Source organism: Culex pipiens, chromosome 3, assembly GCF_016801865.2.
Source record: "Culex pipiens pallens isolate TS chromosome 3, TS_CPP_V2, whole genome shotgun sequence".
Classification (NCBI taxonomy): Eukaryota; Metazoa; Arthropoda; class Insecta; order Diptera; family Culicidae; genus Culex; species Culex pipiens.
This window is the reverse complement of record NC_068939.1, coordinates 148,136,421-148,361,447: the sequence shown is the minus strand read 5'-3', so window position 1 is coordinate 148,361,447 and position 225,027 is coordinate 148,136,421. Positions and strand designations below refer to the sequence as shown.

At 36.8% G+C, this 225,027-nt stretch overlaps 8 protein-coding genes and 1 pseudogene across 13 annotated transcripts; 5 read left to right on the top strand and 4 right to left on the bottom strand.

The window, feature by feature from the left end:
- Nucleotides 1-3,105: 3,105 nt before the first annotated feature.
- On the bottom strand, nt 3,106-13,578 carry LOC120432195 (integrin beta-PS-like). The gene is made up of 9 exons (XM_039597349.2): nt 13,504-13,578; nt 13,051-13,254; nt 7,596-7,780; nt 7,310-7,538; nt 7,131-7,236; nt 4,657-5,091; nt 3,867-4,597; nt 3,340-3,811; nt 3,106-3,280 (listed from the first exon to the last, which is right to left on the bottom strand). The coding sequence occupies exons 2-9, from the start codon at nt 13,233-13,235 to the stop codon at nt 3,176-3,178; spliced, it is 2,448 nt and encodes an 815-aa protein (XP_039453283.1). The 5' UTR covers nt 13,236-13,254; nt 13,504-13,578; the 3' UTR covers nt 3,106-3,175.
- A 2,066-nt stretch (nt 13,579-15,644) lies between these two features.
- Nucleotides 15,645-16,733, top strand: LOC120432196 (proteasome subunit alpha type-2). Its single transcript, XM_039597350.2, has 3 exons — nt 15,645-15,816; nt 15,887-16,219; nt 16,284-16,733. Exons 1-3 carry the CDS (start codon nt 15,776-15,778, stop codon nt 16,612-16,614), a joined length of 705 nt encoding a protein of 234 aa, XP_039453284.1. The 5' UTR covers nt 15,645-15,775; the 3' UTR covers nt 16,615-16,733.
- A 3,509-nt stretch (nt 16,734-20,242) lies between these two features.
- Nucleotides 20,243-21,749, top strand: LOC120432177 (interleukin enhancer-binding factor 2 homolog). The gene is made up of 2 exons (XM_039597316.2): nt 20,243-20,385; nt 20,446-21,749. Exon 2 carries the CDS (start codon nt 20,464-20,466, stop codon nt 21,661-21,663), a length of 1,200 nt encoding a protein of 399 aa, XP_039453250.1. The 5' UTR covers nt 20,243-20,385; nt 20,446-20,463; the 3' UTR covers nt 21,664-21,749.
- A 7-nt stretch (nt 21,750-21,756) lies between these two features.
- Nucleotides 21,757-22,986, top strand: LOC120432178 (uncharacterized). The gene is made up of 2 exons (XM_039597317.2): nt 21,757-21,899; nt 21,958-22,986. Exons 1-2 carry the CDS (start codon nt 21,894-21,896, stop codon nt 22,834-22,836), a joined length of 885 nt encoding a protein of 294 aa, XP_039453251.1. The 5' UTR covers nt 21,757-21,893; the 3' UTR covers nt 22,837-22,986.
- A 52-nt stretch (nt 22,987-23,038) lies between these two features.
- On the bottom strand, nt 23,039-23,825 carry LOC120432179 (28S ribosomal protein S10, mitochondrial). The gene is made up of 3 exons (XM_039597319.2): nt 23,695-23,825; nt 23,387-23,631; nt 23,039-23,329 (listed from the first exon to the last, which is right to left on the bottom strand). The coding sequence occupies exons 1-3, from the start codon at nt 23,701-23,703 to the stop codon at nt 23,080-23,082; spliced, it is 504 nt and encodes a 167-aa protein (XP_039453253.1). The 5' UTR covers nt 23,704-23,825; the 3' UTR covers nt 23,039-23,079.
- Nucleotides 23,826-27,295: 3,470 nt separating this feature from the next.
- Nucleotides 27,296-103,775, top strand: LOC120432167 (protein neuralized). Of its 2 annotated transcripts, XM_039597302.2 has the most exons (4): nt 27,296-27,714; nt 97,580-98,142; nt 100,502-102,114; nt 102,239-103,775. In XM_039597302.2, exons 2-4 carry the CDS (start codon nt 98,007-98,009, stop codon nt 102,584-102,586), a joined length of 2,097 nt encoding a protein of 698 aa, XP_039453236.1. In that variant the 5' UTR covers nt 27,296-27,714; nt 97,580-98,006; the 3' UTR covers nt 102,587-103,775. The 2 variants fall into 2 exon arrangements, with proteins under 2 accessions (XP_039453236.1, XP_039453237.1); XM_039597303.2 differs by lacking the exon at nt 97,580-98,142 and having other exon boundaries at nt 27,297-27,714.
- A 9,571-nt stretch (nt 103,776-113,346) lies between these two features.
- LOC120432188 (Kv channel-interacting protein 1) lies at nt 113,347-206,196 on the bottom strand. 3 transcript variants are annotated; one of them, XR_008212411.1, is made up of 7 exons: nt 205,061-206,196; nt 120,454-120,909; nt 120,182-120,251; nt 120,025-120,095; nt 114,459-114,653; nt 114,083-114,393; nt 113,347-114,028 (listed from the first exon to the last, which is right to left on the bottom strand). XR_008212411.1 is itself a non-coding variant. In XM_039597327.2 (6 exons), the coding sequence occupies exons 2-6, from the start codon at nt 120,607-120,609 to the stop codon at nt 114,265-114,267; spliced, it is 621 nt and encodes a 206-aa protein (XP_039453261.1). In that variant the 5' UTR covers nt 120,610-120,909; nt 205,061-206,196; the 3' UTR covers nt 113,347-114,264. The 3 variants fall into 3 exon arrangements, 2 of the variants coding, with proteins under 2 accessions (XP_039453261.1, XP_039453262.1); XM_039597327.2 differs by having other exon boundaries at nt 113,347-114,393; XM_039597328.2 differs by lacking the exon at nt 205,061-206,196 and adding an exon at nt 126,920-127,197 and having other exon boundaries at nt 113,347-114,393.
- Nucleotides 155,117-156,032, bottom strand: LOC120432190 (uncharacterized; annotated as a pseudogene).
- LOC120432189 (uncharacterized) lies at nt 156,808-158,785 on the top strand. Of its 3 annotated transcripts, XM_039597331.2 has the most exons (5): nt 156,808-157,445; nt 157,516-157,561; nt 157,626-157,771; nt 158,060-158,295; nt 158,404-158,785. In XM_039597331.2, exons 1-5 carry the CDS (start codon nt 157,125-157,127, stop codon nt 158,783-158,785), a joined length of 1,131 nt encoding a protein of 376 aa, XP_039453265.1. In that variant the 5' UTR covers nt 156,808-157,124. The 3 variants fall into 3 exon arrangements, 1 of the variants encoding a protein (XP_039453265.1); XR_005608036.2 differs by having other exon boundaries at nt 157,439-158,002; nt 158,357-158,560; nt 158,634-158,664; XR_005608035.2 differs by having other exon boundaries at nt 157,441-157,963; nt 158,060-158,560; nt 158,634-158,664.
- Nucleotides 206,197-225,027: the final 18,831 nt, after the last annotated feature.

Below are 225,027 nucleotides of genomic sequence, written 5' to 3'. Positions count from 1 at the left end.
CCGACCGTCGGCAAGCTAAACACAGCGAAAATTCTTATTTAGTATTAGTAAACGGACCAGTAGTAACGTTGTTGGTGGTGGTAATATTGTCGCTCTCGCGAGAGTGCGGTGGCTAGCAAAACGTTCTTAAATTCTCTCCGCGCTCTTTTCGCATTCTCTTATGTTGTGAGTTGTGTGCCGAGGGGACGTGCGATGGAATGGAAAAATACTCGGGATTTTTTTGATTTTTAAAAGTTGGGCCATCGTTAAAAAAATGTTATTTTCCAAAATAATCAAATGGAAAAATACATTTTGAAAATAATACGTTTTCATTGAAAAAGCTATGGGACCATGGGGGGGGGGGTGTCAGCGATTGTCATTGCTCCATACAAAAAATATTTGTTTTGTATGAAAATTGTCCAAGAGGGAGGGGGGGGGGGGTATCAGATTTCAAAAAAGTGTTCACGTGGTCCCTATACCATCTATTCAAAACTGTTTAGAAAATAATGTAGAAGGTTTTACATTTTTTTTTTTTCAAAAAAAGCACTTTTAGCCTTTTTGTATTTTAAACAGTGGTCCAACATTGGAGTGAAAAATAACACAGACTTTTTTTTCCTCATAAAATTATTTTTATTATGTCCTTTTCGGTAGTGGGACCTGGTTAGGACCGAGTCGGCTTTTGTAATAACATTTTACTTAAAGATAAGAGTAATTACAGAGGATCTTGTGTTGAAAAACAATGCCCTTTCAAGCCAGATGTAAACATCCTCTAGCGTAAGCAGGACACACTCTTTGTTTACAAACCCACAACGGCCCTTTGGCATTGTTTTGCTAGAAATGTTAGTGGGAGGGGAGCCGATTACCCGCGGCCTACTCGGGGTTAGTAGGGAAAGGGATTGCTGTTAAAAGACAAGACGTGGGAAGGGAAGGGGGATTGTGTAGGGGTTTTGTTTGGTATCACAGACAAAAATTCACAGCCAAAAAACTCACTGACAAAAAAAAGTGTCTATTTTATGTATTAAACTGCCTTACCCAAAGCGTTATTAGTCTCAGATGGTAGTCCCAGATGTCCTCTACAAGCTTCAGGTCGAATTGAGTTGATATCTGGATGGAACACTTTTTTATTTGCGTTTGAAAATTGTGCTATTTTTTCGCTAAAATGCCAATAACTCCCTTCAGATTTAACCCATTGGGATGCTTCACCCTTCATTTTGTTGCATTTTTTAAGCCCTTTCAGATGCATTTTGAATTTTGAAATTCGATTGAATTTTGCCTAAGCTACAGCCTATTTAAAAAAAAAATTACGCTTTTTAACCTCCAAAATTTGTGTCCCGATTTGCCCCACTTCCCGTTGACCTAGAGTGCTTATATTTTTGCCAGATGCTAGTTTAATATGTACAAACAACCCCTAAAATTTTCAGGCAGAACTTGCTCTTAATCTATATATATAAAAAATTTGGACGGTTTTGTTCGAACGCGAATCAGTTCAAAACGGAGCGTCGGATCGAGGTGCTCTTTGTTGCGTTGGGTTCGTAAAAGCCCAAGGAAGGTTCTTACGCCAAAAAGTGACAACTTTGGCCACGGAAAAAAAAAAAAACTTTGGCCACTCTGGAACCGATTCCGGAAAATCTGCAGATTGCATGGGAAAAGCTGCGTAAAATCAAATTTTGATCACAGGAGGCTGAATTAGCAAACAAGCAAGAAACGTCAGGAAACCAAACAAGGGCAGGACGAAGTTTGCCGGGAAGAGCTTGTTCATTATAGATTTCTTCTTAACATTCATCCGTCCTTCAAATTTAAAGTTTTTTTAATAGGATTATACTGCCGTTCTACGCATAATTGTCCCATGTCAGGTTTGGACGATTTTGCCTTTATGACATTTTTAAGTTTAGTCTGATGTGTACCTTAAGAAAAACACACAAAATCTGGTACTTTGTTCGGAAACTCATTAAAAACAACACCAAGTCTGTTTGTCCCATCGTTAAACTTCTACGCATAATTGTCCCACCAAGTATTTCTTAAACGGAATCATTAGTTTTACTAAGCATTATGTCGTGTTTTCCTGTTGTATAGCAAGAGAATGACAAATAAAGGTGATAAACTACTAACTGGGGCGATTAGGGACACATAGGGCGAATAGGAACCCACGGGACAATTATGCATCGAAACACAGAAATCGGTCGAAAATTTTTAATCGCGTTTTTCTCAGTTGCACTTTTTTGAACATGGGACAATTATGCGTAGAACGGCAGTATAATCATATGAAAGACAATAGTTTAAAGGACTTAAAAACAAACTCTAGAAATGAACACCATGAGTAAGATTTTATTTCCAGAACCATTTTTTTTAATCCTCCAGAGATTATCGACAAGTCTGCCTGTGTGGATCAATCGGACCGCGCACTGGACTCACAATCCAGAGGTCGCCGGTTCGAATCCCAAGGCGGACGCAAAAAATTCTAAGTTTTAATATAGGTATTCGGTGCCCTCTCCTCGTGCCATACCTTTACACTGAGGAGACCCGGGAGGCGGAGTCTTGTCGCAAGAAGAACGATACACGCCTGTGGATCCGTTGACGAAACCGCGTGTTACGTCGATTCCGTTTTTTTTTCGGTTTGTATGGGACTTTTTGACAATCGAATCACGAACACATTTTTTCCCCTTTTTTTCTTTTTCTTGTTGAAAACATCAAATTCGAGTTTTGCGACCCTATTTTAGTCAAATTTGAATAGTTGATTGCCTATTAAATAAAAATGTTTTTTTTTTTCAATTTTCCATCACCGCCATATTGGTCGCCATATTGGATTTAAAAATTTAAATCAGCATAGCGTAGGGATCATACTTAAGCTCCACAATCAAAAATTAGGCAACGAAAAAAAAAATTTTTTCGTGATTCGAATATCCGAAGCTCGATTAACCAAAATGATTTTTTTTCCGAGGCCTTCGGATATTCGAGTCTGGACTGTGCGTCTAACTCTAAGGACTACGATAAGTTCCTGTTTTTTGTCTGCTGTGAGTGTAGTCTCAATTATCCTAACTTTTTTATTTGGTTGCATATAGAAAGATTTTCACAAATACAATTGAAAGAATGTGTTTGTAAAAAAAGGATTTTATTCTTTACTTTTCTTTGATTTTATTGTTTGAATTTTACATTTAATTAATCCAATTTTGATATGGAATTATTTGGCAAAAATACTTTATCCTCGCCTTTGACTGGCGGAAGCACCTTCCCCCGCCATTTTATCAGCAAAAGTTGGATTCTCAAAAGTGCTAGTCGGCTCCTTGTACAGAGGATTGTCACTCTGAAAAAATAAAACAAATTTAGAAAAAAAATATATCCTGGAATGATCCCAAAACATACCTCATCAAACTTCGCGTTCGCGCGTTCCTGCTCAAAGCGCGCGTACTCACGCCGGTCACAAACCGAAGTCACCAGTTTCCACACCAGCAGTGCGGCCAATCCCAGCAGAACAACCGCTCCGACCACGATAAGCACAAAACCCAGCGTGAGCGGCACCGCCGGACAGTCGGGCTTTTCCAGCACGATCAGCTTTTCCGAGTTGGCGTATTCGTTGTACATGAACTCGTAGCGGCACTGGTTGTGGCAAAAAGTGCACCGTTTGTCGCCCGCTTCTTCGTTCGGTTCTAGACTTCCAACGGACTGCAGTGAGAGGGATGAACAATTTGCCGAACATTCCGCTTCGCTCCAGGGACCCGTCTTGAACTGTCTGCAGAGGACACAGCTCTCGTACTCGTTGCAACGGAGACCCGGACACGTGACGCATTTCTCGCAGTAACGGCCGGAGAAGCGACCGTCCTGGGTTTTCTTGCATCTGGAAGAATGGAAGTTTATCGACCTGGATTTGGATTGAATTATCGTTGACTTACTTGCAAGCACCACATTCGCAAGTTCCATGTCCAGAGCATACTTCATCACCGCCTTCGGGTTTGCAGGTATCCTCTGAGGTGCTACAGTCGCAGGAAGGGCCCGTCCAGCCTGGATTACACTCGCACTGTCCGCAAACGCATCGACCTTGCTTCAATCCCGAGCAGTGCACACCATCAATACGTTCACACGAGAAGTTATCACACTCACAGTACTTTCCCGTGACTTGCTCCTCGGGGTTTTCACGCTTATAACACTCGCACATTCCGCACTTGCACAGACCACGCTCGTTGCATACACTCGAGGTGTTTGTCGGACGACAAGCGTTCGGGTCCATCGAGTCGACGTCCTTGGCGGAACATTCACACTTTTCACCCTTGAAGGACGTTCCACAGTTACAAACGCCACACTGTAACGTGCCGACACCGCTACACTCGGCGGCATTCTTCTGGCCTGTTCCCTCGCAAGGACATCCACAGAGCAACTCGAGGTTCACCGTCAGACTCTCGTCTATACCCACCGGCGAGATCTTCAGAACCTGTGTCCACTCTTGGGGATTAGCCGGACACCTGAGCAGGGTTATTTCCACTTCGAACTGCACCATTTCGTTTTGCTTCAGCTCATCACACTTGCTCCGTTGCTTTCGGATATTGTCCTTGCACGTAGAGAAGTACTTGATGTCCAGCAATCCTTCGATATGGTTGTCCTTCATCTCGATTGAAGAAGATATTTTCTGCAAAGTACAGACATTATTATGTAAAAGATTTGCAATGATTTTACTCATCCACCTACATTGTACTGCTCGTACACCAGCGAAACAATGTTGGACGAATCATTCGACAGCATTGCCGCCGAAGCGCCATCGATCAGCCTGGCGAGTCCTTCGTACACCGACAGCTGATTCTCCGTTACCGCAAAGATGACATTAATCTGATTGTCCTGCACCTTCTTGTTGACCTGCGAGATGCTGGGATAGTCCTGCAGAGTTGAGTGCGTGTACAGATTGTGCGAATTAATGTGGCACTCGCCGTCGTTGGGAACGATCAACCCGGCCAGCTTTCCGTCTCCCGCGTAATGGAAGCCACCGTCCGTGGAGAGCAGCAGCAGCCGACGGGCTTGGGTGCGCCAGCCAATCTGGTCCCGGCACACGACGGCTTGCAGCAGAGCGTCCAGACTTCCCTCGGGACCGTCCAAGTTCGAGGAGATCTTTGCACTTTTGACATTATCCTGAGAAATGAGGTGCATTACACCGTATTCTGGCCAACTTTATCTAGATTTTCACAAATTTGTTTTTTTTTATTATTTGGATGAAACTCTTTCCATTGGAAATATACCCATTTTAAGCCTAATAAGCGGTCGTTTTTGAATGATGTTGGATAATCTGGAGTGTTCCTTAAAATTTACTAAAACCAAGTACACCAACGAGTAGAGCATTTTTTTGTGAACATTTCTGTTTATTTCCACTTTTACTAAAAGTTCTTCTATTCCTTTTACAAGCATTTATAAAAAAAATATTTCCCAAATGTATCCATCGCTCTTTTGGGTCTGCTTAGTGCTGCCTAAGTGGAAAGTCCAAGGTTCTATTCCCTACCGGTCTCCTTATTTCTTTCGATTTTAATTGAACATTTAATAAGAACATGTGTTATGTTATGTTAAAATTTCGATACTTACTTTTACACCAAGAATATATTTCTTTGATAATGTAGTAAGTTTCAAAGCAAAAATACTAGAAAAAAAATCACAAAATACCGTATTTTTGGAAAAAACTCAAATTTTCATAATTTGCAATATAGCAATCAAACGAAACAAAATGTTTTTTTACTTTAATAAAAGTTTTTTTTTTAATAATATTTTTTTCACAAATACCTCATTTTTCCAAATTACTCACATTTTTAGCCATATTGCAAATTAGGAAAACTTGCGAACCTATTTTATAAACAAAAAAACGGTATTTTGTGAAAATTTTAGTATTTTGCAAAAAAAGCTCTACTAAAAGTGAAAAAGCATACCAAATTTTGCGTCGTTTGATACCAATATTGCAAATTATGAAAACTTGAGTATTTTAGAAAAAAATACGGTATTTTGTGATTTTTTAAGTATTTCTAGAGTTTTTTTTGATTAGGTCCTATAAACATATGAAAGACAATAGTCTATTGGTCCTTTTCAAAAAAAACTCTGGATTTATTCTATTCTTAGTGAAAGCATTGAGAACATACATGCATTATACATAATTTTGATGGATTAAGTCAACTTTAGAAAGATTTTATAAATGAGTTATCGTCCGTTATCGTCGATAAGATTATCGTCGATAGAATTATCGAAATAACGATAACGATAGATTGCCGTTATCGTCCCGTAGATAACAATAGAACTATCGTTATCGTTGTCGGACTACGATGGTGCAAAATCTGGTGCCAGAGCTGAACTGAAAAATATCGAACGGTCATACTAAATTTCAAAAGATGGCCCGAAAAATCAAGAGCAAAAAAAATATTTTTTCAAAAAACTTCAAAGTTTTGATGTTTACTATCGTAAAATGATTTTTTTTTCGCTATTTTTTTTTTGTTTTCGTCAAATCTTACATTTTTTGAAAACTAATGATTGCAAAACAACTGAACTAGTGTAAAATGCATTTCAAAACAGTTTTTCCATGCATATGTTGGAACTATGGCTTGTTATTTCATTTTTTTATTTTATTTATGGAACCCCCCCCCTCGACCCCGGCCACAGCCGAGGGACAAAAACTTTGAAAAATATTTGCGTCGGCCTAAATAAAAAAATAAAAAAAGACATACACACCAATTCCTCATTACTGAATTCAGTTAAATTTACTGAAATCTGCACTACTGAAATTTTAGATAAATGAAAATTTGCTGAAATTTCAGCAAACTTTGACAGCTCCATACAAATTTTAACTGATGTTCAGCGAAAAATTAACTGAAAATTTCAGTAGTGCAGTTTTCAGTAAATATTAATTTAATTTTTTTTTAAATTGCCTTTTCTGGGATTTTTACTTTCAGTGTTAAAAAATAAATTAAAAATGAAAAGTCCTAACCATAACCTACAACTTTGCCGGAGACACCAAATTGATAAAAAAAAACTTTAAGGTATAGATTTTCGAATGTTCACATTCCCATTGTGTATTTATAATCAGAACTTAAACTCCTTTTAAAATTGGGAATGCATGGATAAAACCTCATCCAAAAACAAAAAAAAATCTCGAGAAAATGGCGAAATTCTATAGAATTACCTTAACACAACCTTACCTGAAATTTTTTCGTATCGGTACTGAGAGATACATGGTTTATATATCCGTACGGAGGCTCACACACAGCAGTACTACCTTTATCAAAGGCACATGGGTTTTTAAGACTAGAATAAAAAGTACGTAAAACGTTCGATTGAAATACGTGATCACCGTTGCTGCAACAACACAAATACTTACAGCTTGGGAGCAGTCGACACGAACGGCATCAACTTTTTCTCGACAAACGAACCGAACCCGAGCCGGAAGTTGCTGGTAATTTTGCGCATTTCCCTGGACAGCTCGACGCCCAGCTGCGAAAGCGTTTCCTTGTCGTCCCTCATCGACTCGGACAGGTCCATCAGGCAGTACAGATCCACCGGATAGTCTTCGGCCTGCGAGTACTTGACGTTCATTTTGTAGACCTCACCTGGGTTAAGTTTAAGTTGTTTTACTTATTCTCACAATAATTTTCAAACTTTCTCACCAAGTCGAAGCTTCAACTGGGCCTCTTGAGGATAAATTTGAACAATTTCCTCCGCAGATTTCGCTTTACTCAAGTTTTTAGCAACCGTTTCGCGAAACTCATTTCTAGGATCAACGGTCAACTTTCCGGGACAGTAGTTTCCATCGGGCACGTGACATCGAGGTTTTTGGAAATTTGGTTCCGAGTGTAGAGTCGCAGCCGGGACTCCTTGAGACACGACGTTCCGGACGCAGCACCATCGCTGCCGATCATTAACCTCCCAACCACCCACTGACCTCATGTCCGCTTCCGTCGTGTCCTGCTCCGGATTCCGCCAACCGGTTCCTGCACAATTCAATCACACTCACACTTCCGCGCCAATCGTTCACTCTCCACTGTTCACAGCGTAAACATAAACACGCGCCTCTTTTCATGCGCTGTCAAAAACCAAGTACACGCTTCAGCAAGGGATAGTCTGTTTTGGGTTATTATTACCCGGTCAATATATTTATATTGTTTACATTATTTTGAAGGACGAAAACCCTACATCCCCATCTTCCTTTAAATAAAACATTTGTTGGATTTGAATTCACTCTCATTGACAATTTCAAATATTTAATCTCTTCATCACTTGCTTCAATAATTTATCATTAGTTAAACTTGAGTTAAACTAAACAAAACCACAGCAAAATACACATCCGTTTCAACCAGTTATCTAGCGATCCCAAACTTATTTACCGCTTAGTAAACAAGTTTGATAATTCAACATTCAAGGCAAAACAAATCAACGTCCTTATCAACTGCCACAATTACTTGCCGGAATGCAACTATTTATTTTCAAAACAAATTAGAATTCAAATCGTCTTCAGTTATTTCCTACACAAGTGAAAATAAACATATTTTTTTAAGTAACACTCAATCTCCCTCAACACATTTGAAACAGTGATGTTCATTAGTTCACCAGCTATGTTCTTCATCCGCTCTCCCACTTCACCTTTTGAATAATTTTGAAAACAGTTAGTATACTTCACTGATCCTCAAACCATTCGTATGACCAATATGCAATATTAATAAATACATTCTCACGATTTCTCTACACTTCAAGCTATCAAAACATTAAATCACGTTCTATCCCGATTTTTTTTAGTCAATGCTCCAATTTCTTCATGAGAATAATTCTGAGAATTTTGAACCCAATATAAGATGTCACACAAGACACACAGATTTATCTGTTTAAGCTGCAATGGATTTAAGTCATCATATTACATATATAACATACCAATGGAATGTGCTAAACATCCTACTTTATTTGAATTGCTTTAAAATAAAATATCTATTTTTTTTATCGATCCCGGAGTTAATTCAAAAATTTTACAAAAAAAAATAATAAATCATTAATTTATTATCAACACAACAAACCCTGAAAACCATTTTTAAAATTTTACTAGCGCATTTACCAAAAATTGCATTAGTAGTTAGACTGTTCTTTTATTCTTTATCATTTCATAACTACATTGAATTCAACAACTCATATTTTATGTATATCTCATTTGGGCCATGTTTTCATCTTTTCTCTGTTTTGAAATTCTGGTCAATCACTTTGATATGAAATCTCAACATTTATTATCTGAATAAATTTCAAAATCGTACATATTCATACAGTTTGATTATTTTCAGTTCAAATAACTAGCTAGATCACTTTTGTTATCACTCATAAACTTACGACCATTGGATTGAAAATTTAGTCGATAACTCATTCCGTACCGAAGAAGAGAACTTTACTGTTCCGAGCTAAACAGCAATTACTTTGGTTATATCATTTTCGCTAAAATGCAATATCGAAAAAGATTTCATAATCATCATAATATCAGGAGTGATTAGCCTTTTAACAATTATTTTATAAAACTGAGATGATAACTAACTTTTGAACGGTTATTGAAGTTCACCAATCCTTCAATTACATCATAGAACAAATAACACTTTAATTTATTTACTACTATACAAGACCTCTCATCTCGACTTTCGATCTGAACCTGAATAAGTCCGATCTTTATAAACACGTTACTTTAGCCATTCAAAACAAATGCATCAGTACTCCCGTATTTCAACTGTTCTCAATCTTGTATATTTTACATGTAGTATTTTACTTATTCAAGAACACAATCAATGTTTTCGAACCTTATGCAGCCTTTCTGTATACTAGTATTTGAATCAGTAAATTGTCATGTCTATAAACATTATCATTTTTATAATGTTTAATAAGTATCAATAAAACAACACAATACTTTTTTTTCAATTACGTTTACATTTAAAGTTCATCATCTCGGTACGAGAATCGAACTCACGACCTCTGGATTAGAAACCCAGCACGCCGCTAGTCGAAACCCATCCCCTACCGGTCAGTATTCCCAGTGAGCATATTTACCCTCTTAAGGGATCTGACTGTCAGTGGCCATCAACTTAAAAATGTTTAAAAAAAAATGAAAACTCTTAGATCCATACAATTTTTTACTGTCATAATTCTACGTTTCTCAAAACATAATTCATTGTACTAATACACTATGCTTTCACATATCACAGAAAAAAAATACAAAACCAACAAGTAACAAAAACCACTTGAATAATTAAATATTGAAAACATCATTCATTCAAAGTTCTCTTTTTTTACGCCGAACATTTATTTTTAATCGACTCGTTCAGACAAACATTTAACAACTTCAATTGAAAAATTACAATCCATCGCGTGATCCATCGTTACCTACCATTTTAGCAATTCTGAATCTGGAAAACATTTTGATACTTTGATTCCTAGCTATATCTAAATGTTAATAAAACATTTAGATCAGTGACTTAGACTAGGCACAAAACATTAGGAATGTAAAAAACTCACTAAATCATCTGCATTACAACCTTCGGTGGTCTCTGCTGCAAACCTTTAACTCAAATCTGCTATGCACTTCGAACCCATCAACCTGTGGATCACCTTCGGTCTACCTTTGGACCGTTCGTCCAACACTTGCCAACCTCTCATCTCTTTCCTTTTCTTTCATCTGGCTTGCTTTCATATGTTGCGCCACAATGATAAGAAGAAAAACCTTACTATTGTTTTAAACACCAAACAAAACAAAAGGCACTTTGAAAACTTGAAACAATTATGTTTTGAATGGTTCACAAATATTTCCTGGTGGGAATTTTAACCATAACGATCTTTTTCAAAATATTTTACATATCCAAACAAGAAAGAGTAGAATCATTTTCATCATAGCCTTTTTCAAATTCAAACTCCTTTAACCAAATATCGTCTAATCAATATTGCAGTAAAGTGATTTAAACTGCAGCATGCGTTTTGTTCTTGTCATATTTCCAACCACATTCGACCACTAGTCTCAAATGTTTAGTCTTCAAGTCTTTGCACATTAAAATTTGATCATCGTTTGGCTCTCAAACCAAAGCAAACCTTTTCTGCCAAATATATGAAACACTGTCAATGAATTTGACTCGGAAATCTTTCAGTTACATTTTGTCCTCAAACTCCGTCCGTTGCCTCGATTATACACCTATCGAGAAATCACTTTTACTTTTGAATACTTCAGATTTGACTAGGAAACATCTCTTAAATACAACAACGTACTGGGAATCAATTCGTACAAATTCAATTCCTTTGACTCTTGTCAAACATTTAGCTCTTTTAAATAAATTAAGGTGCCTCTTAACTCGGACAATCAAAAGACATATGACATCTCTGCAATAGTTATATTACTGTAGAGCCTTCTAGTTTCTCCACGATATCAAAATTTAGCCCCCAAGCCAAATCACTGATATTTAGATCTCCCAGGATCTAGCAAATCTTTATAGATTGAAACCGCTAGCCAACATTGAGTAATTTAAGAGTCACATCATTGAACTCCAGAGCCCTCTAGCTCATGCAAACTTTCAATCGTTTGGCCCTAGCCAAATCACTCAAATCCAGAGGCCCCTAGCTCTTGCAAACTTATGATCATCTGCCCCCCTAGCACATCATTCTACTCCAGAGTCCCCTAGCTCTAGCAAACTTATGATCATTTGCCCCCCTAGCACATCATTCTACTCCAGAGTCCCCTAGCTCTAGCAAACTCTATATAATTTGGCCCCTAACCAAATCACTCAAATCCAGAGCCCCTTAGCTCTTGCAAACTTTTGATCATTTGGCCTCTCTAGCCATATCATTCGACTCCAGAGCCCCCTATCTCTTGCAAACTTTAAATCATTTGGTCCCCTAGCCAAATCATTCAACTCCAGAGCCCCCTAGCTCTTGCAAACATTTGATCATTTGGCCCCCTAGCCAAATCATTCAACTCCAGAGCCCCCTAGCTCTTGCAAACTTTAAATCATTTGGCCCCCTAGCCAAATCATTCAACTCCAGAGCCCCCTAGCTCTTGCAAACATTTGATCATTTGGCCCCCTAGCCAAATCATTCAACTCCAGAGCCCCCTAGCTCTTGCAAACTTTAAATCATTTGGCCCCCTAGCCAAATCATTCAACTCCAGAGCCCCCTAGCTCTTGCAAACATTAAATCATTTGGCCCCCTAGCCAAATCATTCAACTCCAGAGCCCTTTAGCTCTTGCAAATTTTGAATCATTTGGCCCCCAAGCCAAAATCATTCAACTCTAGAGCCCCCTAGCTCTTGCAAACATTTGATCATTTGGCTCCCTAGCCAAATTCAATTTTGAGCCCCCTAGCTTTTGCTAAGTTTTTTTTTTATCATTTGGCCCCCTAGCCAAATTCATCTCCAGAGCCCGACCAAAATATTCGATCCATGACCCTTCCAGCTCAGCACATCTTCTACTGCAGTAAGGCCCTCTAGCCAAACTGTCAAGAATCAAATCATAAACAACGACAAGCCCTCCGGGAAAACAATCAACCATTTTACTTTGACTTTCGCTTTCAATAATTTCTACTATTTTCTTCTCATAAACAATCTTGCGAGAAATCACACTCGCTTCACCACTTCAATACCAGAATCAAATTATCAATTATACAATTACCACACAATCGCTCGTTTATAATTTGACGACACCCGGAACCTGGTCCATTGTCCTCTTCTTTTCCCTCTGATAAAAAAACGGTCCATCCCATCCTCGTCGCCAGATGTAGAGTCGCAGCCGGGACTCCTTGAGACACGACGTTCCGGACGCAGCACCATCGCTGCCGATCATTAACCTCCCAACCACCCACTGACCTCATGTCCGCTTCCGTCGTGTCCTGCTCCGGATTCCGCCAACCGGTTCCTGCACAATTCAATCACACTCACACTTCCGCGCCAATCGTTCACTCTCCACTGTTCACAGCGTAAACATAAACACGCGCCTCTTTTCATGCGCTGTCAAAAACCAAGTACACGCTTCAGCAAGGGATAGTCTGTTTTGGGTTATTATTACCCGGTCAATATATTTATATTGTTTACATTATTTTGAAGGACGAAAACCCTACACCGAGCACCAGCCGCACGTGCTCGTCTGGATGCACTCCCGGCAGGTTAGCTTGCCTTCGCAAATCTTGGACGACGAGGAAGAATGGCCAGTTGCGGATTTAACGCAGGAAACTGCGATAATTAGAGCGATGACGAATTTCGGCCGAAATTTAGGCTGATTGCATACCATTTTCACTGACGATGTGATCATGTTGAGGGAATGTCGTTAACTGGAATTGTAACGAATGATGAAAATCATAATCATAAATCAGCTATCGTAACAGGGAATTTTACGAATAGTATTAACGATTGAGGTTGTAACAACAATTTAAATGAAAACTAAAACTTCTCGAATTCTTAAGAATTTAAGAAGGAATCATGATTTTTTTAACTTTCAAAAAATCTGGGTAAATATTTAAATAATCTTACACTCTAGAAATCTGAAAAAAAAATTGCCCAGAACATTTATCGTAACACACCTAATCTTACTGCACGGGATTTCCACTTCCTTCAATTATTTTTCTTACTTTTAAACACTGAGATCTTTTAGTTCCGATCTGATCGAGGTCTGTCCAACAACTGACCGGCAAATTAAGTGCTGGACGTATTGCAGGACTAGTATGTAGAGTTGAGCAGTTTACATGTGGATTGATAAGAATCGGTACGCCTTCAAAATGACGTCTTTTATTTCCCCAGATCCATGTCGGGTGGATTCTCCCTCTGTTTTGGCATGTTGTTGCTTCTATTTTTAGATAAATTAATTGCTGAATACCCAAAAATAAAACGAGTTTTGGAAAATTTGCTCCAATTTCAGTAAATGCCAGCGGTTTCATGTAAAAGTTGAAGTCATTGTTTTTGGATGTTTTTAGTAATTTTTCACAAAATCGGCCGATTTCATCTAATCTAATCTAATCTAATCGAACACAAGCGCAGCCAGTCCGAAGAAAGCATCCGGGAAGAACTTATGGTTAGATTACGCCTCAAGTTCCTTCTTGTCATTATCAATGATTGCAGTACTTTTCGAGAACCCCCGAAGTGTATTACTAGGGTGGAATCTAGTTATATGTAAAAATTTAAAATGATAAAAATCCAATCAGCAACACATTTTTTGGGTCCCTTTTAGGGTCCCAAACAACCTCCCAAAATTTGGGAGCGATTTGTTAAGCCCACGATTGGCGCAAAGCGAATGAAATTTGTATGGAAATTACTATGAAGAAACTTGCATTGAAGAATCCAATTTTCGATTCCACCCTATTGGTTCATACAAATTTCAGCATTTTTGTATGACCCAATGTCACCCCTGATGACTGTACTTAAAACAATAAAATCAACAATACCTATAAAAAACTGCTATTTTGTGTTTTCTATATATTATTATTCATATTATTATATTATTTTATATTGTTTTTAATTAACGGAAATGCTGAATAAATACAGTTTTTAAACTTCAGCTGAAAAATGTATTTTCTAGTCTTTTAAATTAAAATAACGCATTTTTTAAATATCTTATTTTGTAAATTTGGCCCGCAAGCTCATTTGAGCTTTAAATTTGGCCCATCCTCCAAAAACTTTGAGCACCCCTGCAATAAATGAATCATTCGTGAAAATTTCTGATCTTTTCGAAAAAAATATTTTGAGTTTCTTAAAATCAATACTAGTATTTTAAAAGGGCCAATAACGACCTTTTTAAAGCTAGTCTTGATTTTAATGTATCAACATATTTTTTTCAAGAGATCATAAAATTTCACGAATGATTCATTTGACATTGACATTGAAAATCGGACCATTTGTTTGAGAGATATCGGCATTTGAAAATTGAGTGCAGTTTTGGTTACAAATTGGTTAAAAAATAGATTTATCAAGTTGGGCCTTGGCAACTTTAACCTGCTGATTCTCGACCATAACTCAATCAATCGAGACGATTTTTATTTCCAGAGATGTTCACGAAAGTCAAGAGTTTCGACAAACATGAAGATTAATTATTGTGGATTTAGCTCGTAGCTGGATTTTCTGGCATCTTCTCACGGTCATTGGAAACGGTCGTGGATAGACCTAGGGGTTCCCAGTTGGAGTGAAAAAATTCAATTTATAGAAAAATTATGGATTAACATTTTGCTTTTTTATCACTTCTCCGACATCAGGAATAATTGTTTGAACATGCTCGCAATTTTTTTATTCGGTCGGAAAAATATTATTTTTCTTGAAAAAACTTTCATTTTTTATCACATGATCACCCCTAATTCTGGCTCGATGCCGCCATCATGCGACCGCGTGCTCCGTTTGTTTGTCAACAAAGCTGCAGCTGGATGGTGAGACGAAGTGAGGGGGGAAGAGATTTTGACATTTTTATGCCCGCATCTGGCCCGCCGCCTATTTCGTCGGTCACTGAGTCGCCGGTCGTTTCCAGTGACCGAGTCCAGCTAGGTACTGATCGTACAATATTATTAATTTCTATGACTAAAAACATGTAACATGAATTGGAATTCAAAATTCCAAAATAACGATGTTGTGCGGTAATCAACACTCTCCCTTTCTCATCTCACTCCAAACTCTCTCACTTCTCACGCGGTGCCGCGTTTCTCACCTCTCACCACTCTCCGCTTTTCGCGTTGTCATCTGTCAGTTGTCGTGAATAAGCTGTTTTCGGTGCCGCATTTGGAGCAAGCTGGTTTGGTGTCTCGGAAATAGTGCGTTTTAAACCCGAAATAACCCGATAAATCGGTCCCCCAGTTACGGTCCACCCGGTCCAGGATGGCCTCCGAACGTTACAGCTTCTCGCTGACCACTTTCAGGTGAGTTTGGTCGATTACTTTGTTCTGGGAGTAAGTTTACCTGCAATGTCTTCTTCTTTTTCGCTGGTAGCCCTTCCGGGAAGCTGGTCCAGATCGAGTATGCTCTGGCCGCGGTATCGGCCGGCGCGCCTTCGGTCGGGATTAAAGCCTCGAACGGAGTCGTGATCGCGACGGAGAACAAGCAGAAGTCGATCCTGTACGACGAGCACAGCGTCCACAAGGTCGAGATGGTTACGAACCACATCGGAATGATCTACTCCGGCATGGGTCCGGACTATCGGCTACTGGTCAAGCAGGCCCGCAAGATTGCCCAGAACTACTTCCTGACGTACCGCGAGCCGATTCCGACGTCGCAGCTGGTGCAGAAGATCGCCACCGTGATGCAGGAGTACACCCAGTCGGGGTAGGTTCCCGGACCCGAGGACAGGGACGAGCACAATTGATAACCTCTTTTTCCCCCTTTCTAGTGGCGTTCGTCCATTCGGAGTTTCGCTGCTGATTTGCGGCTGGGACGAGGACCGCCCGTATCTGTTCCAGTGCGATCCATCCGGGGCGTACTTTGCCTGGAAGGCCACCGCCATGGGCAAGAACGCCATCAACGGAAAGACTTTCCTGGAGAAGCGCTACAGCGAGGACCTGGAGCTGGACGATGCCGTCCACACGGCGATCCTGACGCTCAAGGAGGGCTTCGAGGGCCAGATGAACGCGGACAACATCGAGGTGGGAATCTGCGATGCGAACGGGTTCCGCCGGCTGGACCCGTCCGACGTCAAGGACTATCTGGCCAACATCCCGTAAATGTGGCAAGGTTTAGGCTTAACATACAACGCATTCATTATTTTTTCGCTCTGAATGATTAAAATAGGTGATCTTTTGCACTTGGTATTCAATAAACTCTTGGAAGATTAATACATAAATCAACCTGTTTTATTTGATAGAACTCGCACTCAAATTCTGATACTGTTTCTGTAGACTGGTGGCGTGTCCCCACGCTTCATCCTCCCCTGTAAATTTAGAATTGTGCTGTTGTTTGGATACTATGTGTTCATTTGCATTTGAATTTTTAAATTTAGAAAAAGATGGTAATTTGGACTATTTGGCAAGAAGTCTGTCAAAAGTCAATAAAAATGGTTGAATATACGTTAATAGTCAGGACCCGGTGCCTGCGATTCCCGTTACAGTTTACATATCGTCGCCGTCGTGCTAACTTGTCGTACGTGCATTTTGGGCCAAATTGAGTTAAGAATGCCATTTTGTGCAGCTCACAATGCCTCATCTTTTGACCTTCATAGATCCCCAAAATTCGATTTCAATCCTAAGATATTTAATGAAAACCAAAAAAGCTCCGAAAATTTTTGTCACTTTACATATAAAAGAAGTTTCAATCTTGTCGTGCTATCTTGTCACTCCCTGAAAATTCAAGCAAAACAATGTAAAAGGTCCTAAGTCGAAAATGTAAACAAATCGGATTATTGAATAAAATACATAAGAATAACTTCCTTTACACATAAAAAATACAATATCCCTCAAAACTTCACAAAATTTGTACGGTATTTAATTATTTGATAAGGGCTCAATTCGGTGTTGGTTTGTTGTTGTTTATTATTTCGTGTTAGTCTTCCACCACAAGAGGCCGAATACGTAAATAAACATTATCATTAGGTCAACTGAGTTAGGGCTTTGTGTTTTGAGGACCTATATGGAAAATGGAACGGCTGCTGTCAAAAAAGTGTTTTGCCTCGTGTTGTTAGCTCGCCGCCTCGCTCGCTGCCTTTTTTTGGAGAAAAAATCAACGTAAAATTTACATTAATGATGGATTAATGGATTAATTATTGATGTAAGTGCGACAAAAGGCAAAGGGATTTCAGGTCAGGATGCGTTTGACGCACGTACACGTGAGACTACCGTAAACATTTCTCGACTTTTTTTTTATTAGGTCCTATAAACATATGAAAGACAATAGCTTATAGGACCTTTTCAAAAACAACGCTGGATTTGTAATTATAACTCGGGACTCCAGCAACCAACTTCAACCAAACTTCGGGACAATGCACAGAATGGTCAACCAAACAAAACGTGTTTGTTATTGTTTACATTGCGTGCTTTCGTTTTTGTTTATTTAAGGTCAAACATTAAAACGTGTTTTTCTCGGAACGTCAAAATGGCGGGTGCGACAAGATAGCACGACGACGTCGATATATGGAATTCCAATAAGAATGTAACAGAAAAATCAGGCATCGTGTCCTGACTGTTTATTTCATTGATATACACGAAGTAACTAATTTTGTCGTGTTCCAAAACATGTTTTTAAAGAAAAAGTTCACAAATTTTCGTGCGCTCAAAATTTGATGTTCATTATTTTAAGAAGATGTTATTTAAATCTTGAAATAAATAAATAAGGACATATTGGAGAAAGCGACTAATTATTTTAGGAAATTGGGCATATATCTGCATAAATTGAATCAAAACGGATACTTTTTATGGAATTTGTTCAGAAAACTGTCCTCTACAATGTAATTGATTCTAAAATGTGGTAAAATGTAATGGTGCAATATGGCAGAGGATTGAAATAGTAGTTTATGCAACAAGTTGCAAAAAGAGGATTTTTTCAGCACGAGTCGTACATTTATCCAACGAGGTTCACCGAGTTGGATAAATACGACGAGTGCTGAAAAAATCAAGTTTTGCAACGAGTTACATACAACATTTTTTGCAATTTCGAAAAACACCCATTGAGTGAAATTTTAAGTCGAATTTTCATGTATTTTGTCAATAAATCGTTTAAATCAAAAAAATGTTGAAAAGTGTTACTTTTCGAAACAAGTGCTGAAAAGTTCAACTTTTCAGCACCCATTTCAGTGCTGAAAAGTAGAACTTTTTAGCATTTATTTTGAAAAGTGTTGCTATTCGATTCTGTTATTTTTGGTACAGAAAAGTAGGCTATTTCGTCGTTCAAGAATGACAGGAAAAGTAAGTAGTTTCACGACGGAATTGCAAAAAAAATAATTTCAGGACCTTACCTAATAAACAGCTCATTAATTAAATAATCTATGTTTTGCATTGTTTAATGCTCAAATTTGTATCCGGGCATGTGTTGATGTATTTTCATGACAAATTGAATAAAGAGAAGATTTATATTCGGTCGTATTAGGATTTCCAGCATGGATTTTGGAGCAATTAAAAAAAAAAGCTAGAGATCTAGAAAATTTGGTTCGAAAACTTTTTATTGGATGTCAAATATTGGTCAAACTATAGTTAGAGTCTCTCAAAACATATTCAAAAGAAATTTGATGGACATCAACATGAATGAACCGATTTTAAGCGACTTTTCTGAAGAAATATCCCTAAAATTGAAAAAAAAAAACATCTTCAAGAAAATAGGTCTCAAAGGACCCAGGCCTTAACAATTAACTTCAGATCGAGCTTCAGATAAATAAAATCATAAGTTTTTATTTTTATTTTTTTTATAGTTAATACAGAGTCGATTTGCTAGTTCGAATTGAACTGCATTCGAATGAGCGAATCCAAATTCGCTAATGGAACATTTCCATTCGACCAGTTTTTGCTTTTTCTACAATGTATTCCTTATGGGAGAACTATCATTTCTACCGCTCTAATCTGGTGTTCCATTGGAACGACTGACCGCTGGCAAAAGCTTGAAACCACGTGTTGGGATTGTCGAACAATGGTGTTGAAACGTCAACATCAGTTTGACAACTGATTTTGACGCTTTTGAGTACGTTTTAATTCGAATACGTTCGAATTCGCGAGCATTCGAATCAGCGGACATTTAAATTAGCGAAATTCTAATTAACGAATCCGCTCTGCATATGATTTAAAAAAAAATCAAGATGAAACTTTCAAAAACTCAAAAAATTTAAATTAGAAAATTTAAACTTGAACAAAAATTAAAGGCACTAGCAAAGTTTGTGCAAAAAAAAATGGAAGCTAAAATTTCATTAAAAGGGCTGTATGTGGGAAACAATTTATTGCTCATTACAAAACACATGTTTAGCGAGAAATTCAAGCTGGAAAAAGTTGTTGACCAAATGTTTTTTTTTTCTTTTATAACATCTAATCAATATAAAAATATTAAAATCTAGAGTTTTTTTTTTAAATGGTCCCTATAAACAAATTTTTTAATTTTTGCTTTTTGGGTGTTTTTAGAACCGCCTTAAGTCAGGGGTATGTATTCAAAAATGCCCAAAAAGCAAAAAGTGAAAATTTTATTTATAGGACCTTTAAAAAAAAACTTGAGAAATATATTTATTATTTCCGTAGATTTTGCAGGAAAAGCAATTCTCAATAATGTGGCACCTTACCCTTAAACTAACTCACATCTCACCAAGTGAGATGAGCCGCAGGTTTTCTTCTGAACTAATTTCTCACCGTATCACCCCCATCACGGTTCACGGCTCACCTTTGAAACCATGTTGTTTATGGCAAACGTCAAACTTTTTCTCCATTTTTAAACGCCGCCTGCAAAAGTTACAAAATTGCACAGAAAATTGAAAATTTAAGGTGAAATTCTACATATTTTGACTGCATTTTACTCTGGTCTCAATCGAGGTGAGTTGTTTGTTGTGTTGTGATTCAGTAGATTTTAATTTTTGTCTTTGTCGGTTCTAGTTTGCTGATAAAACAAAAATGGTTCGCACCGGCGGCATGATTCGTGGCGGAGGACGCGGCGGGATGGGGGGCATGCGTGGGATGCGGGGCGGTCCGTACATGCACAAGAAGAGCTTCCTGCCGCGGCACCCGTTCGATCTGATGCTGGCGGAGCCGGCGTTCCCGCGGGCCGCCAACGCGCCGGACGATACGGTGCTGACGAACGCGCTGCTGAAGCGCAGCCAGGATCTGACGCCGAGCGCGCAGGAGCAGACGGCCATCTCGAACCTGGTGACGAAGGTGCAGGGCGTGCTGGACGGGTTGGTGGTGGCGCCCGGGGACTTTACCAAGTGCCAGCTGGACGAGGTGCGGCAGGTGGGGTCGTTCAAGAAGGGCACCATGATGGCCGGCCATAACGTGGCCGATGTGGTGATCATTCTGAAGTCGTTGCCCACGAAGGACTGCGCCGAGGCGTTGGGGAAGAAGGTCGAGGAGGAGATCCAGAAGTCGATGAAGACGGAGGTGGTTCCGAAGGCGGAGGCCATTTCGCTGGAGTACACGGACAAGTGCTTTGAGATTTCGAACTCGTTGGCGAAGGTGCGCTGCTTGATTGCGACGGTGCCGCAGAACGTGCGCAAGTTGGACGCGGAGAAGCACTTGGAGTTTAAGGTGGTCCAGAGTCATTTGGCGTCGATTCGGCACGCGCGCTGGTTTGAGGAGAATGCGCACCATTCCACGATTAAGGTGTTGATCCGTATTTTGAAAGATCTGGCCCATCGGTTTGATGGGTTTGGCCCGTTGAACCCGTGGATCTGCGATTTGCTGGCTCATTCGGCGATTATGAACAACCCTAGTCGGCAGGCGTTGCCCGTGAATGCGGCGTTCCGTCGGATATTCCAGCTGTTGGCTTCGGGGCTGTTCGTTCCGGGGTCGGCTGGCATTACGGATCCGTGCGAGGTTGGCCACATCCGGGTGCACACCTCGATGAGCTTGGTCCAGCAGGACGAGTGCTGCATGACGGCGCAGACGCTGGTCCGGGTGTTGGGCCACGGCGGTTACAAGCACATCCTGGGATTCGTTGAGAACACGACCGTCGCCAAGGAGATGTCCGTTTGGGATGGGGTCGTCGTTTCGCCGATGGAACCCGCCTACGAGAAGCCGGTCGAGAAGAAGGACGGCGAGGAGGAGGAGGAAGACATGGAGTGCGAAGGCGTCATGGAGGAAGACAACGGCGAGTAGATCGGCTGTCTTCGTGTTCATCAACATTTAATCTTATCTGTAGCAATACTTTTAATAATAATTCCTTCTCTGCGTGTGAACCAAAGCGCGTCTAGTGAGCGAGTGAGTTTGATGAGAAAATTTCCCTGGTTTTTCTCACGCAAGTGAGAAAAGCGCCTCTCACTACGGTGAAAATTGTCAGAATTTTTCCTCTCGTAAATATTGACACCCAAATCAATACTAGAACGAAAATGGGGGTAAGTCGCGTCTGGTTGAGAAAGTCTTCAAATTCTTCAATATCTCAACGATTTTCAGAAGGCCGACCTGCAGCAGAAACAGCAAAAGTACGACATGGCCAAGTGCCAGCTGTACAACGAGAAGAACTCGTTCGCGTTCTGGATCGTCATCATTCTGCTGTTTTCGCTGGCCCTGGGGAACCTGTGTCTCACGTTGACCATCGCGGGAGTGCTCAAGATCTACAAGGGCATGGAGAACATCGAGCTGATTCAGGGCGCGGAGACGGTCAAGTTCTTCGGCAACATTGACTTCGATCGGGTGCTCAAAGTGGACGGCAAACTGGAGGGCTTTCACGAGGAACCGGTGGAGATTTCCGGTGACAACGGGCCCGTCTCGATCAGCCTGGTCAACCGGAACGCACATCCGCACAACAAGATCCATCTCTCGAAGAACGGCAGCATCCTGAAAGGCATCAACCACTTTGAGGTGAAGGACGGCGCTTCCGGGCGACAAATCTTCTCCACGTCCCGACCTACGTACAACCTCCCCCTGGGCGCCTCAATGCTACACACCAACCTGATCAACGCGGCCCGAATAACGTCCCCGATCAACGACACGCTCAAGTTTCAAACGCGCAACCGGTTCACGCTCAAGGGAACCGAAGGCACCCGGCTCGAGGCCAAGGAGATCCTGTGGTCCGCCGACCAGAACATCTTCCTCAAGTCGGACAACGGCAGCGCGGTTCTGCTCGGCGCCAACGGGATCTACGTCAACGTCAACAGCCTGCCGATCGTCAAGAGCGAGCACGGACTGCGCGCCGGCACGCCCACCCAGTTCAAGCTGTGCGTTTGCTTCCCCCAGGGGCGCATCTTCCGGATTGCCGTGCCGAAGGCGCACGCCACCGCCGCCAGGGTCAGCTGCGCCCACTTTAGCAACTGGAACGATCCGTGCGCTTAAACAGTCGTATTTGTTTTTTCTTGTGTTCAAAACTAATCCTTCTCGCATTTCCGTGTGTTCCACATATCGTAGAGTTTACTAGTTGAAACCCGTTTTGTTTGAGCTTGGCTCCAACGGGCAAAAAATCAATAAAAAAAATTAACAAAACAACGCAAAGAAATTCTTCAAACCCGCAGTCTGCACAGTCCAAAGTTCCGCGAAATTGACTCAACTTCTGTTTATTTCTATCAAAAAGCACCCACCTCAAACCGCTCCGGGCCGCAGGTGCTCGGGCAGCGCCTGCAGCTCCACCCGCGTCACCTTGAGGGCCACCCCCTCGGGCAGATTGCGCTCCACGTACTCCAGGAACGTGTCCAGCGTGGATCCGGTCAGCTTGTGGAAGTGCATGAACCGGTAGTAGTTCCGGATCTCGTACTGCACCCGGTGCTTCTTGTAGATGTGCACGGACTTGAGCAGCGTGAGCCGGTCCTTGACCGCCTTCCGGAGGGCCCAACTGAAAACAGAGAAATTTGATCAAATAACTCTCAAACTAATTTCGGAGGCAACTCACTGCTTGCCGACTTCGATGTCCAGGTGCTCGGCGGCCGTTTTGGCAAAGTAGGCGTAACTTTTCATCACCTCCGGGTCGATGCCCTTCATCTGGAGCTCGACGCGGCTGTACAGCTTGTCCGGAACCGGGACGGAGGCATTTTGACTAGGAGTGCTCGCTGTGGAGGATACTTCTGTGGAAAGCAATCGCGCCGCATGGTTGGACCACAATGAACTTGCAGCTAGCCGGCGTGACACATCGAGAAACTGCGGAAGAAGGAAAGATTAGTTTGGAAGTAACTTTTGAAGAGTTTTTAAGTGAGTTTTTACCTTAAACATGCTGGAAATTAAATTTTGTTGAAGTCTTTGAATGTTATTCAACACCCAGCAGCCGCAGATTTACCTTGAACAAAACACAGAAACGTCAAATAACTGATTCGATGTTTTTTTTAATGTTGCGATGATTTTCAGTGTGGGCAGGGCTGCCAGAATGCAGAAAATGTTTCATATTGTTATTTAATGTATTTAAATGTTAATTTATAGAAAAAATTCTAGAGTTTTTTTTAAAGGACCTATAAACTGTTGTCTTCCATATGTTTATAGGACCTATTCAAAAAAAAAAACTCTAAAATTGATTAATTAACAATATGAGAGAGTCTCGGCCCGAAACTTCAAACACAAATAATTCTGGAGTTTTTTTTGAAAAGGTCCAATAAACCAAATTTCTAGTTTTTGCTTTTAGGGTGTTTTTGAAACTGCCATGAGTCAGGGGTATTAAAAAACACACCAAAAGCTAAAACTAAAAATTTGGTTTATTGGACCGTTTTTTAAAAAAACAAATCGCAGCACACAGGGAGTTTCTCGGGGAAAATTGGAATCGTCCTTGTCAAAAAATATTGTTTTCTTTTGAAATATGGATTCGCTTATTTGAATGCAGTTCCATTCGAATCAGCGAATCCACTCTGTTTTACAATGTTTGAATCCATAAATCAAAAATAAACGAAATTGATTTTTTTTTAGTTTTTTTTAGTTAATCTTTATATTCAGAAATTTATCTATATATATGAAAAATTTCGACGGTTTTGTTCGAACGCGAATCAGTTCAATACGGAGCGTCGGATCGAGGTGCTCTTTGTTGCGTTGGGTTCGTATAAGCCCAAGGAAGGTTTATACGCTAACTAATTGACACTTTGGCCACTCTGGAACCGATTCCGGAAAATCTGCAGATTGTATGGGAAAAGTTGCGTAAAATCAAATTTTGATCACAGGAAGCTGGATAAGCAAACAAGCTTAAAACGTCAAGAAACCAAAAAAGGGCAGGACGAAGTTTGCCGGGTAAGGCTTGTAAATTTATAAAACTTTCTAAAACAGCATGAGAAATGTCTGGAGCATTTGTATTTTAACTGCTACTTTTTACAGCTTCCTGGAATCAGCCTGATTATATTTATTACTTATTATTGTTACAAAACTATATGCTTATTAGATAATACACTACAGACTCACACTTACACTTACAAACTTCCAATACATTTAATACATTACGCATTCAACATTTTTCATCGGCCCGATGAAATTCCCCTAACCCCCATTCCAAACCTCCCAAAAATATTCCGTTCACTTTTAAAAGTCGCATGGGTTCCCTGCCCTTTTGCCACTAGTGAACAACAAAAACATCCCCTCCCAAATCCCCACGGGACTGTATGGGCGTAGCCTTGGAGCACAGTGTGGAAATTTACGTTCTTAGATATTTTTGGTTGCACCGGGCAACAATCAAATTGTCTAAAAATATTGAACTGACCATTGTGGCACCCCCTACAGCGTGGTGCAGACCCGTTATGCTATGCTATGCTATTCAGAAATTTTTAAATTTATAAATGTTAGAAGAACATATGAATTTTTAAAATTTAAGAATTTAAGAATTTAAGAATTTAAGAATTTAAGAATTTAAGAATTTAAGAATTTAAGAATTTAAGAATTTAAGAATTTATGAATTTAAGAATTTAAGAATTTAAGAATTTAAGAATTTAAGAATTTAAGAATTTAAGAATTTAAGAATTTAAGAATTTAAGAATTTAAGAATTTAAGAATTTAAGAATTTAAGAATTTAAGAATTTAAGAATTTAAGAATTTAAGAATTTAAGAATTTAAGAATTTAAGAATTTAAGAATTTAAGAATTTAAGAATTTAAGAATTTAAGAATTTAAGAATTTAAGAATTTAAGAATTTAAGAATTTAAGAATTTAAGAATTTAAGAATTTAAGAATTTAAGAATTTAAGAATTTAAGAATTTAAGAATTTAAGAATTTAAGAATTTAAGAATTTAAGAATTTAAGAATTTAAGAATTTAAGAATTTAAGAATTTAAGAATTTAAGAATTTAAGAATTTAAGAATTTAAGAATTTAAGAATTTAAGAATTTAAGAATTTAAGAATTTAAGAATTTAAGAATTTAAGAATTTAAGAATTTAAGAATTTAAGAATTTAAGAATTTAAGAATTTAAGAATTTAAGAATTTAAGAGTTTAAGAATTTAAGAATTTAAGAATTTAAGAATTTAAGAATTAAGAAATTAAGAAATTAAGAAATTAAGAATTTAAGAATTTAAGAATTTAAGAATTTAAGAATTTAAGAATTTAAGAATTTAAGAATTTAAGAATTTAAGAATTTAAGAATTTAAGAATTTAAGAATTAAGAAATTAAGAATTTAAGAATTTAAGAATTTAAGAATTTAAGAATTTAAGAATTTAAGAATTTAAGAATTTAAGAATTTAAGAATTTAAGAATTTAAGAATTTAAGAATTTAAGAATTTAAGAATTTAAGAATTTAAGAATTTAAGAATTTATGAATTTAAGAATTTAAGAATTTAAGAATTTAAGAATTTAAGAATTTAAGAATTTAAGAATTTAAGAATTTAAGAATTTAAGAATTTAAGAATTTAAGAATTTAAGAATTTAAGAATTTAAGAATTTAAGAATTTAAGAATTTAAGAATTTAAGAATTTAAGAATTTAAGAATTTAAGAATTTAAGAATTTAAGAATTTAAGAATTTAAGAATTTAAGAATTTAAGAATTTAAGATTTTAAGAATTTAAGAATTTAAGAATTTAAGAATTTAAGAATTTAAGAATTTAAGAATTTAAGAATTTAAGAATTTAAGAATTTAAGAATTTAAGAATTTAAGAATTTAAGAATTCAAGAATTTAAGAATTTAAGAATTTAAGAATTTAAGAATTTAAGAATTTAAGAATTTAAGAATTTAAGAATTTAAGAATTTAAGAATTTAAGAATTTAAGAATTTAAGAATTTAAGAATTTAAGAATTTAAGAATTTAAGAATTTAAGAATTTAAGAATTTAAGAATTTAAGAATTTAAGAATTTAAGAATTTAAGAATTTAAGAATTTAAGAATTTAAGAATTTAAGAATTTAAGAATTTAAGAATTTAAGAATTTAAGAATTTAAGAATTTAAGAATTTAAGAATTTAAGAATTTAAGAATTTAAGAATTTAAGAATTTAAGAATTTAAGAATTTAAGAATTTAAGAATTTAAGAATTTAAGAATTTAAGAATTTAAGAATTAAAGAATTTAAGAATTTAAGAATTTAAGAATTTAAGAATTTGAGAATTTAAAAATTTAAGAATTTAAGAATTTAGGAATTTAAGAATTTAAGAATTTAAGAATTTAAGAATTTAAGAATTTAAGAATTTAAGAATTTAAGAATTTAAGAATTTAAGAATTCAAGAATTTAAGAATTTAAGAATTTAAGAATTTAAGAATTTAAGAATTAAAGAATTTAAGAATTTAAGAATTTAAGAATTTAAATTTCATTGTTACTTAAACATCGCACGCCCTGCGGTCGGCAACACTGCCCTCACGCTGGAAACGAGAGTGCAGAAAGGAAAACAAACAAACTAAAAGTTCGTTGACAGCCGCGCAGTGCAAAAATTGTGACGGTTCCGCACTGAGTCCGATCTAACTGGAATTTTTTTGCGCAAACTTTTTTTTTTGCAATGCCCAGTAAAATCAACAAAACGCGGATCGTTGTCGGAAAACCCGGAGACTTTTGCGGTCATCGGTTTTAGTGTTTCGCGATCGGTTCCTGCTTGTTTCAATAGTGAAGTGAATCGAGTTAAAATCGAAAAAAGCTGTGTCGGGTGTGGAATAACATTGCTCGGGTGTTCTGAGTGGAATCGGTGCTGTTTAGTGAGGTGGGGAGGAAACATTCCTTCAGTGGCTGCTGGCGGTGAGGCGGAAAAAGGGGCGAATTTCCTATTGGATTTGACTGGCCTGCGGATTTGCCGGGGACTAACCTTTGCGCGAGCAGTGGCATGGGACAAACAATTAGCGGTTCTGGTGAGTAGTAAAAGTAATAAGACGTGCTTCAAATTGATGGGAATCCTTTTCTGAAAACATCCTTACATAATAACGCGGTCCAGCGTCGGACTACTACGTAAACAAACCTTATCATCGGAGTGATTACTCTAACAGGAATTGTTAATACATAGTTTATTGGAATAAGGGTCAAGCAGGGGTCAACAACCTTGCAAGTCCAGGACAATGCAATTCTGTTGCCAACTTCAATTTCCGGTGCCTAACACATCCTGCCAAAAACCACCCCCAAAATAATCGATCGATATCCGCCAAAACCTACCGGAATTGCAGTTCCGGCCTCCAGCAGCCGGAAGTCCTAATCGATTGGTTCCTGCGTGGAATTACTATTGCTGACTTTAAGAATTCTCACAGGCCAATCATCGCCAAGAGTTGCCCCCTTGTTGAAGAAGTCAACATCTTCGTTGCATTGCTCGACGAGAGCCCTTTTTTCTCCTTTCTCTCCTCTTGCTGTTTGTGTGCTTTACACCTGTCGTAATGGCCCTTCGATTAGAGTGGCAGGTTGCAGTCAGCCAACCCAGCCAGCAAGGATGTGGAGAAAACGGACAAGGAAATTGGTAGAAAAAAAGCGATTTGATGAAACAAGTGCATTTTCATCTGTGGGATGAGCTGCCTGGTGCGGTGCGATTGGATGGGAAAAAGTAACTTTTGAGGAAGAACATAAATTTTGGGATCACTTTTTTGGGATGATGCACCTTGCAATAGAGGAGAATGATCTTTTTTTGCCTCGAGACAGGTTGTTTTCTAAGAAATCTGGGCTAGGACATCGTAAAGATGCGTTACAAGAAGAAAAAAAATCCAGGTGAAAATTTTAAAAAGTATTAGATTAGGCCTTGTCTTTAAACGCAATGTGAATTTGAAATAACGTTGCAGCGCTTTTTCGTTACAACATGCTCTAATGTTGCATACGAGTGTGCACAGGAATTTTTTTTTGTGAACGATTTTTATTTTGATTATTCTTTTTAAAACTTACCTTCGTGGGCAAAAAATATCGGGGAATTTCTTTATAGATATTGAACTACATAAGCTGATGCAGCCTAGCGGTAACGCTTCCGCCTCATAAGCAGTTTGTCGGATGTAAAATCCGTGACTCGGATCAACTTTTCCCTTGTGAAAAATTGTCCATCCTTAAAAGCTTTTTTTTTATAAAATATCTTTTCTGAGCCACTCTTCCTGAGAAAGATTTACATAGGTTTTGTAATATTGGTAAATGTTTTCCTTTTAGTTATATATATATATATATTTATTTTTCAGGTTAAAGTAAACTGAGGAAGAACATTTTTTCATCAGCTGTTTTAGCCGTGTTGGTATTATATCGGTTTTGGCATTATTTTGATATTGACATTAAAAAAATGTCGAGATTTGAAAGATTTTTTTTTGCTATTTTCGTGGCATAACACTTTAAACAAATTCCTTTGAACCTATAGAAAATTGTTGACCACTTTTGACAAGTTCATTAATTTTGCATCAAAATGACATTCGAAAAGCCAGTTTAACGCAACAGCTGTGAAGGGGCTACCAAGAAGGAATTATATTTTTACCTCACGCTCCCTGTCCGCTCCAAAATGGTAATTTTTGAAAGCTAATAACTTTGCGGGAAAAAATCCTATAAAATTTGGTGTCTTCGGGGAAGCTTTTTCTGCAATTCAATGAGGATCCAATCTATATGATTTTTTTTTGTATGTAGAAACTTAAAATATTATCAAAAATTGACACTTTGGCCCAATTCTGAGTGCAGTTTCAGATTCAGCAGTCAAAGTTACATGGAAAAACATCTAGTTGGACAGTTTTCAAATTTTGTTAGGGTGGTCCAAACACTTTTCCCTTGAAAATTAGACATTTTAAATTACAAAAACTTTGGAAAATATTTTCATCAGCCTAGAATTGCTCGTAGAAGGTGTAGATCACGAGATATTTTTTTGCGTTTTCGACAAAGAAGCTTGGATCAGCATCAACAACCTTTTAGAAGTGAAATAAAATCCCAAAAAAATGTCCTGCAAAGTTATTTTTTTCTAAAACACCCTTATCGGAACGACCAACATTTTCAACCAAGCAAAAAGTTATCCCTTACCATTTGCAACCACTCTTTTAAAGACACTAGAGCGTCCAATTTCCCGGAGTTATAAAATTCCCGGGAAATGGGAAATTTTCAGGAAATTTCTCGGGAAATCCCGGAAATTCCTGGGAAATTTGAAATTTTTCGAAAAATTTTCTGATCCTGATTCTGGTTAATATTTTGCAACAAAACCGTGTAGAACAGCGACTTTAATGGTCAAATCTTTTGATTGTATTTTTAATGGCATGACTGCATGTAAAAAATCATATAACTCTAAGAAAATACATAATCTTTCTTCAATTTTATATGATGTCTTTCAAATCGTACATACCAAATCAAAAAAATATCATTCGTATTTTTGGTTGAGAAGTAACATTTTTTAAGTCAAAGTGTTTGGAATTGCTTTTAAATCTGTCTCTGTTACCAATTCGACAGAATTTGTTTAAGAACAATGTTCAGATAATAATAAAGAAAAAATCATGCAGAAATTGTATTATTCATGACAAATAACTTTGTTCCGATCAAGTCTTACTGGTTTTAGCTTATGAACCTATAGATAATAATTGAATGCACCCTATAAATCGCGATTTTTTACTTGAAACACTATTTAATGAAATCACAACTCAAAGTTTTCAAATATTTGTAGCGAGTTTTTGAAATATGTTTTAAATTATGTTTTTAAGGTTTTATGATACGGGTTTTTTACATGATGTTCAGCGTAATTAATGACTTAGCTTAAAAGAATTTCCATAGTGCAAAAAGTGGTTTAAATTAAATGTTATATGGTTATATTATTTAACCCTCTTATGCCCTTGGTAGCTCCAGTGTAATTTCTCGAATACATACTATTAAACAAATTCTTCTTGCAGAACACTCTTCGTAAAATTTTATGATTAAATTGTCTTCTAATTTGGTCACGGTTAACAAGATTGTTAAAAAATCTCAATTTGATCTTCGTCGGAAGGAGTAATATCTTATTTTCAAATGATACAACAACAAAAAAGATTACCAAAAATAAAATAGAATATTTTAATTTTATGCTGCCAAACAAATAAGGCCTATGCAAATATTTTTTCGAAGTTTTTGTCCCTCAACTCGAACTAAAAATATAATAATTGAAATTGCAAGCCAGAAATTCAACATCAGAGGGTAGTAGATTGTAAACATTTGTGCCAAAAAGTTTGGAAAATACTTCCGCTTGAATTTCGGGAATTCCCGGGAAATTTACAAATTTCCCGGGAACGGGAAATATATTTCTTTCTGGAGATCCCGGGAATTCCCGGGACGGGAAATTAGACGACACCAAAGCTTCAAAATTACATCATTTTCGGGAAATTGAATTTCCACTTAAATTTGCGATCTCGATCAGTTTTCATCGGAAAAACTAATTTTGATATACCTTCTAAGATTTGTTTTTAAATTTTGAACATCTTGAAAGTCGGGATACCAAATTTCATTATAATAACATTTTTTTCAATCTCAGCATTTAGCAAAAGCTTGCTCCATAAAGAATTTGAAACAAATGCCGTTTCCGATTATCAATGACAGATGTATCGATGTGGCGAAAAATATCACTGAGAACAACTTGGAATCATTAAAAAAAAGTAAATCTTTCCCAGTTCCTGAGGGGAACACCCTTGAAGAGTATCGGGGCCGGCATTTACAAAGCGGATTCAGTGGCAGTTTCATTCTCAACTTAATGTTAACATTCCATAGGTCGCCTCCCTAAGGTGTCGTGATAAGGTCCAGTTTGTGACGATACACTACCTTCCCTTTACTAAGCAATCGATTCCAGAAGGGAAAAGATCACCAGTTGTGTTGGTCCGAGCCGGGATTTGAACCCCGATCTACCGCTTACGAGGCGGAAGCGTTACCACTGGGCTACGTGGCTCGGTCTGGAATCATTAGGTGAGTAGATTTTTCTGTTGCAGAAGGAATTTTGTGATATCGTTTCCGCATTTTTTTAAATTTTCACTGGCCTAGAAATGAACTTGTGGGCACAGAAAAAAACGGCATGAAAATATCAAATTATGGTCACGGGTCCCCCACAGACCGTTATTATGAAAAAAAAATTTCCACCCAAACCAATGATTGGACATGGTTCCTGGGACCATTCTGCACCTCTGGGCCGAGTTTCAAAATATTTGCCGGCAGAAATTTCGAATACGGTCAGTTTTAGTGTTTTCAGTAGAAATTAAGGAGAAAACACATGTGAAATGCGTAGGAAATGATCAAAATTTCAATGTTTCAACACCAAAACATTACTAGTCATGGTTTTAAATTGTATTAACATGTAGCAGAACGATATAAACACGATTTAAAGCTTTGACTTAGCCGGATTAAGCCTAAGTCAGTGACTTAAGTACATTATTTACAAGTTTATACCTTAATATTTAAAAACACTCCTGCATCAAAGAATTTTAAGTCAAGGAAAACAAAATTGCACAAAAATAACTTAAAATGGTGTTACTTTGAGCCAAGGGGTGACATTGTACCAATAAACTCATAAAGATTGCTTTGATAAGCTTGAATTTTATGTTAATTTATTTATTTGTAGACGGATTAATTTGGTTTATTTATGTTCCCCCAAAGCAATTTGATGATATTGCTACGCAAATCTGCTTATTCTGTTTGAATAAAGCGTGTTGATTTAAAATTGATTTAATTAAAATAAATTTGAAATCTCCTGGAATCCTCCAAATTTGAAAATTATGCTCACATTTTTCAGTGCTGAATCAATTCCTACTGAAATTTTGTCGTGGCAAGTTTGTGACATTGCAATTAGAATAAAATTGTTCTTTTTTGTTTTAAATCGCTTACAAATTTCAACCTTACGAATGAAATCCGGAGAGTACTCCAGCTATCATTTAGCTCATATATTTTTGTTGTCATGTGTAATGACTATACTTAGCAAATGTTTAATGATACAACTTCCCACAGGATTAATATTTCAAACCAACCAATTATTTTCAAATATTGCAGTTATCGTCATAAAATAACATTTTATAATTGATTAAATTTATGTTGAAACACTCATAGTTAGAATTCAATAGAACATATTGTTGATAATCAAGAACGTTCACTAATAATGTATTCAACAAAAAAAATCCTACTTCTGCCCAATGTGAAAACACAATCCATCTTTTAACAAGCTTGGCATATCTTATGAAAACATGAAAATAATCAAATCAAATCAAAATGATCGCTCTACAACATTACCAGCCTAACTGGGTTAGAGGCAACCACGTTTAACACTCTACCACCGAACCCGGTATAGTCAAGTATGTACAGGCGATGTAAGTTTTCAATGTGACTTGTGTCCTAAAACTCTTGTCGGGGTCAAACTGTAAGGCTTGTGAAACTAAAGCTTTATCTATTTTTTAGTGTTGCGTACTTATTGAACTTTTTATGGCAGAGGACAACATAATCTACGAACAATATTTGCAACGATTATACTTTGCAATTCAAGCTTATCGAGCTTGTTGTTAAGCTATCTGGCTATTATAAAATCGTAAAATTTGGTACAATGTCACCCCTTGGCTCAAAGTCACCCCATTTTAAGTTATTTTTGTGCAATTTAGTTTTACTTGACTTAAAATTCTCTGATGCAGGAGTGTTTTTAAATATTAAGGTATAAACTTGTAAATAATGTATTTAAGTCACTTGACTTAGGCTTAATCCGGCTAAGTCAGAGCTGTAAATCGTTTTTATATCATTCTGTTACATGTTAATACAATTTAAAACCATGACTAGTAATGTTTTGGTGTTGAAACATTGAAATTTTGATCATTTCCTGCGCATTTCACATGTGATTTCTCCTTAATTTCTACTGAAAACACTAAAACTGACCGTATTCGAAATTTCTGCCGGCAAATATTTTGAAACTCGGCCCAGAGGTGCAGAATGGTCCCAGGAACCATGTCTAATCGTTGGTTTGGGTGGAAATTTTTTTTTCATAATAACGGTCTCTGGGGGACCCGTGATGGTGTTACTTGAGCAAATGACAGCAATTAAAATGTGATCTTGGGTTGCCATGAAATTATATCAAAATCGATGGCGCGGGAATACAAAATAAAGTTGCCCAAGTAATACCACAATTTGGTTTTTCTTATAGACGTCATAATTATGCCGGCAATGTTTTTTTTTTCTACGAATCCTGTGACCAAGTCAATCAGTGCTAAATAAACTGAATGTTGTTTTTTCAAACCTACCTAATTAAATTTTCAACTTGCAGCATCCCGACATCCAGCTATCCATACAATGTCTTACAAAAATTTCCTGAGGCACGCATAGTGCACACATGTTACACTTTACAAGGGCACCTTAACCTTCCAAAAAAGAAACTGCATCTAGTCGCGTGCACACTTGAGAATCCGCAAGGTCCCGGGGTCGATCCGTCCGAAGAAAAAGCGCAGGACATATGTTTGTTCTCGTGTTCGCTCTCTCTCCCCTTATGTCAGTCTCCAGTTTCTTCCCGGGACACAATTAGACATAAACGAAAAAAAAACTTTATACATTTGGAGAATCGATTTACCTACGCAATCTGCTAAACGTATTCCTGCACCAAACTTGAAGCAAGAAAAAAGACTACTTTTTGTTTCGACCACCCTTCTTCATTTCTTCAAGCCAGCATCCCTCCGAAAATCGAACCCGAACAGCTGCTTCGACACCCCGAAAATGAGTTCAACTCGTCTCAGAAAGAAATCGGGGAAAAAAAGAAGGGACTCTAAACAACGGGCTTTGAAATGAAAAATGTTCCCACACGGGACTGCAAGTGAGCAACGCGAAAAAAGGACTCGCATTTTGCATTTGGAAGCATGCCAAATAATGCGCAAAATCGATTGCGTCGCGCTTCGTTTGGACCCGCACGGTTGATTACGAGGCGGACCAAAGGACCCGCGAAGATACCTCGCCGAGGTTTGTTTTGGTCTTTGGGATTGCTGGGCTGGTTCACATCTGGTCCTGGTGGAAGGACAGGGCGGTAGCGTAGCCAAATCGTTGACAATGGATCCCCCGTCCTGTGAAGGACCCGGGGCATTGTTTGGTTTGAGGTCCTTTTGCGACATTCACACAGGTTGGGTGAGACTGGGATCTAATGAGTTTTGTATAGACGGAGTTTTGTAATAGACGAAGATGATGCCAAGATGGTGCAGATGCACACCTGGAAGAGGTCTTAAAAAGGAGAAACAATGAAAGTGATTGGGGTTGAACTAAAAAAAACTAAGAATTCTTTTGTGATTTTCAGTTTTACAATAAAAAATACATTTTTTTACAATGTAAATCATACCAAGCCATACTAAGATATCCGATCGTCCAATTTCCCGGGGTTGCCATTAGTTATAATTATCGGGGTGCCATTAGTTATAATTATCTGGTATAATCATTAAATGTATAAACTGCAATTAATGAAATTTAGCCTAAACTTTTGTTAAAATATTCAAATTTCCCTTTTGTTGAAATTTACGAAAACAAACAAAAAAATATTACACATCAATTACTATTTCTACTATTGATGAAAACCGTCAATTGGGGCGAATCGGGACTACAGTCTGAATAGGGACAGCAGTTTTAAAGCATTTAAAAGCTTCAAATTTGGAAATCGATTCACTAATTAAGTTGATCTAAATCTGTTTTAACCTAAATCAATCAAAAATATAAAAATGTAAGATATTCATTTGAGCAAATTAAATTTCTAAAATCTTAGTAACATTGAAATAGCCAAATCATAAATTCAGCTGAGGCCAATTCTGCAAAATGTCACAAAATTGAACCAGTAACATTTTTTCAAAAAATGATTTGTGTCAGGGGTTTTTATTTTCTATGTTGAACTACTGCTACTACTAACTACTGATATTTTTCTGTACATAATAATGCTGAAATGAAATGTTTTTACGTTTATTTTAAGCATATTTTAGAGTACCGTGTAATTCCAATGTTTTGTGATTGGTGATTGATTAATTATTTTTTGCCGTGAAAAATCACATGCTATTCAGGTTTATAATTAACTATGCATTAAAGTTTTTCGTAGAGAAATAACATGATTTAAATTAAACGATAAATTTACAGCATTCCACAATCAGTCTCCCATTTTTTTCAAAAACTTGGTTCCAAAAAGTTAAGAAAATATTTACTTTCACTTGAATTTCTGGAATTCCCTGGAGATTTATAAATTTCCAGGGAAACGGAAAATATTTTTTTGAAAATCCCGGGAATATTTTTTTCGGGAGTGAACATTGGACGCTCTAATCCGATCCAATACCCTAAAACTAATAACTTTCAATTATGCCCAATTCCAAACGAGAACAATAAAACGCGTTGACAGCGTTTTGACTTGATTAACAAACAATTCATTCAACCGCTCGTACCGGCACGTGGCGCCTTCGTCTCGTGGGCTTCGACACCGAAAATCGCGCCTTTGGCGGGCGTCACTGGCGCTAATAAACCACGGCGGACGTATATAAATTAATTACAGCACGTGTCCGGAACCAGTCAAATCAACCCTCGAAAAAAAATTAAATTGTTCCGAAGGCGGCGTTGGCCTGTTGCGCCATGATGCGTTACCGGTTTTTGTAATGGCATTTCCTGTGACAAGCTGCCGGGACGGACGTAGGCCATTAATATCTGGGAATAAGGGGGTAAAAACGGGGCAATAATTAACTATTCATGAGGGCTCGTCCATTCATGGAGCGACAAATTGGCCCGGTGTTTTGGGCGATTTCGACGACGACGATGAGGGCATGCAACAGTTTGGAAAAAAGATGAAGGGACTGACGTTTTCCCCCATCAAGAAAGGAAAAATGTGCACACAACATAGCGTCACACTGTTGGTACTTGATTAAGAACACACGCGTGGCTTGGCTTGGCGGAAAGTTATTTTTTTTTGCTTTGCGCTAATAAATAGTTGGTGGCAACACGCGAAACTTCGCGTGTGTCAACGTTTTTGCCCCATTTGCCAACAGTAGTCTCCAGAATCCAAAACACTCTTTGTTACTGATTGGATTTAAACTGCAATTCGGAAAAGACAAAAAAAAACCTGTCTTTTCCCTTGAATTCGCAGATATCTAGTTAAAAAAAGTCAGTCAGTTAATTTGTGTTAATTTATAAAATATAACAGGGTGTGAGAAAATCAAAAGTTGATTACATGAAATGTTATTAAAAAATATCATTTTTGAGAGAGTCCAAATATATGCCTTCTTGAGTTACAACATTGGAGCAAATGTGCAAATGAATTTGGAATGTTAAAAATTTGGAAGGTTGAATATTTACCTCTTTTTTGAGTTATATTACCAAAAAAATGGGTGAAAATGTGAACCTGATGAAAATTAACCAGAAACTGATGAAAATTCATCATTTATTGATGTAATATTACACATTTTTATCGACACAAAATCTGTCATTATTTCCTGATGAATATTTCCATCATTTTTTTTCTGTGTGGACAAAAATATTCTCCGTGAGATTTCCTACTAGTTGCAAGCGATAGTTCTGGATGCAACAATTTGTGGCTCATTTTGCGGAGTGATTTTTGAAATTATTCACTCATAAATACATGTTTTTTCTCCCTAAAGTGTCCTGCCATGCCCTAATACAAGCTTTTATACACCATATGTGTACAGGAACTTGTTCAGGGGCAGCACTACACAGAAAACAAAAATGTTGTAGTATTCATCAGGGAATGATTTTGTGTCAAAAAAAGTGTAATATTAAGTCAGGAACTGATGAATTTTCGGGTGTGGGACATTTCGCCGAATGTCGTTTCGCCGACGGTCATTTCGCCGAAGGTCATTTCGCCGAATGTCGTTTCGCCGCATGGGACGTTTCGCCGAATGGGACGTTTCGCCGAATTGACAAATAATCGTAAAATAAATATATTAAATGGACACAAATTTGCATTCTTTCAAACATGAACAGTTTTTTTTTATTTTCTGCTTATAATTTAAATTATTTCTGTTTGTTTTTGCATTCTTTGTTTTTCAAGCAAATTATTTATATAATTTTTGGGAGTTTTCGCATTCTTTCAAACATGAGCAGTTCTTTTGGTTTTCAGCACAACATTTTGCAAAATTGCTGTTAGTTTTTGCATTCTATATTTTTGGCATACTTTTCAAATATTTCGATGAGTTTATGAATTCTTTGTTTTTTTTTAAGCAAATTATTTGTATAATTTTTATGAGTTTTTGCATTCTTTCAAACATAAGCAGTTCTTTTGATTTTTTGCATAACATTTTGGTATTTTTTGTTAGTTTTTGCATTCTTTGTATTTAAGCATATTTTTTTAAATTATTTCTGTGAGTTTTTGCATTCTTTCAAACATGAGCAGTTCTTTTAATTGGCTGCTTATTATTTAGATTATTTCTGTTTGTTTTTGCATTCTTTGTTTTTCAAGCAATTTATTTGTATAATTTTTGGGAGTTTTTGCATTCTTTCAAACATGAGCAGTTCTTTTGGTTTTCAGCACAACATTTTGCAAAATTGCTGTTAGTTTTTGCATTCTTAATTTAGGTTTTGCAAACTTTCAATCATGAGCAATTTTTTTAGCGTAGCATTTAGAAAAAATTCTGATAGTTTTTACATTCTTCATTTTTTAAGCAAATTATTTGTATTATATCTGTGAGTTTTGCATTCTTTGAAACATGAGACGTTCTTTACTTTTTAAATTATTATATTATTATCTTGCCACTCCTTCTCAAGTTTGCATGAGTGAATTACAAGATGGCACTGCAGTAAACAAATAGCATAAATTATACAAAAAAGTTAATTTTTATTCAATTCGGCGAAACGTCCATTCGGCGAAATGACTTTCGGCGAAACGTACCATTCGGCGAAACGACATTCGGCGAAATGACCGTCGGCGAAACGACATTCGGCGAAACGTACCAGATCCGAATTTTCATCAGTTGTTGATGAATTTTTAGGTAAAATTACAAAAAAGGTAATATTCAACCAACCAAATTTTCAACCTTCCAAAATTAAACATTTTTCCTGTTTAGACGATCCCATTAGAGTGCGAGTTGTAATCCATTTTTGGTATTTTATGTTCTATGGGAAAAATATTCCTGACATCCTACACTATGATTCTAGGATTAAGCACCAAGGTTTTGATCACTTTTAATTTTTTGGGACGGCCCAGTCCACTTTAGTCAGGAAATCTGGAAAGTCGGGAAACGTTCGGAAATTTGTCAAAATCCTAAAAAAAAAACGGGAAAAAAGGAGAAAATTTTCCACTTAACTTAAAATTTAACATTCTTATACCATTTTAATTTATTTGAGGATGTAAAGGCATATATGGCATGCATTTTACGTTCATCTTCATAATATATGGTATAATTTAAAAATCGGTTCAATAGTCTCCAAGATATCGTAAATTGAAAATTAAGGGCTCATTTAGTAAAACATAAAAAACAAATTTATTCTTACCCGGGCAGACGGTAATAACAAAATTCATTCCATTTCAATAACAAATACTGTTAAAATAACAAAAAGTGTTATGGAATATTCTTGCAAAATCCATTTTTGCATAAGAGTTTAATAACAGTTTATGTTATCATAACAAAATTTGTTATTGGTTGGTATTTGGTTGAAAGCCAAATCAACTTTTGAATAACATTTTTTGTTATGGAAAAATAACTCCAACTGTTATTGGGATGATCGGATTAGTTGTTAAAATAACAAAAAATATTAACAAAGATTTGTTCGAAGTATAACTCAAAATGTTATTAGTCTGTTATTACAATAACAATCCAATAACGAAAAAATCATAACGGCGAATAACAAAACTTGTTATAAATAACATAAAATGTTATTGGCCTAGTATTTTCAAATATCAAAAAATGTTATTCCCACGTTATTTCCGTCTGCTCGGGATAACCTTCATTCTTTGCAAAGCCATAGCTCAACGATCAATGTTAAAAAAAGCAAATTGTAGAAAGTTGTTTTTAAATATTTTTATCAAACGTGATAGAGGATGCACCTTTTTTAATTTGAAAGAAGTTTTTTTTTCGCATAATTTTAATTATAAGCGGTTTACTCGGAACAGGGTTCTCTTTATCAAAATTTCACAACCTATCCTGTTACAGAAAAAAAACTTAAGTTTTTTTTAGAGTGTGGTTTTAGAAGATTCCAAAACCAATAATTTTCAAAAGAAACCCTAATAAATCAGTGTGCCTAACAACTAATTCCCCGTATTGTGACAAAAAAATTTATGTATAGTAAAATCACAAAATAAAACTTTGCCGAAGGCACTAAATCGATCAAAAAAAATCCTTCTCGAGATAAAGATTTTCGAATATTTACATAGAAATTTTGTATAGACAGCCCCCAAATTTGTCTGGAGACTGGTACAGAAAAATCAATTTGGCATATTTGAAAAAAGGGAATGGATGGAAAATGTGACACCCAAATAAAAAAATACATAATAAAAAATCTCGAAAAAAAAAGTAACTACGATGAAAACGTTGTCCGGGGAGGTTTTTGAGATACTTTTCAATGTGAAATCATGAATTTGACTGATTATCACATCATAGTACTTAAATATAAACTTCCTGAATATTAGAAAACAAATTTTAAAATTTCAATGTAAAACAAATGACAAAAAATCGTTAAATGTCTGACGATTGTCCACGCTCAACGATCAATGTTAAAAAAAGCAAATTGTAGAAAGCTGTTTTTAAATATTTTTATCAAAGGTGATAGAGGATGCACTTTTTTTAATTTGAAAGAAGTTTTTTTTCGCATAATTTTAATTATAAGCGGTTTACTCGGAAAAGGGTGCACTTTATCAAAATTTCAAAACCTATCCTGTTACAGAAAAAAAGCTTGAGTTTTTTTTAGAGTGTGGTTTTAGAAGATTCGTTTTTTTTGTATGAACAATTGATTTTGAAGATAATTTGAAAAAAAGAGTTGAATATTCAATTTTGGGCTCCACTTTAATTTTGGGCTCCTCTGTAATGTAACGGAAATTCAAAATAAATTAACCATAAACGGAGAAAACTCAGTTCCAAAATCGTGAACAAGCGTTCATGAAATTTGAAACCACGAACAAAGTGAAATTTGAACACTTTATTCGTAGTTCCGTATTTCATGAATGCTTGTTCACGATTTTGGGAACTGTTTTTTTCTCCGTGTAAGAAACGCTTGATCATTGTTTTATAAAATAACAAATGGAGCCGTAAATTTGCGTTTGTTTGATTTTAAAATATTGACAACAAATGGTTGCTTTTAAAAATAATTATAAGATATACTTATTATATATACGATAGTTAGTAGAATGCATAAAAAGTTAAAAAAGGTTGAACAAGGGAAAATTTGATTTGAGTAGTGTTTTGAAACAGTATTTTCACTGTATACCAAGAAGAACCCTACAAAAAAAAAACCTCGCTGCTGGGGATACCCCCATAACTAATAGCAGCAGCCGGCGCACACATTTGGTCATAATATGGATTTTAAAATGTGTATCGTCGTATTTGCAGAAGCAGCCAGCAACAGCAGTAGCAAAAAAAAAACGCGTGTAAACAGTTGTGACACGTTCGAACTGGCCGCGCACGCCTGTCTGTGGGGCCGCGGCGGTCTGGTTGACTTATATATTTTTTGTTGTGTTTGGATGCCGCCTCACGACACGCCGTTATAAAATTAAACAAGAACAACAAAAAAGTGATGAGTGCAGGAAAAATTACAGCTGCTGTCAGTGCAAACACAAAGACCGCAATAAAAACGCAGCACGAAATGGGCTGGATGCATTTCTTGAATAACAGGAAATTTGCATTAAATTCGTGCATATTTTAAGTATAAATTTTGAGATAATTTCAAAATTGAAACAGTACAAAAATGTTCTGAAATATGTATTACTTCACTAGAAATCGAAATTCATTTCAACTGGCAAGGAAGTGTGAAAGCAAAACTCATTACATCTGTTGTGACAGCTCAGACTAGGGAAAACATAAATCTGTAGACCACTTCCAGTGTCGTGTTTCCATCGCTTCCGATTGCACTTTTGCTTCCTTTCGAGGAAAAAATGAATCAGCTCTACAAAGAAAGCTACTTAAGACGAGGCAAAAAAAAAAACGGTAGCAGCTTTCCTGCGAAAATGGGCCTAACTGTATATTTTGATAAAAAATATTAAAACTAATTACATTTTTTCCCTTCGTCCTCTTTGCCAACATTTTGCGACATGTGCATCGAGGCAGTTTTTTGCTTTTCTTCTCTCCCCAAGAAGCTGATAAAAATTATCAGACTTATTTATCGTTGCGCCTACATCTTCTCGAAGCAGTAGAGGCCATCAGGTCCAGAGTCCCAGCAGAAAGGGAAACAACAACACCATGTGCATTCGACGTTGTCCTGACCACATTAGCCCCGAGATGACCATCGACAGCATATGCAAAAGCTAAGAAAAAAAAAAACACCAGGCTGACTGACCGACTCAGTTTCGTTCGATCCCTCAAACAAGCTCGGAGAATCATTATCAGCAGACAACAGCTGAAAAGTTTACACCCTCCGACACACGCTGAGGGACGACGCTGCATGAGGGTCCCGTGGCTAGGGTATGAAGACTGAAGTTGGGATTAGGGGAAAATTTATAAAAAATGCCCTTTGTGATATTTTACAGATTTAAATACATCAACTATGGCAGAATTTTGACATAATTCTGATTTAGTAAACTTTAACGAATATTTCCGAACTTGTCAAAATTTTAAGGTTAGTCCCACAACAGAATCCTCCACCCTCCGCTGCGCAGACACAAACAACCAAGGCACAAGCTGCTTCACTTGATTTGTTTTGCTCACTCCCTCCTCTGTCCTACCTCAGCTGGTTTCTTACGCGTTTTCCTTTACCGCAGGGGTACCTACTTCGAACAGTAATATACCCTGTAGTTCATATGTATTCTTGGTACGGTGGATCGAAGGGAAGAAAGTTTCGAAAAACAAAAATAATTAGCTTCAGAGTCCATCAAAGAACAGATGTCAACGCTGGTTCGGGAGACGAGTTTTAGTGTGGAAACTAAGCCTTTGTTTTTAGATCTGGATGCTGGCTGGAGAAAAAAGGATTTCATGGTCGGGAAGAGGCAGCTGCTGTTTGGTTAGAGGTTTGAAGAGTTACTTAAATTTATGAACTAATGCAACAGTCCAACAGTTCCAATTTTTAGTGTCGTACAACATATTTTCTCTAAGAATTTAACATTTAGAGTTTTATCATGGAAAATCTAGTCATACACGGGGTTGCTAGAGCAAAATATTTTAAACCAAGATACCACATCAAAGATTTAAACGTAAAAAGTTTTGTTTTACCGGCCTGAATCTAAATTTGTTTAAATACAAATATTTAATCAATAAAAAATGCGTTTTTTTATTTTTTGTGTCGATATTTAAGTGATTTGGCCTTATAGGTAGATAGATGTTAAAACATATTTATTATTACAGATTTGTAAAGAAAATAATTCCTTTTAAAAGCTCACACAGCAGTTATGCCCCGACCCCTCTTCGGGGTAATTTTTTTCGGTGATTCCGAGCTTCAATTTTTTGATTTCTCGTGACGGAGGGGCGGTACGACCCCTTCCATTTTAGAACATTCGAAAAAAGACGTGTTTTTCAATGATTTGCAGCTTGAAATGGTGATGGTTTGGAAATTTGGTGTCAAAGGGACTTTTAAGTATATGGAAGCCCGATTTGATGGCGTAATCAGAATTCATTAATAACGTTTTTTTCATCGAAAAAAAAAATACGAAAAAAGCCTCAAAAATCTGCCATTTTTCGTTACTCTACTGTAATTTTTTTTGGACATGTCATTTAAAGGGAAATTTAACGTACTTTTCAAATCTGCAATAACCGTGTTATAATAATCTGCTCTACAACTTTGCAGAACATTGTTACACTCTAAAAAATAACTCTGCACATTTAGCAAAAAACACGACATTTTAAAATGAAAAAATGTGTTCTAAATGAAAAAATAACCATTCTGGGTTTCAAGCAAATCAAAGAGAAGTCGGGGCAACTTTTTCCGATTTTGTGTAAGTTAGTGGAGAATTTCCCAAATCCGTTTTGATTGTCAAAAGATATTCCAATTTTAACACAACCATCTAAATATGGCTGATTTTTGAGTGACATATTTAATTCCAGATAATCAAGGTCACCCGGAATTCGTTAAAAAATGGATATCTTTAAAATGTAACATCTTTGGCAATCAAAACTTAAACTTTTTATGGTAAGAATTTTTCTACAAATTTGTTATAATAAAAATTTGTTTTAAGCTTGATCCACTTCTAAGGCTGGGTCAGTTAAAAATATTTTGATTTATACAGATTCTAATTAAGGCCGGTAAAACACAAATTTCTACGTATAAATCTACGAAGGGGTATCTCGAATTATAATAATTTGCTGCAGACACACCGTGAGCCATCATTTGCAATGTAATGTAATAAATACAAGTTATCAATTGAAAATCCTAAAAACAAACATAAAGATTTGAAAAATTTGAGGATTCTTAAGAAAAGTCATTCATATTAAGTAGAATATTTTACATATTGCCTATTTTTTTTTTAAACAATACAATTTTTTTAGTTATCTCACTTTCTTCGACTTAACCAGTCCCATTTAAATTTGAATCTCTTTTAAGTCAATGTATATGTTTGTCGAGTCAAATCATGAACTTATTGTAAGAGCATAGTTACAAAAAAAAAACAGGGAAAATTCAATTTTCCTGGAAAAAAATAATTCTCTGAGACTCATCCCCACTAAAAATTCACCAAAAAACATTTTTTCAACTAATTTTCGATCTTCAAAAAACATTGGAAAGGAGAACTCTAAAATTTTCAGAAAACTTGGATTTGATTATTTTACTTGTTTCATTTGACTTTATCAATATTTTTTTGATGTCAAAATAAGCTTGCAGTTTTTTTTTCAGATTATGTTTTAACGTACTTTGCTGCTGCTTAAAAGCTAATGGTTAAAGTTTATATCAAAAACTGTAAAAACACAAAAAATAGAAAGGTGACAGCAACAAAATAAAAACAGTATAAGAGCAATTCCATGTCAAATAGGAAATCGGTTGTACCCGACCCTCTCCGATTTCAATGAAACTTTGTAGACATGTTATCCTACGCTTATATTAGGCATTTTTGTGTATATGGAGCCAGTTAAACTCGATAATGACATTTGAAAAGAGCGTATGGGTTTTAAATATTTTTGTATTTCGTAATTTAAATATTGCTGTATCTTGAAGTCGTTGCATCGTATCAAAAAGTGGTCAAAGACAAACTTGTAGGAAATTTGACGGGCTTTCCGAAAAAAATACACTGAAAGAAAAAAACAAGTCACTTTCATGAGATTTTTTGATTTTTAAGTTTAAAAGTCAAACTTGAAGGTGAGCCCACGATTTTTTTCGTTCAAAATTTTTGGAAAAAAAGCCTAAGATGATACAAAAAGACTCACGAAAAATGCAGGATGGAGCAACTCACCTAAAAAAATACAAAAATCATTTACTAAAACTGTTTTTTTCAAAAGTGCTCTAAACATCAAAATTTTCAAAAACCGAACACGAGAGTCGATTCTCCAGACAATTTTACATAAAAGTCTCCATATTGACCATTGTCCAAAGTCCAATCCTTGTGAAGTTACAGCGGTTTTAAAAATAAAAATGTTGAAAAAATACGTTTTTTGATGGTTTTTTGCAATTTCTATATGACAGACTTGATTTTTCAGTCTCGAAAATATTTTTACCGGAAAGCTCGTCAAATTTCCCATAAGTTTGTCTTGGACCACATTTCAATTGGATGTATGGGCTTACTGATATAAGCTAATTACATTGTTCATAACTGAAAACATAATATTTTTTCAGTGTAGTATAGTCACCTGGATAGTAAATTAGCTTATATCTGTAAGCCCATACATCCAATTGAAATGTGGTCCAAGACAAACTTATGGGAAATTGGACGAACTTTCTGGTAAAAATATTTTCGAGACTGAAAAATCAAGTCTGTCATATAGAAATTGCCAAAAACCATCAAAAAACGTATTTTTTCAACATTTTTATTTTTAAAACCGCTGTAACTTCTCAAGGATTGGACTTAGGACAATGGTCAATATGGAGACTTTCAAGTAAAATTGTCTGGAAAATCGACTCTCGTGTTCGGTTTTTGTAAATTTTGATGTTTAGGGCACTTTTGAAAAAAAAAAACAGTTTTAGTAAATGATTTTTGTAATTTTTTAGGTGAGTTGCTCCATCCTGCATTTTTCGTGAGTCTTTTTGTAACATCTTAGGCTATTTTCACAAAAATTTTGAACAAAAAAAAACCGTGGGCTCACCTTCAAATTTGACTTTTAAACTTAAAAATCAAAAAATCTCATGAAAGTGACGTGTTTTTTTCTTTCAGTTTATTTTTTTCGGAAAGCCCGTGAAATTTCCTACAAGTTTGTCTTTGACCACTTTTTGATACGATGCAACGACTTCAAGATACAGCAATATTTAAATTACGAAATACAAAAATATTTAAAACCCATACGCTCTTTTCAAATGTCATTATCGAGTTTAACTGGCTCCATATACACAAAAATGCCTAATATAAGCGTAGGATAACATGTCTACAAAGTTTCATTGAAATCGGAGAGGGTCGAGAAAAAAGTACCTAAAAAATTCCTGTTTTGGGCTGGAATTGCTCAAAAGTCAAAGAATTGGCCTGAAACTACTTATTAAAAACAAAACCTAAATAAGATAAATGCAAACAAAATTACTTAAAATGTTTTTCAATAAAAGTTGCGTAAAATGACACGACAAAAATAAAAATCTTGACTTTTTTTTGATAAGGTCCTATAAACAAATGTAAACATTGAGTGTATCCCTTTCACACCTTATGTCAAAGTCCATCGGAGTAAGCGGGATACACTCAATGTTTACATTTGTTTATAGGACCTTATCAAAAAAAAGTCAAGAAATGTTCGAAAAAATGGGTAGAAGTGGGTTAACATGTAGCTTAATGGGTGGGACGGGATATAAGATAGATATAAACCCTCAACAACACAATTTTTTGTGTGTGCTAAATTTTCATTATTTGTTTTTTTAAGTACTTTATGAAGGAATGCCACCCCGAACAATATTTTTGAAATGCTGAGAAAATTTCCTGCAATTTTCTCTCTGAGACTTAGAAAATCGGACAATTAATTTCTGAGATAGAGCCTTCCAAAGAATTCGAATCGATGACAATGAGTTTTTATAAGTGTCACCTAATATTATCCTGTTATTTTTAACTGACGATATCTTGAAAACTATTGGTTCGATTTTAAATGATTAAAATTAAACTTTTGTGAAATTTTCTGATCTTTCAATAAAAATTATTTCATAATTTTAAAATTCGGTCTAAAATATGAAATTAGGAAAATTATCTTGATGCAGACCTTATGTTAAGCCTTACTTTAAATTTTTGAAGATTCATTCAAAAAAAAAAAAAAAAAGAGTAGTCGAAAACGGAGAGAACTACTCAGTACCAAAATATTAGACGCATGGAATTATTAGCTAATTTTCAATGATAAGGTTACAAATTCGAGCTTTTTAAGGGGTTACATACATGTAAATCGGCAAAAATGTCAAGGGTTGGTATAAGCACACACAACAACTTTTCTTACGGTTTTGTTCGAACGCGAATCAATTCAACACGGAACGTCGGATCGAGGTGCTCTTTGTTGCGTTGGGTTCGTGTAAGCCCAAGGAAGGTTTATATGCTTAAAAAATGCCACTTTGACCACTCTGGGACCGATTCCGGAGCATCTACAGATTGTATGGAGAAATTTACGTTAACTCAAATTTTGATCACAGGAGGCTGAACCAGCAAACAAGATATACGTCAAGAAACAAAAATAGACAAGACGAAGTTTGTCGGGTTAGGCTTGTTTTCTATATGTTTGTCACCCCTTGAGTCAATCTGTGAAAGTGAAAGCTGTTTCTTTGTTTTTTTTTTTCAATATTCTGAAAAGAAATATGTCTTTATTACCTTAAATAAAAAAAAATGCGATATTGACGTAAATTTATTCTTGTTTGTTTCAAAAATATTAGCTATGAAAAAAGAGTTTCATTCTTTACAACTAGCAAATTGGGATGCAATTCTCCTTAAAATTATCCTAAATATCATCTGTTTTCGCCATAATTCAATTGTTGCCAACGCACAGAACGAAATTTATGCTTCGCTTATGCTCACTTCTTCGACAAATACGAGCTCCAGCTTCCTTTGCATCCTCTTTTCCGAGCACGTCCCGATGCCATCTCTTCTTCATCAGCATCAATCCGGCTGCTGCAATATGTTTTTATGCTAAAAAAAAGTCTATAATGTTGAAAACCGTTGTAAATTTTCATTATGCTCTCCTTTCCCCCTACAATGGACATCTTCCTCTGCCAAAGGCATCACTCAAAAAAGGCAGCATCCGTGTTCGCTCTCGTTCGGAAGAAGCGAATACGGCACGAAAGAGGAATCCAGCGCGAAAGGAAACGCCAACTTCCGCTCCGTACGCGTGCCATCGGTTTATTTACGATCACTTTTTGGGCCATTCGGTCGTCGTCGTCGTGCGCGTCGCACCTTCCACTGCCACCGTTTTAGAGGCCCAATGAAGGAGAATTTTCGAGGGGAAGTGGTAAAGCGAAGGGGTCTAACAGGGAAACAAATTTTTTGAAGTATTTTTTTTTAATATTTGATAAGATACTATATTCAGATAAGAAACTTCTAGTATTATTTGCATCGAAATTTTTGCCTTTGTTTTCTGCTTTTAACTACGATTTAATTTGTTTTTTGTATTTACTATAATTAGCTTTTTATAAATAGTAACTAATTTTGGCAAAGCAGTTAAGGTTGAATCTTTCAAAAGTCCAAAATTTGTCTGTAGCTAAGATTTTTGTCATTTTCAAATTACACCCTTTCACATTGTTCTCCCTCGTCATGTTCGAGAGCTAGCGGCGCGGTAGCGTCGGCTTTAGTTCCTTTCTCGGCATATGACGAACGAATACGAGCCTTCTTTTCCTCCAGGGGAGGAGTGGAAAACAGCAGCAGCAGATTGAAACGCGAACAGAAGCGTGCCTGATGTCGAGGTTTCTTTCTTTTTCCTCTTCCTTTCTTGTGTGATCAGTCGGTACCGCACTTCTTCGTTGATCACCCCTCTTCCCGTCCTCTTCTTCTGGACACATTGTAAAGACCTGCTTCCTGTGGCACGTTCTGCGCGTTCCAGCTCCCCTCGTCGGAATCGTCGCCGTTTGTAGCTCATCAAACGCCACCACCATCAAGATAGTATTGTGCGTTTTTCCAACAAGAACAACAAAATTCTATGGAATAAATATCATTTCACGGTCGTGACCAAGTGGATGGTATCGGGGGAGGTCCATTGCTCCGCTGTGTAACGTGCTGATTACGGTGCTTAATGCTTCACCGGTAGTCCGTGACAAACGCGTGGCTTGATCTAGACTACACACACGGTTTGGTAATGCTTCGTTGGGGTTCCGAGAACCACTTTTCATATAGTTTAATGCATTATGATGATGTTCTTTTCAAGGCTGCAATCTTTTTAATTGTTTCAGTCGAGTACACTCAAGCGAAACAGTTTGCAGCTCTTTTGTGGAGCATTCTTTTACAATCTGGAGATCAACTTCCTGTTTGCGCAATAAAGTTATTAGAAGTGATTAGGATCTTTATGTAAACTTAATAAGTATCCCTGAATTACTATGTTATCTGGTTACATTTATGTAGTGAAGTACTCTCAATCTAATCTGATGTCAAAATTACAAAAAGTTGAATAACCATTTTTTACTAATGAAAAACAAATGAATGCAACCCCCCTTCAAAGCTTTGTTAAGCAATGCAAGCCATGAGAAAGAGAAAATATTGACTAAAGGAGAGCATTCTGGGAAGACACACAATCCAAATGAACCATCGAGATATGGATTTTTCGAGCTAGAGAGGATAACGAGGATAGAAGCATCGAAGTATACAATTTGAAGAGACTAAAAAACAATCGATGGATGGAGTTATATTAAGATAGCGAAGATTGACAGCCAGAAGGTCGACAGTAAATTCATTTTTCAGTAAAAATTCAAACAAAAGATCAACTAAAATTCTGAAAATTGCTTGTATTTTTGCGATTACAACATTCGAGGAACGCTTCCAACACCTTCTGCTGTTCGCAAAACAGTTGTTTCTTCCTGTTTTTTTTACATTATTTGATTATCTCAAAATGATCCATATGCTCATCTCCATGATGGTGCCAGCAGAGACATACGGCGCACTTTTATCGATACTTTCAGACAAAAATTCAAGAGAAACACAAAAAGAGAAGAAGAAACCGAAACCACAAGACACACTCGCTCTATTGATTGATCCTATTGAAAAAGGATCCTGCAAAATGACGCTGCGAGTAACAGGGAGAGGACGAAGATCGGTGCAAATGATACCGAGCAGTCCTGGTCTAGACTGTGTCGAGGGAGCATATGCAAGGCAGCATGCTGCCGTTCGCACGACCATGGGATTACCTTTTTTTGTCTTGCCAGAAGGTCCCGTTTTTCTCGTCGCACAGTGGATCCAGGTGTGACAAAAATCAAAAAATGAAAGTTTTATTTCAGTAGTGTTAGTATTTTTTTATTTTTCCTCATACTTTCAAAAACACTTTCCCAAATTTTGAGCAAGATTGGATGGAATTTGAATTTTTGGCAGCTTTGAAAGTGCAGACATTTTTGTTATTTCTAGTAGCTGAAACTTCAAAATTCGCAAATATTTTTTTTTCTTAAAACTTGTATAACTCAGCCAATTTTAAACCAAATTTGATTCTTCTGGCTGCATTCGAAAGGTATTTAAAAGTTGTTAATTTTACTGTTCTTGGAATTTTGGTTGACCCCTCCCCCTTTTTTTGCTATCCAAACGAAAGAAAGCAATAACCATTTTCAAGAATTTTTCGAATTTCAACCCTTCAGGAACAATTTTGTACGGGTGTGACCAAAGTCTCGTATGCAGTTTCTGTCATGAAATTTTATGTACTTTCAGACTGTGTATAGCAAATTTTGCTCATACTTGCTCGAAAGATCAAAATTTGCATGTTTCTAAAAAATGTCAAAGTGGATCTACTCTACTCTATTCACGAATCGGATCAAAAAGTCAGATATGGCAATCGCCTTATGATTTTTCTTAATATTCAAGAATTCAACAAATGTTCTTAAATAATACTGGATGTTGGATATCTCATTGTACCAAGATTCTCCTCCCCCCCTCCCCTCTCTCGTCTTTTTTATGACTTGGTTAAATATTCCTCTTGGAATGACTGAAAACTTCAACGGCGAAAATACTTTCTATCGTAAAATTTCACATGTGCTTGTGTGCTATCTTGTGACCCGTCTGCTGTAAAAAGATAGGACGTGTCACAAGATAGCACACAAGCTACGATGTGTATCTGCGTGGAGAATTATTGGATTAAAGTGATGCGGGCAGTGATAAACATATTAGTTAATGAGCAATTGCAAATATTTTAATGAATACCGTCATCAGGGATGACATTGGGTCTGGTGGATGAGATACAAAATTGCTAAAATTTGTATGACCCAATCTCACCCCCAGGCCTAATGTCATCCCTGACAACGGTACATACTTTTGTTTGGTACGGTAGATTTTCTTGTGAGAATCCTAATCATGCAAGATTTTTTTTTCAACTGTCCCAAAAAGTCTTCAAAAAAGCAGTTTTAACTTACATATTTTTATGTGTAGCTTAGTACATAAAAAGCAGAGCAGACCTTGGATCTAGTCGTGGATGGGAAATAAAAAAAATAAAATTCAAAACCTTATTCTCAACTTTTTCAATTAAAATGTATCACAAATTACTCTAATTAATAACTTTAATGCAACAAAAATGATTCATTAATTGTGTAGGTGACGATCTTTGTTTTGCACCCTAGTATTTGGAGAAAATTCAAAAGGGGAAGGAGATAAAAACTTGAAATGAAATTTTCGTTGGCATCAACAAAAATCTTGAGTTTTTTTAAAGGTTCGTTAATTTATTGTGTTTCAAATTTTTATAGGACTTTTAAAAAACTCTAGAAATATCTTCTGGTCTTTTTCTACCTAAAATACAGAAACTACTAAAATTTGTACAGTTAAAATGTTATGATAATCTCATAGAAGTCAAATAACACTTATCCTCAAATACACAAATTTTGGAACACCCTATTAACTGGACCACCCTAACATTACTACTATACTGACCCTGATCAACTTTTCGAATGATGACAAAGCTGTTAATTAAAAGTGTGGTATCTACGAATTTTGTTTAACAAAATTTCGGTTATGGATCATTGTGATATGGTACCACCCTAACATTTTATTTGTTATGATTTACACACACACACACAAAATCAAAATTCCAAGCCATTATTGTTATAAAAAAACAATTCCAGCAATTAAAATAAATATTTAAAAAAATAATAGTTTATGAACCACCCTAATGTACTTAGATTTCATTTTATGAAAAAATAAATGTATTTTTTGAATTCAGCTGCCCAAAATTACTCTAATAAGACATATTTGGTAGAATACCTGACATTTTTTTTTATTTTGTCACACCTTTGTTCGGAGAGGATCCACTGTGCGTCGTCTTCCCTTCGGCCAAAAAGTGTGTTTATTTTGCGTGTTTCTTTCCCAGTTTTTGCTGATTCGTCAAAGGTGTTCAAATGCGAGTTTCTTTTTTTGTTGTTACGGGTTTTCTTCTTCTCGTCGCGCGAATGCTTTATTTTGAGATCCTGCTCGATGATCTTCTGTTCAGGACGATTACATTCGCACAAAGGAAGGGAACATTTGCTAGCTAGAAATGAAAAGTTATCTTTTGGGAATCGAACGGTACTATGGTTCTTCTAGGTTATTCTTTACCTTTTTTGGTTTTTAAGATGAGTTTTTTTAAACAATAAACTGGAGTATGATTTCATGATCTTGCTTTTTATACATTCCAGATTTTACCCGGACAGTTCATACACATTTCTGTCTAAAATGGATCGTCACATCACGTATCAACATGAAACAGCGTCTCAAACAATTAAATTAATACTTGGTTAGGAACGCTGATTAATTATAGTAATTTAAACATAGGACTAAATTTCTAATTAATGGATTTACCTGAAATTCAATACTTTGTTTATTTGAAATCTAACAATATTAAAAAAGTTCATCTTTTGGAGATGCATTTCAGCTGTTATTTCCAAAAATCTTTGTTAATTTAATCTAATCGGTCTTTATCGGTGAAATCTGACGCAAATTTTAGAAGAAAGATAATGAAATTTTAGGTGGATAGGTCGACTAAGAGTCATAGAAGAAGATAAAGGACGGAAAACTAAGTCAGCGAAGGGCCATTTGAGGAAGTATGTGTGTGTGATCAAGTCTTTTAGCCTTCTAATTTGGCTCTGTACAAGTACTGAGCGAAAAACACATCAGTTCTCGGTGACCAAAACAATATGGGAATAAAAATCTTTGTGGCTCTTATTTAATGTTTTAATTCTTAAATTTTTTTTTTAAAGAGTTTTTGTTTTGTTTTTATTTTTTATTTACAACCTTAATCGTTATCATTCGTTGAGTTTAAAAAACCAGCCATTTTTTAAACATTGGCAAAGTCATATCCATAATTTTTTATTTACAATTTTTCAGTTCTCTTTGGGACCATCCATAAACCACGTGGACACTTTTTTGGAAATCTAAACCCCTCCCCCCCCCTTTGCGGACAATTGTCCATACAAAAAAAAAACTTTTTTGTATGGAGCGTGGACAATCGCCATACCCCCCCCCCCTCTAAGGTGTCCACGTGGTTTATGGATGGTCCCTTTTCCAATGCTTTTGAAGATAAATAAAGGTTCATTAATGGATTTTTGGCGATTTGTTAAGATTAAAGCCTTTGGTACGATTTTTTAAACTTATTTATCAACTTTATATAGCTGACAGAAGTTTGAAAAACCAACTTATTTTTCAAAAATGTTATAGGAAAATGATTTTTCTCTATTAATCAAGTAACGTAAAGCCTCGCAATGCCCTACACTGGAAACTGCGATTTCGAAAAAAGTGTTTACATTATTTATAGATGGCTCCTTATGACCATTACAAATTCATTCAATTAGGTCGATCCAGTTACGAATATTATAGATATACTTAATTCAATTTCAATTCAATTAGTGTTTATTAGAATTTAACAGTTCTGCTCCAGGATGTTACATTAGGGTGGAATCGAAAATTGGTTTCTTCAGCAACACATTTTTTGGGTCCCTTTTAGGGTCCCAAACAACCTCTCAAAATTTGGGAGCGATTGGTTAAGCCCACGATTGGCGCAAAGCGAATAAAATTTGTATGGAAATTACCATGGGGAAACTTGCATTTTCACATTTTTGAAATTACAAAATTCATGTTTTATTATTTTATGAAACTAACACCGTAGAAGTATAGCCTTCGATGTCCTCAACAACTCTCTCGAAAACAGTATGGTCCTAACTTGCTTCTTAAAAAAGTTACAGAGCGTTCAAGAGAGTCACTTCGGAATACTCGGTAAAAATCATACTTTTTGCCAACACTGCCTAGTCAAGTGGAAACTTTCGTAAACTATAATATAGTCGAGAACAGAACACTGATGAAGTCTGCAAGTAGTAGACGAAATACGTATCTGTCAAGATATTAAAAATATATAGCGGAATTAAAAGGAACAACTCGTCTCTTTGTATTCATAGTAATGCATTCTGCTAAAACGCTCAACCAAACCACAATATTTGAGGAATTGGGGTGCATTTTAACTAAATAATGTCTTCTTAACATTTCTTCATAACGATTTTACGTAAGGCTCATTAAAATATAAGAACAATCGTGTTTATTTTGTATTTCATGAGAGTTGTTGGCAGAAAATGTGAGTTTCACTGATTATTTCAATACACTACTTTTGAAAACTCTGTATCTTTTTTGTGACGCACTTTAGCACCATACTGTCTTCGGGAGAGTTGTTCAGGACATCCAGGGGTATAATTCTACGGTGTTAGTTTCATAAAATAATAAAACAATTCAAAAATGTGAAAATTCAAGTTTCCCCATAGCAATTTCCATACAAATTTCATTCGCTTTGCGCCAATTGTGGGCTTAACCAATTGCTGCCAAATTTTGGGAGGTTGTTTGGAACCCTAAAAGAGACCCAAAAAATGTGTTGCTGATTGGATTTTTGTCATTTTAAATTTTTCCATATAACTAGATTCCACCCTAATGTTACATTTGTAATTCAGAGATTTGGAGAACCTTTCAACTGAGATCAATTCAAAAGCCTTTACACAGGGAGGGTACATGTTTCTAAGTTTAGATTTTGCTAGATGAGTGCTCTTTTAGGGAAAATAAATTTTGAGAAAAAACCCTAGATCTATGTTTGGCTTTAGATATACTTTAAAAATCTCGATTTTGATGTGGTTGGGAAGAGTTAAAAAGCGAATGAAGAATAACATTCAACAATATATGAAATTATCTTAAAATTTGAAAACCGTAAAAAAATGAAGAATTTTCTGAAAAAATACGAAACTCGCAAAAATAGGCAAGGTGAGGATTTTAAAGGCAAGAGAGTTACGAAAAAAAATAAACCTATATTCGACAAGTTTTGCATACAACAAAAGTTGCCTAAAATTGTCTCATGATAAATCACAAAAAAATTGACCAGTAAAGGGAAAAAAAAAGTTTTATTGAATGATGGTTAATTTATTATAATTATGATATTTATTAATTTTAATAATGATATTTATTAATTTTTATTTAATTTGAAATATTCTTTGTAAAATGTTTGGTCGATTGTGCTACTTTTTTTTCTATTCAACCTGTATTTAAAGCCAAACATTTTGAAAATAAACTCATCAAAAACAAAAGAGTTAACCAAATTCAACAAATTCGACATACTCACTGTGCTCAGAAAAAATGACCCCCTGCTTCATAAGCAAAAAACTGTTTTTTGTGTTATTTTAACCTTTTGGAATTCGCGTTTTCGGCCTCCCTTACAAACATCCTTACAAACGGTGCACAAAGTACACTAGTGCGAGCTTTTAGCGAAATTGGTTTAGATTAATCCATTGATACCCGAGCCTGATGTTGGGGAAAAACTGTTTTTTTCATACAAAAAAAGTAGTTTATGCGATAAGTTGCAAAAAGAGGTTTTTTTCAGCACTAGTCGTACATTTATCCAACGGGGTTCACCGAGTTGGATAAATACGAAGAGTAATGAAAAAATCAAGCTTTGCAACGAGTTCCATGCAACATTTTTTGCAATTCAAAAAAACCCATTGAGTGAAATTTTAAGTCAAATTTTCATGTATTTTGTCAATAAATCGTTGAAATCAAAAAAATGTTTTTTTTTTCTCATAAAATTATTTTTATTAAATCCTTTTCGGTACTGGGACCTGGTTAGGACCGAGTCGGCTTTTGTAATTACATTTGACTTAATAATTACAGAGGATCTTGTGTGTAAATGTTAGTGGGAGGGGAGCCGATTACAATCAAAAAAATGTTGAAAAGTGTTACTTTTCGAGACAGGTGCTGAAAAATCCAACTTTTCAGCACCCATTTCAGTGCTGAAAAGTAGAACTTTTCAGCATTTATTCTGAAAAGTGTTGCTATTCGATTCTGTTATTTTTGGTACAGAAAAGTAAGCTATTTCGTCGTTCAAGAATGACAGGAAAAGTAAGTAGTTTTACGACGGAATTGCAAAAATGACTTTTTTAAATCGCCAATAACTTTTCAGAATCGAGTTTTACAGCTTTGAGATTTCCAAAAGAGTGTTCTCGTGGTGTATGCAGTGTCCCCTGTCAATAAATAAAATGTTAAATTTCGGGTATAAATGCTATGGAATCATCTTAAGCAACCCCCTTAATTTGCTGATTCCACAGATAAACGTGGGTGCGCATGGTTGCTTAATATGATTCCATAGCATTTAACCCGAAATATACAGTTTTATTTATTGGCAGGCAAATCACTAAAGTTCAATTCTGTCGATTGAAGTATGTTCAGGAAGCCCATATCTATCATACCTTGACGAAACTAATTCATTTACTTACATCAACTTCAAAAATTTCGAGTTGTGTAAGAAGATCTCAATTTATGTTAAAGTAATCACGATAACTGTTTATTTTTTAAATTTAAAAAATTAATTTCAGGAAGTACAAAGGCAAATAAATTTTGCTTGATTTTGAATTGATCAAAACATTTCTTCTTGATTAGTTTCAGATGAATCAGAGTTTTATTTTTTATTTAAATTCTTTAGAAACAAAATTTATCAGTAATCTCATTTTCTCCGAAATTCGATCATCGCAGATGTTTTTGTTATTATTTGTAAAAAATAACGCACATTCCACTCCGCTGAGCAATCATTCCCAAAACCGATCGCTATCTTGCACCAATATTTGACAACAAACACACACACTGTTGGTTAGTTGTTGACTTACTGGCACACGTTTCGCCGATAACAATCGATCTCCTTTGATGCGATCGCAAGGCTTAACACCATATCGGTCTTATCGCGGTGGTGCGTTGCTATCAAGTCAAATATTTACAATCCCGAAGGGGGCGACAACTGGCAGCTGCTGGCACACTTCAAAAACACCTTGATCAACCCCAAATAGTTTTCTTTTTTTATGTGAATTTTTAATGCGTCCCCTAAAATGCATCGCAACCGGGACGGCATGTGCGACATTTTCGCCGTCATCAATAATAAATGCAAAAATAAAACAAGTTCTCCGTTTTTTTGGCACAACAACTATCTTGCGAAAAACGCTTTCGGAACCGTTAATAAATTGACTTCCGAAAGCAACCTGCTGCCTCCAGTGATAATGATGGCCTTTTTTGATGCGCAAGGTGTTTTTTGCTTCCTCCGATCGAGAGCATTTTGCACGCTACTCCCCATTCAAGCGACGACCACAACAAAGCCATTACGATCGTTCTCCTGAAGAAATAAAAAAGTCAGGTCCTCGCGCGCCGGTATCATTCAGCTCTTCGGCAACATGTAAAACATCTGCGCTTCGTGATCCTCCTCTTCTCCTCTTCTACGCGTAGTGATCGTACGGCCAAGGAAAGGATCTCGGATCATCAGCGTCAGAGACAGCAGGCGCGCGCGACTGCCGGCAAAATCCGGCCCTCTGATTGGTCGAAGTCGCGTGGCCCGGCCGGCTATAATCGTTTTGTGGCCTGCTGCCGCTGATGAATGCCGGCCAGCTGGCTTGTTGCTGTTCTTCTGTTTTCTTCTATGTAGCGTTATGTGCGTGCGACTCCTTGGATGCGATCCTCGGGTTTTTGGTGCACCCTTCGCTTATGTACTGTGCGATTGTGGTACTGCAGTGGGAAGACTGTGGACTTGAAGCCTGGGTTTGTTTTCAGGGATATTTTGTGCGAGGGAATTCTGCCAGGATTGCTTGGGAAAGGGAATCTTCGAACTCTAAAACATTATAATTATTCAAATTATACGAAATTGAAAGGTATTCTAGTTTTCGTTAGTCACTTTGAAAACATGCAAAAGCAAAATTAACAAATTAACACACAACAAGACTTTTTGTAGAGATTTTTCTAAACTTTGTCTCTAAAAGGACAATATTATTGCTTATCTCTCAATTTCAATGAAATTTTGTTCGCACGTTTTAAAGCATACGAATAAATCAATTTTTTTAATAAATATTTCTGTTATTTAAGGAAGCTTTAATGAAGATGCCTGAAAAATGAGTGAAGAAGCTATTTTGCATACAAATTTTGGCAGCTATCCATACAAAAAAAACTATATCTTGGGATGGAATTTTCTGATCGATTTGGTGTCTTCGACAAAGTTATTGGTATTGGTAAGGACTTTTCAGAAAACTAGTTTAGTTAGAAAAATTATCCACTGTTTTAATTAAATTTTTTGAAGTTGAAGTTTTTTTTTAGATGCATTCCCAATGGGAATTTCCCGTAATTATTTTAAGATTTTATTTATTTTTGTTATGTTATATGTATTCTAAGTGATTTTTCACGCTCAAAAATTGCAACTTTCACGGGGACCATCATTTCAAAACACTAAATTTCTCGGAAATTTCGTGGAACGTTAAAAATGTTAAAATTACTTTGAAATGACAGGAAGTACTTTTTAACCTTTATCAACATTAAATATTATTCATCAATATTTAACGTTACACTAATAGATAATCTTAAATTTCTATGTTTTGTTAAGTCACGTAAGATTGTATTTACTGGGAAATACTAAAGCAAAGATTTAGAGTGAAATATGTAAAACTGACTTATAATATGCATTGATCTGGATTCAATATAATACAAAAGTAACCTGAATAAATATTCAAGAATAAATGATTGAGCAAGCAAATGCTCAGTTTTGTATTGTTGTGTTTCCATTTGACGTTTGATTTATAAAAATAAAGAGTTTTCTCTGATTCGCTTAATTTTTATCTATTTTACATTGAATAATTTTTATCTATTTTACATTGAATAGGCTTCTTCGAAATTTTGGAAAACTATTGTAGAACAATAAAATATTAATAGTATTTACCTCACTCTTTAAAACTTTTACTAAAAAAATTATACAAGCTGTAACAATACTTTCGAAAAAAAAAAAACAATTTCCACGAAGACTATTAAACCAAAGTCATCAAATTTTGTTATAATTCCACGGGACTTATTTCATCATTTTTTTGATTCTAAAAAGTCCTGGTTTTTTGTAGCCAATTTCATCAAATCATATAAAATAAAAGATTTAAAATTTCCAAGAAGACTGATAAACCAAAATCATAAAACTTCGTGAAAATTTAATGGAATTGCATGAATTTGGAATTCCAGGAAAAAAAATGTTTTTGCGTGGCTTTTTAAATTTAAAATCGGATTTGCAAACAAAATACAGTCCATACTCGATTATCCGAAGTTCTCGGAATCATTTCACTTCGGATAATCAAATCTTCGGATAATCGAATCACGAGAAAAAAATCTTTTCTTTGTCTTATTTTTGATTGTCAAGCTGAAGTATATCCCCTGAACTACTCTAAAGTGATTAAGATTTTTAAAATATAAGTTGGCGTCCAAAAAGGCGGTGATAAAATATAAAAAAATGCATATGATAAGGCAAACAACCATTCAAATTTGACTAAAATTGGGTGCAGAATTTTAATTTGATGTTTAAGTAAGAAAATACCAAATACGAAATTTATTTTCTAGTGATTCGATTATCCAAAGTCCCATAAAAACATTCGGATAATCAAGGCTTTCGGATAATTGAAAAGTTGGCGTTGACATGTGTTTTTTTTTAACGCTTAGCATAGTTTATAGAACAATTTTTTCATCAAAGACTCATATCAGACAAGGTTTGTTGAATGTTTTAAGCTTCCGATATGTGCATTCAGCTCTTAGTATTTGGAAATTATGTTTTATCTCAAAATGCTTGGAAATACTATAGTAAAAAAAATCAAATAGCCTAAATTTACATTAAATTTCCTACATTAAATGTAAGCAGTTTATTGGCTTAAGTAAAAGTATTCTAAAAGCACAAATTTACCATGCTTACTTTTCAAAAAACCAAGAACGATCAAAACAAGGATACTTCTTCGGGCGTTTCGTTCCTCCACCGTGCTCACTTTCGCTACGCGAGCGGTCGCTTTTTCCCGAGCTCCTTTCGGAAACCGAGTAAATAAGGGACTCGCACGCCAGGTCGCACGCCAGATGCACCGGTTATTTCCCTCGTAAAGGAATCAACGATCAGTCTGTTTTGGACGAATGTTGACGATTGAGGTGTGGGGTAATTTGGAAATTGTTGTTTTTGAAAAATTTAAGTGTTCATTTATATTTTAAACTTTGAATTGACAATTTTTAAGTTAAAATTTATTTATTGTTTTAGGTTAACATCAAATGTCCCACAATCAGCAAATTACCCTTCCCTTGTATGCGGGTCGAAGAAGATTGATAATCATCAGTTTACCTTTGGCCAACGAGTTCGACCAAGCTTGTATAGTAAGGACATGCATCCCATACATACAGAGCTTCAGTACTATGCATGTTGTTTACGATTTCTCTCTCCCTTTTGGACGATCCTTCGAACAGCTGTTTGCTGTGTTCGGGGTGAAATCGTTCTAGTTAAGGAAACTGGAAAACGAAAAAATATATTTGTAAAAAGATCCGTGCAAGAAGAGATCCCAACGGTGTTGTTAGTTTGGATGAATTTCAAGAATCGAACTCTACGCTCAAAAGTAAACATTTGGCTGAATTTATTCGTCCAGGCAGAATTCTGAAAGACCTCGAGCTCGGCGTGACACACGGCTTCCCCGTCTGATGAAATTCAATATTTTTGCCGATTCATTCACGTGTTGACCCTTTTTTTCCTTGGTGCGCCTTCCTGGCTTAAACCCTTTCGCAGGAAGCTGGCATGCAGAATAGAAAGGCTATGGTGATAAGTTTTTTTTTTAGTTTGTCATATACGAACAATACCGGTGGGAACTGTATGGTTGACCATTTTCAGCTGCTACCTTGGTTGGACGTTTTGCCACTTTGATAAGTCGAATGATTAATTTCCAGTATGACTGGAAACTTTTGGAATTTTGTCATGGCATGCAAACGTTTGATGAATATACCTCTGTACCATTCATTTTGATGTGTTTTAGAGGACATAAATGCCATCTTTTCAGATATTTTAAGAATAGGTAGAAAATCTGTAACCAAATAATATTTTTTAAATTGTCAAAAAAACATCACGAGGTTGTCTAATAATTAAGTGAAATAAAATCATTGTTTTTATAAGTTCCAAAAAAATTCTGTTATTAAATTACTCTTTGGCAAAAGTTTTAAATAGAATGTATAAGTTAGATTGTTGAAATTTCGACGTTAAATGTCGTAATTCCAAAAACGTCGATATTTCGAAAATTACTGCACTTCAAAATAAATACTGTCGTCCTTTTTCGATATTCTACTTCAGGCCTGCCCAAAGTCCGGCTCGCGATGGCTTTTCAAAATAGTTCTATGACCGGCCCTCAACTTAAGGCTGTTCATGAAATATTCAACTAATAAAATGAGTGTATAAATTAAAAAAAAACTGTTTTAACCAAATTAAATAAAAAACATTCTGTTTGTTTTTTGCTTTTGCTGATTCAACGTATTATTTGCTTTTTGCCTTTTCTTTTTCAAAATCTAACATTCTTTTCAATTGAATTTAATTCTTATCCTTTTTATATTAAATCTTAAACTGAAAAATGGCGCAGGAAAACTAAATTATCCTATTCGTTGAAATGTAAAATATATATAAAAAATAGATTTTTTGTCAAAAAATTAAAAAAAAGACACTAAATTTAAACTTCTTTCAGTTTTCACTGTGTAAACTACAAATTGATGCTTTTCTGTTTTGAAGAATATGATTCAAATTTATTTTTTAATAAATGAGTAAGCAAAAAATATTGAAATTTTTGAGAACAACTTTTAAAAAGCAAATTATTTATACTGAAAAGAAAGATCACTGCAAATATTTTTCATTTATGAACAAAAAATATTAAAATGAGTCAAGAAATCAGGGAACAAAACTTTATTTTTTTCATAAATTTCAATAGTTAACTGTAATTTGCAAAATAACGAATTATAAACTATTCAATATACATTTTTCAACATTTTTAAATTTTGGAGTATACTTATATTTTGTTATAAATTTGAACAACAACGTAAAAAGTATTTTTTTTGTGAGGAGGTTTGAATCCAAATTTAGTTTAAATAAATTTTATCATGCCTCATTGATTTTTGAAATATATTGTTGTGTTGAAGAAATTAAGCTTTTTAAAAATTTGCATGACCAACGAATTTTTTATATTTTTTTATAGTCAATGATAATAAAACACTTTTTTTACAGTTATTTTTGTTTTTCTTTCCTAAAACCAAGAATCATATTTGCAATACTAGTTTATTTATTTGTTTACTTTAAAAGAACCTTTTAAAAATTATATTATGATAAAATATTGTCTTCTTTTTCAACTTTTGTCAAATATTATTTCCGGCCCGCCACTCCTTCAAAAAAATCAGATCTGGCCCACAGGGCCAAAAGTTTGGGCACTCCTGTTCTTCTTCATAACATGATAAAAATACGTTTTTTTCAGCAAAATTGAAAATGTGTAATTTAAATTAAAAGTTGTACCCGAGCAGACAGAAATAACTTGCCGTTGCCGCTTTTTCAACGAGGTGTCCAACGCGTTTTCACCTGGCCTGCCGAGGAAGAATTTTAAGCTAAAAATCATCAATCTGTGATATATATGCAGAGACGAATCGAGCTCTACAGGCTCAATAAAAACTCCTTACCTGCTCTGTATGGTAGAACAGAGCTAAGCTCTGTATGCAGCGAACAGAGCCAGCTCTGTATGGGGAAAAATAATATTGATTTGCATATATCTCAAAAACGATAAGTTTTAGAAAGTTGACATGTTCTAGAAAGTTGCTGGTACCAAAAGGTTCTATATTATTGTCTCAGACGTCATTACAATTTGGTTGATTTTAGTTGTGTAAAACAAGAAAAAACTATTTATTTTCTAAGATACAAGGTATAGAATATTTTTGTTTTCGACAAAGTTGCTCAACTACCAAAAATGAACAACTCTCTCGAAGACACCAAAGCTCTATCTTCAATAGATACCGAAATAAAAAATAAAAACTATTTTTATAATAAATACTGCTTGCGACAAACACAAAGCGACCGCGTCGTAGGCACAGGTAATATGAGGCATGTTTGGTAGAGATCGTCTGAAGTGAAAACTAGTATAGCAGAGTGTTCATAGAGAGTTTTTATGTTAAATGCTCTCGTCTGGATGGTTGAAAGAAATTTCAGATAAAATTATACAAATTTATAAAATTATATTCTTTTTATTGTACTGGTAAGTAATTAAGATGAGAAACAATAAAATTATTTTACAGCTATTTTTATGTTTGTCTTGACAAAACAAATGTTTAACAAAATAACAAGTTTCGTACAACAAATTAAGATAAAAAAACAATTTCAAATACGCAAGTTAAAAAAATAAAAACTTAATCTTCTAACAATTATTTTCATTTTATAAAAAGAAAATTAGTTAACATATGTTTAACCTTATAAAGATTTCAGGAAACTTTTCTTTTTTATTTAATTCAACAGAAAAAACTATATTTTTCAAGCAAGATAACCATAAGAAAGTTTTATGCTCTAAATAATCTCTATGATATTTTTTTACATTTTGTCACCTTTTTTAAATAAAATAAGAAAATGAAATTAAATAGCAAAAACCATTTTTTCTTTATTTCTCAAGCCAGGAAATCAGTGAAGAGTTTCAAGCTCTAAATGCTCTCTATGGAAATTTGCCATTTTATTACCTGTATTCTAAATTTTTTTTTTTTTTTTCAAATAAAGGAAAGCAGTGAAGAGTTTTTAGCTCTAAATGCTCTCTATGGAAATTTACCATTTTTTTACCTGTATTCTAAATATTTTTTTTATTTTTCAAATAAAGGAAAGCAGTGAAGAGTTTTTAGCTCTAAATGCTCTCTATGGAAATTTGCCATTTTATTACCTGTATTCTAAATTTTTTTTTTATTTTTCAAATAAAGGAAAGCAGTGAAGAGTTTTTAGCTCTAAATGCTCTCTATGGAAATTTACCATTTTTTTACCTGTATTCTAAATATTTTTTATTTTTCAAATAAAGGAAAGCAGTGAAGAGTTTTTGGCTCTAAATGCTCTCTATGGAAATTTGCCATTTTATTACCTGTATTCTAAAAACTTTTTTTATTTTTCAAACAAAGGAAAGCAGTGAAGAGTTTTAAGCTCTAAATGCTCTCTATGGAAATTTAGTAAAAACATAATCGACAATAAAATATATTATCGATTATTTTGTCCAACTTAAATTTAATTACATTATTCAACTCAATTGATGTTAATAAAATCTTGTAGTGAGAAAAAAATAGCAAAATTTCTATAAAGAGCATTTAGAACAAAAAACTCTTCACTGATTTCCTGAAAAAAATAGAATACATGTAATAAAATGGCAAATTTCCATAGAGAGCATTTAGAGCAGGCCTGCCCAACCTTTTTGGCTCAATTTTCACATTTTTGATCGTCAAAATTACAATTGTTATTTTTTTCATGGTTTCTTAGATGGAATCGGTTCTCAGATGACCAGTGAACATAACTTTGATAAAAGTTTGAAAAAATATTTTTGCAGGTCGTTTTTATGTAAGTTTTAAGTGAAAAATTGGTCCGGCCCGCGGGCCGGATTGATTTTTGACGTAAAATGTAGATAGAAACGACTTGTATAAATATTTTTTCAAACTTTTGGAAAAGTTATGTTCACTGGTCATCTGAGAACCGATTCCATCAAAGAAACCATGAAAAAAATAACAATTGTAATTTTGACGATCAAAAATGTAAAAATTGAGCCGAAAAGGTTGGGCAGGCCTGATTTAGAGCTAAAAACTCTTCACTGCTTTCCTTTGTTTGAAAAATAAAACAATATTTAGAATACAGGTAATAAAATGGCAAATTTCCATAGAGAGCATTTAGAGCTAAAAACTCTTGACAGCTTTCCTTTGTTTGAAAAATAAAAAAATATTTAGAATACAGGTAATCAAATGGCAAATTTCCATAGAGAGAGCATTTAGAGCTAAAAACTCTTCACTGCTTTCCTTTATTTGAAAAATAAAAAATATTTAGAATACAGGTAATAAAATGGCAAATTTCCATAGAGAACATTAAGAGCTAAAAACTCTTCACTGCTTTCCTTTATTTGAAAAATAAAAAAAATATTTAGCTTTCCTTTGTTTGAAAAATAAAAAAATATTTAGAATACAGGTAATAAAATGGCAAATTTCCATAGAGAGCATTAGAGCTAAAAACTCTTCACTGCTTTCCTTTGTTTGAAAAATAAAACAATATTTAGAATACAGGTAATAAAATGGCAAATTTCCATAGAGAGCATTTAGAGCTATAAACTCTTCACTGCTTTCCTTTATTTGAAAAATAAAAAAATATTTAGAATATAGGTAATAAAATGGCAAATTTCCATAGAGAGCATTTAGAGCTAAAAACTCTTCACTGCTTTCCTTTATTTGAAAAATAAAAAAAATATTTAGAATACAGGTAATAAAATGGCAAATTTCCATAGAGAGCATTTAGAGCTAAAAACTCTTCACTGCTTTCCTTTATTTGAAAAATAAAAAATATTTAGAATACAGGTAATAAAATGGCAAATTTCCATAGAGAGCATTTAGAGCTTGAAACTCTTCACTGATTTCCTGGCTTGAGAAATAAAGAAAAAAATGGTTTTTGCTATTTAATTTCATTTTCTTGTTTTATTTAAAAAAGGTGACAAAATGTAAAAAAAATATCATAGAGATTATTTAGAGCATAAAACTTTCTTATGGTTATCTTGCTTGAAAAATATAGTTTTTTCTGTTGAATTAAATAAAAAAGAAAAGTTTCCTGAAATCTTTATAAGGTTAAACTTATGTTAACTGATTTTCTTTTTATAAAATTAAAATAATTGTTAGAAGATTTAGTTTTTATTTTTTTAACTTGCGTATTTGAAATTGTTTTTTATCTTAATTTGTTGTACAAAACTTGTAATTTTGTTAAACATTTGTTTTGTCAAGACAAACATAAAAATAGCTGTGCAATAATTTTGTTGTTTCTTATCTTAATTACTTACCAGTACAATAAAAAGAATATAATTTTATAAATTTGTATAATTTTATCTGAAATTTCTTTCAACCATCCAGACGAGAGCATTTAACATAAAAACTCTCTATGAACACTCTGCTATACTAGTTTTCACTTCAGACGATCTCTACCAAACATGCCTCATATTACCTGTGCCTACGACGCGGTCGCTTTGTGTTTGTCGCAAGCAGTATTTATTATAAAAATAGTTTTTATTTTTTATTTCGGTATCTATTGAAGATAGAGCTTTGGTGTCTTCGAGAGAGTTGTTCATTTTTGGTAGTTGAGCAACTTTGTCGAAAACAAAAATATTCTATACCTTGTATCTTAGAAAATAAATAGTTTTTTCTTGTTTTACACAACTAAAATCAACCAAATTGTAATGACGTCTGAGACAATAATATAGAACCTTTTGGTACCAGCAACTTTCTAGAACATGTCAACTTTCTAAAACTTATCGTTTTTGAGATATATGCAAATCAATATTATTTTTCCCCATACAGAGCTGGCTCTGTTCGCTGCATACAGAGCTTAGCTCTGTTCTACCATACAGAGCAGGTAAGGAGTTTTTATTGAGCCTGTAGAGCTCGATGCGTCTCTGTATATATGTTGTCAATGTTTTGTATGATTTTATTTTTTAAGTTTAGTTTTAAGGTATTCAGTCTGTGCGATTAACTCGAAGACGGTGTAATAAACAACAACAACTTTGAAATATATTTTTTTTAATTTGAAAATACTAGGTAAATAACATTTTATTTATAACAAGATTTGTTATTCGTCGTTATGATTTTTTTCTTATTGGATTGTTATTGTAATAACAGACTAATAACATTTTTAGTTATTCTTCGAACAAATCTTTGTAATTTTTTTTTATTTTGGCAACTAATCCGATCATCCCAATAACAGTTGGAGGTATTCTTCCATAACAAAAAATGTTATTCCAAAGTTGTTTTGGCTTTCAACCAATATCAGACCAATAACACATATTGTTATGCTAACATAAACTGTTATTGAACTCTTATGCAAAAAAATGTTTTTTTTTCAGAGGATTCCACAACACTATCGTTATTTTTACAGTATTTATTATTGAAATGGAATGAATTTTGTTATTACCGTCTGCCCGGGTACTTACTAAATTACGAAAAAAACATCGGTTTGTTTAAAAAAATCAGATCGAACTTAAGTCGATTAACTTATTACACTAATCATGTACCTATTTTTATATATTCTAAATTTATGACCGAAATTAGACGTTTTGCATTTTTTTTTATTTGTATCCAATATAAATAAACTATTATTTATTTATTTTGTCAGAAAACCTCAAAACTGGAGTTTTCTATAGAGAACATAAATTTCTCCCCTCTATAAAAGGTAGCATTTTATCATGAAATCAATCTCTCTGTGGTTTTACCATTTCACGCCCCTTGCTTCTGTTCTTCAATTCAGTAATATTTTTCTACCTTTAAAATGTACAAGGGTCAGCAGAAATGCGCAGAAATGAGATGTTAAAGCACAGCCAAAGGTCGGTGATATATCTTTGTGCAATCTCGTGTATACATAACCTTGTGCCAAAATGGACTCTACAAGCAAAAAAATGGTGAAAACAAAATCACAAAAGTTCTCCCATACATTCTCCGAACATGACATCAACCGGAGTGCTATTTAAAACTTTAAAAAATCAATTCAGCTCGTTTTTTACACCATTCCACTCTGCTTCTCTGCTCCGGGTCCCAGTGCGCTTTAAAAAATGCAATTGTTCCCAAAGTGAATGCCAGAATCCGTTGCAGCAAAGCAGAGCAGAGCAAAAAGTATAAAAAATACATTTTATTCAGTGTCCCTTCAGCTGGTCGTCCCTACTCTGCTTCGTAGATTTCCCAAAAGAAGAACACTTTTCGTTTCGTTGTTTTTCCCTCTATTTGAGTGATTTTTTTTGCTCCATGATGTACTATCGATGTACTCGGGTGTGTATTTTTCAAACATTCAGAAGCATTGTTATTTTTAAATTTCACCCATCAACATGAGCTGTCTGCTGCTGCTGCTTCATGGAACACGCTCGGCGAAGGTGGAAAACTCCCTTTTTCCCGAAATTATTTATAGCCGATGCATTGACCCAGGTAAACACGGCAGAGCTCGCATTCAGGATCGAAGGGACTCTCTATCTTTCCTATGCCATCCTCACAGATTTTACGACAAAATTTTCCCAGGGTTTCGAGGGATGGAGAAGCAAAAAAAATTAAAAACCATCAGCTGGCGTTTTAATTCCTGGAATATTCACATTTTTCCTTCAATTCATCCGTCCATCGACAGCGGATAGTTTCACTCAAAAAATGCAAATTTCGATGGGAGTTTCCCCCCGGACGGTGGTTGTTTGGCTTCAGAAATTCACCAGAAGGCGTTAAGAGCATCATCGTATCGATTGGATAATGAGTGGGAAAAGTAGGATATGCAAATTTTTTGGTACATGCTGAGCAAGCAAGAGACTTGCAGGAGGAAGGATAATAACACCTCTGGGTCCAGACCGGACTTCCCGAAGTTGGGCCCAGCGTAATTGCAGGGGTGTTAACATCCTGCACACTAAATTTCTTGGCGCAGCACAGTTTGGAAAGCGCCTGCTGCATTTTGCTTTACTTATTTTTTAGCACGAAAAGTATTAGATTTTTGTGATATTTTTAATTATTATTGGATAGAACACAAGACCTTTACTGACGGTCAATTTTTTGTTAATGTTAATTTGTAGTTTTTGTCGATTCTTTAGTTTAGTTTGCGTATATTTAATTTATTTATTAACAAAAAAATATACTTTTTTATTTTATAAAGTATCGTTTAAAATCCAAAAATGTATATTTTTATGGTTACAAAGTAAGGAAAAAATAATTTAAAACAATGCTTAGCCATACTTATGAAAAGAGCACAAACCACAACTGAAGTCGGGCTCGAAATTGGACTGGCCGAAATATATTTCTTGGATTTGGTATTAGGGTGACTAACGACATGTTAGGGTGTTCCACACAATGACCGTGATGATCGATTTTCGCAAAAACTTCTTTCCATAAAAATTAAAAATAATAATCTAAGTCGTTCAAACCGATTAATGCCTCCCGGTTTGCATTAAGACTATTCGGGAAAATAGATACACGAAAAAAAATACTCAATTTTCAAATTAACTTTTTATCACAAACACTCGATTTTGAGAATTTATAACTCCATTCGATTTTTTTCATCCATGTCCATCTCAGCTATAAAATCTTCTTTTTTGGACATTGATGATTCGACCATTGGTTGCCGAGATATGGCGGAGCAAAAAATTAAAATTACGAAAAAATAGTTTTTCTAGGTGCCACCCAACCAGCCCTCAATTTTCAATCGATGATATCTTAGAGACTATTGATCCTATTTTTAATGTTAAAAAGTGAAACTCATGTGAAATTGTATCAACCTATTAGAAAAAACCCGATTTAATCCCACCTGGGGTGAGATAGAGCCTTTCTTACTAAAGAATATAACAATGGTAGATTTTTTTTTCAATTCATGACATCGACTTTGTTTATTTATAACGTCAGCACAAAAGAAAGTCTTATGATGAAAGCAAAGTATTATGAATGATATGATTTCCAAAAGAAATAAAAAACGCAATTTTCACCAAAAGAATATATTCAATCGTACAATATGTTAGTACGTTTGTAATCAAACAAGCGTTTATGACAAACGCGATCATAGCGAGCTTCCCATGCGCCAGTGGCAACGCACACCGCGGTTTTGGTTTTTTAGCTTCGGTGAACCGCGTGTGCCGCACGGTGCAGGGAAGCTAGCCATTCAGCTTCTAAGAAAGTGACAAAGTCAGAGATAGCTATTTTCAACAACCGCACCACTACACACTCAATCGCGAGAACCTTAGGTAGAAAGCCATTGGCGTCGCCAGCATTGAAAACTTTGAAAACGATATAAACGATGAAAGCTTGGAATGCTCCTATTGGAATCCAATGAACCCTGTTGAATAAAATTACGAAAATGAAGTCTACATTTAGACGATTTTAGGAGCGCACGGGAAACAAATTGATTGTAGCCGGATGAATGTCCTATGTCACAAAAGTTTTTGCATAAACATTGGACAGTTATGCAAAAAAGGACAGAGCAAAAAAAACCGAAATGATACGATATCATACATGTTGTAGGAAACATCGGTAGACAAGCTACTACAAAACGAGTATAAGTCGAGCCACAAAATATATGCGCCAGCATTCTCGCGCCAGTATTCGAAGCTCAACTTGACAACTTGTCGACTTGGCGACGAAGCGTCGAAAATCGATGCAGTGTGATTTTTTGACGATTTTTCCGATTAAAATTCATGCTGAATCGACATATTTACGAAGATGGAAATGACGTCCAGCCTTAAAGTAAAACCTATACCTTTCTTTAGTAAGAAAGTCAAAAAGTAAATAGTTCTAAAAATTGATCGGGATTGCCGATCGAAGTTGAATTTGTTTCAGATGCTCACTCATGGTCTGTACTATGAATATAGAAAGAAATTTCGGATAAAATTGGAAATGAAAAATGTTGGCGAAGGTCACCAGGTGGGCTTTTACCTTTTTTTAGGGATTTTTTTTCTTTTGGTAGGTTAATCAAACGACTCTAACTCCAGAACCAGATTATGGATCTGGATGAAAATTTGGGAGGTTGTAGAGCTCGAAAAAAAATTCTGAGATTAATAAAAAATATGAAAATGAAAAAAAATGACCATATTTTCATTTAAAAACTGTGTATTTTGTTGAAAAGTCTGGCCGCATCCGAAAACAGATGGATATTTTGAAATTTGCGCGGCAACTCGCCCAGGTTCAGCACACTAGCTTTCATCTGCATTCAGAAGAATCGAAATCGGATATATGGGAGCTGAGAACGGCGCGACACAAAATTTTGCAAAATTTTACCACATACGAACATCACTCGACCTACACGGAATTTATTTTCTCAAAATTCGAGGGTTCGAGATAGACGAGTTCTGTCAAGGTGAATCGATAGAGCGTCGAAAATCGATGCAGTGTGATTTTTTGACGATTTTTCCGATTAAAATTCATGCTGAATCGACATATTTACGAAGATGGAAATGACGTCCTGCCTTGAAGTAAAACCTATACCTTTCTTTAGTAAGAAAGGCAACAAGTCGTACTATAATTTTCATAATTCCAAATATCAAAGGAGTCGAAATTTTGAATGCATTTTCACTTTTTATTAGATTTTTTTGTAAAATACATTTTTTTTTTCAGAAAGTACAGTATTTTTGCGAATATACTAAAAATTTTATAATATTTTGTTAAAAATTAAGTATTTTATTTATATATACAAAACAATAATAAAGCGAAAATTCATCCAAAATTTCGCTTCGTTTGATAACCATATTGCAAGTTACTAATTTGAATATTTTAGAAAAAATACGGGATTTTGTGAAAATTTAAGTATTTTACAAAAAAAAAAAAAAACTCTGATAAGGTGAAAATGCATACAAAATTTCGCTGCGTTTGGTACCCGTATTGCGCATTATGAAATTGAAGTATTTTCGAAAAATACGGAATTTTATGAAAATATGAGTATTTTACAAAAAAACTAATTAAGTGAAAATGCATACAACATTTCACTTCGTTTGATACCCATAATGCGATTTATGAAGATGAACTATTGTTATCGTTATCGAAGGTAGATAATTTTATCGTTAACAACCTTGATAAATTTGCTTTAGCTCGAAAGTTGATAATTTTTGTCTGCTAGAACCACATGAAAAAAAAATAAATAAGAGAAATCAGAATCAAAGCCAGAAAAATCGAAAACTTTGGAAAAATAGTTATTTAAAAAAAAAAAGCTTTTTTAGTGTACCTCTTTTTCCGTATAGTACTAATCACACACAACAGATACAGATTTTCGCATTTTTTGCATAGTACTTTTCAATGAGCAACCCTCAAATTTGTATGGAGACTTGTTTAGAGAATGATAAGTCGATTTGAAAAAATCGAAACCTGTGTTTTTTTAGTTGATATTTTTTTTAATTCAAATTATTTTGGAAAAGTTGAAAAAAATAATTTACTAAACTCTTGATTTTGTTTTTCTCAACATTGAAAAATCACATAATGGCAAATTTTCTAAAAAAAAAAACATTCATTCATAAATATAATAATGGTAAAACATAAATAAAGTTACCTTCTCAAAATAAGAACTCACTGCTAAGTGAATCACAAACCGAATTTTCCAACTAATTTCCATATTTTCGAAAGCTTCCTTCTTCCATCTTCCTGGTGGGGACTCCTTTTCCTAGTTGTCTAATTACCTCCAGGTAGGACCCTGCACCCATCAAGCTCCAAGTGCAACAAACCGGCGTCAACGACGGAAATGCAAAAAAAAACCCTAACGCCAGATGTGTTTATTCGTGTTTGCATCTCATTATCGCGCCTTTTTGGCCTTGGACCATAAAACGGCACTCTCGTCGGCGTTTCTCACCTTCAAAATAGACCTCCTAGTACAATTTGCATCTCTTACGCTGTGACTCTGGGAAAGGGATGTTTGTTTGAACAAGGGGATTCCCCTAGTCACAGCGTCATTTAGGTGTCCAGATGTTTTCGCGTTGCTCACGGTAATTTCACTGGAAAATAGCTTTAGTCTGCAGCGAAATGCGCTTTTCCTCTGCCAGAAGCATATTGTTGATAAACAAAACAAGCATTCGGAAGGAAGGGGAATAACCAGAGATCGTATTGTGATTCCGACTGAAGAAATGTCTGTCTTGAACGATATCAATTCTGCCCAAGATGATAGCGCTCTACCCTAACAAGCGAGAGTAAACAGAACATTTGCACCCAGTAGGACCATAATGGCATTTAAGGTCAATAAACGCAACGCTCTGGGACCTTAAATTTTCGTTATGCAGTCTCTGTATTAGTACACTACATATGGTTTCAACTTTGCACATCAGGCAGGATATTCGACTACGTAGGGCCAACCTTAAAGTTTGAGAAAAAAAGGAAAAGAGGAAGGATGTGGGATTGCCGGAACAGCCTGGGCCAGCGCGTACAGGCGAGCGAGGGTGGATGGAAAGGAAATACTTCCGATTTGTTTTTTTTTCGCTTCTCTACAACTAACCTTTGTGAGCATTGCCAGACAGGAAGCGATTTTAATGAACAGAAGGAGCGAGAGGAGTTCGAAAAAAAAGCAAGAAGTTTGTTCCTCTTTTTTTTTCGGGAACATATTATTCTGGAATTAGGACTTGTGATAAATGGAAAAGCATGTGTGTGTAAGAGGTAGAGGTCCCCGACTCGATCCATGTGGGATTGACGATAGACATGGGCATCTGGCACTGGAACGGCGCTGTAATTAGGATGCATTTTTACGTGGGAAAGGAACCTTTCTTTCGGGGCAGGAAGCAGCGCTTGACTTTTATGGCTGTAATTTATTCTTTTAGATTATTCTACTTCCAGCGAAAAAAAAACTTTCCCTGATTTAATTTAAAAAAGGCTCCAAGTTCAAAAACGAGTCCAACAGCATATTATTGAAGTAAAAATAATTTATTTGAGATTAGAAAATTTCATATAAATGCGCATACTAATAGTAGATTAACAAACTAAATCATGTTGAGGAAATTTATTTAAAGGGTTTGGTGTCTTCGCAAAATTGAAGATGTAGATTAAAACTGAAAAAATGACCACATAAGCAAGTCTCTACAAAATCGCAGGATTTCGACCATTTTTGATTTTTGAATATTTTTGAAAGTCTGTGTCACACCCCTTCAAAGTCGGCCCAAAAAATCATAGGAAAAAAAAAGTTTCATAAAATTTCAAAATTTCAAAGGTAATTTATGTGCAAACAGCTAAAATCAATTCAAAATACATTTCCTTGCGTTTAAAATCATTTTAATTATTTAAAAATCTTATTAAAAAAAATCTATGTACAGTTCCGCAAAAAGTTTTTTTTCGCCAATTTTACTTTTTTTGAAATTTATATTTTTATAAACAACTGAACTAGTGATTAAATTGCAATTTAAACACTTTTTCATTCATTTGTTGAGAATATGGCTTGTTATTTATTTTTTTATATTTTTTGTCCCTCCCTTAATCTCAACTGAGAAATTCCCGTTTTTCGATTTTTAAAAACAGTGTCCATGATTGTCCACTCCTGAAAATATTTTTTTCGAAGAGTTCAGATAATTAAAAAAAATGCCTAAAAGACATTCCATATTGGACCTCTGGTTTTTTAAATACAGCAAAAAAAAAAAACAAGGAAACTTTAAAATTGAAGTTTTTTAAGTCTCATCTAAAAAAGGACTGAGTTCACAAATTTTGTACTTTTTTAAATATAGACTAAAGTTTAAAGAAAAAAATATATAATAAAACAGGTAATATTACTTAAATTATGTGTAAAAATGTGAACCTGATCAAAGTTCACCAGCAAATGATGAAAATTCATCAGTTTCTGGTGTAATATTTCAAATTTTTGCACACAAAATCTGTCACCATTTCCTGATGAATATTACCATCATTTTTTTCTGTGTTATTTCAAAAAGTAATACTTTTCAATATTGTTTTGATTTCAATGACAAATTGACGTAACACATGGGTATTAGGGTGACAAGAAAAATTAAAATTTTTTGAAGATCTTAAGACATACCCCCGTGCTCAATTTTTTAAGGTCGGTAAAGGTTTAAGGGTTGTTATTGATCGTTGAAGTTTGTATTGAAAAAAATCGAAAAAAATGTGGAAAAGCAAAAAAATCAAAATTCCATCAAAGGATGGTGTAAAAAACTGTCGGACCATTGTCATGTGTGAGATAATGTGATAAACAACTTTGTCGAAGACTGCAAAACGATCAGAGATAACCCTGACAAGTTATTAGCGATTTATCGGTGCACATCAACCAGAGCTTTTGCACCAAGATTTTTGTTACACACATTTTGGTATCTTCAAAACTACGAGAACTATCGATGTAATTTTTGATTCATCTCCAAAGTACAGTTTATCAAATAATTTAAAACAAAATTTGACAATTTTTACAATCAGATTGTTGCAGGATTGCGTCCGTAAGTTTGACAATTTTGGAATAAAAAGAAAGCAACTTATTTATCTGGTGCATGGAAGTCGCTGTAAAAAACCAGGGTTTTTACATCGTTAAATTTAAAATGATATCATGAAAAAGAAAAAAAACGGAAAAAGAGTAATTGAAGCTCGGTCAAAAATTACCAAATATGTTTTAGATGTAAAATTGAATTAAACTTAAATTTCGGGATTGTTTTTAGTTTTTAGCTGGTTAACAAATATTTTCAAAACAATTTTTAGTTGACTCCCTTTCTTACGAATTTAGCTTTATTCATCGATCATCCAACTCTCCGACATTGAAAATCGAAAGTTTGCCTATCCTTTCTCTCCACCACCAATTTGTTCCAAATTCATCGCTTTTTCACGATTTCAACATTCAGCTTCAATCTTCCAAATACAATCGTCGCGCGTGCGTTTAATTACCAACAACGACTCACCGGCCTGGAACCCCCGAGCTATTGATGATCTTCTCGTCTCGGGCCTAGTCACGACCAACCTAATTAATAATTGCTACCCAAAACGTGAAACCAGCAAACATTCCGGTGAGGAAGCATCAGCAGCCTCTTCTCGTCAACGTTTGACAGCTCTACGGCAAAGCCTATAAATCAAATCAAACCCAATTAAAAAATCATTTGTTAACCTCTTGGGGCTTGGGTCTCCGCCTCCCCCCTTTTTGACAGGGGGAACCTTACGGAAAAAGGGTGGCCCGCACAGAAGTCGATTCAGGGCCACACTCTCTCTTAGATCGTCGATATGTGACTGGTGAGTTTACACTCAGTTTTGTTAAAACTTATAGTTTTACGAGCTCTTTCAAGTCAATGCTTACTTTGCCATAGGCATAACTTGAGTCAACTGAGTGTATGTTTCTGCGTGCGTGTGCGGGCAATGTGAAACAAAGACCTTCGGCACGACTTACGGGCTTAATTGACAGGTAATGAAAACCAATTTCACCAATAAAAACTAACTTAATCCACCTATGTGGTTGGTGCCTTCCTCACTATTTTCCAACAATGGGTGATATGTGATATGATGGGTTTGCACACAAATTTCGTCTAATTTCGTTAAGTTCCGGAAAACAAAAAACACACATATCACTCAATGGATCATAAGTGGTATCATAAGTGGTCATAGCCTTGAGACAGGGTTGCCAAATGTTCAATGTTTAGTACTCGTTGGAAAGGTCTTTCGATTACCTAACCATCGGTGGGTCGGATGATGGATCCGGACATTGTTTACATACATTTAAGTGAGATCCGGCTACAAAAAAAGTACATAAATATCACTTAAGTGGTCAGAACTCGAGACAGGGTTGCCAGATCTTCAATGTTTTAGATTCGTTGGAAAGGTCTTTCGATTACCTTACCAACGATGGGTCGGATGATGGATCCGGACATTGTTTACATACATTTAGGTGAGATTCGGCTACAAAAAAGTACATAAATGTCACTTAAGTAGTCAGAACTCGAGACAGGGTTGCCAGATATTCAATGTTTAGACTCGTTGGAAAGTTCTTTCGATTACCTTACCAACGATGGGTCAGATGATGGATACGGACATGGTTTACATACATTTAAATGAGATCCGGCTACAAAAAAGTACATAAATATCACTTAAGTGGTTATAACTCGAGACATGGTTGCCAGATCTTCAATGTTCTAGATTCGTTAGAAAGGTCTTTCGATTACCTAACAAAAGATAGGTCGGATGATGGATCCGGACATTGTTTACATACATTAAAATGAGATCCGGCTACGAAAAAGTACATAAATATCACTTAAGTGGTTATAACTCGAGACAGGGTTACCAGATTACCAATGTTTTGGTCTCGTTGGAAAGGTCTTTCAATTACCTAACTAAAGATGTATAGCATGATGATGTTTGGTTCAGTTTACTGCCATTTATTCAACTTCCGAAAATATGCGAAAACACATTTTTATACATAACTTTTTAATTACTTATCGAAACTTCAAACAATTCAATAGCACCGTATGGGACCCTAAACCAAGTCGAATGCGACTGGTTTGGTCAAAATCGGTTCAGCCAGTGCTGAGAAAACTGAGTGACATTATTGGTCACATACACACACACATACACACACACATACCCACACACATACACACACACATACACACACACATACACACAGACATTTGTTCAGTTTTCGATTCTGAGTCGATATGTATACATCAAGGTGGGTTTTCGAGCTTTAAATAAAAAGTTCACTTTTAGAGCAGGATTATAGCCTTACCTCAGTGAGGAAGGCAAAACGAGTGAGAGGGCGAAAATCACACCGCAAGATGTGGGCACGGTAGATAAGGTAGCGACGACAACACTCGCGTACCAAGTGTGTGTAAGTCAAGGCGGTTCAAAAGTCGAAATCGAAGCTCTTCACGGTAACCTACAACAACAACAACTCGCCGAGCTTTATTACCAACGCTCGACCTGTGAATCGGCGGCGATCGCTCTCCGATGTGCCCAAGTCAAGTTTCGAGCGCGTGGGAACCAAAATGCTTTGCGCTCGTAGGGTAGCGGTGGCAGCAAACCACCACCACCAAGGCAAGGCACAAACTAATCATCTTACATAATCATCATTGGCGTAGCGGTGGAGAAGCCGAAGTCGCGGTAGGTTGAGTCGGGAGTTGTTAGTTGGGGTACCTGTTGGACTGTTTGGAGCAGAGTTTGCGAGCGCGAAGATCGATCGGCCAGGAGTTGTCAAGGCTTGTTTTGAAGCGGACTGTGTTTCCGATTTAATACCATTTACTACTATTTAACATTTAATATTTCTATTTCATACAAAAATGTGTTAATTTTTTAGAGGTTTGTTGAACGGATAGGTTATAAAAAATATATTAATAAATCATAATTGTTATTTTGGTTATTATCTTTTCAACGCAATCGTATCATCTAGATCTTCCTCCCCTTTCTTTTCTCAAATGCTACATTGTTACGTTATTTGTGGATGGTGCTGAATGATTGCATTGCTTTTAGTAGTACACAATAAAAAAAGGTTTAATTTCGAAAAGTTAAAAAATTGTGGGTTGAATATTACCTCTTCTTGAGTATTATGTTACCAAAATTTGTATTGATAAAGTGCAATTACTCATTAAAATTTGTAAATTTTAAAAAAACAAATCTAAAATCAATCACATTTCTTGTGGTTTTTTTTTTAAATAATTTATCAGTATTTTTAGCCATCAATTAAAAATGCTGCTTTCGGCGGCAAAATTATGAATATGGCTTATTAGCAGCTGCCCTAGGGTTTGAAATTTAAAAAAGTCATATCAGTATAAAAACCACTAGCGTGGCCAGAACCTCAAGGAAGGTGGGGCAATAATATAAGCGTTTTGGAAATTTCGTCGTTTATGGACACCCCCTGAGCAATTTTAGAACAAATTTCTGAGGATGGTGGGGCAACTGCCCCATTGTTGTTGTCCAAATACATGGTAAAAAATGGTAATATTTATTACATGTGGGTATATCGTTTATGCCAGAAAAACTATATAATTTTACCACTAACAATGTGTAAATTTACCACTTATTGTTAAGTCTAATTGCACTTTCCAGTTTTACAAAAAAAAACTTATTGGATATTTGTTTTTTTTTCAACTTTGGACATTTTATTTGAAAATAAATCTAGTTAAATTAATGTCAAATAAATTCTCGCTTACTTTTTCAAAAGGTCCTATGCACAAAGGCGCATTTGTTGTTTTGAAAAAGTAATCTAGAATTATTGATTTAATTTTATTTTTCTGAGCGAAAATACAACTATTACCAGCACAAAATATAAAAAAATCTTGGCAAAATTACATCTAAGAATTCGTACATCTTTTATTTCAGAAAAAAAATATTTTTTACCTCTATGATTATTTGTAAATCTATCATTTTTGTTTGTATGACGGTACATCACACCGTGTCAGTTTGTTTTCGCTCACAGTTTAAATACGAGTTATTAAATTTTACTTAAATTTACATAAAAAAGAAGAAAATTTACAAATTTAAATTACTTATTTTCTGACAAATCACGTCCTGAAAAATTGTGTAAATTTACATCGAAATCTAAGTAAACATGTAAAAACGGAGTTGTTTCTATATGGTTTTATTTTTTACAGATTCATTTGGGTGTCAATCAAAAGCAGGCTATTTTTTATATGAAAAACATAAAAATATCTTATCTCTTGTTAAAATTCAGTTTTTGAAAATCGGCCTTCGTCATGCACACAGGATCGGTTCAACGAGTTTTCACCAAAATTTTGAGCCAATTTGGTCAAAGCAGTGTTTAGATATCTTGGCAACCGTTTTTTGAAACTGCTAACTTAAAATAGTAATACATATCTCGGCAATGGTACTTCCAAATGTCCTTATATTTATTTTGTTAATGCCCTGCAAACAGATTGAAAAAAAAAGTTAAAATGCGAGCTCATACCAAACTCTGACATTTTTGACCTTTTACATGTATGTAACCCCTTAACAGAAGTAAAAATACAATTTAAAGTTTTCATCTCGCCAATTTTTTTTGTTTTGTTTTTACTGTGTCCCTTTTTCGCAAATCGGCCTTCTTTGGATTTATTCGAAAAATTGTTTTTTTGAAAAGGGATTTTCTGATCATTCAAATTCGGCCAAGTGGAAGATTATGCACAGCTCTATTTCCTATTTTTATAAAAAAATGCCTCAAAATATCGTTTTAGACTTGACTTTATTTTTTAAAGTGTTTCAAATTTTAGAGATAACAAAAAGCGACAACATCACGGTAATACATATGAAGTTTTGTGGCTCTTAAGATTAAAAATGTTGAAATACAAATTCTAATTTTAATAATTTTAGCTTAACTATTAATTTTTTTATTCAAAATGTTATTATTCATTCTTCATTTATCCCTTTTTTTTAATAAAAAAATGTGATGTTGTTTTAGTTTTACAGTTTTACATTTTGACCGTAGAAAAAATCAAAGTTCTTTTGGCACCCCTGCCCGGGTTCTTCAAGTCTTTTGCCATCAATTACGCTGAACGTGCGCGCGGGGCCAGCCCTCCTGGGAAACCTCTTCCTCTCTCTCGCCACACCACATCCCTTCTAAGACGATCGATAAAGATGGGTTGCGGGAAATAACATCATCTTTAGTCATCGTCAGCACGACGTTGAGTCACGGCCCGTGGCTGGCGGGGACCCGTGGGACCCTGAACGGAAGCCCTGATCCACCGCCGAGGGACAAGATTTATTCGATCTGATTGCCCCGGAGATCGTGGTCTGATTTCCAGTAAGCTTCTAGTCCCCCCCGTTGACGTGACGTTGGCAAATTTTATAATTTCTCGTGCGCCAGTGAAGAAATCTTGGTGCACCCCCGGTGACTGCAAATGGATGCACTTTTACTCCTTCTCAAGCACAACCTTAGACGACTCTAAACGACTTAATAAGCAAGAAATGATTCCGTGTTTTCTCATGCAAACTGCGACGACGACGGCGACGACCAAGTGGAACTGCCGTCAGTTATAGGTTATGAGACGATCGAGCTGAAATGTCCCCGCAGGCAAAACTGGTCGTGGGCACCCTAGTCCCTGCTTAGTACGAGCTTAGAAGCAACAAGCAGCAAAAAAAATCAATCACCACTGGATTGCACCTCTAAGTCGTTCATTAAAATATTTTCCCATGCATACGTTTTGCTGGGTAAACAACACACAAACGGCTTGAACCCCCTCATGGGGGGGTTAGAGTGGGGAGCGATGGAGGCGCGGAATTGGGGCCAGGTTAAGGTAAAAGGCCCAGGTGGAAGCGGTAAAGAAAGGTGACTTGGGGTTTCTCTGTCTCGCTTGCTCGTACACAAACTCTCTTTCACAAACGTTAAACGTATCTCTTAATATTCCATGGTCTGATGGGTCGCGGTTTGTCGCTCGTCTTTCGCAGTCCCCAAGCCGGTGAAGGGTAAAAGTGATAGGGATGATCAAGTCAATTTAAAAAGCAAAAATATTCCCAATCATAATGTCAACATCTCTGCTTCACTTCGATACTTCAAAAATATTTATTTTCAGTCTTTAACTTTAACAAGTTTTTTTCTGAACCTTTTATTACAATTTGACAAATCAAAAAGTTTATTGAGTCCATAGTTATAGCAATTTTTTTTTCGACAGAGCGGAAATTTTCATAATATTTCCATTTTTAAAACGGATAATCGGATTTGCTGAGTTTAAATCACTTTAAAAATCGACGCTATTTTTTGAAAAATATTTTATTCTTCCTGTTTGCTTTTCTTTCAGAGGCTGTATCTCAGCAACCATTTTTGGTACAATCCTCAATGTGATTTAAACAAACTTGTAGGAATTTTTCTGACCTTTTAGATTGTTTTTTTTTTTTTCTGAGATGGTCAAGCTTGGTTATCACTTTTACAGTAAAAAAAATATGTAGGGTTCTTTTTCATTGCATTTAACACCTAAAAATAAAGTCAAATAAGTTTTTTGACAATTTTCCACGTTTTTTAAAAACTCTGATTTTTTCGAAAAATTGGCCGCACTGCCTAATGAGTTTTGACGAACTTGTGCCTATGCTCAAAAGATACAATTTTGTGTTATCTAAAACATATCAAATAATGAGATTTGTGCAAATAAAAAAAGGTATTTTTTCAGAGTGTAAGGCCAATGAAATTTTTATTACAAGATTTTGTCTAACATGCCGCCAAAATCAGGGGGCTTAAAATATTGCTGAAAATTAACACCTTTATTTAATAAAAAAAACTTGTGCAATTTTAAACTACAGTCCAGGCTCCAATATCCGAAGGTCTTGGAAAAAATCACTCCGGATAATCGAATCACATTTATCGCCAATGTGATTTAGATATTTTTTTAAATTCAAGATTGCGGTTAAAATGATGAAATATTGGAAATATTGGAAGCGGTGAAGAAAGGTGAAATTTTTTCCCCGTTTTCAAAAACTATGATTTTTTCCAAGAAATGGACGCACAGCCGAATGAGTTTTGACTAACTGATGCCTTAGCTCAAAAGATACAATTTTTTGTTATCTAAAACATATCAAAAATGAGATTTCTGATAATTAAAAAATGGTATTTTTTTTCAGAGTGTAAGGCCTGGGTACTGAATAGTGGTTCGCAAAACGGCCTCAATTTTGAACTGTCAAAGTGGAACCAATTTACTGCTCTCCAAAAATTGGGAGTATTGTTATCGATCATTCAATTTTTTTTAAATGAGTGAAAAATGTGTGGCTTTTGAGGACCTGAAGTTGAAATTAAATAATGAAATATTAAGAATGTTGAAGGCGAGATCGTCATTTTTTATAATTATGAATGGAAGTTGTTAATGGAGTCGATACGGTTGTATCCATCTAGAAGCTGTCTTATTTGTTTGATTCCGTTTTAGACTCTACTGGTTTAGTGAAAATCTTTTCTATTTGTTGGATCAGCTTCGCTAGAATTAGCGATGTTTTTTCGCTGGACCAGGAAGAGCTGCAGCATTTCAAAATCAGCCAGGGAATTTATCTACGACATCGCAGAAAGACACTCTCGCCGCAGTTCTTCGTCACCCGTAAAAAAGAAAAACCTCTTGTAACCGACCGAAACTTGAAAACACTCAAAACACAGCAAAATAATAATAAACCAGACAAAATAAAACACATCCCAATGTTTAAAAAACAGCTCATTTACCAGTAAGAAAAAAGTCATGCTTGTGCTTGAACAGCATCCCACTTTGTAGATGTAAACAAAGCGGGATCATTCGAAAATCACGTTACGCATTTTCTCTATTCATCACCCAGTGTAAGGCCATTGAAATTTTTATTTCAAGTTTTTGTCTGAAATGCCGCAAAATATCAGGGGTCTAAAAAAATATTACTGAAAATTAAAACTTTTATTAAAAAAAAAAAACTGGTACCATTTTAAACTGGAGTCCAGACTCCTTTATCCGAAAGTCTTGGAAAAATTCACTTCTGATAATCGAATCATTTATCGCCAATGTTATTTAGATATTTGCTTAATTAAAGATTGCGGATTGAAAAAATGCATTTTGTAATTTAATTTCATGATTCGATTATCCGAAGTCCTATACAAACCTTCAGATAATCGAACTTCGGATAAGGCTGGTACAAATTCTATTTAAAGTTTTTGTCTCCCCCACCTTCAAAATTGGCCCGAAAAATCAGGGAGCAAAAAAAAATATTTTTTCAAAAAACTTCAAAATTTCAATGGAAATTTAACTGAAATCAGCTGAAATCAATTTGAAATGCATTCTCCTGCGTTCTGAATCATTTTTAAGCATGTTGATTTAAAAATCTTCAGAATTTTTGAAAATATTCGATGTTTATTATCGCAAGTTTTTTTTTCGCTAAAATTTTTGTTTCGTCAAATCTTACATTTTTTTTAAACTAATAATTACAAAACAACTGAACTAGTGTAAAATGAATTTTAAAACACTTTTTCCATACAAATGTTGAAACTATGGCTTGTTATTTCAATATTTATATTTTCTTATTTTTTTTTGTCAGATTTTTTTTGGAAAATAATTATATAAATTTATTGATATTAAACAAATTTTCGGTAGAAGCATAACTGTAATAATGTAAAAAGCATTCAGTGATACTTTCTGCTTCAAAAATTTGAAGGTTGGGCTTGACATTTGATTTTTTTGCCCCCCTCCTCTTGACCTTGATCAGAGCTGAGGGAAACAAACTTAAAAAAAATTTTAAGCCTAACTTTTCTTCTGAGATGTCCTAAGCATTATCTACAACTTTACTGAAGACATCAAATCGGTCTGAAAATTGGTTCTCAAGATATAGATTTGCCAAAATTGTATTGAGACTTGTATGGACGAACGATACAAAATGTCTTCTGTGGTCATAAAAAAAAAGACACAAAGTACCATCCAAATAAAAAAAAATACAAAAGTTAAAAAAATTGCTCACTCTTGGGAGAATTGCTCATATACAGGAAATATTGTCGAGACTCTCGAGAAAAATTACACTTACAAATTTTTCGATGAAAAATTCGTTTTTCGATGAAAAATTCGTTTTTCGGAATTCTAAATATGCCATCAAATCGGGCGTTACATAAAAGTCCCTTTGACACCAAACACCAACCAGGGTCGTACCGCTCCTCCGTCACGAGATATCGAAAAATGGAGCTCGGATTCGTGATCAGGGACAAAAATTACCCCTTAGGGTTAATCGAAGAAGGGTCGGGGCAACGTTTTTTTTCCAATTTCATGTGAATTGGCGGAGAATTACTCTATAGTGATTAAACTTCACTTCTCAAAGTAGTTTTCTATAAAAAAAAAAATCTAAAAAGTATTCTTATTTGTTAAGTTAAGGAGGGCAATAAATACTTTGATAAAAACCAAAGTTATTTGCAAAGAAAAAAACATTAAATTATGTTTCTCTAAGGTTAGAACACTTTGAATCAAATAAATTAATATTGAATTTGAATTTGAATTACATTTTAATAGTACAAATTTCATACAATCGAGAAATGATTTTGACTCAAGAACATCCCTACACTCCCCGGCTCCAAATCAGAGTTTCACACTCCCTACACGTGCTCTCACCCCCGCGCCATTACTTTGGCTCTCCAGATTTGTTCTCTTCTTCTTCTACTTTTTGTTTCACCTAAAAAGCCATCGTCGTCGCAGTCGGTTCCACGCGATCGCCGTCCACTGATTACGACCGCTCTGGTACGGATTGCGTTTGTACCGTTTTGGGGGGTGATTTTGAATCTTTAAGTTTTTATTTATTACTTGATATTTGACTATTTGGTTTGTTTTAAATTTTACTCTAAAACTTTGAATTACAAAGCTACTCGCACTTACGGCCCTTACGTAGATACGGTTCAGTGAGCATCATCGTCCTCGTCATCAACGCCACAATCATCACCACCAGGTTGGGCCCCGTTGGGTGGCAAATTGGGGAACGGGAGGGTGGTGGCCTTTGAGGAAAGCGATGGTGCAAATCACGATCGCATCATCAACGAACCGTGCAACATGGGAGCACAGTTGGAGTGGCGCACAAGAGGCACGGCGGGGAGTTTGGGCTATCCCAAACAAGAGAGACACTGAGAGACTCTCTTGAACGGAGGAGCAAAAAACCGACAACAACAATAAGCGACGAACCCTGCTCGTGATTTTGGTGGATTTGCTCCCACCACGGAAAGAGAGTGTAAAATCTCAGCTGGAATTGCTTTTTTGTGAGAGGTTTTTTTAAGGGAGCCCCCTCCAACCAACCCTCTTGGCGCCCGATCCTCGCCGTTGGATATTATGTTCTTTTATTTATTTATTGGAGGAACATAAATGCAACTCTTTGTTTGTGCCAGCTAGCGAGTGAGGCGCTTCTTTCCAACTGGGCACCCAGCTCGGTGGGTGGTGGAGCAGAGTGTGGGGGGAAAGGGGAAGAGCTGAGTGGTCCCACGAGCCAGCCTGCCAAGTACCGTACGTACTGCAATCAGAGATGTAAAAGGCTTAATTATGTGATTTTCCAAATTTTTCATCTCGATTGCTAAAATTGGCTACACTGATTCACTAATCGAAATTAAAATCTATTACTTAATTAAGATAAAGTGTGAGGCTTTGAGATAATTTAGTAGTTTGCTGACGAACATTTCTGTTTAAATATAGATAATTTTTCTATTTTTCAGTAAAGTTCGAACTCTGTCTAATTTTGTATTTTGCTGAAAGTGCCTTCAACTATTCTTAAGGGGTTACATACATGTAAATCAGGAAAAAAGTCAAAGGTTGGTATGAGCACACATTTAAACTTTTGTTTGAATCTGTTTTCAGGGTAATCAAATATACATTTTCATCTGTTAATAAAACAAATTTGAGGACATTTGGTTGTATCATTGCCGAGATATAGCTATTTGAAGTTAGCAGTTTCGAAAAACGGGTGCCACGATATCTCAACACTGCTATGACCAAATCGGCTCAAAATTTTGGTGAAGACTCGTTAAACCAATCACGTGAGAAAATATAAAAATATCTTTATGTTTTTCATTTAAAAAATTGTCAGTTTTTGATTTTTTTTTTTAAAAAAGCTAAATTTCAAAATCGGGCTTCGTCATGCACACTAAGAGTCTTCACCTCAAATTTCAGCCAATTTGGTCCATCCCTTCTCGAGAAAACGCTCTCAAAGTTTGACAGTCCGCTTTGCGCATGGCAAAATTTTGAGTTTAAATCGTCTCTAACTCAGTTTTCAATAAAGGATTCAATAAATTTTATGAATTATGAAATTTTACGATTTCTTACATGTATGTAACTCCTTAAGTACATTAAATTTGTACATTTTTCTAATGCAAAAGATTATATCTCTGATTAGTTTAAAAGACGTGCAGATGAATAATTTGAAGCATGTTTGAAGTTGATGATTCGTAAATTGATTTGAGTGATTTTTAAGCTTTGTCAACACTCTGAATTTCGCAGGAATGAAAACTAAGCACGATTTCAAACATTCAAGGCAGTTTATTTCCAAATTGCAATGTCTCCAAATTAATTTTTTGTGCAGTTATAAATGTATATTTTTTTCGAAAGGATCATTCATGTTTAATACTTTTGTTATGAATTTATCAAAGTTTTTGTTTTCATTTGGTTTTATGAGGAATGTCCTACAATTTCCAATCTTATCTTTTGGCTGTTTGTTGTTCTTAATTTTTTTCCAGCAGCTTTTTATTTTTTCTGCTTGTTTATATATATTTTTTCCATAAAATTTAATCTTTAGAGCGAGTTTACACAGTAAAACAAATCATGGTAATATTACATTTAATAAGGGGTACATCTTTTATATCAGAAAAAATCTGTAATTTAACCTCTGAAAATTTGTATATTTGCCACTTTTCTCGTGTAATTTGACTTTTTCAGTCTAAATTGAGATAAAATTACATCATAAAAGAGGTAATATTCAATCTTCAAAAATTACACCCGTCTCGCAAGTAGCTATTTTTAACTCTAATTTATCCGTTATCCGTAGTATTGCAGACATAATGTAAAACAGGAATAAAATTTACTGAAACTTGTAAAATTCTTAAAGTTTTGATGAACTTAATTTTTGCATAACTTTTTCATAATATTTTCTTATGTGATTAAATATTTTCAAGTTTTCACAAAATTTACTTCCCTATCAATCTTTTCTTATAAATTTCCTGTGCACACAAAATTAGTTTAATTTAATTCGATATACTTATTTCTGCATCCATTTCAACTTTACCCTTAAATCTTGTTTAAGTTTTTTGGATTTTCGGAATTTTTTTTTGTTTTCACGAATATATTTGAATTAAACTTTCTTTTTAGTTTTAAACAGTTTGCAACTTTTTCAATGATGATTTTCCAATGAAATAATTTAAAATAATTTTGAAACAAACACATTCAGATTTTGTTTTGCTCAACAATGAATATGTTGCACCCATTTAAAAAATTTAGTATTTAATTGTTAAACAAGATTGACATATATTTTTCTATATCATTACGACCTGGGTGGAAGATAGAAGAATATATCAGCTTTATACAGCAAGTTGGGAGAGATAAACAACTAATTAACATATAAAAAAATAAAAAAAATAAAAATTCTTTTAGGATATTATTAGAATTTTTGCTTCAAGTTAACACATTACAATAATTTATGATTTTTTGTTCTTAATTTCAACTTTTCCGAAAGTATTTGAACAGTTAAGAAAACCGAAAAACATAATCCATATTTTTTCCAATATCGATATTTCCATGATTTTCTTTTTTAAATGCGTCACTTGAGATCTTCATGCGATATTATAAAACCTTTGCCATAATATATGTTTACTATCAGTTGGAAAATTTTGAATAGTGTTAGAATGAATTTTATTGAAAAAAATTAATCGATTTTTAAGCTGATTTTGGTGGCATAACATTTGTTTTTCATTTGATTTAATTGTGTTGTTATCTTTTTTGAGAATTTGAATAAAAAAAAACAATTACACAAGTTAATTATATCTTTGAACGACATTAATAATTTTCGAATGGAAATTCGACAAAAATTCAAATAGGTACACAAGATTTATAAGTTTGTATAATCCCGATAGATTTTTTATTTGCACTTTTTCAAATGAATTTCGCCATCCCTGACTCTGCGGCTCAACTTCTCGCACAGCATCTCGGATCGCATCTCGTGGCCCCGTACTACGACCTATAGCCCACCAAACCCACATCCAAGCGGAGCTTCGTTCAGGTATCCCAAGGCACGGGGAGCAGCTTTTTTGCTGTACAAATAGGTGTATTAACAATCGTTTAAAAGTGAATCATCCTCTCTCGCGCCTCGTCGCCCATTCATGCCGGTTAAGAGGTTTTTGGGACGCGCCTGACGTTACCTCTCACGTATACCAAGGTTTGTTCAAGTCTACGCAAGTCCATAAGTACACGGGCGCGCGCGCGATGTGAAATTAGCATGCCCATATCTACCAGCAAAGGTTTGCTGTGGTTTGGATTGGAATCACTGAGGGTTTTTACTTCTCTTTTTTTTTTCGAGAAAGAGAAATTATTTCTACACCTTGCCTATTTACCAAAATTGAATGGAATTTAAATATGCACAAGCTTAAGGGGATGGGAGCTGCCTGCCTGACTGACTTAACTAGGTATCGCTAGCCACTCTTGGGCATAATTGCTTTCCAAGTTCCCCAAGTCGCGTAGGTGGATGACGACGCGTCGCTTTGGAGAGTGTGAATTGGCCAAGGAATGTGTCGAATTGAGGCGGCCTCAGACGGCTACGGTGTGTAATTTCTGGGAAATGAGGGAGTCGTTGGTATTTTACTGCTGCTGCTGCTGCTGCTGCTGCTGCAATATTATGCTTTGCTGCCAGTTGAACCTGTCGCGCTTGATGCCGTGAGAACGACTTCTGGCTGGATGCTTAACCCTAGCCCATCAGGTTCGCGGAACAATACCAGATTCCATGGTCGTCACGACGACGTCGGCGATGATGATGACGATGAGCGGAGTAGGTCGCGGAAGAGTTTGGAGATGATTAACGGGGTGCGCGGTCGGGTTGTCGTACTTGGAATGGGTTTACTTTATTTTCCGGATGATTTTGCATATTGAAAACAAGTTTTTTTTTCTTTTAAATTAGCATGCTTTTGTAATACTTTGTCCGAAGATTAAATATTGAATGAAATATGAAATGTGCTAATGTTGCCTCTGAATTTTTTTTTCTTCATTTTCAATTTACTGCCCACGTATTGACTTGTTTGATATAATAAAGCTGCACAGAAAAAAAAATCATGGTAATATTACATCTGGGAAGGGGTACATCTTATATGTCAGAAAAAGGTGTAATTTTACCTCTGGAAATGTGTAATTTTACCACTTTTCTGGTGTAATGTTAATTTTTCAGTTTAAATTGAGGTAACATTACATCATAAAAGAGGTAATATTCAACCTTCCAAAATTACAGCTTCCAAATTTACATTATTTTTTTCTGTGTAGCCAATGGTGGAAATTCTTTATTAACAATTTAACAAAAAAAAATCACCTGCAACAATGAGAAAAACATTTTTTTAATAATGCCATTTCACATTTATTTGTTTGTATTTTTCTTACGAATGTTTATTTAACATGTAATTGAGAACTTATTCTAGGTTTTGAATGTTGATTGCAATCATGAGATAATCGATAAAACTTTAAAATCAAACCATTAAAATACTTGAAAAGTAAATAAGTAATTAATTATAATGTTTATTGGGAAATTTGGAAAATTTGAAGGTTGAATATTACTTTTTTTTAATGTAATTTTACCTAACCTAATGTGTAAAATGAGCTATTCATTGGAAAATTTCCTTTTTAAAATTAAAATCTTTCGTTGGAAAATGTCTATGTATAGTGTATACCTCAGTAACTGGTGAAACTTTCATTATTTTCTGTTGAATTTCACTTTTCACACATCAATTTAAGTAAAATAACATAAAAATAAATAAATTCCCCCTTTTTTGACTTTGTGAAGTATTTATAATTTGGGTTTTTTTTTGATTTGCGAGAAGCATTGTTCTACAAGGTAATTTTGGACTTTTTCAAGAATTCGAGGTCCAGATTTTTCAGAAAATTGCTGCTCAAAATGTCGGGAAATCGGGAAAGTCGGAAAAAAAGTTCCCTTGAACTTTTTTGTGAGTATGGGTAAATTTCTGTAAATAAAATTTGATTTTTAGTTATCGGAACACTTATAATAACAATAACACTTATCGAAAAAAAACCAATCGTTGTTCGTTCTCATTGAAAAAAAAAAAATAAAAAAAAAATGGAAAAACTTGTTTACGGTTTGAAAATATGAAAAAAATTTAAAAAAACAAAATCCAAAAAATGTTGAGTTATTGCAAATATGTTTAAAGAATTTGTCTCTCAAACATTTCGTATAAAATAAGTGGGAAAACATGGAATCTTATCAAACCGAATTTTACATTGAAAAATTCAAATAGTTAAATACTGACTACTAGATAAATCAACATTGATTCAAAAACTCATAACAAAATTTTCAAAATTAAAAAGGGTCTTTTTCTACATTTTTTCAAGTGAATTCCCAGATATTTTTTAAAAAATGTTTGAAATATCAATTTCAGCCACTAAGTTTTAACCGTTTTGCCTTCCTCACCTCACTGAGGCAAGGCTATAAAATCACTCGAAAAATGAACTTCTTAAATACACCTCCTAGATATACGTTCACGTATACCTATCGACTCAGAATCAAATTCTGAACAAATCCCCTAAGACCCTATTAAATTTTATTCTGTTTAGTGAAGTACTTATAAAGTTATGCCATGAAAAAGTTTTTTTGTAGCTACAAAAAAGGGTGATTTTTGCATAACCTCAAAGGCCGGATCTTTTTGCTTACGCGCGAGAGTCGGGCAGCATGCGTATCGCCCGGTTGCCACATTGCTTAAGCAGTGTCTGCGTCTCTTATGGAAAAAGTCTGTAGTAATTATGTTGCTGAATACATCATTTTGTCTCGACAAAGATTTACACGAACTTTTTACTGAAATGTACAACTCATAAGACATTGTTTACTAAGACTAGAGAGACAGCATGCAATTCCATCGTGCACCTAATGTTGGCATATCAGCACTTTTAAATTCAATAACAGCCCTCCCCTTTCTCCTTTATTTTGGAGAGTTGGTAAAAAAAGAATTGAAAATTGCTGTTCTGGTAAAAACAATAATTATAAAAAAATAAAAGAAAAAAAATTAAAAAATTAAAAACAAAAACTCTTAAATTAATTTGTAAATACAACCTGAACATGAATGTGAGGAAGGTACCAACCACCTTAAGGTGGATTAAGTAACGTTTTTTAATTTAAAACAAAATTAAATATAAAATAATAAGTTCAGTTATCTTTAACTTGTTGCCATTTCCAGTTGAAACGAAGTTTAACTAACTAGACGTTTGCCAATTTTAAAAATAAACAATGAAATTACAAGTATTGTAAAGCTTTCTGTTATTAATCAAAGACTAATTGTTTATGTTCCTATTCTGAGTAAAAATAATGAGTGCTTCCATTTTTGAAGTTTTTTTAAGGAATTTGTTGTTAAGTTTTTGTTTTTACGAAAATTGTGAACAGTTTGTTTTTTTTTAAATTAATTTCGATTTATTCGATGGTAGTTATTTGCATTTTGATTGAGATTTTTTTGTTTGAAATCATTCTTTAGATAAATTTCCTATTATTTGAATTTCTGGAAAAGTCGAGAATTTGAAAATAGAATTTAAGTGCGCACACTGGGTAAAGAGAATCTGCCATAACCTAGAAAGATATTTTTTTCAATTATTTCGTGTAGCAATGTTCTACAAAACTAGCCGACAATTACAATAAAATGATGTATTAAAATATGGGGTTTAATTGTAACCATCACCATTAAAACATTAAAAATTAAAGATTAAAAAATATGTTCTGGAAGGTAAGCGTTACGAGCAGTGACATCTTACTTTTCATCCCATTTCGTTGCACTTTTTACAGATGAATTTCCAACTTATTTTGTCTGAAAGCAGATAAATGCTGAGAAAGTGATGTTCGTGAGAAACATCAGAAATCAACTTCATGCAACACAATGTACCCTTTTGAAGCGCATATTTTTGCACTTCCCAATAGAACCCGACCCGACCAAAGTCATCCTCATCTTTTTCCAAGAAAGCAGGAAAAAACACAGCAAAACTATTGCATCAATTAGCTTTCATGACCGTTTGTTCCGAAACCGCGGTCTCGCTCGAGAGGAAATAGTAATCGTGAGAAGGTTTCAGTCACCGCCATCACCTCCTCCACCACCAATTGGGGGATCTTCCGCGAAGATTTGTAGGTATATGCGCGATCCTAACTGTACCCCCGGTACTTGGCCAAATTACCTGCGCCCTACTCCCTAGAGGCATCTCTTGCTTTTGCTGCCGTTTCGAGAGTTGTAGACTATCATCATCATTACTCAATCCACCTTACGACGAACCTCCGACTGGTTGTTTTTTTTTGTAGATATCATGGAGGAAGATCCCATAACCTTTGGCCTTTGACGCTGCTGCTTAGACGACGACGACGACGACGAGGGAAATTCAAACCATTTTCTATTAATACATGCGGAGCCTGGAAATTGCTGCCACACGATCTTGAGCTCTGGGGTGCCCGGGGAGTCTCGTTGGGGTCTGATATCGTTAAAGATCATTCCTACAGCGAAAGAAGAGGATCCAAGAGTTGTACTTTTTTAGTAGTGTGGTCCGTTTTCAGATGAAAAACAACTTTGTAGAATGTAGTATAGTTGTAAAGGCTGTTGCCATACTATTGTGAAAATTTCAAACATGACTTAAAAAATAAAGTTTTGTTTTTAAAAAGGTTTAAAATTTTATGGTTAAATATTACTATTTTGATTGTAACTAAATTTCGGTTTTTATGTGTTTAAAAGTCCAACATCCACTTTTGTTTTGACACAACATCTGCCACAATCCTGGATGTAATTCTACCTTGAATTTCCACACAATATAAAAAATATAAGAATATTACAACTGGGAATGGTGACTGATTTTGTGTAAAAAGGTGTAATTTTACATCAGGAACTGGCGGAATTTTCATCAGTTTCTGTTGAATTTTAAATTTTTACATATTATTTAATGTAAAATTACTACAAAAGGGGTATATTAAACCAACCAAAGATCAGAAAATTTCGCAAAATTTTCCATTTTTAACATTGAATATCGGGTCCATATTTTTCGAAATATCGTCAGTTGAAAATTATAGACTAATAAGGTGACACTTAGAGAAATTCATTTTCATCGATTCGAATTCTTTTTGAGACTTTCTCGATTTTCGTAGTCTCAGAAAGAAAATTATAGAAAAATTTCTCAGCCCTTCAAAATATTTTTTTTAGGGTTGCTTTTCTTTAAACATTATTTTTTTTTAACTCAAAAACCAAATTTACCAAACATAAAAACGGTAAATTTTATAAAAAAAAAAGGCAAGGATCTTTTCGAATGCAAATTTGAAATTTTGCTTTAATAAAGTATTTTTAATTTTTTTTCGATATTTTACAAATAATACTATTTTCTGGGTTTCTTTTCCGTGCACCTATTTTTTCTGAAAAAAATCTCAACAGCTTTGCCGAAGACCCCGAAACGATCAGAAAATCACTTCCCAAAATTCAAAATTTCATACCTTTTCATAACCATTATGTATGACTTAGCTCTAAAATTGTATGGAAACTAGTATGGAAAAAAATAATAATGCAAATGACTTCTCGTCGAAGTTCATTTGCGAAATTGCAGAGCACCACTCAGTGATAGAAAAAAACTATCATTTGGTGATTCTTGCACCAAAATATCAGAGAGAATAGCGACAGTCACTATAGCTAGTATGTTCCCTTCTTTTATGTCGTGCTTGCCAGCAAGAGAACTCTCTTTTTATCACTCCTTCTCTTTTCCTCGTTTACACACACTTGCCGAAGATTTTTTTGTTTTCTTAAATCATTTTGGACATTTACAATACAATCATATCTTGGCAAACAAGTTGCAGAAAAGTTTAAAAAAATCAATACAGTCCAGACTCGATTATCCGAAGCCTCGATTATCCGAAGGTTTGTATAAAACTTCGGATAATCGAATCACGAAAAAAAATTCAAATTTTTAGTCAAATTGATTGCCGGTTGATTGCCCGTAAATTAAAAAAAATTTTTTTTCAATATTTCAGCATCGCATTTTTGGCCGCCATCTTGTATTTAGAAATTCTAAATCACTTAAGAGTAGTTTAAGAGTCATACTAGAGTTTAACAATAAAAAATAAGCCAACGAAAATATTTTTTTTCGTGATTCAATTATCCGAAGTGAAATTTTGCCAAGGCCTTCGGATAATCGAGTCTGGACGTACCAAAAAAAAAATATCATAAGAGTATGTTTGTAGACCGAGCCACGTAGCCTAGTGGTAACGCTTCCGCCTCGTAAGCGGTAGATCGGGGTTCAAATCCCGGCTCGGACCAACACAACTGGTGATCTTTTCCCTTCTGGATTCGATTGCTTAGTAAAGGGAAGGTAGTGTATCGTCACAAACTGGACCTTGGAATAATCCCGAATGTTTACCTTTTGGTTTTATTTAATTTTTTTTAATTTTTTTATATGTTTTAGAGGACATCAAATGTAAATTTTTCAGAAATTTCCAGGTTGTGCAAAAAATCTTTGACCGAGTTATTAATTTTTTAATCAATACTGATTTTTTCCAAAAATCCAAATATTGGTCGCAAAAATTATTCAAATTCATTTTTCGATGTAAAATCAAATTTGCAATCAAAAAGAACTCTTGTGAAATTTTGATAAAGCGCACCGTTTTCAAGTTAAAGCCATTTTAAGGTAACTTTTTTGAAAATAGTCGCAGTTTTTCATTTTTTAAAATTAGTGCACATGCAAAAAATATTTTTGAAAAGCTGAGAAAATTCTCTATATTTTGCTTTTTTGAATTTTGTTGATACGACCCTTAGTTGCTGAGATATTGCAATGCAAGTGTTTAAAAACAGTAAAATTGATGTTTTCTAAGTCTCACCCAAAAACCCACCATGTCGATATCTCAGCAACTAATGGTCCGATTTACAATGTTAAAATATAAAACATTCGTGAAATTTTCCGATCTTTTCGAAAATTTTTTTTTCAAATTTTTTAAACCAAGACAATCATTTCAAAAGGGCGTAATATTGAATGTTTGGGCCTTTTGAAATGTTTTTCTTGATTTAAAATTTTTGGAAAAAAAAACTGCAAAAGTGATGATAATAGGTGCCTCAGAAAAAAAAATCTACCGGTGAATGTCAGTAGAAATATTTGAAAAAAAAACGAGGTAAATCGAATAGATTGTGTCATTAGGGTGGAATCTAGTTATATGGGAAAATTAAAAATGATAAAAATCCAATCAGCAACACATTTTTCGGGTCCCTTTTAGGGTCCCTAACAACCTCCCAAAATTTGGGAGCGATTGGTTAAGCCCACGATTGGCGCAAAGCGAATGAAATTTGTATGGAAATTACTATGGGGAAACTCGCATTTTCACATTTTTGAATTTACAAAATTCATGTTTTATTATTTTATGAAACTAACACCGTAGAAGTATAGCCCTAGATGTCCTTAACAACTCTCCAGAAGACAGTATGGTGCTAAAAGGCGTTACAAAAAAGATAAAGAGTTTTCTAAATTAGTGTATTGAAATAATCAGTGAAAAACAATTTTCTGCCAACATTGCCTAAGGAACCATGAAATACAAAACAGATATGCTTGTTCTTATATTTTGATTAACCTTACTTAAAATCGATGTGAAGAACTGATTAGAAGACACTGTTTTGTTAAGTTGCACCCCGAATCCTCAAATATGTTATAGTTTTTGAAAGATTCCGCTTGACTTGGCAGTGTTGGCAAAAAGTATGTTTTTTCCGAGTATTTCGAAATGTCTCTCTTGAACGCTCTGTAACTTTTGTTAGAAGCAATTTAGCACCATACTGTCTTCGGGAGAGTTGTTAAGGACATCCAGGGCTATACTTCTACGGTGTTAGTTTCATAAAATAATAAAACATGAATTTTGTAGAATCAAAAATGTGAAAACGCATGTTTCCCCATAGTAATTTCCATACAAATTTCATTCGCTTTGCGCCAATCGTGGGCTTAACCAATCGCTCACAAATTTTGGGAGGTTGTTTGGGACCCTAAAAGGGACCCAAAAAATGTGTTGCTGAAAAAATCAATTTTCGATTCCACCCTATTGTGTCATTGTGCGAAGGTTAGAAATTCTCAGAGTTGAAATCCATCCAAAGTCAACAACTTTTGAGTGAATATTTGTTGAATAACTGTGCATAATTTTAGCTAGATCAGTTAAAATTAACTGTCTTCTCGGCAAAACTATTTTTTGCAGAAAAAATAACAAGTTAGTTTTGTTTGGAAATACAGTGCATTCCTTAACATTATCCAATTATGAATTCTACCACAGAATTTGGGGATCCCCCATTTCTGATCAAGTCAACACCGACTGTTATCATTCCCAGCCCCCAGACTGTGGACCACTCTATCGCTCGTTCTACGCCAGCGAAGCGAACGCTCCGCGTACATGATCCTCGAATGTTCACACGACTTTTTGAACCCGCCGAGACATTCCGGTATAGTGCCTCAATGTTGGGAGAAATGAAGTCGCTTTCTCACAGCGAGTGCTCGCGCGCGCGCCCTCGACGGCGTTTTACGACCCGCGCGATCCGTATGACTCTTCTAATGCTCTGGAGAGTCAGTTCTTCCCTGCGAAACATCAGGTATAGAGGACGGCGAAGGAAGGGACTGCGCAGGCAGGAGGGAAAAACGAGCAGATGGAAACTCTGCTGCACGCAGCCGGCTGCTCCCGCTATGTATTATGCTGCGCTGTACATAAAAGGAGGGAAGAGTGCGGTAGAGCGACAGAGAGGGCCAGCATAGGCGGCCCTCGCTTCAGCTGGGCTGCGCGAGTCGAAATACGCAGGAGAGCTCGGGTACCAATCGTCAGTTCTGAGCAAGCCGTCCACCGGTGAAGACGTGCGTTCTACACACACACAGAGTAGTAGCAGCGTCTTTGGGGAATACTGTAGTTTAAGTTTGTTAGTTTATTTTTGGGACTTACAGTGTACGTAGTAAGTGTGCGTTGATCTACACGGAGATCAGCTCGGAATCAGTCAGTGCATACAAGAAGAATCCGCTCGACAGTGCAACAGGAAGTGCCAGTTTGCAAAGCGTGGGAACCAAACCAGCGAACGAATCAATAACCGGGCAGCGATTTCTCGTCATAAATACAGCGAGAGAGGCCTGCAGCAGTAACGAGAAGAAGGAGTACGTGCCGCGAACAGTGTGTTGCGGGGAGAAAGAGTTAAAAGAAAGTCGTTGAAAAACAAACTCGCGATCAGCGCGAAAACGAAGAAACTGTTATGTGTGATTAATTCAGTGCGCAGTGATCGTGCGAGTGATTTTGGTTTTGGATACATTTCGGAACGAGCAGCTAAAAAGTTTGCCTTAGCGCACCACTCTCTGATTGAGGGGGTGCCAGTTGATCCCTATGGGTGTACTGAACGTGATCGGTTCCGGTGGTGCCGTCGAGCCGAGTTGCAAAAAGCCTAGCAGCGATAACATCTTCTCGCCGATCAAGAACAAGATGAAGGTGCTGAAGAAGATCAAGAAGCGGATGGGACTAGGTTAGTATCTTTTGGGCAGTTGGATCTACGGTCAACCTGGGATATCTTCCTTGGAAATAAGGTTCTTTGAAACAACAATTATATGCAAGCTTCGGAATCCGGGGAGTTTCTTACTAGAGATTACGAGGATTCTCAATGAATCTTCGAATTAATTTGGTATAGTTGATACATCGATTGATCGAATCTTAGGATAGTCCAGCAAATGTTTCTGGAGTAATTCGAATGATTCTCCAACTGTAGATTCTTGGGATTCTCTAACTAGTGATTCTGAGGATTCTCCAACTGAAGATTCTGGAGATTCTCTAGCTAGTGATTCTGAGGATTCTCCAACCGTAGATTCTGTGGATTCTTTAACTAGTGATTCTGAGGATTCTCCAACTGTAGATTCTGGAGATTCTTTAACTAGTGATTCTGAGGATTCTCCAATTAGAGATTCTGGAGATTCTCCAACTAGTGATTCTGAGGATTCTCCAACTGTAGATTCTGGAGATTCTTTAACTAGTGATTCTGAGATTTCTCCAATTAGAGATTCTGGAGATTTTCCAACTAGTGATTCTGAGGATTCTCCAACTGAGGATTCTAGGGATTCTTTAACTAGTGATTCTGAGGATTCTCCAACTATAGATCCTGGAGATTCTCTAACTGGTGATTCTGAGGATTTTCTAACTAGAGATTCTGAAGATTCTCTAACGAGGGATTCTGGGGATTCTCCAACTAGTGATTCTGAAGATTTTCAAACTAAAGATTCTGGAGATATTCTTACTAGTAATTTTAAGGTTTCTTTAATAAGAGATTCCAAAAATCCGTTACAACCGCGTCCCCCGGAATCTTTGCACATGTCCTCACTACTGACTGCAAGGATTACCTCTAATCCTGACAAACTCGCGACAGCTGCAGTTTTCCCCCTTCAGCTTTCCAAACCGTCGCAGTGTAACGAACTTTTTGCGCTTCCCCTCGCTCTCCAGCGGGAACAAACAAAAAAGAACCCCGACGTTCTAGTTCGTTAATGCTAGGGAAAAAAACCGAAAACTTTGTGCAACAGAGGGGAACCCCTTACGCCGTCATTCATGAGCTTATCGAAGCGTACAGTGCTCGCTCGGTTGTAACGTCTGGTTGGTTGAACTCGATGGGCTTCTTCCCGGACGACGAAGTCGTCGAAAGTGCTCCAGATTTACCGGATGTCACGTACGTGGAGCTTGGAGCATTCCCGAGGTGTCCGCCGCGAGCGGCGAACCTCTCAAGCGTACTTCCTGTGGCGTCTGCTCCAACTACCGCGCAGTAATAACAATAACAGCTAATTAATTCCTTCCCCGGCGACGACGTCGCCGGGCCAAGGAAAACAACCGCAACGACTGTCTTCAATTTATGTTTTTCCCGCGACGACGATCTGCGCGCAACCTCCGACTCCCATCAAATTTTTACTCTGCAGCGCCTGCTTCGATCTGGTGGGAACTCCGCGCCAGATATCTGCTTATTATGCCGACGCGCAGAATGTCGCGCCGACACGTGGCGCGACGGCTAGACGTCGCGCAACCGTTTCTGATTAAGTTTTTTCTTGCACGTGATCGCGATTCGCGATCGCGGAAATTGGAAAAAAGCGATTTCCACAGCTAATCACGATTCAGTGAGTTGGAAAAATTAGTTTCGAAAAAACGCACTTTCTCTTTTTTTCGAGGTGCGACGGCAGATGTGCAAACGTTGAGTTGTTTCTTGAAGAAACAACCCCTAACAAATCTTTTTTGGGAAAAACCATTCAGCCGACCCCTAACTTCCTTTCGACGAAGAAGGACGCGCCGAAAGGAAATCCTCGAGACAAAAAGCAACAAGGGACCGTCGGTCCCTTCGGGACCGGTATTTACATTTTCAATCAGAACGGGCATCTGCGCGCTCTGTGACGAAGCGATTTTTGCGTAACCTTGCGAGGGGGTGTCGGCGACAGTATTTCAGTCTTGCACAGATGTCTTGGTAATTGAAGAGGGGATGGGAAAGAGCGTCTCAAGGGAGGAATTTTGAAGATCGACGAAAAAAAATGAGTTGAAGAAGGAATTCCTATCGTTCCAAGATCGCGCGCTCGAGAGCGCGATCCAATTGAGAACGGAAGGCAACGGTTTCTGGCAGCACTACCAAGTTGAGCACGTGTGCGTTGAAGAGAATTGCTCGAGAGACGAACGAACTAAAAAAATCTAAAGTGGCATAGGGGAACGTACGTGCGCATACGACACAGCCGGCGTTCACCGGATGTTGGTGAATGATTGTCGGCGACGAGAAAAAGGGAGGAAGTCGGACTTCCGACCCCGATCACACCTGCTCGACATTTGAGACGCTAATGGTTTACTTTTTTCTCTCTCTTTCCTTGCAGCTCCCCGCAGTGCATCGTCCTGTCCCGGCCCGAACAATCTGCCCCCGCTGCTGTTTCACACCGTCCACGGGGACAACATTAGGATATCGCGCGACGGTTCCGTCGCCCGCCGGTACGAGTCGTTCTGCAAAGGAATTACGTTCAGCGCGCGACCGGTGCGCGTCAACGAGCGCGTCTGCGTCAAGTTCACCGACATCTCGAACAACTGGAGCGGCGTGATCCGGTTCGGGTTCACCTGCAACGATCCGGCCTCGCTGCGCGGCAACCTGCCCAAGTATGCGTGTCCCGACCTCACCAACAAGCCCGGCTTCTGGGCGAAGGCGCTCAACGAGCGGTACTGCTACCGGAATAACGTGCTGTTCTACTACGTCTCACCGTCGGGGGATGTCCACTTCGGCATCAACGGCGAAGAGAAGGGCATCTTTATCACGGACGTCGACGCACGTGGCCCGCTGTGGGCCGTTATCGACGTGTACGGTAATTCTACCGGCATCGAGTTCCTAGATTCGCGCATCTACATGTTCCAGACGCAACAGCAGCAGCAGCACCAGCACCAGCACCAACACCATCAACAGCAGCCCGCGCAGCAGCAGTCGTGCGGGCGGCGGTCGGTAGATCAGGAGATCGTACCTCACATGGAATCGCTCAGTATCAACCAGCACAACCAGCAGCTGCTGGACGAACGTCCGGCGGCCAGCACGAACGTCATCAGTTCAGCTGCAAGCGTACGGTACAACAGCCCCGCGCCGGGACTTCTACCTCTTCCGTTCCATCCAGTGCGAGGTCGCAACGTCAAGTTCTCCGCGGACCGCACCGTTGCAACGCGCGCCGAAACTGAGTTCTGCCAGGGTTACGTGTTTGCGCCACGACCGATCAAAATCGGCGAACGGCTCATCATCCAGATCCTGAAAACCGACAACATGTACGTCGGATCGCTTGCCCTCGGCCTGACCTCGTGCGACCCGGCCACGCTGCAGCTCGCCGATCTGCCCGACGACTCCGACCTGCTGCTCGACCGGCCCGAATACTGGGTCGTCAGCAAGGACGTCGCGTCCACGCTGGTTCGTGGCGACGAGCTGTGCTTCTCGATCAACGTCAACGGCGAGGTCTCGATCAGCAAAAACGGTGGCCAACCTTCTGTGATCATGCACATCGACCAGAGCCTGCAGCTGTGGGCCTTCCTGGACGTGTACGGCTCCACCCAGAGCGTCCGTCTCTTCAGCCACGCCATCCCTGCCCCGTCCTCCGCCGCGTCCTGCTCGGCTCTCTACGAACCCCGCGCCATGACCTCCTCAACCAGCCAACGCAGCCTGCAGGTCCAGTCTGTGTCCGCTCAAATCCAACCGAGTTGCAGTTCCTCCGCCAACATCCGCCCGGACATGATCCAGATCAACCCCGGCGGCACCGTCCTCGTGGTCAACCTGCCCCCCACGGACGTCCAAGGCTCGTCCTCGCAGCAACAACCCACGATCCAGCAGGCGTCCGCCACGCTCGTGTCACGCGGTGGCCTTCCCAACTCCGCCTCCACGCTGTCCGTCCCGCTGTCCACACTCTCCCTCGCGTCCAACGGATCGTCCACCAGCGAAATTCTGCCCGCATACACCTACCCCGAGGTAAGCTTCCCATCAAAACCAACTCAATCATGCATAAAAAAAAAACAACCCGCCGACGTGCCACCCGAGCACCACCGTTACCAAACAAATCTAACCACCACTTCTCTTCTCCCTCCACTTCCAGCCTCTTCCCGCGTCCGCCTACTCTGACGCCAGCTGCGCCGCCACCAAACCCGTCACCAACAGCAGCTACAAAGCCCTGCTCGCCACCGACAACGCCACCTGCTCCTCCACCTCCAGCTACGGCGGCGGCACCGTCGGCCTGACCGCGAACGGCGCCGCCATCTACAGCACCACCGGCGTCGACTGCACCATTTGCTTCGAGAAGCCGATCGACTCGGTGCTGTACATGTGCGGCCACATGTGCATGTGCTACGACTGCGCGATAAAGCAGTGGCGCGGCATCGGCGGCGGCCACTGTCCGCTGTGCCGGGCCGTCATCCGGGACGTGATCCGCACGTACAAGTCGTAAAGGGCTGGAAGTAGTCATCCGATACCAAAAGTAAGATGCGCGCGCGCAAAGATGTGCGAACTTCAATTGTGATTTTAATTCCAAAAAAACTAAAAAGAAAGCTGAAATTCAGCGAGGAGAGGGCTCGGGGGAAAGGAAGAGGAATCTTTCGGCATACATTCTGGTCAAAATTATACTTATATTTTATGCGAGTAAATTATACAGTAGTCAAAATTGTCAGCTAGTGGACGCGACGTGAAGGAAAAAAGGATTATGAAATTTATTTTCCAAAAAAATGTTAGTTTGCTGCGAGGGAGGCAGCGTGACGCGCGGATAAGAAGCATGCAGAGTTAGGAATTGTTACTAAAAGGGGTCGCTTTCGTTTTGCACTGTCGAAATTGTTGACCAATAAAAGCATTATCTAGTGTGTAAGTTTGTAGAACAAATTTGCTGATGATCAAACCAAAAAGAAAAGAACGCGCAATCGATAGTGAGGAATTTGCCAAAAAATAAAAAAAGCAAGCGTCACACTTCCAAGCAGCAATCGTAGAAGCAAAAGATACTGAACACGTAAGAGTGAGAATCTCCTTTTCAACACACTTTTTACTACAATTGTTTATATTTCATGAAATTGCACATTTATATTCCATATATAAAAAGAAAAAACTGACATATGAGAAAAAAAATTTGCACGAACTCAAACACACACACTCTAATCTTAATTTACAAAATTGATACTTTCTAGTCAAAAAATAAAAACACGAATAAATCGAGCGCATTAATCGCCAAAGGAAAAGTCTAAGGCCAAGTACACGGGAAACAGTAAACCCCCGCGGACACAAATTATTTTATTACTCTCTCGTGACTTTGTTTCTCAAACTTGAAATATCTCAACGGCACGTGCGCATTCTTAGTCTCGTGCTCGCAGTAGCGGTTTTCGAAATGCGAGAGAGAGAGATGGCATTTTAGCAGCAGATAATTATTATTACACCCATAATCGATAACGGTTTAGACATGTAAGCAAATCCAACTACTACTTATTATGTGCTGTACATACGGGAGGAGATGATAGTTGACACTTCTATTAATTTATTGTTATCCCCAGGCATTTACAATTAGGACCGTAAAGTAACAAGCTAAATATTTTTAAAAAGTTAGCTGAGAAAAAATCATGAAAAAAATACAAAACTCATTGTGCTAAAAATTAAAACATTTGACTTTTTTCATCGACATATCACAGTTTCGTTCGAGAGTTCCGATTTTTGGGGGATACCGTGGAGATTTTCCCTTATCCCCATTAAATAGTGGAGCATCAACTCTTGCCGTCTGCCAAATCCCTTTCCTTGTCCCAGGCGCGCTGTGGAGATGGCAGCGACAGGCAATGGGCGGCTTCCATGGCGTTGAGTGTCCGATCCAGGTAGGATTGTTGTTGTTTTTGAGCAATTCTATACGAAATTGGTCTTTTTTTTACTAATTTTATTATTTTTTTGTATTTTTGAATCCGGCTGAAACTTTTTTGGTGTCGTCGGTATACCCGAAGAAGCCAATTTGCATCATTAGTTTATCCATATTATTTTCTGTATCTGTAATCTGTATCTTTTGAAGGAATGTTTTGATCGATTTGGTGTCTTCGCCAAAGTTGTAGGTATGGATAAGGAACACACTGAAAAAAACATACACGATAAAAAAAAATCGGTGATTTTTAATTTCACTATTTGTCACTAAAACTTGATTTGCAATAAAAAAAAACACTATTCTTTTTTTTTTATTTTCTGAAAAACAAATTGATTTGATTTTTCAAATGCCAACTTTTCAGAAATTTACAGAACGAACAAAAAATCTTTGACCGAGTTATGAAATTTTTAATCAATACTGATCTTTTCAAAAAATAGAAATATTGGTAGCAAAATTGTTTCAACTTCATTTTTCGATGTAAAATCGAATTTGCAATCAAAAAGTACTTCACTGAAATTTTGATAATGTGCACCATTTCAAGTTATAGTCGCAGTTACTCAATTTTTAAAATAAGTGCCCCTGTTTGCCCACTTTTGAAAAAATAGTTTTGAAAAAATGGGAAAATTCTCTATATTTTGCTTTTCTGAACTTTGTTCATTAGACCCTTACTTGCTGAGATATTGCCATGCAAAGACATAAAAACAGGAAAATTGATGTTTTCTAAGTCTCACCCAAATAACCCACTATTTTTTAATGTCGATATGGTCCGATGACATACGAAACATTCGTGAAATTTTCGGTTCTTTTCGAAAAAAATACTTTTTAATTTTGTGAACCAACACTAACATTTCAAAACGGCCAAACATTCAATATTACGCTCTTTTGAAATAAAATTTGTGTTAAAACCATGTGTGCTTTTTTTTAGATATTTTTAGTTTTTAAACATCAGGACATATTCTAACAAGTCTAGTAATTTAAAAGAGTGAATGAACAAGTTTTGCGAGTTATGGTAAAGGACGTAAGGGAAATATACCCATTTTATGCCTAATAAGCGGTCGTATTTGAATGATGCTGGATAATACTGGAATTAATCTTTAGTGTTCCTTGAAATTTACTAAAACCTAGTACACCAACGAGTAGAGCAACTTGTTGTTACCATATCTGTTTATTTTCACTTTTACTAAAAGTTATTCTATTCCTTTTGCAAGCATATAAAAAAAATTCCAAATGTTCGAGAATACATTGGACCACGCCCATTTTTCTATTTCAGCTTGGTCTTTTTTTCTTCCAGCGCTCTTTTGGGTCTGCTTAGTGCTGCCAATTGTGATGAAATTTTGAGCGAACACTCACGAAAAGTATCATTTATAGATATAGTTTCCTGGCATCACTGGCTCACTCCAACAGGCGCTGCTGGTGGTGTTGGTGGCCACCCTTTGTTGTTTACTTGTCTTCGCTTCTCGCTCGGGTTTCTTCAGCCTTCGATTGGAATGGGTCGTCAAAAATAAAACGTCAAACGTCTTGGCGCTTATGGTTTTTTTTATGGCGCTTGCTAATTATTATTTTTTTTCGGGATTATTTTTCAAGTGTGTCTAACTAATTTTCAAAAGAACATGTTGCCGTTAGTTGGAAGCAATTTCATATCGCGCTTTGAAATCGTTAGCGCTAGTGAAAAGATATTGATGGTGATTTTCGATAAGCAGTTAAGCTGCCCCGCCCGTGTGGATCAATCGGTCCGCGCACTGGACTCACAATCCAGAGTTCGACGGTTCGAATCCCACGGCGGGCGCTCTAAAATTCTTTGTGTAAATATGGGTATTCGGCGCCGTCGCTCCGTGCCATACTTTCATACACTAAGGAGCCCAGGGCGGCGAAGTCCTTGTAGATAAAGTCGTAGTACAGCGAGTACAGCGAGCACTCGCGAGCGTTATGTGCTACGCGTTCGTTCCAAGTAAGCAATTTGTTTATCAGGCTTATGAATCCGAACGACGCGGTTGTATTGTTTTTTTTTCTCATTGCCAACACGTTTTACTTCTCGCGAGCTAGACCATGCTCAAGCTCAGGAGACCATGCGCAATCGGCGAGTTGCTCTCGGCAGCTCGAGACTCACGGCGAGAACTCGAGAAAGAGACATTTTCCCGGGAGAGCGCGAGAATACCAACACTGTCGAAAACTTTGGCAGCATCTCCTTGAAATTAGGTAAGCATTTAAGTTATAATTGTATGAAACACATAAGTTAGTTAAATGCTAAAGCTAAATGAGTTAAACGCTTTTAAATCTTAGGAAATCTAAAGATAATTCCATAACCAATTTTTTTATTTATGTTGACATTTTTTTGAATTACTGTTCTTGTATCAGCCATGGATTCCTAAACATTCAATATTAGGCCCTTTTAAAATGTTTGTCTTGATTATTTTTTTTAATATTGATTTCGAAAAGATCGGAAAATTTCACGAATGGTTCATGTTTTAACATTGAAAATCGGACCATTAGGGGAAATTGTCGTATGTTTGGCAGGTTAAGCACTCGCTCCTAATTCCGTCCAATTTGCTAATTTTCACTACTTGAACAAAAATTTTTGCAAAACTTTTAATAGAAACTTGCTTGCTCACTTCCTATTAAGCTATTTATCTATCACTTGATTTCAGCTGAAAACGCTTACATGCTGATATGGCAACATTAAAGGTTGCTGTGATATCGACATTAGAAAATGGTGGGTTGTTTGCGAGAGACTTAGAAAACTTCAATTTCCCTGTTTCTTTTTCTTTAAGCCACCGTATCTGAACTTTTCTAAAAAAAATATTTTCAGAGATGGCCACTCATCGTCACTATTTTTAAAAATCAAAAAACTTCAAATATTTCGCTAAAATCAAACTTTTGGTGGCTATATCTTGAAAACGTAGCTCTTTATCAAAAAATCTGCACAGTACTTTTCGATTGCAAATTCAATTTTGAATAAAAAAATAGATCAAAATTTTTTTTTGCATGAAAATTCATTTTTTTCCAAAAATTACTATTTATTCAAAAATTCATAACCCGGTGGCAGATTTTTGACCATACTCCTCTATGTCTCACAAGTTGCGGGTTTTGGTCCCCTAAAACATATAAAAAAAACTCGAAAATAATTTTGGGAAATTTAGTTTTTTTGAAAAAAATGATAGTTAAAAAATCGGCAAAAACTTTCCGGGTACCTGTTTTTTCTCATTAGTCCTCAACAATACCTAAAACTTTGCTCAAGGTAACAAATTGATCAGAAAATTCACTCAAAAGTTACAGCTGTTTGAATATATGCGTATCATTTTTGTATGGACAACTGCCAAATTATATGGAGACTTGTATGGGTGAACCAATGCACAGTGGGCGAAATGGAACCCAAAATCGGACTTAATTGAACGCGGCTGGTTCCCTGGTATGAATAATAGTGTTTCTTATGTAAAAAATCCGGGGAATCGATTGGTGATGGTTTCATCCACCGCACGAAACGGCAAAGGGTCCATTTTGCCCCAATTCCCCATTTTTTAACATTTTTTTCTTGAAAATCGGTCTGTATTTAGAGCGGAGGCTTTATGCGGCCTTCCAAAATGCACTTAACTTATGTGAAAATGTCCCAGGAATCCAGTTAAAATAACCACTTGCACCGCAAAAATCATCTAGGGTCCATTTAACCCCAATTCCGCTATAAAAGCATTTTTGGCCGTTTTCAAATGTTAGGTCAGATTTTAAAAATCTGAAAATATTTTTATCGTAAAGATCAGACAATTTTACATAAGAATGACGATTTGCACTTGATAGTTTGACACATTTATGTTGATAAAAATAAAATGTATGTGAAAGGCAGTTTATTCTGCGTTTGGGAAAATTGGCCCAAAAGTGATTCTTCAATCATTTTATTTAGTTTAATTTCTATATCAACATAAATGTGTCAAACTTTCAAGTGTAAATCGTCATTCTTATGTAAAATTGTCTGATCTTTACGATAAAAATATTTTCAGATTTATAAAATCTGACCTAACATTTGAAAACGGCCAAAAATGCTTTTATAGCGGAATCGGGGTTAAATGGACCCTAGATGATTTTTGCGGAGCAAGTGGTTATTTTTACTGGATTCCTGGGACATTTTCACATAAGTTAAGTGCATTTTGGAAGGCCGCATAAAGCCTCCGCTCTAAATACAGGCCGATTTTCAAGAAAAAATGTTAAAAAATGGGGAATTGGGGCAAAATGGACCCTTTGCCGTTTTGTGCGGTGGATGAAACCATCACCAATCGATTCCCCGGATTTTTTTCCATTAGAAACATTATTATTCATACCAGGGAACCAGCCGCGTTCAATTTAGTCCGATTTTGGGTTCCATTTCGCCCACTGTGCAATGACACAAAAAAGCTTATTTGGTCATAGGGAAGGCCCCCACAAAGTTTGAGCCAAATCAAAAAATACAAATAAAATCCATTTCCGGTTTTGGTAGAGAATTGCTCATATCTGGAGTTTTTTTTTGAAATGGTCCAATAAACCAAATTTCCAGTTTTTGCTTTTTGGGTGTTTTTAGAACCGCCTTGAGTCAGGGGTATTAAAAAACACCCAAAAAGCAAAAACTGAAAATTTGGTTTATTGGTCCTTTTCAAAAAAAAACTCCAGATATAGTGATTATTTTTTTTTCACTTCAATTTACTATTTATGAACCCTGAATTCAGAACCATCATTAACAGTCATTGCCCCAAAAGTGAAAGACACCATCTACCACCTTAATGCAACCGAAAACCCTTGATCTGAACATTCAACCATTTTGAGCCACCCTAGCGGGTATGCCAATGACATGCCCAAAATGACAAATAACATTCCCAAAAAATCTGACCAAATATCAATTATCTTGCCTTATTTCGAACTTTTTTTCCCAACAACACTGATCCTGACCCCAAAATGCCGAAAAATACTAATGAAATGGAAAATTTTCACCGGGATAATTAAAACGCAATATAAAAACTTTTCGTAAACATGTATTTTTACTTTTGCTTTGCCATTTTTACCATTATTGGAACAACTGTATTCGTCTTAAACCATACGACGCATTTCATCGAAATGGGCTATAATCTTTTTCAATCACTTCGCACACATCCTTTTCAACTCTTTTTTTTTCTTTCTTCCATTCCTCTCGCTCCCGAGCTCACTTTAGTTAACCGAGTATATGTTATCCAACGTAACTGTACACAGAATATTGTAAGAAAATAAATTCCTTCTTGCGTTGCGAACTCACTGTTAGCATTCGTACTTTTTAAAAACTAGCTTTTTTTGCAATGTTTTTTTTCTGCTAATTTCTAGGTTGCGCGACTAACTGGTTGATATTTCCTTGCATTTTTTTCTTGTTAGCATCAACTTATTCATGTTTTGTTAATAACTCCGATATATCCTATATGCTCTACTGGTTGCATTGTTATGCTTATGTCTTTTTTTCTGTGTTACACTCTAGAGATAAACTTTGGTGGGAGAGAATTTTTCGGTTACTTGTTTGCTTCTGGTTTACACCGAGCTGCTGGCTCACAGCTTGAGTTGCATTCGCGTCTTCCAATTACACACTACTTTTTACACAGGTACATTAAAAACGTGTCTCTTTCTTTCTTGCTCGTTTTATTTGTTACAACTTTGAATTGTTTATGGTTTTTTTTCTTCTAAAGTTCAATGTTTTAACTGTTCTCGTTAGTCTGTCTGAATTACAGTGACCTTTCGTTTATTTTTTTGTCGTATAGTTTGTAGGGTCACTCTGTTACCAATTTCGATCAAATAGGTTCTTTCAGCTGATTTCTGTGAAGTTATGCGATCAACGTGAAGAATTGTAAATGCCTAGGTGGAGTGAAATTTGCATGCTTCTCTAAATGGAGATGGGCTGCGAACTTTTCATGTTTCTACTAATGAAGATTTGTAATTGACAGACATCGTCTCCGGCGATCGTGTGAAATAGTGTGTCCAAATACTTGTTCCGGTGTGTACAGAGCTGAAAATCCGTCGAAAAATATACTTCACACTTCGGATTGGTACGGGCTTATTGCTCGGCGTATATTTTTGTAGTTTTATCAAAAATAGTTGTCCTGCAGTTTTAAACGGGTTGTTCTATATCTGTTCTGATGGTGGTTGAGGGAGCAGTTTCCCGAGTTTTTGGGGGTTTTGATTGTTGACAGTTTTCAGTTTTGTGGGTAAGTTCGCTACGATGGACATTGCAGCTTGTCTACAAAATACAAGACAATGTTTAGCCATTTTTTTTTTGTAAATTTACAACGTCACTACCGGTGCGAACGACAATATTTTACGAATGCATTCGAAAATAGATTGATGTTTGTATTGTTTTAACGGTGCTAACGGTTCAAACGTCGTTTACGTACTAATTAAAATATCAACCTGTTTTCTTTCTTATTATACTGCTAACATGTTTAACTTTATCGCAATTGTTTATTCTTACATGGTTATAGCTCTTATGTTTTATCTCAACAAATCCCATTACTTTTGCATGATCGAATTGAGCCAATTTAGTTTGTTGAAAGGCTTTATGTAATCCTCGTGTAAGTTTACACGTTTAACGTTATGTTGGCCACAGAAAATGTAACGCGTAAGAATCCTCGCTCCTAATTAGTAACTATCTAGCACAGACTTGAACACGCAGATGAGTTTTGTTTGTCTGTGATGATTTGCCGATACAAATACGCACACACATACAGATATTATGATCGTGGATAAATGTGCTTGATTTTCTTCATCTTTAATTTAGAGTAGACTATATAGTCGAACGCACAGTTAGAAGTCGTTTAAAACACGTCTTTTAAGCTTCAATCGTAACATTAGCTCGATGAATTTGCACAACTCTAAAACCAAATAAATGTGTGTTTCTTATGTAATTGGTGTTTACTTTTCTTACTTATGCTTCAAGTAATGATATTTTGTTTATTCTATTTCATAAAAAAAGGTTTATCTTCAAATCGTGTGTGTGTGTGACTCAGGTCTAGGGTCCGCTTGTTGGGGTGACTTTGGACCAAAAAAAAAATATGGTTCTTGTGATTTTTAGGTACAGTTCACAGATTTTTTGGTATAAGATACTTTCCATAATTTGCAAAACAAGTGTCAATAACACGTTGTTTCAATGGATTCTGACCAACTTCAGATGCCACTTTTTGACAACTACAGTCATGCCTCGGTTTTGCACTGCCCCAGTTCGTTCAGCTGTCTCGGTTAAGCACAGAGCTTATTATAGGATTTTGGCTATAGAGTTATCAAATACGCTCACGCACACCAGCACCCTATTTGTTTTGCTGGCAGGTACGAAATTTAACCTCAATCTTTTTCGTGTACGTATTCGCAATACATGCACACGTAGGTAGATTTTTCATACATTTCGAATGTAGTAACAACATTTTTGAAAATATTCAAAATGTTTACAAAAATACGTATTTTGTATACGTCATTTCAAACGTAACAAAACATTTTTTGAAAATACTCAAAATTTTCACAAAACTACGTATTTTCTAAAAATACTCAAATTTCAGTTTTTCACAATACGGGTATTAAATGATTGGGATTTTTCCATACATCTTGAATGTAAGGACAATTTTTTTTGAAAATAATCAAATTTTTACAAAACTAAGTATTTTTGAAAAATGACTCAATATCTCAGTTTTTTTACAATATGGATATCAAGGATCGGGATCTGTATTTTCGTCATGAAAAACTCAAATTTTTTTTTTAAATATGGGTATCAAACGATCGAAATTTTATCATACATTTCAAATGTAACAAAACATTTTTTTGAAAATACTCAAAATTTTCACAAAACTACGTATTTTCTAAAAAATACTCAAATTTCAGTTTTTCACAATACGGGTATTAAATGATCGGGATTTTTCCATACATCTTGAATGTAAGGACAATTTTTTTGAAAATAATCAAATTTTTAAAAAACTACGTATTTTTGAAAAATGACTCAATATCTTAGTTTTTTTTTACAATATGGGTATCAAGGATCGGGATCTGTATTTTGGAAAAAAAACGTTTTTTATGATTTAGGTATCAAATTATATGATATTTTTTGGAAAATACTCAATTTTTTTACAAAACTACTTATTTTTGAAAAAAAAAATGCTAAAATTTTTAGTTATTGCTACCCATATCGTGAAAAAATTGAATTTTGAGTATTTTTTTTCGAAAATACCCATATCGTGATAAACTGAAAATTTTAGTATTTTATCAAAAATACGTAGTTTTGTGAAAATTTTGAGTATTATAAAAAAAATGTTGGGTTTATATTCGAAATGTATTAAAAATCCTGATCATTTGATACCCATATTGTGAAAACTGAAATTTTGAGTATTTTTTTTTCGAAAATACGTAGTTTTGTGAAAAAATGAGTATTTAAAAAAAATGTTGTTATTACATTCCAAATGTATGAAAAAATCCCGATCGTTTGATACCCATATTGTAAAAAACTGAAATTTTGAGTATTTTTTTCCAAAGTACGTAGTTTAGTGAAAATTTTGAGTGTTTTCAATTAATAAATGGTATTACATTCGAAATTTAGGAAAGAGAAACCGATCATTTGATACCCATATTACAAGAACAATTTTTTTGAGTTTTTTTTGTAGAGACAAATATGTTGAATACGTATTTTTGTGAAAATTTTCATGTAATTATAATTGCAATGGATAGCTGCCATCATCCCAAATTCAAAATACTATAATTTTGATAAAGCTGTCAGACCAAATCTGTCAGACCAAAGAGTTAATAGTAAGCAATCTTGGTCTTTTACGTAGGTGCACATCAATCAAGAATAGAAAATTTTAAAAGAATTTATTTTTTTCAAATAAAGAACTTTTTGGGCTGCAAAATGAAATATTCGCCAGTAATTGATTGAATAGTGTGGCGTCTGGTTCACCGACAATTAAATAAGCAATTAAGAGCTTGAAATTATTTATGTGGATTTGTTATTCCTCTCGTTCCATCTTCCCTTTGCAGCCTGATTGTGGTTTATTTTTGAGAATTCGGTAAAAAATTTCTTTATCGTCTCCCTATTGTCGTTTTAGAGGTTTGCCAGTAAACATTGAGATATTTTTTTTTCTAAACTAAACTTTGAAAAGCTGTTCTTCAAAATGGCGGATATAAAATAACCATTTATGTTTGATTATCTCACTCTGGTGATTTTTTCCAGTTCAACCGGTGGACAAAACATTCAAAATAACCCAAAGTCACCCCCGCGGACGGTATTTTTTTCAAGTTTTGTCCAATGCCGTTTTCAAACAACAGCAACTAAATCAAGCACGACGTTATTTAGACACAGCAGTTCAAATCTCTTTGTGACAATATTTATGGGTGTGATTTCAACCTATTTCAACAATTTTCATTCTGGCCGCGGCAGAAGTGATGGTAAAATTACTTGTTTTTTTGCTACTACTTTAAATCTGCCTTAATTTAGAGCATCGACTACTGCCAGCCTAAGTGTTTGAAGCATTTCCTAACTGCGCTAGTTTTGCTTCTTTTTGTTTTTCAAAACGATTGTCTATTGTCAACTATAAACGTCATGTGCACTGTGTGACTACGAAGTGTGACTACGTGTTTCTATTCCGTTGCAACGGGCTTTCTTTGTTGGTTATGATGTTAAATATGAGAATTCTAAACCAGTCTGCATTTGAATTTGGCTTCAAAACTACTCTCGTACTTTTTAATAGCAACTATTTTTTGCTATTCTTTTGTTTAGTTTGCCTGTGTTGGTAATCAGCTGAGCTAAGATTTTCTCTCTAGTTCTCTTTTATGATTTTTTAGTAACAAAATTGAGAAAAAAGTTTGAATGTGAAATCTATCAACTATTTATGAATATTTGCTTTTTTATTACTTTTTTTCTAATTGTAACACAATATTGCTTCAATGAGTTTATGGAATGTGATATGATTTTCTAAAACTTATTTTCCTTGTTTAGTTTCGTTTTCATTTCCTTGAATTTTATCAAAATATTTAAATTTTTACAGATGAATGGTTTGAAGTCTGAAAACAGAAATTTCAGTATCAGAAGAAAACTAGAGTCGAAAAAAAACACACAAATCCAACGTTGAAAGTGCAAGGTTTGAGCGATCCACCCATAGTTTTTCTTAACCTTCTCACTATCCTTGGTAGTCCTACAGATGTATCAGCGCCAAACGTTCCGCTACGGCGGCGACGTCAGCCGTGGCAGCGTCGTCGGGCTTTTCGGGGACGGCAAACACACTGTCGGACGACGGTCATCAAAGGCAGGTGTCGAACATTTGCAGCGACTTGGTAACAACGTCGTCCTTCAGGCAGGCCTCCAGGAACTCTTCGATCGTGATGATGCCGTCCTGGTTCAGGTCCAGCTTCCGGAACACGTCATCGACCTGTGGAAGCATTGTTTGAAATATTGAAACCATAAACTCAACAAACCCAACTCCCGTCCCCGTACCTGTTCCCGCGCCTTCCGATCGTCGTCCGGCTGGTGGGGCCTCCGGCCCATGAGCTCGTGCACGGCCAGCACGATCTCGGACAGCTCGGCCCGGCTGATGCAGCCGTCGTTGTTGATGTCGTACAGCCGGAACGTCCATCGCAACCGCTCGTATACGGAGCCCCGCAGCAGGGTCGATAGGGTCACCAGGAGATCCTGAAGGGGGAGGGTATTTTATGTTTCTTTTCTTTTTTTACCTGGTTTGAAAACTCGAGCTGCCGGATGAATAGGCTAGCTAGATGTGGTTATTATTATTTTTTATAAACAAATAACTTTGAGGTAATGAAGTTGGCGGTTTCTTAAGTTAACAATATTTTTTTTTAGAAAGAAGAGCTTCGATTTGGGATTAATATTGTTTCAAAATGCGATTGCTCAAAATAACGTTTTTTGCAGAAAAATTATGTACACGGATTAATTAAAGCCTTTAGGGAAATTTCAAGTCAAGTTTTTGCGCTAGGCTTCATCCATAAAGTACGTCACGCTAAAATCAGCCAAAATTTACCCCCCCTCTCCCCCCCCCTTTGTCACGCTTTTCCTATACTTATAACACGCAATGTCACACTCGCTCATACCCCCCCCCCCCTCCCCCCCTAGAGCGTGACATACTTTATGGATGACGCCCTAGAATTCAAGCTGGTGCAAAATTTGGTAACAGAGATCAGCCAAAATTTACCCCCCCTCTCCCCCCCCCTTTGTCACGCTTTTCCTATACTTATAACACGCAATGTCACACTCGCTCATACCCCCCCCCCCCCCCTCCCCCCCTAGAGCGTGACATACTTTATGGATGACGCCCTAGAATTCAAGCTGGTGCAAAATTTGGTAACAGAGATATTCATTAAAATGATGATTTTGCCTTCCTCACTGAGGTAAGGCTATAATCCTGCTCTAAAAATGAACTTTTTATTAAAAGCTCGAAGACCCACCTTCATATATACATATCGACTCAGAATCGAAAACTGAACAAATGTCTGTGTGTGTGTGTATGTGTGTGTGTGTGTATGTATGTATGTGTTCAAAAATCTTGCCAAGTTTTCTCAGCACTGGCTGAACCGATTTTGATCGAACCAGTTGCATTCGACTTGGTTTAGGGTCCCATACATCGCTATTGAATTGTTTGAAGTTTCGATAAGTAGTTCAAAAGTTATGTATAAAAATGTGTTTTCACATATATACGGATCTCAATTATATGCATGTAAACGATGTCCGACCCATCGTTGGTTAGGTAATCGAGAGACCTTTCCAACGAGTCCACAACATTGAAGATCTGGCAACCCTGTCTCGAGTTATGACCACTCAAGTGATATTTATGTACTTTTTTGAAGCCGGGTCTCACTTAAATGCATCTAAACGATGTCCGGATCCATCATCCGACCAATAGTTGGTTAGGTAATCAAGAGACCTTTCCAACGAGTCCACAACATTGAAGATCTGGCAACCCTGTCTCGAGTTATGACCACTTAAGTGATATTTATGTACTTTTTTGAAGCCGGATCTCACTTAAATGTATGTAAACGATGTCCGGAACCATCATCCGACCCATAGTTGGTTAGGTAATCAAGAGACCTTTCCAACGAGTCCACATAATTGAAAATCTGGCAACCCTGTCTCGAGTTATGACCACTAAAGTGATATTTATGTACTTTTTTGAAGCCGGGTCTCACTTAAATGCATGTAAACGATGTCCGGATCCATCATCCGACCCATCGTTGGTTAGGTAATCATGAGACCTTTCCAACGAGTTTACAACATCGAAGATCTGGAAACCCTGTCTCGAGTTATGACCACTTAAGTGATATTTATGTACTTTTTTGAAGCCGGATCTCACTTAAATGTATGTAAACGATGTCCGGAACCATCATCCGACCCATCGTTGGTTAGGTAATCAAGAGACCTTTCCAACGAGTCAACATAATAGAAAATCTGGCAACCCTGTCTCGAGTTATGACAACTTAAGTTATATCTGTGTACTTATTTTTCTGGACCTAAAAAAAATAGCTGAAATATGTGTCCAAACCACTCATATTACCCATTGTTGGTAAAAAGTGAGGAAGGCATCAACCACACAGGTGAATTAAATTAGTTTTTGTAATAAAATAGAAAATGGTGTCAATCCAAGCTATAAAAATTTTCATTTGCCATTGAAACTGACTTCACAGTTTTTTTTTATTTTGATAAAGTGCACCGTTTTGAATCTATATTCATTTTTTGATAACGTTTCTCGCAGAATATATCATTCTCTTGAAATTAATTCAATTCAATTCAATTCGGTTTTATTTGTGAATAATCAAGTTACAATGAGTTCATTTAGGTACACAACAGAGTTTTGGTGTTCCTTTCAGCTGTGTTTTACATCATAATTCAATCGAAAAATTATTACTTTTAACTATGGAATAGACAAGAGTAAGAAAAAGTTTTCAAAAAACTTACAGAAAGTGCAATGGGAAAAGGATAGATAAAGAGAAAGCTTAAAACTAGATCACAGACAAAAAATAATCAATTATAGATGTGCTTGATCATCAGCTCCCAGAGGGCCAGAAATTGTTCTGCCTTGTTACGGCAGCTCCGAAACCGCGTCATCATCTCCCCCGCGAGAGCAAAGAACTCCGGCAGGGAGATCTTCCCCGGTGACTCCTTGCTGGGCCGCATCGCCGCTACCGGCAGCGACCACGCTGGCAAACGACCGCCCCCATCCAGGAGGGATCGCTGGGTTGTCCGCTGGTACTTCGCTGAGAAGAGTGGGACGATGCTGCTTTCTTCTTCCTCTTTTCCTGCTCCTCGAGGTAAGACTTGCGCGCGACGCATCCGCGATAATTGCTGGTATGGTTGCCGTCACAGTTCGCGCACTTTACGCGCGGCTTGGTTTGTTCTGCGTTTTCCCCCAAGTCCGCCTTTCGTGGCAGTGCGCACGCCTCCGAGAGGTGTGACTCACCGCACTTCACGCAGCGGGGCCGGAGGTTGCAGTTCCGCGAGCCGTGGCCGAATTTCTGGCAACGGTGGCATTGCGCTACGTACGTCGGGTTCTTGGTGTAAAACCGCCAGTTTACCCAAAAACCGTCCAACGTCTTAGTCCGCCGCAGATCTTGGATCTTGACGGTGCCGCGGTCGAAGTACAACAGGTACAGGGTGTGTGTACCTGTGACTGTTGTCTTTCGCGAGAGCACTTTTATCTCCCGTGGCTTTATTCCGGCGTTCGAAAGGTGTCGCTTCAGGTCGGCGATCGGACGGTCTTGGTAACCCTGCAAGACGACCTTAACAGGGGGCTTCTCTGGGTCGTGTGTGTAGAAGTTGAAGTTGCTACGCTTCAGTTCTTCAAGCACCAGGTCGAAATCTTTTCTGTTCAGTGTGATCACTTACACTGCCGACTTACCGATTTTCAGACAATATCCGAGGCCTTCCAGCAACTCGTCAACATCGTCCGCCAACGTGTCCAAAACAAAAATTGGAGGTGGTCTACGTTCCGCTGGAGTGTTGTTCTTTTTTGACGTCTGCACTTTTTTCCGTGCACGACCATCATCGTCGTCTTCGTCGTCGGTAGTGCTGCTACCGTCGGTGTTGTTGTTGTTGTTTTCTTCGTCGTCGCTCAGCATCTAGAACTCGTTCCTGATGGGGATGTTGGCGGATGTTGATGTGCCACTGGTCGTGGCACCGGAGGTACCCGAACGGGTTCGCACTGGTGATTTCGGAACATATCCGGGATGCAGTAACTTTTTGTCGATGTCTTCTGCGCTCACGCTCCCCTGCGCGATGGCGGCCGACACGGCGTTGGTTTGTTTACCTTTTTGTACACGGCCGGTAGACGAACTTCGCGGGTTTTTCGAGGCCGCACTCGAACTGCCACGGCCACGGCCGGCCTTTGGCATGCTACAGGAGCAAACTCGCGGCTAATCACGGTAAACTACGGCGAAAAAAATCGAAAAAACGATGGAGCACTGAGCACTTGACTGCTGCTTGCTCTTGTGCGTACACGGAGGGTGTGTGAAAAAAAACCATTCACAAGATCGGAATTTCGAATTTATGTAGTCTTGTACTGCCCACCATTGAAAAATCGGCTAATATCCACTTTTGGCAAAAACGAGATATTAGCACCAGGTGGTAGAGGATGTTCCAACGCATCTTCTGGAACTTGAATTTCACTGAAATAGTGTTTAGACTTGGCTGCCGATGCGAAAAACCAAACGGCTAATATGCCACTCTTATGGGAAATTGCCTTGACAGAGATTTTGTGACAAACACTAAAACGCGTTTTTCTCGGAATACTTGATTTGGCATAATAGCCGAATTTTCTATTATAGGCAGTGTATAGACAACTAATAATGCAAAATGGCTTCTTTTGGACAAAGTTTCATCAAAATTAATAAATACCATAAACTGGGGTCAATCGGGACACATGGGGCGAATTGGGACAGCAATTTTAACCATGATGGAGCACAATATTTTGATTTTTCTGGTTGGTTTCGGATAGAACAGACTCAGGCCAACAAAATGTGTACATCCATTTCCAAATTTAAAAGCTTTAAGTGGTCTAAAAACTGCTGTCCCTATTCAGACTGTAGTCCCGATTCACCCCAGATTACGGTACAAAATCAAAATCCTATTTCGAAGGTTATTTTGTAACTTTTTTCCTTCAGTAGATTTGCTCGATTCTTTGTGCACCCGAAAACTCTGTTCCCAACTTTGAATTAATCGACCGTTGAAAGGTGATCCACATCTCTGCTGAGGATAGGAACTTCACACAGGTAATGTTTAAACAACGAAAATTTCGAAAAAATGCGAAATTCTAGTGATCAACTTACTTGATTGTTTATTTTGTCTAACCCGTCTAAGTTTACTAGGTTACATTCATTCGTTATGAACGATGGTAAAATATTTTTCCTTGATGGTGCTATATATTTTATCACCTTCAAACACTATTTCCTTCATTTCCTCTTCAAGTGTGTTGTACTCTTGTACAGGTGCCATAGTCTAAACACTTCATTATTTCGAGGTAAAATTCGCGTGACATTTTTACCACATTATAACGACCAGCACCAGAAAATGCCAGTGACAATTGGACGTTGCATTATTTCCATCAAATTAAGCAACAATGCACTTGTTGTTATTTGCTGTAAAAAAGTTGTGATAAAATATGTAAAACTTATTTATCTGTGATATGATCCAGCAAAAATTATGCATAAAAAGCAACAGTAGTACAGCGAAACCGTGCGCTTCCTTTTCGGCTTCCGAGGTGGAGGTTACAGCAGCGAGTTCAAGTTACTCGCAAAAATCACCACCACCCACTCTGGAAGTAGGAAGCATGCTTTTAATTTGGAACATGGCTCAGTTTCTGCGGCGGAACAAACGAACGAACGAACGAAACTTGCGAACACAGATTGCGTGACCTGACTAATTGGAGGACCGTCGAAAGCATGTTGCATAATAAACTAATTAGATTTCAACCGGGGTAAATTGTCACCACCATTCAAGTCTAATCCAGTGAGTCTGCCATCGCACAGCACGGGGTGGCAGGAACACAACGTTTGCTTACCCGAAACGTAATGGATCCGTTACAATTAACGTCGAACGCTTTGAACACATAGTGTGCATAAAGGCTGGAATCTGTGGGATGGGAAAGAGAAATGTTTGTGTTAATTAATTATGTGTGTGCTGGGGGGGTCATTAAGGGAGGTTGACAGGACACTTACTTCCATGAGGGAAAAATTTCGCATAAATATCCTTAAAACTATCCTCGTGCACTACACCGTCGGGGCATTCCTGGAAGTAGATGGAATTCAAATAATTTAATTGGTTCCGTAAATCACGGCAAAATTAAGCTTTTTTTTCAAAACGTAATGTCAGCACAAAATATGTGCAAAGTGGCAAAGTTTCCCAAATGAAGGTCCTCCGAAAGCAATTACTTACAAGCTAAACCCCCCCTCCCAAAAGTTCAACCACGTTATCAAACCGAAACTCTTACCGTTTTGAAGCCCCGATACATGACTCGTATCTCCTGGCGGGTAAACTTTGTCAACCGGCACAGGTCCTCGAGCGCCACTGGAATCGGTTTCGGGGCCCGCGTCGGCTCCAGCTCGTACACGACCTCCTCGATGGGACTGTCCGGTGGGGTTGCCATCTTCGCATTGACTTCGACTCACGCTGGGTCTTGGTTCGGGGAGTGGGGGGTGGGAGGACACACACGTGGGTCTATTTGCACGTGGTTCACTCACACAGTGGGGCGTTGAATGTTAACTTTGCGCTAGTTACGGGTTCTGCGTTCTAATGTGCCACTACCGCTCGGTGGATGCCATTCGGGAGGAAGCTGGTGCTGATGGTGTTATACTCTACGGCAAACTTGGTGGGTTGGACAGCTAGAGGGTCTTGCTCCGGTGGCCACTTACTTATCGTGGGACCTGGGATTGGTGGTTTTAACAATCTGTGGAAGAGAACGGAGAAGAAAAATAAAATACGTTAAACTTGCTGGGCACGTTTTGAAGCTTTTGAGGGTTTCGAAAGTTTTGAGCAGGGGTCATGTGGACGAAAAGTACATTTTAATTAGTTTCTGTATGTGTTTGGCATTCTCAAAGTTTAGCAGTGGAGTTCAGGCAACATTGTTGTAAAAAATTCTCTTGTTAAGTTGCCTTTCTAGTTCTACAAACGATTACAATTATTTAATGTATTGGAAGAGTTCTAGAGATAACATTGATATTTAGCAATTCCCCACGAAAACAGCATGATTCGAAAAAAAAGTTCTCCGATCGGGCTCAAAATTTTTCTGGGGGTTCCTTGGCCGATATAATTGGACCCGTATTTTTTTGTTTGGCCATTAGGGTGACCTACGCCGTGTTAGGGTGGTTCGAAAATTGACAATTTTCGTCGTTTTTCGCAAAAACCACTTTTTTCAAAAAATCATATCTCCGCGCCATTTCATCCGATTTTAGCTGTCTTAGATGCAAAAGAAAGGTGATTAGTTTGACTATTTAAGAAAAATAGTAAGAAGTTTCAAAAATCTAGCTTAACATTTGAAAAGGTCGTATGAAAACTTAATATGCTGTTTTGAAGGTCTCGGGACCAAAGAGCCTATGTCTGAAAATATTTTTATCGGATTCCTCGGAAAATTTCACATAATATATCAAAAAATGGTGAAGTTATGTTTTCGATACTCTGAGATACGATCTTTTGAAAATAAAAACTGAGTTTTTCGACGTGCCTCGCGCAAAAATGGAAAAATGACGAAAACGGGAAAAAAACTACTTTTTTCACTAAAACGGCGATAACTTAAAAATTTCAGCGATGACCTATATATGTTAGGATACCAAAATTTTCGTAATTAAAATACGCAACTTTTGGTACCCCTCCGTTTTCGTCATTTTCCCATTTTTGCGCGTGGCGCATCGAAAAACTCAGTTTTTATTTTTTTTTTAAAATCTTATCTCAGAGTATCGAAAACATAACTTCACCATTTTTTGATATATTATGTGAAATTTTCCGAGGAATCCGATAAAAATATTTTCAGACATAGGCTTTTTGGTCCCGAGACCTTCAAAACAGCATTTTAAGTTTTCATACGACCCTTTCATATGTTAAGCTAGATTTTTGAAACTTCTTACTATTTTTCTTAAATAGCTAAACTAATCACCTTTCTTTTGCGTCTAAAACAGTCTAACATCCGATGAAATGGCGCGGAGATACGATTTTTTGAAAAAAGTGTTTTTTGAGAAAATCGACGAAAATTGCAATTTTTCGGACTACCCTAACACGACGTAGGTCACCCTAATGGCCAAACGAAAAAATACGGGTCTAATTATTTCGGCCAGGGAACCCTTAGAAAAATGTTGAGCCCGATCGGAGAACTTTTTTTTGGAACCATGCTGTTTTCGTGGGGAATGGCTGTATTATAAGCAAGAGATTTGATAATGTGTACCAGATGTTCAAGTTTTGTTTAACCAAATTGATTGAAACTAAGTATGAAAATGTTTTTTTAATGAAATAACAATATAAGTAAAAGTCTTTAAATTTTCTGTTCTGCTCAGATTTTCTATATTTGAGCAATTCTCGGAGATCTCGATCATTCGATTTTTTTTTGTATTTTTAATCCGGCAGAAACATTTTTGGTGCCTTCGGTATGCCCAAAGAAGCCATTATTCATCAAAAGTTTGTCCATATAATTTTCCATACAAAAATGGCTGCTGTCTATACAAAAATTATGTATGAAAATTCAAAAATCTGTATCTTTTGAAGGAATTTTTTGATCGATTTGGTGTCTTCGGCAAAGTTGTAGGCATGATGAGTACTACACTGAAAAAAATGATACACGGTAAATTTTTTGGTGATTTTTTATTTATCTTTTTGTCACTAAAACTTGATTTGCCAAAAAGTAATATTTAATTTTTTTTATTTTTTGGTTCGTTTTAGGGTTGATGTCCCCAAAATTTGAGAAATTTGCAGAATGTGCAAAAAATCTTTACGAGTAATGAATTTTTGTTTTTCGATGTAAAATCTAATTTTCAATCAAAAAGTACTTGCGTGAAATTTTGATAAAGTGCACCGTTTTCAAGTTATAGCCATTTTTAGGTTACTTTTTTGAAATAATCGCTGTTATTCATGTTTTAAAATTAGTTCCCATGCTTGTCCACTTTTGAAACATATATTTTTGAGAAGCTGAGAATAATCTCTTTTTTTTCTATTTAGCTTTTTTGAACTTTGTTGATACGACCCTTTGTTGCTGAGATATTGCCATGCAAAGGTTTAAAAACAGGAAACTTGAAGTTGATGATGTTAGAGTCTCAACCAAACAATCCATAATTTTCTAATGTCGATATCTCAGCAACGAATGGTCCGATATCATTGTTAAAACATGAAACATTCGTGAAATTTTCCGGTTTTTTCCAAAGCAATATTTTTTTCTTAAGTCAAGACTGACATTTTACGTCCTTTTGAAATGTTAGTCTTGATTTAAGAAAAAAAATATTGCAAACATATAAAAAAAATTAAAATAGTGTTTTTTTCAAATCAAACTTTAGTGACAAAAAGTGAAATAAAAAATCACCCAACAATATTTCATCGTGTATTATTTTTTTCAGCGTAGTCCTTATTCATACCTACAACATTTCCGAAGGCACCAAATCGATCAAAAAATTCCTTCAAAAGATACAGGTTTTTTAATTTTTATATATCATTTTTGTAAGGACTGCTGCCGATTTTGCATGGAAAACTATATGGACAAAATATTGATGCAAAATGGCTTCTTTGGGCATAACAAAGGCACCAACAAAATTTCAGCCGGATTAAAAAAATACAAAAAGTAAAATTAAACAAAGATCTTATTCATAGAGCTCCTTTGTCATGAAAACTAAGAAATCAGGGTGCATTCATTTCGGATATATTAGTCAATCTAGTTGAATATTAAAAATATGTTATCAAATTTGTGGGAAACTTGGGTTGGTGCCGTGGAGAGAATCCCCGACACGTCTGGTTCGTTCGGAGATAGTTGTTGGAAGGGGGCACAGTTTGTTGACATCGACTGGCAGCTGACCGCTGACCGGATATATGCGTTACGGGTGGGCGTAACGCTTAGCACAAGGGGCGTACATGCGGGGGTTATTATTCGGGTCCACACATCTTCCCTCCTCTCCTAAAAAAAGTTACTAGCGCAACTCACAAAAGCAATCAAACTAAATCATTCATGCTGTGTTGCGTATCAGAAACAGTAGAGATATTGTTTACCTCACAATTTTTTTATCCTATCTTCTTTTGATAGGTTTACCATGTAGTTAAAACATTAACTATATTTCAAACAAGTAATTATTTCGTCATTCTGATAAAAGGTTCCTGCATGACCCTGATTTAACTTGCTTCGGACTTCGACTTTTTGTCTTTAGACCTTCGGTTCGGAATACGGCAACGCAGCTGAAGCACTAAAGCACACACTCGCTTCGAATTGCTGTTTTCAATTGGTTCCGTAGTCTCTGTCTTGATGTCTTGTCCTGCTTCGCCAATTAAGATCAGTTCTCGGTTTTTAAAGACGATCAGATCATAGAGACGATACCCCAAGGATCATTGACGGCACGGTGTCTTTTCTTAAGGCTGGTATGCAGATCGGAAGGAAAGGGGTCAAGAAACAGCTTCACGAACAGCAGAACAAAGGAGAAGGAGAGATTTCTTGGGGCTTTTCTTCACCCTCTCTGGCTTGCTTTCGCTGCCGCTGCTGCCCATTTGATTTTTTTCTCGACCGATTCCTTCCGAAGTGCATACACCGCTTTAGGGAATGGTAGTCGGGTTTGCTTATCCTTAGCGCACCCCACGCAGTTGTCAACATCAGCGTCCTTGAACTGCACTGCAGAGGCAGATCTTCGGCTAACTTCGGCCTTTCACAAGTCGTTGTTGTCTTCTGGTTGCGGCCTTTTCAGTGAGTTCACAAGCCAGCATGGCCTATTCAGTGAGAGCTCACAAGCCGTTGTTGTCTTCTCGTTGCGACCTTTTCAGTGAGTTCACAAGCCAGAATGGCCTATTCAGTGAGAGCTCACAAGCCGTTGTTGTCTTCTCGTTGCGACCTTTTCAGTGAGTTCACAAGCCAGAATGGCCTATACAGTGAGAGCTCACAAGCCGTTGTTGTCTTCTCGTTGCGACCTTTTCAGTGAGTTCACAAGCCAGGATGGCCTATTCAGTGAGAGCTCACAAGCCGTTGTTGTCTTCTCGTTGCGACCTTTTCAGTGAGTTCACAAGCCAGAATGGCCTATTCAGTGAGAGCTCACAAGCCGTTGTTGTCTTCTCGTTGCGACCTTTTCAGTGAGTTCACAAGCCAGAATGGCCTATTCAGTGAGAGCTCACAAGCCGTTGTTGTCTTCTCGTTGCGACCTTTTCAGTGAGTTCACAAGCCAGAATGGCCTATTCAGTGAGAGCTCACAAGCCGTTGTTGTCTTCTCGTTGCGACCTTTTCAGTGAGTTCACAAGCCAGAATGGCCTATTCAGTGAGAGCTCACAAGCCGTTGTTGTCTTCTCGTTGCGACCTTTTCAGTGAGTTCACAAGCCAGAATGGCCTATACAGTGAGAGCTCACAAGCCGTTGTTGTCTTCTCGTTGCAACCTTTTCAGTGAGTTCACAAGCCAGGATGGCCTATTCAGTGAGAGCTCACAAGCCGTTGTTGTCTTCTCGTTGCGACCTTTTCAGTGAGTTCACAAGCCAGAATGGCCTATTCAGTGAGAGCTCACAAGCCGTTGTTGTCTTCTCGTTGCGACCTTTTCAGTGAGTTCACAAGCCAGAATGGCCTATTCAGTGAGAGCTCACAAGCCGTTGTTGTCTTCTCGTTGCGACCTTTTCAGTGAGTTCACAAGCCAGAATGGCCTATACAGTGAGAGCTCACAAGCCGTTGTTGTCTTCTCGTTGCGACCTTTTCAGTGAGTTCACAAGCCAGGATGGCCTATTCAGTGAGAGCTCACAAGCCGTTGTTGTCTTCTCGTTGCGACCTTTTCAGTGAGTTCACAAGCCAGAATGGCCTATTCAGTGAGAGCTCACAAGCCGTGGTTGTCTTCTCGTTGCGACCTTTTCAGTGAGTTCACAAGCCAGAATGGCCTATTCAGTGAGAGCTCACAAGCCGTTGTTGTCTTCTCGTTGCGACCTTTTCAGTGAGTTCACAAGCCAGAATGGCCTATTCAGTGAGAGCTCACAAGCCGTTGTTGTCTTCTCGTTGCGACCTTTTCAGTGAGTTCACAAGCCAGAATGGCCTATACAGTGAGAGCTCACAAGCCGTTGTTGTCTTCTCGTTGCGACCTTTTCAGTGAGTTCACAAGCCAGGATGGCCTATTCAGTGAGAGCTCACAAGCCGTTGTTGTCTTCTCGTTGCGACCTTTTCAGTGAGTTCACAAGCCAGAATGGCCTATTCAGTGAGAGCTCACAAGCCGTGGTTGTCTTCTCGTTGCGACCTTTTCAGTGAGTTCACAAGCCAGAATGGCCTATTCAGTGAGAGCTCACAAGCCGTTGTTGTCTTCTCGTTGCGACCTTTTCAGTGAGTTCACAAGCCAGAATGGCCTATTCAGTGAGAGCTCACAAGCCGTTGTTGTCTTTTCCGCGTGTAGTTAAAGAAATAAACAATTCTATAAACTGTTACGACCATGTGAAAGTAAAAAAAGACAAAGGAAAAAAAAATGTCTTTCCCTCTTTTTCACCGCGTCATACAAAAAAATCCAAGAAGAAAAACACTGGCTGAAAATTGAGCTCGCTGGCAGAACGGCGCATCCCTGCCAATAATTAACCAGTCCGCGGCGCATCTCTCGATCAGCGAGCAAGTGTAACCCCGAAAGATCTGTATCGCCGGCCAATCTACGCCACTGGCAAAGATTCGAGGCAACTGTTCAGAAAAAAAGAATGCGATTCACATACAACTTCAACCTCAATCTTGGCCAATTCCCGTCCTACCTCCAAAACACAAAAGAACGACACATTCTTACCTGATGCTTCACAGTAAATGTTCTTTCACAAATCACTTCACTTTTTCCCGCGACATGCCGGGGATTCTCCACTATCGCTAAACTGTATTCACCGTAAATTTTACGGTGTCCTGTCACGGTCGCCATTGTGGGAAACTTGGGTTGGTGCCGTGGAGAGAATCCCCGACACGTCTGGTTCGTCCGGAGATAGTTGTTGGAAGGGGGCACAGTTTGTTGACATCGACTGGCAGCTGACCGCTGACCGGATATATGCGTTACGGGTGGGCGTAACGCTTAGCACAAGGGGCGTACATGCGGGGGTTATTATTCGGGTCCACACAAAATTCAAGAGAAAAAAAAAATCATTAAATCATTTCCATTTCCAGCTCACAGTGTAAATCCGCAACAGTATCTTCAATTTGAGCGAAAAATTCTCAACCCACTTCCTATTCGAAAATTACGACAAAAACCATCCCGCGACGTCGCGCTGTCTCGGGGGAATTTCCTCCGACACGTGGCAAAATTTCCCAGAACCAATGAGGCGCCACGATTTAAATTAAAAATCGTTTATTACTCTCATTATGGCTCGGTCACACTGCCTTCGCCTACGTTGCCGGCCAGTTGACCTTTTCTGCTGTCGCACTTGGACGAAAATCTAACCGGGGATCGAAAAAAATAGATTTTAGCTTTTTCATTTTTGCTTGACTGGAGGAATTTGCAATCCTGAATTTTAATTAGCATTAACTCAAAGTAAGTTAGTTGGGAAATAAAGGAAATTGCAAAATGCACATTATTAGGAAACATTATATAAATTTATTTTGCGTGATTCTTACTTCAAATGTTTATTGTTACAACAAAAGACGGAAGCAAAATTATGGTAATGTTTTGGAGCGAGTTGACCTATATTATTCACTGGAACGTCGTCCGGGAAGAAAAATACTCGGTTCAGATAGCAAAAACATCTTCTTTCCAGAAAGAATACATTCAGCAGTCATTGCTATCGCACCCCAGAGTGCAGTTCTGGGTAACGAAGAAACTAAATAAACATTCCTTTCGGGCTCATAAAAACATCAGCTGGAATCTGGTCACGTCTCAGAATGTGTTCCGAACGAGGTACCAGATTTGCCACGCATCCATCTTATTGCTGCGAACAAAGTATCACGCACCTCCATCGAATTGGCAAATGTTCATCCCTTCAGAGGAATCACTACACTCGGAACCCAAATTAGGTCACAAAATACACAAACGATGTGATCACCCACTACAGAGCGGATTCGTTAGTTCGAATTTCGCTACTTCGAATGTCCGCTCATTCGAATACTCGCTAATTCGAACGTATTCGAATTAAAAAGCACTGAAACGTCAAAACCAGTTGTCAAACTGATGTTGACGTTTCAACACCATTGTTCGACAATTTCTGAACACGTGGTTTCAAGCGTTTGACAGCTGTCAGTCGTTCCAATTGGCGAATTTGGATTCGCCTATTCGGATGCATTTTCATTCGAATTAGCGAATCCACTCTGTACTGGGCGTAGAACAAATTGAAAAAAAAATCCATCCTGTTTGGTGCCCAAAACATTGATTGACATGAGCCCGGGGATGAATTGGACCATGTTTTGTTGCGGAAGAATTGATAGTAGAAGTTGTAGGGAAAGGTGCATGGTATGAATAAACAAACAGTCGAGAATTGCTTTGAGAGTTGCCGTTCTGGTTCAGATTGCCTCGATGTTGATACGGACCTGGACCTTGGAACATGTCATTCAGCCATTACATTGTGAGCAGGATATATGTCCGATCAGATTTCAGCTGATTCAACAAACTTTAGTATTGATTTGATTCAGAAAGAATTGTTGTGGTCTAGGTTGTGGTTGAATATGGATAGCTAGAGCTTTGGTTAAAGTTGGTTGCTTGTAATATTGCATCAGGAATTGGTGAATTTTTCATCAGTTTCTGATGAATATTTATCAGGTACACATTTTTACACATCAAACAATTGTTGTGGTTAGGTTGAGCGTTTTAGCAGAATGCATTACTGTGAATACAAAGAGACGAGTTGTTCCTTTTAATTCCGCTATATATAATAATATATAGCGGAATTAAAAGGAACAACTCGTCTCTTTGTATTTACTCAAAAAATTGGTAATATTCAACCTAGCAAATATTCAACATTCCAAAATTCAACTTTTTTTCTGTTCTGCGTCAAACGCGTTCTGACCTGAAATCCCTTTGGCCATTTGTCGCACTTACATCAATTTTCAGGGAGTGACAAGATAGCATGACAAGATTGAAACTACTTTCATATGTAAAGTGACAAAAACGCACGGAGTTTTTTCGGATTTCGTTCAATATTTCAGAGTTGAAATCGAATTTTGGGGATCTGTGAAGGTCAAAAGATGAGCCATTATGAGCTGCACAATATGGCGTTCTTAACTCAATTTACGTTTTCGGTCATATTTCAAGCGACTCCGACTCCGACTCCGACTCCGGCTTTCTGGGATTAGCCGACCCCGACTCCGGCTCCGGCTTTCAGATCCAACCGACTCCGACTCCGACTCTAACTCCGGCCCACCAACAGCCGACTCCGACTCTGAATCCGAATTTAAGTTGACATTTATAAGAAGCGCATTGACTATCATAGTAACCTTGTATTTTTAAATAAAAATTTTAAGCGAAACTATTTTTTAAAGCTCCATTGAAATTTTTAAGACGTACATGGACATCACGCCAAGGCTGAAGAAGTTTATTATTACAAATCAATGTATCTAAAAAAATCTTCGGGGTAAGAACGCTTAAGGGGTCCTTTTCAAATATCCGTGACCTAAAAAATATTTTACCTCGGAATTTTGGATTTATCTGAATTTTTTTTTTTATATATTTAAAAGGAGGCTCGCGATACTTCTTGCATCTTTACCTAAAACGAAGCTTTATGAATGGTCGTGTGCCTCCATGAAGATATATGAAAAAACTTAGAATTGAAAAAAAAAAAACAATAATCCGCAGGATAAATATTTTCTAGGTCACGGATATTTTATCATCTTGAAATCCTGTTTTATCCTGAAATCATTAGATTTGTTCAACGATAATTTGCAACAATATCAAAATAGTTTGCCTAAGGATCAACATTCTCAGACAATTTAAATTTTTTGTACAAAGTTATAAACAAAATGTGATTGTTGAGTTCCAAGTAATAGATTGTTATAATCGTTGAATATTTGTTGGAAGAGTTATCCTGTCAGTGATTTTTGTTGTTTTCTTTCCATAAATAGTGGTTATTATTTATATTTTTTGATGTACCTCGCAACTTTTTTCCTGAACATTTATTTACTTTAAACCACCAAGACATTCGCTATCGGGGTATAAGATGACTGTGTGTGTACTTTTTTTCAGAAAGAACTAGATTAAATTTGGTCAAATTTGAGTTATTGGCAAAAGGATGCAGTCAAAAATCAATTAAATATTTCTGAATAGAAAATCAATATTGTTTTTTTTTGTTATGATGATACTACATACTTGGGTAAGAGCTGATTAACAGGTTGTCATTCAGTGATCTCTAAAAAAAGATAAAAACGGCAACGCAGCGCATGCAACTTGAAAAAAATTAAAAATATAAGAAGTTTTGTAAATTAATCTGTTTTATAGCAAATTATAAAAAATAAAAAAAAAACATAATTTTTGTTGAATTTAAGATTTTCGGCTGTGACTCCGACTCCGACTCTAGCTAAAAAAAATTAGCCGACTCCGGTTCCGAATCCGACTCCAGCTGTTCGAGTTTTTACGACTCCGACTCCGACTCCAGGCTTCCCAAAAAGACCCGACTCCACCGACTCTGCCTCCGACTCCGACTCCGACTCCACAGCCTTGGTATTTCTATATGTTAGACATTGTCCATGTATTCCCGATGTCAAAAGAACCATTTTTTTGATTTGTACAACTTCACAGGCTGGTCATACAAAATGAGCATGTGAAAATTCAAAAATAAAATCTGATCGACTTGGTGTCTTCCGCAAAATTATAGGTTATGATTGGGACTTTCAACAAAAAAAAGGTTCATCGGAAAAAAACCCGGAATTCGTTTTTTTATTTGTCTTTTTGTTATTCAAAATTCAAATTTAATTCCCAAACTGAGATTTTTTCTTGATTTTCAAATCGGTACAAAAATATCACTTAAGTGGCCATAAAGAGTATCTCCAGATTGCCAGATGTGTGAATGAAACTTTTAGTGATAATCTTTGTCCAAGACAGCAAATCGTTCAGAACATCCTTGCTCAAGATACAGAATTTTGAATATTCACATGTATGACTAGCTCACAAAATGCAAAATTAATTATATTGACACAGGGAATACTAATCTCGTCAAAGTTTGCGAAATACATGAGAATTACTCAATTACAGAGTTGTAAATCGAGCATTGCAAATTTTCGTCTTTATAATTAATTTTTAGCAATCTTTTTGAGAAACGCTAATATGAAACAATTTTAAAAGTATAACGTAAAAGCCATAAAAGTTTGCCTTTTATCTTGCTTTTCAGGACGCAAAAAATCACGATGATTTACGTTAGTGATGTCAGCTCATGAGACGTTGCTGGAATTCAAAATAATCTTTAAAAATTGAGTTTCTCTCTGTCCCTCTTTCAACTTTTTTTTTCAGAATCACATTTTCTCAAGACACCTTACAAAAAGTGAACCTTTTTTCTCCGCTTAACATTCCCTTCCAAACTGTAAGTGATCTCCAGTGACAATCACGAACGTGGGCTGGTTCGGCAAAATGTAACGAATTCAAACTGGTGTTCCATAAAAATTGGGCACCGTTCCAAACTTGCACCGGCAGAGATAAAAGTGGAAGAAACGACCGACCGACAAGGGTAGTTTGAGATGGAAGAAAAGTGCCAAGAAAAGCTTCAAAGTATCGAGGGTAAAAATGTGGAGCAGAAATTCGGAGCAGAACCGGAACTCGCGTCGGCATCAATGTTCCACGTGGTATCCGGGGGGTGGTGAACGGAAAGTAGCCACGATGGCGATGTGCACGGCGAGATTAGAGACATTTCCCTGCGGTAATCATTTGGGTAGTGTTTAAGAACATCTTTCAATTTTAGTTTTACTTCTTACGAATGCGCTTAAGAAACATAAAAAATGTATTTTGTCGAATTATTGCAATTTTGTTCAAAACGTTTATTTGGGACTTGGAAGTACTCAAATATATTGTGACACTCAGAGCATAGATTTTTAAAATATTCCGTTGGAGTGTGTTATTATTCCTAAGTTCCAAAGTGTTACATCTTAAATTTTCCAACCTTCTCCTACACTTAATCTAATGAAAAAACAAGGAACTTTGGACAAACTTTCGAAAGGAAAAGCTCGGCCAAACATAATATTCCAGCTGCGGAACCAGCAGCATACATACACCTACTTACTACGACACGATTATTTATGGGCCACTTTCGATGTAAATGCTTCGGCGGAGAGATAAGTCACGCGCAGCGCTTGTTTGGGGTTTCTCCTTTCGCGGCAAGAAAATGAAAGGTTATGTAAGTTTAAATTCACCATGCAAGATGAGACTTTATGACGCGAGAGCGAGGTTCTGTTCTGATGGACGCGTCCTTGAGGGTGGGATGCATCTTCTGATAGAATATTTGATGGAGTTATTTTTAAGTGTTATTTGTATGCTTAGTGATTTTTCACACTCTAAATTTCCCATTTTCACGGGGAACATAATTCCAAAAAACACCGAATTTCGCGGAAATGTATGAAGCAGTTTTTAAAATTATCTGGAAAATCTAATGTTAAATGTACGGATAGATTTTTTTACACCTTATTTTATGCAGAGAATCCTCTTTTTACGCGGTGGCGTTACGCTTTTTGTTTTGTATATTTCTCTTAAACCATACAATATTTTTGCAAGCCTCAAAACGCGTTTTATAGATCTGAACAAAACCTACGAATCGCTTATAAAACATTGCAAAAATGTTGCGTCGTTCCAGAGAAATCGACAAATAAGAAAAACGTAACGCACCGCGTTAAAAGAGGATTCTCTGTTTTATGCTTCAGTAGGGTGACAAGAAAAGAAAAACCCTGGTTCGATTCTTTAGGCAATAATAAGTAATTGTGCCAATTTTGAGCTAAACCGGTTTTTATCGTTGAAGTTTAAATGGGAAAATTCGCAAAAAAAATCCCAAATTTTGCGTTACGTAATAAAAGAATGCTCCGTAAAACTTGTCTTAACCTTTTTAACATGTACTGGGGTAGGTCAAACAATACTTAAAAGCCGGGTGGGTCAGTGAGTTTCTTACAATTTTTAGCCTAGAAGTGTGCAAATTGAATTACGTCAAACTGACCCCTAGTAAGGCTGCTTTTTATTTTTTCTTCTGAAAATTGTTTGTTTAACTAATTTCTGACGTTTTACAATGTTTTCAAATTAGCAATGAAGTAAATAAAATGTTCCAAGTTTGATTAAATCCATAAGAATTTTGATATCAATTTTCATTGCCACCAAAACCAATTTGGTTGCATTTTTCATTTCCATCCATAGTATTAGAGATGATTGAGCAATTCCAGCCCAAAACAGGATTTTTTAGGTACCATTTTCTTGAAATATAGGCTCACAGATATAAGCTTATTGCATTACTTATAACCAGGGTTGCGAATGAGCGAGCGCTCACGGAAAGCTTGCTCGCTCCAGCTGGAGCGTGAGTTTTTATCAGGTAGCTCGTGCTCGCTCACGCTCACCGGAGCGTTTTGCGCTCACGTGAGCTGGTGAGCCAAAGTAGGTAGTTGTTTTTTCCTGTTGAAGCATCTGCCTGTTTGGAACGAAGTTTCCAGAACTATCTCAGCACAGGCAGCAAAAACAAACAAGAAAGTGGTCGAACAAACAAAGCAAAGCAATGAAATGGATTTGGTCAGCGAACCGAAATCTATGTTCTATTTAAAATCTAGACATTTTTCGAACAAGGAACAAAAAACTAAATTCATAATGTAAACATTCATTGACGTGAAGAGATGCATTGTTTGTTCACAAATCAAATCCATATTGTATTGTTGTTATGTACAACAAAAAAAATGACAATTTATGTATATTTTATTGATTTTTAAATAATCTTTTAAACAGTTACAATCATCCATGTTCAAAAAATCATATATAACTTGTAATTGAATATTTTCAAAGGTTTGGTTGCGGAAGTGTTGAATAAAATCCACTTGTTGGAAGAAGAGCCGCCCTTTTCGTGGTGAAAAATATTGACAATTTATTTGACTTGAGTCAAAAGAGTTATTTCAACCCTTAGGAATTTTGAGGCTTATATTTAAAAATAAAACCGTTTCAAAAATGTTACCTTATTTTCTAAAATGTTTGCCAAATAGAGACTAACCTTATAGAAATGATCAGCCGTTTCTAATCACTGAATCATTGAAAGATTTAATAAACGGATTTTTTTTAATGGTAGCTCATTCTGACCAGCAATCTGGAAATGTAATCAAAACACTGTTTAGGTACATAAAACAGTTTAATGTTATATTTTTATCAACCAAGCATTTAACATTGAATCGAACTTACCCCAGCACAAATATTCTTGAATTATTTCATGGTTTTTTTCGTTTTTTTTCTAAGGTTTACAGGCCTTTTTACTAAGCCGTCTAAACCCCTCCGCCCGCACCTCTCTAATACAATTAGGCCTTTAAATTCTGAAATATTTATACATTCAACTGCATGTATAAAAAAATATTAAACCCTTGCGAATCCAACCTTTTATTTAAAAACACAAACTTAATCCACCTACGTGGTTGGAGCCTTCCTCACTTATTTCCAACAATGGCTGATGTGATGGAATTGTACAAACATTTCATCTATTTTTTAGATCCGGAATAAAAAAGTACATAAATATCACTTAAGTGGCCATACCTCGAGACAGGGTTGCCAGATCATCAATGTTTTGGACTTGTTGAAAAGGTCTTTTGATAACCTAACCAACGATGGGTCGGATGGTGGATCCGGACATAGTTTACATACATTTAAATTAGATCCAGCTTCCAAAAAGTACATAAATGTCACTTAAGTGACCATAGCTCGAGACAGGGTTGCCAGATCTTCAATGTTTTGAACTCGTTGGGAAGGTTTTTTGATAATCTAAGCAACGATGGGTTGGATGGTGGATCCGGACATAATTTACATACATTTAAGTGAGATCCGGCTTCCAAAAAGTACATCAATATCACTTAAGTGGGCATATCTCGAGACAGGGTTGCCAGATTTTCAATGTTTTGAACTCGTTGGAAAGGTCTTTTGATAAACTAACCAACGAGGGGTCGGATGGTGGATCCAGACATAGTTTACATACATTTAAGTGAGATCCGGCTTCCAAAAAGTACATCAATATCACTTAAGTGGGCATATCTCGAGACAAGGTTGCCAGATCTGCAATGTGTTTGACTCGTTGGAGAGGTCTTTTGATAACCTAACTAACGATGGGTCAGATGGTGGATCCGGACCTAGTTTACATACATTTAAGTGAGATCCGGCTTCAAAAAAGTGCATCAATATCACTTAAGTGAGCATATCTCGAGACAGGGTTGCAAGATCTTCAATGTTTTGGACTCGTTGGAAAGGTCTTTTGATAACCTAACCAACGAGGGGTCAGATGGTGGATCCGGACATAGTTTACATACATTTAAGTGAGATCCGGCTTCAAAAAAGTGCATCAATATCACTTAAGTGGGCATATCTCGAAACAGGGTCGCCAGATCTTCAATGTTTTAGGCTCGTTGGAAAGTTCTTTTGATGACCTAACCAACGATGGGTCGGGTGATGGACCCGAACATAGTTTACATACATTTAAGTGAGATCCGGATATATGTAAAACACATTTTTATACATAACTTTTGAACTACTTATCGAAACTTCAATCTGTATAAAACTCGATCTATGGGACCCTAAACCAAGTCGAATGCAACCGGTTCGTGTCAAATCGGTTCAGCAAGTGCCGAGAAACATGAGCTAGTTTGTTGGTCACATACATACATACACACACACATACACACACACATACACACAGACATTTGTTCAGTTTTCGATTCTGAGTCGATATGTATACATGAAGGTGGGTCTACGACGTTTTTATACAAAGTTCATTTTTAGAGCAGGATTATAGCCTTACCTCAGTGAGGAAGGCAAAACATGGTTGATGAAAATAAGCTATTTCAATTCATATATCATAAAAATTTGTTCACAAAGTCATATTTTCATAGTCCTACTGCATCTTAAGCAAAAAATCCATCAAGAATTGAAAAAAAAAAACTTTCTCAAAAGCGTTAATTGATTAGCGACACGTCCAAAATGAGCGCTCCGTGAGCGAAATATGAGCGCGAGCGCGAGCGTGGAGCAAACGCGAGCTGAAAAAATCGGAGCAAACGTGAGCGCGGGCAAACGTGAGCTAGCTCGCGCAGCGCTCCTCCTCACAAAAGAGCGAAAAGTGAGCGCTCACGAGCGCATGAGCGCGTGAGGAACGCAACACTGCTTATAACTGAAAACTGAATATTTTTTTCAGTGTAGTTCAGTGGATGGTAGTAATTGGACGAGCTTCCCGGTAAAAATATTTACGAGACGGGAAAATCAAGTCTGTCATATATAAATTGTCAAAAAATAAATAATGAAACTTTTGACGTTTCGAGCACTTTTCAAAAAAAAAAAAAAAACAGTTTCAGTAAATGATTATTGTATTTTTTGAGGTGATTTGCTTCATCCTGCATTTTTCGTGAGTCTTTTTGTAACATCTTAGGCTATTTTCACAATAAAATTGAATGAGAAAATCGTGGACCTTCAAATTTGACTTTAAAACATAAAAAAATAAAAAATCTCATAAAAGTGGCGTGCTTTTTTTCTTTCAGTGTATTTTTGTCGAAAAGCCCGTCAAATTTCCTACAAGTTTGTCTTTGACCACTTTTTGATACGATGCAACGGCTTCGAACACAGAAATATTTAAATTACGAGTTACAAAAATATTTAAAACACTTACGCCCTTCTCAAATGTCATTATAGAGTGAAACTGGCTCCATATACACAAAAATGGCTTACATAAGCGTAGGATAACATGTCTACAAAGCTTCATTGAAATCGGAGATGGTCCGGTACAACCGATTCCCTATTTGGCATGGAATTGCCCAATTTGCTAAGAAAATACAGTTGTTGTTATACTTCAAAATCGTTGCTTAAAAACTAAGAAAATACCTTTAAATATGAAGATATTTTTGAATTCTGTTTCAATAACATTTTTTGAATTCTGTTTCAAAACATTACACTGCAGTTTTGGAATAATCCTATGCATACATAACTAAAAGTTAACTTTGAAGACTTATTGGGATTGTTGAAAATTACTTGATGAGGTACCGTCAACTGGGGCGAATCGGGACACATGGGGTAAATTGGGACAGCAGTTTCAACCATTTAGAAGCACAATATTTTAATTTTTCTGCTTGATTAGAACAGACTTAAACTAACAAAATGTGTACATTAATTTCCAAATTTAAAACTATTAAATGCTATAAACACTGCTGTCCCGATTCTCCCCAGATGACGGTACCTACTATGGTTCCATACCATTCCGTTTGTATTTAATCCGGATTTTTCATTTTGCAAAAAACATCTAGAAAATATCATTGTCATCTCGGCTATTAATCTCACTTTACGGTATAATTTTTTAAAACATTTGCTTTCTAAATAGCTCACTTAAAAATGAGTCTCATTTGACTATCTTTTTAGCACTTCAAAGTATATTAACCCTCTAGTTCATACCAAGTGTTTTTCGAAATAAATTTTTAAATTGTTTAATGTTCCCAAAACTAAAAATTTTCAAAAATAAGTTGAAAAATTGGAAATTACCTGGGGTTAACGTTGTCCCTACTTTTGAATAATATCATCAACTATTTATTAGTCATTATTTTTTTTTTGCCCCAGAATATGTTTTCGCACAATTTGATGCACCTTAAAAGGTAAAAAAATGAAAAACACTCAAAAGTCGAAAACGTGATAAAAACATCAAATAGACTAAAGATAATGGTTGAAGTTTGAAGATTAGACCACATCAATAAAAAACAAACAAACTAAATAAGATAATGCTTATAAAAAAACTTAAAATGAATGAAGAAAAAATATAAAACAAAAGAAATATTTTTTTTCGTAGATCGAAAGTTGCTAAAAATTACCTCCGGGAGAAAAAAAAACTTCCTAAAAATGTTCTTTAGGAGTATAGGGTTCGATATTTCTTTATTTCAAACATCAGAAATTTCAATATAAACCTTATTGACCACAAGGGACCCCGCCACAACAGTTCTCATCAGGCCAACCCAATCTCCTCCACCAATCGTTTCAAACGAGCTCGGAGTCGAATTCCTCTGCTATACTCAGTTCCATTTTACGACACACAACAATAACAGCAAATATCAATTTATTTTCTCGGGAAAACGAAAACGTTTTCCCATCTTTGAAATAAACTGGACACGACCCAGAAAAAAAAGTTAGTGTTCTCACTCCAACACGTGGCCATTCGTCCATTGATACACACACGTACACGTGCCCTGTGTCTGGTGGTGCCACTGTGGTGGACTGATTTTGGCAAGGACTCGTTTCGGCATACTATTTTTTTTGTCTTTCACTTTCTGTTGATCTGCCAGTCACTGTGGAAAAAGCTTCCGGACTGGACCTATGACTGTACGTAAGTTCTGTCGTTTCTATACTCAAATAATTTAATGATGACAACGGGTTTTTTGTGGTTCAATTTGGTGCGATATTCTAGGGGAGAAATGGAGCAGAACAACAGTGTGTGGTTTAAGGGTATGGTGAACCAGTAATGTGAACTCGTTTTGATTTACTTGCTTGGTGAAAAAGTTTTATGTTTCTATGTGCATGAGGTTTGAAAGGTTATTGAGGCAAACACTGTTTTTTAAGGAAAAGATTGGCACCAGTCCTCAACCTAAGCTCAGGTCAACGGCACCTTTTGCGCGCACTGATCCGTAAAACTGAACATTGAACAATGTCTCGTTATTCACGTGGAAGAAACGTATGTTTTTCTTCCAATCTCCAGCTGGTAAAAACGGTGGAAACATGTTCTCTTCGTAGATGAAATTTGTAACGCTGTATTCACCCTGAGGAGATTTTTTTTTAAATAAAATGGATCTTGAATTAACATAGCAAAACTTACAACAATTGGACATGGTTTCAACAAGTGCGGCACGAAACGTTTGGCCATTCTGCGTACAGCTTCGGTGAATGCATTTCCACCCGTACCTTGGGTCAGGTACTGACAAAGCTCTATCGCTCCGTCTATTCCCAGCATCGGATGGTAAATATGGGCGTTGGTTTTGTACATGTGTCTAATTGAAACCCAAACAGGCTTTATCGGTTTCAGAATCGTCGCGTTGAAATTGATCACGGATGAGCCGTTTCGCAGCAGTTTCAAGTTACACTCGTGAATCGCCACTTGATGGTTGTTTTCGTGGCCAGAGCAGATGAAACGGGTCGTTCGGATTCGGAAGGGACGGTAGTCGCTGAAGTTACCATACCATCCACCGGAACTATTTCCAACCAGCAGAAGAACAACCACCAAGCTGAAGAAATTGGTCAGCAACATGGAGTCTAGTGTGTAGTTCGATGATTTTTTGGAGCTTTTGGATAACTTCTGTTCCACTTCTGAATAAATCGCTATTTCTCTGTGATATGATATTTATAACCAAGTGAAATTCTGTACTAATTTTGTACACAGTTTCGTTAACGAGCATCCCATGTTACCAATCAAAAACTCATTAAGAATCGTCGATGAGCTGTATGCGCTTTCTTAATTTAAATAACGTAAGCATCAAATCATAACACCAGTTCTGAAAAGATTGATTGAAACGAGTCCACCGGATGGCTCCGAAATCGTTCAGTGTACTACTTTTCCCCTTCTGGCAGGAACCATTTCCGGTGGCTGGTACGGCAACTTCAGTGACCAGCGTCCGTTCGAAATTCGCACCACGCGTTTCATCTGCTCTGGCAACGAAGACAATCACCACGTGGTGATTCACGAGTGCAGTCTCAAATTGCTGCGCAACGGTTCTTCCTTGTTGGCCTTTAACGCTACCTTCCTGGAACCCGTTCAGCCGGTGTGGATTTCGGTGAAAAGTTTGTACAAAACGAACGCGCACGTTTGCCACCCGATGCTCGGAATCGATGAGCGCTTGGAGCTTTGTCAGTACGTGGCCAACCGAACGGGAGGAAACATGTTTTCCGAAACGATTCTCAGGTTGGCGAAGAAGTACTCGCCCCAACTGATCAAACCGTGCCCGATTGTTGTAAGTAATGGGTTTACACAAAACCTAACAACTAAGCTTTTAAACTGCTTTTGTGACAATTAGTGCTGTAATGAATCCTAATCATTACCCTTCCCTACTAACAAAATCCCAAGTAGAAGTATTTTTTCCTGCACACGTGGGGGTGTCCCTTCGAGGTCTACAAACTGACATGGCGGACGCCGTTGGTGGCCAACGACTGTTGAGCAACTCTCTACGAAATCGGCCGATTTCGACCATTTTTATTTTTTTTATTTTTTTATTTGACTCAAACTTTGTGGGGGCCTTCCCTATGACCAAATAAGCTATTTTGCGTAATTGGTTCACCCATACAAGTCTCCATACAATTTTGGCTGCTGTCCATACAAAAATGGTATGTAAATATTCAAACCGGCGTCCTCCTAGGCTCTTAAGCAGAAGAAGGAAGGAATGTCAGTCCAATACATAATTCACATCACCTCATCCCAACATCTCGTGAATGATAGGCTTCTTTTCTCTATGTTGGGAACTAAGGGCATATAAACCCGCCGCCAAGCCCTCCGAGCTACGATGCTATGGGACGGTCATTACAAACGAAAACATTCGCGCAAAGTCCAATTATTGTTATTTTGGAACCACGATTATTTTTTTGCTGTTACAAAGTAAAGTAAATCTTTCCCAGTTCCTGAGGGGAACGCCCTTGAAGAGTATCGGGGCCAGCATTTACAAAGCGGATTCAGTGGCAGTTTCATTCTCAACTTAATGTTAACATGTTAAGGTTAATGTTAACATTCCATAGGTCGAGTTTGTGACGATACACTACCTTCCCTTTACTAAGCAATCGATTCCAGAAGGGAAAAGATCACCAGTTGTGTTGGTCCGAGCCGGGATTTGAACCCCGATCTAACGCTTACGAGGCGGAAGCGTTACCACTGGGCTACATGGCTCGGCCTGTTACAAAACGTTTAAAAAAATTGTAAAATCGTTGATTTTTGCTATTTTGGGATACGAAATTTGTGTCGTATTTTTGTGGTATTTCACTTCTCTGATTGTTTTGGAAAATTTTGAATTTGGAAAACTTTTGTTGGTCTTGTTCTCAGATCAATTTAAATTAAATTTTAGTTTTCATTTTTAGTATTTTGAAGAAAGAGCTTCAAACATATTCCATTTATTAATGCCAGATGTATTTGGTTGGGCGAAGAATATCACTGAGAACAACATGAAATCATCAGGTAAGTGAAGTGTTTACTATTTAACTAAAACTTTATTAATAATTAAGAGAGGTTACAATTTAGACTTTACACTGACGCCGAAATGAAATTCTAGACATAGAAAAATGTCACAAAAATTTCAAATTTAGGTATTTTTTGGGCAAATAACACCGACTAAAATATGCTCTTGGATGTTCAGGATGGTCAAATACCATAAAATCAAACCAAAATCTATGATGTGGAACACAAAAAAAACTAAATCTGCATTTTTTTTTTCAAATTTGTTTCTTTTTTATATACTAAAGGAAATACTTCAGTAAACACATTTTGCTTTGAAAAACCAACATCTAACAGTTTCAACCAAGTTTAAACTAGAATTGCACCCTTCGGCAGATTCAAGAATTTGAATCTCCTTAACATTCCAACGCCCAAGGCTCCAAAAAAGTTGGAACGGTAACTTCAACTCGCTGGTTCTTGAGCCTTACTCAACCAATCAAGATGATTCTTCTTTCCAGTGATTTGTTAGGATGTCTAGATGATACTAGAACTTTGCAAAACTTAATTTGAACAAATCTGTAATTTCTGCGACCGAAAACATCGTTCCAACTTTTTTTTCGCGTGTAAAAAAAAAATCGCCGAAAATTCCGCGGAGGCAGTCTTTTTAAAAAAGGTGGAACGATGTTTTCGGTCGCAGAAATTACAGATTTGTTCAAATTAAGTTCTGCAAAGTTCTAGAATCATCTAGACATCCTAACAAATCACTGGAAAGAAGAATCATCTTGATTGGTTGTGTTAGGCCCGAGAACCAGCGAGTTGAAGTTACCGTTCCACCTTTTTTGGGAGGCTTGGGCGTCCGTGTAAGTTGGACATGCGTTGGGCGATCCAGTGTTAAAAAAAATCTCATAATCGCACATTTTTTTACACTTTCGCGATTTTACCTTTCGTTCGCTACATCTACCTACTCACGACATTCTAGCAGAATTCTAGCAGAGTTCTTACAGAGCTGGATAGTCAACTCATACAGCATTCTAGCAGATATATTCTACCATCATCAAACCATCACAGTACATGGAGAAAAAAGAGTTCCCAAAATCGTGAACGACCGGTTCATGAAATTGGGAACCACGAACAAAGTGTTCAAATGCCATGGTACGATTTTCAAAAACGTACCATGGAATTTGAACACTTTGTTCGTGGTTCCCAATTTCATGAACGGGTGTTCACGATTTTGGGAATTCTTTTTTCTCCGTGTAGGATTATAGCCGGAACCGTGGTGTAGGGGTAAGCGTGATTGCCTCTCACCCAGTCGGCCTGGGTTCGATCCCAAAAGGTCCCGGTGGCAAATTTTGAGACGAGATTTGTCTGATCACGCCTTCCGTCGGACGGGAAGTAAATGTTGGCCCCGGACTAACCTAAAAAAAAGGTTAGGTCGTTAGCTCAGTCCAGGTGTAGGAGTCGTCTCCCTGGGTCCTGTCCTGGTAGAGTCGCTAGTAGGCAGTTGGACTCACAATCCAAAGGTCGTCAGTTCGAATCCCGGGGTGGATGGAAGCTAAGGTGTAAAAAGAGGTTTGCAATTGCCTCAACAATCAAGCCTTCGGACACCTAGTTTCGAGTAGGAATCTCGCAATCGAGAACGCCAAGGCAATGCTGTAGAGCGAATAATTTGATTTGATTTGAGGATTATGGCCAAATCAGCTCTGCTAGAATATTTCGTGACTGTGTACTGCCAAAAACAAGAGAGTTTTAAAATGCTCTTAAAAAAGGGTTTCTGGAAGCAACTCCAATCGAATAATGAGTTTAGGATTAAGAAAACTAGAAATACCCAATACACAATTTACATTTTCTTTCTTTTTTTTCAGGGTCAATTCAGTGTGAAGGACTTCATCTTCGACGAAAGTATGTTTCCTCCATTTTTGCCCGCCGGCGACATGCGTACCGATGCACGGTTTTACAACGCTAATAACGAAACGTTGTACGCTGTCAAGTTCTACGGAACTGTGCGAGCCAAGGGAATCGTCGATCTCAGCCTGGGTTAGGGATGCGGGGAGTGCTCTCTTCCGCAATAATTGGTGGAAACCAGCGAGGTTACGCCATATTGAAAAGATATTCTGACCTTAATGTGTAATCTTGAATGTGCTGGAAATAAACTAATTTAATGGGAAGAGGAAAAAAAATGCATTTTTCAATCTGCCACAGCATAACTCAACGTAAAGTTATGCCATGTCTCACTTCGTTGCCACAAGAACGTTGATCTAATGTATGTTACCTACCCATAAATTGGAAACTTAATCACTGTGATTTGTGTGTAACTTACATTTATTTGAACATTTTTTTTATTAATTACTTGTGTTGATTCTATCTCAGCTTAGATAAATTAGTTCAAAATAAAACAGTAATTTACAATGATACTGTCTCAGATATTCTACCCTAAACTTAAGTCTGCTAGGCCTCTGGCACGGATAGAGCCCTGAAATTGAACAGAAAACACAGTCTCGTTGTTCGAAAGTAAGAGCTGCATATCGTTGCGGTAATCTCCAGCCGGTACAACCGGTGGAAACATCTTTTCGTCAAACTGAAAATTCGTAACGCTGTATTCGCCCTTAAAAAGATATTTTTATGGTTAGTGAACGATCACAATGGCGATCAAACAGTTCTCAAACTTACCAACAGAGGGCAGGGTCGCAAGAAATGTGGCAGATATTGCTTGAAAATGTTGTACATAAGTTTGTTTATCGGTTTCACATCGACTCCGTTAGCTAGCACCTGGCACACCTCGACACGTTCATCTATTCCAAACATTGGTTTAAAAACACGACCGTTCGTCTTGTACCAAATCTTCATGGTTATCCAGACCGGCTCTAAGGGCTTCAGTATAGTGAAATTAGCGGATATCAGTGAAGATCCGTTGCGCAGCAGCTTCAAGTTACACGTGTTAATTTTGAGATACTTGGATGAATTTTCACCACTACAGATGAACCGTGTTGCTCGAACAGTGAAAGGTCGCTCTCCAGCGGGACCGTCAAAAAGATCACACGAAAATCTCGAAAGGAACATTGTACCCATAAAGATGCAGGATATAACTTTTAGTAAGAGTCCAACCATTTTGTACACGACCTCTAATGAAAGTTAAAGTAACATAAGTCAAAATTCAAACATTCCTGTCACTTAAAACCATGAACAATTGCGTGATGCTAGGTATAATTGTTGCGTTTTTTGTTGTATTATTATTGAAATAATGACATAATTATTTTCTTCATCCATAATTGGGTCTTAAAATTAAGTTTGAATTGCTGATAATATTGGTTACAGCGATTTAGAATATTTTTCTTATCGCTATATCGTTGTACGACATTATTTTTTCCAATTAGTTGTTTTGATTATTTTTCTAAACATAATTTTTTTAAGGGTACACATTTGATTTTTAATTAACATTTGGGTCATTCTCCGTCAACTCACACAGCAGTTGCCCCGATTCCTCTTCGATTTGCATGAAACTTTGTCCTAAGAAGTCCTTTTGAAAGTTTGATCTAGATTTGAGCTATTATCAACACACGGGTGATAGCGTGTTCATGTAAATTTTAATCGTGTGCTTCATGCATGATGATTCAAATAATTTGAAATTTGAAAATGTATGTACTAAAACCTAAGCGTGAGTTGATGAGATTTCGGAATTCCAAGACCTTCGTACGAATTTGCATGTTCACCCACAATTATTTTTTTTGTGTTCAAATCAATTTTTATTTTTACTATTGGATTATTTTTTATGCTGAAAAGAAATGAAAATATCTAAAAATATCCTCATTTTTTATATTGTTCTATGAATTTGTTGCCTATTATAAAACTTTCGAAAAAACAAGCCTAGATTTTTTTCCATTGTTTAGTCTTTATCATACCATTACCATCGTCAACTACCCCAAGCTTAGATCAGCAAGTCCTTTGGACCGGACGGACCCATGATATTGCAGTGCGAACAAAGATTCGTTACTGTAATGTAAAGCTTCAAAATCGAAACGATAGTCACCAGCAGGAGTGAAGGGTGGGTACATTTTGTCATTAAATTGTAAGTTCTTTAAGCTGTATTCTCCCTGTGACAAATAAAAAATCAATTAAAAACTGTAATTAAGTAGTTGAGGTATTACCAACAAACTTACCAAAAACGGACACGGCCTGATGATTTGTGGCATATAATGCTTGAATATTTTATAAAATACCGTCAAAATGGCATTTCCGTTGCCTTCTTTAGCGAAAATTTGACACAGGTCTTCACGTTCATCAATGCCAAACATCGGTTTAAACACTTGACCGTTTGTTCTGAACCAAAGCTTCAAGGTCATCCAAACAGGTTCGAGCGGCTGCAGGAAGGTTACGTTGAAGGATATCAGAGAATTGGCATTACGCAGAAGCTTCAAGTTACACTCGTGAATCACGACGTACTTCGAAGATTTGTTGTATTTGCAAATAAAACGCGTCATTCGAACAGTGAAGGGACGTTCCCCCTTGGAACTGTCAAAGAAGTCACTCGATGAGTGCGTAGCGAGCAAAGCGATAATAAAAAGTGTGCAAAAAACTTTTGATAAAATAATTGTTTCGCGGAGCACATGTGTTTGATACATGTTTTCTGGATACTTCACTGTGACTAGTGGCAATATTGGCGATCTGCGAAATTTTAAACACACTGGCGATAGCGTGTTTAGCTCGATTTAATTGTTTCGAAAAAATTGCATCTAGTTTTTTGCATTATTTGATTATTTGCAACAAATATCTAAACGAAGCGTCAGTAATTGTGAGTTTATGCCTTGTGTGTATGACTTTGGTTTAATATAACCTATAGTTTAGCAATAAAACTTAAGTAGATCACTACTTATCATACTGCCTTTTCAATTTTCTTTCTGATCTAAGGCTTTTTGCTGTAAACCCATATAACCCATAACCCATAACCCGAATTTTTCACGATTTTTCAATATTTTAGGAACTTTTTCATAACCTTTTACAATGCAAAACATTGAAATCTGAAGTCTTTTGAACAACTTTGACTATTTGTTCCATCAGTTATTTGGTTTTGAGCAGGAAAATAGCCATTCGAAAAAAACAAAGTTTTTTTTTGCCTGTTTTGGACCCCCCCTTTCTTATAGTGGTCCCGGGTCCATAATCCGATTGTGGACCCGGGTCCACTAAAGGAAAACTGTTATTTTTAAACCAAATTTAACCGATATTTGGTGTTTGGATGCATGGTGGAGGTCAAATGATAGATATAATGAATAAAAGATGGATTTGCTCACTTTTCATCATAAACAAATACGTTTTGTTAACAAATTTGGCTTAAAACAAGAAAAAACCTTACAGACATTTAAACACATTTATTTTCGAAAAAGATCGGAGAAAACGTTTCAAAAACTACTGTAAACATTAAAATGATTCAAAAAAGGCATTTTGTGATGCACATTTTCCCATATTAATTACATAAATAGTTGACCGAAACAAAACAGTACCAGTTGCTGATAAAACAACGCATATTCATTGTTAAAAAAAGTTTTGTTATTGACTTATTAGGCCGTTGCAAATATTTTTCAAAGTTAATGTCGCCACCCCCCTTCCTTCAAAATTTGTCCGAAAAATCAGGGGGCAAAAAAATATTTTTTCAAAAAATATCAAAATTTCAATGGAAATAGAAGTCTAATCAACTGAAAATCATCTTAAATGCTTTTTTTTGCATTGATAATCATATTAAACATGTTTGGACGCGTTTAAAAATATTTTGAATTTTTTTGAAATTACAATGTACAGCACCACAAAAACTTTTTTTTCTCGCAAAAATAAAATTTTCGTCAGTACTTAGAAATTTTGGAAATCAATGATTGCAAAACAACTGGACAGGTGTATGATGCATTTTAAAACACTTTTTTGCAATTCCGTCTTGAAACTTCCTACTTTTCCTGTCACGCTCGCGTGACGAAACAGCCTACTTTTATCTACTAAAAATAACAGAATCGAATAGAAACACATTTCAAAACAAATGCTGAAAAGTTCTACTTTTCAGCACTCAAATGGATGCTGAAAATTTGAACTTTTCAGCACTTGTTTCGAAAAGTAACACTTTTCAACATTTTTTTGATTTCAGTGTGTGTTTTTTGGAATTGCAAAAAATGTTGTATGGAACTCGTTGCAAAATTTGATTTTTTCAGCACTCTTCGTATTTATCCAAGTCGGTGAAACTCGTTGGATAAATGTACGACTCGTGCTGAAAAAATCCTCTTTTTGCAACTTGTTGCATAAACTACTATTTTCATTCAAATGTTGACACCGTGGCCTGTTATTTCAATTTTTAGCTTTTTAATTTTTTTGCCCCCCGATCATGGCCGTTCATGGTCACCCGCGACAGACACGGACGACGAAACAAAGAGAAACGCAAAAAGTAACTTTTTCAAAACTTTTTTTTCGTAAAATCGCGATAACTCGTGATGTTTATTAGCAAACCCCTTATGTCTATATATAATTTTTTTGTAATTGTCTGTTCTACAACTTTGTAGAACATTGTTACACTCTAAAAAATAACCCTGCAAAGTTAGAAAAAACTTTAAATTTTAAAATGAAAAATGTTGTTCTAAATGAAAAAATGACCCTTCTGGGTCAATGTAGATTCGAAAAGTACATTAAATTTCCCATAAAATGACATGTTCCAAAAAATTTTACAGTCAAGTAACGGAAAATGGGAGAATTTTTAAAACTTTTTAAGTGTTTTTTTCGATGAAAAATACGTTTTTTTCGGAATTCTGAGTACGCCATCAAATCGGGCGTCTAATTTTACATAAAAGTCTCTTTGACACCAAATTTCTATCTCATCACCGTTTCAGGCTGCAAATGATTGAAAAACACCTCTTTTTTCGCATGTCAAAAAATGGAAGGGATCGTACTGCCCCCCCCGTCACGAGATATCAAAAGACGGACCTCGGATTCATGATCAGTTACAAAAGTTACCCCTTAGGACAAAGTTTCACGTAAATCGAAGAGGGGTCGGGGCAACTTTTCCCGATTTCGTGTGAGTTGGTAGAGAATTACCCCATTTCAAACTTCAATTATGATGCTTCAGTTAAGTACAATCAACTTTAGTTTTTAATAATTATAAATTCTTACGGCTTCAGCATATTTGGTTCTTTTAACATGAAAACAGCTATATTTATACTCATAATTGAAAAAAAAAAAATGATTACAACAAGCATTTATTGTATGTTTATGGGAATCTTTTGCTTAATTACACAATTTTCTTCATTTTTGAAGGTTTAATTAACAAGGGTCCAGTTTTGAAAAAGTTTGGATTTTCGTTGTCCAATAGTGGACCCCCTTATTTTTGCACAAAAATGCTTTATTTTAGTAAAGTTCTTTAAACTTGCATTATTTCGACTTACTGAAGTTTAATGATCAATCCAAAAATGATTGGATAGCAAATTCAATCATGAAATAGAAATGATGTTTTGTTGTGAAAATGCTAGTGGTCATTGCCGATTTCAGATGTCCAACTCAAAGCACTTATTTTGACGAAAAAGACACTTCAATGTCAGTCAATATTGTTTTAAATAAATGATGCTAAACATGTCAAATGAAAGATTTGCAGACAAAAACACGCTTGAAATTGTGATTTTATTGATTTTTTCATTTTTTTTATAGGAAACGGGTCCACTAATGGATAACGTACCCTATTTCTCATAATATTTAATTAAAACATTTTGGACCTATTTAGGCTGTGGTGTTGATTCGCCTCGGTTGATTTACCTTTTTTGGGTCCTAATTGGAAAGTGAAGGTTTTTTAATAATTTTTTGATATGTGCTGTCGAGCCAACTTGTCGCACGTCGCTTTTTGACGTTCTGAGAAAAACGAGTAAATATTAACGTTGAATAAACAAAAACGAGAGCACGCAATGTAAACAATAACACACACGATTTGTTTAGTTGATCATTCTGTTCATTGTCCTGAAGTTTGGTTGAATTTGGTTGCTGGAGTCCCGAGTTATAATTAAAAATGCTTACGGTAATTGAGGTCGTACTTGTGTCAAACATGATCTGATCTGAAATCCCTTTGAACAGTTGTCGCAAAAAAATCAAATCAAACCATCCACATTAACGACCCCCGGGTCTTTTGTGGTCTCTATTGCAAGTTTCTGCTCGAACCTAGGAGTCCGAAGGCTTGAATGAGGAGAGCACCCAAACCTCTTTTACTCCAAGGAACCTTCCACCCCAGTGTTTGAACTGACGACCTTTGGATTGTGAGTCCAACCGCCACCAGCGATTCCACCGGAGTAGGCTTGGTTTGGTGTGTTGTTTGTACTTATGGCATGGAGACGACTCCTGCACCTGGAATGACTTAACGGCCTAACAACCAAGGCCGGGACCGACATTTTTACTTCCTCATCCGATGGAAGGTTGCAGCAGATGGGAATCGAACCCAGAATCATCCGCTTACAAAGCGGACAGTTGTCGCACTTCCATCAAATTTCTGGGTGTGTCAAGATAGTACGACAAGATTGAAACTTCTTTCATATGAAAACTGACAACAATGCACGGAGTTTTTTCGGTTTTATTGAATGTCTCAGGATTGAAATCAAATTTTGGGGATCTTGACAATCTATAAGCGATTTGGGTTCAGAGAGTTAATATTCTTTGTTGTCAACTATTGAGGTGATTGTTTTTTTAACTTAACCCATGCTCAAGTCTGCCATTCCTTTGGCCCGAACGGATCCGTAAAACTGCATCTCCAGCAGTGTTTCGTTATTTTCGACGAATGCTCTCATATCATTTCGGTAGTCTCCAGCTGGTAAAAATGGCGGAAACATGTGATCCTGAAAGGTGAAATTAATTATGCTGTATTCTCCCTAAAAAATATAAACCGTTAATCAAAGCTTACTTGTACAAATGTTTTTAGTAACTTACCACAATTGGACACGGTCCAGCTAGTTGTGGCGCATATTTCTTGACCATTTTGCGAAGAGCAGTGTAGAAAACGCTTCCGATTTTGGCGCTTCCAGCCAAAGGTTCACTTCCGAGAAAGTGACAAACATCGGCACTTTCGTCAATACCGAGCATCGGTTGATACGCGAGAGAACTTCCCTTGTACATGATCTTTGCGGTTCCCCAAACCGGCTCTAGTGGTTGCAAAATTGTGGCGTTGAAGGAAATAGTGGAGGATCCGTTTCGCAGCAGTTTTAAACTACACTCGTGGATTTTGATGTACTTGGTGGTTCTGGGACCTAGGCAAATGAATCGCGTCGTACGGACTCGGTAGGGGCGTTCATCGCTAGCACCATAGAAAAAGTTGGATGATGAACATGGAAGGAAAAGAGAGCAGATGAATACACCAACAATAGCTTTCGCCTGTAACGCTTTGCCCATGTTAATTGCTCAGTATCAACCAAGCTACTAAACCATGGTGGTTTTAATGGTTGTGCGACCATTAGCTTGATGTTTTTCATGATGCGTTTGACTAATCGTTATATAAATGTTCCACTCATCAGCATATTAAATCATTCATTTGAACATCGGCTTTTGTGTGGTCAATTTAAGCATTTTTAGATTTATTTATGATTAATTTAAGAAATCCAATTCTAATAACGGAATAATAAAAGTCACTTAATGTAGACATGTATCCGTTTCAATTCCTCTGTCAGAAGAATTTGAGAGCCATGAAGAAGAGCAGTTAGTGGCAATGCATGTCTGACCTAAAGTAGTAAACCACGTCTAACCCACCCTAGTGGCCCTGAGAAGAAGCTAACCGTGTCCCTTTCCCCCAAAAACTCTACTTTCTATAATGAACCAACTAGATGTAAACAGATTTGTTCAATACGGGTCGTACATTTATCTAACAAGGCTTACCGAGTTGGATAAATACGACGATTGCTGATAAAATCAACTTTTGCAATATACCTAGCTATTTAAAATATACCTGCTCATAAACGAGTTCGATAATCGTTCTATTAAGGTGCAATTAGAACCATCAGAATCGCGTTCGTTCATTTGTTTTAAGTAACACAGGCCTTGCAATGTTGGTACTAGTAGCTTGATATTTCCTGAATAAATATGTACACAATATTTAAATTCATGGCAAGAGTTCTGTCCTATGTTATTGTTGGCGTATTGTTTCTTTCGCGTTTATCGTGTGATTTTTATGACGGCCACAATGGAGAGCGTCCATTTACTGCCCGAATAACGCGATTTATCTGCAACGGTGCAAATGATACAAATTACATGACGATCAACGAATGTACCTTGAAGCTGCTTCGCAACGGGTCTTCATTGATATCCTTCAACATGACCATTCTGAAGCCCCTGGAGCCCATCTGGATAACGATGAAGCTGTGGTACAAGACCAATGGTCATGTTTATAAGCCGATGTTCGGAATTGACGAACGTGTTGAGGTGTGCGAAGTTCTAGCAAGCGGAGACGGTGGAAAGCCGATCAATAAACTTATGTACAACCTTTTCAAGCAATATTTGCCACATTTCATGAAACCGTGCCCGATTCTGGTAAGGTTCTGCACTGCGTATTAAAAATACAATAACAGTGATTACTCTGTTTTTATTCTAAGGGCGAATATAGCGTGAAGAATTTCCAATTCAACGAAAAGATGTTCCCGCCTATTGTTCCAACAGGAGACTATCGAAATGATATGCAAATTTTGCTCTCGAATAATCATACTTTGATCGCTGTTCAGTTCCATGGGTCGATACGTGCCAGAGGACTAGCGGACTTGAGCTTGGGATAGGGAGTAGTTGTTTGTGTTTTGTTATCATTGCATTTAATTGTGTTGAAATTTTATGACACTATAATAAAAAAAAAACAAGAAAATTGGAAAGACATCGCAAAACCCATTCCAAATGTGTCAAATAATGAGGTTGAGGTAACATACATGTGAAGAAAATGATTTCTAAACATAAGTATTAGCATACTTTTGAATCCCGGGCAGACGGTAATAACAAAATAATTGATGTTTCAATAACAAATCCTGTTGAAATAACAAAAAGTGTTATTATTTTGTCATGAACTTCAACTTCAAGAGGAAAAAATTATAACAGTTTCTGATAAAATAACAAGATTTGGTATTGAAGTGATAATATATTGAAAATGTTGAATAATACGCTAATAAGAGGAAATGTTATACATTTCAAAAACTCTCCTAATAATAAGATTTGTTATTCGTGTGGTATTCTGACTTAGAAATAATATTACCACTTTTCCATTTGTGCGATACAAATGGAAAAGTTTCAATCTGCTATTATTTTTTTTTGTTAAATATGTTTAGATCTTTAAGATAATTTTGTCCAATTTCGTCGGGCTCATTATTTTGGTCATGAATTGTGGTCCTTTAGCTAAAATTATTCTAAAAAGTCGAAATTTTGATAGTTCATTTTATTTTATTATTTGATGTACCCCCTAAGGGACTTTGCTAAAATTGGCCAGAAGTATGAGATAATTTTAACCAATTTTGTGGGGGTCATTATTTTGGCCACGAAATGGGGTCCTCAAGCTAAAATTATTCTAAAAAGTTGAAATTTTGAAAGTTGATTTTTTTTATTATTTGGTATACCCCCTAAGGGACTCTAAAATTGGCTAGAACTAAAATGAACTAATTTTAACGAATTTCATCGGGGTCATTTATTTGACCATGAAATGGGGTTCTTAAGCTAAAATTAATCCGATAAAATTAACCTTTTCAAGTTGATTTTTATTAATTGTGTTGTATTCCCTAATGGAATTGATTTATTTATTGAGAATTTTTAAAATGTGAATAACAAAAACTGTTATTATTTTCACAGAGCCAGGAAGTCGGAGCTGACGTTGAAGTTTGAGCTGGAGTGAGACCTCATAGATGGCATCGGAATCAGCTAATTTTCAGCAGTTTTTACTTGGAGTCGAAATCTGTGAAGTCGGGTATTTTTTTTAAGTCGGGTGTCGGGTATATCTGTTCGTCGGGTATTGCAAATAAACCAAAAGAATAACTTTTTTGATATGGAGACATACCAGTTCAATATTATTTTTTATTATTATGCTGCTCCACCTCTCTGCGCAAACTAACAAATCTTGTTATTCCTTCATGATTCCTTCTGTGTTATTGGTTTGTTATTGCAATAACAATATAATAACAGTTTAAGTTATTCTTCGAACAAATCTTTGTTATTGATTTTTGTTATTTTAACAACTAATCCGATCATCCCAATAACATATTCCGATCTTCTCACAATATCAAAAACTGACCTTCCCAAGTTATTTCCGTCTGCTCGGGTATTTTGTCGGTTTGTCAAGCACTGACTGAGATTTGATAGTTTGATTATATAATATCCCATCCTTTGTTGCCCTAATTAGAAAAACTCTACAAGTAACTACTATTTGCATGAATTTTTGTTTTGATTTTATTCAAAAGGATTTTTTTGAATCCATTGTTAATCACGTGATATGTTACGCTCATACAACGTTCAAAAGAAGTATCGAAAATGTGTGCTTAACTAGCGGATAAAATAACGATATCTGATACTTAATCAAACAATAGCGTGATCTTTCAGATAGTTTAATCGCTCTAACTTTTTGTTAAAAAATAAAACACAGTCTATAGCACTATTTAAATTTATCATTACACCAATGTATGTTTTTAATTGATTAGAAATAATCTCGGGTCTGTACCTAACCAATTCTCAATTCAGCAATTCCTTTGGCTACGGTACGGTCCCATGAAACTGCAACGCCACCAATGTTTAATTATTCCCGACGAATGCTCGCATAACATTGCGGTAGTCTCCAGCTGGTATAAATGGTGGAAACATGTGATCATGAAAGGTGAAATTAATTATGCTGTATTCTCCCTAAAAAATATAAACCATTTATCAAAGCTTACTCGTACAAATGTTTTTAGTAACTTACCACAATTGGACATGGTTTAGCTAATTGTGGAGCATATTTCTTTACCATTTTACGAAGAGCACCGGAAAAGGACCGAGCCACGTATAACGCTTCCACCTCGTAAGCAGTAGATCGGGGATCAAATCCCGGCTCGGACCAACACAACTCTGGAATCGATTGCTTAGTAAAGGGAAGGTAGTGTATCGTCACAAACTGGACCTTATCACGACACCTTAGGAAGGCGATCTATGGAATGTTAACATTAACCTTAACATGTTAACATTAAGTTGATTAATAAATCTGCTTTGTAAAGGCTGGTGTCACCATCAGGAACTGGGAAAGATTTATTTTTTTTTTACCGTAAAAAAGGCTTCCAATATTTGCACTTCCAGCCAAAGGTTCAACTCCTAGAAAGTGACAAAAGTCGGCCCGTTCGTCAATTCCGAGCATCGGTTGATACGTGAGAGAACTTCCCTTGTACATGATCTTTGCGGTTCCCCTCACCTGCTCTAAAAGTTGCAAAATTGTGGCGTAGAAGGAAATAGTTGCGTTGAAGGAAATAGTAGGGGCGTTCATCGCTATCTTTGTTGTAAAAGTTGGATGATGAACATGGAAGTAGCAGAGACAAGCAAACGACTACACCAAGTAGGGCTTTCGCCAGAGAATGGAATACTGCGCACATGTTGATTCTTCGGCATCAGAACGGCTACTATAGCATGGTATGAATGTGTGACGATTAGCTTGTAGTGTTTAATGCTTTAATGGTTGGTTGGAGCTCGAATAAAAAAAACGAATTCGGGGTTATTGGTCAAATTTATAATGACGATCAAAAGCTGCTCAATAAATGCTATTCATGTAAAACCGAGGTAAAATATGCGTCCTAGTAGAATCCTTGCACCGTTTTACCACACCTAACCCATGCTGAGGTCAGCGATCCCTTTGGCCCGTACTGAACCGTAAAATTGCATCGCCAACAAGGTTTCGTTGCCGTCGAGGAAAATTCGCATGTCATTACGGTAATCTCCGGCGGGTACGAACGGTGGAAACATTTTGTCGTGAAATGTTAGATTAATAAAACTGTAGTCGCCCTGTAAACATTCAAGATTTTAAGCGTCAGAACTATAGTAACATGCTTTCCAACGCTTACCACAATTGGACAGGGCCTCAACAATTGAGGTGTATAATGCTTCATCATAGTGCGAAAAGCAGTGTAGAACATGTTGCCAGCTGCAGCTTTACCAGTTTTGTACTCCGTGCCCAACAAGTGACAGACGGAAGCGCTTTCGTCAATTCCGAGCATCGGTTGGAACACGTGTGAGCTGCTTTTGTACATGATCTTCATGGTAGCCCAAACAGAACTCAACGGCTGCAGAATGGTGGCGTTGAAGGACGCCAACGAGGAACCATTGCGCAACAGCTTCAAACTGCATTCGTGGATTACAATATACTTGGTTGATCTTGGACCCAGGCAAACGAAACGAGTCGTACGGACTTGGAAGGGTCGTTCATCACTAAATCCATAGTAAAAATTGGATAACGAAGTTGGTAGCAATAGCGAGAAAACAAATACAAAGGGTATTGCTTTAGCCAGGAACTGGACACCGTAGTTCATGTTGAATGCACGGTATTACCGCAGAGACTAAAGCTCACAAGCTACAACGGAAAAGCGCCAATTGGTTTATTGTGTTTGATAATTGTTTTTAATAAGCCCTTTTTTAATTGTGCATCCAAACACAAAGTCAGAATGAACATTTGAAAATTTCGTATAAGCATACATTTGAAACTATTTTGAAATTAGTCTGGCTGCTATTAAAAATTTCACCAAACAAAATAGTGTTCCATGTGTTGGCCTCTCCAACCACCTATTTCAAATCCGCAAATAGTGTGCAATAGTTACCTATAATTGCAGATAAGCGTTGTGTCGGATGTAAAATCGCCTTCCTTATACAAATAAAAATGCCAATGCTTATACAAAAAGATGTAGATATTTAGGATGATAATAAGCTAAAGAAAAAAGTTTTACCAGAACAGAATTTAACCTTTTTTCTGCTGTTTCTATTCATGTTGTAATTTTCGGGAATCGGGACTACAGTTTGAATAGGGACAGCAGTGTTTAGAGCTTTTAAAGGTTTTAAATTTGGAAATGGGTGTACACATTTTGTTGGTCTAAGTCTGTTTTATCCGAAACCAACCAGAAAAATAAAAATATTGTTAAAACTGCTGTCCCAATTCGTCCCAGTCGTACAGACTTGGAAAGGTCGTTCATCGCTGAATCCATTGTATAAATTGGACAATGAAGTTGGTTGCAGTGGAGAAAAAACAAATATACCAAGCAGTGCTTTTTCCAGATGCTGGACAACTCTGTCCATATTGAATTCACGACATCCCAACTGCTTCTGAAGCTTGCAAGGATGCGCGACAACGACAATAAGCAAGTTGGGATGCTGGATTGTTTTTAGTAATCAAAATGTAATTGTGCATTAGGGTGACAATAAAAAATCAGGGGTACCCCCTGAGACGATTCCTTACACAGCAAAAAAAGAAGTAAAATGCGTGCATGTAAAAGCGTGTCGTGTAATTATTTCGGTGTAATATTACACAAATATCATGGAACGCCGCTGCGATTTTTGTCTAACACTGTTTACACTCGAAATGTGTAATTTCACGAAAATTTATGTTTAATATTACTAGTGCGGTTAGCGCCTCAATTCTAGCTGTCAAAAATGGTTAGTCTTCAGATGTTTACCTCTTCCGACAATTGAAAAAGAAACTTTTACGCAAATAAAAGTTGTGCAAAGTGATCAAAACCGGAACCACCGTCGCTTGAAACTGGAGCCTATAACGAGCGAATGCAAAGGAACCTACCGTCATACACGGTGACCGATCCGGTTAACTTCGAGTGGGACGCGTTGGTCAACGTGCTCGAGGGTGTCCTCTCGCAAATTCTCATGGTGACCGAGCGGTCATTCGTCGCAGCCGAACTTTACTTGATCGAGGAATTGCTCAAATACCTCTCCAACTCCAACGACCCGCTGATCCTGTCCGTGCTGCTGTTCTGCATTTCTTCTCTTTTCGTGTCCCTCAGCATGTCATCCTGCCAGATCACGGCAGCCGTGTCAGGCGTCCAGCTACTACCACTGATCCTGGACAATGTATCGCCAACTGGACCAGTGAGCAACTTAGAGAAATTCCAGAGTCTCTCTGGATGCACCTGACTCCGATAATCAAAAACGCACACAGATCGACTTTGTCAGCTTCAACAAACCGCCCATCGCAACAACCTCGGGCGTTGCAAACTCATCTGCGGTCAGATTGTCAACGCGCTCAACCTCATCCCGGGTGTCATCAAGCTATCCGGACCGCAGCACGCGCGGTGGTTGTGTACTTCCCTTCTCCTTTCAACGTACCGCGAGTTCAAGGAAAAGCTGCTGTCGTCATGCAAGTGGCCGGCTTCAAGACAGCGGTCCAGCAGATCGGAAACTTAGTCGCCAACCCTGTGGCAACATCTGTTCACGGGCGAAGTAGACCACCGTCCCGATCCAGACGTCTAGTTTAACAAGCTGGGCGAGGCGAAAAACGACAAGAGTGAGGACCGCAAGTAGGACGAGAGCATGAACAACACGACGAAGCTGGGTGCGCTGAATCGGCCGAGACGACGACGACGACAAAGTCCGCCGCCAAGAAAAAAGTACGTGCCTCACTGTCCATCAAGTTGAATCCGGATTAGGTTTTGATTGTTTTTTATTTCAATTTTAATTTAATTTAAACCATGATATTGTTCTAGGTCGCTTCAACGCTCAAGGCGCGCGTCATCAACAACAAGGCCAAGGCCGCGATAGCCGCCATTAAGGACATTGCGAGCACGCCATTGCCGAAGCGCAAGCGAAAAATCAACGGTTCCGGCGACGTGTCAACGCTAGATCTGGATATCTTTTCGCCGGTGCGTCTCAAAATCACACCTGCTGAACTGCCCCGTAACGGTGGCGTTAACTCGGGACACTTCCAGGAGGCGGCGCAAAGGTAATGACATGCCATCGAACGAGATCGAGATGACGGACGTGACGTTCTCGTGCGTTTGTAGATCCGCAGGTCGCGATGAATGTAAGGGACTTCTTTCCGTGATTCCAGTTGCTACAAATTACAGCTGGTGTTCGGCAACTGTGGCGTCATTTCGGTCAACCTCGTCGTCAAGGGCTACGTGGAGATGGTCGGCGTTGCCCCGGAAACGTCGCAGGACATCGCCGAAGAGATCATATTCAAAGGAGGCCGGTACCTGGAAGCACAAGTAAGCGTTAAACGTGGCCCTCGCGTCAACCCAGATTTTTACTTGCTTTTTTCTTGTCACGACCAAACACGAGGGCACGCTGATCATCCTGGCCGGCTGCGATTGCTGTTCGAAAAGTGCCAGACCTGCTTCGAAGCCATCTCGCGCAAAGCGACTAAGATTTACCTGGTGCTGCAGATAATTCACGGCGTGACGCTGGTTTGGCCGGCATCGCGGAGCGGCTGAAAGAATCGATGATGCAGCATGTAGCAGCCGCGGCTTCGAATGTGGTTGTTGATCCTCAGGACGGTCTCTGCTGCGTGATTTCACCATCCACATCGTGTTGTTTTTTGTCCAGGATCAGCAGGGATCTCGGTTCGTCCATCAAATTCTGTAATGGGAAACGGTGCGTTCGAGTTCGACAATTACGTCACCCAGAAGCAGACATGCATCCGCTCTAACTCCTCTTTTAGAAGAACTTGTTTGGCATTTCACGTAGAAGATACCCAGCATGTTGTGCCAGTGATTAGAATACGCTAATTACGCTTGTCTTTTAGGCTCCCGAAGACCCTGAGAGATTATTTTGAAACCCAACCGAGATATAGGTTAAGAACTCTTAATTGCACTCAAAGAGCTTTTAAGAAGTTCTTCTTGAGAGCTTAAGAGAACATTTACATGAAAATATAGCTAAAATCGGGTTTTCCAATGAACCAATGTTTTCTACACATTATTCAAGCCAAAACCAAGAGATTTTTACCTAGCAACAAACATAACATTGCTTTTAACGAAAATGCCATCTAGAACAAACTGAGTGCCGTTAAAAAGAGCTCATAGTGCCGATGCATGTCTGCCCAGAAGTACTTCGCCCGAACAGAAGCAAACCTTCATCCCCAGCTGCCATCGATGGCCCCAAAAAGCATTCCAGCCGAGCAGCAGCAGCAAATCGTTCGCGAGTTGGACGGCCAGTTTCTTGAATGCGACAAGGTTTAAATCGGCAACCACTTCGCGCAAAAGAGCATTGAGTGAAAAAATCATCAAAATGTAAAAAGACACTATCTAACTAATCAAGTTTAAGAGAAAATTATAATCAAAAAATAAGATCGAGAATAAAAATTTCGTTTGTTTATGTTTGACATGACATTTCTAGGTAGAAACCAATTCGATATCTATCCCTGGTCCCAAAAATGGGCTCTGTGTAATATTACACATTTTTGGGTGTACATTCATGGATGTAATTTTAAACGTTTTTTTTCACAAAGGTGATGTGCATGCTTTTTGATGCGATTTTACCATCGGATTTTTTTCTGTGTAGGCAAAAATAAGTAACTGTTAAAATTTTGAGCGAAATTAGTTTAAGGTTAAGGGTCGCTTTCAATTTTTTCATACACAAATGTCTTCTTTAAATCGTGAATCAGCGTTAACTTGGATCGTTTTGTGGTCTTCGACAAAGTTCGTCACATTTATCGCCACCTTGAGGCAAAATCTTGGATTTTTTACTTTTACCCATTCATTTTTTCGATTTTCCCTATACAAACTTCAATGATAAAAAGCAACCCTTAACCGATTTTGCACATAATTGGCACAATTTACTTATTTTTACCTTAAGTATCAAGCCAGGGGGTATCTCTTACGATTTTCTAAAATTTACATTTTTTCTTGTCACCCTATTGTGCATCAATATAAAAAAGATCAGACAACCAATGCACAGTGGGAAATGACTTTATTGGAATTTTCTGTTGCCTACATATAAAATTGAGTACCTTAGACAAAATAAGGTATTCGTACCGAAGTTTCTCAAGCGAAACTGGAGAATCTCAATTTGATACCGAAAAAAGTATTCAGCAAAATGTTGACTTAGCATGATGAATTTCTGCGATCAATCCATGAAACTGATCCACATTTAAGTTCTATGTTGGTTAGTACAAAACATCATAGAAAGTACCTTTAACATATCCTGAAGCTGTCACAAACTCTACAATCAAATGAATTTTAAGAATTATTTTTTTCTGTAATTTGATTTAACAATTAAAATTTTCGCAATTTATTCCCTTGAAGGTGGGGGGGGGGGGGGGGGGTTGTCTCAAGTTATATGGCATGGACTCACAACAAGAAACACACAGCAGTAAATACTAAATATTTGACTTAAAATGAATTTATTACGCTTTAACAAATTTTGTTGATGGGGAGGAGGAGAGTGGGGAGAGGGGGGGGGGGGTTGAAAGAAAAAGGAGGGAGGGGTTGTGTCCTTAAAGTGGGGATGCAAAATTATGCTTATCCATAATTTAATAATATAAACTTGCAATACAATATATACGCAATTCTGTTGCACTTGCAAATGTATGAAAAGACTATTTATTATAAACAATCAACTATTGAAAAACATGAAAAGTCATAAAAATCGACGTTTATCATTTCAATACCATACAATTACCCAAATTTGTATGAAAAAAACATTTAAAAAGCAAAAAAATAATTTGGCCGCCTGTTTGTATGGAGATGGCCCATAGTGCACTGGAGATTGGTGGATCGGTCCTATTGTATTTTGTATTTTTTTTATTCTACGATTGTTTAGTTATTTATGATAGAAAAAAGCGTATCAGAACACAATTGGATGAATCAGATACTTTTTCCAAAAATCCGGATCTTCCGGTGGCCTGTACTCCAGCCACCGGTCCGTGCAATGCGATTTTTCACCGGATTACTGCTCCTGGTGCAAAAACAAAGCTTTTGGTGTATAGCAATCGATGGTTTGCGCGAAATCATGTTGCGGTAATTTTTTAGGCCCTTTTTCCCACTGTGCAATGCTGCTATCAAATCATCAGTTATGTAAAAATCTCCAGAAAAGAAAAAAAGAATGAAATATGGCTCTCCTCTCTCGTGCACGAAAGATCGGTAAACACATCGGAGAACATCGATTTCACTACTACAATTTCAGAAGGTGCGTCACACGAGGAAAAATGACCTGTCACTTTTCGTAGATGAACAGTGTAGGGAAATAAAATGAAATAAAGTGGTGATAACAATGATTTTCACAAATGATCCTCCTTTGATTTTCTTTGAAAAGTTCAAGAGCGATTTTTTCTCCTCTCTCTTTCTTGGGTGAAGAAAGTTCGCTAGCGATAAACATTTTTTTATTTTCTTAATCCAGCAAAAAATACTCAATACTATTTCAACTCATTCTTGAAGTTTTGTCTCAGCGGAATCTGTATTTAGTCCCGAATAATCCTGAATGCGAACAACCAATTGAATCATTATATCTTGAAATAAATCAAATCGAAGTTCTTTCAATTTCTGTAAAAAAAAAATCAAGAAATTACAATTGAACTTTTGACAGCAAATCGGTGCTTATGAGAAACATGTTGTCAGCACAGTCTTCGTTAGAGCAGCGTCTTTTAACAACGATATCAAAGAGCCTGTCCGTTTATTTGGTTTCACTCGTTTGATTGCACTAAAGATTTCAAACAGCAAAATAACTTTTTAAAGTCTACACAAAATTAACCCTCGAAACTGTGCTAAACTTTTTTGCAATAATCTAAACTAAAAAGAATACTTTCAATGAATCGAAGTTAGTATAAATACCGATGTTTTTAACCGTGCTAATTGGTTTGCCAGTGATGACGTACAAATTTTGCTATAATGGTTGGCAGATAACATCCATTTAATCCGTTGCCGATGCAAAACAAACAGGTCAGCAAACGCACAAGCATAATGGACAGGACACTCGATAGTGTTGAGCCGCCTGTTCACTAATGGAGGATATAAATTCGCTGCAATTGTGCTGTCTTGTCACATTCGCATAACTTGTGAGGTTTTTGAGAAACACATTTTAGATCTTTGTAATTTATTTTATTAAGTTAGGTCTTGTCATTTCAACTTAAAAGTGAGTTTTTTTAACGTGTTTTACTGTCTTGAGCTTGGACTAATTCTAAAGCATTTTAAAAGCATAATAGCTGCAGACAAAATATTGGTAATGAAACTTTGTGTTGTTAAATCAAAATGCTTTACGGGTTGTTAAATTAAGTTGACCTTAAATTTAAACGTGACAGACGTGTAAGAGGTTGACAAACTATTGACCGAAACGCGAATTATGTTTTTGCTTTAATGCCACCTAAGTAGAGATTAAGTGGAAACAACTATTAAGTTTTAGGCTGTTATGTAATTGACTTAGATTTGCACATTGCTTACCTAATTTGAAACATATGCAATGTGCATGTCATACATGACTATGTACAACAATCGACACTAATGTCTTTCTGCTACAACTCCAGCTGTGCAACATAACGACGCTGGGAAAACTCGTGGATTTCTTTCAAGCTTTTCTCTACAAAAACGAAGTTGACTTTATAGCTGTCGGCCACTATTGCCAACCACTAGGACTTTGCCACCCTGTGCTCCTAAGTTTACGAAAGTATGGCACGGAGCGACGGCGCCGAATACCCATATTGACACTTAAAATTGTAGGGCACCCTCTGCGGGATTCGAACCGGCGACCTCTGGATTGTGAGTCCAGTGCGCGGTCATTCAGTCCAATTTTGGGTTGGGAATAAAGAAAAAAAATGCTCCAAATTCCAATTTCTGTTTCGATAACTTCCCTCAAACACTGGCCAGCACTTTGCTACCCAGAGCGTTGGGCAGATATGTTTTGAAAACTTTCCCACTAAATTTCCACTTCGTGATTTCATTAGTATAAGTGCACTTAAACTGGTTTCCGTTTGATATGCTTGGATTTGTTTCACCTGTTTGGATGCTCAAGTTTTGTAGGTAAGTTGTTCACCGGCATGATTTCTTTTCTCTACTACTGATTTATTTCTATGTTTACTGCTGATGCACATTCATTTTACTACATGAATTGCAGTCAGAGAATTTGATTTAATAAAATGTTGTGATTTTGTGATGTGTCCTTTTTTGTTTTCTGAGATTGTACATATGTTTCTATTTATTTTTTGAATTATGGAAAAGTTATCGTTTTAAGTTTTCCTTGCATAGAAAAGTAATTCGAGAGAGAAACACAATTTAACGATCAATTTGAATGATCTGAAACTTGTAACGGTTAACTTGAATTCTGTGATGATTTCATCATGCCTTCGACCATAGTGATGAAAAAAAAAGTTGAATGATTTAGGGTAGGGTAGTCATCAATGAGACACTTTTGGTTTTCAACTTTCAAAGATTTTTCTCATTTTTTCATCAGCATGTTTTAATGAGCTTTTTGTTGCATTTTCTTTCTTTTAATGTGTTCTAACATTGACCAAAATATGAGATCAATCCGACATCTACAGCCAGAGTTATTCAACTGTCTCATTGTAGACGCACTTGGCAGGAACAATGAGACAGCTGGGGAACAATGAGACACACTACGAAAATCAAGATTTTTCTAGTAAAACATCATGTTTTTGTATTGTTTCATTGCAGGTAACTTGCCTTGAACATTTTAGAGCAATTTTGCCAACATGAAACTTTAATTAACAAAAGTTATACTAAAAAGTATTTAAATTTTGTAAAATCCGTATATTTATACCAAATAACTTTGAATTTTTGGTTAAATGAAGTTAAAACTCAATAAATATGCCAAAAATCACTTTTAATTCATGTTTTGAAAAATTTCCATAGATTTTGAAAAGTTTCGCAGTAATTTTGAGTTTTGACCCAGAAGGAGGGTAACCGTATAAATTAGAGCAACACATGTCTCATGGTGAGAAACATTGGAAAGTGATAAACATTGAATAAAGAAGTTGATTAGCGAAAAAATTGTGCACTGTATTCCGCCGGGGAATTGAACCCCGTTCTATCTCATACCGTGAGAACGCATCACCGATCTGCCAACGGAACCAAACCACCGTGCTGAGAGGCGACCTCTTAGAACGTGATCTGTTTCTACTGGGTAATCGTATGACATTTGTTCCATGTCTCCGACGCAACCATAACACCAATTCTTTCGCTCTTCTATTATGTCAATTTCTCTCTCTTTCCAGTGGCTCTCCGAGATCCTTGTGGATCAAGTATATTTTTAGAAGCATTTGTGTCGTTGTTCATTAGGGTCATTGGGTGAATACTGAACACCTCGACCCAAATGCGATCGATCGATCGATCCACAAGGATCTCGGAGAGCCACTGGAAAGAGAGAGAAATTGACATAATAGAAGAGCGAAAGAATTGGTGTTATGGTTGCGTCGGAGACATGGAACAAATGTCATACGATTACCCAGTAGAAACAGATCACGTTCTAAGAGGTCGCCTCTCAGCACGGTGGTTTGGTTCCGTTGGCAGATCGGTGATGCGTTCTCACGGTATGAGATAGAACGGGGTTCAATTCCCCGGCGGAATACAGTGCACAATTTTTTCGCTAATCAACTTCTTTATTCAATGTTTATCACTTTCCAATGTTTCTCACCATGAGACATGTGTTGCTCTAATTGAAAAGTTTAATGAAGAAAAATCAAAGTGTCTCATTGTTACCCATGAGCTGAAATGAGTGGGGAACAATGAGACAGTCCTGGATACTGGGTATATTCTAAATTTTGGCCAAACCTAATGAAAGGACATTGTAGCCCAACTCAATCCCTATGGAACGTCGAAAGAAATTTGAAGAAATATTAGTTTTGGTGTTAATGGCAGCCTACGATTGAAAAAGTAATTTTTGTCCATAATTTACTTTTACATCCCAGAATCAAACATTTATGAATAACTTTTCAAGGAAGCGTCTATAACCAAAGCCACTATTATGGCAGACGTGTATCCAGTAGACACACCTTTCCCCCAAATATGAGCCTGATTGGTTGAAACTACGACTTGTGAGAGCCATTTTATCATTGTTCCCCGTGTCTCATTGATGACTACTCTACCCTACCCCTATTTGTCTGTTGATGCATTTTCATCTAATAAACTTAAGGAACAATTTCTACCTGCATAACCGAAGCTGCAAGTCGAAAACCTAGCTCTTTGCGTACAAGGCAGGCCAAACTCAAAGTTAGCTTTAGCGGAATTTATGTGTCACAACCAAGAAATTTGAACATTTTCAAATGCCATGCAAGTTGAATAACTTTTCTCGCAAGCATGTTTCCAAAAGTTTCCCATCCCTGGATCGAAACTTTCCCTCAACATTTTCATAATAGTTTCATTTGTTTGACGTGGTTGCTTAAAATTATGACAACTTTGTCTAAAGTTGTGCCTGCTTTGCGCGGCTGTTGGCAGCAGTGTTCAGCAAACGCAAGGGTTAAGCAGTGCTGTGCAGGTGAAATTTATGGCCAACCATCTCACGGAAGGGTGAGCTTTACGTTCGCAGAATATTCCGGCCAAAAGGGGCAAACCGACCGTCATTAACCTATATTCACCTGGCGGGTCCCGCAAAGTAAAAGCCGGCCAGAATTTTCCCTCATTTTCACCGCCAGCCGGTCGAGCACATCTGACCTTTGTGGCGGAGAAAGCCAGAGCGCCGTTCGACATCATTGCACATCGTTACGAGTGAGCTGGGCCGTGATTTTCGCCCTTCTTCTGAAGAAGAGAGATTCTGAAATGATGTTCTGGTTTTGTGCCCGGCCCATGTTGCGTTTTATTAACATGACCGAAAAGCAGCAATGCTCAGTGATTCGTGAAATTGGTAATCTGACCAGATCAGATTAGGCCGGCTGGCTGCTTGCTCTTCCTAGAGGATGTAGATAGGAGTACATTATACGAAATGGTTTATAACTATTATTATACAAAACTTACACCTTTTATTGGACGAAAATGTGGAGTTGCTTACCTGAAAAGACAAAAAGTAGTTCCTTTTAATTACTTTAAGGACGAAGGATACTTTAAATATTTTCGTAAGAATATTAAAATGCATTTCCTGAAAACTTTCACCAACTAAAACCCACTTTTCGACGTTTTGGCAGCATGGTGGTTTCCCGATTGTGTACAAGCGCACAAAGTTTCAAGCAGTGCAAACAACATAAAAGCGCCAGCTGGCCAACAAGTTGTCATAAGTGCAGCTGTAGAGCTTACCGTTTCCAAAGTGGAAAGTAATTAATGGCAGCTTTTTGGTGTGCAGACTGGGAGACACCAAGCTATAATTAAATTTTGGAAACATCGTGGGGAGTACTTTTGGGGTCTGCGTGCAATTTTCAAAAAATAATAATAATAAAGTATTCTGACCTAGCACGAAATGAATATAAAATTAAGTATTTTTTAAATCATAATTGATGCTAGGAAAAAACTCTTTTTTATTAACCATATTTTTAAGATTGTATTGTTATCGAGTGCCGGGACCGTGGTGTATGGGGTAAGCGTGATTGCCTCTCACCCAGTCGGCCTGGGTTCGATCCCAGACGATGCCGGTGGCATTTTTCGAGACGAGATTTGTTTGATCACGTCTTCCGTCGGACGGGAAGTAAATGTTGGCCCCGGACTAACCTAATAGGTTAGGTCGTTAGCTCACTCCAGGTGTAGGAGTCGTCTCCCAGGGTCCTGCCTCGGTGGAGTCGCTGGTAGGCAGTTGGACTAATAATCCAAAGGTCGTCAGTTCGAATCCCGGGGTGGATGGAAGCTAAGGTGTAAAAAGAGGTTTGCAATTGCCTCAACAATCAAGCCTTCGGACACTTAGTTTCGAGTAGGAATCTCGTAATCGAGAACGCCAAGGCAATGCTGTAGAGCGAATAATTTGATTTTTTGATTGTTATCGAGTAGTCGCCATTTTTCGAATTAATAAATTTAAGCTTTTTGATTAAAGTACTTATCTAATCTCTCTGTCCCCCACTTCAAAATTGAACCATTGAATTTTATGTCAAACATCCATGTATTATGAAGCGTTAAAAAAATCAGTGCTGAAATGTTGAACTTTTCACTGGTATTGAAAGGTATTAATTTTCAAATCTGTTATTTTTGGTACGGAAAAGTAGGCCGTTACTTTGCTCCAAAAGGACAAGAAAAGTTGACCGTTTCACAGCGTAATTTTAAATGGAAATGTTTGTTTTAAATGAAAAAATACCTCACTGGGTTATTGTAGATTAGAAAAGTACGTTAAATATCCCATAAAATAGTTTGCCAGCGATTTTCAAAGTTAAGTAACTTTTTTTGATACAAAATAAATAAATTTCTTTTTAGAATTTGAGTACGCCATGAAATCTGGTGTCAAAAAATGTTTAAATTTAGAAAGTGGAATTTTGGAAGGTTTAATATTACATCTTTTATGATATAATTTTACCTCAATTAAGATTGAAAAGGGGATATTACTTCAGAAAAGTGGTAAAATAACACATTTTCAGAGGTTAAATAACACATTTATTTCTGACATGAAAGATATACAGTATGTAAAAAAAGTAATTACACCCCTTATGCACAATGCACAATTTGTGATGTAACATGTAATCAATTTTAAGTTTGACAGAAAACTAGTACTACGTTTTATTCAGAAACTCATGCCGAACATTTTGCTATAAAAAGCTCATGAAAAGATGATTTCTATAAAAAGTTATATAACAAATACTACTACAAAAATAAAAAAAGGTGCAAAAAAAGTTTGTACACCTTTCGAAAAATTAACATAAATAAAGTTATTTGTAGACAAATCACCGTGAATCCAGTCTCCCAACTCCAAATAGGCATCCTTGACTGATCAAAAGAATAATTTGGATTGAATATAAAGTTTACAAACTACTTAGTATAAAAGTTCATATAACTCTGGAAATTTTATGTAAAACTTATATGAACTTAATTTTGCATACACGGAGAGACCGTGCCCAGAAATTTTAACAATTAAAATTGTTGATTTTACTTTCGTAAATTTTAACAAAAACGTACTTGTCACTGCCAACTTTCAGTTAAATTAACCAAAATTTAGTATTAATGTAGTAACCTGTTTGTTGAAAATGCTAAAGGCAAAAAGCTAACAGATTTCCCGAACTCGAATGAACGTGCTCGACTGTTAGCTTTGCTTTTAGGAAAATCAAAAATTTTGTTAGTTGAATATAATTTACATTTGGTTGAATATTTAAAAGATGAACTTGGGTTTGTTTACGTCTGTCATTTGAAGTCAGGATTCGAACGAAAGCGGTCGATTTGTTGAGTTTGTGTTGTTAATTATGAAGTGAGAGGATGTAAAAGGTGAAAATTACACTATTTAGCTAATGTTGAAGTGGCACATCAAAGTGTTGCAACTGGGGAGGTGGAATTGGTGAGTAGGTTTGTTGATGATTTCTTTGCAGGTGATAAACTATGAAGAGCAAGAGGACGACCTTCGCCATGAGGAAATCCAATGCGAGTGAGTTGAACACGTTATAAAAATGTTTGATGGAACGAGAGGGCAATAGAAGGGAAATGCGGGCCGACTCTTCACGGATAGAGCAGCCCGGGCAAATTTAACATAATGTTGGTTAATCCAAGTAAGTATGGGTTTATTTTTGCACAATAATTTATCTAATGTGATTCTTATTAGAAAACTGAATCATTAAAAAGCTTCGTGCTTACGACGGATAAAATCTTAATGAACCATTTTTTTTTTTTCAGAATCATCAATTATAAAATACATAGAAATGCCATGTGGACGCAACATAAACAACATAAAAAGTAAAGATGAAGCAAATATAAAAAAAATATATAAAATATATAAAAGAAGATAATTATTATCTTGAAAGTTTTGTTGCAATACGACTGCTCAATAAACTGGTAAGTAAAACTCAAAATATTTTTTTCAGGAATCGGAGTACGTTGAATAAATTGAATCAAATGCAATGAAAGTTTGTTGCCAAAAGTAATTGTTAAATTAATGCAAGCTTGGTAAGTAGCATTATTGATATTTCTTCTTTCCTCAATATAATTTCATTTATTTACGTTCCTTTTTCAGTTGATAGCCGAATTCAAGAATTTTGTATTAAATTACTAATACATTTCACATGTCTATTTGCAGCAAAAGGTTCACTTTAATGAAAATTCTGTGTCCAACCACAAGAAAAATAACTAAACCTGAGACCATTGTAGATGATGATGACTTATCGGATGATTTCACAGTGATGGTAAGTGGATACAACACTTAATTTTATTCATCAACATAATAAAAATATAAACTTAAAACTTGGTGAAAATTTTGCTCGATTTCTATTTTTCAGGAATTCATGTTAAATTAAACATCTTTTTTAAATATGTTTAACAAAATTTGCAATATGCTTTTCAATTATTTTTAGATCAATGCAACGTAATTTTTTAAAACAATTAATCAAACTTTACACAACAGTTAAAAAAAGTTTTGTTTTGATGCTTTTTAACAGTAACTTAACAACTTCATGCAAAACAAAACAAATTAGTACAAAACGTTAAATTTTTAGGCAGAATAAATGCGAAAATAAAAACGTTCAGCATTAATTTGTGATGCATTATTACAAAATTTACTGCAAATTCAATAAAAATATTATTAACTACAGCTAATTATTGACTACATGTACGAATATTGTTTTGTATTCAAGTAAGACATTAGTTAAAATGTAGCTAGAAATTCGGCCCAGCCTATATCGTTAGATAATTAAAGAAAATATATATCAACACTTACATAAGTTATGTCTAATTAAGAAATGTTTTGTTATAAAACACTAATAATTTGCTGCATGCAAATAAAATTCGGTTGATACAACGAAAAAAAAATTGTTGAGAAATAGATGAAAAACATTTACCAGCCAGTTTTTAACAGAATATTCCACAATATTTCAGCTGAAAACAAGAAATTTTTAGTTAATTTTCTGAAAAAAATATTCTAGCAGTCGACTGCTAGAATTTTTTTCGGCCATTTAACCAACAAAAATGGCAATTCCAAGTATTTTTTTAGTTAATTTTAATTACCGGTGGTCAGCAATTTCGGGTTAACAAAATCAACAATCGATTGTTGAAAAAAAGCTGTGTAAAAAATTAACCCATACTTTTAGTTAAATTAACCAAGATTTTCTTATATTTGCCCCGGCCGGTCTCTCCGTGTAGGAAATCCGCCGGCATCCGAATCGGTCCACGATTCACAAGTCAACCTAAGTGGCACCCAAACATCTAGGTTTTCTATAAAAACCACGTTTTTAAATGCCTGGGCAAAAAGTAAGTTTGATCCACGAGAACAAATATTACGAAATTACATTACATTTTTGGCAGGTTGCTCAAACAAAACCATAACAACGTTTTTACCTAGGTATTTAAAAAATGTGGGTTTTATAGAAAACCTAGATGTTTGAACGTGAAACGTGGACCGGTTCGGATGCCGGTGAATTTTTCGAAGACGTAATTCCGGGTTGGTACGAAATTCCAACGAAAAATCTATTCTATCGATACAAAGACCCCCAAAACGATATTATACCCACTTCAAAATATTTATTTAGCAAATCTTTGATAATATATTCACATTTAGTTAAATTAAAAGTTTGCAAAATTAAGTTCAAATAAGTTTTATATAGAATTTCTAGAGTTATATAAATTTTAAACTAAGTAGTTAGTAAACTTTATATTCAATCCAAATTATTCTTTTGATCAGTCAAGGATGCCTATTTGGAGTTGGGAGACTGGATTCATGGTGATTTGTCAACAAATAACTTTATTTATGTTAAATCTTCGAAAGGTGTACAAACTTTTTTAGCACCTTTTTTGATTTTTGTAATAATATTTGTTATATAACTTTTTATAGAAATCATCTTTTCATGAGCTTTTTGTAGCAAAATGTTCGGCATGAGTTTCTAAACAAAACGTAGTACTAGGTTTCTGTCAAACTTTAAATTGTTTACATGTTTCATCACAAAATGTGCATTGTGCCCAATTGGTGTGAATACTTTTTTTACATACTGTACCCCATGGTAATTTTACCATGATTTTTTTTACTGTGTGCATTAAAGTTCCTTTCACCCAAAATAAATTTTAGTTATCTTCTGTTGCGAATGGATCACGCTACAGTTATACATGCAAAACAATGTTACACTCTAGAAAAGCTCCATTCACAAACCAATTTATGCTGTCACAATTATGATAAATGTCCGTGTCTGTAGTTTTTGGGCGAATATGAACACCAGAAAAATAGCTTGGTGCTTACCAAAGCGCTTTTTACGGGATTCCCATTTTCACCCTTAGCTAAAACTTTCGGTGGATATAAATACCGGATACTGCTGGAAAAAAACGCAACAGTCCGAGAAACTTTGTGATTTATTGCATTGATAGAAATGTTTTTGCGATGAGAATTTTCTACGGGGGTTCTTTATTTGGAACAAAATCCGTAGTTTTTTTTCGCAAAACTATTTCTTTTTTGTTGTACGCATAAGCTCACAGTGCAAAAATCTGCTAGGTGAATTGCTCCAGGTTTTGATTTACTACGATAATAAAATGGTTTACTGCAAATACCGGAGCTGCCCTGCGTAGAGGATGCGGTGCCTGGAAAGCGAATATAACTTTTCTCCCCGTCCTCATAGTTCCAGACTCCGACGAGGATGAAGTTGACAGTAACTGCGGTAATGGAATTGAGTACACCCTTGCGTGCGGAAAACGCGGGGCTGGTGAATATTTGATATCCCGGTTTCACTTTAACAGACTTGCGGAAACGCTCGTGGCAAAGAGGTTGGCCGGCAAGTTTGCGCTTTAGTATCGTTGGGGGTCGAATGTTTAGTGTGGGTGTGGTCACTGGTCGATTAGCTCAATAGCTTGTGTGAGGAGATGATTTTTTTTATGACGAAACGTTCTGCTTATGTTGAAGTTGTGATTGGATGTTGATTGGAAATTGGATGGCACAAATCATGAAGTAAAATTTTGGAAAAAAGTTCAATCGACTACTTCAATTGGTCATCTTTAAGGGGGTTTGTACTTCTTTTCAGTTATGTATGATAGAAATGCATAGAAGGCATCAGACTTGGCCAAATGGTTAAGGTGTCCGCTTTGTAAGTGGAAGATCATGGGTTCGATTCCCATCTGCCTTAACCTTCCATCGGATGGGGAAGTAAAACGTTGGTCCCGACCTTGGTGGTTGTTAGGCCGTTAAGTCATTCCAGGTGTGGAAGTCGTCTCCCTGCTATAAAGACAAACAATACAACAAACCAAGCCTGCTCCGGTGGAGTCGCTGGCGGCGGTTGGACTCGCAATCAAAAGGTCGTCAGTTCGAACCCTGGGGTAGAAGGTTCCTTGAAGTAGAAAGAGGTTTGGGAGCTCTTCCCATTCAAGCCTTTCGTGGTGTAAATAGAGACCACAAAAGACCTGGGGGTCGTTAATGTGGATGGTTTGATTTGATTTTTTGATAGAAATGCTCGAAATGGGTTCAAATTTCAGTTCAGCGTTTCTACACAACCGTATAGACACATTAAGCGTTTACTGGGTTTCCCCAGTGCCCACAGGTCCAGGGTTGGATGATGGCATTTTCCGAGTGAGGGTATGTTAGAGAAATGGAACGATGGCCATCAACCACAAGGTTCGCCCCAGCTGAGAACACATTTTGATAGCATCCTTATGGGTGTGTGAGAGAGTGTTTGTGTGATACTTAATATATCTGATTATAAGTTTGTAATGGGCGATGGATCCGATGATTTATAAGGGTTCTTCACACAATATCGAGTATCATCCGGAGAATCTGTGCTCGAATGTGAATAATGGTACAGGGCTAATCCTTGGCCTTTGCCATAAGAGCAGTGTTTACGATCTCATTAAGCGTTTCTCGACTTTGCGGAGACTCTGAGGCTAAGGCTATGACTTTTAAAATTGGAAATTGACCTTCTTTATATCATAATACTGTTGATCTTAAAATCGTTTAAACCTTTTAAAGACTGGCTGAATATTTATGCAAAATTTCACGAATAACCAAAATCTGAAGCATGCAAATGAATTTATGACCACATTTAACTAAATCCCTATTAATTTCCGTCGAACAATGAAATAATGTCAACAGCATCCTTTACCTCCAAGATTTATCGTTCAAATTAAACCCAACCTCGGTACTAGGAGCGCAAAACCCCAATTTCACCCCGGAGAGACCTTGCGATCTAAAACCGCAAGCTGGCTGGCACAAGCTGGGGGTGTCATTTTTAATATCCAAAGGCGCAATTTTTCAGCATTTCCCCTTGTGAGTTTGCTCACAGAGGGAGGGTCGTGACATTACCAGGCAGCAGCCGGGCGGGAGTGCACTTGGCTTGGTGATGCTGGATTGTGTTTTAATCTATGTCTCTTGAATCTCGCAGAGTAGTGGGTGGGAAAGAGTAGGGAGAAACCTCTTACGTTATTTGAACAGAGTTAGCCGGAGAATGCTTTCTACTGGCGGGTGCTCTGCCTTCTGTAGTACTGGCTTTCTGCTCCAGCAGAAGCCATGACGCGTTGTCTTTTGGGACATCGTGCGACGTCGTAAAGCACGCCAAGAGCAGCAGCAGCAGCAGCTCTTTTTGAGAAGGCATTGAATCAGAGTGCGACTTGATGATGGGTACCGTGAAATGGGGGAAGGCTGAAAAATAAGGTTTAATTAAATATCCTGAAACCTGAAAACAAAACTTGGCCTTCCACAATTGATTTTTTTTTCAAATGGATCATTTAAAGTAGAGTGGGGCAAAGCGCACCAAATTACCATCACTCTGTCAGCGGTAACTATACAATATTTTTGATTCGTTGTATATACCAAGTGAAACCTTTGTCCATGGCCTTCAAAACGTAGTACTAGCATTTACCCTAGTAACATTTTTGAACTTACAGGTTTTAACAGGGTTCTGTAAACCTTCATGCAGCCTTAATAAGCTTTTATGGCCTACTTAAAACCTAAAATGTTGCTAGGGTACCTCAAATCGCCTACATCTCGAGAGCCAGGCAATTGCTCTAAAACAATGAAGTTAAATTTTATGTAAAGGTAAACTTTTTATCAAGTTTTAAATTAAGGGTTATTTTTTACCCCAAATGAAGGCAATTTTCAATTCAATTCAATTAGTGTTTATTAGTAAATAATCAATTTACAATTTAGTGTTTCTTATAACCTAATAGAGTTTTGGAGTTCCTTTCAACTATGGTTTACACTATAATTCATTTAGATGTAATTGGATATTCTAACAATGGATTTGGCAAGAGAAGGAAAAATAAAAAAAAAACCTTCGAGATTTGCTAAGGAAAAGGATAGAAATAGGAAAAGCTTAAAACTAAATCACAGTTTGTATTGTCTTTTGACGTCGAAAAACTTCGCTGCACAAGGCAGCTTATCCGTTGTAGATGTACTTCATCATCAGCTCACTGAGAGCTTGGAATTGTTCTGCCTTGTTTCGGCAGGCACGAAAGTGCGTGAGCATCTCTCCAGCAAGGGCGAAAAACTCAGGAAGCGTGAAGAGATCATCACCAGTAACATCAGCTTGTCCCGGGGGAGTACCGACGCCAGAAGCGGCTACTCGAGCGTATGAACCTCCCCAACCGGGAGGGAACGCTGGTTTGGTCGATGGAACCGCTCCGCCGCCAGCTGCTGCAGCGTTCGAGCTCAAAGTCTTCGGAGGTTGGCGGGACGCTGGCGCTTTCTTCTTCTTGTCCTGCTCCTCGAGGTACTTTTTCCGCGCGGCACAGCCACGGAAATTCGCCGTGTGGTTTCCACCACAGTTCGCGCACTTGACGCGCGCTTTGTGCTGCTGGGCGTTTTCCCCCAGCTGGTCTTTCCGCGGAAGATTGCACCTTTCGGTGAAGTGGGTCTCACCGCACTTTACGCACCGGGGCGGAAGATTGCAGTTTCTCGAACCGTGTCCGAACTTTTGACAGCGGTGGCATTGGGCTGCGTCGGCGGGATTCTTCATGTAGCATCGCCACGTCACAAAGAATCCGTCCAGTGCTTTGATCCGCCGAAGGTCCTGGATTTTGACGGACCCACGATCGAAGTACATGAGGTACAATGTGTACGTACCTGTCACCGTTATCGTCTTTGAGAGCACCTTAATCTCTCGAGGCTTAACCTTGATGCCCGATAGGTGTTCTTCCAGGTCGGAGATCGGGCGGTCCGGATATCCCTGAAGGACGATCTTCACTGGGACCTTCTCTGCAGGGTCAAATGTAAAAAACTTGAAGTTTCGCAACTTCAACTTCTTCACCACCATGTCGAAATTCAGTTTGTTATGTGTAATAACTTGCACTGACGTTTTACCTATTTTCAGACAATATTGGAGGCCCTCAAGCAACTCGTCAACATCGTCTGCTAGCGTATCCAAAATAAAAATTGGAGGTGGACGTCGTTCCTTCGGAGAGTTACATTTTTTCTTCTTTTCTTGCTTGCGCGCAAGTTCATCATCGTCATCGTCGTCGCTAGCACTGCTGCTGTCACTGGCGGTGTTGTTTTCTTCTCCACTCAGCATCTCAAATTCGTTGCTGGTGGGAACGTTGGAAGTGGTTGTTGTCGTGGTGCTTGTGGACGGCTGCTGCTGCTGCTGCTGGCCGGAAGTGCTTCCGGATGCTCGAGTCGATTGTCTCGTCCGTACAGGGGACTCACGTGGACGGTATGACACGTGTAAAAACGATGGATCGGTGACGTCACTGGGCACGCTCCCGTGCGCGATGGCGGTCGATGCGGCGTTGGTGTGTTTACCTTTCTGCACTCTGCCGGTAGATGAGCTTCGCGGGTTTTTCGAGGCCGCACTCGAACTGCCACGGCCACGGCCGGCCCTTGGCATGCTGGAGCAGCAAACTCGCGGGTAATCACGGTAAATTACGGCGAAAAAATCGAAAAGTTTGAAGAGCTCCGAACACTTGACTGTTGCTGGCTGGTGTTGCCAGTCCCGATGATGAAGTCAATTTTATGGTATGTAAAGTAACTTATTTAAACTAAGTGGTACTTATATAATTATAGTTTAATTTATAGGGTTAAAAACCATACTATTTTCGCATAAGTTATATTTTTTGGTCCGATTTTCGCAGAAATACTACTTTGTAGTGATTTTGAATCAATACCATCAGAAATAAAAGTTATCCAATGTGTTTGAATTTTTTTCATACATTTTAGTGCGCACCTTTGCCCCGTAAATTTCTTTTTAGGTAAAATTATGGCAAAAAATAAGAAGAAGATGAATTTCAAAAAATCTTTAAGCTTTAAAAAGGTAATTGGCAAGGCTAAACTCTAGTTAAAAGGTTACAATGATTTAGTTAACCAGAAGTTTTGGAATCTTTATTCTGTAAATTCAAATATTTCATCAAAATGGCTCAAAAGTGACTTTTTCCAATAACTTTCACAAACTTCAATTTTTTCACTTTATTTTTGCAAATACATAAAATTGACCCTAAAACAAGTCAAAAACAAACATATGAGCTATTTAGGTTAAAATTAAGAATTAAAAAGGCTGGTGCGCACCTGGGTGCAGAATAGTGGTTCGCAAAGCGGCTTCAATTAAGAACTGTCAAAGCGGAACCAATTTACTGTTCGCAAAATGATACCAAGAAGTGGCAAGTATTGTACTGCCGCTCCAATCTAGTCCGTCCCATATGTAAAAAGTGAGTGCTGAGATAACGCTGTGAGAAGCTAAAAAAAAAGTCTACCATTTTTCCCATTCTAAACAAACAATTTCCATATAATTTTTTAAACAGTTATTTCAATATCAGTCTAAAGAATATCATTACCATAAATTTGATTTTTAAAACTTAAAATTTGGAAGTAAATTCGTGAAATTTTCAGCAAGAGACCGACTTGACTTTATTTGTCCATAAATAAAGGCAAGTCAGTGATGGTATCAAGGTAGGCTTGAACATTTACAACAGAAATTTGCCTGTCATTTGTTGGTTTGTTTTGGTAGATTTTCAAGTAATTTTTATTAAATGATCTAAAAGTTTGTTTGTTTCAGGTTATGGCCTATCTACAATCACTTAGCTTAGAACATCTAAGTAAAGTAGTTACTTAGGAAAGTCTGCAACTTACGTTCGTCATCCACAATCAACTTAGAAAACTTGCTGGGCTGATATACGTTGCTATGCAGTTGTTTGTTTACCTTTGATATGGAAACGTCAACTTACCGTAGATTTTGAAATTTTCCAAACCAAACGTCAGTTTCTAATTTGATTACTTTTCCATTGTAGAAACTCAGATTCATTTCCATTGACTCAAATTCCTAAGCTAAGTGAAATTTTCTAAGCTAAGTGATTGTAGATAGGCCATTAATCTTATTGACGAATAGTTTTAGTAAAATTCCTAGGTATGAAACTTTAAACAACGACGAGACAGACAATTTCTTTTGCTGCAAAGTGGAAGATATTTGAATGCAAGTCTCAGCATATGGAACCCACGAAATTGAGTTATCCACAATCTGCGTTGGAAGGCAATCTCATCCAGAACCGGGATCAAGGGAATTCAACCAAGAAGTATCAGAACTGTTTTTTTTTTAAATATGGTATGTAGTTTTTTTTTCTGGCCGTGGTTGTCCTTCGCATGAGAAAAAAATGCAGAATAGGTAACTTATTTTGCGCTTCAAAATTCTTAAACATTAATTAATTATCAACAATTTAAGTTTTTTTTAAGTTCAACAGGCTCTTAGAGACAATAGTCATTTTTATTTTGGAATTTTTAGAACAAACATGACTTTTTTATTAAATAGGCTTGAAGTAGATGTTATAACAAGACTTTTGTCAGGTTTATCTCAAAATCGACAAAAATACATATGGGACGGACTAGATTGGAGCGGCAGCTGTAATCGATCTGTAATTTATTCTGTCGGTGGCGTCAAGCTTTTGAGGTATTAGAAGTAAACAAATCTTAAGAAGAGGGTAAAATCGAGATTGAGTAAATTCGTCGCTAACATTTCAATAAGCGCTATGTATCACGCAAAACTTACGTTTATGACGCTTTTTGAAATGTTAGCGACGAATTATCAATAACTATGAATGGCACCTGCCAAATTATATTGAATAATTTTACTCCAACATTATCACTGCGCTTCAAAGATACACAATCTCGGAACTTCGATATGGTTGTTCTTCTGATTCACAAAATTCCACCCACGTCACGTGAAAATCAAAAAGGCCTCTTATGGCCGCCCATCGATTAGTCTAAGAACAAAAAAAAAGTGCGATGTCCTTATCCAGTCAAATAAATCCGAATTCTGAAACGGAATCTAATTAGATTCATACCCATATTCCGTTTCAAACGTAACAACCGTTTCGAACACGGAACCGGTTGTTGCGTTTGAAACGGAATTTGTATACGATTCTAATTTGATTCCGTTGCAGAATTCGGATTGAGTTAACTGGATAATTTTTCAACGAAAATTTAAACATGAACAGATTAAAAAAAATTAAAACAGGTCATTTCAGCAGCAAAAAATATGTCACGCTTGAGCTTGAACACGTTGTTTATGTTTACAGCTGTAGTGCAGATGTATTAGTGGGGAGCAGTGGGGAGCTTTCGAAAATCACGTTACGCATTCTGTCTTTTCAGCACCCAGGTGCGCACCCTTTCCCCCTGCGCACCTTTGCCCCGTACTACTCTACTTGTTCACTATGTTCCAATGTGAATAACTCATTTTTTTGACTGCATTATCTCGAGAAGAATCAGAACTCATTTGATCATCGATATAGGTAAAAAATTATGTTCGATACAACGATGTCAGATTACCTTATGGGTGATCTGTATCATGTCAAATTCAAAGCCATAGAAGATTTCTTTGAATTTCTAACAGCAGATTAAAGCATTATTCAATTACTAAATTGTTGAAATTTTTAATTTTAATCATTTAAAACAAATCTGTAAATCTGTACAATGTCTTCCATCTAAACTAATCACATCAAACACAAACGCAGCTAGGCCGAAGAAAACAAGGATCTTTTCACAACAAAAACTAAACATTTAACAAAGAACAGAATGTTGAAAAAAACTACTTCTTCAAAATTCTCAAGATACACTTCAAACCGTCCAAAATTTAGTTCTTGGCATCGTGCATCCTGAACACAATTCAATCGACAGATTCACATTTTTGTCAAATTCTGCTCAGTACCAAACTTAGGGGAGCGGTCGTGGCTGAATGGTTACGATGTTCGCTTTATAAGCGAATGGTTCGATACCCATCTGCTCCCAACGAGAAAGTTCTGGACTCATTAAAATTTGGAATTAACGAAAAAAAAAAAACTTCAAGTTCACGGCGGGGTTCGCTCCCCTGTCCTTAGGATTGGTAAGCAAAATGCTTTCCACTTAACCGTGGAGCATTGGTAGCTTGAGGAGGAATCAGACTGGTATAGTTGAATCCAAGAATCGGACTTAGAATCGCATTGAATGCAAGTTGAACATCAGAACTCAAACAAGATTGCATGCAAGATTTGCAAGCGCAGTTGAAATTGAATCTAAAAATACCTCGCTATAAATAGCCTGGACGACTGATAGAATTCATCCAATAAGAGATGAGAAGAATTGAAAGCATTCCCATTAGAAATGAGAACACACGAAGAATTCGAACAACAATGCAAACGGTCGTTACCACTCGCCTAGGGTGGCTCCTCAGACCATTCACCTTCCCAAAAAACCGTCCAACTCCAAGCGAAACTTACTTGAGGATACCGTGGAGATTTTCCCTTAATACTCTTAAAAAAGTGGAGCATCAACACTTCCCGTCTTCCAATTCCCTTTCCTTGTCCCTGGTGCGCGGTGGAGATGGGAGCGGCCGGCAATGGACGGCTGCCATGGTGGTGAGAATCTGGTTCAGGTGGAATTGGTTCTATTCCCAATTATCGATTCCTAGGCAACTTGGGCTTAGACAATCATCACATCACATGGCGAAAATCCAGTCTGCAATCCGCTAAAATCACCGTCTCCTAGCGAAGCGAAGCGTAGCGAATTCTGCTCAGTACCAAACTTACACAAATTGTATGGCCTTATGGGAGATTCAACGGGTGTGCATGATCCTTGAAAATATTTTTTTTTCATTTCTACACTATTTTTTCAAAGTTCAAAAAAATCTGCCCAAGTGCAGGAAAGAAAGCTGAAGAAAAAGCTGGCAGACGAAAATGTTACAATTATGATAGAATAAGATTAAGAAATAAGCTTGCATAATTTGAAATATCTAATGGATTTTCAGCATCAAATAGATTGAATTCAAATTCTTAATTAGAAAAATATTTACATTTTTTTAATTTTCAGCTAAACTCGTTCATTTGGAACAAAAATTGGCAAAAAATGTAAAATCTGTCGAAAAATCGGGCTAATCCAGATTTATCTGGAAACCTGACATCCCTGCAGATCGTGACGTGTAATCAACTGAAAGAGAGTTGCTGATTTTATTTTTTTACAGTGCACAAATTAAAACTAAATTTATTTTGATTTAACCTTTAAACGTGCCTAAAGCCTATGAATGTTTTGTAAAATTTGGTTTCCAAATATGTACGCTAGAGGACGAAAGGCGTAGGCGATAATTGCGACAGATCTTGTAGTTTTTAAGGATGTGTCAAAACTACTTACTCTTTTTGCCTTCCTCACCTCAATGAGGAAAGGCTCTAAAATCACTCGAAAAATGAACTTTTTATTAGACCTCATAGATCCACCCTAACGTATACCTATCGACTTAGAATCAAATTCTGAACAAATGTCTGTGCGTGTGTCTGGATGTGAGTCCGTGCACCGAAAAATATGCACACAATTATTTCCGGACTGGCTCAACCGATTTGGACCGTTTTAGTCATTCGATCCGTCTTGGGGTCCCACAAGACCCTAGTTAATATTATGAAGTTTAGTAAAGTACTTCAAAAGTTATGCTAAAAAACGATTTCGAATAAAGTCCGGAAGATTGTAAAAAGGGTGGTTTTTGTAAGAAAACCCGTCATGCTATACATTTTTAAAAAGGTATTTAAAAGACCTTTCCAACGAGCCCAAAACGTTGAAGATCTGAAAATCCTATCAAAAGTTATAAGCACTTAAGTGTTATTTATGCACTTTTTGGAGGCCGGATCTCAGATATTTTGATAAAAATAAGTCTTATTTATACTCTTTTTTGAGGCTCTGTAGTGTATTAACTTTATGAATGTAAGGAAGGCACCACCCACCTAAAGGTGGGTTAAGCAACGTTTTTACATTCACCTCAATTGTTTTCTTCATAACTATAGAATAACTATATCAATCTTATTCATTTTTCAAAAGGTCATTTAATTTTCAGGGGTAAAATTACACACATTTTTTCTGACATAAAAGATGTACCCCTTCCCAAATGTAATATGTATTACCATGATTTTTTTCTATGTAAATATGTTCGTGAAGATAGGTCTAAGAGGCGTGTTCATGTAACTTATTTTGCGAGTGATTTTATAACCTATCCTCAGTAAGAAAGGAAAAAGAAAAAAAAACTTTTGTGTAATTTCATATCCCATTTTTGGTGATTAGTATTTTTTTTCTGGTGCAAATTAACACAATTTTGCGGTAAAGACTCGGTATACTACAGGACCATTAGTTCTCTCGACCATGTCTGCTGCTCCCAAGCAGCGTCTTGAGTGAAAAATTTATTCTAATGGCGATGGGTACTTTGGCTCAATTATGACATGAATCATCTCCGCACACTCACACACTTCTGATATCCGGCGACACAGACTACCACGTGTCTTCATCAGCGATATGGAAATTCCAAATTTGTTCCAGTGATATTTGCGGTCCAAATCGCACCGGAAAAGAGCACCGTCATCACCGTCAGAGCGTTGGGTGGAATCGTATTCCATACGCGAACCGAGCTGCGGTATTCGGCCCTTTATCTGACACTCGGCGGAAATGGCTCCACGGAAAAAGGAAAGCCCCTTTTTTCACTCTACCAATGCCGCAAAGATTTGGCCGCGCTCAAATTTTCACCCGAGTCCTGTTGGGGAGGCTAGCCAGAGGGCGAAATGTCGAACAGTCATAAAAGAACAATCGAGATTTGCTCGAACATCTCGGTTCTGGCGAGAACTTTTATCGCCCGTTTTACGGGCACTTGGGATTTTGGGGTTTGTTCGCCATAGCTGATGGGTTGTTCGGAGAGAAGCCGGCTGACATCACACTTTAAGCGGCAGACATCTGCAGTGATCACGAAATATTTAGATTTTATTGCCGTGCTGATAAGTTGACCCGTTTTCTGTGAGTTTTTTTTTGGGTTGTTTTTCTAGTTTCTTGGAATGTTATCCATCGTAATTCGGCGATTCGGTTCAGTTAATTCAACTGAAAGTGTTTCAAAGGTTGTTGTTTATTTAAATCAGGTATATTTCGAAAGAGGCGTGAAGTGATATTCTTGAATCTTCTCCTAGAGCAGAGCATTTTGAATGATCGTGCGTCTCCATACAAATTTATGAAAAAAACTTAAACTTGTCCAACCTGCGACTCTACCGAGACAGGACCCAGGGAGACGACCTGGGCTCCTCAGTCTGGTGGTATATTTTTAAATTAACTGATAAACGTAAGGAAATTAAAGTCCTCTTAAAGGATATAAATCATGCCCCATCAGCTCCAACACCCATTCACAATTTGTCGACAGCCGGAAAAGCCAAGACGAAGCAATTACCCATTTGTTGAGCGAGCTTTTCTCCCTGCCATGTAACCAAAGCCTGGAAAACAGTAGCAGCAGTAGTGCCCGCCCCTAATAAAAATGAACAACCATCAAATCAACCGAAGAAACCAATGCAACTCGTGGCTCGTAAATTGCCTTTCGCCTCACTATATGTAATAATCATAACTTGTTTTTCCATGGAAGCTAGACCCCCGTCCCCCTGCTGCCTACACAACTGTTTATGCTGAATGGTTTTCGCCCCAAACTGAGATGTGAACGCTTTTGCATTCACTTAGACCTTATTATAATATAAAGTCCCGCCAAGGCTCCCCCCTCCCCTTGAGTGAGCTTTCGCCAAGCAGTCGTCCTCCGGGGAGGCGACACGCGATAATGCTCAACACGGTCCGACTGTGTTATGTAATCTAAATGTGCTTTCTTTGTAAGTCACGAATCCACACACACGTTTACTGGGCGAGATGTATGTGTGCCTGCCAGGCGTTGCACTTAATGTCTTCTTTCAAACGGTCCCAAAATCCCATTTCCACTCTCACGTTGTTGTTTTGCTTTTTTTTTTTGTAAAAGATCTTTCTTCGCCATATTTATTCGAGCACCAAAAATGCTCTGATGGTTGTTTTTCCCTGGAAGGGGTTTGTTGAGCAATATTGTACCTTGTTTGAAAGTTAATATTTCATTTCTGTTTTTGTTTTCTTTTCACGATAAAAACTAGTGTTCTATAATGTATTACTATTTTGATTTCAAATTATCGAAGAAATATTGAAACTTTATGACATTTTTATTTTGGAGAACTACCCGAAACAGTAGGCTTAGAAGGCAAGACTTAAAAGTACTCAATAAGTGATGTGGGATTGCATCTTATATTGAAATTTTTTTTTAGGAGAATTAAATGATTATCGTCTATTTGAAAAGTTTGTGTTTCTTCCATACCAAAGGTATTCATGTTTAATGAATCTAAGAAAAAAATAATAAAATCTTGAAAAAACATAAATAATATTTTCTCGAAAATATGCATTTTTGCAAATCAAATTATTCGCTCTACAGCATTGCCTTGGCGTTCTCGATTGCGAGATTCCTACTCGAAACTAGGTGTCCACAGGCTTGATTGTTGAGGCAATTGCAAACCTCTTTTTACACCCTAGCTTCCATCCTCCCTGGGATTCAAACTGACGACCATTGGATTGTGAGTCCCATTGCCTACCAGCGACTCCACCGAGGCAGGACCCAGGGAGAAGACTCCTACACCTGGACTGAGCTAACGACCTAACCCTCTAGGTTAGACCAGGGCCAACATTTACTTCCCCGTCCGACGGAAAGCGTGGTCAGACAAATCTCGTCTCGAAAAATGCCACCGGGACCGTCTGGGATCGAACCCAAGCCGACTGGGTGAGAGGCAACCACACTTACCCCTACACCACGGCAATTCTGTACCACACGAAATCGGGAAAAGTTACCCCGACCCCTCTTCGATTTGCGTAAAACTTTGTCCTAAGGGGTAACTTTTGTTTCTGATCACGAATCCAAAGTCCATTTTTTGATATCTCGTGACGAAGGGGTGGTACGACCCCTTCTAATTTTGAACATGCGAAAAAAGAGGTGTTTTCAATAATTTGCAGCCTGAAACGGGGATGAGATAGAAATTTGGTGTCAAAGGCGTGCTCCTAATTCCAAAAAAAAAAACATATTTTTCATGGAAAAAAATAATACAAAAAAAAATTTTGAAAACTCTGCCATTTTCCGTTATACGACTGTAAAAAAAATTTGGAACATTTTTTCATTTAAAAAAAAACATTTAAAATTTCGTGTTTCTAACTTTGCAGGGTTATTTTTTAGAGTGTAACAATGTTCTACAAAGTTATAGAGCCTCTGACAAAAGTCGAGGAGGGGTGCAAAAACATAAAAAAATGAAAATTGAACTTACAAGCTACGGTTTTAACATTTCTAATCTAATCTAATCTAATCTAATCTAATCTAAAATAACCCTAGCGCAGCCAGTCTTTCGAGGGCATCCTGGAAAATGCCTTAGGTTGATTAACGCCTAGCATCCTCTTGACATTATTAACAATTGCAGTGCCCCATTGCATTAGATTGCATTGAAACATCACAAACGTTAAAGCGGCCAGGCCAACTGCGTAAAGTTTACCGCAAAGATGATTCATTGAAGTGAATTGAGTTTGAGCACGAATGTCCAAACAACAATACATTTCTGAATCTACAGTGGAGGAAGAATCGTGGGGATCCCCGGCTCACGTTCCTGTTTGTTTAAGCAATAAATCGTTGGAAGCCACCATGCTAAGAAGTTTTGGTGCTCCGCGTCCCTCTGGGATGGGACATTGTATTTTCACAAATGCCCAGGACACTATATGCCATGGTTATAGCGCCACAACTCGCTCAACGAGCTACGGTTTTAACATTTAAATGAAAAAAGTGTTTTGAAATGCATTATACACCTGTCCAGTTGTTATGCAATCATTAGTTTCCAAAATTGACGAAAATTTTATTTTTTGCAAAAAAAAAAAGTTTCTACGGTGCTGTGCATTGGAATTTCATAAACAATCTAATATTTTTAATCCAACCCAAACATGCAAAATATGATTATCAATGCAGAAAAAATCATTTTAGATTGTTTTCTGTTGATTTAACTTTTGAAATTTTGAAGTTTTTAGGAAAAAAAAATTCGCCCCCTGATTTTTCGAACAAATTTTGAAGGGGGGGGGGAGGGGGGGCTGCAAATGATTAAAAAACACCCCTTTTTTTTCAAGTTCAAAAATGAAAGGGGTTAAACTTCAAAGTATGTTTCATCCTATTTTTTTACGTGGAGATCTAATACTGATGGTTCTGAGGTTCTGAAGTTACTTTATTCGCTGTTGTTGTTCAGAATTGATAACCTTTTCCTCTTGAGCGGTGCTGTTTTTGTCGAAATCTAACTTCGAAGATCATGCGTCTCCATGAAAGTTGTTTTAGACTTAAGACGGAGCTTTTCTTATTTCAAACTTGGTGAAGTTGTATCTTGCGTAATTTAGCATTATTAAATGAAAATCACACCATATGTTTACGATAATGTTTCCTAAAAATATTATTAACCAAAACAAAGAAACTTGAAAAAAATAGTTGTTCTACAGAGTTGAAAGGTGATTAGTTTTTTTTTGCAAAATTATATGACTGTCATTGTTAAATATTTAAACATTTATTCAAATTAAAATGGGTTTCTAGAATGGGTGATAGGTTAATTTCAGGATCTTTTTCCCTAACACGGAAAGCGATGTGTGGCCCACACTTAAGACCAGAAACATTCGCACTACATTGTGTTCTATTGAATCTGGTAGGGAACCGACTTGGGCGCAAATTTATTGCACTTTGTTGCACGAATAAAGTTGGGTGCTTATCGCACTAGTGTTTCAATGAGCAGCTCATATAAGGTAGTATTATCACAAGAAAATGATCAGCAGTTCTTGTTAACCCTCTTCTGTCGAGTTTTGTTTAAGACTTTTGATATCACATCCAACAGCACCAATTTAACTAATTGATAAATAATAATTCTCACGTTTGATTTTAGCATTTTTGATATTTTTCCTTTTTTCTGAATGATGAACTATGATTTACAATTCACAATCATTTTTGCAAATTTGTTTAGTTTGTCTGAAGGTGGAGTTGTATTTGAAATGATGTCAATTGAATGTCTGCTTAAAAAATATGCTTTATTCTAAACAATTTTTAAAATCTGACAAATAACTTTTAGAACATATAAGCAATAATTGAAAAAGTGAATCATTTATCGCAATATTTTACATGTTCATTTCAATTTGTAAAATGATGAAAAAACTGTACAAAATAGCAAGCCTAGTTTCACACCATCATTAATGCATCATGGTGCATGAAAGCTCGTTTATTTATCAAACTCTCAAAAAAACATAGTTTCCACACAATTTACCTGCATCAAACATAAATAGCATCGTATAACCATAGAGGGCAGAAAAAAGCCCGATTTTTCACAATTCGTTGCGCAAATAGTTCCACCTCGGCTGTATAGATTCAAATAAATGTTCTGGATCATCACTTTGGATGAATAGCGCTGTAGAGTTATACTTTTTTTTGTTGTAAGCCAGGAGAGCAGAAAAAATCAATATTGATAAAAGGTCACGGATCAGACAAATAAAAAGAAAGAATCCGCTAGCGCAAAAAAAGAGGCCGACCAATAAAGGCAGTTTTGATTCATTCATGCGAGAAAAATTTCCAAGGATTATGTGGATCGTTGGTGGCCCCATAATAAAAACATTTATAATTTCCGTTTGATTTAACAATTTGTTTAAATCTTTGATTAGATAAAATTGCGAGAATCACAAATATAGAAAAAGTTTTTTTTTAATTTGCAAACAAATTTGAGTTAGAAAATTCATACAAAAAGACGAATAATACTTTTAACTCTTCATAACAAAAACAAGAAGGCGCTGTTTTACGCCTAAAGCTTAAGTATTTTAAAGCCAATTTTTCAGTATTTTTAATTAGTTTATAAAGCTCTACGCACACGTTCTACTTGCTTCTGCATATTTTTTTTTATCCAATCCTCTTGACGTGTCCCAGGATTTGGTGAATGCAATAATAAATAATGAATGTATCTTCCCCTTCACTATTCCTCGGCGCGATCTTTCTTCATTCCGACCACGAGAAAACTACCAAAACAACAACAACTTATTTAATCCAAATCACAACATCAGCATATCCGGATTTTTTTTTTTGCGGATGTGGGTGTGTTGGTGTTTGTAAGCTTGTTGTTTTTATAACGCTTGGCGCCACCCTAAAGCACTTGTTATTTGTGTATTTTGGCTTCAATAAACGTGTAAGGGGTGTTCGCCAGCATTGTGCGAGCTTTAGCTATTTTAACTATTGATGAGTATATTTTATTTATTGAAGGAACTGAATTTCTGAATATTTTTATATATTGACGATTTGAACAGTCGGTTTTGGTTTATAATCTTATTGTAATCGAAGCAGAAAATCTAGTACCAGAATCGATACAAATGATGTAATATAACGAAAATGCAGATAGTAGTTATGGATTCGCTGTAGTTAACCCTCTACTGTCCCTGTTTTTCGCAAAACAAAAAAATCCATGACCAAATTTTGTAAAACTTCTGTTCTACCTTGGGCATGTTTATAAATGCATACTGAATGCAATGTTTGTTAATGCCATATGAGTATCAAATGATCGGGTTTTTTTCATGGTTTTAAAAATACTAAACATTTTCACAAAGCTACGTATTTTCGAAATAAAATTTCAAAATTTCAGTTGTTTACAATGTGGGTATCAAATGATCGGCATTGTTTTCATATATTTCGAACAAAATAACAAAAAAAAATGTAAAATACTCAAAATTTTCACAAAACTACTTGTTTTTGGAAAAATACTCAAAATTTTAGTTTTGTTACAATATGGGTATCAAATTTCATACATTTCGAAGGTTATAACACAATTTTTTGAAAATAATCAAAATTTTCACAAAAGTACTAAAAATTTCAGGTTTTAACAATTTGCGTACCAAATAATCAAGTATTTTTATAAATTTTGAAAGTTATGGCACAAAGTTTTGAAGCACCCATATTGTAAAACACTGAGATTTTTAGTTTTTTTTTTCGGAAATATGCAGTTCTGTAATTTTTTTTAGAATTTTCCAACATTTGTGTTATTGATTTCGAAATGTATAAAAAAAATCCCTATCATTTGATATGCACATTGTGTTTTTAAAATTATTGATTTTACTTTCGAATGGTATGACAAAATCACGATCATTTGATAATTGAAGTATTTTTTTCAAAAATGCGTAGTTTTGTGAAAAATTTTATATTTTCAAAAAAAAAATGTTATAACCATGAAAATGTATGAAAAAAATCCGATTTTTTGATGCGCATATTGTAAACAACTAAAATTTTTAATATTTTTTTATTCAAAAAATACGCAGAAAATAAAAATGTTTAGCATTTTCAAAAAAAAAAAATTGCATTCGAAATGTATGAAAAATCCCGATCATTTGATTATAGCCTATGTCTTCAATATAGCCCAAATCCCATAAGCTCTGTGCTTCTGTTAAGCACTGAACCGTGCCTAATCGAGGCAGCTGAACGAATCAAAACCGGGGCAGTGCAAAACCGAGGCGTGCAAAACCGGGGCATGACAAAACTGTCTTGAAAAACATAATCAAAAATGATGCTGGTTGCTCTCTCCTAAACCGGAAACAATCTCGAAGATACAATTTATCACAAGCAAGCAAATATGAACGGTGGCAATGCTTCCGGTTGATACAAGGGTGGTAAGAAAAAAGGAATTCAAATACAGAGGATATGATAATTTGTCTAGATTAAGTCTGGGGGTTTTTTTTTGAAAGGTCCAATAAACCAAATTTCCAGTTTTTGCTTGTTGGGTGTTTTTGAAACCGCCTTGACTCAGGGGTATTAAAACACCCAAAAAGCAAAAACTCCAGAAGCCACCTTTTTTCTTACAAATTGATAGGGGCAGTATGAGAAACATGAAAAGTGTGATCATTAATTTTATAGGTCATAAACAGAACATGAGTTTGAATTGAATCAATCTTGAAAATACTAGAAATTACATAATCTCTGGATTTTTTCAACCTTTATTTCTTTCTTGTCACTCTAGTGAAGCTTACGAACTCAACATCCAAAAAAAATAATAATACAACGGTGCTGCGGCTGATAAATGGCCATGTTTTTCGAGACAATCTGTCTCCTGTTGAATTACCCGTAGGCGTGAGTGAGCAGGTCTGTGTTGATCCGGTATGGGCCCCCTAACTTTTGGTTTATTCATGCTGACCAAAGCACCAGAAAAATGCTGAGAAAAGCACATGGTTCACGGGACACGACATATATGAGGTCGTAAGATGGGTTATTTCGGAAACTCTCTCTCTCTCTCTCGACACACACCGGAATTGGCTCGGAACACATATTAGAAGATTAAATCTGCCAAAAATTTGCCGATCCAAGCACGAAAACGCCAAATCCTCCGATGATGAAGAGGGAAATGGGCTGGCCGCACTGGCTGGTGGGCGAAATTAAGGGGTGACCTTTCTTTGGACAGTTTGAGAACGGTCGGCCAACGAAGCAAATCGGGTGGAAAAGAAGAAATTATGATGTGACAAATTGCCAGAAGCGATTCGAAGTCGAAGGAGCATTCAAATGAATTTGATAAATTCATTTGAGGTTGTTTGGTTCTTATTGGAGAGGGTATTTGTTGTGTTGCTTACTGGAGTGGACGCAATTTGCATGATTGGATTCGATTCCCAATAGGTTCGAGAACAATGAAACGACTCGGAAAATTGTTTTTGAATTTCTGATTATGGCATTATAGATGTTTTTGATTGGAGTATACTTGAAGTTAAATCCAACGAATTAATCCGACCAGTTGGCTGCTTTGAGATATTCAGCTCAAACTAAATAGAGTTCTTGTTGTTTTTTTTATGCGTTCAAACTGGTTCTGTTGCTTAAAATTGACTTCAGGATGTCATTTTGTGCAGTTTTTAATGCCTCATTTTTTACATTCACAGATCTCCAAAACTCGATTAAAAAAATTGAGTACTTCAACAAAAACAAAAAAGCTTTCCACAATTCAGTACACGAAGCATTTGTGGTGAATTTTGGTCGTGTTGAAAGTTCAATATACGCCTAACAATTATGCAACCAGTAAACATTGTCGTCCTGTTCTTATGTTCATAGATTCCAATCAAGTTTCTTGGATTCTTATAGCATTCTTAATCCTTCTAGTCAACTAAGCCTCGATGGTCTAGTGGTTAGCATTGTTGTCTGCTGACCCAACGTCGAGAGCTAATGAATTTTTCGTTCATATTCATGTGTTCAGAATTCCTGAGCAGTTCTCTAGGATTTCGGTCATTCGATTTTTTTTGTATTTTTTAATCCGACTGAAACTTTTTTGGTGCCTTCGGTATGCCCAAAGAAGCCATTTTGCATCATTAGTTTGTCCATATAATTTTCCATACAAATTCGGCAGCTGTCCATACAAAAATGATGTATGAAAATTCAAAAATCAGTATCTTTTGAAGGAATTTTTTGATCGATTTGGTGTCTTCGGCAAAGTTGTAGGTATGGATACGGACTACACTGGAAAAAAATAATACACGGTAAAAAAAATTTGGTGATTTTTTTATTTAACTTTTTATCACTAAAACTTGATTTACAAAAAAACACTATTTTTAATTTTTTTTATTTTTTGATAACTAACTATTTATCTAACATTTCACAAAGGCCAAACATTCAATATTACGCCCTTTTAAAATGTTTGTCTTGATTTGAAAATTCCAAAAATATTTTTTTCGAAAAGATCGGAAAATTTCACAATTGTTTCATATATTAACATTGAAAATCGGACCATTAGTTGCTGAGATATTGACGATAGAAAATGGTGGGTTGTTTGGGTGAAACTTAGAAAACATCAATTTTCCTGTTTTTAAACCTTTGCATTGCAATATCTCAGCAACTAAAGGTCGTATCAACATAGTCCGAATAAGCAAAATATAGAGAATTTTCTCAGCTTTTCAAAAATATTTTTTTCAAAACTGGGCAAACATGTGCACTAATTTAAAAAAATGAAAAACTGCGACTATTTTCAAAAAAGTCACTTAAATATGGCTATAACTTGAAAACGGTGCACTTTATCAAAATTTTAGTAAAGTACTTTTTGATTGCAAATTTGATTTTACATCGAAAAATGAAGTTGAAAAATTTTTACGACCAAAATTTCGATTTTTTGAAAAAATCAGTATTGATTAAAAAATTCATAACTCGGTCAGTGATTTTTTGCACAACCTGGAAATTTCTGAAAAGTTGGCATTTTATGTCTTCTAAAACATATCAAAAAATAAAAAAAATTAAAAATAGTGTTTTTTTGTAAATCAAGTTTTAGTGATAAAAAGTTAAATAAAAAAATCACCAAATTTTTTTTTACCGTGTATTATTTTTTCCAGTGTAGTCCGTATCCATACCTACAACTTTGCCGAAGACACCAAATCGATCAAAAAATTCCTTCAAAAGATACAGATTTTTGAATTTTCATACATCATTTTTGTATGGACAGCTGCCGAATTTGTATGGAAAATTATATGGACAAACTAATGATGCAAAATGGCTTCTTTGGGCATACCGAAGGCACCAAAAAAGTTTCAGCCGGATTAAAAAATACAAAAATTAAAATTGAAGAAAAAAGACCGATTTCGTAGAGAATTGCTCTCCTTCTTTCCATAATTTCTCGATAGGAGCAGATGGGAATCGAACCCAGAACCTTCCGCTTACAAGGCGAACAGCGTAACCATTCAGTCATGCCTACCCCTACCCCGACAAGTTCCCAAAGGAAATTCTAGTCATAAGCCGTTTGGTCACTCTTTCATGCTCGTTAACTGTTTACAATTTTGATTATTTCTCGAGACTCCGACAACCACATTTTACCAAATTTCAAAAAGTTGCGCAGAACGGTCAGCTTAACAAAACGAGTTTGCAATTGTTTTCATTGCATGTTCTATTTTTGTTTTGTTTTTCGAAGTTAAGCATTAAAACGCATTCTTCTAAAAACGTCAAAAAACAAAATTCTTTAAGATAGCATTATCGCGTTATATTACATCTTGTCGCACGTTGATTTTTGACGTTCCGAGTAAAAACGCGTTTTAATGTTTCTTCTTGAATAAACAAAAATAGAGCACGCAATGTAAACAATAACACACACGTTTTGTATGCTTGATCATTTTGTGCATTGTCCCGAAATATAGTTGAATTTGGTTGCCGGAGTACCTAGTTCTAATTATAAATGTTTACGGAAGTCGGGCATGTATGTGTGTCAAATGCGTTTTGACCTGAAATCCCTTTGGCAAGTCGTCGCACTTACAGCAAATTTTCAGGGTGTGTCAAGATAGCACGACAAAATCGGTTTTTATAAAATATCTTAGGATAGACATCGAATTGTCAGGATCTATGAAGGTCAAAAGGAGAGACATTGAAAGCTACCCAAAATGGCGTTCTAATCTGAGTTCAGCCCAAAATGTACGTGCGTTAAGATAGCAAGACAACTATTCAGATGTTGAGAATGGTGACAAATTGAGTGTCAAAAAAGTGTAATTTTACATCTGAAACTGGTGAAATTTTCACATTTTTGCACTTTATGTTTACTCAACAAAGAGGCGATGTTCAACAAACAAAATTTTCAACCTTCAAAAATTCAGCTTTTTGCCTTCCTCACCTTACTGAGGAAAGGCTATAAAATCACTCGAAAAACTAAATTCTTAATTTGACCTCCTAGACCCACCTTCATGTATACATTTCGACTCAGAATCAAATTTTGAGCAAATGTCTGTGTGTGTGGTGGGATGTTGATCTAAAAAATTTGCACTGAGTTATCTCGGCACTGGCTGACCCGATTTGGACAGTTTTGGTCTCATTTGATCCGTCTTGAGGTCCCATAAGTCACTATTGAAAATGATAAAGTTTAGTTAAGTACTTCAAAAGTTATGCTAAAAAAACGATTTTAACAAAAGTCCGGAAGATTGTAAAAAGGGTATAAAAAGGCTTCACGTATACTTATCGATTCAGAATCAAATTCTGAACAAATGTCTGTGCGTGTGTCTGGATGTGAGTCCGTGCCCCGAAAAATATGCACACGATTATCTCCGGACTGGCTTAACCGATTTGGACTGTTTTGGTCTCATTTGATCCGTCTTGGAGTACCACAAGACCCTAGTTAATACTTTGAAGTTTAGAATTGTACTTCAAAAGTAATGCTAAAAAAACGATTTAAGCTAAACTTTGGAAGATTGTAAAAAGGGTGGTTTTTGTAAGAAAACCCGTCATGCTATACATTTTTGGAAAGGGATTCGAAAGACCTTTCCAACCTTCCCCATCAAAAGTTATGAGCGCTTAATTGTTATTGATACACTTTTTTGAAACCGGATCTCAAATATTTTGATGAAAAGTTTTCCGGATCTATCATGCGACCCATCGTAGGATTGGTAATCAAAAGACCTTTCTAACGAGCCCAAAACATTGAAGATCTGACAACCTGATCAAAAGTTATAAGTAGTCTAGTGTTTTTAATACACATTTTTTGAGATCGGATCTCAGATATTTTGATAAAAATAAGTGTTATTTTTACACTTTCTTGAGGCTGTGTATTTACTTTATGAATACGAGGAAGGCACCAACCACCTTCAGGTGTATAAAGTAACGTTTTACTTTATTTTCCAAGAAAAAAAAAGTGATTAAATTTTTTCAACTTTTCTTGTGTTATGCCACTTTTTCAGTCTAAATTGAGGTAACACTACATTTTTAAAGTGGTATTGGTTTAACAACTTTTTTAACGGTGAATTATGTAAACCACTCTCAAACATGTTTTATTAAAATCTTGGAACTCAGTCTGAGTCATAAGCGATAAAATTTGTATGAACATAAGATGTTATAAATACAATCAAGTCTTTAATACTGTGAAATAAGACAGATAACAAATAAGAATTATATGTAAGGAAACATAAATAAAAACCAATCAGTGACCGATACACAAAGACAATACGTGACGCTTGCAAATGTCGTCAGTTTGCGATGTGTATGACGTGCCGACCCTCCCCGGATTGATTCGACATAAGCCATCATTTTTCATGTCCCCTGTTTCAGCAGAGCTCACACACATCCCTCTTGCCTCTCTTGGGCATACTTTGCGGCGCGTAATCGGACGCCGAGACTTGTTTTGCTTTTCTTGTTTCGCGTCCATTTTCCGTGTGGGAGTCTGCCCGTGGGGGAAGTTTGCTACATTCACAGTCACGGCAAAAAAAGCTCACACTGACGCTGTGTACCGTACACTTTTGCGGCTTACAACGAAATTATGCCCCGGCCCGGCCGAGAGAGATGCTGAGAGCCAAAGAGCGAATAAGGATCAAGATGAATCGTTTGCTCGAAGGGGAGTTGAAAAAATGTTTTGCGATTAATTCACCTGTCAGTGAGAAATGTATAAATTCGTCAAAAAAATTAATGAGCGTACTGTTTAATAGATTACAAAATCAAATCCTTTTTATGAAATAACAATTCTTTTGCTATAAAAAATAAGCAAATCCCATCCTGATTAAGATCTCCAACATGTTCTCCACTCGTGGCTCAACAAACACACACAAACACCCAGAAAGGAAGGAAAAAAAGCACTCATTCCGGGCTTTGCGGTTCTCGTTCATCGTTGGATGGCCATGCTGCTGCCACCCATTTGACACCCACTTGGCTCTTGTTTCATTTTCTCGAGTGGCGTACTAAAAATAGCCAGACGTCATTATCGTCGTGTTGTCCAAGCAAGCCCCAGCACCAAGTTCGGCCGAACTATGCGGCTAGACGGGATTGTGTGGGGATGTGGGTATGGGTGTAGCAAGGATTTTGTTTGTATTATGCTTTAACGGAACAGTTGAGAGAAAAAAAATGAGAGGTTTCTGCCAAATTTCTAGAGAAAAAAATCAATTGAATCTGTAAGAACGAAGAGCTTTAGCAAATATCTGTAAGAAATCTTTCAAAATATATGATTGAATGATGCTTCTACCTGCCCTTGAAAATTAGCTTTATGTTAGCTAAATAGGAAGAAAACACTTCAGAGGATTCAGAACAAAATTCTGAAATGATTCTAAAACTTCCTCCCAGGTACAGCACCAGTGAACTTCATCAATTAGCCGAAGTTGACACTTTGGATGTTATGTCCAATAAGATAATTGATGCATTTCGACAAAAATCATTGCATTCATCAGCTGCATTGATCCGCTCTTTATATAGTTTATAAGTTAGTTTTAAGTTATCCCTTTTCGATTTTGTACATGTAAGACTTCCTACATAAATCTGTAAATCTGTAAATCTGGTCACTGGAAACACTGACCGCTAGGGGATGGGTTTCGACTAGCGGCGAGCTGGGTTGCCAATCTCGTTCCGGGATGATGAATGTTTATAAATGTATGAATTCTGTATCTTGAAAGAGATTTTCTGATCGATATGGTGTCTTCGGCAAATTTTACTTTAAGTTGGATTCCCAAAATACGTTTATTTCAATTTTCGATTTTTTTAATTTTCATTGGAGTACTCATAATACATCTTTTGAGCCATGAAAAAAAACGAATTCATTTTTTTTTTTTATTTATTAGATTAGTTTCTAAGATACACCCTCACATAGATTCCGAATTATCAACTGAAGATATCTCGGAAACTTTTGACTCGATTCACAATGTAAGAAAATGAAACATTTGTAAAATTTTATGATCTTTTTAATAAAAATAATTTCAATATTTTAATTTTGAAAAGGTTCAAAACTAGATAACTTTCCTTATTCTATATTTTTTACCAAATTATTTTTTAAAAGTATTTTAAAACCGTTGCGAATATTTTTCAAAGTGTATGTCGACTAAAAATTATTTAAAGTGCATTTGAATAACCTTTTCCATTCATAAGTTAATAACATTGTTTGTAATTTCAATTTTACGTTTTATTTTTTTTTCCGTACTGAGACTCGTGGTGTAGGGGTAAGCGTGGTTACCTCTCACCCAGTCGGCCTGGGTTCGGTCCCAGAAGGTCCCGGTGTAATTTTTGAGACGAGATTGGTCTGATTCAGCCTTCCGTCGAACGGGGAAGAAAATGTTGGCCCCGGTCTAACCTAGAGGTTAGGTCGTTTGCTCAGTCCAGGTGTCTCTCTGTGTCCTGTCTCGGTAGGGTCGCTGGTAGGCAGTTGTACTCACAGTCCAACGGTCGTCAGTTCAAATCCCGGGATGGATGAAAGCTTAGGTGTAGAAGGTTTGTAATTGCCTCAACAATCAAGCCTTCGGACATCTACTTTCGAGTAACAATCTCGCAATCGAGAACGCCAAGGTAATGCTGTAGAGCGAACAATCTGATTTGATTTTTTTTTGCCGGAGTCAAGGGACATACACATCAAAAAGTATCCTAATTTTTATCATTAAAATTTGGGACGATAGTTTCCGAGACATCTTCAGTTGAAAATTAAATTTTCTGAGATTTCGGTCATTCGATTTTTTTTTGTATTTTTTAATGCGGCTAAAACTTTTTTGATGCCTTCGGTATGTCCAAAGAAGCCAAAATTTGCCATGCAAATTTGGCAGCTGTCCATACAAAAATGATACATGAAAATTCAAAAATCTGTATCTATTGAAGGTATTTTTTGATCGATTTGGTGTCTTCGACAATGTTTTAAGGTATGGATAAGGACTACACTGAAAAAATAATAACGTTTATAATATTGAACGTTTGGCCCTTTTGAAATGTTACTTTTGATTGAAAAAATAAATATTGTTTGCGGGGAGATCGGAAAATTTCACGAATTAATAAATTTTCCTGTAAACATGGGCACTTATTTTGAAAAATTAATGAGTGCGAAAATCTAAAAAGTACCTATAAATGGCTTTAAACTTGAAAACGATGCAATTTATCAAATCTCTTAAGTTCTTTTTGATTGCAAATTCAATTTTATATCGAAAATTGGAATTAAAAAATGTTTGCGACCAATATTTCGGTTTTTTAAATTAGTATTGATTCGAAAATTCATAACTCGGTCAAAGATTTGTAACACATTCTAGAAATTTCTGAAATGTTGACATTTTATATTCCCTAATACACTCAACCCCCGATGGTTGGTCACTTTTTCGTTTGGCACTTTTTCAGTATGTACCCCGGTGGTTGGTCAAACTCAAACTAAAAAGTGACGAACTGTCACTTTTTACACGGAACTTTCGCACACTATCAAAACAAACGTTTAGTAGTATGTGTGAACTCCGTGTAAAAGGGATGTCAAACTAAAAAGTGACCCCGTTCGTTTGACAACAGTTGGTGTCAAACCATCGGGGTTTGAGTGTACACATTAAAAAAAATAAAAATAGTGTTTTTAAGCAAATCAAGTTTAAGTAAGGAAAAGTTTTAATTTCAAGAATATTGTTATAGATGCTTTTAAAATGTTGAATCCCTTATTTAGTTTTTATATTTTTATTTATAGCAACTTAGGCCGTTGCAAATATTTTTCAAAGTTTATGTCACCTCTCCCCCCCCCCAAATTGGTCCGAAAAATCAGGGGATAAAACAAATATTTTTTCAAAAATATTTATATTTAGGTATTTTGGAAACTAATGATTGCAAAACAACTGGGCAGGTGTAAAATGAATTTTTAAACACTTTGTTCATTCAAATGTTGAAACCATGGCTCGTTAATTCAATGTTTAAACTTTTTTATTTTTTTGCCCCCCTCCTCGACTTTGGTCAGAGTCGAGGGACATAAACTTAAAATAATATTTGCAACGGCCTTACAGCAAATCAATAATTTCGATGAACAAGAAAAAAATTGTGATTTTTGCATTTTGTTAGCCTTTGGCGAAATTATGTAAAAGTATTTTTGGACAAAATTTTAGATTTTTAATCATTATGTTTCAGGCTTTCAAACATTACTCAAAAGCGGGAAATATCACATTTAAAAGCGTTTTTTTATGTGTTTGTCATCAGCAACAAAAAAACACATAATAATATTTTTATATCTTAAAAAAAAATCTGTGACAGTAATTTTAGCAAACATATTTAGTGACATTCACCGCTAAGTTAGTGAAGCCAAAAACTCATCAATTCCCCACGAAAACAGCATAATTCGAAAAAAAAAAGTTCTACGATCGGGCTCAAAATTTTTCTGGAGATTCCTTGGCTGAAATAATTAGACCCGTAATTTTTTTTGTTTGGCCATTAGGGTGACCTACGCCGTGTTAGGGTGGTCCGAAAAATGGCAATTTTCGTCGATTTTCGCAAAACCCACTTTTTTCAAAAATCAAATCTACGCGCCATTTCATCCGATTTTAGCTGTCCTAGACGCAAAAGAAAGGTGATTAGTTTGGATATTTGGGAAAAATATTAAGAAGTTTCAAAAATCTAGCTTCACTTATGAAAAGGTCGTAAGAAAACTTAAAATGCTGTTTTGAAGGTCTCGGGACCCAAAAAAAAAAAAAAAACATATCAAAAAAATTGTGTAGTTATGTTTCCAATACTCTGAGATACTGTTTTTTGAAAATAAAAACTGGGTTTTTTGACGCGCCGCGCGCAGAAATGAGAAAATGACGAAAACGGTACCAAAAGTTGCGTCTTTCAATTACAAAAATGTTGGGTTTAACTTCTTTTGAATTTTGGGTTTAACATCTTTCGACCGTTACTGTCGATACATTGCCAATACGGATACACTGTATGAAATGAACTCTTTGCCCACACAAGCCTTCTCTCCGTTGAGTGCGGGTGTTGCGTATCGTGTATTGCAACGCCTTTCGTGACAGAAAGTGATTTCCAACCGATTTCCTGATGACGCTAAAATACCATTCAGGAGCAGCAGCTGGTTGAGCAGGAAATGGGTGGAAGTTTCTCGTTTTGCTTGCCTGGCTCGTGGCCCAGTTTATGGGTCACGTTCCAGCTTTATCCGGTTGCCGGGCACGCATCAGCCTACACACGTGTGCACCGCCAAACGAAGGAGATTGCATGCGTTCATAATTTAATTTCGTGCCCAATCGCGATCGTATTGCATGCTGGTGGTGCTGAAATATTTGTTTGATTTAAATTGCCTTTGAGGAAATAAATTTCGATTTTTAAACATTCCATTATTTCAAGTATCAGGCGTCTCCACCGACCTCGTCCTTGGCAAATTTATTTAGGAAAACGCATTGTTCTAAAAAACCTTGTGAATATTTGCTTTCAAAATGAATCATCGTTGAGAAATGAAACAAACTGCGGCAAAACGGCCTTAAGAAAAACCTTGAAACAATTTCCAATTACTTTCTCGTGGGAATTCTGCGATGTAGGGAAAAACTTTTGCGAACGAAAAGTATTCTTCATCCTGACAGGTCCGCAATTTGTTCGCGAACAATACGCCTTTGAAGTTCGAGCACCAGGAGGTAATTGGGTTGCTCTCTAATCAACAAAAAATATTGAATATATTATTGTGATGTTGAGTCATAAAATAATAAACACCATACAAATTTTAACAAAATGAAATTTTGTTTATGAATTGATTCATAAACTTTTGCTTGATATAGTATGAAACAAATGTTGATCATGTATTTTGTAATTTGTAATGTAACACTCCTGCTAAAATTTCTTATCAGTTGATTGAATCTTCTGATATTCAAATCCAGAGAAGGGAACATTCATAAACCACAAATGAATAAAATTATGGTTTTTTTTTAATTATTGAAGATTTTTGGAAATGCTATCAAATTTAAGAAATAGAACGAATTCAAAAGATTTAAAATATTCCTCATGGTTTTCAATGCAAACTTCATATCCGAACTTTATACGTTATATGTACTCCAGCAATACGTAATTTCGAAAATATGTTCATTCAGGCCATAAAACGTCACTTCTGTTGGTGAACATAAATCGAAATTGAATTTTGCCTCTCATGTAGAAAGAAACAGCCATCAATGGCTTGTTGTTCCGCCCAACCCACGTCCATCTTGCTCCTCAGAAGAAAGAACTACATTACCAGCTCGTTCAGTGAATTATCGTAAAATGTCAATATTCACCTCACAAATCACTCCGGTGGTTGTGGTTTTAACTGACAGCCCTCCCAAATCCCCACGGCAGGGTCTCAGCATGGGCACGTAAGTGCAGCGTGACGAATTTTATTGCCATTACGCCCCCACCCCTCACAACCTAACCTCAACCCTAGCCGCCACCTCGAAAAATCACATGGTTGGGCTGGCAAAATTACACTCGAATCCGAATTCCCTGGTGCCAAACGTCAGCAGACGTCGTATGCGCGACGCGACAGTTATTTTGCAGGATTGACTGATTTCCGGGGAAATGGGGTCGGAAAAGTGCTTCCGGAATGAGCAAAAGCAATTGGATTGCAATTTTACGATTGGTTTTCGGAAATGTTGGCTGCACGATAGATTTCGCGGTGACAACGTCAGAAACGGGAATCGTTCAAGTTTGCTGTGAAGGGAAGGCTCGAATAATTCGTTTTCAGGGTTTATGATCTGGAAACAGATTAAAAACCGATTTGGAGTACTAAAAATGTCACTAAAATAAAAAAAAATTATATCCGCAAGTAAAAAGCTCTAGCTTGGATGCTATCTTATGTCCATTAATCCATTTCTCGTGTATGGGTTATAACATGTTTTGTCCTTAAAACATAGCACTACAAAATAGGTACGTAAATAGGGGAGTGAGGGTTAATTTGAACACCCTAAAGAAATTGCTCTGCCACGGGCTGTATGGATATTTTAAATGAATGTGGATGACACCAGAGGATAATAGAGATTATATTCGATCGAAAAATGTAATTCATTTCGATAAATTTTGATAAAACCCCATTTTTATCGCAAAAATTAAAAGGTATCCAAATTACCCCCACACTATTTTGTGAGGGTAATACAAACTCCCCTATGGGGTACTTTGGACATGCCTTGTGGGGTAATTTGGTAATTCCTTGGGGGGTAATATGGACACCTTTTGTGAGATAATTTGGACACATGTTGAAGAATAAGTTAGTTATAAAACGTCCATGATCGAAGGGGAGATTTCACGAAATTAATAAAGCCGATGTGGTTAGTTAGACTGTCCAAAACGTTCTGATTTTATTGTAATCGAAAAGTCCCCCAGAGCCTCACACATGAGGTACTGAGGTTTTGCTTATTGAGCATTAATCGAGCAACTTGCTTTAATCGCGGCGAGGTAAACGAAGTTATGCTTTGTTCGCAGTTTGGATAACTGTTATCGGTTTTGCTGATGATGTTGGTGGCGTCGATCAATTATAAGGAAAGCAATTTCCGTAACTAGTTTAACATAAGATTTTTTGAGCATGTTTTTATCCTTCAACATGGCTTAGTAATTGGTTTATTTTTTTAAGTATTTTTTTCGCTCACAATATTTTATCAAAGGTTCAAACAATGATTTTATGATATCAACATAAGAGTCTTGAGTACCAAACGTTTGTTTTGAAAGTGTGCGTGAGCGCTATGTAAAAAGTGACAGTTCGTCACTTTTTAGTTTAACTTTGAATAACCAACGGGGTACAAACTAAAAAAGTGTCAAACGAAAAAGTGACCAACCACCGGGGGTTGAGTGTATGTCCAAATTACCCCACAAGCCATTTCCCCCATGGCATGTTTTCAATTTCAATTTTTGATAATAAAAACTAACTTAATCCACCTTTGTGGTTGATGCCTTCCTCACTTTTTACCAAAAATGGGTATATGAGTGGTTTCATCATTTTTTTAGATCCAGAAAAAAAGAACACAATGTATAACTTATGTGGTCATAACTCGAGACAGGGTTGCCAGATCTTCAATATTTTGGACTCTTTGGAAAGGCCTTTCAATTACCTAACCAACGATGGATCGGATGATGGATCCGGACATACTTTACATACATTTAAGTGAGATCCGGCTTCAAAAATGTACATGAATACCACTTAAGTGGTCATAACTCGAGACAGGGTTGCCAGATCTTCAATGTTTTGGACTCATTGGAAACACCTTTCAATTACCTAACCAACGATGGGTCGGATGGTGGATCCAGACATAGTTTACATACATTTAATGAGATCCGGCTTCAATAAAGTACATAAATATCACTTAAGTGGTCATAACTCGAGACAGGGTTGCCAGATCTTCAATGTTTTAGACTCGTTAGAAAGATATTTTGATAACCTAACTAACAATGGGTCGGATGGTGGATCCGGACATAGTTTACCTACATTTAAGTGAGATTCGGCTTCAAAAAAGTACATCAATATCACTTAAGGGCCCTATCTCGAGACAGGGTTGCCAGATGTTCAATGTTTTACACTCGTTAGAAAGATATTTGGATAACCTAACTAACAATGGGTCGGATGGTGGATCCGGACATAGTTTACCTACATTTAAGTGAGATCCGGCTTCAAAAAAGTACATAAATATCACTTAAGTGGTCATAACTCGAGACAGGGTTGCCAGATCTTCAATGTTTTGTACTCATTGGAAAGGCCTTTCAATTACCTTACCAACAGTGGGTCGGATGATGGATCCGGACATAGTTTACATACATTTAAGTGAGATCCGGCTTCAAAAAAGTACATAAATATCACTTAAGTGGTCATAACTCGAGACAGGGTTGCCAGATCTTCAATGTCTTGGACTCATTGGAAAGGCCTTTTAATTACCTAACCAACGATGGGTCGGATGATGGATCCAGACATAGTTTACATACATTTAAGTGAGATCCGGCTTCAAAAAAGTACATAAATATCACTTAAGTGGTCATAACTCGAGACAGAGTTGCCAGATCTTCAATGTCTTGGACTCATTGGAAAGGCTTTTCAATTACCTAATCAACGATGGGTCGGATGATGGATCCGGACATCGTTTACATGCATTTAATTGAGATCCGGGTATTTGTGAAAACACATTTTTATGCATAACTTTTGAACTACTTATCGAAACTTCAAACAATTCAATAGCGATGTATGGGACCCTAAACCAAGTCGAATGCAACTGGTTCGATCAAAATCGGTTCAGCCAGTGCTGAGAAAACTCAGTGAGAATTTTGGTCACATACATACATACACACACACATACACACACACATACACACACACATACACACACACATACACACACACATACACACACACATACATTTTTTCAGTTTTCGATTCTGAGTAGATATGTATACATGAAGGTGGGTCTAGGAGCTTTTAATAGAAAGTTCATTTTTAGAGCAGGATTATAGCCTTACCTCAGTGAGGAAGGCAAAATGGATAAAATACATAATATTTCTACTTACATATCTCAGAAATTGACAAACCAACCTCCAAACAAAATTTGTCCACTTTTTTCCATATAGGGGAAATTCTCGTATGTTTGGCAGGTTAAGTACTCGCTCCTAACTCCATTTAATTTTGCAAAACTTTTGATAGAAACTTGCTTTCTCACTTCTTATTGAGCTATTTATCACTCGATTTCAAATGAAAACGCTTTTAATTAGCTTTAATTGAATGTCCAAGTTCTGATCTGCCAACATTAGAGGCACGCTGGAATTAGATGCTGTTCCCCTAGTCCATGCAAAACCTTATTTCCCACCCCTAAAATATTAGAACTTAAAGCAGTGCCAACCGGCCTTTGGAAACTTTTACTCTGATACTCTGATATTTTGAAAACTATAATGATTGCAAATCAACTAGGCAGGTGTAAAATGCATTTTAAAACACTTTTTTCATTAAAATGTTAAAACCATGGCTTGTAATTTAATTTTTTATATTTTTTATTTTTTCGCTTAAAATCTAAAGATCTTCAACTTTCTTTTTTCTTTTTCTTTGTTTCGCTGTATTTCAGCAACCATAGGTCCAACCTTCAATGTCTGTTAGTAATTATTTTTTTGGAAATTTTCTGAACTTCTCGAATAGAATACAGATACTATTTAAAAAAATTGAAAGGCGAGAATTTTTCAGTCAATATCAAAATTTAAGTTAGTATATCTTGAAAACGGTGCATTTTATCCAAAAATCTGTGAAGTACTTTTCGATTGCAAATATGATTTTACATTAAAAACTTGAGAAGGAAATGTGGAAATCATAACAAAATTTGGCCTAGACTCATTTATCTGTAGGCTTTTGAAAAAAAAAATACTTTCGAATCAAGAAAATATAAATGTGTTGTCCTACATTTAATTGTCGACCTAAAATACTCTAAATCGTAAAATGAACGCTAGATTCGTAGTCAGAGACCAATGTTAATCAAATGTCATTTAGTGTTTGAACCAGTTTTTGTGTAAAATAATTCGTTGGAAAATCACATGGTCGCATGCTGCATTCCTATAACTTATCAAATTCTCCCAAATAAGGCTGTTGTTTCTTCAAAGTTCATACTAAAAAACCAGCCAATAAACTGCCTTTTCATCTTCCTTTCGCGAAAGCGACACCGTTCCACCGAACCAAACTCATCATTATTCAATAGCCATTTGCGAAGCGCAACTTGCCGGCACAATAAATTGCCATCCGATAACGGCGACCTTCCTTCCTCCCAAGTCGTATTGCCTGCTAATGACGTAGACTCGACGCTTCCATCGACGACGAATGATAACTTACATTGATTTTATCTCCAGTCGGTCCCGGGCGGGTCACAGCGATGACGATGACGCCGAACACGAGGAGGGGGGTGTTGAATGTCGAAGGATCTCCACTCTCTAGTTCACCTCCCTAGCGGCCATGACGTCCTGGCCCTGGCGCGTGTAACAGTCCTTGTCGTCGATGCACCCTGACTGATGCGCTACGCTACGAAGCAGACGAAGCAGACAAGGAATTCCCAATCTGCTCCCCTACAGCATCCCGAAACACGTGGAGCAAACGTGGACGCTGGGTGAGGGGGTGGTGGTTCGTTTTACGAGTGTGCTTGTGTTGTAATAGAAGAAGATCCTGCCACCCACACTAGCTCACACTTGATTGGAGCACCTCGACGACGACGACGACGCGACTATGCTGCACACACATTGGCGTTGATTTTCCTTTTGCTTCTTCTGCACGGGAAAATGTAACTTTTCCTGGCTTTTCCGGGGGTGTTTTCCTCTCTAACCTGCCACTTGGTTGAACGGTTTCGCTAATCTTTCACTGGTTGACACAGTTGAACAGTTGCTGATTACACACTTTCACACACACTCAGGACCACCCTAATAAAGGTGACGACAGATTTTCTCTTGCTGCCATATCGGCATGTCGTTTTACAACCTTTTAATTTCCTTCACACCTGGGAAATACTCGCTCACAACTGACCAGCCTGCCTGGCCGCTGCCGAGACTGACTGACTGCCCCAGGTGGGAAAGTATCCGAAAATTTCCACCCTAGAGGCCACCCACACAAGCCAGCCTGCCACCTTTATCTGTGATATCAATTTACATTCCGTACACGCCTTGCTTCAACGGTTGGAACTTTTCAGGACACTCCACGAAACCCAAACCTGGGGACACTTTTCCCAACAGAAAAAAAGAAGAAATTGCTTTTCCACGAATGCTGCCCAATAAAACACACTTTCCACGGAACTTTCCCCCCACAGAAAGCAAAAAGGAATAACCTGGAAAATCCTGGTCGTCTAGTGATGATTTCCTTCTTCTCCTCCTCAAGGAATTTCCCCGAATTGCGCGAACCGGGCTCCAACTTTTTTCCCGCTCTCTCTGGTGTGCTTGTTTTCCCGCGAGTGCCACCGCGAAACTGAAAGTTGATTTTCCACAAACTCCACACCTCGGAGTCCACCGACGGGAAAAACGGACTGGCTGCCACTTGATGAGCTCGAAACGCTGAGCTTTACAAACGAGTTTGTGTGTGTGCGTGTGTATTCGTGCGGGACACGTGTGGTGATTTTGCAACGAGCCTCTTTTCGCTCTCACTGTCTCTCTGTTTCGGGAGAGTGTCTGAGGGAAAAGCTCTCTCACTCTTCAAGATCTTGAATGAGAGTGGGAGAGACGAATGTTATCACGGCTTTTATCTCGACACTTATCCTTGGAGGAGGGTTGCCAGATTTGTGTACTTTTCCAAGGTTAAAATGCAAAAAAAAAAAACAGATGAAAAAAATATTGTGTAACAAATTAACGTGTGCCTACCATTAAACTATACATTTTCATCAATTATCAAAACAAATTTTAAGACATTTGGTTGTATCATTGCCAAGATATAGCTATTTGAAGTTAGTAGTTTCAAAAAACAGGTGCCACAATATCTCAACACTGCCTTAACCAAATCGGCTCAAAATTTTTATGAAGACTCGTAAAACCGGTCCTGTGTGCATGACGAAGGCCGATTTTCAAAAAACTTATTTTATAAAAAGATAAAAATATTTTTTTGTGTTTTTCATATAGGGACCATCCATAAACCACGTGGACACTTGAGGGGGGGGGGGGGGGTATGGCGATTGTCCACGATCCATACAAAAAAGTTTTTTTTTGTATGGACAATTATCCACGAGAGGGGGGGGGGTAACAGATTCCCAAAAAAGTGTCCACGTGGTTTATGGATGGTCCCATAAACAATCGTCAGTTTTAGATTTTTGTATTATTTTTTATAAAGCAACATTTCAAAATCGGGCTCCGTCCTGCACACGGGATAAGTCTTGAGAGTCTTCACTCCGAATTTTAGCCAATTTGGTCCATCCCATCTCGAGATATCGTGGCACCCGTAAATCAACTCGGTGTTTAGAGAAAAACGTCCAGACAGTTTGACAGTCCGTTTTGCGCAGGGCAAAATGTTGAGCCTAAAATCGTCTCTAACTCAGTTTAATCATGTAATATTATCGTGAAATTATCATGAGTGATTGAAAATCATCTTTGTACTGAATTTAATAAATTTTCTGTAAAATGAAATTTTGTGATTTTCTACATATATGTAACCCCTTTAACGTGGTTCTCGAAATATGTCTCGTATGATATCAAAACCTGTCCTAAACTTAAATATCAATACAGATTTGGATAGGAAATTGAATTTTCTACAAGTAGTGACTATGAAAAACAATTTTTTTAGTCGAAATTTTCATTTGCCACATCAATTTCTCCGTTACGTTACAACGGGATGAGAAATAGTGAAATTTTAACTCTTTTTGGTTTCATACAAATTAAATAGTCTTATTTTAGTTATTATAAACATTTCTAATTGTTAATCCAGCAGTAGAGCGTCCAATTTCCCGGGGTTACAAAATTCCCGGGAAACGGGAAATTTTCAACATATTTCCCGGGAAATCCCGGGAATTCCCGGGAAATTTGAAATTTAACGAAAATTATTCTAATCTTGTTTCTGATTATTTTTTTTGCAACGAAATTGTATAGAACAGCAACTTTAATGGTCAAAATGAGTGTGAGGATGAATTAATGGCTTGACTGCTTGTAAAAAATCATGCAACATTGAGAAAAAATATAAACTTTCTTATTTTGAAATCTTTCAAATCGTCCCAAGTGAAAGAAAATATTATTAGTATTTTTGATGAGAAGGATTTTATTAAATCAAAGTTTTTGGACAGTGAAAATCTATGCTCCACAACCATAAAACTGCTTTTAAATTTGTCTCAGTGACCATGCAGTTAAAATAAAAATAAAAATAAAACAAAAAATTCAACTTGTGAATAAATAAATAATCATTGAATTCACCTTAAAAATCTAATTTCTAGCGCTTTTTAACTTGAAACACTATTTTTTAACTTGAAAATTTGATACGAAGTTGTTTTTAATGGTTTTTCATGGCTTTATGATATGACTTTAGTCATATGGTATTCAGCCTAATAAATCAATTAGATTAAAATAATTTTGAACATTTAAAAGTGGTTGAAATTCAACAATATTTTTTCATATATGACCCTCTTACGTCCTTGGTAGCTCACGTGCTTCATAAATTTATTAGTTCAATCTGTAATTTCTCGAATACTTAGAAATAAATTTTTCTTACACAAACCTTTTTTAAAAATTTAATTATATCAGTTCAATTTCCATCCAACATGTTCAAGGTAAAAAAAAGTCAAACAAATCTCAATGTTGATCTTGGCCGGAAGATGTAAATATCTTATTTTCAAATGATATTACAAAAAAACATTGAAAAAGGTTGTCAAAAATAAAATAGTTTATATTCATTCCATAACAGCGTAAGTTTTGTTGTTCAACATATAAGCAAACAATATTCTTAGTGGTGAATGCTTCAGAAATAAATATTATCTGAATTAAACCTTGGCATGAGATTTACAGACAAGCTGATTAGTTAATATGAACAGTAAATGGAAATAAAAAAAATCAAATCTCCAATTATTATTTTTTGTATAATTTCAAAACATTGGTGCCGAAAAGGTAGGAAAATGTATACTTCTGCTTGTATTTCGGGAATTCCCGGGAAATTTACAAATTTCCCGGGAAACGGGAAATATTTTTTTTCGGGAAATCCCGGGAATTCCCGGGAATTTTTTTCCCGGGACGGGAAATTGGACGCTCTATCCAGCAGCGATTGAAGATTGGACCAATAAAACAACTAGATAATTAAAATATTCTGCCTATTTGGCGAAACGTGTCGTTATTGTCTCTGGAGAATATGTTTACTATATTAAACTTGGTAGGAAAGTGTTTAAAGTAACTAAATTATTGGATTCTATGGACAATTTTATACTAAGAACAGTTGAAATGGTTTTCCAATTCGTAGGTTTTAAATGTTTTTGGAACAGAATTAGGAAAAAAAATCTTCAGATTTGGAGGCATTTTCAGTAAAACAAGTTTCTGGTAAATTTGAAAAAAAAAACTCTGATTTATGCTAGAAAAATTGTTTTGGTGGAAACTAATATTGGTTTTTGTCAATAATAAAAAATGTATTCGACTTGGAACTTGCTAAGCTCAAATGTATGTACAATTTTATTAAATATTATAATCATAGGTTAACAAATAAATCCTTGACCTGGTGTACAGTTTCACAGAAAAAAGTTGAATTTCAGAATATTGAAAATTTGGTAGGTTGAATATTACCGCTTTTTCGAGTAAAATTACAAAAAAATGCTTAAAAATGTGAACCTGATGAATATTAATCAAAAACTGATGAAAATTCATGATTTTCTAGGGTAAAATTCATCTTTTTTTATACAAAATCTGTTACCATTTCCTGATGAATATTACTCTCATTTTTTTCTGTGTTATAACAGGCTATCGTAACCAAAAAATACAGCAAATTACAAACAATAGTTTTTTTTTTCCAATTGAAACATCAAAAGTATATCTTGCCAATTGTCAATTTAATGTTATCAATTTAATTTGCACAATTTAAACCTGATTTTTTTTCCAAAACACTATCAAAGTCACTCGAGTTTAAACGATGTTCAGGCGTTACCAAATAATCTTTTTTCGAAAAAAAGTTATATGGGGGTAATTCTCCGCCAACTCACACAGCAGTTGCCCCGACCCCTCTTCGATTTGCGTGAAACTTTGTCCTAAGGGGTAACTTTTGTCCCTGATCACGAATCCGAGGTCCGTTTTTTGATATCTCGTGACGGAGGGGCGGTACGACCCCTTCCATTTTTGAACATGCGAAAAAAGAGGTGTTTTTCAATAATTTGCAGCCTGAAACGGTGATGAGATAGAAATTTGGTGTCAAAGGGACTTTTATGTAAAATTAGACGCCCGATTTGATGGCGTACTCAGAATTCCGAAAAAACGTATTTTTCATCGAAAAAAACACTAAAAAAGTTTTAAAAATTCTCCCATTTTTCGTTACTCGACTGTAAAAAATTTTGGAACATGTCATTTTATGGGAAATTTAATGTACTTTTCGAATCTACATTGTCCCAGAAGGGTCATTTTTTCATTTAGAACAAAATTTTTCATTTTAAAATTTCGTGTTTTTTCTAACTTTGCAGGGTTATTTTTTAGAGTGTAACAATGTTCTATAAAGTTGTAGAACAGACAATTACAAAAATTTTGATATATAGACATAAGGGGTTTGCTTATAAACATCACGAGTTATCGCGATTTTACGAAAAAAAGTTTTGAAAAAGTTGGTCGTCATCGATCATGGCCGTTCATGGTCACCCGCGACAGACACGGACGACGAAACAAAGAGAAACGCAAAAAGTAACTTTTTCAAAACTTTTTTTCGTAAAATCGCGATAACTCGTGATGTTTATAAGCAAACCCCTTATGTCTATATATCAAAATTTTTTGTAATTGTCTGCTCTACAACTTTGTAGAACATTGTTACACTCTAAAAAATAACCCTGCAAAGTTAGAAAAAACACGAAATTTTAAAATGAAAAATTTTGTTCTAAATGAAAAAATGACCCTTCTGGGACAATGTAGATTCGAAAAGTACATTAAATTTCCCATAAAATGACATGTTCCAAAATTTTTTACAGTCGAGTAACGGAAAATGGGAGAATTTTTAAAACTTTTTTAGTGTTTTTTTCGATGAAAAATACGTTTTTTCGGAATTCTGAGTACGCCATCAAATCGGGCGTCTAATTTTACATAAAAGTCCCTTTGACACCAAATTTCTATCTCATCACCGTTTCAGGCTGCAAATTATTGAAAAACACCTCTTTTTTCGCATGTTCAAAAATGGAAGGGGTCGTACCGCCCCTCCGTCACGAGATATCAAAAAACGGACCTCGGATTCGTGATCAGGGACAAAAGTTACCCCTTAGGACAAAGTTTCACGCAAATCGAAGAGGGGTCGGGGCAACTTTTCCCGATTTCGTGTGAGTTGGTAGAGAATTACCCATGGACAATGTGCGGCCTACCAACATTTTTTTTTTGTAGATATAAATCTTAAGACAAGTATTTTTATGTTAAGCATAACTGTAAATCCTACGAATGGTACCAAAGGTACTGAGCTAAACGCTCATTCTTCGTGATAAACAAAAAAATCTGGATTTTTTAGAGAAAATCATTTTTGTTCTTAAATTTTCAAAATTGTTCAAAAGATGATCTTAAATACATTAAAAATTACACAACAACCAATTTTTTTCTTAATTGAGAGAAAACAGAGTCAAATAAATTCTTTTTTTTTTCTTAGAATTCTTCCTGGAGTGTAAAATCAGGTTGTTTGTGACTATTTAAAATAAATGATAAAGAAGAGAGTGTATGACCCATAGGGTAAAAGTTTCCTTAATAAAATTAACAACAACAACATTATAAAAGATGTAGAAATTTAAATTTGTACTTGTTTTTACATTTAAAAAAAATGTATCAAATGATCAATTAGTTGATAAATTATTTGATCTCTGCACTGATTCCAAACAACTTTTAGTTCAAATATATGTTCCAAATCATGATGATCAATGACATGATAAACTAATGTTTATGACAGTGCTGTGGAGTTGTATACCTTTTCAGCGACCCCGAAGTCAGCTGCATAAAATTGGGCGACACCAACTTCGACTTTGCCTTTGGGACCATCCATAAACCACGTGGACACTTTTTCGGGAATCTGTTACCCCCCCCCCCCCTTTCGTGGACAATTGTCCATACAAAAAAATCTATTTTGTATGGATCGTGGACAATCGCCATACCCCCCCCCCCCCCCTGAAGTGTCCACGTGGTTTATGGATGGTCCCTTTAGAGAATAAGCCATACGAAGTTGTTGAATGTTTGTTGAAAATACTCCGGCTTCTGAAGATTTAGCGACTCCGAAGCCAGATTCTCAGCATTTGTCGACTCCAAGTCCAAGTTTGACTCTTTGGAACAAAGAAATTTATTAATTATAAAATAATACAAGGTGTTAACAACTACATCAATTAACTCTGCTACACTTGGTGCAAAACGGTAATCGTGTTTCCGAAACTCATTACAACTTCATTTGCAGTTACAACGCGTGTTTTGCCATAAAGTGGGCAGCGGATATTTGCCATAAACCGTAAAGTGGGAGCTGTTTCCTAAACACGCCAACTATAACCTGTTTATGGTGTTGTAAAAAAAAAGCAAATCCTCCTGCCAATAATATGCCCTTCGCTCTTACTCTCAGGACAACTCATCCATTGGCATCAAAAGAGCAGAATATGACAGACAACAGTAAAAATTCATTCCGTTTTCCCTGCCCCAAGACGATAAGATCACGTTTACAGCCACGTTCTGAATAATACGGGTTTACGCTTAAGGCTCAATCTTGTCGTTTGTAATAGCTTTTAGTCGTAGTCCTCCTCCTACCTAAACGCCAAGTCAAAAAGCTCCGACTTGACATTTCCATCTCTCACGCTGATGTCGAATACAAATTCCCTCGTTGAACACCACACCAGCAAGATGGAATCATCATCGGCAAAGCTAACCGTTTTCACCTCGCAGTAAAGCTCTCACAGTTCCATGTAGGGGCCAGAGAATTTCGACCAAGAGATCTCCGGACAGGATGTTTGCTTCGAGCCGTTTGGCAAATGTTTACACTGTGTAAAAGTGGCTCAATTTGAATCAATTTCACTTGCAAATGACCTTAGTCTCATGTGTGTGTGAGTGAGGGGTGGTGTTGGGTGGGTGTTCTGTGGGTTTGGGTGTTGGAGAAAACAAGAGATGAAAAGAGAGAAGAGAGATAGATGCTCCGGAAAAAGAAATGTTAGTAGATTGGGCCATGTGGAAAACTATCGTGATTCTGTGGGTAGTGTTGGGCCATAGAAAGAAGTTCTTCTGTTCTTGATATATTTTTGTAATAACTTTCAAAATTCTTTTTTTTTTGTCGATTTGACATGGAACCAGTCAAAAAACTGCAGGAAACATTAGAGCAATTCTTTAAAAACAGAAATTGATTTTGTTTATATATTTTTTTAATTGGCTCAAACTTTTTGGGGGCTTTCCCTGTGACTAAAGAAACCATTTTGTGTCTTTGGTTCACCCAAACAAGGTTTTACAATTTTGGCAGCTGTCCATACAAAAATGAGACTTAAATATTTGAAAATATTTATCATTAAAAGAAATGTTCTGATCGGATTGGCAAAGTTGTAAGTATTAATGAGGACTATTCAGATAAAAATGATGAGAAGAATAACATCCAATTTATGGTTTTTTTTAAATATTTTTTATAAGGACAAATAATCAAAATTTTATGAACTTTATAAAAAAAAAAAACATTTACCAAAAATCCATATTTTTGAATTTCTTACAAAAGGTTTGCGTTTAGAAAAATGCTTTTCTCAGAAATCTTTAAAAAATCGTGCACGGCGAGGAATGGTCCCAGAAAAAAATCCTATTACTTTTATGAAGGGTTTGTTGCGCTCTTTCGGTTGAATTTTGGCCCGAAACCCGGAACTCAATCAGGCTTTGAGTTTGAGAGCTATTTTTGAAATACTTGTGCGATGTCTGTATCCGCTCTTAAAAATTTGTGTTTTCCATCATTGGAAAACCGCTCGTAATACCCACAATTTTTTTATTTCAGATTTGTAGCCGTGGGGTCGGAAACGAACATTCTATTTTTCGATTCACATTTTTCGACCAGTAAATGTGGTCAAAGCCATGTTTAGAGGTATGTTTTGGACAATTTTACAGATAACACTATCAAATTAAAAGAATTCAGTTTCAAACAAAAAGCCATTCAAAAACATGCGCCATAAACTGCTTGGGCCCAAAATTTGAAGCTTTTCCGAAATGTATTTCCAGAGATATAGTCATATTAGTGTTTTACGTCTTATTTTGACCCAATTTTTTTTTATTAAATTTTTGGTTTTATACAGTATCCTATACTGAACATCTAATTCGAAGTCCCGGTTCGTTCTCGCTTTTTTTGCACGAATTTTAATGCTACAAATACCGGCGCATAGATCAAAATGATTTCCCGCTTCCCTCCCCAAGCAGCGGAAATTTGTAGCGGGTGTAGGGACCATTCGCATAGACGCCCTTGCTCCCATCATGTCACTGAGGGTATGGAGCGACGAGAAATTAATAAGCATGCCCCCCAGTCAAACCTTCATTAGAGAAGCAGGCTATCCACAACTCACAGCGAACGACCGAGGGAACACCTTACCGCGTATATTGTAAGATTGGCTTGGTATGTCTTCAATGAGTTGTAAATATGTCAGAATGAATGAAAGAGTTGCCTGTATTAAAAAGGAAAGGTCTCACCAAACATCGGAGTCTTCAGAAAATTTTCATCTCTTCAATTTCGATGATCATGGAAAAACATTGAAAAGCTTTATTCTTGAGTTGCTCCGATTCTCCGTCCGCAGTATCTTTCCCGCAGTTCCTTCGAGATGTTCCTATCAGACAGCTCCATGCACTTGTACAAGTTTGCCAGCTTCTACTGGGCCTCCTCAAGGGTCGAGACGCTCTTGGTCCAGAACTTAATGGCTATCGGCATTCGGCAGAAAGTTGCTCCAAACGCGAACTTAGACAATCCTCTTCCGGCGCAGACGAAGAACTTTTCTTTTCTTCCAACCCATAATGTACCTCTGAAATTTTAAAATATGGCATTCGAAATTAGAATTAGAAGCCTTAGGTCAAATTCTCACTGAGTGGTATCATTATGTTCCTGAAAAAATAATTGTTACAATATATTTGCCAGAGTTTCATCTCACCTCTGGTGATAATCGGGTTTAGACTATTTGATTTTTTTATATATAAAAAGCTTTCACATGAAGGTAAAAGCAAATCATTATGTTCAATTATCGATTTGCTGTAATTTTTTGAACATTGGCCGAACTTTTAACTATTCCGAATATGAGGGATGACTGTATTCAATTTTTAAATAATTTTCGCTTTGCTCAAATACCACTCATGAGTGCCACTGGCTCCATATACACAAAAACGGCTTATACGGCCTAGAATAACATATCTACAAAGTTTCATTAAAATCATAGAGGGTCGAGTACAACATTTTTTTCGAAAAGTTAGAGTTTTTATCGTGAAAATTGTCAATAAAATTTCCTAATGTTTAAATGTTTAAATACTAGAGTGGTTGGTGAAATACAGCGAATAAAAGAAAGAGAAAAGAAAATTGATGTTTTCAAAGTCTCATCTAAACAGCCTTTTATTTCTATACCAATATTCCATAAACTGGTCATAGTTTCAATGTTAAAAGATGAAAAATTTGTGAAATTTTCCTATCTTTTCGCAACAAATATGGAACAGCTTAGTCATCTTTTTTCAACTCGCCGTCAATTAATACTTATGGATGTTTATTTATCGGTGTTTCCATTAAATTTTTATGTTGCCTTCTTTTAGATGTTGGGTTAGGTTGGTTATATTGCCTTCGTTTAGTTGTTAAAAATTAAATAGATTTCAGCATGTTTGATTTATTCATAAAAACCACAATCCTCAATTCCGGTCAAGGCCAGCACCATTACGAATGATAGAATGTGCCTCGCTCATATGCTGAACTGCACTCGCACTGCTCTCGACCAACTCATGCCATGACCTTACCCTCATCCGTAGCACAACACTATCTTCTTTGCTATCGTCCGCCGGAACAACCACTTCATTTCCCAGATTTTCATTCGGTAATTCTTTTTTCTGTTGTTTTCAGCTTATTTCCTAACCCTCCCACCCCATTTGTGACAAGCCAGACATGCCACAGATTTTCCCATGAAACATACACAGACGTCAGAGTATGCACTCTGGACTTGCCATGTACAGATTACAATGTGCATGCAATTGTAAAGAAAATATACTTAATTTAGTCTTTGTTTCAAATAATTTGGTGTCTTTTAACTATTTTTATTGAACATGAAAAATATTTAAATGAATATTACAGAAACCCTCTTTTCAATCATGCCGGAATTAGGTGCCTTTCCTCCTTAAAAATACCAGCTGCCAGAACGAAACTCGTGGCCAGTGTGTGGTTGTGGCTGGTTTGTGACGGCAGAAGCTTTTGCTATTTTTAGCCTCGACAAGGATTCCCTCCACATGTTCACATCCATACACAAACATTCACAGCCACATCCACTCATGCAATCGGTTCACCTAATCTGTGCACTGCACTAATCCAGACGCTTCTTCCTCGTGTTGGTGTTGGTGGGAAACTGATTTTCCCACCGCGAGAAGAGAGCTTGGAAAAACTGCTCTGAAAAGAGAAAATGAGTTTGGTTTGTTCCCTCCACTCTGAGAATCTCTGTTTATCAAGTTTTATAAATGTGTTAGTGCCACAAACATTAATACATTGTCTGTGAATCTCCCAAAAGTGAAACAATGAAAGAAAGCAGCCAAACTCCGATGATTAACGAACGAGTGGTGCCAGAAAGAGAGATTAGTTAAGCTGCTTTGCTGACCCATGAACAAAAACAAACGCTCTTAATTGGTGCTGGGGGGTGTGGGAAAAGGGCTTCCGGGCTGTTAGGCTGTGCGATTTTCTACGGTTCGTTATGGTTATGTAATTTTTATTGCCCAATAATAATTATGTCCTTTCCCTGACTAAGCCTGAAGTGAAACGAAAGGAAGTGCGATTGGGCGTGAATCATTAGGTGTCGTTTCCGGTGGTTAGGAAAATGGTTTTTGGAAAGCTTTTTTCCTTTTACTTTACCAAGTTTTTTTTTTTTCGATTTGCTAATCGCATTCGTTTTGAGAAGTGTCTGATAAATTTTTAAAGAATCTTAATAAATTATTTTAAGTTTATGGTGTGACCAAACTGAAATATGAATAAGCGAGAAATAACTTAATTATAAATGAATCATTGAAGATTGTTTTTTCAGAAAATACATATTTTCTCGTTACTAATCTAAATCTGAATCTGAAAAAAAACAAACGTTTAAAAAATTGTGACCTGGGAAAGGGTACATCTTTTATGTCAGAAAAAATGTGTAATTTTACCACGGGACCATCCATTAACCCTATGAAAAAGTGTAGTTTTACCGCTTTTCTGGTGTAATGTCACTTTTTCAGTCTAAATTGAGTTAAAATTACATTATAAAAGAGGTAATGTTTATCCTTCCAAAATTACAACTTCCAAATTTACACTATTTTTTTATCTGTGTAAATTATAAACTTTTCGTCCAATTTTTTAATTATTTAGGAGCGTGTTTTCTGGGAAACCGTTGGGAGAAAAAATAATCACCACTACTTTCAAAAGTGTCTTTTTATTTATGGGAACCCGAGCACACGGAAATAACTTGGGAAGGTCAGTTTTTGATATTGTGAGAAGATCGGGATATGTTTTTGGGATGATCGGATTAGTTGTTAAAATAACAAAAATCAATAACAAAGATTTGTTCAAAGAATGACTTAAACTGTTAAATAACAACAATAACAACATAATATTATGTTGTTATTGCAATAATAAACCAATAACACATAAGGAATAATGAAGGAATGACAAGATTTAGAGAATAAAAAAAATAAAAAAAAACATCCTTCAAAAGTTAATTTTATTGGATTAATTTTAGCTTAATAAATAACCCTATGAAATTGGTCAAAATTATTCCATAGTTCTAGCCAATTTTAGCAAAGTCCCTTAGAAAGGTATATCAAATAATAAAAAAAAATCAAGTATCAAAATTTCAACTTTTTAGAGTAATTTCAGCTTAAGGACCCCATTTCAAGGCCAAAATAATGGCCCGACGAAATTGTAAAAAATATCCCATAGTTCTAGCCAATTTTAGCAAAGTCTCTTAGGGGGTATATCAAATAATTAAGAAAATCAACTTCAAAATTTCAACTTTTGGAATAATTTTAGCTTAAGGACCCCATTTCATGACCAAAATAATGACCCCGACAAAATTGGTCAAAATTATTCCTAATTTTAGACTATTTTAGCAAAGTTCCGTAGGGGGTATATCAAATAATTTGAAAAAATCAACTTTCAAAATTTTAACTTTTTAGAATAATTTTAGATTAAGGACCCCATTTCATGGTCAAAATAAGTATCCCGACAAAATTGGTCAAAAATTATCCCAAAGATCTAAACATATTTAAAAAAAAAATAACAGATTGTGTTATGGACACTTAGAAACTTTTCCATTTGTGCGATTTATGGTAATTTAATTTCCAAGTCAGAATACCAAACGAATAACAAATCTTGTTATTAAGAGAGTTTTTGGAATGCATAATATTTCCTCTTATTAGCGTGTTATTAAACATTTTCAATATAATCTCACTTCATACCAAAACTTATTATTTTATCAGAAACAGTTATTATTTTTTCTTCTTGAAGTTGAATTTCGGGATAAAATAATAACACTTTTTGTTATTTTAACAGGATTTGTTATTAAAATATTATTAAATTTGTTATTACCGTCTGCCCGGGAATCATTTTAATAACAGTTTAGGGAACTTGTCAAGTAATCTTCAAAATGTTCAAGACAAGAAATAACTGATAACAACTGATAACTGAAAGTTGCAAATAGCTAAACATTTTTAAATTTTAGTTTTGACTGTTTTGCCTTTACGTATACATATCGGCTTAGAATCAAATTCTGAGCAAATGTCTGTGCTTGTGGATGGACGTAGAATTTTTTTTTTTCTTACTAACTTTTCTCATAACTGGCTCGACCGATTTTGTCCGGATCTGTATTTTTCGATTCGTCTTTAGGTCCTTCAAGTTTTTAATTTCATCCGGATTGGTGCAGTACTTTAAACGCAGTTGCTACTCCGTTATTGACCAGGACCTCCAGAAGTCCGTGGAAGATAAGTGGGAGCTATCTTTCCTCGCTTTGCAACTTCTCAAAGGCCCCTATCATGCTGATCAATACCGGCGCCGGCCACGACCAGTGGTAGGGTTACGGGGAAGTGGATGGGAATGTTAGTCCGATACTTGAGTGATAGAGACCGCCCAATCGACTGCATCTCCGACAAAGTATCACATGAGTTTTGAGGGGGTTAGTAGATGGGTATGAGGTCAGGATTCACGACTGGCAGTGATGTGACCATGAGCATTTTTTTATCGGTTGAAAATTTTAAATCCTAAGCAGCCGGCTGCGGAAAGATAGTTAATTGATTATTTAAAAGTTTTTTTAATCGAACGCGTGCCAGCCGAGCAGTAATGCTATGGGCTGGACTTATCAGTATATTTTTACTGTTTTTACAATTCAGATAACGCGAGCAAATTTCAAAAATAGTAAATAAATGACGCTTTACTCTTCATAAAATCGATACTTTGATGATTTACTAAAACTGCCCGTTGGAATAAATTTTCACGATCGTTCCCAGAAGCACTGCACTTATGATGGCGTTATTCAATGATTATGACCAATCACCCCATGCACACAAACAGCGTCACAAAAGAGACAAAAATTATCGTGAAAAAAAAAACAGGACTGCGCGTCCCCAGAAGCACTGCACTTATCGGTGCAGTACTTTAAACGTTATGGTCGAAGAACTGTTTTGGTTGATACAAAAAAGGGTCATTATTTACATAACTTGAAAGTAAGCGTTTGCCAAAGCTTTCGTAGTTTGTGGTTGCAAGGTTTTGAGGAGGAAGGCAGCAACCACCTTCTGGTGGATTAAGTAACGTTTTTTTGTATATATGGGATTTATTCAGAAATTAATATCATTGAACCGAATTACATAATATTAACAAGAATAAATCAAAATTTTCCACATATCTTATAAATTTTTGTGTTCTAATTCAGCTGATAAATTTTAGCAGATTTGTGGGATTGTTAAGGGGAGATTAACTTTGCCACACAGGGTTATTTTTTTCACTGTTTGATTTTTTATAATTTTTGGATTGAAGATATCGTAAAACCCTTTCAATCAATTGTTGTACACATCTTGGAGAATGTTTGGTGAAAATATGAACTTTTTTGGGGGTCATCCAAAGAAACTGGGTGGTCGATAAACGACGTACTTTTGGTATTTTGATATTAACCCGTATCCAATCCGATCAAACATAGGCAATATGGGTATCAAACTTCATGATTTTGAATGACCAACTCAGAAAAGTTAATTTGAGGTCAGTTCTTGGACCCTGGCCACTTCGGAACCGGTTCTGGGTACCCCCGGAGAACCTATGAAGTGGCCAATATCATATCAGAGCAAAGCCCATCAATATGGGTATCAAAATTCTTCATATTGTCCACACATCTCAAAAATGGTCTTCCAAAATGATTTTCTGGCCACTGGCCACTCCGGAACCGGTTCCGGATTCCCCCCGGAGAAATCTTCGAAGTGGCCAATATCATATCAGAACAAGTCCCATCAATATGGGTATCAAAATTCTTCAGTTTGTCAACAAATCTCAAAAATGGTCTTCCAAAATATTTTTCTGGCCACTGGCCACTCCGGAACCGGTTCCGGATATCCCCCCGGGGAAATCTTTGAAGTGGCCAATATCATATCAGAGCAAGGCCCATCAATATGGTTATCAAAATTCTTCATTTTATCAACACATCTCAAAAATGGTCTTCCAAAATGATTTTCTGGCCACTGGCCACTCTGGAACCGGTTCCGGATTCCCCCCGGAGAAATCTTCGAAGTGGCCAATATCATATCAGAACAAGTCCTGTCAATATGGGTATCAAAATTCTTCATTTTGTCAACACATCTCAAAAATGGTCTTCCAAAATATTTTTCTGGCCACTGGCCACTCCGGAACCGGTTCCGGATATCCCCCCGGGGAAATCTTCGAATTGTCCAATATCATAACAGAACAAGTCCCATCAATATGGGTATCAAAATTCTTCATTTTTCAACACATCTCAAAAATGGTGTTCCAAAATAATTTTCTGGCCACTGGCCATTCCGGAACCGGTTCCGGATATCCCCCGGGGAAATCTTCGAAGTGGCCAATATCATATCAGAACAAAGCCCATCAATATTGGTATCAAAATTTTTCATTTTGTCGCAAAATTTCAAAAATGGTCTTCTAAAATGTTTTTCTGGCCACTGGCCACTCCGGAACCGGTTCCGGATTTCCCCCGGGGAAATCTTCGAAGTGGCCAATATCATATCAGAGCAAAGTCCATCAATATGGTATTAAAATTCTTCAGATTTTCATTACATCTCAAAAATGGTCTTCCAAAATATTTTTCTGGCCACTGGCCACTCCGGAACCGGTTCCGGATTCCCCCCGGAGAAATCTTCGAAGTGGCCAATATCATATCAGAACAAGTCCCATCAATATGGGTAGCAACATTCTTCATTTTGTCAACACATCTCAAAAATGGTCTCCAAAATATTTTTCTGGCCACTGGCCACTCCGGAACCGGTTCCGGATATCCCCCGGGGAAATCTTCGAAGTGGCCAATATCATAACAGAACAAGTCCCATCAATATGGGTATCAAAATTCTTCATTTTTCAACACTTTGCTCTGATATGATATTGGCCACTTCGAAGATTTCCCCGGGGGAAATCCGGAACCGGTTCCGGAGTGGCCAGTGGCCAGAAAAACATTTTAGAAGACCATTTTTGAAATTTTGCGACAAAATGAAAAATTTTGATACCAATATTGATGGGCTTTGTTCTGATATGATATTGGCCACTTCGAAGATTTCCCTGGGTAGAAATCCGGAACCGGTTCCGAAGTGGCCAGTGGTCAGAAAAATATTTCGGAAGACAATTCGAAGATTTCCCCAAGGGGGTATTCGGAACCGGTTCCGGAGTGGCCAGTGGCCAGAAAAATATTTTGGAAGACCATTTTTGAGATGTGTTGACAAAATGTAAAATTTTGATACCCATATTGATGGGCTTTGTTCTGATATGATATTCGCCACTTCGAAGATTTCCCCGGAGGGGATATCCGGAACCGGTTCCGGAGTGGCCAGTGGCCAGAAAAATATTTTGGAAGACCATTTTTTGAGATGTGTTGAAAAATTAAGAATTTTGATACCCATATTGATGGGACTTGTTCTGTTATGATATTGGACAATTCGAAAATTTCCCCGGGGGATATCCGGAACCGGTTCCGGAGTGGCCAGTGGCCAGAAAAATATTTTGGAAGACCATTTTTGAGATGTGTTGACAGAATTAAGAATTTTGATACCCATATTGATGGGCTTTGTTCTGATATAATATTGGCCACTTCGAAGATTTCCCCGGGGGGATATCCGGAACCGGTTCCGGATTTGCCAGTGGCCAGAAAAATATTTTGGAAGACCATTTTTGAGATGTGTTGATAAAATGAAGAATTTTGATACCCATATTGATGGGCTTTGCTCTGATATGATATTGGTGACTTCGAAGATTTCCCCGGGGGGGATTCCGGAACCGGTTCCGGAGTGGCCAGTGGCCAGAAAAACATTTTGGATGACCATTTTTGAAATTTTTTGACAAAATGTATAATTTTGATACCCATATTGATGGGCTTTGTTCTGTTATGATATTGGACAATTCGAAGATTCCCCCGGGGGGATATCCGGATCCGGTTCCGGAGTGGCCAGTGGCCAGAAAAATATTTTGGAAGACCATTTTTGAGATGTGTTGACAAAATGAAGAATTTTGATACCCATATTGATGGGACTTGTTCTGTTATGATATTGGCCACTTCGAAGATTTCCCCGGGGGATATCCGGAACCGGTTCCGGAGTGGCCAGTGGCCAGAAAAATATTTTGGAGACCATTTTTGAGATGTGTTGACAAAATGAAGAATTTTGATACCCATATTGATGGGACTTGTTCTGATATGATATTGGCCACTTCGAAGATTTCTCCGGGGGGAATCCGGAACCGGTTCCGGAGTGGCCAGTGGCCAGAAAAATATTTTGGAAGACCATTTTTGAGATGTAATGAAAATCTGAAGAATTTTAATTCCATATTGATGGACTTTGCTCTGATATGATATTGGCCACTTCGAAGATTTCCCCGGGGGAAATCCGGAACCGGTTCCGGAGTGGCCAGTGGCCAGAAAAACATTTTAGAAGACCATTTTTGCGACAAAATGAAAAAATTTGATACCAATATTGATGGGCTTTGTTCTGATATGATATTGGCCACTTCGAAGATTTTCCCGGGGGGATATCCGGAACCGGTTCCGGAGTGGCCAGAGGCCAGAAAAATATTTTGGAAGACCATTTTTGAGATGTGTTGACAGAATTAAGAATTTTGATACCCATATTGATGGGCTTTGTTCTGATAAAATATTGGCCACTTCGAAGATTTCCCCGGGGGGATATCCGGAACCGGTTCCGGATTTGCCAGTGGCCAGAAAAATATTTTGGAAGACCATTTTTGAGATGTGTTGACAAAATGAAGAATTTTGATACCCATATTGATGGGCTTTGCTCTGATATGATATTGGTGACTTCGAAGATTTCCCCGGGGGGAATCCGGAACCGGTTCCGGAGTGGCCAGTGGCCAGAAAAACATTTTGGATGACCATTTTTGAAATTTTTTGACAAAATGTATAATTTTGATACCCATATTGATGGGCTTTGTTCTGTTATGATATTGGACAATTCGAAGATTCCCCCGGGGGGATATCCGGATCCGGTTCCGGAGTGGCCAGTGGCCAGAAAATTATTTTGGAAGAGCATTTTTGAGATGTGTTGACAAAATGAAGAATTTTGATACCCATATTGATGGGACTTGTTCTGTTATGATATTGGCCACTTCGAAGATTTCCCCGGGGGATATCCGGAACCGGTTCCGGAGTGGCCAGTGGCCTGAAAAATATTTTGGAAGACCATTTTTGAGATGTGTTGACAAAATGAAGAATTTTGATACCCATATTGATGGGACTTGTTCTGATATGATATTGGCCACTTCGAAGATTTCTCCGGGGGGAATCCGGAACCGGTTCCGGAGTGGCCAGTGGCCAGAAAAACATTTTGGAAGACCATTTTTGAGATGTAATGAAAATCTGAAGAATTTTAATTCCATATTGATGGACTTTGCTCTGATATGATATTGGCCACTTCGAAGATTTCCCCGGGGGAAATCCGGAACCGGTTCCGGAGTGGCCAGTGGCCAGAAAAACATTTTAGAAGACCATTTTTGCGACAAAATGAAAAATTTTGATACCAATATTGATGGGCTTTGTTCTGATATGATATTGGCCACTTCGAAGATTTTCCCGGGGGGATATCCGGAACCGGTTCCGGAGTGGCCAAAGGCCAGAAAAATATTTTGGAGACCATTTTTGAGATCTAATGAAAATCTGAAGAATTTTAATTCCATATTGATGAACTTTGCTCTGATATGATATTGGCCACTTCGAAGATTTCTCCGGGGGGAATCCGGAACCGGTTCCGGAGTGGCCAGTGGCCAGAAAAATATTTTGGAAGACCATTTTTGAGATGTAATGAAAATCTGAAGAATTTTAATTCCATATTGATGAACTTTGCTCTGATATGATATTGGCCACTTCGAAGATTTCTCCGGGGGGAATCCGGAACCGGTTCCGGAGTGGTCAGTGGCCAGAAAATCATTTTGGAAGACCATTTTTGAAATTTTGTGACAAAATGAAGAATTTTGATACCCATATTGATGGGCTTTGTTCTGATATAATATTGGCCACTTCGAAGATTTCCCCGGGGGATATCCGGAACCGGTTCCGGAGTGGCCAGTGGCCAAAAAATTATTTTGGAAGACCATTTTTGAGATGTGTTGAAAAATGAAGAATTTTGATACCCATATTGATGGACTTGTTCTGTTATGATATTGGACAATTCGAAGATTTCCCCAAGGGGGATATCCGGAACCGGTTCCGAAGTGGCCAGAAAAATATTTTGGAGACCATTTTTGAGATGTGTTGACAAAATGAAGAATTTTGA

Coding starts and splice junctions, on each gene's coding strand:
- LOC120432196 (XM_039597350.2), top strand. CDS start 15,776: ATGGCCTCCGAACGTTACAGCTTCTCGCTGACCACTTTCAG. Junction 15,817..15,886: donor TTCTCGCTGACCACTTTCAG/GTGAGTTTGGTC, acceptor TTTCGCTGGTAG/CCCTTCCGGGAAGCTGGTCC. Junction 16,220..16,283: donor CAGGAGTACACCCAGTCGGG/GTAGGTTCCCGG, acceptor CCCCCTTTCTAG/TGGCGTTCGTCCATTCGGAG.
- LOC120432195 (XM_039597349.2), bottom strand. CDS start 13,235: ATGATCACATCGTCAGTGAAAATGGTATGCAATCAGCCTAAATTTCGG. Junction 7,539..7,595: donor CCAGTTGAAGCTTCGACTTG/GTGAGAAAGTTT, acceptor AACTTAACCCAG/GTGAGGTCTACAAAATGAAC. Junction 4,598..4,656: donor TGGTGTACGAGCAGTACAAT/GTAGGTGGATGA, acceptor TGTACTTTGCAG/AAAATATCTTCTTCAATCGA.
- LOC120432188 (XM_039597327.2), bottom strand. CDS start 120,609: ATGGCAACCCCACCGGACAGTCCCATCGAGGAGGTCGTGTACGAGCTG. Junction 120,252..120,453: donor TGTATCGGGGCTTCAAAACG/GTAAGAGTTTCG, acceptor ATCTACTTCCAG/GAATGCCCCGACGGTGTAGT. Junction 114,394..114,458: donor ATCGGAAGGCGCGGGAACAG/GTACGGGGACGG, acceptor ATGCTTCCACAG/GTCGATGACGTGTTCCGGAA.
- LOC120432179 (XM_039597319.2), bottom strand. Junction 23,330..23,386: donor GACATCGAAGTCGGCAAGCA/GTGAGTTGCCTC, acceptor CTCTGTTTTCAG/TTGGGCCCTCCGGAAGGCGG.
- LOC120432189 (XM_039597331.2), top strand. CDS start 157,125: ATGCAAAGGAACCTACCGTCATACACGGTGACCGATCCGGTTAACTTC. Junction 157,446..157,515: donor ATGTATCGCCAACTGGACCA/GTGAGCAACTTA, acceptor AAACGCACACAG/ATCGACTTTGTCAGCTTCAA. Junction 158,296..158,403: donor TTCCAGGAGGCGGCGCAAAG/GTAATGACATGC, acceptor CCGTGATTCCAG/TTGCTACAAATTACAGCTGG.
- LOC120432167 (XM_039597302.2), top strand. CDS start 98,007: ATGGGTGTACTGAACGTGATCGGTTCCGGTGGTGCCGTCGAGCCGAGT. Junction 98,143..100,501: donor CAAGAAGCGGATGGGACTAG/GTTAGTATCTTT, acceptor CTTTCCTTGCAG/CTCCCCGCAGTGCATCGTCC. Junction 102,115..102,238: donor CCGCATACACCTACCCCGAG/GTAAGCTTCCCA, acceptor CTCCACTTCCAG/CCTCTTCCCGCGTCCGCCTA.
- LOC120432177 (XM_039597316.2), top strand. CDS start 20,464: ATGGTTCGCACCGGCGGCATGATTCGTGGCGGAGGACGCGGCGGGATG.